Source organism: Labeo rohita, chromosome 12 (genome assembly GCF_022985175.1).
Source record: "Labeo rohita strain BAU-BD-2019 chromosome 12, IGBB_LRoh.1.0, whole genome shotgun sequence".
NCBI lineage: Eukaryota > Metazoa > Chordata > Actinopteri > Cypriniformes > Cyprinidae > Labeo > Labeo rohita.
In genome coordinates, this window is record NC_066880.1 from 12318401 (window position 1) to 12562059 (window position 243659).

Sequence of the window (243659 nt, forward strand, 5' to 3'; positions counted from 1 at the left end):
GCATTTCAAACCAAAACGGGTCTGCAGCGTTTTCAAAAGTCTCAGTTTTCGAGGGTCGAAAATGCCGGAGTAGTGTCAATGACAGGCATAACCGTAAACAGAAATGCACCAGTGTAAACATAGCCTTAATTTAATCTGGTTTTTGCTAGTGAATCACTTTTGAATTGCATGAATTCTATGTTCTTATTGACAAAATTAAACACTTATTTCATAGATACATTGTCTTGCAATAATTCAAGTACTTTTCAAGTACCTCTTTAGGAATATTGCTATTTTCAAGGGTTTTTCAGGCCTTCAATTTCAAAAAGTCAAATTCAAGTACTTCAAAAACTTTAAGCACCTTGTACAAACCCTGATAAAAGTACATCCAGGGCAAAAACCCTGTGTTTTGGTGATAAATGCAAAATATGCTAGTTTGAAACATTACTTAAGTTAGTATATTTCACCTCTACACTGTAAAAAACAATTTGTTGAGTCAACTGGTTACTTACCCATCTGTTAAGTTTAACAAACACAAATATCTAAGTTGTTACTTAGTACGACTTAACATTTCAAGTTGACTAAACTTATTTTAGTTGACTGAACTTAAAATTTTAAGGCAGCAGGGTAACAAATTATTTTAAGCTGACTCAACAAATTGTGTTTTTTATTTTTTACAGTGTAGTTACATAACAAATCTGCATTTGTGTTACAGGTCTACTTCGTTATCTTCTCTTCGCACCTGTCATGGCCGACCCTGCGTGGTGGAAGCTCACCTTTCTGAGGAAAAAGAAGTCGGAGCCAAAGGTCCTGTATGAAATACCACCCGACTTCAGCACCAACAATGCGAATAAAGACCTGGGCAACGACGGCGAAGACAGCAATTTAGATGCCAGACTGGAAAAAATAGTGGATAAAAATGCCACCAAGGGCCGTCATGTAAAAGTCTCCCATTCTGGGCGGTTCAAGGAGAAGAAGAAGATTCGCGTTACTTTGGCGGAAAACCCAAGCCTTTTCCCTGAAACTGCTCGGACTGACAAGAGCCATGTGGAAAATTAACTTACAGAAGGAAGCACACCGTTTATACATAAACTCATTTTTACTGATTCATATTTGTAAGGCTGCATGTTGAGTGGAGTTACCACTGACGCAGCAAAGATACTGGAACAGAAAATTAATATTTTTACCGACCATACTTTAATTGAAAACAACCACGAGATGATTATTACGGAGTTAATGTTTCCTGTAAATCATAAACACAATATTGTCATGCTCATAAACTGTGTTATTATCTCTGTGGGAGAAACCTGACAGGAAAGGCACAGAAATTGAACTCATCCAACTCTCATTTAAAAATCAATCCGTTCATTTTGAAATTTCATGTGGAGAATAGTCATATAAGTGTACATTATTGTGTAATAACTAATCTTAAACTTGTGGAAACAGACTCAGCTTGCAATTTGATGTGCCCTTTGATTAGCACTTGATCATGTGTTATGCTGTTTTTTGTGGTTGGACACTCAGTTGTCCATAGGACTGTATCTTTGATTTTATAATTTACCATAAAAGGGTTAGGGCATGGACAGGCAAAAGTCACAGCACTTTAGAGATAAGCTGTCCTGCTTAAATGTGGCTTGTTTAATCTTGTATATCGTTTACTGCAGTCTTTAAAGGTTATTTTTAAAATATGCAAAATAAAGATTTTTATTGCATTTATGAGATGTGTTAAATTGTGGAGAAGGGCAAACAGCAAAGAGCACGACGCCATCTGCTGGCAAAAAAAGCACAATGACCACTGATGGAAAAACTAAAGATGTACTACTTTACATTTACAGAAAAATCACTATTCATTAGGGAATTACAGTTATTTTAGGTCAACATTAAGTTTGGCACATTTATAACACACAATCTGATTGTGAATATTTGTTGTATATCATATGAACACATTTAAAGATGTGCATAACACAAACAGAGCAACATGTTGGGCGTTTTTTGTTGTGACACAAGTCCAAAGTCTATGTTCACTGAAACTACAATTAAGGCTGCAAGTGCAGCTATGCTTTGCAATTATTAATAAACATCAGGCAGACTTTACACTTACAAGTAATAGATTAAAATGTGTTAAGGTCAGTTTCGAAAGCTTAAAAATGCTGCAACGAAGCACCATTTTGTAATGCAACATCATTTATATTAATAAAATCATGTTTACAGTTATCAACATATAAATGTCAGTTGATGCCCTGGCAGCATTATTAGTGACAGTCACTGGCAAGTAATGATGATGTATTGATGTCACAGACGATGATGTTGATTTCACAGCATGCTCTCTATTAGGGGGATAAGCGTTGGTATATCCAGCCTCCCTCAGCTTGATGCTGCATATCCCTCAGTTCAGTCTCTCCCTCTTTTGGCCGTGAAAAGACTATTCGGTCATGTAACCTATTGGTCTGACCTTGCCAGAACTCAATTAGGTGGGGTTTTACAATGTATCCACCCCTGCAGACAAAATATATAGCCATAAAATAAATTAAACTAAAAATAATTATCACAGACAGCGATTTGGTATTAATAAACAAAGATTACTCACCAGTAATCTGGCATTGGTACAGTTGTGTCCTTATACTTTTCCTCAAGCTCTGCATTCTTGTCTCGAAGATACTTCAAGGGGTACACACAAAAATGTATCAATAAAACAGCACTAATAGTGTATAATTATCACTATGAATGTTTAGCTGAATGCTGAAGCAGATTATTATTCACAAACTGTTTTTTTATTTTTATATTTACAGTTTTTATTTCAATTATAGTTTACTTTTTAGTCATTTGTTTATGTGCTTTTGTCTATTTTATTAGCTTTTTTTTTTTTGGTTTTTAGGTTATTTTTATTTATTTACAGTTAGTAAGTTTAGCATTTAAACTAATTTCAGTTAGATGCCCAGACAACATACAGATGAAGTCAAAAGTTTACATACACCTTGCAGAATCTGCAAAATGTTAGTTGTTTTACCAAAACAAGAGGAATCATACAAAATGCATGTTATTTTTTAATTTAGTACTGACCTGAATAAGATATTTCACAGAAAATTTGCATGTAGTCCACAAGAGTAAATAATAGTTGAATTTATAAAAATTTCAAAAGTTTACATACACTTGATTCTTAATACTGTACCTCACTGGTCCACAGCTGTTTTTTTGTTTAGTGATAGTTGTTCATGAGTCCCTTGTTTGTCCTAAACAGTTGTCCTAAACTGCCTGCTGTTCTTCAGAAAAAATCCTTCAGGTTCCACAAATTCTGTGGTTTTTCAGAATTTTTGTGTATTTGAACCCTTTCCAACAATGACTGTATGGTTTTGAGATCCATCTTTTCACACTGATGGACTCAAATGCAACTATTACAAAAGGAAACACAATGCATTAAGATCAGGGTAAATTTAATCTTCATCTTCTATAGCTTCTGATAGGCAGTACTAAATGAAAAAAAAAAGTGATATTTAGGCAAAATAAGAAAAATGTACACATTCTCATTCCGTTCAAAAGTTTACACCCCCGGCTCTTAATGCATCGTTTTTTCCCTTCTGGAGCATCAGTGAGCATTTGAACCTTCTGTAATAGTTGCATATGAGTACCTAAGTTGTCCTCAGTGTGAAAAGTTGGATCTCAAAATCATACAGTCATTGTTGAAGAGGGTCCAAATACACAAAAATGCTGAAAAATCTGTGGGACCTGAAAGACTTTTCTAAAGAACAGAGGGCAGTTTAACTGTTCAGGACAAACAAGGGACTCATGAACAACTATCAGAAAACAAAACAGCTGTGGATGATTCAGGTAACAACACAGTATTAGGAATCAAGTCATCTTGAATCATGTAAACTTTTGAATTAGGTCATTTTTATAATTTCAGCTATTATTTTTTCTTGTGGAATACATGTAATTAAAATAATTAACATTTTGACTTCAACTAATTTGTTGAATCTAATTTTCATTTGAATTTGAATCAAGTTTTTCATTTAATATTTGTTGTTTATTTTATTTCAGCTTTATTTTAATTTCCAAAAAAGTTGTAATAGTTTTAATTAATGATAATAACCCTGGATGGTGTCAATAGCGCTACTCACTTGTCTGCTTGGTATTACTTTGCTCTGCCTGCTGACCACAGCACCAATCTGACTGCCCTTGGGTCTTGAGTGGAAATAATCACGTGAAATCTCATACGAGGTTCGTTCTACAGTGCCCTCAATGCGAATCTGTTAGGATATAAATCATAAAAATACAATGGGGTCAAAATTATTCAAAGAATTAGCTGGAAAAGATTCTGAGTTCCAAAAAACAACAACAACAAAAAAACTTACTTGTCTGTTTAATGGTGCCCAGTATAATACAAGACAGGCGTGGGGATTGCTTTCCTGTATGATTGCAAAAATAAATAAATAAATACAAAATGTGAGAAAGACATAAAGATGCAAGGGTAATCCCATATGGACATTCACTGAACAAGATTTGGTTTAAAGACTCACCAGCTCTTCACCTTTCCGACTCTCATAGTTGGTAAAGAAGCGAAATCCCTCCTCACTGTAGCCTTTTAGAAGAACTATGCGTGCAGAGGGGCGACCATCCCTTTAGAGGAGACAAGAAGAGCAAATTTTGATCAAATTTGAAAAGCGATTTAAGTTCTCTGTTTATTTTAAGGTATAGATGAACTGCACAACATCCATTCTTACTTGGTGGCTGTTGCGAGACACATGGCATTGGCTTCTCCCACCTCAGGGCATTTACAGGCTTGATCAAACCAGCTGCCGAATTGCTTAATAGGATCTAAAGAAGCAAGATGATCCTCCTCAAAACACTGTAGGATGAAAATGAGGCATAGGACATTTACACATTTATCATATAAATTGTTGTTTTTAAATTACTTGGCTTACTATTGTGACAGATGGCAAAGTGGGTTTAAATACCCCATAACTGAACTAGTCATTTAGCCAGTAGGGATCTTTACCAAATATGCTATTACTGTAACACTAACCCACGCCTTGCATAACTGATATGAAAATTTTTTTAATGGTCTCATAATTGTATTGACTCTTTTTATATCATCTGGATTAGCAAGTGATTAATGAATGCCAAGGTCAACTGATAATGCATGCATTTCTGAAAACCCATTTGGCAAGCACGCATTTCAGCTGCAGATAATAAATAAAATAGCCAATATTTTATAAACACATTGATACAGAAAATATGTAGCTTTTTGATGTAAAAATCATATGATGCTTTGAATAATACGTCTTTTGAAAAGTGTCTCAGGTCATGGTAATACATACAGCTGACATAAAACCCTCACAATCTAAAATATACGTGTCCCACCTCCTCATCGTTCTTATAGCTCTTTCTCATGTTACTCAGATCCATGTTGGAGCCGCTGTCCGTAAATTTCCTGCAGACAAACGAGGTAAATAACGGAGTAATGCCGACTGTCAAGGTAACACTGGGTTCAATAAACTTCACAATATTGCAGATGTTCCTGGACGTGCAGAAGCCCAATAGACGTCCCATGCCTGCAACTCCAAACCTACGTCATCACGTTCATGCTCTTACGTAAGATGTTATGAAAACGCAATCGGTTTTGTAACTAACCTCCAATTTTGGAATGAAAATTAATTGCATATTCGATAATTAATTAGCATTTTTAATTACCTGAATATAACCAAAAATAAAAATAAAATAAAATAAAATAAAATTTTATTTAGTTAAACTTTTAAAATGTAAAGAACCCTAATAAAATAAAATATAGAATCTTGTGGTGTTTTTCTTTAACGTTTCTTATTCTTATTCATATTCTTATTCTTATTCTAACAGCACCATAAAGACTTTTATTTTGTAAGCACGATACAACAAAGCGGTCTAACGTCAAATCCGGATCAACATGGCAGCGACCTTGTGTAGCAAGCTTTTCCCAAAAACAGGTAAGAATATGATTTAGTATTATTTCAAAAAAATATTTTAAATAAATAACATATATAAAAAGTATATACCTGCCATTTGCAACCATTTACATTTAAACTATGAACGCCATCGTAAAAGTATAAACACCTGAACGTCACTATGAAGCTGTATTGTGGTACTGTACAGCATAATCATCTATTAGAGAATAAGTCATTCATATCTGAGGTGTTTGATATGTATGTTCAACCCTTCTCTATCTACTTAATGTTATTTGGTATATCTCTTCATATTTAGCATTCTGTTATGCATGTATGTATTCTGCCACAAATTTGGTCAAGCATGTATTTATTTGCATGATTAAAATACCACGTGATGTTCTCATGACATTCTTAAATAATTTGTGGCATCCTTTGCATTCATATTATACTTGCTTATGTTCTAGCCTTAATGTTATTTTTACAATGTTTATAATATATCAACCTACAGGATGGCTGCCGTTAACCCAGAGTGTTCGTCATGGCTCCAAAGCTGTCACTCGTCACAGAAAGCCAGTACACTTTCTCAAGCAGAAGCTGATGGCTGTCACAGAGTACATTCCCCCCATACCTGCAGCTCCTCCTGGTGCTTTGGCTCCACGAGTCAGAAAGACTGAAGAGGTTGATCATTGCTTTACTAACTGAACATTATTTTACAATGATGTAAATGTGGCATTTGTATGCGTTTAATTTATATATATGTACTGTAATATCTCTGCTGTCTTTATTTTTAGGAAAGTGCCCTGGCAGTTTTGTTGAGGAAAGACCTAGAAACCTTATTTAAGGAATGTAAGATGATTGCAGTGGTCCAAAACAATGCAATCAATGCAGAGGACCTTATGGTGCTGAAACACAAACTAAAAAGGCACAATATCAGTGTCAAGTTCTTCCCAAACCAGGTAATGCCAGGTTATAGTAATGGATTGAGATGTAGGCTACTGCTGTGTGACATTTGATTTGTGTTTCTTTGCAGGTGACGAGGTCCTTTCTCAGCAACAGCGTGTACAGTAACATGTTGCCTCTATTTGTTGGCCAGACTGTGATAATTGTTAGTAAAGAGCCTAAGGTTAAAGAGATGTTGCAAGCGTTAAAACACAGTCCTCAGATGGTCCTGTTAGGTGAGTGTGTCCTATGCATGAACTTGCATTCTTAAAGGAATAGTTCACCCCAAAATTTCACACCCAAGATTTACTCACCATCAGGCCATCTAAGATTTAGATAAATCAGAACAGATTTGGAGAAATTTAACATAACGTATAACATCACTTGCTCATCAATGGATTCTCTGCAGTGAATGGGTGCCGTCAGAATAAGAGTTCAAACAGTTGATCAAAACATCACAAGAATCCACAAGTAATCCACACGAGTTTAGTCAATGCTTGTTTGTGAAGTGAAAAGTTGTAATGCACAAATCCATCATTGGGATGTTTCTGTCTCATCTGAATCAGGAGAAAAATAAGCACTAATCAAGCATTTTTATTTCATTTTTGGGTAAACTATTCCTTTAAAGATCTTATAAAAAGGTTGATATTGTCTCATGGCTTTCTGTACCATTTTCTTTCAGGCGCTTGTATAGAGAACACATTGCTTTCGTATCAAGGCATTCTCAGTTACTCCAAACTCCCATCCATGACCACTATCCAGGGTGAGCTGGTTAGCGGTCTAACCATGATGACTTCACGGACTGTCTCAATGCTACGTCACCATCCAGTTCACCTTTCCGCCCTACTTCAGCAGTACGTCAAACAGCAAGGCTCCGGGGACTCCACAAATGCTGTTACAGATAAAGATACTTCTACAATAAAGGAGGCTTCAGCTTGAATTTTGTAAATATGCATGGATGAACAGCTGTGTATGATTGACATAAAATGCATATAATAAAATGAAGATATTTAAAGTTGCTTTTTGGTCATTTATATGCCATAGTTGCCACTGTACATATTGTGGAGACTGGGCCTACATTTAAAAATGATTTCTCTAGCAGTAATTTTGTATGTTGGTTTCAAATCACTAGTTAAAACACATTATTAAATTACAATAATATTAGTAATAGTTAGTAATAGTTACATCTTTCAAGTAAAATTCCAGTAACATAATTTGATACAATTTAAGAATAACAGTATTTGCTATGTATACTTGTTAATAATTATTTTACTGTTAAATGTTAATGGCTGGTTCCATTGTGACAATTTACCCCATATTGTTCTATAGCATTATTTCACTAAATACCAGTGTGCTTAATGAACTGCATTTCTTTTCAGCATTAATGTTGGAAATGCAACGGTTGTTTTAGTCAAGTCTTTAAGTTATGTACATAAATTGTCAGTTCATATTAATAGGCACAGTGTCAATATTTATGCCAATAGTCTTCAATCCTTCTCCCATCATCTGCTTCCTGCAAACCGCAGTTTCAAATTTACTACAACACACCTGCCTGTAATTTTCAGGTAATCCTAAACTCCTTGATTAGCTTGTTCTGGTGTTTTTGGTTAGGATTGGAGTTGATCTCTACAGAGTTGAAGGCCTCAATTTATGCCCTTGTGCATATATCAACAAATTACAGTGTGTTTGAATTGATTTGTAAGTTATAAAGCCAGGAGAAACATGTATTTGTACTTCCAAAATAAACATTAGCTAGTTGTCACGGATCCTGATTAGTGCTAATCTCTGGATTACTTCATGTTAATCTAGGTCAGTTAGTCCTTTATGGGTGTAACTCTGGCTTCAGTGTAGAAATGCCTTTGTTCTTCATTTTCATAGGCCAATTTTACAATTATGTATGATCATCTTTCAGGAAAAATTGTGTGAATTTGTAAAACCTCTCTGTAAATAAAACATTGTACTGTGTGTGGTAATATATGAACCAGTAAGTGGTCACCCACTTAAAAACGACTACATTTGGAGGATATCCCATCTCAGTAAACTGCTAATGGCAGAGCAACTCGATAGTTTCAGCTTTTAATACACCTGAATGACTAGCTGTCAGTGAAGGTCCTCCTACATGCCTGTAATACCAACAGTTTTTAAGACACTAATGCGGATAATGATTTGGCCTGAAGCCTCGGGTGGATTTGGAGGATGCTCAGTCACCAGTGGAGGATAGTTTGGGAGCTGTCCGACATAGACTGTTCTGGTATGCACATGTAATGGAATAGCTACATTCTTGCAATTTTTGTAGAAAGTGGTTGAACTGGTTTCCTGTTCTGTGACTAGAGTGACGCACGGTTGTACAAATGGGGGAACACGAAACTCCGGCGCTTGTAGAGAGTCATTCAGAGATACACCACACGCTGGCCAAGAACAGAAACCTCAGGTAAGAGCTCGAGTTACAATACTTAAAGAAACGTTGTGGTTTTCAATACAGGTAGCAGTACAAAATGTATGTTTGAAGTGGATTTATACATTTACAGTTTGAAAGCGGACAGCCTTTTTTAATTAAGTGCATGGTGAACCTAGAGAAGTAATTGTTAGACGCAAACCCAAATTGTGTGGAACTATAAAAAGATTTGAATTGTTCAAACATGACAGTTTTAAATCACACCCAAGAGCTAAATTACTTAGATTGACATTAATTAACTTATTGCCATTGGGAGCATGTGAACATGTGGTGATTGGTACAGAGTTCCAGGCTGTACATTCAGTTTTCTATTTTGTAGAGTTCAGCTTTAAATGTAATTTTAAAAGTTTGCACTGTTTTTGTCTTTGTTCAGCTACACTGTTTGGTTTCTCAACACACTTGATGATGCTTCACATACTAGACAAAGAGAAATGGCTACTTTGTGTCACCAAACAATTATAATTTTTAAAATCATGCAGTGAACGTCACACTGCTATACCTCATATTTACTGTGACGTGTCAGCATGCTACGGTGAAAAGCTATTCAAGCTAAGGGCTGCTAAAAAGGGTTATTCAAAGCCAATTAACGTAATGACACTAAGCCTGTTCCGTAGGGACCGTTACCTTTGTGAGGTTACTATCCATAAGCATGTGTGCATATTCTGCTTTCCATTAAAAAGATATATATATAAAACAATTTAAACCTTGCATATCAACATGCTTGAGTAATTCCAGTTGCTTTCACCGCAGATATTTACTGTTAGATGTGTAATCAAATAGTTCATTATTCAACCTCAAATTCAGCTGTTTACAAGACATTTGCCCTCATTCTAGTTTAATGGGCATGTATTAGCTTGTCAGTGTTGTCAAGACAATAGGAGATTCTAGAAAACATGTTTGGTTTCTGTCACACCCCTCTGATGACATTCCATTCAGCTTATATCTAGGAAAAGGAATTTTTCGATAATATATCAGCATGTAATTTAGGACGACAGCAATAAAGGTGTCTCCTCTGTCCATGATGATTTCAGCATCATTTAGATTATGCAATCATGAGTGTATTATTTTGGTTTCTTACTGTATACTGTTGTTGTGTTTCATATTAAGCCATTTGAAAAGTGAGAGTATGAGACGATGAACCAGTGTGATCTAGTAGGGCAGAAGTTAAAGTCGTGTCCAGGAAGTGTGGGTTAAAGATCCCTGTTGTTAGATAACCGAATTAGATCAGCTTTCCCTGAACATGGTGTTGCTTCTGTTTTTGTTTACTGTCACTGTCTTGGTTACTTTTTCTATAACTGTGTTTCTGTCTTGGCTTTTTATGGCATTGTACAAAAACATTCAGAAAACTAGCTTTGAAATATAAAGGCAATGTGTTTTTGACCATATTGCTAATTGTTTGCATAATATAGTGTATAATTAACTTTCTTAGCAGTCTTAACACGTGTTTGTCTGACTAACCAGTGAATGATTTGTCTTTCTAAAAAGCTAATAATAAAAACTCTGCTTTGCAGACATATTGTGCTCTAGTGTACAATGAGAAGAAGCCTCTAGCAGAGCGTATATTCACACCAAACTCGACTAATAAGTTTTCAAAATGGACTCCCACGGGTCTTCGGTGGACCATGTTCATACACAGATGAGTGGTGTGGAGAAGGTATCTAGCGGCTGGCATAAGCCCACTCATTCCAGGAGCAGCAGCACTGCATCCTCACGTCATTCACGGCTGGTTTGTACCATCTGCTTGACATACACACTCAAACTGATTTTTTGGACACACCTAAATATTTTCCTTACAAGTACATAGTAGCTAGTATTAGGAGTTCTGCCCTTGGGTGTTTGAAACTAGTTTCTCAACATCTAAGATGTGTCCAATCAGATTGTGTGAAAGCCAAACCAACAAGTTTATGTGTCTTAAGCTCAACTGTTACGTTTTGTTCATAGGGATTATATGTGGCATATGTTCTGAATGGGAAACGCCCTGTTGTATGTGAACTGTGATTGCCTGTTCCTTCTGTTCCAAATAGAACATTAAAGACTGGGAAGTAATGGACGACTTTCCAGTCGATTTGAACCTCGCTGGAGAAAACATGCAGGATGCTAATACTCCAGGAATCTGTGAAGGCTACTTGATGAAGAGGAGAAAGTGGCCTCTTAAAGGTTGGCATAAGGTATGAGAATCTTTTTCTTATAGGTAGTTGGTAAAGTTGTAGAACTGTGTAAAATTTAAGGAACTTTAAATTTATACTTTCTTACAGAGATACTTTGTCTTGGATAAAGGGATTCTACGATATTCAAAAAATCAACATGATGTAAGTCTGCTATTTTTTTGTTTTCTTACCAACAATCTTGGACCAAGACTCTTAATAATCAGGGATTTACTTTTTTAACAGTTTTCCAAAGGGAGAATGCATGGTGCACTAGATGTCAGTCTTGCAGTTATGTCAGTAAACAAAAAAGCAAGACGTATAGATCTGGATGCTGGAGACATTCTTTATCACATGAAAGTAAGTCTTTACATTGCTTGCAATAAGTGAATTAAACTGATTCATTGTTTGTTTTAAAGCTAATATGATCTTTAGTTCTGTGGAAGCTTGTTTCAGTCATGGGTAAATAAAAGGCAATAAATTAAATTAAAGATAATTGTGAATTTTTATCTCACAATTCTTACTTTTCTTTTTGCAATTCTGTAGTTTGTTTGACATTTCAGACTTTTTTTTCAGTTTCAGATTTGCGAGATGTAAACTCAGAATTCTGAGAAAAAAGGCAGAATTACGAGATGTAAATTCAAAATTCTGAGGAAAAAAGGCAGAATTATGAGATGTAAACTCAAAATTCTGAGAAAAAAGGCAGAGTTATGAGATATAAACTCAGTTCTGAGGACAAAAAAAGCAGAATTATGAGATGTAAACTCAGAATTCTGAGAGTAAAAGCAGAATTACGAGATGTAAATTCAAAATTCTGAGAAAAAAGGCAGAGTTATGAGGTCTAAACTCCATTCTAAAGAAAAAAGGTAGAATTATGAGATGCAAACTCAAAATTCTGAGGAAAAAAGGCAGAATAATGAGATGTAAACTCAATTTTGAGAAAAATAAGGTTGAATTATGAGATGTAAACTCAAAATTCTGAGAAAAAAGGCAGAGTTATGAAATATAAACACAATTCTAAGGAAAAAAAAAGCCAGAATTATGAGATGTAAGCTCAAAATTCTGAGGAAAAAAGGCAGAATAATGAGATATAAACTCAATTCTGAGGGGAAAAAAGGCAGAATTATGAGATGTAAACTCAAAATTCGGAGGAAAAAAGGCAGAGTTATGAGATATAAACTCAATTCTGAGGAAAAAAAAGGCAGAGTTATGAGATATAAACTCAATTCTGAGGAAAAAAAAGGCAGAATTATGAGATGTAAACTCAAAATTCTGAGGAAAAAAGGCAGAATAATGAGATATAAACTCAATTCTGAGGGAAAAAAGGCAGAATTATGAGATGTAAACTCAAAATTCTGAGAAAAAAGGCAGAGTTATGAGATATAAACTCAATTCTGAGGAAAAAAAAGGCAGAATTATGAGGTTTAAACTCAATTCTAAAGAAAAAAGGTAGAATTATCAGGTGTAAACTCAAGTCTAAAGTAAAAAAGTAGAATGAGATGTAAACTATATTCTGAGAAAAAAGGCAGAATTATGAGGTTTAAACTCAATTCCGAAGAAGAAAGTTTAAATTATGAGATGTAAACTCAAAATTGTAGGAAAGAAGGCAAAATTATGAGATGTAAACTCAATTTTGAGAAAAATAAGGTTGAATTATGAGATGTAAGCTCAAAATTCTGAGAAAAAAGGCAGAATTATAAGATGTGAACTCAATTCTGAGGAAAAAAAGGCGGAATTATGAGATGTAAACTCAAAATTCTGAGTAAAAAAGCAGAATTATGAGATGTAAACCCAAAATTCTAGGAAAAAGGCAGAATTATGAGATTTAAACTCAATTCTAAAGAAAAAAGGTTGAATTATGAGATGTAAACTCAAAATTCTAAGGAAAAAAGGCAGAATTTAGAGATATAAACTCATTCTGAGTAAACGAAGTTGCAAGATGTAAACTCATAATTCTATGAAAAGTTTGTTCATAATTGCAATTTTATATCTCACAGTTCTGAGTTTATGTCTTGCAGTTATTTTTCTGTGACCATTTTTTACCTTTAACCAGCAGAATATTCTAATTATTTCATCAAATAATAAACCAAATAAAATTGCTGTCAAAATGTCTGCTGAACCCAATTAACTTTTTCTAACTAGGCCAAGACTCCAGAATTATATTACATATGGGTCACCAAGCTGAGTGCCCACAGGATGTATAAGAAAAACGAAGCTGCACACGTTCACAATGGCTTCCTCCAGGCCCTGTCCCAAGGCACTAATTTAACTCCGAAAAACAGTCCCATGCAGGACATGGTGAGTAAAATGGCTCCTATATTGACTTCCTGTAGCCCTTTAAATCACCAGGGATTAGTAGAATGTGTCCTCACAGTTTAAGAGCAAGAAGAATTAGTGATTAGACCTCATGTCCCAGATTATTTGTAAATAGACACTAATAGATGCTGGTCTGATGGAAGTTGCAAATGAATATCTTACGAATAATTCTAGGGTACGTCGTATGTGGGTGAACCTGTGCCATATGTCAATCCTGCCATTAATGGGAAAGTGTCAGCTTGGCTACAGACCCAAGAACCTGACATCTGTGCACAAGGTACAGTGATATTTTTTTCAAATACTAGTGAAACTGTGATACAAGGATGCAATGCGTAAGATTAAAAAAGCACCTCTTTGTGCTGTTTTCCAGAGCTTACCCGCTGTCAAATGGAGCTGAATGAGCTGCAACGGCTGGTCCAAAAGTTGAATTCTCTAGAGTCGGGGCAAACGGTCAATAATGGAGATCTCCAAAGGATTATCAGCATGCAGGTTAGTAAAAAGAGCAGGCTGAAGACAGACATTTACTAAAATGACTTGCAAGTAAACGTTCCCACATGTGTTTGACCCGTAGAATCTCCTTCTTGACAAGCCTAAGAAGAAAGGTGGCAAGATTTGGGGTCATTCTCGCACTCTGTCTCGAGTTGAGGCTCTTGGAATGGTGAGGCTGCTCAGTTTACATTTTCCTCTACTTGATATTAGGATCTCTTAGATAAAGCCTTGGAAGCAATTATAATCTTTGCCTACAGGGATTGCCCTGCCATTGGGATTATTTCATGTTTTCCACAAAGGTTTGGAAACTATTATGGAATTAATTCCATATTCATGTGCAGTGTCATCCCAAAGATCTCTGTGTATTTTTGTTTCGTTTTATTTTTGAAAACTGTAGTCAGGCATTTGTGTTGTGTTAATGTCTTGTAAGCATTAGAGCTTTAAAAACCCCAGTAATTTAGTCAACTCCTTTTTTACATGAAGCCATTTCGTGGGATTACTAAATCGGTAAGTCAGCGCAAGATACACTGATTGTAAATTCCTTGTAATGACACATTATACAAAGTAGCAAAAGCTTTACACCCTGTGGTGGTCCTATTGCACTTTGCATATTTTATACTTCCACTCAAACGTTTGGGGTCGGTAAGTCACTTATTCTCACCCAGGCTGCATTTATTCGATTAAAGATACGGTAAAAACAGTACTATTAATTAAATATAATTTACAACAAATATATTTATTTCTGTGATAATGGAGCTGAATTTTCAGCAGCTTATACTCCAGTCTTTAGTGTCACTTCAGAAATCATTCTTACATGCTGAAGAAACCGTGTTAGATTTTTTTCAGAGTTCTTTGATGAATAGAAAGTTCAAAAGAACAGCATTTATTAGAAAGTTTTTGTAACACTATAAATGTCTTTGCTCTCATTTCTAATCAATTGAATGCATCCTTGCAAAATAAAAGTATTCATTTTTTCTTCAAACATCGTACTAAATGGTAGTCTATATTGTATTTTAGTAAATGTGATATAGCTTCTGTTTGATATATGCTGCAGACATTAGATACCAATATCTCCTCTTCCTTCTTTTCTACCCACTTTTTTTTACCACAGTTATCATCAAGCCACCTGAACAGTTCTTCCCACCTGGGAACCTCTGTCCCTTCCATCCCTGATTATGTCTCCACCCTGGCAACGCAACCAGCTTCCACCTCACCAGAAAACAAGAAACTCCACCAAGACATCTGCTCCATGTCCTTGAAAGGTATGAAAGTATAAGAGCGACACCTTAATGATTTTATCGTTTAAATTTAAACCCAGCTCATACTTATTTTTTTGTATTAGATGTATAGTGTTGAAGGTCAGCTCTGTGTCTTTTTTTTTTTTTTTTTTTATAGTCCACGCCTCTTTGCGTACTGCACATGAGGCTCTCGCTCAGGAGCGCCAGCGCCTTCAGGACGCCTGGTCCAGCAGGGAGCTTCATCAGACCACCTCTGCCCAGATCAACAACCTCTGCAGCCTGGCTGAGGTGAGAAGGGCTTATATTACTTAGCGAAAAGCACAGAGTGCAGCGCTTTTGCCTTATAAATTTTTGCATGCATGCAAAGAATAGATTTACTATAGCTTGTTTTGTTATTGAAGATGCTGTAAGCTCATAAAACAAATACCCTTGCTAGTAAATGCCTCAACCAGGGGCCTCAACCATTGTCTAAAAAAGTTCAAGATGACTTGTAATGATTTAATAAAAGACAAAACAAACATTAAAATAAGCTAAATAACAAGTATTTTTCATTAAGGGGTCGACCAATATGTGTTTTTCAGGGCCGATACTGATTATTACAGATTAAGTACAGTTGAAGTCAAAAGTTTAAATACACCTTGCAGAATTTCAAAATGTTAATTATTTGACCAAAATAAGAGGGATCATGCAAAATGCATGTCATTTTTTTTATTTTTTATTTAGATCTGACTCGAATAAGATATTTCACACAAAAGACATTACATATAGTCCACAAGAGAAAATAATAGTTGAATTTATAAAAATGACCCCATTCAAAAGTTTACACCCACTTGATGCTTAATACTGTTGTTACCTGAATGATCCACAGCTGTTTTTTTGTTTGTTTGTTTAGTGATAGTTGTTCACGAATCCCTTGTTTGTCCTGAACAGTTAAACTGCATGCTGTTCTTCATAAAAATTGATGTTTGAACCCTTTCTAACAATGACTGTATGATTTTGATACTCACTGATGCTTCAGAAGGAAACACAATACATTCAGAGCTGGGGTGAAAACTTTTGAGCAGAATGAAGATTTGTATTTTTTTTTTTTTTTGCCTAAATATAATATTTTTCATTTAATCCTGCCCTTCAGAAGCTACAGAAGATACTTACATGTTTACCAGAAGACAAAAGAATTGAAATTTGGCCTGACCTTCAAGTTCAAAAAGTTTTTACCCCCTGGCTCTTAATGCATTGTGTTTCCTGAGTCCCTCATTTCAAATACAGGGTTCAAATACACAAAAATGTTGAAAAACCAAAGAATTTAAAAGATTTTTCTGAGCAGGCAGTTTAACTGTTCAGGACAAACAAGGGACTCATGAACGACTATCACTAAACAAAAAAACACAGCTGTGGATCATTCAGGTAACAACACAGTATTAAGAATCAAGTGTATGTAAACATTTTAACAGGGTCATTTTTTTTTGTAAATTCAAATATTTTCTCTTCTGGACTATATGTAAATTTCTTTTATGTGAAGTATCTTATTCAGGTCAGTACTACATAAAAAATAACATGTATTTTGTATGATCTCTCTTATTTTGGTCAAATAATTAACATTTTGCAGATTGTGCAAGGTGTATGTAAACTTTTGATTTTAACTGTAGACTATGACCGATATTTTTAGTAGTGTGTGTATATATATAGTATACATGCCTGATGTAAAAGTGAAAATTGTCAAAATTAAGAATAACAAGGGCTCTGATTAAAAACTTTCTTTAAATGCTTTTCAATTATTTTATTGACAAATCAGTTTTTAAAAATGACTGGTACAATAACCATAAAAATGGTTAATATTGGTGCCGATAATTGGTCGACCCCTATTTTCTTTCCATACTGTGGAAGTCAATGGGGACCAACAACTGTTTGGTTACCCGCATTATTTAAAATATCTTCTTGTATTTTCAACAGAAAAAAATACATTTGAAAAAAAAAAAAAAAAAAAAAAAAAAAAAGCTGATTTTCATTTTTCAAAGGTCAACAAGGTTGAGAACCACTGGTTTAATAGTTTATTTTCAGTGCATTACATTGTTTTACGGCATAGATGTGTGTTTATATGTGTATCTCCAGTTAGATGTTAAGTCCCGTCACACCAAAATCCACAAACTCTCAGTGTCCTCCGACTCCTCAGAAGAGTCCTTCCGTACTGTGCTACAAAGGAAGGTGTGTCCCTTTCTACCGAGAACCTACTCAACCTCCTCATCCTGTTCCCATTTTTGTCTCTTTCTTTCCCTCCTCCGCCCTCTTTATTCTGTTTACAGGTTGATGGGTTTCACCTACTTCATATGCCAACAGGCTCTTTTGTTCTCTCATTGTTTTATTGTCATAACAGTATGATGCAATCAAGCTTACAGTTTCTGACTACCTACATGTCTGTCTTTGTTTCATTCAGTCTAGTAGTTTGTCTTTCCGTGCGCCCTCGGTGGCTGACTCAGCGGCGGAGTATTTTGACGCATGTGATGAGCTTATGTGTCCAAGCTCTTCTGAGATGTCCGACGAGTCCGGTCTGAGTGATGGCTCCAGTAATTCAGAGCCTGATGAGGCTCATGGTTAGTGAAAATTAAATACTCAGTAAGCACATGTGTGGGGTCTTTAGGTGTCCTTTTGTCCTACAGTTCAAAAGTTTGGGTTCAGTAAAAGAAATCAATACTTTTATTCAGCAAAGATGCAGTAAATTGATCAAAAGTGATATTTTTAATATTATAAAATATGTCCATTTCAGAGGCTGTTTTTTCTTTTTCTTATGAACTTAACAGCAATGGCTTCACGCAAGTACCGCGCTAGCCTTTCAAAGGCACCACCAAAACAGAACACCATAAAGAACACCGGACGTCGTACTGCTCTGCCTGCAGTCTGCCCTGACAACAGCCACGTCGGATTGATGACTATCCTCTATAACAACATAGGAAAGGATCTGTCCCGTGTCTCCATGCCAGCAGCTCTGAATGAACCTGTGTGCCTGCTACAGAGACTCTGTGAGGAGCTGGAATACTCTGACCTGCTAGATACTGCCAGTCACACCGATGACCCCTACCAGAGGATGGTAATAATTACAAAAACTTTAGCAAAACTGCATATGTCCGAATGATCAATGATTTGTTTATAAGTGTATAAATTATATAATCAACTATTACTATATCTGTGTATATATATGTGACCTTGGACCACAAAACCAGTCATAATGGTCAATTTTTTTAAATGGAGATTTATACATCATCTGAATAAATAAGCTTTCCATTGATGTATGGGGCAATATTTGGCCGAGATACAAGTATTTGAAAATCTGGAATCTGAGGGTGCAAAATAAAAATATTAAGAAAATTGCATTTATATGTCCAAATGAAGTTTTTAGCGATGCATATTACTAAACAAAAAATGAAGTTTTAATATATTTACGGTAGGGAATTTACAAAATACTTTAATGGAACATGATTTTTACTTAATATCCTAATGATTTTTGTCATAAAAGAAAAATCAATAATTTTGACCCATACATGACCCATGTGTTTTTGGCTATTGCTACAAATATACCCATGTGACTTAAGACTGGTTTTGAGGTCTACAGTCGCATATTACCGTTCACTTAAGCTCACCAAGGCTGCTTTTATTTGTTTGAAAATAAAACTGTAATATTGTGAAGTATTATTGCAGTTTAAAACAGTTTTCTATTTTAATATATTTTAAAATGTAATTTATGTCTTGATGGCACAGCTGCATTTCCAAAAGTCATTATTCCAGTTTTAAGTGTCACATGATCAATCAGAAAGCATTTTAAAATGCTGATTTGAAATGTCTTTCTGACCCAAAGTGTTTGAACGGTAATGTGTTTCTTTTAAAAACAGTAGGAAATTCTGTTTTGTCTCTGTGAAGGTTTATATTGCTGCTTTTGCCATATCTGGCTATGCCACGGCTCAGTATCGCAATCGTTACAAACCTTTCAATCCAGTTCTGGGAGAGACATTTGAGTGTATCAGAGAGGACAGAGGCTTCCGCTACATTAGTGAACAGGTATTAATAACCACATTTGATCATACGTCAAGTTTGCTACCAAGCAGTTGTTTACTCTGTGGTTTTGTGTTTGCCCTCAGGTTTCCCATCATCCACCAATATCTGCGTGTCATGCAGAATCAGACAATTTCAACTTCTGGCAGGGTATGTTTTAAGGCCTGTGTGATGATGTCTTGATGGACTGTATGTTTGAATCTAAATCTCATATATTTTCTGTTTCTTCCTTACTGAGAGCAGACCAGAGATGGAAGAACAAGTTTTGGGGCAAATCTTTGGAGATCATGCCAACAGGGATGGTGAATGTGACTCTGAAAAAGCAAGTATCTGCTTTGGTTTCAATGGCAGTTTAATTCAAATATTTCTAATGAAGAATGAAGATTTCTGATCTTTGGTCTTTGATATACCATACGTGTAGATACGGGGACCACTATGAATGGAACAAAGTGGTGACGTGCATCCACAACGTCCTTAGTCAGCAGCGATACCTTGAGCACTATGGTGAAGTCATTATTCGCAACCTGAAAAGTTCGGTCTGCACCTGTAAAATCACGTTTGTCAAGGTGTGTTCAGTTTTGTTGTTATTTGACTCATTTTGAGCACATATGGGTGAAGTCGTTGTGCAAATGTAGAAATTGTTTTTTTCCCTCTCCCTCTCAGTCACGTTACTGGGGTTCAGATGGTTCCAAAAACGAAGTGCAAGGTCAGGTTCTTGACGAGTCTGGTAATGTTGTCCATCGTTTTGGTGGATTTTGGCATGAAGGGATCTTCTGTGACACCCTTCCCAATCCACAGTGTATCTGGAAGCCAAGTTAGTAGTCATCTTTCCTCCATTTTATTGAATAATGTTGAACACTGTTGTCAGTGAACAGCACACTGCTGAATTAACTGCTTTACTTTGAAATTTTATGTTGTACTTTTATGTACAGATGTTAAAAGTTTACATACACCTTGCAGAATCTGCAAAATGTTAATTATTTTACCAAGATAAGAGGGATCATAGAAAATGCTTATTTTTTAGGACTGACCTGAATAAGATATTTCACACAAAAGTTGTAGTCCACTAGAGAAAATAATAGTTGAATTTATAAAAAAGAAAAAAAAAAAATCCCCGATCAAAAGTTTACATACACTTGATTCTTGATACTGTGCTGTTACCCGAATGATCCACAGCTGTTTTTTTGTTTAGTCATAGTTGTTTATGAGTGCCTTGTTTGTCATGAACAGTTAAACTGCCCACTGTTCTTCTTTAGCTTCTGAAGGGCAGTACTAAAGAAAAAAAAAAGATATTTAGGCAAAATAAGAAAAATGTACACATCTTCATTCCGTTCAAAAGTTTACCCCCAGCTCTTAATGCATTGTTTGTTCCTTCTGGAGCATCAGTGAACATTTGAACCTTCTGTAATAGTTGCATATGAGTCCCTCAGTTGTCCTCAGTGTGAAAAGATGGATCTCAAAATCATACAGTCACTGTTGGAAAGAGCTCAAATACACAAAAATGCTGAAAAGACCAGCGAGTAGTTCAACTGTTCAGGACAAACAAGACCCATGAACTAAACAAAAAGAAAAAAAAAGAAAAACACAGCTGTGGATCATTCAGGAAAGAACACTGTATTAAGAATGCAGTGCATGTGAACTTTTGAACAGGGTCATTTTTATAAATTCAACTATTATTTTCTCTTGTGGACTATATGTAAACGTCTTTCATGTGAGATATCTTATTCAGGTCAGTACTAAATAAAAAATAACATGCGTTTTGTATGATCTCACTTATTTTGGTAAAATTTTGCGGATTCTGATGTAAACTTTTGACTTCAAATGTATTTTTGAATTTTTATTTTATCCATTGGGAATTACGCATTTGCTTGGATATTTGTTAGCATTATGTAATAACTCAAGCTGCCATGGACTGTCTTCACATTTTGAGGGTTCTCAACAGCAGAAGTCAACATGGTTAAGTTTCAAATTTGTCTTCCTTACAGATCCACAGCCCAAGAACTACTTGATTTACTATGGCTTCTCCAGCTTTGCAATGGAGATGAATGAGCTGACCCCTGACCTTAAGCCCCTGCTGCCCCCTACAGATACACGCTTGCGTCCTGACCAAAGGTGAGCCCTTCCTAACAGACAATGATAAATATAGAGACGTTTGAGTCGGGCTGAACGATTAATCAAAAAGTAATCAAAACCTAAATTCAGGTTTTTTAACCCTGTTAATACTTTCCCATTAAAAACATATTACCGCGTGTGTAGTTGGCACAATACGGACGTCTTTTGCAGCGTCTCGCTGGCACATGTAAGACTCATGTCAACATGTCAACATGTTAACATGTCAAGTTAACAGAATTTAAACTTTTACACACAGCATTGCTCATTAATGTTAATTCCAAAACAGTGGACCAATCAGAAGACCACGGAGGCAGGGCAAGTGTTACAAGCTTTGGTTTACAGTAGCGGGTTGGCATGCCAACTTTTGTATTTGACACAGGCATTCTAATTGTTCATTAATCGCATTCAAGGTAAAATGTTCATTTAATCAAGGTTTTGGTTTCGGGTTATATCGTCCAGCCCTACATTGGAGCCAGAATGATTTAGCAATTTCATGAATTAGCAAGTCCACAAAACGGCTTAGATAACCTGTTTGCTCTGTGTTGGTGCTGTTAGGCTTCTAGAGGAAGGGAAAATAGAGGAGACTGATAAAAAGAAGGACGAAGTGGAAGAAAAGCAAAGAGAAAGGAGGAAGATTCTGGCCAAGAGAGGAGAGGAGCATATCCCTCGCTTCTTCAGGTGAGTTAACGTCAACCCCACAGCTGATTTATTCATAAAATTTAGAATTGGAATGATAAAATTTTCCCATCTTGCAGGAAAACTCTGGATGCTGCTGGAAGGGAGGTTTGGCTTTACAATGGAACCTATTGGAAGATTAGGGAGAATCCTGGTTTTGCCAGTGTTAAAAACCTGGAGTTATGGTGAAGAAGCAGATTGATGCAACACTGTGGACACTAAATGCCTGTGATAAATTCAGTTTGCACAATTTTTGAAAGACTATATAAACTTTTGGGAGCAATGATGAATTGCCAAGGGTTTTTGTACTAAACCGAATCCATTGAGCAAGGATGATGCTTTTACCAAAGAACAAGAGGAGGGATACATTTTGAACATTTCTGTTTATTTCATGGTTGAGGACACAGGTGAACAGTTTGACTTTGTCTTCCACTTTGGATAAATTATAAGCCAAAAGGTAAACAAGAATGTATGTGAATATTGCCGATGTTTAGTTTTAACAATTGCACTTGCACATTTTTAAGGATGACGTTAAAATACTTTTCACTTTATGTAAGTACTTACGATATAATAAGAGTGCGGATAAAGAAAATTGGTTATTTGATCACACGTAATATTCAGAGGTCTCATTAACTAGCTTTTTCTTCAATTAACTCCTAGTTTATAAAAGGACCGTTATTTCTTTTGCAAAGCTGTGTCTTAACCTGAGCAGGATTGAGGAGTAAATGGATTAACTCTAATTTGGGTCCTCATTGACTTTTACTAAAGGAGGGTCCTGAATGTGTCCACATTGCACGTCTTATTTTTTTTTTAATGAACCAAATGTTGTATTTTGATTTTAGACATTGATATTATATTTATTGGCATTTAAGTATGAATTAAGCGCAGAATTTAAAATGTGATATCAGAAATGACCATTTTATGTAGGCCTGGATGAAAAAAGATCATAGTGTACAAATGTTCAATTGAGTCATCACTTGTATAGTTATTTAAAACAGCAATAAAATGTACAATATTAAAGAAAAAAATGAATTTGTATAGTTCAGTCTTTATTACATTTAAGAATGAATCAAAAACATCCTTTAATATTATATACAATATTTTGACAGGTGTGTCTGAGGCTCAGTTTGCTAGGCTGAGGAAACTTACTACTGAAGCACCTCATTTATTTTTTGTAATGTTGCATTTAACTCAATAGATAGACAGGGGTTGTGTCAGAAAGAACAACCTAAATAGGTTTCTTAAAAGACCTGCTATTGACACTTGAGGAGCATAATGTCCACCAGGGGTCAGCCAAAACATGGATTGAGTGCTAATGTGACAACAACAGACAATTTGTTCATTATTTTCAGTTCACATCAACAGTACCAAACGTTTCAGTGCATTTCAGTGTATAAAAACAAAGCAAACATGAACATTAATTAGACATTAATTTTAAATTAACATATATAGAAACACTTTAATTGCACTTTAAAATACAAATTTGTTTTGTAACGTTGATTGTCAGTTAAATAATACTGCTGCTATCTCCTGCAGCCATTTGCTTTTTGTTTATCAACCCACAAACAAATTAATGAATTCAAATTATTACTTTTTTCGAACATTACAAATTTCCCAGTAATGGCATTTTAAAATGCAGTCTGAACCATATTACTTTTGTTTCATTTGGTTTTGCATCAAAATACATATGAAAAATAAACAGAGGCAGTTAGAGTCAGTTGGCTGACTTAAAAAAAAAAACTGTGATCACAGAGTGACCACAGAATATTGATACTATGTTGGTTTTTGCAGCACTTTACAATTTCTCGGAAACTTCTCTGAACACACACATAGCTATGACTTTTAACCAAGGACTATTTTTAATTGTTCTATTTTACAAGTAACGGTGGTTTCGTATTCGGACACAGACCGTATGTCTGTGTGAATATTTGCGATTTGAAAGATGAGAAAGCTTCTATAAATTGACAGTTCTGAGTTCACAGGCTTCCGGTGTGTCCCAGAAGTGTGTGTACCGTCTTCTGCAGTAGAATCTTGTCACCCACTTATCTGTCTGAGGTCATTCTCACCTTTGAATGCCAGCGGTGCCTGATAGGCTTAGACTGAAGGCTCATTCTTCCTCTCTGTCACTGACGTCTGTGTGTGGGCTGTCTGCATGTTACTCTGTTGTTTGAATAAAGATGATGTATAGTCAGTCTGAAGCCCCTGCCAGGTGTCCATTTTTCCACCCTGTCTATCTGTATAGCATCATGTGCGACGCCGCAAGATGTGCTGCTGTTGGTTTAAGTATGTCCTGTTACAGGTCATCAGATTGACACTAGTGTGTTTATCTTAACTCGTGGAGCTAAATGAAACCTGAGGATTACAAGGCCCTGTCTCAAACAATCGCCTTCACATAAGTTGCCAGTTTTACTTGTACAGTATTAAAAAGTAAAATTGTTTTTCAGGACTGTAAAACTTTAGAGAGACCAGGAACAAATTACTATAGGTCTCAAGGTTCAGTTTTGTATTAATATTAATACTTTTAAAAATTCTTTGACGAATGCAGCGTTAAAAAGAACTACATTTTATTTATTTGTAACAATGTAATTAGCCCCCACACTTTGAATGGATACTTCATATAACTGCATATGTAATAACTCATGCATTCTATCAACCATATTATGTCTGTCTATTAAAGGATGGAATTCCAGCTGGTGCATACAGCCATGGTCTGTTAGACATCATGGCTATTTTATTTCCAGCATGTGTTGTCTGAGTGGCCTGGGCTTTAATGTGCTTATTGATTGTGCTCCCTGTAGGGTTGCATTTTGGGATTGACTGGACACACAAATGTTGTTCTGTAATGAATGCTCGCATTCAGATGCACAATGAATTAAACCTGCCTTGTGCCAAATTGTTATGCAGCACACAAGTGCGTACATCGCTAATCTGTTTAAATATAAATCTCCTTAATATGTACATTTCTGATATCATTTCCAATGAGATCATCCCTCAAATGACAAAATTTAAAATACTAAACATTACAGCATCACATCTTGAGCAAGTCAATTTCATGCCATTTAGAGACCAATTAGAGAATTTGTACACAATACCAAGGGACTATGGCAATACTCCAAGTTTTCTGAAGCTATACAATGTAAAAAAAAAAAAAAAATCTAAGTTACAAATGGAATTTCCAACCTGATCTCATCATGAAAACGTACCTGTGGGAACCTTTTCACAAGACGCGAAATACATACCGCCATGCACAGTTCGTGACATATTCGGTGTGAAATCACCACAGAGTGGCCCATAAAGCGTGTTCGTTTTTTCCCCCAGAACAGATGAACGTACGTTTTATTTGACGTTGGTTTTGTACTTGTCACCGCAGTTCTGACGTTAAATGTCATCTCAGTATGTACGTTTAATAATGTTAAAAAGATTTAATATTTATGAATTAGCTAATAAACCTATACATTAAGTTGTGAGTGCAGTGGCTTCAAGAAAGAGCCCGTCCACACACGCATTTGATCAAGTCCACGGTTTTCCAGTGGAATTGGTCTACATTGATACAGTTCCCGCGGGTTGTTTTACATGTCTGAGGGTTTAAGTGACCTCCATAACGTTATATTTAGCCCCTGGAATGCGAATTTACCAGGGGAACCCTGACAAAAAAACGTGAATTTTACACCCCGGTATGAGATTTTTATTGGGGGACCTCTCTAAATGCCTAGTTTTGAGAAGCAGTTGGGTGTGTTTTGTTGTGAATACCTGGCAACCCTGGTCGACACCTAAATTGAATCTTGTCGCATCGCGTGTAGTTCATGAGGCCTACCCAATAGTATGAACAAAAGCGACTGTGATGTAATTGCAAGCATGCTGTTTTAGCTTGTTTTTTGATCTCTCATCTTTCAGCTCTTCCATCGTGAGTTATGTTTTTCACAGGATTCGTACCCAAGGATTACAGATTTTAAGATCAATTCTGTGCCGGTGTTACGCCGAATTCTGACCCCTGCCAGATTACTACCCCCTAGTATTGGTAGGTTTAGGGTTAGGTGTGGGGGAGGGGTTAGGATTAGGGGTGGGGTTAGAATTAAGCAATCAGGTAGCGATTTAATTTGGCAGGTAATAATTTGGCAGGGGTCGAAAATGGGCACAACACCGGCTAAGCTACTGAGCAAGCTTGTGACATTTGGAAACATATGGAGCTGTAATCATAACTGCGTATGAGCATAATAACTCGCTGTTTTACCACCTCTAGTGTTCATTTCTGTTGAAAACTGCCGTGATATGTACTTATTGTTTCCCACAGGTACATTTACGTCAGTTTTGGTCTTTCTAGCTTCTTTGTAATTATTTGTGAAATTTACTATTGATTTCTAATTTTATGTCTTTTCTCATCCAATGCTATCATTAAGCTTTATATGACTTGACATGCAGCACATGAGTTGTTTGAACTATTTTTATAGTGATTTTGCATCCTTGAAGCTTGAAAGCACTTCTTAAAAAATGTCTTCTTTGTGTTACAGAGAAAAAAAAAGTCAAACGGGTTTGAAATGACATGAGGGAAAGTAAATGATGACAGGCTTTTTCATTTTTGGGTGAACTATACCTCTAAGTCGATGTGAATGTGACGAAAACGTTTTGATTGTTTGTTTGAGTGTGCTTGTGGCGCGTGGGTTGTTGTGAGGTGTTTTCATGTCTGTGGCTGATGAGGAGGACAGAGACAGTTCCTTTGGGGGAGTGTCAGCAGGTGTGCAGTGAAATCTTCAGCTGCTAAAGTCACACAGGTCTGTCTGTCTGTGTGTCTCCAGGCCAGTGTCTCAGTGCAGTCACATCGTCTTCGTCTTTTGTGTGACAGTGACCTTCAGAACACCTCCACATGACCCCCAAACATCTAACACAGGGAACACAAAGCACAGAGGGGCCACCTAACACCTGGCACTGTAGCTACTATCACAGAGAGCTTGATCCCTGCGTCTCGGGTCATGCAGACAGACGGTGGGTGGAAGAGAGCAGGAGCACAGTCTGAGTGCTGGTCTTCAGTGGGTGTAGAAGCCGTAGTAGCCCGCATCACTGCAATTGTCCTTTTCGCAAGCCTCTGCGCTGCGGTTGGGGGGGGAATTTTCCGTGCTGGATGTGTAAGGTGACACGCGCCGCTTCTTGCTCTCTCCTCCCTCGAACAAACCTGAGTCAGCTGAGTCCACAGATTTAACCGAGGGGGCTTCCATCCAGGCGTCCTCCCCCCCGGACTCTTTGGACTTGTCTTGGAGCAGCGTCTGGCGCTGTGGATCCAGAAGCGACGGGGAGGAATGGAAGCGCGAGTTCACCGCCGAGGGAGATGAAGACGCAGCCGGGGACGAGATGGTTCGGAACCAGCTGAGACTAGAGCCGGGTTTACTGTGGTGTGGGTGGTTAAGGTATTGTGGTGAGGGCCGTCCTGAGCTCCACGCTCCTGCGTTGGCACCAGAAACTGGCCCGGAAGCAAAGGGGCTTTCAGAGTAGTAGCCTAGAGGGTGGTGTGGGGACGACTGAATTGGAAACGGCTTGTAGAGGTTGTTGGGAGTATATTCGCTCTCGTACGCGTTGAAGTCGAGGCGGTTCGGCGGCACCCCCTGCTGGCTGGGCAAGTAAAAGCGGCTATGAGGGCTGGCGGCGGGGTCTTTGGGGCATTGCTGAGCCATGCTGACTGACTCACGGCTGTAGAAACGACTCTGAGGCAGAGGGCTCATGTATTGATCTGACAGGTACGGCTGGTGAGGGTAACAACTGCCTGGGAGGAGCTGCTGGCTTTCAGTTGGGGAAGGCGTAAGGCGGTCTGAGTCAGGAGGTGCGTACAGCCTATGTGAGAAAATAGAGGGTCAAAGGTCAACTTCACCTGGCATAACTCCTTTTGAAATGTTAATATATTAAGTTAATAATGTTGCACAGTTAATTAAACTAGTTAGACAGATAGACAGATGATAGATAGATAGACAGACAGACAGATGATAGATAGATAGACAGACAGATGATAGATAGATAGATACATAGATAGATAGACAGACAGATGATAGATAGACAGACAGATGATAGATAGACAGACAGATGATATAGATAGATACATAGATAGATAGACAGACAGATGATAGATAGACACACAGACACAGAGAAAATCAATAGAGAGATAGATAGACAGTGAGACAGACAAACAGACAATAGATCGATCGATTGATCGATCAATAAATAGACAGACGATAAATAGATAGACAGACAGACACACACACACAGAGACAGTCAATAATAGCTAGACAGATAGACAAACGATAGATAGATAGATAGACAGACAGACAATAGATTGATCGAAGGATGGATGGATGGATGGATCGATAGATAGATAGATAGATAGATAGATAGACAGACACACACACACACACACACACACACACACAGTCAATAATAGACAGACAGACAAACGATAGATAGACAGACGATAGACTGATTGATGGATGGATGGATGGATGGATTGCTAGATAGATAGATAGATAGACAGACAGACAGATCATAGACAGACAGACAGACAGTCACACATGCACACACACACACACACACACACACACACACACACACACACACACAGAGACAGTCAGTAATAGATAGATAGACAGACAGACAGACAGGCAGATAGATAGACAAATGATAGATAGATAGATAGATAATAGATAGGCAGGCAGATAATAGATACATAGACAAAGAGACAGACAGACTATAGATAGATAAATGACAAGTAGTGTTTCGCAGAGACCAATTTTCTGTATTTAATTTACTACAGGCTTACTTACGTGTCATAATTGTCCCGGAAACCTTTAGCAAAAGGGTTATGATCTATTTTCAGCTGAGTGATCTGTGAAAGAAATGGCAGGGGAAGAGGTTGAAGAAAGGGCAGAGAGTGGGTAAGAGTAAAGTCACATGGGCACAGGAAGCATAGTCAGGGAGACTAATAGATTACTGCCATTACCAAATAATTCATGAATTACACTCATTCTCTTTCCTACAGTCAGACTTAACATCTTTAAAACATACACAACACTTTACACACATCACAGACTCAAAAGTGCAGACATAACTCAACTCTCTCGCGTGGGTCATCCCACACTGTGATGATATGTATCTTTGTTTGCTGTAAGCAGTGGTTATGTGGCAGTTGCAATCTGATTAATAAGAAAACCCACAGCAGATGACGTTACTTACATCTGCATTCTGGTAGGCAGTGACGGCAATGAACTGCGTCTCAGGGAAGACAAACGTCTGAGTTTTCGAGGTCGGAAAGGGATCCTCCGTTCCATCCTCTTTCACCTCCACAATGTGAAGACGTGGTTGGTATTTATGAAGCGACTGCAGCACTATCATCTGTTTTTCAAGCAATGCAGTTGTCAGAGAGATAATGCAGATATGGTATGGTGCTATATATTTAACCTAATTGGTAACCGTAATCTCTGTTTGACTACAACCAATGTTGACACAGATGACTCAGATCTGGTTATGGAACAGGAAGACTGCTTTACTTAAGGATTTTATTATTATATTAAATTACCTGTGCTACATTGTTAGAGCTGCCTTTGTTATTGGTAAGCTTCAGTTTCCCAAAGGAAACTTCCTGTCTCATCCAATGATTCCCAGTGTTGGGAGAGTCTGGGTGCATATACATTCTGTTTCCTGAAAAAAAAAAAAAAAAATCATAATCATAAAAAAGAAACTCTTAAACATGTGCTGAATGCAAATATTCATGTCTTTAAACCATATTTTGCTGTCAGTGTCACATCATTTTGTTGTATTTTGTTAAGTCCTTTATGCTCACCAAGGCTGCATTTTTTTTGTTTGAGAGTAAAAAAGTAAAAAACTAATATTGTGAAATATAATTACAATGCAAAATTATTATTATTATTTTTTGGTGCTGAAAATTCAGCTTCAGGAATAAATTGCATTTTAAAATTTGTTAGAATAGAAAATAAACATTACTGTAAAAAATAATCATAAAAAAAACACTCAAGCATAAATATATGTACTGAATGCAATTTAAATATTCATGTGTTTAAACCATATTTTACTGTTAGTGCCACAGTATTTTGTTGATATACACCATTTAAAATGCAATTTAGGTTTGGGGTCAGTATGATATTTTAATGTTTTTGACACAGTCCAAGGCTGCATTTTTTATTTTATTTTATTAGAAAAAAATACAGTAAAAAAAATAATATTGTAAAATATCATTACAATTTAAAATAATTACATTGTTATTGTTGTTTTCTGGCTGCTGAAAATTCAGCTTCACAAATAAATTACATTTTAAAATATATTAGAATAGAAAATAAACAACACTGTAAAAAATCATTACAAAAAGACACTTAAGCATAAATATATGTACAGTTTAAATATTAATGTGTTTAGACCATATTTTACTGTCAGTGTCACAGTATTTTGTTGATATACATTATTTAAAAATACCATTTATGTTTAGAGTCAATATAATATTTTAATGTTTTTGTAACAAGTCTCTTATGGTAACCAAGATTTTTATTTTATTTATTTATTTTTGAGAAAAAGTACTATAATAAAAAAAGTAATATTGTGAAATATCATTTCAATTTAAATAATGAAGTTGTTATTGTTTATTTTTTACCTGCTGAAAATTCAGCTTTAAGAATAAATTACATTTAAAATATATTAAAATAGAAAATAAACATTATTGTAGTGTTCTATGTCACATGATCCCTCAGAAATCATTCTAATATGATTTGATGCTCTGGAAACATTTCTTATTATTTAAAGCTATAAACAGCTGTGCTGCTTAATATTTTGTGGATGCTGTTATACATTTTTAAGTGTTCTTTGATAAATATAACATTCAAAAGAACAGCATTAACAGTCTTTACTGTCAGCTTTTGATCAATTCAATGCATCATTGCTAAATAAAAGTATTAATTTAACAACTCTTACAGATCCCAAAAAATTTGAATAGTAGTGTATATAATTATTTGCTTATTTTTTATTCATATTTGTATATTTTATACATTTTTGTTATAGAATTATTGTAATTATAAAAATGTCATATTTAGCTAAGGAAAATTCAGGAGTTAAAAATAGGAAGAAGTATGAGTATTTCCAGTTAAAACGTGCTTTGTAAATTGTTTGGTAAAAGCCAATTAAGTGTGCAATGTCAAATGTTTTACTCTCTCACTGCCATGCAGTCACCATTGAGCAGCAGTTGCAGTGCAGAGCTGTTGTGGTGGGCCACATGCTTAGGTTCCTCTGATTGTGGCATACAGTGGTATCAGAAACACTCATGCACTTCTAGCCACAAAAAGACAGAACTATTCGTAAGTGAAGTTTTTTGCACTGCTCAGAAAGACTCACACTGTGAAAACCACAATGCAGATAAAGACATTTATCTTGTTCGTAGGGTTTAAAAGTAGATAGTGGGCAGAAAAAGGCACCGTGTGACTGTCGGGTACCTGGCATGTTGCCTTCTGCCTTGCCGCATTGGACCCATTTGCCTCCTTGGTACCTCCAGTGATGCTGGTCAGCAAGAACTACATCCACATATATGTTATAATGAGCCGAGGGGTCCAATGAGCTGATGTTAAAGCTGAGGAAAGGGAACATTCTCCTGTTGAAAGACAGATCAGAAAACACAAGATAAGATCATGTTGATAGTAAAAATGTTGGTATAATTTTGGTCAACAGCGATAACTGATAAACTGATAAACGGATACGAGATTTTAGATCTAGTCTAAAACAAGTAAATACATTTACATGAACGTATTAAAATATAACTATATCTAAAATAACTATATTTGATGAATATAAAAATATTGTTGGATTTTTAAAAAATACTCATTGATAGATATTATTTTTTATAATATTCCTTTTGACGTTTGTGAAAGGAAATGTTTATTTAAAAAAATTCTTATTATAATACAAGTGGTGCCTCTCTTTTTCACAAATCATTTTTTATCCTTGGTGAACAGAAAGTTCAAAAGAACAACATTTATTTGAAATGAATTTTTTTGTATCAACTGTAACACTTTTGTAACACTTTTGATCAATTTAATGCATTCTTGCTGAATAAAAACATGACACTGTATTGTATTATTAAAAATGTATTATATTTTATTATATTAGAATTATGTAAGTGTCATTTTTTGGAAATGAGAGATAAGGGTTTTAAATATGGAAAGTCTAGGCTAAAATAGGCAGAACTGAGATTATTTAAGCATATATAGTGTATATAACTGAAAATATATAGTTAAAGTCAAAAGTTTACATACACCTTGCAGAATCTGCAAAATGTTAATTATTTTGCCTAAAAACAAGGGATCATACAAAATGCATGTTATTTTTCATTTAGTACTCACACATGAAAGATGTTTACATATAGTCCACAAGGAAAAATAATTTGATTTTATAAAAATGACCCTGTTCAAAAGTTTACATACGTTTGATTCTTAATACTGTGTTGTTACAAGAATGATCCACAGCTGTTTTTTTTCGTTTAGTGATAAAACAACTAAGGACAACTGAGAGACTCATACGCAACTATTACAGAAGGTTCAAACACTCACTTTTGCTCTAGAAGGAAACACAACGCATTAATAGCTGGGGTGTGAAAACTTTTGAACAGAATGAAGATGTGTACATTTTTCTTATTTTGCCTAAATATCATATTTTTGTCATTTAGTACTGCCCTTCAGAAGATACTTACATGTGTCCCAGAAGACAAAATAAGTAAAATTTACCCTGATCTTCAAATTCAAAAACTTTTCACCCCCCGGCTCTTATTGCATCATGTTTCCTTTTATATAAAATAACTATAACAAATACTTTTTTGTCAATATCCATGTCAAATTAATATATTAATTAATGCAATGTATTTGTTTTTCAAACATTCATTCTGAAAGTTTGTCAAAGGAAATTTTGTTTAAAGAAATGACAAGGTGACGCTCTTTAGGAAATATTAAACATATGACACAGTCTTACATTATCTTTTATATAGTTCAAATCATCTGATACAATAAATGAAGTTCATTCATATTTGATACTTATTTGAATATGCTTATATATATGCGGGTCATATTTGGTGGTAAGCAATGGTTACGAGGGCACAGACATTATGATAGAAGAGCGACTGGGAGCAGGCTGTGTGTAAATCTTTAATATGACAATTAATAAAACATGCTGGGAGATGCATCTGCTTGAATGCTGTAGTTTTCCTTGCTAGACAGTTTTTAATCACGGTACAGAGATGGAAAGGAGGTAACTGGGAGGTCAGTATGTCCCACAGCAGAAAATTCGTGACTTAGGACTCAGTTGACCTAGTATGAAATACCAGTTTCTGTTTTTCTCTGCCTGGGCACCACTTGTGATAAAACAAACCATCCACATCAGCCATGCTGGCTTTAATTCAACCTCACCCAATACTATGATGCTTTCGCTCTCAATAATACACTTCAGAGATGACGTCTATATGCCACATGGCTGCCTCTCATTCAGTAGATTCAACAGTTGCGGGCTACTGCTCATGCTTGTATGTTTCCCCTCAGCAGGATGCTCCTGTCAGGTGACACTTAAGTGCAGTTGTCTACTCATATCTGTGTCTGTATCAATTCCATGAATTGGATACATACCAAATCATTTGTATATCGCTCAGAACGGATTGTGAGTATGTTTATAAAAATCTCTCACTCCCGATCTTGTTCTGTCTCCTATGCCTGTGAGCTTGCTGAGTGAAACTGTACACCTTTTCCCATTGGGAAGAGCGCATGGGGGTCAGATTATTGGAATTAGTTCTGCTTTATATAGAAAAAAAACAAGTTTTGACTTTGTACAAGGATATGGGAATTGTAAGTTCGTTGTAAGAAATTATAAGTTTAAATCTTGAAATACTTTTTAACATTAGCAAAAGTAGATGTACATGTACCGTACAAATGTTTGGGTTCAGATTTTGTTCATATATTTTTTTAAATAAATTATTATTTATTTTTCAGCAAGGATGCATTAAATTGTGACCAAAAGTGACAGTAAAGACTTTTACACTGATACAAAAAAATTGGTAACACTTTACAAGGTTCATTAGTTAACATTAAGTACGTTAGTTAACATGAACTAAGAATGGACAATACTTCTACAGCATTTATTAATTTAGTTAATGTCAGTTTCCTCATTTACTAATGCATTATTAAAATCACAAGTTGTGTTTGTTAACATTAGATAATGCACTGTGAACTAACATGAACAAACAATGAATGACTGTATTTTTATTACCCTAACATAAACAAAGATAAATAAATACTGTAATAAATGTATTGTTCATTGTTTGTTCTTGTCAATTAATACATTAACTAATGTTAACAAATGACACCTTATTGTAAAGTGTTACCAAAAATTTATATTTAAATAATATAAATATAAAATATCCATTCATTAAAGAACTCATTAAAATATTAAGCAGCACAGCTATCAACATAATAATAAGAAATGTTTTCATTTTTTTTTTATTTTTTCAAATCAGCATTTTCTGAAGGATCATGTGATACTGAAAATTCAGCTTTGTCTTCACAGGAACAAATTACATTTTTTAAATATAAAAAGAAATGCAAAACTGTTATTTTAAGCTGTAGTAATATTTCCAAATATTGCTATTTTATCAATTTTTGTTCAAATAAATTCAGCCTTGGAGACTTCTTATAACGCCAAATTTTGTAACAATTTCCTGTAGGTCTGTGTAAGTAACAAAACTAACCCTAAAACAATACTAAAACAACTGTTTATCATTAAAACACACATTAGGGTTACAGTTTGTCAATTACGTATATCATTTAAAGAAACAGTGCACCCAAAAATTATAATTACACATATGTGATGTGGATGTAAAAATGTGAAAAGTTTTTCTGAACTACAACAGTACATATAACAACTGTATGTTGTTACGTTTCTGTACACTGCAAAAAAAAAATCTGTAAAATTTACGGTAAAAAACTGGCAGCTGTGGTTGCCAGAATTTTACTGTAAAAAATACAGTAGCAACAATTTAGGTTTTAAAGATATAATTTAAATTTACACTTAAAAAACATATTTTATTAACTGATATAAACCTAGTGAAGTACTGAAATCTGTTTCATTCACACAAATACTAAACACTGGCATGATACTGAACAAATGCAATAAATATTCATTTAACAACATTAGTTGTAACCCTAATGCACATAAATATCAAGAAAAAACATAGTTATTTCAATGAAAAACCATCAAATGTGAACTGTAACACAGGGAATTCTGGGAAAGTCCGTTTATGGTTTTTCACTGTAAATTATACATTCTTTTTCACTTCCAAAAACTGTATTTTACAGTCAATTGACATGAAATGTCCAAAACAATTTCTTCACTGTATATAGTAAGGGAACCTACACTTTACTGTAGCATTTTTCAAGTCTTTTACCATTAAAATCACAACCATTTTTTACAGTCTACTTTTTTTATAACCTACTTCTGTTTTATACAAAAGTGCAGCTTGCACGCTTTGATAAATATCTCATTTTCCAAGAAGTTGAATTTGCTTTAGTGAGTGGAAAGAGACTGCTTTGAAAGATAGAATTAAGAGATATTTTGACCTGAAATAAGTTCAGTTTCACAACTTCTCTTTTCAAGTAGGGTAAAGGACGCCTATCGAGGATCAGAGCACGAGGACGATGACGCTCAGGGCGGCATAACACAAGCGGACGGACTGCCCACCCACGGGCAGCTGTAATCAATCATCATTCTCAGATGTAGCCTGGCATTGTGGGGCCTTGTGGTGGTGAAGAGACCGAGCAGGTGAAGGGTTTCTTCTTCCACATCAGTTGTCAATATAAGTGAAAACAGAAACCAGAATCGTCTCTGTATCATTCAACGCTCATGCGCTACCTCCTCGCTCTGAGTTATAACTATACCTTCTGTGGCAGTCACTTTCCTCATCTGACTGAGCCTCAGAAATTGTCATACTTATTTAAAATGAGACATTTATAAGAAATCAGTACCTGGAGAGGGGGAAACCAGTGGGTTTGCCACTGAGAGGAATGTTTTGCATGAGTGGGAGGTTAAGGTCTACGACAAAAAGTTAGAGGTTAACCTTTGGAAACTTATCTGCCACTCCTTGACTCAGTGATGGAGTCGTGAACGAGCTAGTGGGTGGTTGCCAAACAAAAATGCCTCCTCTGCTGTCTAGGACTTTAGGAAGGTGCAGTTTTCCATACATGTATGTGCTTCCCCTTAGCAGATGTGATCAAGACAAGAAGGGACACTCAAAAATAACTGTCTGGATATCGACTGGTGAGGGGCTTCCTGTCACTAATTCACCAGGACAGAAGTTCAGCTTCAGTTTATGTCATCCTCACGGTCTTGATCATCTGAAAACACAGCTTTTTTGTTCGCTTTTTTATGTCCAGGTAAAATATCAAACATGACACGTACAGACTGACATGTACAGTAAGCACGGCATGTTTACGCGGTTATTGTAAGCTATTATGTGAATGTGGTTACGTTCAGAAACCACTATATATTTGCTGATGTTGGAGAACCGTCATAGCTATAGAGATGAGTTTGTAGCACGGCTGCAGAAAAACAGTGGCTGGAAATGGAGCAGCCAGCAACCACAGCAACATGCGATCCCTTTGATCTTGATGGTGTTCTACTGATGAGCTACTGTCACAACTCATATGTTTCTGTCAGTGCTGCTTGATGGGATTCTGCTGGAATCGTGTACACAGCGACCGGCCTGTCCTGCAGTGAGCAGAGACGATTCAACAAGTTTGCTGCTTCTGAGGTCTGGCTTTTTGCAGCAACACTGCATACTCCATGCTACCATATACAGCTGAACAGGAAGTGATTGCTACTTGAAAAAAAAAAGAAAGAAAGCTCAAAGGCTACAGGCAGAAAGACCTTGAGTGGTGCAGGGGGAGAGACTACATTTTATGCACAGCCTGGACGACCGTAAGAATAATAACAAAACTAATGCACTCACATTGCATGGGTTGCTCTTGCTGTAAGTCTTTATAAATGCATATATAAAGTGGCATGAAAAAGTATAAGTAGCACACCTAAAAATGCACTGTAATATGTGACCCTGGACCACAAAACCAGTCATAAGAGTCAATGTTTTTAAAATTGAGATTTATACATCAAATAAGCTTTCCATTGATGTAGGATAGGGAAATCTGGAATCTGAGGGTACAGAAAAATCTAAATATTGGAAATCGCCTTTAAAGTTGTCCAGATGAAGTTCTTAGCAATGCATATTATTAATCAAAAAGTAAGTTTTGATATACTTACGGTAGGAAATATACAAAATATCCTCATGGAACATGATCTTTGCTTAATATCCTAATGATTTTTGGCATAAAAAAATAATAATTTTGACCCATACAATGTATTTTTGGCTATTGCTACAAATATACCCATGATACTTAAGACTGGTTTTGTGTTCCAGGGTCACATATAATAAAATATGAAACATTTTATATTTTTTCGTAAAGACACTTTTCAAGCTATTTTTTTAAGCACAACACAAAAACTTTGTTAGGTTTTATATTAACATTATTATTGATTTTTCAACACGTTTTGCTTTTTTAACTTAGTGGAACATGTCCATTGCTCATGTGTTGAAATACATCTGTGGTTAATATGCTAAGGGATTTTTCACATCCACTAAAATCACCTTGACATCTGTTAGTAATTAAAAAATGTCTCAGAAAAAGCTAGTTCCAAGTGTTTGCAGATGCCACTTGGTTTGCTATTTTTTTAAACTCCACACTGAAAAAAAAATGTGATAAAGAATTTACTTCAAAACTATTTTCCCTTAGAAATTGCTAGTAAATTTCACAAATAATTACAAAGAAATGGCAATGAATTAAAGACTGAAATTTGATTTTCTTGTGCAATGTACTCCAAGGCAAAGTAATGAACGCAATTCATGCTTTCTTAAAAAAGGATAGTTCATCCAAAAATGAAATTCTGTCATAATATACTTAATTCCATCTGCAGAACACAAAAAAGAAGATATTTTGAAGAATGCAGCTTTGCTGACCATTGACTTCTATTGAATAAACAACAACAACAAAAAAAAAACTGAGACATTTCTCAGAATATTTTTATGCTCCACAGGAGATGGAAAGTCATACATGTTTCAAACGACATGAGGGTGGGTAAATAATAACAGAACTTTTTATAACTGCCGTCTGTATTGCTAAAATGTAAGGGAGGGCAAATGCAGGCCAGATAAATTATTTCCGTCCACCTTTTTGCCGTGCTGCATGGTTTATTCTCATTTTGCAGTATATTTCGTTATACCATGCTGAGTATAGAAAGTATAAAGAAGTTCCTCAGAGTTTCACTACGCAATTTTAGACCTCACTGGTGTAAGCAAATGCTTGGGAAATTTCAAGCTTTTTGTGGCATTAAATATGAGACATGTGAATCCACTGAAGCAGAAAACCAGCTTTATTTATTGACTCCTCCGTCAAACCTACGAAGAACCTACTGATTCACATCTCCTATACAAGCACCTGAGGCCAGATTATATCTTTTATAACTTTATACATTGACTTTTGTAATGAGAGTAAAAAATCCTAGTTCCTCTTTTCAGGCATGTTGCAGATGTGTTTGACAAGACATTTTTCTGTCACTCCAGTATTTATGAACCACTGAGCATGCAGTGGAATGGATTATCTATGGTTTCATATCCCTCCCACTGATGTTCTGTAAAGAAACATTTTTCATGAATTTCAGTCCAGTTATTAGTCTGGCACTCGCTTGTTGCCTTATTTGGATCGCAGACTAGCATAAAAGCAAAACAACGCTCACCTACACCAATCTATGTTTAGAGACGGTGGCCCCATGCCTGTTTATGTTTAAGAAACCTGGTGGCAGGGGTAAGGTTAGGGGCTAGTTTTAGAGTTCGACTTGAAAAGGGGCCGAAGACCTCTGCACTCGTCTCAAGCTATGGGCCTTACGGTGCATTTCAAAGCCTCGACTCGGACTGCACCTCGACTTCTGAGGAAACGTGCATCACTGCGCTCACAAGGTACCAGACCAGAGGAGAGAGAGCAAAGAAAAAGCGAGAAAGAGAGCGAGAGAGGAAGAAAGTGCCTTCCTTCATTTCCTGCACTTCAAAGCGACCTCCACTGATGTGTATGGCCATCAGAGTCTCAGTGGTGCTCAACCAACTTTACCCCCAAATGCACCACCCCCCTCCTCCTTACTTTTCCACTTCCTGTCTTGGGCAGAATTACCTGAGCTGTGACACTCACTGGCAGTGAGAACCAATGAAAATAACCCTCATGTTGTAAACAAGAACGTAATAATAATTCACAAAAAATAATAAACTGACTCAAACTGATGCAATCTCTAGCATGTGAGAAGATAGCTTCGCTAGATTAGACAGAATTCAAAGGCGAAAAATTAATCAATATGCTGCTCGCTTAAAGATCAAGCATTAATCATCTACAAGCTTTTCCATTCTCACAATAGTCAGTTTAATTGTTACTCGCACATACGAGGGTGATTTGAAAATACAAGTATTGTTTATGTAACGTCTTTAAAGTATACCATTAATAAACTACACAATATATGCACTGTTTAATTTCTGTCTTTCTGAGACACAGTTGTGAAGACGTTTGCAAACATTTCAAGGCACCTGCCAGTAGGTTACAGGTTACAAAAGCATGCATTCACACACTTACACCCTCACAGACAATTGTAGCTACTGTACACACAGACGCAAGCATATCTGCTTAAAAGCTACCAAACTATAAACAATAATAATATTAAGAAAAAAATATATATCTTTGTTTTAAAAAAAAAATTAGACTATGACGTATTAGTTTTTGTGTGATGCATACAGTATGTACAGTACAGTACAAAATAAAATAATTAAAGTCATAAATGATGAGGAATTTTTAAAGCAATTTTTCACTGCTATATATAATATAAAATTTGTGTAGAAGCATTATGTTACAATTCAGACAGCGGTTGAGTGCAAAACATTTTGTCACTTTTTCATTTCAAGGTTAGACCTGCTTTTAAGGTTAGACCACATTTAAAAAGTGTATTATTTCTTGTAACTTAACTTAATATATATGTCATGTATGCATATTTAAAGTGTTGAATAAATTCCAGATTACAAGCGTTCATTTTTTTGTCTTCTGAAAATGTATTAACTCCTACGGACTAAAAGTGTAAGCGTCTTTTTTGTTTGTTTGTTTTGTTTTAAATGCTGTCAATTCTAATACATTTTAACAGGTGTGATCATTTTAGATATTATAATTCAATGCAACAGTTTTCAGTGTTTTTTATTCATTTAATTTTTTAACGTAAGAATTTGTGATAAATATTATCAAACTGACTTACAAGGGCCTACTTAGAAACAATTATTTATAGTTTTATCAGTCAACTTTTTAAATCAGTTATGATCACTGTATCTAATGTATGCCTTGAAAGCAGCTCTAAAATGTGTTGCACATCTGCAGATTATAATCATCAGGGACATGTTTAGTTATTAATGCTCGGTGACCTGTCAAACGTCCCCACATGCACTTTCCTCCCTCTCTAGGGTCCCTAGGGAACACCACCAGTGGTTTATAACATATATTACAATATTTTCAGTTAACAGTGCGTTTTTTAAAATTATTATTATTAGTCACACTGTAAACATGACAACTAAGTTTGAACATCACGTTCTCGCAGAACACTGCCGTCATTATTCTCAGTTTTTAAAAACAACGTAACCAAAATATGATCCGTTTTTGGAAACTCCTGTCAGAATTGTTCCAGAAATGAGGTAATTCACTTTCAAAGATTTGTGTCAAAGTGCATGTAGGTACAGTGAGAAAATTTGACAAATTGCAGTATTTGTTTACTTTTGACAATAACTGAAACCAGGTCGCGGTCTGGAGAAAAAAGATCAGATCAAAAGATCTCTGTAATTAGGCGTCTAAATTTACGGCACATATGCCAAGGACTCGATTTCATGCCCGCCTGCCCTGGCTGCCACAGCTGGCATTTAGATAAGTGCATATGTAAGAGGAATAAACGTTCATATTATGATCCACGATGTTACGCGTAAAAAACTTTACCATGATAACGACGACTACGTTAAAGAGTGACAATCCATAATGCGTCTTACCGTCCCTGTTTCGTTATAATCATCTCCGTCTGGTACTTGTGGAACTTTGCCCACAGCGGGTAGTTGTTGAGGAGCACTTGAGTCTTCCCGGACACCTGTAGACCAGGTAAAGTGTACATCGGTGTTCGCGGGTACCCGTGCTGAAAAGACGCCGGGTAGCCGTCTGCGCTGCTCGGGTACACGTCTTTACCGTTGGCTGAAGAATACGCATCGGCTCCGGCTGGAACGTAAGTATGTCCCGTCCCGCTCCGGCTGGTGAAGTGACAGCTGCCGAGCGGAGCCGGTGCGTAAAACCTCCCCGTCTGCGCTCCGGCACTTTGGTGGTGTTCCGCGTGGAACGGCAACGTCAAACTGTCCTGTCCATTTGGAATCGAGTCCTGGTAGTAAAACCTCGTGTCTTGGATGCCCATTTTGAAGTCCGGTAAGTCGCGGTTTCGGTGCAGGTGGCTGTTTAATTCTGCTTCTTTGGCGAAACTTTGCGCGTCTGTTCCATTCAACATATTGAGATACAAATTCCTGCCTATGCCGCCCATCTGCAGCACCGGTCCGAGCTCACTAGAGGTGTCATAGGTTTACCGTCCGTATGCTTTAACATTTAAAATAAGACTCCAACACAAACTCTCTATAGACTGTGAAGCTTGTCTGCAAAGCGCAACGTGTAATCTAGTTGTAAACTACTTGGGACGTCTTCACTTTGATTTATCTTAATATGTTGAAGACATTGCCACTGTGTTTTTGGAATAGGAATCGGACTTAAAACACATGATAAGACTCTATGATATATCCATATCTCGAATGATAATTGGTCCGGAGGTGGGCTTTACACTCAGACTGGGCGTGATAGGTTTGATGCGCTAGGACGGGCCTTCCCCTATTTACGGGGGCTTCGGTTTGATACTCATTTAATAGAACTCAACAGTCTTTCTAATGTGTATTAACTGAGCGTATACTCAGTAAAAAAGCTTTTATTTATGCTATGTATTTATGCTACGCATTAAGCTACGTGCGTTTTCAAAAATTTCGTATTAGTTTTTAATAAAAACAATTAGCCTTTAACTACTGTAGCTAAGTATCTAACAGAAAAAATCGCGTTATATTATAACTTAATTTATATGACTAATTAGATGTGTTTGCAGATGTTGATTAATAATATATGGAAGACCTAAGAGCAACACAAATCACAAAGAGTGAGTCGTTTTCCACATATTTTTAATATCTTTCTTTTTTTTAAACTTACGTTTATGACATTCTCACTCAAGCACACATGATTTTTTTTGTCTCTGCTTGAGAGCATCTTTATTTTACAGATAAAATATTACATGTGTGTAATTAAGTGCACTGATTTTTTAATTAACTAAATAATGTTTATTAACCTTTCTGTTGTACATGTACAAAATTAAGTTACATGATGATGTTTTCAGCAGTACTGGATGGCATTTTAGTTAACTGTACACACATGATGTTTTAAAGTTTATTTATAAAGTGTATTTTCCAAAAACTGGCAAAAACTTTCCAATGACTAGCAATATCAAAACATCAGAGTAAAATAACGTAATAAAATATAAATAACGTAATATGCCACATACAATACTCTGTATGTACACCTTCAAAATATCGCATAATTTAAAAGAATGTCTAGTGGCTTTATTTTCTTTCTGCTATTTTCTAAAAACACTTAATAAATAAAAATGTTAATAAACACTGAAATTACATGTATTGTTTTAGAAAATGTATTTTGTAAAATGTATTAATATTTTACGGTTTTAAAATGTTTTATCTTCCTCACTTTACATTGTTGTAAAGTGAAAATGTGTTAATTTAGTTGTTATTTGGAAGAAAACAGTCTGTCTTCTTTTCCTGAGATACAACTATTTGAAAATCTGGAATCTGAGGGTGTAAAAAAATCAAAATACTGAGTAAATTGCCTTTAAAGTTGTCCAAATGAAGTTCATAGCAATGCATATTACAAATCAAAAATTAAGTTTTGTTATATTTACGGTAGGAAATTGACAAAATATCTTAACAGAACAAGATCTTTTCTTATTATCCTAATAATTTTTGGCGTAAAAGAAAAAAACGATAATTTTGACCCATACAATGTATTGTTAGCTATTGCTACAAATATACCCATGCTACTTACGACTGGTTTTGTGCACTGAAAAGTGTGGATTACTAAACGAAGAAAATCACAGTACCCCATTCCATTATTACACACACATACACACACACACTTACTCAGTGTCCCCCCAGTGCAGGTATGACACAATTGCCTTCCCGCACTGTCATTTCTCTAATTCAGCTTCCTGTGTTTCTCCTAGCAAGGTGAACTCGCAAGGTCACCAGCTGAACTCATTGGTGTTGACACCCTGGATGATAGCGTATTGTCCCCAGTGAGGCGTCCACAAGGCCGGGCGCTTATACTCTCCACCTGCCCTGTGGGGGTGACAGGCACCTTTTAGGCCTTAGTTAAGCTGGTCTCCCACAGGCGACGTTCACCACGACCGTACAGAACACAAATGGTACGCACAAACATCCCTCATCTACTGTATCAGCAATTAAACAAATCACACACCACACGCAACAATCTGCCCGGCAGTCTTTTAAGCATTTACGCAGGTGGCTTTGAACGCCACGCAATCTCAGATCTAGTTGGCGCAGTTGTCACAGGTGTATAGCAGTTCTCTGTTCACAGTGTGTGGGAGGAGGGATTTTATATTAGCACAACTCTACTTTCTGTATGTAGCTCTATATGTACTTTTATTGTAGCAATAAGATGACAATTGAATTATTCAGTTCTTCTTTTCTGAATATTGCGTTGGTGTTCCCTCGGTAACACCATTATATATTGTAGAAGGTGTAAACGGTAGCAGCAAAGTTTTTTTTCTTTTGAGGTCATATTCATATCTGTGGTCAGAGTGACAGATGTATAATGTTAATGATATGACCAGGATCTACCTTACTGATTTGGTGAAAAATTAGCGAGATATGTTTGGTTTTGAAAGCAAAGCTCTCCTAAAATCATGTCTTTTCAGTTGACTGTCAATCAGAGAATGATGTGAAAGATTGCTGGATTCCTTTATCACACTTCTTCTTCCTGCAGTTTCGGGGGGTTGAGAGATTTCATGTGGTGGGTAAGTGTGGTGAGGTGTAATTTTGACTCATCCTGTGCTAAACTTTTATCTATACATTTGAGATTTTCCATAAGTAACGATGAATGATCTGTTAGGCAATATACCTTCGGCTATATGCAGCTGTTGTAGTTTCAGTCAGTGCTCTCTCTTTTCACAACACCCTGCGACTCTTGTCACAGTGTTATGGAGGGGAGAGGAGGGCATAGGGCCTCGTCGAAGGCCCTGCAGAAACTCGAGCGCGCCTAATGCTCAGATGGACCATCAGTCATAATATGCGGTACCCAAGTTGTCAAAGCAGCGCTTGTAAAATGTCAAGTCTCACTTCCTTTTCCTATTTACTTCATTTTGGACTTTAGTCTAATTTATTAAAACACGCTTCGAGCTTCAATAGGCCTGTTTTATTTTCTACTTCAGATAATTTTCTGTCTTCAGATAATGTTTTGAAGAGCAAAGAACACATCTTATTCATTAAATGATCCATAATCTTACGTTAGAAACTTAAATAAAATTTGATAAATTATCCTGCAGTACTGTTATTATTATGAACACTGACATGGAATGTATTAAAAATATATGACTGAATAAATGTAAAAAAGACACTACTTTCAACACATCAACAACATCATCATGTACACTTGAGAAAACAGTTACAACAACCATTTCTAAATTGGCAATCTCTTAGTGATCCTTTAAAAAAAGTTTTTGTACTTTTTCTACAAGTACCCCAAGAAGAAGCAAGTATAATATTTTCAAGCTTGAGCTTTGTATTCTACCACCTACATTAATTTTGTAATTAATGTCCTACACTATGACACATCCACATAATAGAAAGAGGGATTTTCCAATTAATTCGCATAAAATTAGTTCAAGCTATCATTAGTATATAGGAAACAATGTGTCAAAATACTAATCTAAAACTGAAAATGCTGGGTTAAAAATATGAAATTTGGACAAACAAGGCAGCTGTGTTAAATGTTTAACCTAAACTTCTGGATAGTTTTATTTAACTCAAGTATTGCTTAAAAATGACTATATTTCTTGCTTATAATGAAACCAAAATAGGTTGGAATGTTTAATAAATCAGCATTTACTATTTTTCTAAGCTGAATAAAAACATCAAATAATATTTAAATTTAAATAGCTTATTAATGTGCACCTTTAATATTCACCTTTTGATTATTGCTGATGCCTCTAGAACATATGTGTCTGATTTTTAATTTACAACCTTCTTTGCGTTCATTTTAACCAGCCATATAGTAAGTTTTAAACAACAGTTGAGTTATATAAACTACCCAGTCAAAACAACCTAGTCGCTGAGTTTGTCCATGTTTTACCCAACGCTGGGTTGTATTTAACCCAGCATTTTAAAGAGTACTATAAACAGCATTAAAAATTTATTATAATTATTGTGTATTATAATTATTAAATGAAAGAATATATTAATTGTTTAATTCATTACTTAATTATTTAAAAAATATTTAAATGAACCATCTTAACAAACACTCCAAATTAAATTAAATTAAATTAAATTAAATTAAACACTCTAAAAAATGCTGGGTGAAATATGGATAAACCCAGCGATGGGCTTGTTTTGAACTAGCAGTTAGGTGAAATGTTTAACTCAACCTTCTGGGTAGGTTTATTCAACCTAACTATTGCTAGTAATTTTTAAAAAAATAATTCAGTTAAATAAAATTAAACATTTAACCCAACCGATGGGTCAAAACAACCCAATTGCTGGGTTTGTCCATATTTTACCCAGTGCTGGGTTGATTTTTTTAGAGTGAAGTTGATTCAAATGGTAACCAGTTACAACATTTAAAAATATTCACAAACATGCACATTTTAGCTTAAATTTTTGATGTTGAAAAAATTGATTTCAGTGCCATTAGCAATACTGTATATTTATTACACTTTCAGATGGTGATACTCAAATGAATATGTGATTTTACCATGATCTCCAAAGAGAATAGATTGTTTGACTGGTGTTCAGTGTTGGTGAACATGCTAAGCTGGATGAGGACATGAGTAAAACATGTCTAATAATCACCGTGTGAATAGCTCTGATTAGAGAGACTTAGCAGCATATGTTTCTTCAAGTCAGCCCTTACACTAGGCCTTCCTGTCAGGCACGGGGACCTAATTAACGCAACATATGTTTATTTGAAACCCCACTTTGGGTGTGAAAGAAGGCTTTTGGGAGGCACCACCTACGGGGGCTGTGAACGCGGGCAGGGGGGTCGTCGGAGCGGTGGCAGAATTAAAAGGTGTAGAGAGAGAGCGTTAGAGGAGTGAGAGACAGACAACCAGAGTGAAGGAGAAGAAGAGAGCGGAGAAGGTAGCACTTAGTGCTCTGCGGAATTCTCACCCGATATCACATGATCTCTTGGAGAAGTGCAAATGTATTCCACTGCAACCCTAGAAACAAACAAGCTGCCACTTCCTTCGTTTATAATTAGCTGGTAATCAATGCTGAGTCTCTCGGAAAGGGGAGAAGACTTGTCAATGTTCATAAGGTCTTTCAATCAGCAATTTTGCGATTTATGTCCCTAAGTCTTACAGCACACGCGTGGCGGGTCGTTCCGTTAAACATGAGAGTCAACGCTTACTTTTTTTAACATAACAATAAGGAGGTCACATCCATCAAAAGGGATTTTCCACATGCACATTCATTTTTGAATGCGTATCTGCTGTTGTGGGGTTTGCGTTTGCCAACGAGCCTCTGAACCCTGTGTCACCTCCATAAATGTAGACAGTGTGCAAGCTTGAGGCACTAAGTTGTACATTGTTAAAGATGAAGGAGAGACCCACATAAAGACATATCCAGGGCTCCAGACATGACCTTTCTTACTGCAAGTCTTCTTGGAAAAAAAAACAACAACAACAAAAAAAAAAGAGAAATCTTAATAAAAATACTTTTTGTGCACGTCAGTTCTGATCACCAACTGTTTTCAGTTGCGTAAAAAATTAATTACATAACTAAATAAATAAATAAATAAACTAATAAATATATTCAGAGCCTAAAAAAGGTAATCTAAGTTTGTAAACTAAAATGTGCTTAATGGTAACATATAAATTAAGTGGTTTTAATTTTATATTATATTATACAAAATTATTATTATAAGTTTTATTATAAATAAATTAAAAACAAATTCTGTGTATTTTTATACACATACTTTTTAGACATATTTCTACTCTATTATAAAATGTACATACATATATCTAAAATTTATATTTAAAATCAATTGAAATATGTATATATATATGTGTGTGTGTGTGTGTGTGTGTGGGTGTGTGATTTTATACATTTGTTATAATGAAAAAATATCTTTCTATAATGAAAAATTGATAAGAAAATTGTGTGTTTATACATACTTCCAAAGAAAATGATTATAAAATTAAAAAACTAATTTTGATTCTATAAATTATGTAGGTATATTACTATTTTTAATATAATATTATATATATAATATATACATAATTTGTGTTTTTATTTTTTTAAATTTGTGAATTATTATAAAATTCAAATGCAAATAACTTTTTATTATATAAATGATAGATAATTTTATTAATTTGTGTGTGTATATAATATGCATATATAATACAAATAAATTTCTCTCTCTCTTTCTAATTCTATTTAATTTCTATAATGAAAATTATACAAAATTCTAATACAAATAAATGTGTGTAAATATATACATAAATATAATTAAATATAATAATTATATTCTAGTTCTATTTTCTAGAAAGAAGTTTTTTTTTTCCTTCTTTTTAAATTTGGTATTTTATATTGATATTTTGATGACAGAATTTTCCTTTTTGTGTGAGCTATCCCTTGGAAAACAATCTCTAAATAGCTATTTGGCTATTGATTAACATTATTTAGTGGTCTGTATGGCCGATTTGCTGATAGAGAGAGAAAAACAATTTCAGAGCAAGTTATTGTATTTTAATTTCAGATAAAAATGATGAAGACAGTAACATTTAATCATTCACAACAAGAAAATGCATTAACAAACACACATTAAATCCGGCTCCACTCAAAATTCTGTTAGATTATGAAAGTAAAATGGATTGTGAAAAGCAAACTGCTTTGACATAAAGGAAACAACTGCACATTTTCAACTCATTTCAGCATTTCATCAGGAATGCTGCTCTAGTGAATGATGGGGAATGTTTAGCACACCCTGAACATGTAGAACTCTACTATGCGGCCCACCAGTCTGGCCTGAGAAGGTGAGGAGGGGTCCTGCAGACGAAATGCCAAGCTTATCTATTCTTCAGACAGTTTAGGGTTTGCGTTTGACAGACGAACACAGCTGTGCTCTCCCGCATTCCTCTGGCTTGCTCCGCAGGCCCCAAACGATCGCCCCCCAATGCATAGCTTCCTCTTATTGGCCATCACTCCCTAATGTCAGAAACGAGCCCCCCACTGTCGCCCACTTGGCGAACATTATGAAATCATCACCACTGTCATGTCTACTGTCAGACAGGGGTCATCGCATGTAATGCAGAATCAGCAGCCTCTTGGGAACCCACCGGCACGACCGCTTGGAGAAAGCTGACTCTTAAAGATGTTAAAAACCGCATGAGAGATCTGACGTGCCCCACTGCGTCTGCTCTGACTGAAAACATGAATGAGCAATAGTGTGCGTCTCTGTCTGTATCTGTTGGCTCGTAGCCTGGAAAAAGTATGTGGGCCAGTGTCAAGTCTCATTTGCGTTGGTGAGCCGTGACAGCCATAAATCACTGCAAAAGCCCATTAAATCCACTTTTGTATATGGCCTGTAACAAGGCAATACGAGCAGGAGGAGTTTTGTATCTTAATACTTGTAGGGAGGGAGTGACAGGAGGAAAACAGCATGGACAGTAAGTGTGGAAAAAGACATCAGCGCTTAGAGAGCAGAAATGGATTGTTGCTGGGCAATGTGGAAGGAAATGTGGATAAGGATACAATCAAAGGCACATAAAAGTGGCAATTGGGCAATTTGAGTAAAACAAGCTCTTAGGCAAATAAAAGCAGGTTGGCTTCAAAAAGATACTTCTGATGTCAGTTAACATTTAATCCTCTTCCACCTCACGATAGTCACTTATAATATTTTTTTTTTTTCAATAAAATAAATACATTTGTATACTTGAGGAACAGTAGGAACACACACAGACACACACACAAGGCTAATGCAACTGTTTTTTTTTTTTGGCATTTTCTTCTCATCACTTATTTGCTTCACTTAATGAAATATAATTATAAATGTGATAAACATTAAGATTTTATTGCGTAATATTGTGCATATTGTACTTTTTTAATAACATAACATTAACATCACATAATATGGATATACACTATTCATATAGGAAGATTTATTAGGCTAGCAGCACTGAGTGGACAACACAGATGGTGAGTTGAAGTGAAATACATCTCACTCTCTCTGCTTTGACAGGCTTATGACAGGTTAAAGGCAAGTCCCAAGTGGTATGAAAAATTCACAGGAATGATTTGACAGATAAAAACTGTTTACTGTAAACTGACAGACACTTTGAATAGGTATTTGTTTGTTTATTATATATTTGTAGTAATATTACATATTATTAATTATACATTAATTCTTTAATGTATTTATTTACACATACAAATTTGATAAAATATTGCACGTATATTTATTTATTTATTTATTTATTTATTAACTGTATAAATGAAGGTTAATAAAAAGTAACACTCCAACATTTTATGTAACGAATATTCTGTAAAAAAATATTTACAGGTGACCTATTATGCTTTTTCGCTTTTTGAATTTTAGTCAGTGTGTGGTGTGTATCTTTGGGCATAAAAAGAACTACAAAGTTACAAATCTCAAAGTCCACTTCAAAGGGAGATATTTAGTTTTTAAAAAATTCCTTTTCAAGAACTACAACGAATGGCTCCTTTGGACTACAGCGTTGTTTTCTGGGTGTTATGATGTCACAACGCAGCCCATTAGAATATCATTAAAATAAATCCTGACTATGGAAATTCGAATGGTTGAGGGGTGGGTAGGGACGAGGTGGGGGATTCGCCTAAAGAAAAACTTTAGTGATGCAGCGTGGAGAGCCACTTCTGGGACACTTCAACAAGCCACGGCGCGGCTAGTATAAACACAAGCATTGACTAGAGTGGTCGTGATCAGCTCCGGTGGCTGTGTTGGAGCTGTAATGCGCCGCAGCGTGTGCAGTGTGTGGTAAGATATTTATTCATCATACAGTGTAGAAAGCTTCACTTATAACACAAGTGTTTTTTAACTTAAAAATGCACTAGACTAGGCTAGGCTAATCAGTGATGATGTTCTTTGACAATGTTAATGTTCTTTGCTCGTTTTCTGTTGGTGCTTTTTGAATAACTTAGGAAACGTAAGCATTATAATTAGTAACTTACAATGTTTTTATTCTATTGTTGTCATGTTAAATACAAATTAGGTCATATTAAAACCATTAGCCTTATTAACTTTTAGCCTTATGCTGGAGCTGGTTTCGGGGTATGAAACTAAGTATGTAATTAAATAAATTAGCATGATAATATCATGTATTGGCGATCTTGCAGGCTGACGAATGGACTCAGCACTACTGTAGCATAAGCTATACCTTAATATATCCTTAACTATGATAGAGCAGACGGAACTTGCTGCTTTGGCAAGGGGCGTGGCAGTACTGAAACGCCATCTAAGCTGTTCGCCAATCACAACACACTGGGACAGCTAACCAATTTTTTCTGAAGGCAGGCCTTTATCAAACCCAGAACTAATCGAGCCATTTGTGCCAGGCTGGGGAGAAAGGTTTTGTAATAATGATAATTATGTAAAAATAATTAGTTTCTTGAACCACCAAGGATGAGAGCATGTTCTAGTACACCCCCAAAACAAAATCAAGACTTTGTAAAAGAGCATAATAGGACCCCTTTAAAAATATCGCCCCATCCGTTTAACTTGTTATAATTTATAATTATTTAAACCCGACTGTATGAGTTTTAGGAGTTTCAGCTTTGAACAATTTTCATCACTAACTCAGAATGTGAAAACGTACAACAACAACAACAAAATCACTGAATATAATATTACTGTGTAAATAAACCATTATAATTTTTTACCCCCAAAATCATTACAAATTTTGACAGATTTATGAGCAACTGAGTGTGCGGCTGTTGTTTTCCTGTCGTGCCCCTGGACTTTAGTTTCAGTGTAGCTTCTGAATACTGACCCTTGATGGTGACACACTTGGCAAAGGTTTGAGGTCTGCTACATTTGGATTGGATCAGACACCGTTTGGCAGGGTGGGTGCAGGATATTTAGTCCAGATCCAGGAAGGATCACTGTGGGAAAACGGACCTTCAGAGAGCACACAGATGCATTTAGGGGTTCAGAAAAAGGGAACATATCCTGTAGTGAAACATGTGTCTTCTTTTATGCTTTCTCTTCTGCCTTTTCTTTTATGCTGCTTTTGTGTTTCGTTCAACACATTATTCAACTCATTTAATCTTGGTGTATCCCTGAGCCAGTCTATAATTATATTTAATAATACATATTAAATTGTATTATATCATATTTAATAAAAACTAAATTAAAGTATCTTTTAAAGCTTGGCAGCATTCTAAGCTAACTAAAATGAAAACTTAAAGGAATAGCTCACCCAAAAATGAAACTTCTTTCATCATTTTCCCAGCCTCAAGTTGTTCCAAACCTTTTATTCAACTGTTTGGTAAGCAAACAGTTGACGTTAGCCATTGACTTCCATAGTATGAAAAAAAATACTATGGAAGTCAGTGAATAACATCTACTGTTTGGTTACCAAGATTTTTCAAAATATCTCCTTTTGTGCTCAACAGAAGAAAGAAATTGACAGATTTTTAATTTTTTGGGTAAACTATCCCTTTAAAAGGTTATTTATAAGTACATTGATTTTACTTAACTATATGTTTATACCCAGAAGTGTGATAAATCTGACAAAACCTCTCAAAATCTAATTTTGGGGATGCTCTTATTTGTAAAAATGGTATACAAATAAAAAAAAGGTTTTAAAAAATATTTATTTATTTAATTTTTTAAGGGTTAGGTGAAAATGACAAAAATAAATAAATAAATACATAAATATGCATACCAACAATAATAAACAATGTATATATATATATATATATATATATATGTAATATCATTTTGGGGATGCTCTTATTTGTAAAAATGGTATACAAATAAAGAAAATGGTTTTAAAAATTATTTATTTATTTATTTAATTTTTTAAGGGTTAAGTAAAAATTACATTAATTAATTAATAAATAAATAAATACATAAATATGCATACCAACAATAATAAACAATTCATTATATATGGTGTTGATTTTTAGATATTTGTATTTGTATATAATTATATATATATATATATTATATTATATATATATATATATATATATATATATATATTATATATAATTATATACAAATACAAATATCTAAAAATCAACACCATTCACAAAAAGTTTCAAAGTTTCTTTAATCTCTTCACTTTCTGTGCTGGAGGGCCTGATTCTTAAATTACTGTAATAATGTTCCAATTGATTGAATGATTGACAGACTGAGACATGCATAATGATGAATGACTTAATTTAGGGATGGTGAACAAATGCAGTGATGGACAGGTGCCCTTTCTGCCTGTGAAGCCATATAAAGTGCAAAGGACTTAGGCATAAAGACCAGGGCAGGACGTTCATGATGGCGTATGCTCGGAGTGCGAAGGCAAATGCGTGTTCGAGGGGGTGTGTTACTCAATTCACCCTCTAGGATTTGGCCTTGGTCACTCCTGCTTTTAAACTGTGGCATGAAGCAGACATTGATGTGTATGTGTGTGTGTGGGGGCGTGCATAATTTACAGTATTTGTGTGCCTGTGAGTGGCAGCAGGATGAGCGGGCTCAGCTTGAGGGTTGCCGACACCAGCGCTAAGAGGCTGGGGGTGGTGGGTGTCATGGAGGCTTTAAGCGGCCTTCCGTGTGACAACAGCTTGCCAACCAGAGGTCTTGCCTGAGCTCTCTTCTATTTCTAATTCATCCGGTTTTATCAGTACCAATCATTTGAATCATTTATTTTTAGTGGGATATGGTCTCTCTGCACTGCTTCCCCGGGCAATGGCTCTCAGCGGCCTGCTAATGAGTGTCAATCTGCTGGCTTTGGCAATTTTACGACAGACACCTCATCTGACAAACGCAGGGCTACAGTCAACATGCATCATTCCTTCTGACACAGAGCTGAGCTGCCGTGTCACGCTCCCTCAGATGCTCTAAAAGAGCGCTTCGCTTTTGTTGTGAAGATATTTATGCGAAGCGCGTCGAGGTCAGAGCGTCTTTTGGATTCCTTGTGTCAGAATGTACTTTCAAAGTCGAAAGTGAATGTTTATCAGACAGTCTGTTTAAATGTTTTGTAGAGAGCGACATATGTTTCATAAAACTCAGTCACATATTCTAGGTCATCAGGCCTTGAGCTTTACCAGTAACTTTTAAAGATGGTAAGCTCATACTGTATTTGTTTTGTAACTATGCTTTAAGATGTACATGAAAGGATTACAGATAGTTTGATGTCTTTGAACCCACTTAAACATATTTTGAGAACAAATTATACCCAGAGGTAAGCTAAATCTGACAAAACGTCCCAAAACCTAATTTTTGGGGATGTGCTCTTTAGTAAAAACTGTATTTTTATTTGTAAAATATAAAGAAAAGAAAGTTTTGTTTTTTTAAATGGTACAAAAGCATACAATATTTTCGTTATGTAATAGTAGGCTATTTATAACTATAGTTGTATATAAAAACAGTTAAAGTTTCCATTTAGATAGCTATTTAGGAGAACGTAATTTAATGCTAAAAATGGACACACTTCTCCTTTAAGAACAAATGAATAACTAGCGAAAAGTTAGCTGAACTGCACTGCCATCTTGAAGAGATCAGCTGAAACACTGGTTACTAACTAACTAACTAACTAACTAGATAGATAGATAGATAGATAGATACCTTTTCGCAGGTGAAAGTGGTGGGTTTCCTCACAGGTTAGGTAAACATGATGCTGTTCGCCCATGTTTTCCCCGATATATCGAACAAACAGCTAGCGATTACTTTTCTGTGTGGCCTGTATACATGCTATCATGCATAAATGCATGAGATATTAAATGCTTTGATATCGCGATGTTGCATTTATCCGTAAAGGCTTATTTTTATCTGTAGTCACAGGTCAGTTCTTAACAGGCAGCGTATACTAAAAAAAAAGGTGTAGAAACAGGTTTCACTTAGAAATTGCTAGTAAACTTCACAATTAATTATAAAGAAGAATATAGTTAAATGTAAAATGTTGAATACTAAAATAAAATATTTTATTGTAAACATTTTACAATTACAATTACAATTATACAATTTTTACATTGTATATTTAAAAAGTGAACACATAATCATGTATGAGCATAATCTCTCGCTCTCTCTCTCTTCATACATACTGTTGCTGAATGTTACATATTTAAAAAAAATAAGAGGGATCATACAAAATGGATGTTATTTTTTATGTAGTACTGACCTGAATAAGATATTTTACATAAAAGATGTTTACACATATCCCACAAGAGAAGACAATTGCTGAATTTATACAAACTACCCTGTTCAAAAGTTTACGTACACTTGATTCTTAATACTGTGTTGTTACCTGAATGACCCACAGCTGTGATTTTTTTTTGTTTGGTGATAGTTGTTTATGAGTCCCTTGTTTGTCCTGAACAGTTAAACAGCCTGCTGTTCTTCAGAAAAATCCTTCAGGTCCCACTAATTTTTGGTTTTTCAGCATTTCTTTGTATTTGAACCCTTTCCAATAATGACTGAATGATTTTGAGATCCATCTTTCCACACTAATGCCAACTGAGGGACTCATATGCTCCAGAAGAAAAAATTATGCATTAAGTGTCAGGGGTGTAAACTTTTGAACATAATGAAGATGTGTAAGCTTTTCTTATTTTGCCTAAACATCATATTTTTTTCATTTAGTACTGCCCTTCAGAAACTACAGAAGATACTTACATGTTTCCCAGAAGACAAAATAAGGTAAATTTACCCTGATCTTCAAATTCAAAAAGTTTTCACCCCCTCCTGGCTCTTAATGCATTATGTTTCCTTCTGAAGCATCAGTGAGTGTTTGAACCTTCTGTAATAGTTGCATATGAGTCCCTCAGTTGTCCTCAGTGTGACAAGATGGATCTCAAAATCATACAGTCATTGTTGGAAAGGGTTCAAATACACATATAAATAATAAATGTATTACTATTAATAAAATTCACTGTCATTCATTTCACAGAAAAGCATGGCTGATAAACTAGATCTATTTCGCTTATATAGTGCTTTACATTATTTGTCATTCTAAAGCACAGCATCAAATGTTTCCAGTTTGTAGGAATCACAAACCTTATATTTTTAGAATTTGGTATGTTAAAAAATGACATTGCATGTATTTTGTACTTTAAGTTGGCACCGCTAAAAGCACAACCTTCTCCCCTGATTAAAGTAGTCTAGAAACGCCACTGAATCATCAAGTAACACTGTGCATGTGTGACTCTGTGTGTATTTTGACCCTAGTGCACCTGGGCAGCTGTATCTGTGACAGAGACTGCGCGGCCACAAGTGGACAGATACATTTTGTCCGTTCACGTATCCTTGTTCCCGGGGTTCTTGGGAGAGTTCAATTTTCTAGTAACTCAGCAGACGTCACAGAGCTATTCTGGCCGGCCAGTTGTGACAGCCGGCCAGCAACAGTAACGCCAGGGCAGGAATGCTGCTGGGGGGAGGGTGGTTGCTGATCTTGTCAGAGGAAGTGGAGACGAGGGCTCTCCCATTTCACAGGGGGTGGGGGGCAGCAGTTTGGGAGAAGGAGTGTAGCACTGGCTCTCTGGAGGGACGAGGAAGAAAGGGAACAGGCACAGGAAGAGGGGTGGGCAAGGTATTTGGGTTTGGTGCCAGCCGAGCCATGGCTCTGGCATGCTGCATTCCTAAAGATCAACACAACGGTGTTTCCTTTCAGCTCCCCTGCCTGCTAACCCCTTCAGCTACTCTACTTTACAACACACTCTCACACAAAAACACACACACATGCTTGCCTTTCTTGTCTCGTAAGTCTAATTAGGGTTGTAATAGTGCTGCAGCCAATTTTCCATGGAAGCCTTACTACGTGTTATGATCGAAAACTGCCACGTACGCACATTTACAGAATTTCTGAAGGTTATTTTTATAGTGTCCTCACAAAATGTCTGAAATTAAACTAATGAATAAATTAAGTGATGTGTATTAGTCAAATTCAGTATTTTAAGTTATTTTCACACCTTTTTTTATTTTTACATGATCATAGCTAGGAGAAAGCTCTAGTCATGTATTTCTTGCAATGCAGGGTTCAGGAGGTTAAAATGCTTGCTGCTGGCAGACTGTTTGGCAGCGGGTGTAAATTAAGAGGGTCAAGACCCTGTTAAGGGATCCTACGGGGTAGTGATAAGTACAGGCGCGTTGGGTCAATATTCAGCGCAGAAGCTTGACTTGTCAGGTCGAATGGTCTGGTTTTACTTTTGAATTACTGTATGCTATAGAGCAGCCTTTCCCAAGAACTCCATTGTCGTTCATAAGAATAAAGGTGATGTAATTGTGGAATTAGCTTTGCAGTGTATTGCTGCTGAATGGAATACTGAGAAGTAACTTCAGACAGATTGACCTTTAACGTCACATGTGTTGCAGGTTTGAACATTAATCAGAAGAAATACTGTCTCAATTTCAGCCTGTTATGCAATGTATTATTATTAATGATGACAATAATAACTTTATTATGTAGTAATGCTATCATAATTATATTATCATCATCATCGTTATGATTAGTAAAATTATATATACAATTTTTTTGTTTTTACTTGAAAATGATGCCAAAATATAATATAAGAACTGTTTTGCTTAAGATTTTTTGGTCAAATAATAATTATAAAATGAAGTTTAATAAAAAATATTTTGAAAAAAAATTATTTGACATAGGCGGAGCCCCGGGTCGGAAATTAATGGGGACTTGTCAGTCAAACAAAATCCTTTATGGCTGTTGCAAAAATAAATAAATAAATAAATAAATAAATAATTAAATAAAAATAATAAATAAATACATTTAAATGAATGAATAAATAAATAAATGAAAAGTTTTGACTGCAGCATTAAATTTAAAATCTGTCCATGTTGCATCATAATTTTTTTTACGTGTTTTCACAGCATTATAATCAATAACACACAACCCTGTTGAGTTCATGAATGGAACTGCTAATCAAAAATTTGTCAGTATTTCCATTTAACTTTTACATATAGGCATTTACAATACTTCCTTATTTATTTATTTATTTTTATGCCTTTATTTGGACAGGACAGTGTAGATAAGACAGGAAAGCATTGGGTGAAGAGAGAGGGGAGTGGGATCGGCAAAAGACCACGAGCTGGGATTCGAACTCGGGTCGCCGTGAGCGCAACTGCACTGTATGTCGGCGCACTAACCGCGATTTAAGAATTCTGACCAAAGAACAAAAGAGATCAGACAAATCAAACAAATCACATTACAAATTTTTATTGAAGGCTAAAAAGTATTATCAATACACTTAAATTTGTTGTCTTGTCTCATTAAGGTTTATGAGTGACAATACACTGAAAACATGTTGGTGTAGAAACAATTTTGATTCAGAAATTGAAATTGCTAGTAAATTTCACAAACAATAAAAGTAACAGCAAGTAACACATTGAATTAAACATGAAATTCTGAAGTAGAGACTATGGGAGTTCTTGTAAAACATAATGCAAAAAGTTATGTTTTATTTACAAATTAGAAAAATTAAGAAAAGTCCACTTCCAGAACAACAATTTACAGATAATGTACTCACCCCCTTGCCATCCAAGATGTTCATGTCTTTCTTTCTTCAGTTGTAAAGAAATTATGTTTTTTGAGGAAAACATTTCAAGATTTTTCTCCATATAATGGACTGCTATGGTGCCCCGAGTTTGAACTTCCAAAATGCAGATATTATGAGACATACAATATTATTTATTGTGTGGTCTGCCGCAGAAGCCAGTGAACTTATGCGCAGGAAATCTGAAAAATAAATACAAGGCATGTTGATCTAAAGTGACGTAAAAGTCACAATTCTGGTATAAATGTTCACACTGTGGTCGCATTGCAAAACATCTGATCAGTATCTTGTTAAATACAAATCTAGTCATATTAAAATGTTTAATGACATGACACCAATATCTGGTACTTTCCTAAAAAGATGGGTTTATGATGTGCCTTGTTCATAGATTATATTAGCATTAGGCTACTTTTAGTGTTACCCTGGAGCTAGTTCATCCTCCACCTATGTTATCTGAGCAGCATTTAACCATCCATAATCCCAGGTCAGGGATGTCTGGAGAAATCAGTCCATTAGCAATTAAAAGATCCACTAGAGGTTATCAAGATGTAAAACAAACAAAAACAAATTGATTATTAAAGTCAATGTCAGTTATGTGTACAAGGCCTAATCACACTTGATGAGCTTATCGGTCTAATTAAGTGTTCTGTTGCTGATTTGACATGACATATTTACAGATCCTCATGGGAATTCCGACGGAGGTGTGTTTTGCAGCACCTCAGATGTACAGCACACCTGAAGAAGGCGCTGGCAGGGAGTTTGCATCCTTCTGCTTAACACACGGCAGCTGTGCTGAGGGAAGGTGAGGAAAGACTGTGCTAATTTGGGGGCTGTTAGCTTGCTTGAGACCAGACTGCTAGCTCCATGGGCATGTTCACAGACAGTGCTGACAAGTGCATGAGTGAATCTGATGTCGTGCTTCTGATGAGCATGATCTTTCAGTTTGTGCCTTAGTAACAAACTTTTTGTACAATACCAGTCAAAAGTTAGGACAAACGAATTTGTTTCTCATTAATTCTATAATAATTTTTGCTGAATAGATACACTACCAGTCAAAAGTTTTTGAACAGTAAGATTTGTAATGTTTTTTTTTCTCTTCTGTTCACCAAGCCTGCATTCATTTAATCTAAATTACAGGAAAAGTAGAAATATTGTGAAATATTATCACTATTTAAAATGACTGCTTTCTATTTAAATATATTTCTAAATGTAATTTATTCACGTGATTTCAAAGCTGAATTTTCTGCATCATTCTTTAATGAATAAAATAGAATAAAATTCCAAAGATCAGCATTTATCTGAAACAAAACGTTTTTGTATTATACACTATACCATTCAAAATCTTGCAGTCAGTATTATTATCAATAATAATAATAATAATCATAATAATAAATGTTTTTTGAGCAACAAATCAGAATATTAGAATGATTTCTGAAGGATCATGTGACTGGAGTAATGATGCTAAATATTCAGCGTTGAAATCACAAGAATAAATTACATTTTAAAATATATTCAATAGAAAGCAGTTATTTTAAGCAGTAAAAATATTTCAAAATTTTACTGTTTTTGCTATATTTTGGATCAAATAAATGCAGGCTTGGTGATCAGAAGAGACTTTCGACTGGTAGTGTAAATATATTTTAAAATCTGTTATTAAATGTATCAATTTCTTGGTAAGCTAAAAAAGTAAGTTTATAGTAATATTGTTAATATAAAAATAGTGATTAATTTAAGTCTGTATTTCTTCTTATATATATGTCTTTAGAAAGCTGAAAAGAAAAATGAATTTATAGTAATAATAATATTAAAATAATTCATTTTAGTCAATATTTATTATCGTTATTATTATTATTCATACACTTTTCTTTGCAAAAATGACATTTATAGTAGTAGTAATAATAATAATGATAATAATACATATTTCTTCTTATATCTAAAATATAATGTAGAAATTTTAATTTAACATTTTTATTTACTACATTATTCTCATACTTTCATGTGTGTTATTTTATGTGACTTTATGAAAATGTAAAATGTAAAAAAAAGAGCAGGGATGTCATTTTGACATGGCAGTGTACTTTTCAATGTGTGCTACATTAATTCAGTCGTAGTCCTTTGCATGGTTTGGGTTTTTCTAGTTTCTAGTGAGAAACCTGTGTGTGTCTGTGTCGTGCAATGTTGTACTTATGCAGTGTGTGTGTTTGATATGTGTGCGTCTTTGTTCTTGTGTGTCTGTATGTGTCAAATTCCCGTCTGTGTGTATGTGAGTGTACGTGTTCTTGCTTTTGTGTGCGTTTGTGTCTGTCGGCTCAGGTTATGTTGATGCTAAAATGCCCAATCCTCGAGGGACTGCAGGCCTGCAGGGTGGTCTTTCTCTCATCAGCAGCATTAGGGTCCGGTGCATGATGGGTGCTGACCCCTGGGAGGGCCATAACCAACCTAAGCTCTCCTCCTGTCACTAGCGCTCACGCCCTGGCAGCACTCACTCACACTGTTTGTTATATACACGGCAAGCAGGGTCCTTTTAAAGCTGTTCCAAAACTGGCTCTGTACACTAGTTTAGTAGAGGTGAAAAGAAGAGAGAGATATTTTAGTGATTTCACAACATTTCAATAGTCATATTTATGTGTATCTAAGGTATCATAGATAAAGGGCCTCTTTGATTTTTCTTCAACTGAATAGGAACAGAAACCTACTATACTATCTTAAACATCTGTTAGCCACTGTGCATTGGGAAATTGTCCTGATTGAGGTTGTTTTCTGAGGTAATTTTGTCTAACATTTAGGGTCAGTAATATATTAAAGGGATAGTTAATCCAAAAATGAAAATTCTCAGCCTAATTGCTCACCCTCATATCGTTCCAAACCTGTGAGACCTTAATTCATCTTTGGAACACAAATTAAGATATTTTTGATCCAAGAGCTTTCTGACCCTGCGTAGACAGCAGCGCAACTGACACATTCATAACCCAGAAAGGTAGTAAGGATAAAATAGTTATTGTGACATTGGTTCAACTGTCATTTTATGAAGACACAAGAAATACATTTTGTGCTTGAAGAGAACAAAAATAACGACTTACTTTTACTGGTTATAATGGGACTTGTATTGGTTTTATTGAACCCTGTGTGTTTCTGCAGGAAACTGGTCGCCTAATATTGGTGGCTTGTTAAAACCACTAAATCCTAATGGAATATGTTGCAAAACGCACTACACAAAAAACATTTTTTAGTGGTTTTAATGGTTAAAGGGGTCATCGGATAAAAAAAGGCCGCTGCCATGATAGTTGATTGACATGACCGTCTTACCTTAGACCTGCCCTGACTGAGCTGAGTGAGCTGTAACAGTCCGACCGGCATTGAGTCGACTCCGGTGCAGGGGAAGACAAGAATGTCTCTGATTGAGCGATTGAGGTGTTTTGTTGTTGGATGTAATAATGAACATACTGTAGCAGTCGTCATTTACTCCCAACATCTGAACCACTGAAAACGCAGAGGGTTAACGTTACTTTCGTTTTCGAAGGGAATTCACCTGGTGATCTACATAAATGCATCTATGTTCGTGCGAATCATTCGTGATCCTGCTTTACCTACAGCAGAAGTGACTATAAGGGTTTTTTATGCATCTTTACAAATCGCCTTTCTAAAAGGAGAAGTTCACTTCCAGAACAACAATTTACAGACAATATACTAACCCCCTGTTATCCAAGATATTCGTGTCTTTCTTTCTTCAGTTGTAAAGAAATTATGTTTTTTGAGGAAAACATTTCAGGATTTATCGCCATATAATGGACTGATATGGTGCCCCGAGTTTGAACTTCCAAAATGTAGTTTAAATGTGGCTTCAAACGATCCTAAATGCGTTCGGTCATGCTCTCCCTGAACTCTGTGTATTCTGGCTCAAGACATATAGGGTATGCTGAAAAACTCAGATCGTATTTTTTCCCTCAACTTCAAAATCATCCTATATCGCCTTTTTACCTTTTTTGTTAAGGGTGTTTGATCTTCTTTGCATGTTCACTTTGCAAAGACTGGGCCGGTACTTCTGCAGTGATGTAGGGTGATTTTGAAATGATTTTTGAATTTGAGGGAAAATACGGTTGGAGTTTTTCAACACATCTTGAACCAGAATACACAGAGTTCAGAGAGAGCAAGACAAGATGAGTGTTTGAGATCAAAAAGTATTTAAATTGTATTTTTTTAAATGAAAATAACCAACTGTTTCACTAGATAAGACCCTTCTTCCTCGACTGGGATCGTTTACAACCGCATTTGGGATCGTTTGAAGCCGCATTTAAACTGCATTTTGGAAGTTCAAACTCGGGGCACCATAGCAGTCCATTGTATGGAGAAAAATCCTGAAATGTTTTCCTCAAAAAACACAATTTCTTTATGACTGAAGAAGACATGAACATCTTGGATGACAAGGGGGTGAGTACATTCTCTGTAAATTGTTGTTCTGGAAGTGGAATTCTCCTTTTCACAGCTCGCTGTGAAAGGGGCTAATTTTGACAAGGCAAAAAGAGTGTTGTTCTCCACTGAGAAATTTAAACCAAAGTATTTTATAGAGTTCTCATTAAGACCCTAACGAATCATATCAACTTGTGGAAAATGGGCATCTGATGACCCCTTTAATAATTGATGGTTTGTAATGTTTGAAATGGTATTTGTAGTGGAAACCATTAGAAACCATTAGAAAATTTAGCAGGGCTCACTGTCAAAATTTTCAGACATGTTTATAAAGACTGTTTTATGTACAATGTGCATTGTCTTCTACTTGTAAACAGGGCGCAGCACATCCGGGTTCTACATCAAAATGCCGGCTCCTGCAGCAGCAGCTTTACATGAATGTGTTGTGGTACTCTCGTGAACACGTGTTGATAAATTGTTGAGTAACGTCTTTATTTTTGTTTTCTTTATGCACAAAAAGTATTCTCATAGCATCATAACATTAATTGATATACACTGTAAAACACTGTTCCATCATTAATGAATAACTACACAAGAACAAATGACTAATGCATTGTTAACATTCTAGTAACTACTATTAACTAACAAGGAACTCTGATAAACGAATCAGTAAATAATAGCGCTCTGTTGAACGTGGTAGTTGACTATTAGCTAATCAGTAACTACTTTTTTTTCATAATCTTCACTTTAGAATACTGATCCAAATAATTAGTAATCTCTTCCGAAGTATTTGGTAATTATTGAGTCATTACTAGTGGGTTACCATGACCTTTACTCTAAATTTCATTATGCATTTTGCACCATTCACATTAATTATGAATCTGTATATAGTAGTTCTTAGTAGTTCTCCGGGAGATAGTAGTTACTGATTAGCTAATAGTGAACTACCACTTTCAACTGAGCACCACTACTTACTGATTCATTAATCAGAATTTCTTGTTAGTTAACAGTAGTTACTACAATGTTAATAGTGTATTAGTCATTTGTTCCTGTGTAGTTATTCATTAATGTCGGAACAGTGTTTAAAGTTTTACCATTAAGGTTGAACCACGGATGTCACATGGACTATTTTATCGAAGTCCTTACTGACTTTCTGGGTCTTGAATGTGTCAGTTGCGTTGCTGTCTATGCAGTACCAGAAGGCTCTCGGATTTCATCAGAAATATCTTAATTTGTGTTCCGAAGATGAACGAACGTCTTATAGGTTTAGAACTTTAGGATTAGTAAGTAATGACAGAATTTTCACTGTCCCTTTAACAGCAAAATGTTAATTTTGATTCTAAATTTTAAGATTTTAAAATGATTTTGAGAGGATTTTAATACCTGTGCTTGGGCCAAAGGTGAGACTGAGGCCTGATGGCAGAGTGACCATTACAATGGAACCGACAGTGAGGCAAGGAAAGCCTGGAAATGTGAAGTGACAAAGGGTGCCCTTTGTGTGTGAACTGATGGGGTGGAGGGCTGACAAGGTGCTCCCTCTAGGGGTTAACCTTCCAGTCCGGATCAACTGCTAAATCTAGGTCAGAAAAAAAGAGGGGGAGGGTGCGTTACATGGACAGTGGAGAGCACAGAGGAAACGTGTTGAGGAAACGGTGATTAAGATGAAAGCAGAGCATGTGGGTTACTTTAAAAAGACACAGGTGTAAGGTACGCAGGAGGAGGTGATGCTAAAGGTCAGTCAATGGAAGAAGGGTTGACCTTCGCCCTTCATTGCACATTTATTTACTAATACCCTAAATACACACAAATTAATATCACTATCATTTCTAAAGCCTAAATTACTTTGCAGTGGGTGTGTAGTACCCATTATATCCATTGCAGCTCCGCTGTAGCCTATAAAGCATCTCAGCTCATACTGAGAAAACAGATGAGGCAGAAGACAAAACAATACCACTATTAGTTTAAGAGCTCTATTTGGCATCATTCAGATTGAAGTTATGGCAGAGCACTAGAGGAAGCCACAGCTGGGTTCCTCCACATGCAGAGACAGTCATCTGCCTCTCGCGGCTCCATTATGCTGGCTCTGATAGCGACACGTACTAACAGTCTTCTCACATTCAACACAGGTCTTATGAGTTGGGGAGATAAAGGGCAAAATGAGCTAAACCACTATGCTTAAAATAATGGTTCACTGAAAAATGGCTGTATGTTCTTAAAAAATTGACATTTTGTGTACCACATAAATAATAACTGCAGGTTTGGAATGACATTAGTTCTATCAAGACAACTCTGTGAAGATTTAAGCATGGTAATAGATATGACTGTTAATGCATTCGGTTTGGGCAGAATAGTTCTGCTACGCTGCTGTTGGTTATTGTCGCTGCTGTTTCAAAGCAAATACAGGAACTTGCTATTGCCAGTACATATGCTAATATGGCGCTGTGAGTATTTAAGACATACTGCTGCATGAGCAGCATATATAATAACCCGTAGCAGATCTATACAGGTGGAGCTGGGGAGGTGGAAGGTTTCAGAGGAACTCTGAAAGCGTTCTGCGAAATGCTGTAGTGAATGCTAACCAGCCAGCAAGCTCATTGGCTGCATATGCAACATGAACCAATCAGCTTGTGGCAAGTTTAATGCTGTGAATACCATTTGCGCCATCTAGAGTTGACAAAAGACAATGGATCTTTTTCGTCTGCGATATTGCATGAGGCTGTACCTTCATGAGTAGAGTGACATTTTGAAAAATAAACTGTATCACTACTTGAAACCAGTAAAGTTTGCATGCACATTCTTGTAAGGAACAGAGAACTATGAGAACTAGGGTGGATGTTACAGTTTTCAGGAAATAATGATTTAATTTCACACACAGAACTATCATTTAATGCAAGACACTGCAGGTGAATAGGGTAAAAAAAAATGAACTAATAGTTATCGTCTTACTTAGCCAGTTGATTGATTACACTGACAATTGCAAACAATTTTTGTTTTCTAAAATGGTAGGTTTAAGTATGCAAATGAGGTATTATTTAAAGGAGAAGTCCACTTCCAAAACAAAGATTCACATATGATGTACTCACCCCCTTGTCATCGAAGATGTTCATGTCTTTCTTTCTTCAGTCGTAAAGAAATTATGTTTTTTGAGGAAAGCATTTCAGCATTTTTCTCCATATAATGGACTGATATGGTGCCCCGATTTTGAACTTCCAAAATGCAGTTTAAATGCGGGTTCAAACGATCCCAAATGCGGAAAACGATCCCAGCAGAGAAAGAAGGGTCTTATCTAGCGTAACGATCGGTTATTTTCATAAAAATAATACAATTTATATACTTTTTAATGTCAAACGCTCATCTTGTCTTACTCTGCCTGGACTGTTTTTTCCCCGCGTTTATGACAGTTGTAAAAACTCCCATCTCATGTTCTCCCTCAACTTCAAAATCGTCCTATATCGCTGTTTTACCTTTTTTGTTAAGGGTGTTTGATCTTCTTTGCATGTTCACTTTGCAAAGACTGGTTTCACTAGATAAGACGCATCTTCCTCGGCTGGGATTGTTTGAAGCCGCATTTAAACTGTATTTTGGAAGTTCAAAATCGGGGCACCATAGCAGTCCATTATATGGAAAAAAATGCTGAAACGCTTTCCCTCAAAAAACAATTTCTTTACGGCTGAAAAAAGAAAGACATGAACATATTGGATGACAAGGGGGTGAGTACATTATATGTGAATCTTAGTTTTGGAAGTGGACCTCTCCTTAAATTAAATCTAAACACTAGATAAAGTCGGTTTCAAAATTCTTGTTTAATTTTTTTTTTTGACATATTAGAGTCAAATGTCTCATTTTCAGGGTTGCCACGTTTTTACATCAAAAGCCACCCAATTGCTACTCAAAACTATTCCAAAACTAGCCCAATCGAGTTAAAAGATGAAAATACACATTTCTTTGTCGGAGTTCCCCTGGTAAATTCACACTTCAGGGGCTAAATATGATGTCATTGGGGTCGATTCAACCCACAGACATCAAAAACAATCCATGGCAACAGTGGTAGCCAAATTCCACAGGAAAACCACAGATTTGATAACACTGCTCATTTTTGTCACTCCATAATTCAGAAAATACTTAGAACAGACAGAAAACATATTTTCACAATTTTGGGGGAATAAAATGTTATATATAATCAAGCAAATTATATATGAACAAATCCCTGTGTAAAAACCTTCATGATATAGACAGGAATAAAAATGTAAAGTTTGGTGTGTCTAAGCGCTACTGAAGTGAAGATTTATGGCTCAGTGTGGGATAAAAAACATTCTGAGAAAACAGCATTTAAAATAATGTTTTTAATTTGAAATCTATTGAAACAAATAGATAATGTGCTTTAAAAGAAACACTTAACAGTGTCTTTTAAACACTTTAAAAAGCCCAAAATCTCAAACTTGGCAGGTGCATGAAAAAAACAGTGTTTTGCCTGCAGTGCCTCCTCTTAACTTCAAAATATACTGCATGAGTCCTGTAGTATGGTTATGAATGAAAATTGGATTTCAGGTTTGGAAGGTGAATAAAGGATGAAAGAATTTTCAGGTTTTTTGAAGACATATTCCTTTAAAGTAGGGGTTTCCAAACTCACTCAGCCAAACCCTTTAGATATTAAATGTTTACTTTGTCAGCATATTGGTGAAATGCTATAAACATCTGTCCACAAAAATGTTTGAAATTATGCAAATGTGAATGTAAAGCATGCATAAGAAACAGCATTTAATGTGAACTAAGCATGAAAACGTATTATAAAATACCCCATTTGGGAAACTCTGCTTTAATTCGTGCTTGCATGGAGTTTATGTACAGCTGGTTTGTTGAAAGTACGAATTAGGGGATCATCAACAGGTTCTTCCAAGACTTCTGTTGGCAAGAGGTCACAAAATGCATTTTGGTCTCTGTTCTGGGCATTTCATTTTGATGGTGATTGTTGTTGTGGTTTACCTTGGTAATTTGTTCACTACACTCTCCACTAGCATTTTAGCACAAACTGACCCTTACATTCTATTAATTAAAATTAGCATCCATCCCTTTAGCATTGACTTGTTACGTCAGATAGAATCAACTTTGTGTCAGCGGGCCTGAGGGTCTCAGGCCCTAACGAGCCCAAGATCCTAATTAGGGACAGAAGAACTGAAGGGGAGCAGGGAGGGGGGCAGAGGACCAGAGAGGGTCCTGCTGGGATGAGTGTGGCCACGGGGCTCGCGGTATTTATATTTCACGCACCTATGGTACACATGGTGTGGGTGAGACCAGAATGGAACTGGACCCAGGCAGCGCCTCACACCCCAGCCATCACAACCACTATCAGTCCAGACGGGAGGACGGAGAGGGAGGACAAGAGAGAAAGCGTGAGGGGGAGAGAACATATAAAATGAGAACCAAAGCGAAAACACTGGGGACTGAGAGGAAGTGAGAGAAAAATCAAGTGAGAAATAGACAAACTGAAGAAACAGACCAACGGTTGCTGGTGGGGAATAGAGTAAAGTGTCTATTGATATCAATGTGGCTAGTCAGAGGAAACAAACTTTTTAGTTGCTTCCCTTATTTGTGGTGTGTTCATGCATTTATATGTATTTATTTTTGTACAATATGCTTTTTTTCTATTCCTGTTTCATTATTTGTATTTCTTATTATATACTATCCTTTTTGTTTCCAAGAGGTTTCTAATTCTCACCAAGGCTGCATTAAAGAATACAAAACTGTAATATTGCGAAATATTATAAAAAACAATGCTATAAATATATGTATATTTTTTTAGTTTACTATATTTAAAAAAAAACGTTTTCCATTATTCCACGTGACATGATTCTTTAGAAATCATTATTGTAATCAAATCATTAATCAAATCAATCTGCTACTTAATATTTAATTTTTTTTTCAGAATTATTTGATGAATAAAAAGTACAAAAAACAGCATTTATTAGATTTTTTTTTTTGTTGTATCAGTGTAAAAGTAACTCTTTATCAATTTAATGTGTTGTTGCTGAATACAACTATACACTTATTTGAAAAAAAAAAAAAAAAAAAAATGTACTGAACCCGAACTTTTGATTGGTAGTATATATGTATGTACACTACCAGTAAAAAGTTTTGGACAGTATTTTTTGTAATGTTTTTTAAAGAAGTCTCTTCTGCTCACCAAGTCTGCATTTATTTGATCCAAAGTACAGCAAAAACAGTAAAATTCTGAAATATTGTTACTATTTAAAATAACTGTTTTCTATTTGAATATATTTTAAAATGTAATTTATTCCTGTGATTTCAAAACTGAGTTTTTATCATCATTATTCCAGTTACATGATCCTTCATAAATCTGATTCACTGCTCAAAAAACATGTATTATTATTATTATTATTATGTTGAAAAAAGATTTATTTGATGAAAAAAAAAAAGCATTTATCTGAAATATAAATCTTTTGTAACATTATAAATGTCTTTATCATAACTTTTGATCAATTTAAAGTATCCCTACTAAATAAAAGTATTAATTTCTATAATTTCCTTCTATAAATAAATAAATACAAATTATAAAATTATACTGACTCCAATCTTTTGAATGGTATAAATGCTTTGGATCTTTCTATTAATCAAAGAATCCTGAAAATGTATTTAAGTGTTTTAAATAATAACAACAACAACAACAACAATAATAATAATAATAATTATTATTATTATTAAAATGATTTCCAAAGGTTCATGTGACACTGGAGTTTTTAATGCTAAAAATTCAGCTTTGAAATCGCAGGAATAAATTACATTTTAAAATATATTCATATAGAAAGCAGTTATTTTAAATAGTAAACCTATTTCACAATATTACTGCTTTTGGTGTATTTTGGATCAAATACAATGCAGACTTGGTAAAAAAAAAAAACATTAAAATCTTACTGTTAAAATCCTTTGGCTTGTAGTATATTTATTTATAGACATTTATTTTTAGATTTTTTTTTTTTTTTTTTTCCATTGAATAATTGCGGGTAATAATAATTAAACAGGCTAAATTTTTTTTTTTCCTGTTTGCAATTCACTTTTGCTACAGCAGCATCTAGTTTCTCTGTGTATCCCTATCTGTGATTGTGACTGAGGCTTTTAATGTGTTCTTGTCATTTCATCTTTTTATATGCGCATATGAGTGTTAACTCTGAATGTGACAAATCCTTTTGCCCCAGCTGAGTGGCTCTCGGCACGGGCAATAGGATAGCTGGTGATGTGGGTTCTTCCAACAGGAGTAGACGGGCCAGATAAAGCGTGGAATATGAGCCCAGGACCTGAAAAGACATGTGTCAGTAACACAGGAGCTGACGTGGTCCGACACCCCTGGTCCAGTAGATGTTAAGCCTCTGTGAAGGTCTCAGCCTGAATGAATGTGGCTGAGGCTGAGGGATCTTTAGACACTGCAGCTGATATCAGAAGACATCTCCAGATCTGCCCTGCTGGTGTCTTCTGACTCAATCAGGCATGCAGGAAGCACAAACGTGGCGGGGTTTGGTGTGGAAGCATGTATTCAGAGGAAGGAAATCTGACGTTTTAATCACCTAGTTTCTTATGAACTCTCGCACCTTTCACCAACAGTCTCTTTTATGGCACACTTTAATTGTCTTTCCTGTTTCATTTCATACCACTTCTTCCTGTCCTTGCTCTACCACCAAATGTGACTCATTCTGTTTTATGAATTTTACGCTGCTAGTTTACGTTATTTTCTAATTAAACACAATATTCATTATGATTAAAATTTTTAGCATGACAGTTAAAGTCAAAATATATGCTATTACAGTAACATAATGACCAATGTAAATAGATATTTCATTTAAAAATACTTGTCTTTCAGACATCAAAAGTAGTTCCAGACAGGTCTTGACCACATTACGTGTCACTTCATCAAATGATACAGCCTACAACAGCAGAGAAACCAAAACCCACAATGACACTGACAAAGCAAATAAATGTTGTAAACAATAAATTATGTCCATGTTTTTGCGACAAAATTATGTTTTATTATGTACGGAAGGGATACTTTGTTTCTTTCTTATATTTCATACAGTTTACTGCTGACAAATATGATGCAGTGCAGAAACTCCTGTATGTGTTTTGTCTCATATTTATATATATCACATATCACACGATATCATACGGGCAGCAAGAGCAAATATGGTACGAGTGCTGATTTTGTCCCGATCTATTACAAGCTTAAATGTGATTTTATACAAGAGGTCAGCAAATAAGAAGTTGATTTTGTGTTATATTTTAAACATAATATTATGTCTTTTTGCTCAATTTTGCAGAAAACATATTACTTTTGAAGCCATACCAGAATTGTTGCAGGTCTCCGATCAACACAGTGGTGTTTAGTTTCTGAATGAATCTGCGTTTTGAACTAATAGTGTGAATCAATGAATCAAATGGCCGTTTATAAAGAGAGCCATTTACTTCATTCCTAAATGAATCAGCCGCTTGAACGAATCGAATGAATGAATAAATGACTCATAAAGACATTTACCGCCACCTGCTGCCAGATTTAGTTTCTTATTTACAGTATCATTTCATTAAAAATAAATAAATAAATAAATAATACAAATAAAAATATTAAAGAGATAGTTCATCCAAAAAATTTTAAATTCTGTCATCGCTTACTCACCCTCATGTCGTTTCAAACCTTTCATTTGTGGACCATAAAAAAAAAGTATTTTTGTTGGTAACAAAACTGTTTTGGTTAGCAGTGAGTTTCATTGTATGAACAAAAGATACTGAGATGTGTCTCAAATTATTTTCTTTTGTCTTCCATAGTATACGTTAGGCCGTTGCAGCCGGAATGTTAATGTGTAATAAATTTTAAGTTGAATCAAATAAAATATTTATTTCTAAACCTACAATTTGTAGTGTCTACTTGATACTTTCTCATTTAAAATAAAAATTGCTTTAAATAATCTTTTGTGGGTATTTTCACAGTCAAATTTATTTTGAGATTCATTAAATTAATTAATCGACACATTGTGTAATTAATTAGATTTATTGACTGACAGCCCTACTTTATATACAACATCTGAACAATATTTGAGGTCTGGAAACTGTATAAGCGGAATAATTTAATAATTACTTTGGTCAAAGATGAATAAATAAGCTTTTCACTGATGTACAGTTTGTTAGGATAGGACAATATTTGGCCAAGATACAGCTATTTGAAAATCTGGAATCTGAGGGTGCAAAAAAAAAAAAAAAAAAGAAAAAAAAAAAAAAATATTGAAAAAATTGCCTTTAAAGTTGTCCAAATGAAGTTCTTAGCAATTCATATTACTAATCAGAAATTAAGTTTTGATATATTTACAGTGGGAAATTTACAATTATCTTCATGAAACATGATTTTTCTTTAATATCCTAATTATTTTTGGCATAAAAGAAACAACTATCATTTTGACCCATATGATGTATCATTGGCTATTGCCACAAATATACCTGTGCTACTTAATACTGGTTCTGTGATCCAGGGTCAGATATATGTGACCCTGGACCACTTAAGTCACTGGGGTTTATTTGTAGCAATAGCCAAAAATACACTGTATGGGTCAAAATTATTGATTTTCCTTGTATGGATAAAACCATTAGGAAATTTAGTAAAGATCATGTTCCATTAAGATATTTTGTAAAATTCCTACTGTAAATGTATGAAAACGTAATTTTTGATTAGTAATATGCATTGTTAAGAACATTATTTGAAGAACTTTAATGGTGATTTTTCTCAATATTTTGATTTTTTTGCACCCTTAGATTCCTGATTTTTAAATAGTTATATCTCGACCAAATATTGTCCTATATCCTAACAAACTATACATCAATGAAAAGCTTATTTATTCAGCTTTCTTATTATTTATAAAACTCAATTTTGAAAAAATGACCATTACGACTGGTTTTGTGATCCAGGGTCATTTATATATATATATATATATATTTAACATATGTGACCCTGGACCACAAAACCAGTCATAAGGGGCATTTTTTTTTACATTTAGATTTATACATTTTCTGAAAACTGAATAAATAAGCTTTCCATTGATGTATGGTTTGTTAGGATAGGACATTTGGCAGAGATACAACTATTTGAAAATCTGGAATCTGCAAAAAAAATCAGAATACTGAGAAAATCAGTTTTAAAGTTGTTTAAATTAAGTTCTTAGCAATGCATATTATACAAATCAAAAATTGAAATCATATTTACAGTAGGAAATTTACAAAATATCTTTAAGGAACACGATAACAACTTAATATCCTAATGATTTTTAATCAATAATTTTGACCCATACGATGTATTGTTGGCTATTGCTACAAATATACCCATTCTACTTGTTACTGGTTCTGTGGTCCAGAGTCATATATATCTATATCTATATCTATATCTATATCTATATCTATATCTATCTATCTATCTATCTATCTATCTATATATATATATATATATATATATATATATTTAACATATCTATATATTTAATTGTTTAGGAAGTTATTGTTTAATAGTTATTGCTGTTGATCAGTTATTGCATGAATTAAAAAACAACTAGTAATATGTTGCCCTATCAAAGGCTGATCAATTGTACGTAATGGGTAAAGGGCAAGGGGCAGAGATGAAACATCACCTGTTCATTCAGTCATTTTGAAATTTCATTTGTCAATAAACAACTGTGGAAAGTAGGGGAAGGCACACTGGTGGGGTTGCACTTGTTCTAGAGACCCCACTTGTGTGGAGGTGGAGAAAAACCACCTTTTGTGGTAACAGAACCAGTAACCCCCACAAAAACACATCTATCACCCCTTTACTCAGTGTTTCCAAAGATCACACCCACACTTACCGCCATTAACTGACCAGCACCACCTCTTTAGGTCCATTTAAACAAGAAGATTAGACTGAAGTTTTATAAGTTCAACTGAAGTGCATAATATGCCTTCACATACATGTCATTGACTGACAGTTGAGAAATAAATCAGATGAAAATATTAGATTTCACACAGACGTGTGTAAAGAGGATGTGAAAAATGGAAGGAAATGTATGATGGATTGACAGATAAGTAAGAAAACTAAGCTAAAAATATGTTATATGGTAGATTTGAATATTATATGACAGATATTAAGCCTAGATGGAAAATCTATCTATCGATCAATCTATCTATTGATCTATCCATTGATCTATCTATCTATCTATCTATCTATCTATCTATCTATCTATCTGTCTATCTATCTGTCTGTCTATCTATCAATCTATCTATCGATCTATCTATCCATCTATCTATCTGTAGTTAGTTTCATTTGCTTAAATAAAACAGATTAGATAGTTAAGTGTGTGTGTTACTGCCTGAATGGCTGCTATAGGACCTCCTGTTTGCCAGCCAGATCTCTGAATATAAGTGCTCTAATTGCTCAGAAAATTACATCCAATGCTGATTGCAAGTGACATGGCCTGGCGGTAGAGTGACATTGTGATGCCTCCTATCTTCCCTCCCTCTGTTTCTCCTTTCCTTCTCCAGATCCCTCTCCTATACCGTGTCATTCGCCGGTGACCGCAGCAATGCCCCTGGTGACCGCCTGCTGCCCTCTTCTTGTTGAAGCTGTCGAGTGCTGAGATGTCCCAAAGTTCAATCTTGTCATGCTCAGGCATCGCTTTCTGCCACCCTCTATCCATCAACCGAGCTGTTTGTGAACCATTATGATATGTGTGTATCTGCGTGTAAGCACGTTTATGTGTATGCGATGCGCTCACTGCTCCTTCATCATCCCAGCTGCTTCACCCACCTTGCATTTCTCTGTGAATGAATTTAAAAAATGAATTTGGCTAGAAAGGTCCATTTAATTGATTCAGTTCGTTACAAATGAATCATTAATCACAATTGCAACCTGAAATGGACTGAAACTGACCCTTTCAACCCTATAGGGATGTTTAGGTGGATTTTTGTGGATTGTGTGTGTGTGCGGAGGTTTTGCGTATGCATTTGTCTGCACCGGCCCCTGCAGGCTGGGACGTGTCACCCCTTTGTCTCGTCACTGCTAATATGAACTTGAGCATCCAGGCGTGGAGCTGTGACAGATCGGCAGACAGCCCTGCCCCCCTCACGCCTCTGCTCCCAGCATCCCTTCATCCCCGCTACCTCTAGCTCGCTTAATCTTAAATTAATTTCAGGTCAAAAATGAACCGATCCCTGCCACCAGGCTATGATACCTCACCTGCCCAGTGGGGATCACTGGAAGGAAGTGTAACGTCAGATTAACAAGATAGCACATTGTGGATTATTTACAGCTGCGAGTCACTTTGTCGCCACATACCGACTCCATTTTTCGAACTTTTAGCAAGTCTGCGTGCACCACGATGTGATTAATAAACAAACCTGTGAACCGGATGTGCGGCGCTGTCAGTGAACGCAAAATATTTGTGGCCTTTAAAGTGACTCCCGATGCGTTAGGTCAAATGGTGTTGGAAGATGATGTTATTTGACGTTTCTCCACTCTTGACCTTTCCACTAATGTTACAGGAGATCTGTGGAGTGTTTCTGCTCGGTAGCAGTTCACGATCAGGTCTGGCATGCTGAGATCAGGGTCGCTAACCTCACTGGCAGGTACTTAACCTTTTCACACCACTGATTCAAACACCATGAAGTCTGATTTGGAGTAAAGATCTAAAAGCAAATCAACAGTTCACGATTGTATTATGTATTATTTTTATGACATGACAAAAATAACATGACAGGCTGGGGAAAAAAAGCAGTAAATAGTTCCCATTAATTATTAAAGGGATAGTTCACCCAGAAATGAAAATTCTGGCATTAATTATTTACCCTCATGTCATTCCAAACCCCAAAATACCTTTGTTCATCTATGGAACGGAAGTATTCTCGTAGCTTCATAAAGAACCACTGATGTCACATGGATTATTTTAACAATATCCTTACTACCTTTCTCAGCCTTGATCATGGTTTTAGAACAACATGAGTGTGAGCAATTAATGACAGAATTTTCATTTTTTGGGTGAACTATCCCTTTAACTCAAGGCTGAGTTTTATTAAATTGTGGCCATGTTGTATAAATTTGTACTCTCATTTTAGTTAAATCATGGCCATGATTTAACTATATTAAAACTACAGAGTGAATTAGTAAAAAATGGCCATGATTTAACTAAAGTGAAGGAACAAATTAATGAAAAATAGCCACAAGATAGTAAGTAATGGTAATAAATTCTTCATTTGTGGCCACGAGAGCTGGAATTCGCATGAGATCAGGGTTGCCAGGTTTTCACAACAAAACCCATCCAATTGCTACTCAAAACTAGCCCAAAAGTAGACCAATCACATTTTGATGGGGGTCCTTCATTAAAAATTGTGTTCCATGATGTAAAATACACATTTTTTGGCAGGGTTCCCTTGGTAAAATTAGCATTCCAGGGCTAAATATTACATTATTGTGGTCGCTTTAAACTGCGGACATGAAAAACAACCCATGGCAACAGTGTTAAAGTATTATTCCGTGGGAAAACCACAGACTTGGCAACACAGCATGATGTCATGTCCTATTAACCTTCTGACAAACAAAGAGAATGGCTTTAAAATTCAAAAGTGGAGTAGATGGTATATTTACACCATATTTTGATTTAATTGAATTTATGTATTTATTATTATTATTTTTAAAATGTAGAGTATGACAAGATAGTTGTGACGTCGATATGTGAAATTTCTAATGTAAAAAATAGAAATTTTAACTGACAACGAGAGGTGTGGAGGAATTGTCACGCAAACTGTAGAAATAATTTTTAGTAGATCTCAAACCACAAAGCGACCTGCTCCATGTAGACTAAAATAGCTGTTATTCATCTCATTTGAATGCATATGGTCTTAAACATATTTTTAATACAAATTTGAAAGGGACAGTTCACCCAAAAATGAAAATTCTGTCATTAATTACTCACCTTCATGACGTTCCAAACCTGTAAGACTTTCGTTCATCTTCATAACACAAATAAAGGTATTTGAATACGTAAGGCTGGGCAAAATTTGCAAGTCTTCCTCTCGAACTCGAAATCTTGTTTGCGAAGCATGTTTTATGTACAACGTGTGTCTTCCTCTACTTGTAAACAAGGTCCAGCGCATCCGGGTTCTACATCAGAACGTTCTACGTTCTGTTCTTTGCACACAAAATGTATTCTCGTAGCTTCATAACATTACAGTTGAACCACTGATGTCACATGGACTATGTCCGATAAATTATGTCCTTGCTACCTTTCTGGCCCTTGAACGTGTCAGTTGCGTTGCTGTCTATGCAGGATCGGAAAGCTTTTGGATTTCATCAAAAATATCTTAATTTGTGTTCTGAAGATGAACAAAGGTCTTACGCGTTGGGACAACATGACGGTGAATAATTAATGACATTCACATGAGATGAATAACAGCTGTTTTAGTCTACATGGAGCAGGTCGTCTTTAGTTTGTGGATTTTTTTTTTCAATGGGGGAAAATTTTTTTGGATGTTAAAAACAAATTGGTATATAACATGATGCATGCTTTTAACATAGAAATATAAAAGACACAAATATAATCCCATCTATATTTCGTTAGAAATTCTTAGAAATTAGTCCTGTTTTGATTTTTATGTTTGTTTGTATGTGTGTGTGTGTTTATAGCCGCCTGACTGGGCAGTTGATGTCAAGCTGATGTGGAGTGACAGTGGGCGCCCTGTCTGGCAGGCCCAGAGTGCGGGCCACCATATTGCCTGACTCCCCAGGGAGGACAGATCAGCATGCCAGCCTTGCCAGAAAGTGCTAATAGGCGCAACACGTCTTACTTTCACACATTAAGGCGAGCAAAGGGTGACAGATCGGAGCTGTGATACTGCCGCATGGAAAAAAAGGGCTGCGCCACCCGTTTGCCATGCGGCAACAGCTAATGATGAGCGCTGCTAAGTTGCGCTACATGTCCGCCAAAAAACTGAGCTCAAATGCATCCTGACAGACACCGCCGCGACACCCGTCACAAGAGCAAATGAAGCCAGCTTACAAAAACACCTGATATCTGATTGCTAAAAGTTTTTCAAATGAGAGAAAATTGATATGAAATGGGCTGATTCATTCAGAATGTTTAGTTTGTGAGTCAGTCTTCCTGTTAGTGGAAACAAACTCATGGTCACACTAGCTCTTCTCTACAAGGAAAGGGGGTTTATGCAAAAACCACAGAGCTTGCAAGGTGTCACCGCAAAGCCTAATGAAAACACTATGGTTTCAAGAGATATTGATTTCATCTGTTGACTAGACCTCTAATCTGTTTTAGAAACCAACAATTTAGATCAAGAAATTGAGCAGTTGACACGCTAATGTAATAGGATGTTGTTTCTTGTTGTGTGTTTTGCGGATTTTGCAAATAAGAGGCACGCGTACTGCAATATAAAATCCCTTTGATGAGGTCATATTGTTGCCAGAAAAATGGGGTCACTTGGGCAGAGGTTTGAGCATGAGAAGTTTTCTTTCATACAAGTGCATTGTGCAACGTTTCCGGCTTTAAAATATGTAATGCTGCAAACAGTGATTTTCTCATTCTGTGTTTTTGTATTGTTTTCCGGTTCAGATCTCTCAGTATTTACATGAGAAACAAAATGACGTTAAGTATTTTGAAAAACAAAACAAAAGCATCTTGCAGTGCATGATTAAATGTAAAACAAGCTGTACACAGAATATATTGCATCATTCATTTTGAGCAAATCAGGAAATGGCCAAAAACAATCGCTGCTGTGTTTAATTGTGTAATTGAGGTCAAGGGAACATCAGTCATGGATGAATAACATCCTGAAAATAATTGACTCACTTATCAATAACAGATGACTTGTCATCAATGGTACACATTATCTTTTCCTTTATCCTTTTGCTTACATTTCTTACCACACACGTCTCATTTCTCTGTCACTGGACCAGAGATTTCAGTGTAAAACACTACAAAATAAACTTACATCCTGACAAACACTATCCTGTTGCCCTTTCCCATTTCCCCCCTCTTGCCCCTCTCTGTCCCTCTCGCCCAAGGCCTCGCTGTGCTTGCTGAAGCGTTATGTTGTAAGTGTGGTAGTGCGTGTCCCGTTATCAATAGGAGTGAGTTACACAGGTCAGCAGTTCAAATGCAGGTCACAGCCTCATGCTCTGTGTCAATGCCTTGCTCTGCTCTGATTGGCTCATTGCACAGATTGCAACAGATTCACTTCTGCTTCCCGCTGTTTAATCCCTGCTCTGTTTGATCCTCTAGCATGCTATCAAACTCATTTTGTTTCACATGCAGGAAATATAGGCACTTACAGGGGAAATCCAATGCATTATTGTTTGTCGGTGGGCCATGTGTGTTTGTGATGGTAATGATAAAACCAGGCAATATTTTCAGTGCATATTATATTAAGTCCTAAATATTAATTAGAAAGCAGCTTGTTGTCATTTACACTTTTTCTGAGCTATATGGTTAAGGATGTTTAGGAAACACCTATATCATAAAGGTTAACTAGTTGGGTCAAGTCACATATGTTTTGTAAACAATTTATTAAATGCAGTATGTACTGGCCAATAGAATGTTTCTGGTACCGTTTACAGTTTTGGTGTTTAATTAATTGTTTTGTGGTTCATAAATATTTTTAATTTTAATTGTTTAAATGTAAATGATAAGTCTTTGTTTAATGGCTATCTATCTATCTATCTATCTATCTATCTATCTATCTATCTATCTATCTATCTATCTATCTATCTATTTGTTATTCTCTACACTGAATGTTGCCAGTGTTGCACATGAATAGTAAAAGAGCTTGTTCTTGTGATCTTCCTGGCCATCTAGTGGAAAATGTGGGATACACAGGGATACAGAAGCATATTACACTCTTTAAAATAAAGGTTCCAAATAGTTTTTTGCAGTGATGCCGTGGAACAACCATCTTTGGTTCCCCAATGAACCTTCCAGTGAACAGTTCTTAGAACCATTTTGAAGAACATTTTAGAACATTTTTCAGCTATGTAGAACCTTTTCTGTATTTGAAAGGTTCCATGGATGTTTCTTCATTGAAGGTTCCTCACTAAACCATCAATGCCAATAAAGAACCTTTATTTTTAAGAGTGTATGTTGCTAACTTAAACTGTTTGGCTAATTAAACTTCATGGTTTTAAGGAAACAGGTAGACACATTTTCAGATTATTTTTGAACAGGGTTGTCAGGCCAAACTCAATGGCAACGTTTTTTTATGGAACGATTTAGACAAATGGCATCATGAAGCACCTTTATTTTTAAGAGTGTAATGAAACAAACCCTCTTTTAAGTAACTGGTTAGGCTATTTCACCTCCACCCATTACTAGCAGTCATGCAGCAGACTTTTTAGTGCTCCTTTCCTGTTCCAACATGACAGTATACCTGGAAAATATACCAGTCAAAGGTTCTTTAAAGAACTACCTCTTCTTACCTTTTTAATATCTGAAGAACCTTTTGCCACAAAGAACCTTTTGTGAAACAGAAAGGTTCTTCAGATATTAAGTTCTCTATGAAACCATTTAGACAAAAAAGATTCTTCTATGGCAACGTGAAGCACCTTTGTTTTTAAGAGTGAAATGTGAACACTAGAGAACACATTTGAAATGAAATGTGACGCTCAAGAACCTCATTCATGCTTTCGTATCTAAAAAGGAGCAAATCACCTCAACCGTTTTCCAACATCTTGTGGAAAGTCTTCACAGCAGCTAAGGCATGGGCCACCTCACTGTTTATGCCAATGGTTATGGAATAAAATATTCAGAAAGCACCTACTGAGTAGTGTGTGCTTATGCTTATTTTTTTTTTAATCCATGGTGATACTAATACATGTACAAGCCGATCCGCCTTCACGAAATGTTTTTGGAATAATCCAACTGTTTACTTTCGAGACCTCAACAAAAGTGTGAAGATGACAGCAGCAACACGTCAGAAAAGAATTATTTGTGTTAACCACTAACGCTAACCTCTTATCATGGTCCATCAGGTTGTTTCTATCTTATTTTCTCAGGAACTTTAGACAAAAGATGAACAATGGCTATGAACACTTTTTTGGGAAATTGTTAGCTGATATATTTCTTCCACTGTTCTCAACAGCTGAATATTATAGATTCAGGAATAAATACTGGCACAACGTTTTTACTTTTAGGACAGTCTTATTAACTTCCTGAAAAGCAGTAAAAAAAATTTGGTTTGCACTTATTGTAATGTTTAAAATTAATTCATAAAATTAAATAAATATAATTAAAATAATTAATATAATTAATAAATAATAATTTATAAATTCGGTCTCACTTTATATTAGGTGGCCTTAACTACTACGCACTTACATTTAAATTAATTATTTAAGAAAATGCACTTATTGTGCACATACATGTTTTTAAGTTGCACTTGTATAAAAAACCCTGCATGTAATTACATCTGTAAATAATTTTTGTAATTGCATTTATAATTACATTGTTGATCCATCCCTTACGACTTAACCTATCCTTAAACCGACCCATACCACCAAACCTGTCCCTAACCTTACCCACATCCCACCTCAATAGCAGCAAAAGTGTTTTGCAATACAATATGAACACATTAATTACATTGTACTTATTTTTTGATGTAAGTACATGGTATTTAAGACCACCTAATATAAAGTTAGACTATACATTCTTAAAAATAAAGGTTCTTTATTGGCATCAATGGTTCTAAGAATGTTAAACATCCATGGAACCGTTCAAATGCAACAAAGGTTCCTTATAGTTGAAAAAGGTTCTTTAGATTTTAAAATGTTCTTCAAAGTTCTTTAGGAATTGCTCACTGAAAGGTTCAAAATGGTTCTTCTATGGCACTGGTGCAAAAACACCCTTTTTGGAACCTTTATTTTTAAGAGTGTAAATTCAGATTAATTATAATTCATAAATCAACTTGGCTTTGATTTTCTCTTATGCTTTAGTTGTACCTAATATCCCTAAAACCTATGTTTGACCCATATCTGCTAAAATGTTTGAGGTAGAGGCATTTGCTTATGTGATGTGTGTTTGTGAGTCTGTCAAGTAAGAAAAGGAAGGAGAGAGAAAGAGAGAGAGAGCGAGAGAAGGAGAAAGAAAAGAGAGAAAGAGAGAGTACTAAGCTCTTCACGGAGAGTTGTGGTTTTGAGCGGATGGGCGGGCCATCCTGTGAACTTGAGAGAAGTGCATCTCTCACTGAGTGTATGCATGTGACAGAGAAATGACACAAAGGGTCGGAAGTGGGGTGGGGGAATTAGAGGAAAACAGATGAGTTTTAAAACGGCACTTTGACAAAACCATCTCTATTGTTGCTATCAGTTCAATGAATTAAAAGAAGAAAGAGAAATTCTTTCTAAGATATCTATTATAAGAGATCACCATATAAAAATACTTTTGGTCAAATCAAATCAAATGTAAAAAATGTTAATGCATATACGTTGTTCTAATCTTCAATTATAACATATTTATTATTCATAAAATTTGACAAAAATAGTATTTATTATGCATCAAAATACATATATTCCCTTATGCCACACATTAAAATGTTTGCATGTCATTGCACTAACAAATATGAAACCAAGCAACATGCATTTTAAAGCAAACTCACTGAATTGTGTGTGCTCTATGCATTTGTGAAAATGAATTACTCCAATGCAGTTTGATATTCACAATTTAGAGTTTTGAGGAGATTCATTTAGCATGTTTGTATTTCTTCTTGGAGCTGACTGATCATAAAAAAGGATCATTTTAGCCACATTCACCTAATCAGATAAACAGACACCAAATCAGTGCATGTTCCAGTTTATTTCATAATATTTACAGAATAGTTTTTGACACAATATGCATTCATTTTCAATACTTTTTTTCCAGTTTTTCTTTCTTTAAAGTACCACGTTGGTATCACAAAATATCTCTACCCCGTTAGTGTCCTCTTGGTTCTTCAATAGATTTGGCGAGTTCTCACATTGTCCCAGTGGAGGTTAGTTGTGTATGGTCGAGGAGCCATATTCACAAAGTTTTATCCCCTGAGTTATTTAAGAATATCACAAAGAAATCACACACCAAACTACAGGGCAAAAGAGAGACCATATACTTAGAGCATCCAGAAAAGCATTCAGCTTACTAATTTGCCTTTGCGTGAGAAAAAACACTGTCTTGAGGAGCAAGATAACAGCAGTAGCTCTTTAAATAACTCCTGAGCGAACCTTTGTGAATAGTGGCTAAAGTTTCATTTGTGGACAAAGGTGCAAGACAAGTTATATATATATATGTATGCAAAAATGGTTGTCTTTACACCTACCTGCATCTTTCCACATCTGCACGCTATTCATTAAAATGTTTCTCTCAGTGTAATATTCTTAAATGGTACTTGGTCATCATGTGAAAAGAAATGGAAAACAAGCAGGCTGTGTCTTTGGCTGTATTGATGGCATTTCAGTTTATCCACACTTGTTTTTTAGTATTTCATTGTATGCTGAATTGTGACATCACAGACGATTTATATATTTACAACACCTGGGATGATATTTTCCAGAATTGTAGCAATTACCAATTGAATAAAACCTCCACCCAGTTATTTCATAGACAGTGTACAGCTTCTTATTTTGCACTTTGCTATATTTGGCTTTGTAATTTTGCACATGTGCACCAGCGATGACTTCTTTGTGCTACTTTCCCATTTTAGTTCCTCTGTATTTGGGTTAGTAGCAGATCCAGTGCTCTCGTTTTCACAAAGTCTGCAGAATCAGGGAAAGTAGCAAGAAAGAAGACTTTATCACATATAGCATAAGGTACACCTGGAAGAATAGGGAATAGTAACACTTAGCTAATTAAACACTCAACTGGGTGCTGTATCGTTTGGATCACAGCAATACAAAACATGAATTAGCAGTTCCAGTAGTTTTCTTTTCATCTTTAGCAAACCATTTGCTCTTATCCAAGCTTGAAAAATGCATATCTATATTATATAGCTGAATTTACAGGTTAATACATATAATTGGCTTTAGATACAGGTATACATTTACAGTACATTAAAAAAGTTTGAACTGATAAAACAGATTGAGCTCTGTGATGTGATCAGAAGAACAAATATATTTTAGTTAAAGCAATATATACATCAAAAACCATCCGTTGTCTAAGTGTACTATGGAAATCACAGTATTACTGTCTTGAGAAACAACAGCAACTGGTGTTTTGTCAGTGGTTGGTTAAGACTGTGCACAGAGCTGCAATCGTCATGTGTATTATGAGAGGACATTTGTAAAGAATATTTTATCTTTAAGAAAAAAACTTCCCTTTTTGTACAGCCAAACACCCCGGAAGACAAACAAAAAATTGTGATTGTAAATAATTACAGATAGTTACAAAGAATCCAGTTTTAAAGGGAAGTCCTGCCAAACAAAGATATATTTAAGGGTAAGACCCTGGAGTATTAAAAAATAAATTATATCTATAAGGATTTACTTTTTTGCCTCAGTGTTAGTAATATCAATAAAGGTAAACTGGATATTAAGTGCTTATATAAAGTGCTGAAATTCAAATGATGCAACCGTTGGCCATGTAATATTCCCTCTTATATACTACTCAGTTCTCCAAAAATGGCCACAAAGCACATTCTGTGACCACAAGTGTAAATAATGCAAATAATCATGGGAACTGTAGTTAAAAGCTGAAATGAGAGCCTTAATATTGAAATACGCTCAGTCAGTTTGGTTTAGTGTGTGTGATTGCTAATAAACAGTGTTTAAAATAGAAAGTTACCATTCAAGAAATTTGTTTTGAAAAGAAGCGATATATAGAGATATAAGCTATTCATGACACATGAGTTTTGTAGGTAATCACAGATCTCTGTTTCACTTATCAAATCGTGAGACTGGCCACAGGTGCATTGCCTACATTCTGTCTGAAGGCCCCCGGCTAAAAATACCGGTAGCAAAGAATAAATGTAACTGTGGAACAACAGAAGGTCATGGCGTGGCTGTGGGTGTCAGATCTTGCTGTTCTCCAGGTGCGAGTCAATGTGCTTGATCAAGGCATCATCAGGGTAACCAACAGGGAAGATTAGCTGGCACAGCGGGCAGCTCCTGACGTCACCCTCCTCCTCCGTCTCCATCCACAGCTGTAAAGGCCACAGTGATATGTTTGACAGGCGTAATGTTTAAAATCAACATTTTAAAGTCTAAAAATAATCTTCTTTCTCAGCTTGTTTGCCACAGCTGTAAGTAAGAATTCTCTGAAAACACTGTGTCTCCATGGTGCTTTCAAAATGTTTCTGTTTGTTAGAGCAGCCAGAGACAGCAACGGTGGCGCAACCAATGGTGTGAGATTGGGGGCAGGGTTACAAACAATAACAGACCGCGGTTGTGCATTAGGAATCTCCCTTTTAAGTCATAGATTCTCTTTTAAATTGAACGGGAGAAATTCTACAGGAAGTTGAATTGGAAGTAGATCTTCATGCACCCTTATATTATACTTCTTGCAAATTTAGGTGACATTTCAAACTTAGGTACTTTTAAACATTAAGACATGGCTTTGTCAAGCCACTATTTAATTTTTTTTAGTTAAAAACGATTTTACTTTAATTTTGAATGCTGCTTTGGAGGAATCCAACATTAATTTGTAATTCTGTTTGGTGACACAAATGGTGCAGAAATGACACACTTCATTGGAAAAATGCGCCTCTACCTACATACTACCTACAACTCTAGAAACATATTTATTTATACAATTCACTGCAGTTTCCAGCAAATTCAGCTATTATTGTCTCATGTGGACTATATGTAAATGTCTTTTATGTGAAATATCTTATTAAGGTCAGTACTAAATAAAAAATAACACGCATTTTGTATGATCCCTCTTATTTAGCATTTTAACATTTTGCAGAATCTGCTAGGTGCATGTAAACTTTTGACCTCAACTGTAGATGGCTTTTCTGATGTAGCTTGTTCGGTAGCTCACAGTAGCTCATGTGATTTGCTACTCACATTGATGGATGGCCAAGACTGGGCGTGCTCTGCGTGCAGGTATCCAGGTGGGTGACAGCTTAGGGTGCTGGGACGAGAAGGAATGGGGAAAGCAGAACAAGAGGCGGGGCCTCTGGAGCTCGATGAGGGGCTCGACACCCCCAGTGTCCGCGGAGGACTGATGGGATGAGGGCAGGACCATTCCTCCTCATCCTCGGAGGACTGTGGAGGCTGTGGGGATGAATGCAGAGGTGCTGGGCTGGGCTGAGGCTCGAAATGCAAGTGGGACACATCCGAGTGGTGGAAAGACAGCTCCCTGGACAGCCGTGGAGGTTCAGCCAATCCCCCGTCGCCTCCAACCCCGGACTGAGAACCCTGTCTTTGAACTAACATGTGCTGGCTTCCTCCATGTTGCTGTTGCTGTTGCTGCTGCTGCTGTTGCTGCTGCTGCTTGTGGTAGCTGTCGACATAAGGTCGAGGTTTCGGCAGGGTGGACACAGGGTCCAGAGTGAACCGCGGGGGCCGTTGATAAGCCGACGGATCGGCTACTTCAGAGTAGCTGCGTCTTCCTTGGAAACTGGCCCTAAGGTGGTGGGAAGTGGGCCTGCAGGAATAGGATGCTGGGCCATCACTGATCTCAGGCAGAGGTGAGCGACGGTGCATGTCCGGAGAGAGACGCTGGAGCACAGGGGAGCGCTGCTGGGGAACAGGCGAATGACGCTGTTGGATGGGGGAATGGCGCTGTTGGATTGGGGAATGGCGCTGCGGGACAGGTGAATGCCTCTGGTGAGGGACAGGAGAGTGGCGCTGAACTAGAAGATAAACACGGGACATTGGAAAAAGTGAAAAAACAAGTTTTGCAGAATGAATATAAGACATGAGACAAACAAACACACTGAATAAATGCTTGAGATCAGTGTTGATCTTGTCAACAAAATGATGATTTGCCTCTTTAAAGTCAACCTCATTTATTAATCATGTTTACAACAGTTCTTTCTGGTCCTCGAATGTGATTGGCTGACAGGAGTGTGATATTCTAGTGATAGCAGAACTCCAACCATTTCACTGTTTATATCTGTTTGTATTTCAAACAGCGAGTGTCATGGCGGACGCCCAAATCCACTAAAATTTTATAAATAATGCTGTTTTTGTGTAACAGAGTTTTAAGAGTTTTTTTTAGGTGAGAATTTATTTGTTTAGGCTTAAAATATGCAGTTTTTAATAAAGATAATATCTATTTTACAATTTGCTTTAATGTTTTCAGACATGTGAGCTCCAGGGCATCAGTGTCCATTCAGCTTTCATGAACCTGCCGAGAGCAGCCTTACCTCGGCCAATTCTTCTGAAATTTGCCACTGGGTCTGATGTCTCTATGGTTAAACATGAGATTTAAGTCATTTTAGGTAAATCTAATGTGCGGTCATTGATCTTATTAATCATTATTATTGTTCCAGAGCAAATCACATTATATTTCATGTAAATTTAACGCTGTATATCCTTTGTACTTTTGACTGAATTGTCTAGCAACTTTTATGAAGGCTGTTGTTGTCGTTTCTTACGTATTTTCACACTCATGCCATCAAACTGTTGTATAAATGCAATATCACACTCTTAGCCGTACGATATGGCTGTATATTGGCATGGTGTGATTACCTACAGCCAAATCACAGCCGTGCTGATATACAGCCATATCGCACGGCTAAGAGTGTCATGTTGCTCATATATAATCAAAATATCATAACTCAAACTACTGGTCAACAACAGACTTCTCTCTGGTGATGTATGCTGGACTTTTCCCTCATTTAGTCCGCTTAAACTTTGCCTCGCCTCCATTTTTTCCTCCTTTACATCTCAAAATCCAGCCAGCAACCAAAAAATGCAAACACATTTGCACAAAAGGTATGAGTTGGTCATAAAAGAACATGGTCAATGACATGTAGTTTCTGTAAAAGTTTTATGACTATATTCAAATATAAAATGTTTGAATATTTGGTTTCATTGAAGGATGCATGGTTCATTTTATTACCGGAAGAATATCTTAAAAGGCGGTTTGAAAAGCACAGTCCCTAATGGACAGATAGACGTCTGTAATGACTTCCTCTTTCCCCTTACATTTCCTCTGTGAGATATTTTCATATTGTTTTCCTGTGCATTTACCCCAGCACCTGTGGTAGGCTACTGCTACACAACTTTCTGACTGGTAACGGGCACACAAGATCCTGTACTAAAGATGCATTTGTCTCTCACTAATAAGTTAACGTGCATATACTGAACTTCCTGCAATCGTGAGATTGCGATCAGCTATTTAGAGAAATCAGTCCTTCTATCTATGAATCAGTAGGGTTTTTTTCCCCTCCATCTCCGCTTCTGCTTTTTGGTCTGGTTTCCTATATCAAACGAGTTGTGTGGTTGAGAGCAGAGGTGCTAAAAAGATAAGGGCGAGCTGTTTATGTTCTCAAACTCTTAAGAGGCACTCGACGAGAGAGGTGATCAGAACATGTCAGCAAAAATATTCCTGGTGGAATTTAACAAGACAGCAAACAAGCCTGCAGTGCTAAAAAAAGTGCTTGTTTACACAATCACTGTGCTGAATTTTGATGAGTTTGACAAATTGGTTTTCATTAAAGTATGAAAATACAATTATTACCTAAACCGGGTCTTCATTACACTACATGGCAGAAAGTATTAGCATAAGTATGGATGGGCACTGGTAGTTGACCCTCCAATTCATACCAAAGGACTTGTGGTGTTTGCAAACAGTGATGACTTTTTTTTTTTTGTGGGCGGAGCCTAGTTTTCAAGTAGAAGTCTATGGAAGCCATGGAATAAATGAATACATTTGAATACACAAAACATTTGAATTTGGATTTCAAAATTCAGACTTTATTCTCGCAGTTCCGAGATTATATCTCACAATTCTGATTCACTCAGAACTGCCATTCTCTTTTTTTCCCCTTGCCTCAAAATCATAAGTTTATATCGCACACTTCTGGCATTTTTTCTTTATAAGAATTGATAAACGTCAACGCCAATAGCCTTGTGGTTAGTGCGTCGACATACAGCACAACTGTGCTCGCAGCGACCCAAGTTTGAATCCTGTCTCGACGTCCTTTGCCGATCTTGCTCACCTCTCTCTGCCCAGTACTTTCCTGTCATCTCTCTATTGTCCTGTCCATTGAAGGTACAAAAAAGCCCAAAAATATAACTTAAAAAAATAAGAATTGACAAACTCGCAATTGTTGAGTTATAAAGTCCCAAATACAGGACATAAACTTGCATTTGGGAGAAAAAAAGTCAGAATACTGAGATTTAAATAGGTAAATGTAAAATGTAATAGGTTTTTAACAGTAGGGCTAATATAATGTCACATGCATATGTGAATATTATGTAGACTTATTGCTTAAATCAAATTTATGCTTTAAAAGTAGAGTACTCAGAGCAGGTTTCATCCATAGTCTGTCCATTTAAACGTCTGCATTTAACCAAATGTCAACATATTAAAAATTATTTGCATTCCAATTCTGACATCCAAAGGCACAAAAACACATTTTTTTTCTCTTATTCCATGGATTTTACCCATTTTACTCCACTTGTTATGTGTTTTTCTGCTACCACAATGCGTGAGCAGCTTCAAATGACATAACTGTGACGTCCACTCTAAATTGGTCTATGGTGTATGTTCATGAGTCTGTAAAGTGTAATATAATACATATAGGAGATTATTGTCCTCGTACCTGGGCTTGCTGGCTCCTGTGAGGCTTTCCTCAATATTTCAGTCTGTTTCGAGGTCAAAGCCTGTAACTTGCCCAATTCCTCTGTCAGTTCAGTATAGGCCAAAGCCAGATTTACTCTGTAGAGAAAGCAGGAGAAAATGAGGATGAGAAGGGTTTTAGTCCTATAGACATCTGTATTCAAGTGGTTAAATTAAGTCTTAGTCATCACTGTCATATTTTTTCTATGCAAAATTTCTGTTTCTAGATTCACAAAACTATGTGCCAGGTGTAATTAACATCATGCTATTACTGTCTGCTAATCAACTAAGACAGAATTGCACTTCATCTACACAGCAGTAACATTTAGCATGTTAACACATTACTGTATAACTGACAATGACAATATCAGCACCATTTCCTTAGTACTTAGCTGTATAGCATATAAAAGCAATAATAAGGTGATATGCTTCAGCACATAACAATGGTTGACAATTATGTTCATGACACAGTTGCTAACACTATTTAACTGCGATGTGTTGCTCCACCAGTGAGAACATAACGCATGACTGGCGCCGAGAAGAAAACAGTGTAGTTTCAAATCATCTGACTCTGCAGTCACTCACCATAGCAACCAAATTTCTAAAAAGCCTCAGTCATCACAAAAATTGGCAAGTGATTTCCTACACAGCTCTGCAATTCTTTCTCAGCACTCATGCTGTAATGAAATAACTTTAACTCGTAATCAATATCTAACGTCCACTTGCTTGCTAGTCATATATTAAGCAGTCTTTCATTATCAATAACACGATAAATCAGCGTGGTGTATATTGCCCTAATGACTGAATGACAAATTTATTTGTAACAAAAATTTGATCAGATAGTGTTTTGATGTTATCTAGGTTACTCAAACGATGCGTAATTCAAATGCACAATAATCAAATAATTCTCCCACATTTATGATAATCATCAAAAAGTACGTTTTATGGTAAAACATGGCAGCTAACTTAGATGTACAGAAACAGAAACCATGTCATCAGACGCACTTTATCTGATTTTACACAGAGCAAATTTACAAAAACCTTTGGTGCTTTATTATAAAAACACTCATAGTTTTTGAGATGGTGTTAGATATATCAGAAAAGACATTTCAGTTTTACACTTCAGAGGGGACTTGTGACCACCGGCATTTTTAACATGCACGCATTCACATGAATTTCACAACCACAAGTATATCGTATAAGTAGTGTAAACAACATTAATTTGCACTTTTCAAGTCAACACCATGATGAGTAACTTAAATTACATTAAAGTAAAAAACCACTCACTGCAAAAAAAAAAAAAAAGCTTTTAAGGTCAACTACCATTTTGACTATGTTACGTCACTAATATTCTGCCCATTTTGATTAACTGCAAATGGCAATAATGACTAAATGCTAAAAAAAAAGCACAAAGAGGGTCATAAACACAAGACTAAAACTAATAAAGAAGTATGCTGCATTTTAATAAGATGAGTTAAATGAGTCATCCCCCACCAAAGCGGTCTGGTGCAAGGTCACATCTAGTCAATTTTCTCTCTCAGTTAGTAAAGGACTTAGCTCTCTGCCTCTTTCTCAGTCCCACACACACACACATTACCATATAACCCAAAGAAATCTGTGTTAGCTGATCAAGAGAGAACCAGCAGCAATCTTGCCTTGTATCCATTTATACTGAGACTAAACCTAATACCAAAAAAAACAAACTAACCTCAATATAGTCAAAGTATTGGATGCTCATCCTTAATTTGTATTCGTAGACCACAGGTTGAAAGAAACCACAGACCAGCTTGCTGCTAAGTTGTCTTCTGTTGCTGGCCAGTGAGCCAGAGCATTAGATAGTCTTACCGTTGTGCTCATTGTGTCCTTCATTTGGCCCTCTGGGCTCCTGAGCATCCATAGTCAGGCTCAAGCAGCCATGGTGCTCAGCAGTAATGAGTTATCTTTCTCCTCCATCATTATCGCCGCCTGAGCAACAACTTGACTGTCCAAGTGTCATCCTCATTTGATAGACACAATCTATCAAAGAGGTATTTACAGCAGATTTAGATGATGTGTGACACTTTTTTTCTCACCTCCACACATACTTGCTCTCTCTCACACACACACACACACACACATAATCTACAAAATGAATCTTATGAAACGGCTTATGAATGCATCACCTTTAAGACTGTTCTCTAAATGTGTGAACATCTTCCTATTAAGAAATATGAAATGAAACAAGTAGTGTCACCTCCATGTCCTGTCTCTGTGTGGTTGTATCTATCTATCTATCTATCTATCTATCTATCTATCTATCTATCTATCTATCTATCTATCTATCTATGTCTATCTGTCTATCTATCTATCTTATTGTAAATGCTGAAACCAACTGTCCAAACCAACTGTATGTTTGTGCAATTAAAGACCTCTGTGTGTGTGTACATTAAAAAAGTAAAATAATAGCTCTTGAAGTATCAAAACTGTTTTTGTTGAGCATCTGGAGAGCTGTAATGTGCAAAAATAAGAAAATGTAAAAAAAAAAAAAAAAAAATGAGTAGGAGGATGTGTGTGTGTGTGTATGTGTGTGTTTCTCATCTGAATATTGATGATGATCTAGCGTGGGAGGCATGGGTGGGCTGCTTGAGCGATGTCTGACCTTTGCGCTGAAACTAGTATCTATAATATTCGTCTTCTTTGTGTAAACAAATGTTGGCTATATGAATTTGTCTTCTATTTTTCAGCAAAACTTCAATCGAAAGCAGCCAAATAACTTAATCAGCACAGCCTACGCTGCAGACAATAAGTACTATGTAATCAGAAACAAATAAGTACCCTTTCCCAGAGAGCATTATTATAAAAATAATTGCAAAACATACTTCTCAAGCCTTCAAATCAGTATGTTTGGGTAAACAAATCTACTTTAAGGTTTGCTGTCAAACTGTTCTATGGAAGTCAGCAAATACATGCTGTATGTTAACGCCCTTTTTACATGCAAACTTAACATATATATTTATACCAAGGTGACACTTTCGAGTTTATTATTGACATGTTGGGACAACACCTTTTTCACACACTAAGACAACTAAGTCAGTTTAACTTGGAGTGCTTTAGCTAAATTTCCATTCAAGTATTTGTTTCATAGAAACATTTAACGCATCTAAATGTTTACATAGCTGATGGAAATGTCATGTATTGGTACCATTTCTCAAGTGTCGATGACTCAAAAATGATTTAGAATTGCAACTTCACACACTGATGCTCACTAGGTCAGCATAATTGGTTAACAGTTGTACCTGCTTTAGCTAGGTTTCCATCCAAATATTTTTTTTGCAAAGAAAGATTTAACCCATCTAAATGTTCACATAGCTGATGGAAAGGTCATGTATCGATGTAATTTCTCAAGTACCGACATGATTTAACAACAATGATTATCATAAATCATGAACAATGATTTAAAATTACGGTTTCACACATTTCGCACACTGTCAACATACTTTGCTAATAACTGTACATGGTTAATATCAAAAAGTTGGCATGAAAATAGTTCTGTACATTGCTTGTTAAGAAAAAGAATATAACATCCACATCTATGAAACAATTAGGAATGCCAGTTTCATTTAAATTAAACCTTATTCAATCCGCAGATCATTTTTCGCTTTTCTTTTAGAATCAGCGGTATGAAAACAAAAATATATGTATTTTTTTCCCAATAATCCCCTTCATCAGAAAACAAGACAAAAACATCAAAAAACTACCAGCATAAGAATGTCTGAGTAACTGCAAGTAAAGTTTTGGCCGTTTTCTGTTAAATCACGACTTTTACAAGAACCAGCAGTTCAAACGGAGAGGGGGAGTAGAGTGTGAAACTCTGAGGTGCAAAAGAGACGTAGGCATTACATTCGCGACCTTCCTTTCCAAGAATCCCCATTTCACTTAAAGACAGGTTACTTTCAGTTCACCTGTATTCTCTTCAGCATCAGTTTAAGAGAACACTTTAGACCACTTCTGTTTGACTGTGATCTGGAGGCTTGCCAATAGCTTTACTGCCCTCTACTGGCTAAAATACTTGGGCAACACATCCAAAGGAAACTAGCCATGCAATTGCAGCAGTACTGTAACAGCAAAATGTAATCATATGGACTTACAAAAGCAATAACTTAAATGTTAATATGCACAGCTGTAGGCTTTAAATCAATGAAGCAGACACTTACTGTTCATCTCCAACTTTCTTTATCCACTCCACATCACACTGCCCACATGTGGAACTCACCTCCTGTGCAAAATAGTGACATTTCAGGCTTCATACTTTCTGGAAATTGCTAACAAGCAATCTGAACTATATTTGAACCTACACGCCTTTTCAAAAGTTTGGAGATTTTTTAATGTTTTTTGAAAGGTCTCCCTAGTGAAAAATATACTTAAATGTATTCGAAATACATTTATTTTGTGCTAAGTATACTATGAATACATTTTAGTACATATGTACTTAATAAAAATACGTTGCGATTGTACTTTTGGTTTACTAAACTGGTATACTTAAAGTCTGCTAAACTGGAACAACTAATTTTGTGCTTAATGCACTTTAATTGTGCGGAAGTAGTGCTGAGGTCCAACTATACAGTACTTCAGGTACACTTTAAATATAATTATACAGAGATCATGCAGCCTTTATTAATAGTGATATTAAAACACATTTTAGCATAATAATAAGTAATGTGAATTGTGCAATAAAGAAATATTCCAAATAAAGTTGAATTATAATTTTATATTAAGTCTTAAGTTATGTCAATAAATATGTTAATGGATTTGAAGTACGCTTAGTATAAAATAAATGTGTTTATAATCAATAATGGCTTTTTTTTAACTAGGACTCCTGTGCTAAACAAGCTGCATTTATTTGGCCAAAAATTCTGTTAAAACTGTAATATTATGACGTTATTATAATTTCAAATAAATATTTTAATATATTTTAAATTGTAATTTATTTCTGTGATGCAAAGTAACATTTTCAGCAGCCATTACTTTAGTCTTTAGTGTTACTTGATCCTTCAAAAATCATAAATATACACTGATTTGGTGCTCAAGAAACATTATTATTGTAAATGTTGAAACCGATTGTCCTTCTTAGTATTTTGGTGCATTTTAACACATCCTTGCTTAAAAAATATTAATTTCTAGCTAACTTTTACAGACTCTAAAAAAGTAATAGATATAAAGTGCTTTTTTTTTATACTAAGTATAGTTCAAGTCTATTAATATATTTATTGACATATCGCTCAACACCTACTGATATAAAATTGTAATTAAGCTTTATTTGGAGTACTACTTGTGCACAATGCACATTTCTTAATATTAAAGGAGAACTCGACTTCCAGAACAACAATTTACAAATAATTTACTCACCCCATTGTCATCCAAGATGTTCATGTTTTTCTGTCTTCAGTAGTAAAGAAATTATGGTTTTTGAGAAAAACATTTCAGAATTCAGGATCTCCATATAATGGACTTCATTGGTTCCCCGATTTTGAACTTCCAAAATGTAGTTTAAATGTAGCTTCAAAAGGCTCTAAACGATCCCAGCCGAGGAAGAAGGGTCTTATCTAGCTCGTGTAGCACAGGCTCTGGGATGCGCGTCCAAGATTCTACGAATTAGTAATGGGTCGTTCTTGAACGAATCTTTCATTTTGAACAAATCTTTAATGTGACTTGGGAAGAACGAGTCGGCTCGGGGAGTGATTCGTTCAGTCGCGCATGCGCAAAATTCTATTAGGTTCTGTACTGGAATTGTTCACCTGTTTCGAGTCTTCGGGTTTTTCGAGTCGTTCGTTCATCTTATGGGGCTGTCACATGATGATTGAACGACTCAAACCCAAAAACTTGTCAGATAAGAGGTGAAGTGAACTAATCATAGACTAAAGACCCAGGTAAACAATGAATTAATCTTTTCTATTTCTTATAGCATTATAGTTTCTTCACGTCTGAAGACAGAAAGACATGAACATCTTGGATGGCAAGGGGTGAGTAAATTATTTGTGAATTGTTGTTCTGGAAGTGCACTTCTCCTTTAAGCCTAAAATATGTTTTAATGTCACTATGGATGAGACTTGTATGATCTTTAAATAATACTCGCCTTTAAATGCAAAATATTTAAAGTATACCTAAAGCATATGTGCAATAATTCCACTTTAGCACAATCAAACATACCTAAGTATATATTTGGTTGGACTTCAGCACTACTTCTGCACACTTAAAGTGCATTAAGTACAAAATTAGTTTTTCCAATTTAGCAGACTAATACTAAATACTAAAGACTTTAGTATACTAATAGAACAACTGCAGGGTATTTTTATTAAGTACATAATATGTAAATGCATCTATAGTACACTTAGCATGAAATAAATGTATTTTAAATACATTTTAGTACATTTATGTTACACTAGGGATGATCCTTCAGATTCTTAAATGCTGATTTAGTGCTCAAGAAACATTGTAAATTATGAAAACAATCATCCTGTTAATATTTTTGTGCAATTTAACACATCCTTGCTAAAAAATATAAATCTCTAACTACCTAACTAACTAACTAACGTACTAACTCTTACAGACCCTAAACTTTAAAACTGTAGAATATATGGCTTGAAATCTTACAGTAAATCTGAAGCCTGCAATGCAAGAAAGGTCACGTCACTGCTGGATTTGAGACAAAATTCAAAGGCAAAATTCAGTTACTTTGCCATCAAAATGAGAATATTTTTGATTGGTTTATTACTCATCACACTCTGTTTTCTCTGAATCAGAGAATAGTTGAGACAAAACCGTCTGTTTCAGTATATATCAGAGTCTAAGAGACCTGCCTTCGGGCAAAAAATCTATTTTGACAATGTGTAGTTCAAATGTGAGTCTGTAAGGATGCGTGTCTGTGTTACTGACCCTCTGCCTCTGGTTGCTTTGCAATTCTCTCAGCTCTTCACGTAACCGCTCACATTCAGCTTTTAGCTCCTCCTCTCTCTGACATGCCCCTTGAGCCTCATGCCGCGCCCCCTCTAGCTCCGCCTCCAGACGCTGCAGTTTGAGGTCAGAGAGGGTGTCCAGACTTCGGGAGCTCTGTAGAGTCATGGGGCAGTCTAGCACTAGGGATATAGGATGATAATTATGATTAGATAAGCCAAACATTGCATCAGTGAATAAATATCAATGTCTGTCCAGTGAGGATAGCAGTTAAATAAATCTCAGAAAAAAATGGTGAAGTATAATGTTTGAGGAATATCAATACATCTCTGGTGTTTCTCAAATGAATATTCTCAGAACATTCTCTGTCATATGAGACTGTGGACAAATTGTCCAACAGCATGTCTTCGAAGGAACAGATCTCTCTCTGATCTCATCTGTCACTCAAAACAAAGCAACAAATACTTCATTTGTGTTTCTGTGTGTTACGTAATGGGTAATTCTCTCCTCCATCAGCCAAAAGAAACCGGCGCCAACTTACAAATGTCTGGACAGGAGGTTTGGTGGCCGCCTCAGGGCCAACATTGTTAACAGGGCTGAAATCCAACCTAAAGTCCCCCTACACACGTCCTTTACTCCATGTAGCTTTGAAACCTTGAAGATGGAGAATGCAAGACTGAACTATTTCCTGTCAGAGCGTCCTGCTCCTCACCCCCGGCGTGGGCATGGTGATTCAGCAGCTCATAGAAAAGCCGTCCTTGAGCCAGCAGCTATTGTGACAGTTCAGCAATAAGCAAGCTGAAAACACACACCCCTGCACGCCTACATCTCGCACCGAAACTGCAGTGAAATGATTTTTATTCTTTTTTCTTCATATTTGCATGTAATATTTGTATTCATGAGCGCACACAAAATTGACATCACTCTTGTATTATTTTCTGACAGGGTTACAGAACATCTCTGTTGCGTAATTTACATAAATACATAATTTGCTTGAGTTCTCTGGGATTATTTGACTCCTGTTGAGCGCCTTTGAGTGTGAAACGTTTTAGATCCCGGAAAGGGGTCACAGGGGAAAGGTATGACCTTCTTCTTGCAAATATGCTTTCCATTTAGTTAGATAGTCTCTTTGTGGTGAGAGTCTTTTCCGAACCTCAGAGACAGTGAAAGGAAAGACAGAAAGGAAGAAATGGGGTAAAATGAGAGAGATGCAACACAACACTGTCATCAGGGGAAAAAACAAAGAGGACCAAAAGGACAAGAGGACCGACGCTTGGTCCTGTTTGAAGTCCTTCATAGGAGAGGTGCTCTTTGAAAAAACTAAATTAGGCTAGATTGAAAACTGGATAGAAAATGTGACGCATATATAATGAAAAAGGACACTTCAAAGACCCCAATACACAATCTGTTGTTAAGTGGAATACAAATGAAGCAGGCACATGAAATGACAAATAATGAACAAGACTGTATACTAATAAACAACCTGATGTGTGTGTGTATATGCAGTGCCTTGCGAAAGTATTCATACCCCTTCATTTTTTTCATTTTTTATGTTGCAGACTTACGTTGAACTACTTTAAATAACATTTTTTCCACATCAATCTCCACTCCATGCAATATAATGACAAAGCACAAAACAGATTTGTGACAACTTTTCAAATTTATTACAAATAAAACACTGAAATAAGTACTTTGCATAAGTATTCATACCCTTAACTCAGTACTTACTTGAAGCACCTTTACAGCCTCAAGTCTTTTTGGTAGGATGCGACATGTTTAGCACATCTGCATTTGGCAATCATCTGCCATTTTTCACGCACCTCTTCACCTCTCAAGCTCTGTCAGCTTGGATGGGGGCTGGCAGACATTTTCAGGTTTCTCCAGAAATGTTTGATTGGGTTCAAGCCCAGGCTGTGGCTAGGCCACAGGACATTCACAGATTTGTCTATATGCCAGACTTGCTATGTGCTTAGGGTCATTCTCCTGTTGGAAGGTGAACTTTCTGCCCAGACTGAGGTTCTGAATGCTCTGGACTAGGTTTTCATTCTCTATATTTTGCTGTCTTTTAATGTTTTGCTTTCCTTTTACTCTGACAAGTCCCTCAGTCCCTGCTCACTTCTATAATTGCTTTTTTGCAAATTTCAAGTGGGTTTTCATGTGCCTTCACTAAGGAGAGGATTTTATTTGGCCACACCACCATTAAGACAGGATTGGTGGAGTGTTGCAGTGATGTCCTTCTGTAAGTTTCTCCCATCTGCATACAGTATATGGTCATGGAGCTCAACTAGAGTGACCATCAGCTTCTTGGTCACCAGTCTAACCAAGGCCCTTCTCCATCAATTGCTCAGTTTGGCCAGGTGGCCAGCTCTAGGAAGAGTCCTGGTTGTTTCAAACTTCTTCCATTAAGGGTAACAGAGACCACATGCTTCTCTGAACCTTCAATGCAGCAGAATTTCTTCCTAACTCTTCCCCAGATCTGTGCCTTGATGCAATCCTGTCTCTGAGCTCTACAGGGCAGTTGTTTTGACCTCAGAGCTTGGTTTTTACTCTGATATGCATTTTTGGCTGTTAGACCTTTTATTGAGAGGTTTGTGCCTTTGTAAATCATACACATTCTAATTAATTTCCTTCTTGAAGTATAGTAACATAACAAGTCATGTGAATGCTCCTAAGCTAAATTTCAAGTGTCCCAGAATAGGTATGAATACTTATGCAATGTAATTATTTCTGTTTGTAATTTTTTGCAATAAATTAGCAAAGTTGTTGCAAAATTGTTTTGTGCTTTGTTATTATGGTGTATGGAGTGTAGATTGATGTGGGAAATAAGTAATTTAAAGCAGTTTAACATAAGGCTGCAACATAAAATGTGAAAAAAAGAATACTTTCACAAGGCACTATATATTACGGTCTATTTCTGAAAGCAGAATGTAAACCATGGTGGATGTTTATTTCATCTCAGTCATCAGTTTTCTTGTCGTTAAGGATGTGGAAAAACTGTTTGTATTTCATGCAAAGTGCAATACTGTTCGAATGCACTCACTTATGTCTTTTACTTACTCTGTCCTTGTATAGTGACCTATGTGACAACTACTGTGCGGTGAATGAGTCAGCGGTAGCAGCACATATCCGGAGGTCCTAGGCCACTGAGTGATTTATAAATTAACACCTGCATGCATACAGACAAAACAAGACTTACTATGGGAGTCAGGGCTGTGTAGTTGCAGATACTGCATGTCTTTGTTGTGCAGCTGTGTGTTGAGTTTGTGTAGTGAGCTCTCCCTCTGCCTCAAAGCCGCCTCTAAACTGTGGATCCGCTCAACATGTTTCTCCACCAGAGACGTCTGAGCCCGGAAACGAGTGAGAGAAGAAAGATTGGGAAAGAGACGGGCACAAAAGTAAAAGATTATAAAAGATTAAAAATGAAACACCAAGAGAAAGTACAGAGAATACGGCAGGCGATGAGGGACTGATCAAAAGATATACAAGGGCAAAGAGGCCATTACTTTGCCATGCAGATTCTGCCGACATTTGCGTCCGTGAGGAATTTTTGTCAGCAATAAAAGATGAGAACACGTAGATGTAACAGCTGATAGCCGGCTGAGTGTTTCAGAGAGACGAACGGCACAGATGCTCAAATGCTTGCATCATGCAATTTTCAAAAACTTAGTCTTTTGGTCCCAGCCAAATCCATTTGAGACCCGTGTTTAAAACTGAGGATGCAAATGCGCATATATGATTACAGATATCCAGCATCATCCACTTATGTGAAGGCTTGGCTGGGTAATATAAGAGTCCAATTACATTCACACAGCCCCGTTAGGACGTACGAGAGTACAAGATTAATCAAGTGGACACCTGGTTGGATTAAAGCCTGAAGCACATGGAGAGGCTAATTATCGCAACTGCCCATCCGCTCGGCAGCCAAACTTAGCATGGATCTTGTGGAATGAATGTTTTAGGAGAGTTCTCACCATCTTGTCTAGATCTCGCTGAAGACTGGACTTCTCCATGTGGATTTTCTCATAGGCCTGAATGACATCTTCAAGCTGCTCCTCTCGCTCTTTGCTCTTCTGAAGCTGGAGAACACATAAACTCGTATCATTACAAGGACTTTACTTTGGCTTATCGGCTTTTATAAACACCTAATGATATTTCAAAATCTTTAATTCTCACTGACATTTTTTGCATTTTTACATTAGTGCGTATACGCTCTTGAATTACAGTGACAGTTGGGATGTCCTCAGGCTGTATAATTACAAGCTGTTGTAACATTTGGTATAAAGCAGGTGTAATATAAAAATATATTAAAAACATTTCTATTTTGTCAGTTATTTCTTGTCACGTTTCTTTTTACTGCCTTGTTTATTACCGTTTTGGATTTTATATCTTTCTAGTAGGCCAATAATATCAGCTCTGCTGACAGCTGTCTGGTTCTAGACACATGACCTAAATCTTAATCCTTTTTTACTTTTTTTTACATCAGCAGCACCACTTGCATTTGTTATTTTACTTTTGTGAATGTGCAGTGAGGACTGACACAGAAGAGAAGAAATTGTTGTCAAATAGACTATTTTATCGATGTCCTTACTACCTTTCTGGGCCTTTAAAGTTGTAGTTGCATTGATGTCTATGCAGGGTCAGAAAGCTATTGGATTTCATCACAAAAATCTTAATTTGTGTTCTGAAGATGAACAATGAGTAATTACAGTGCTACAGAATGACAGAATTCTCATTTATGGGTGAACCCTTAAATTTTTGCCATAATTTTTCAGGGTTTTCAGATACTGATATTTAGATATAAAATGAAATTCTGGGACTTTTAAAGATTTTTCAAGCATTTTTTTATTTTCAAAGACTTCAATCAGATTTCTTATAAAACGATGTCTTCCATTTCAGATTCTAAAAAAAAGAAGTTGATAAATAAACATATACTAATAGAAAATGGCAAAAATAAAGTAAAATATTACTTAATTTACTTAAGGGATTTGTAGTTTGTGTATACTTTTTTGTTTGTTTGTTTGTTTTCTATTTATTTTGTTTTCTTGTTTCCTATTTATTTTCTACTGTTTAAGGAAAAAAAAAGAAAAAATTCACAAAAAGATTCGCGAAATCACTCAGAAATCCTGATGAAGTTCCAAATCTTGATTCGCTAAATGATTCGCTAAAGGATTCACAAACCCGTTTCGATCTAAATCAAATGATTCACGATAGGCGCTCCGAAATCCCGACCCGAATCAAATATTGTGATAAATTTGCAATACGTGAAGTTCCAATCTAAATCAAATGTTTTGTAATACACGATACGCGATCCGATTGGAGCGCTTTGAAATAGTGAATAATTCTGCAATGCAATGGTTTAACTGATTCGGAATTTTTTTAAAAAAGATTGTTTTCTGACATTAACTGAAATAAGCAAAAAAGGCATGATGTTTTCTGAATTGCGGAAATTTAGTGTGAAAATATATGTTCTTACCCAGATAGCACACGTACGTCTGCAAGATGTCTGTAAAAGATCTCTTGATCTGGAAAGCATCTGCTGTGTACAAACGTCTGGCAGATAAGATGTCAGTTTTACATACATTCTAAATCATAAACATCTTAAAGACATCTAATAGACGTCTATTTGACATCTGATAGGAAACGTCGAATAGACGTATTGCAGATGAGCAACCTACATAAATAATACGTCTTGCAGATGTAAATGCAGACATCAAATAGACGTCTCCAAGATGTACGCGTGCTACCGGGGTACTGACAAAATTAAACACTTATTTCGTAAACACATTGTCTTTCAATAATTCAAGCACTTTTCAAGTACCTTATAAGGAATATTGCTTTTTTCAAGGGTTTTCCAGGCCTTAAATAAAAAAAAATCAAATTCAAGTACTTCAAGCACTTTAAGCACCTAAGCAACCCTGATTTTTGCAGTTTCAACAAAACCAACAGTTTAGCTGGTGACAAATCAGGTTTACAAGGCAAAAAAAAGGATGTTACAAGATCAACAAAAAGTAACAGTTGAGTGGCGAAAGGGCAAGTGACTGTTCTGTCAACTGGTCATGTTGTGAACATGTTTCATTCTTTGACAAACTGCTTGTCTCTGGAAACCGAATGGACATGGAGAGAGAAAGAATAAAAACATTTATAGACACAGGTGGTGTTTTGTCTGATATATAAAACTAAAAATAATAATACAGCGAAACAAATGCGCTCATGTTGTTCACTGCACTTTCATTTTAATAGAGACACACATAAGCATCTACTTCAATTATCATATAATGCACCTCTCTGCTGTGATCCTTTAGCGTCACAGATAATAGTAGCTTATTTTCAGAAAAAATTACAGAACAGGGTATTTACTTTCAATTGCACTGCATTAGATCTCGGTGATAGCTCATGACTGCAAAGCTCTGGATGTTGGGAAAAAAAGTGAAGAATGAAACACAACAAGAGACGAATCGAGAAGGAAGGCCAGAGTCAAACGAGGAGGGTGGGGAAGAATAAGGAACGTACACACAAAGTACCAAACGTCAGCAAAAGCGAGGGAGGTGTGGGAGAGAGAAAAGAACAGATGACAAAGAGAAATCTGGCTCTTCGACGGAGGAAAGGCTGCTGGGTGGCTATGGAAACACATAGCAAGCATCATTAATTAATGAGACGCTTCGCCAGGCAATGAGCCGAGAGATGCAGAGAGAGAGTATGATCTTCCCATTTACACTCCACATCACAGCCAGTCGGGAGAGACAATTGAGAGCAGGCTTCAGGCACGCGAAAATGAACGCGTCGTGGTCTAGATTACATAACGCCTTTGGTCATGAATGATTGGGCATCTGAAGTTGTCTTTCATTTCCCTACTAATCATATTACCTCTCTAATCTTTCCATTTTGTGACGTCTAATCCAGATTTAATACAACGCAATATAGCCAAGTTATAACATTTACAAACGGTTATATGAAGTTAGCAGAATGTCCGATAAAATACAGTCCTGAAAGAGAGAAGTGTGTGTATTTGTGTGTGTCCTCTCACCTCGAGGGTCAGCATGTTGACTCTCTGCTGCAGACTGCCATTCTCTGATTGGAGCAGCGCTGTGTCTTTGGGCTCAAAGGAGCAGTAGGAGTTTCTGTCATCTCCAAACTCGCTTATCATGGGGAACTGCACACACACATACGTGAAAAAGTGACACAGGGGTCAGCAGAGGTAGAATCAGTTATGGGTATAATAAACATTGCACCAATTTTGGAGCAAAAAACGTCACATTTACTAACAACCTGCAATCTGGTTTAACAAGGCACTATCTGCACTGGTTTAACGCTGCTTTGTGAGTATTCAAATAAAGGCATTGTCATTCTTTTCAGCACAAATATGCAAACGAGGTCTACAGATTACACAGTGTTCACCAAATTCAGCACAGTTAAAGTTGTACAGAAAGCAGTTGGTAAACAATTTTAAAACAGATCTCAAACAAATTTCAAAACAAATCTCTAGCAGTTCTATTTTGGAAAAAATGGTGTCACTTTGAATTTGCTATTAAATTGCACAAATAATTATAAAGAACCGGCAAGTAACACACTGAATTAAACATGAAATTTTAGATAGTATTTTCTTGGAAAATACTTTCTTGGAATTTTCTTTTTTTTTTTTTTTAATTTACAACAACAACAACAACAACAAAAAAAATTACAGTGTAAAAGAATTGAGAAAAGCTTTACTGTCTATACTTACATTCCTATAAAATAACAAAGGCAAATAAATAAATAAATAAAATTCATGGGAAAAATTCAGGAAACATTTTTCTCTTTTCATTGAAAACAATATTACTTATATTCAGCAAGGATGCATTAAATTGACATAATAGACATTATAACGTATAAAAGACAAGAAAATACATTTACAAAATATTTAGATATGAAATATAGGCTGTTCTTTTGAAATTTCTATTCATGAAATAATTCTGGAAAAATATCACATTTTCAAAAAAAAAATAAAAATAAATAAAAAGTGGTAAAAGAATTGAGAAAAGCTTTACTGTCTATACTTACTGTACTTTCCTCTAAAAACAAACGCAAATAAATAAATAAATAAACTAATTGAATAATTAACAATTAATAATAAATTTAAATAAAATTAATGGGACAAATTCAGGAAACAATTTTCGTTTTTCATTGAAAACCATATTACTTTTATTCAGCAAGGATGCATTAAATTGACATAACAGACATCATAATGAATAAAAAAAACAATAAAATACATTATAATCTTACAAAATATTAAGATATAAAAAATGTCTATTCATGAAATAATTCTGAAAAAATATCACGTTTTCAAAAGCAACACAAATGTTTCCAACAATGATGATGATAATACATTTTTCCTGAGCACTACCTCAGCATAATAGATTGATTTCTGAAGAATCACGTGGCATTGAAGACTGGAGTAAAGCTGAAAATTCAGCTTTGTCGTAAGAAATAAATTACATTTTAAAAGTTATTTTAAATTGTAATAAAATCACAGTATCACTTTTTACTGTATTTTTGGTCAAATGCAGCTTTGGTGAGTATAAGACACATCTTTCAAAAACATTTCAAATCTTACTAACCCCAAACTTTTAAATGATAGCGTATGGCAACAGTGAAAGGAAAAAAATGCTAATGAATAGGTTTTTGACCTTGAATGACCTCCAGATGGGATACAATAGTCACTAATATATGATTAACAATTCAAAAACATCAGTATTAGTTGTTTTTTAGGTAACTGCCGGAATATATATAGAATATATATATATTTATAGGAATGCAAGTTGGTGACTAAGTAAGATCATTAGTCACCAATGAAAAAATCCTTTGCATTTAGAGAGGTCTGCTCTTGTAGGCTCCAAGTTCAGCTCCTACATCATCTTCTACCTCACTACTGGCACCAGTAGATGCTGTTTGCTTTGATGTGAAGGATCTCATATATTTTTACTCCTACGAGCTTTTGGAGCTGTGTGCATTAGTTCCCCACGTTTAGCCCTTTACCAGGCAGTGAGCCACACTGAACGCAGAACCCTGGAGGCGCTCTCTCTCTCGGCTTCTGCAAAAACAGCTGCTCTTCAGAGGCTAGCCGTCGTTGGTGCGTATACATGCATATGTTTGGGCAGGGCCAAACCAAAAAGCTTTAAAGATATCCAATCCGGAGCATCTTCTACCTGCAGCTCCCCAGAGGCCTGGCAGCTGCCCAACCTACCGAGCTGTACCTAAAGATTACATCAAATGAACCAGCAGTTTTGTACATTTATTTATACAGTGCTTTTCACAATGCATATTATTCAAAAGCAGCTTTACAGAAAATGCTGTTTTTAGCTGTAGGAGAAGTATTTTGTTGTCAGCCAAAGATGAGTGTGTCAAAGTAATGACCATATGGCAGCTATAAGTTATGTAGTTAGTAAAAATCATGCATTCAGTTAAGCAGACACAATGCTTGTAATCATTCCAATATAAGTTAAATACTTGATAGTTGTCAATATCAATCCAATATTCATTTTGAAGGAAACCCTGGGTATTAAGACTTAATATAAGGTAAATGATATATAGTTGAAAACCCATGAAAGATTTACGTTATTTAAAAAAAATCTACATTGTTTTATACATATTTTGGACTATGTGGGGCACCGTTATTTCGATGACGTGAAATGGTTGCACTCTGTGAGCTACTGCTGTTACCTGTTGCTATTTTTACCACAACACAACTCAGAAAATAAAATACTGATACGATGATCGCAGCTACTGAAAGAGCTTATAGGTGGTGATGAATATAAGTGTTGGCTTAAACCAAATGCCATACCATCGATTTTTCCCCGCAAAGAGTGGGAAATGCCCTCCGATATTGAGTGAAATCCACGGTAAGAAGCTCCTTTAGTGGCTGCGGCGTCATGACAAGTGTCGGCATGTTTACATCCTGCCAGGATGGCATCTAGTGTTTCTTGTCTGCCGTTTGTAAGCTCTTTCAGTAGCTGTGGTGTACTAAAAGCTTTCAGGGCATCAGGGCTAAAGTGGAGAGAACAAAGACGCAGGTCTTTAGAAAGTTTTATTCATCCACCGGCATCTTCCTGTTCTTTTCTCCTGTTCTTATTGCTAGGAAAGCAGTGAAGACTTACATTGCTTCACTTGTTGCCCTTTCGGATGAAAATGACAACCAAAAGCTGCACTATGTGGCATCGTCTGAGTTTTATGAGTTGTGTTGTGGTAAAAATAGCAACAGGTAGCGCCAGTAGCTGACCAAGTGCAACCATTTCACGTCATCGAAATAATGATCCTCCCCATAGTCCAAAATATGTGTAAAACAATGTGGATTTTTAAATAATGCAAATCTTTAATGGGTTTTCTACTTCAGTAAGAGAAATAATTTATGTTATATTAAGCTATACAAGTCTTAAAGGAGAAGTCCACTTCCAGAACAATTTACAAATAATGTACTCACCCCCTTGTCATCCAAGATGTTCATGTCTTTCTCTCTTCAGTTGTAAAGAAATTATGTTTTTTTAAGGAAAACATTTCTGCATTTTGCTCCATATAATGGACTGATATGGTGCCCTGATTTTGAACTTCCAAAATGCAGTTTAAATGCGGCTTCAAACGATCCCAAATGCAGTTGTAAATGATCCCAGCCGAGAAAGAAGGGTCTTATCTAGTGAAACGATCGGTTATTTTAATAAAAGAATAAAATGTATATACTTTTTAATGCTAAACGCTTGTCTTATCTTACTCTGTTTTTGTTCCGGTTCATGACAGTTAGGGTATGTCGAAAAACTCCCATCTCATGTTCTCCCTCAACTTCGAAATCATCCTGTATTGCTGTTTTACATTTTTTGTTAAGGGCGTTTGATCTTCTTTGCATGTTCACTTTGCAAAGACTGGGTCAGTACTTCTGCAGCGATGTAGGAGTTTTTTGACACACCCTAACTGTCTAGAGTCAGAATACACAGAGTTCAGGGAGAGACAGGCAAGACGAGCATTTGAGATGTACAAGTATTTCAATTGTATTATTTTAATGAAAATAACCAATTGTTTCGCTAGATAAGACCCTTTTTCCTCAGCTGGAACCCCATTTGGGACGTTTAAAGCCGCATTTAAACTGCATTTTGGAAGTTCAATATAGGGGCACCATATCAGTCAATTATATGGAGAAAAATGCAGAAATGTTTTTTTCAAAAAACTAAATTTCTTTACGACTGAAGAAAGAAAGACATGAAATTCTTGGATGACAAGGGGGTGAGTACATTATATGTGAATCTTTGTTTTGTAAGTGGATTTCTCTTTTAATATTCAGGGTTCCCTTTAAGATTTGATTTAAGATGACATTTAACAATGTTATTATATTACTTTTTTTAAATATTAATTTTAAGTGAGCATTGGATAATGGCTAAAGTAGTCTAAATGTATAAATGGGGAAATAAAATGAACAATAACATGTTTAACATTCGCCTGTATACATAAATTGAAATATATCTAATATTGGCAGATAACTGATATGATACTAAAATATCATATAGTGTTTTCAAGCTGAGTCATTGCTATCATTTCTGAGTACTGATCATTTTACAGATTAGAGGAAAGCTACTCAGTTATGTTAAAAGATTAATAGAGACATGGTCTACTTAACAGAGTAATTGAGTTATCTAAACTGCATCAGAAGCATTTCAGTTTTGTGTATAAGTGGCTTTGTGTGTTTTCATGTGAGAGCCTTGCATGTTAATTATAGAGAGCATGCATACTTGTTTATGTACAGCTCGACTCACGTGTCAGATGGGCTATAAATAAAGCTCTTTCATAAAGCAGACATGAAGCAACACAGCTCTTAATAAGTGCTGTCCAGCCACAGTATTCAGTTGCTGAACACTCATAGATCACCATTTTGTCACACGGAAACTGCAAAGACACTCTATAATAGTTCAATAAAACCAGAATTAGTGGTGTAACTATTGGTGCAATAATAATTGATGGGTCTCCATCATTTCCACCCTCCCTAAGATTTTCATATTTAAAAAAAAGTCTCTTATGCTCACTAAGGCAGCATTTATTTGATCAAACATAGAGTAAAACGGTACAAACAGTAGTCTATATACATGAAAATGTAACTTATACATATCAACATTATAAGTCTCAACTATCAATGTGTCTTTTCTTCTGACAGGCTACATTAATTAGTTAGATTTAGTTGTTTACTTACTGTAGCTATATTTAGGACAAACAGATTAATCAGATGATTAATCTATCTACAGATTCATGTTTATGTTTAAGTGTCTCACTTTTTCTTAAAACGGTACAGTGCTACATATTAAAGACCTATCAGAAACATAGTTTGGCTTACTCTTTTTGATCTATCGAACTATAATTGTTCAACACAGGAAGTGGTTATTTACTTACTGCTTTGTGCTCTTTTTCAGTGCATTTCTCTGCTGTGTGCTAGATATCCATATTATTTCTCTCTGTGTGTGTCCACTCTGCTCTACTCCAATTAAATGCCCTATATAGTACATCTGTGACCGTGTCACTGTCTCTGCATTAATGTCAGATGAGGAAGCGAGGAGCAGGAGAAAGGGTTTGGGCTAACAAGAATGTCTACACCCCATTTTTTAACTGGATAATTCTGTCACATATACGACACTAGCTAAAAAAATACTGCATACACTCATAGTAAAAGTAACAGGTTAATTTGATAGGCCACTGCATTTGAAAATGAGTCATTTTGATATTTTAATAAGCTTAATTATGTTTAACATACTATTTTATCTAAGTCTATGAGACCACATTGAAAATCTGGGATGTTTTTATTTAAACCTGGAAACAAGCTGCGGTTTTAAACAAGGAAAGTTACATAATGGTAATTTAGGATTCTGCACCATTTCTAGGTCACTAATCAAAAGTTATGCGCGCTTCCACTGAAGCACAAGATGCTTTGTGGATCACTCTCAAATCAAGCTGTATAACATGATCATCAGGTTTTACACAAACTTGTGGAGTTTATGCAGATCAAGTGCTGTAATCATATAAAATAATTGCTGATGAATTTTATAGTATTTTCACTGGACTTTGAACCCCAATGTAGAATTTAATGGTTTTAGAATATGTGGCTTCTGTGAACGATATATACATAATGTATGAGAGAAAGTAGCTATAGAGGAGACAGTGAAGAACAGTAACGCTAGACACTTTTAGTGTTTTAATCATTACACATAAAGCTATATTGTACAGTGTAAAGGTTGTATAAAGATATATTGTTCTACAGTACATGTAAAAAACTTATTCAAAGTTGTTAAATTACTGGAGTGCTGGAATTATATGTCAATCTTTCTGCTTAAAAAAACACATTTCATTGACTATTAGGTTCCTGCATCAGCAGCACTACACGTATGCGTCGTGATACTCATGAATGCACGTCGAAGACTGACATGGGAGAAAAGAAATTGTTGAATAAAGTCATTATTTTTGTTTTCTTTGTGCACAAAAAGTATTCTTATAGTTTTATAAAATTATGGTTGAAGCACTGATGTCACATAGACTATTTTAACAATGTCCTTACTACCTTTCTGGGCCTTGAACATGGTAGTTGCATTGCTGTCTACACAGGGTCAGAAAGCTCAAGGATTTGATTAAAAATATCTTAAAGGAGTAGTTCGCTTCCAGAACAAAAATTTACAGATAATGTACTAACCTCCTTGTCATCCAAGATGTTCTCTTTTTCTTCAGTTGTAAAGAAATGATGTTGTTCGAGGAAAACATTTCAGGATTTCTCTCTTTCTATCTTGTCTAGCTCTGTGTGAACTCTTTGTATTCTGGTTCATGACAGTTAGGGTATGTCTAAAAACTCCCATCTCATTTTCTTCTCCAACTTAAAAAAAAAAAAAAAAAATTGTTTCTCTAGATCAGAACCTTCTTCCTCGGCTGTCAAAATGAAGGCTTTTGAGGAAAACATTCCAGGATTTTTCTTCATATAGTCGGATTTCAATGAGAATCAGTGGGTTAATGGTCCAAATTGCAGTTTCAATGCAACTTCAAAGTGCCCTACACGATCCCCCAGCCAAGGAATAAGGGTCGTATCTAGTGAAATGATTGGTCATAAAAAAAATAATAAAGATTTATATAATTTTTAACCGCAAATGCTCAAATTGTACTAGCTCAATCAACTTTACACATTGCATAATCACGTTGGAAAAGTTGCGCAAAAAAATGATGTTTTTCGCCCTACCCCATCTCGTTTTTTCTTCCAACTTCAAAATCGTCCAACATCATTGTTTTACCTTTTTTTGTAAAGGCCGTTTGACTTCTTTGCACATTCGCTTTGTAAACACTGGGTCGGTACCTTCCACAGAATGCGTTAAGTCGAGCTTGTGCAAGATGAGCAATTTGTTTTAAATAATGCTTGAGGCTCTATGCTTACTTTTCGTTTTGGAAGCACTTGTGCTCCTAACTTAAAATTTAAGAGCCCAGTCAAAAATTTCAGGAACACCTTCTAATCAATAATCAAAAAATCTGGTAAAAAATTAGCCTTCCGATTACGAGGTGATATTTGACTCAAAGTGACTTACAGGGGAATTTTATTTTTACATTTGTAATGACATTTTTTCTAACTTTAGTAAAAGTATATCATCCCTTGTTAAATTAAAATAATAATAATAATAATTTGAATATAGAAATATTAAATAATTTGAATAACTGAAAAGATACTTTAAAAATAAAACTAAAACTGGCCGCAGGTGCCGGCAGGTCACTGATTTTATCACTGAATCATTCATTCATTTGATTCATTCAAACAGCTGATTCATTCAGGAATGAAGCAAGTGTCTTTGTGCATGGGTAATTGAATCACTGACTCACTAGATTCATTTAAAAATGCACATTCATTCATAAATGAAACGCTGCTGTGTTTAAATATATATGAGAATAGGCTCAGCTGTGACTTTGCTTCAAACTATTTTTGACATTAAAAAGTATATAATTTGTATACCAATTGTTTTGCTAAATTTAAATTTAAATTTGTGTTCTGGAAGTAAACTGATTGGTCAGATCACATGTCAATCAAACTCCCAGTGAAGGGTCAACTAAATGTGCTACTTGCCATTTCTTTCTCTCTTTTTTTGTGAAAAAGTACACCTTTTTCAATTTTAATTTAACTGATCTGCCCACACTGCCGGTAGTTATGCCGCTGACCAACATCTAAGGTGACCTCCACTGATATCTGTTACAATATCAAAGGCTAAAGGATCTTTAGGGCATTTTGTACCTTTATCTCGTAAATCTTGAGTTTTCTTTTGATGTCTGCATTTTCTCGCTCGAGGCCGGCCAGTCGGGTCTTAATGTCCTGGTAGGCGCTGATGAGGGCGAAGTGGGAGGCAGAGTACATGTCTTCTGATAAAGGAGAGTTGGACCAGCCCACCCCACAGCCATCTTCTTTCAGACCCTCGTTACCTCCCAGCAAGCCCAACTGACCCCCCGAAGAGAGACTCCATGACCCCTGATCCTCAACCTGTGAGATGTGAGAGAAAAAGAAAAAGATTGTTTATGTGAATTAAATGTGAGCTAATCAGCTTTGGGACTTGCACTCTTTCATCTTAAGCGTCATTTTTCACTTCTTCAATGGTTTTGTTGTCATGCACAAGCTCCACTTCACCACCCTCAGGATAATTATTTCCTTTCGCAACTATGTTTCTTCTCATTAGTATTGACATCCACACTACTGTCTGTCAGTACAAACCACCAACCCACACCAAACAAAAAACAAACGCCAGTGAGATTTTATCTTTCTCAACCATGTGCCTTTTATCTTCTCTGGACATGTTTGGTTTTTTGGTTACAAAGTGGACTGACCACAGTCAATGAGACATTATACATTATTCAGGAAGACAAAGGCTAGAGATACTTGAAAGAGCCGAGCTGCATGACCTGATTCAAGTACACGCTGTGCTGCGAAGAGAATGACATCACCGCCTAGCAACACCGCCTGAGATCACCTGTATAGCCACCATTTCTTACAAACTCTTCCAGGGTCAGCAAATTTTGTGAACACAGCGTTGTGTTGACAGTAAATTTGCTGGAGAGAAAAATATGCGCTTCAAAAATCTGCTACGATTCTAATTTTTTATTGATAGGGTACATCGAAACTGTGTTCCGAAAACTAATGAGCTGCCTAGCTGTCTTCTTCTAAGCATCCTAACTGAAAAGAAACCTCATAAGTGACAGATTTGGAGCGCTCTACATAGGCAGTAATGCTGTGCGTCATAAAAATAGTGTTCCTCACACACCACACAGGAGATATGACTCATAATTGATGGCAATAGTTTGCTGTTAGCATGTTGCTAAGCTAATGATGCAATACATGGCCATAAGCAAACACTGTATACACTTAAAATTGATATTTGGCCCAATTGGTCTTAGACTGAAGTATTTTTTACATACATTGAATCTGACTGGCTTAGAGGAGTGTGATATAGAGGTGTGCGATGCTGACCAAAAATATATCTCAATATTTTCTGGGATTTTATCAATTTTATCTTCATTTTCTATGTGGTCAGTTCACAGCAGCGATAGAAATTTCCAATAAGTTTAAATCGATTTTTACCTTTTATGGGCATTTTACCTTTATAAAGACATTTTTTTCTAAAAGTGTGCATCATCATCTTACATTTAACCAGTCAAGACATTTAGGCTGTTTCCAAGCAAATAAAAATCTGTATCAACAAAATTAATCTTTGCAATACAGAGGAAACACAAGCTGCATTTAGCATTTAGATGTATTTACAAACTGTTTAAAGCAGCTCTGATGGACATGGAATACTTTAACCTACAGTTACAAATACATAAATAATGTTTTGATATTTTAAACATAAAACGTCGAATAATGATATTTGTAATGGTTCCGTTATAGCTGCCACGTGGTTGTGCAGCTCCGACGGGAATTTAACAATGAAATGAATTGTTCTACCCACTGGATTATGGTTTTTAACATCTACACCTTCCCCAACCCTACTTACTTAAGCCCTTACTATAATAATAAAAAAAAAAGTTTTACTGTTGTACTGTTGAATCTACAAAGAATCAGTGGTTAACATTCATTTTTTCAACAACACCTCAGCAGTACAATTCCAATCTTGTGTTGTGTTCCCATCATTTTACTGACGACTGCTTTTCCAATCTCGGGGAGTACAACGCGGGACTCACCAAACGCTTGCTCTTAAAAGATAGATCAGTGCCCAGTTTATTTGGACCGGCTTGCTCCTTTGAACCTCTAGCTGTAAGTATGATTAATAATTGATGAAATACGTAGTTGTGTATGTTATATTGTGTAACAACCCTGCACATGTCTTGCTAACTGGCTAAATCACGCTTCTGTAGTTCTGTTGTTCAGCTGTGGGCCCACTGTAGTCTAAAAATTAGTGATTGATGCAGCTTGACTGTCTTTATGTCTCATTAGTTGGAGTAATGACAAAGGATGAGCACAACTATACACAGTGTAATGCATTATACAATGTTGAATTTTACAAAATAGAGATGTGCCTGGTTCGCTTACATAAGCAAATTGCGAGCACTTTTTGGAGAAAACTAAAGTGTTTTTATACCTTGCATACATGTAAACATGTTTTAGGAGACTCATAAAACAATATTAGCAACCTTTAAAATGGCATAATAGAAGCACTTTAAAAAACAATTTATCAGTGTAATCACTAAAGCTGTCTACACTGTGAAATGAATCTCATACTTTCATTGTATGTACATCTGCACTTTGTTTATGATGGGAGAACTTAGTATTTGCGCACGCTCAACAAAACTGAAGTTGCAGCGATGACTCATCTGATCGCCTCTGATTGGCCATTGCATTCCTGTGCAAAACTGTAAAAATGCCTAAAAAGAATTACGGTGCAACATGAGCAGATCTTAATTCAATGGCGTAATCAACACTTACTATTCATTTTCACTTTATTAGCAACAGACGTAATAGATTTAATTTGTTTGTGCAGGGGGATTTATGTCCAATTTAGTGGCTTTTTTGCCCCAAGTTAACTTGTTTATTGAACTGTTCAATATCACATTTGTAATCAAGCTAATTTTTGGAGATAAAAACGGCACTCTTCGTGTAATATTGATTAACTGTATGAAATGATATAAATGTATACATTTTCTGCCCCCACATATTAAATTTGGTGGTCATTCTAAATACATTTTAATAGACTGAATCATGCAGTGACAGAATGCACTCTGTGCTTACTTGATTTCATCACGTAACGTATGTTTGCACTCTGTAGGTGTGTTTCATTTTTTTTTTGTAATATATTCGAATATGGCAACTCGCACATTGTTAAAAAAACAATTATAATATTATTGCAAACTACATATAGCGCACACTACAATATTCTAGTGATATCGTAACTCAAACCGTTTCACTGTTTGTATCAATCCGCTTGCGGTATTTCTCACAGCCCAAATCCACTATATGTCTTGTGTCATGGAATTTAGTTTTTTAGGCAAGAATGTACTTCTTTAGACTTCAAAAATGTAGTCTGTTAATAAAAATAACGTCTGTTTGAAAATATTCTTCAATGTTTTCGTAGATCTGAGCTACAGGGCGTCAGCAACCATTCAGTGCTCATGAACGTGCAGAGAGCACTTACCTTGGCCAGATCTTCTGGAATTTTTTTTAGATATATTATTATCTGTAATAATATTGGACAATAACCAATATGGTACCAAAATTTTGAAACAGCTTTTGCATCAGAAGTCTATGGTGATATGAAGTTTTGGATTTTGGAAACAAGCTATAGGGTCAAAATAAAACCACAGAAGTGCAGTAAAAGAAGTGCACTTGAACACATGCTGTCAGACAGCCATATTTGTAGAGGTGTATCTTTATTACTCCCCTGTGTTTAGCCTTCATGCCCTTCAGTCCCTAGAGCTCACTGTCCACACCATGACGAATCGCTGCACTGCTCTCGCCAACACTCATTCACAACAGACAGCACTGCCTCAACAACAAGGCAGGACACAAACATGGATAGATAACATGGAGTAAGCAGAAAAAACATAACATCTTCACTGTAAACTGTGTTTCGTAAGATGATATGGATATGTGTGCAGCATCAGGTTGGCCATCTGATACAGCACGGAGGTGTGAGGAGATTTTACTGCACACAAAATGAGTCAGATGCTCCTTACTTAGTGAGCTATTTTTGATCACTTGCGTACCAATGCTCAAAAACGTACAAAGAAGCCTTGGACCTCTTCCTGGGTGTTCTCTCAATTCTACTCTCTCTCTTTCTCTTCATCCTTCAGGGTAATCCAGAAAAACACCCACTCACACCGATACATTTGCTCAGGCATGGCTAAGCAGCATGGCCATGGGGGGAGAGATTGCTGTTCTGATGAAGGTGTGAATGTGTGTAGGTGGAAGAATATCACTTTAGAGACATTCCGACCCACTACATTAATACAAGTGTGTTCTCACCCAGGGTTCTCTCTGTGCTGATAAGGAGCTGCAGCACAATGTACTTATCTCATGTGGCATCTGTGTTATTGCAAATATCTTGAAAGGTCATGTACATATATTTATATCTCGGAAAATGAAGTTGCATGATTATCACAGTTATAAAATATTTGGCTAAAGCTCAGCAATCAGAAATGTGTAAATTTGGAAATTCCCAGTGAAATTCAAAACAATGAATTAATCATGAAAATGCAATTTTGCTTGGTGTATAAAAATAAATCTACAATACATATATTTCTTTATTAAAGTAAATTTTTTTATACAAAATTAAATATAGTTTTTTTTATTATAATTAAGAAATGTACATTTCTTTATTCAAATATAATATAATTAATATAATATAATATAGGGTGGTTTTCCAGACTGGGGTTTGTGAGTTGATGAAAAGCTATTAATGAATTATACTGACTGTAGAATTAATGTCAAATCATGTCAAATCAAATCAGTTAAATAATTGTAGTCTGATTCACTGAGACATGCATATTTCATTATCATAATTATCAAATATTCATTTTTTTACAGTACAACTGTAATTTATAACAGAAATATATTTTCATCTTTATTTTTTTTAATTAGTTAAAACAAACTACTATTACAGGGGTTCTACTACTATTATTAGGGGTTCAAGCGTGTAGGTATTTCACATTTTTTGAAAACCTATTTTTGCGAACTGGTTCTAGGTTTTTCGCCCGTTTGGAACCAAACCAGTGCAGAAGAGTGAATATCAATAATTATCAAAATTAGCTGAACTTTCGACTCACCCTTGCAAAGGGACACCAAAACATTCGAAAGGGGCAGGGCCACTTTTAGGCAAATGGCTATAACTCCTGAACGGAATGAGATATCTCCTCCAAATTCTGAACACTTATGTAAGAGCTCAATCTAAGGTGACAAGAAAAAAATCGCAGAGCTTGGCCACTTGGTGGCGCTATAAGAGGGAAAAAAACACAAATTGGCTATAATTGTGCAACCATTTGTCCTATCAACATGAAAATCGGTATCCACAGCCTTGGGATGAAGTGCCACAATGGTCTACAACGACATTTGTGTATCTCATTGGCCGACGAATTTTGAGCACCTGTTAGACAAGGTTAACGGAGGCAGATCGGAACGAAAGGTCTGAGAGAAATTTGAAAGAAATCGGGCAATGGGGGGGTGATATTGAATTTTTCAAGGGCATAAACAATTGTACGTCACAAGGTTCTAGAACCACTGCTGTCAATTAAATCATTTGTTAAATGATTAAGAAGATCTAAAAAACCTACTTTCGCGAACTAGGCCTAGCTTTTACGCTCAGTCTAGAAAAAACACTGCTGAAGTACACTCTAAAAAACACTGCGTTGTTTTTTTAACCCAATTGCTGTGTTATGCCTTTAGGGTCATTATATTGGGTTATTTTTCCAGTGTTGGGTAGTTTTTTGTGTAACCCAGCTGTTGGGTTAGTGGCCGGGTCGATCTCACTGACCGCTGAAACTATACAGCCCCCGCCCGCCCCCCCCCCCCGTTTTACGCAACGCAACATACAGACAAGATGTTATCTTTCAGGTACGAGTAAAATGTGATGCAGCGGTCTGAAGTTCACAGTTTACCCAGGGAATAGCAGCCCATCGCTGGCTCAGATTTCAACAACACACTGGCACAAGAATCAGCACTATTTCGGTTAAAAAGGATACCAGAGAAAAGTTTAATATACTTGAATTAAAATATCACTTTTAAATGTTATATTTTTATTTCTAAAATGGTTGTTAAATGAATTTAAATACATGCAAAGTTGAAAAATTATGCTACATAATTCATTTTGTCGTATATTTTTCACTTATTAATATATGTTCACATTTTGATTATTACTATTGCCTTTAGTAATTCTGTGTCTGCTTTTTAATCTCCAACCTATTTTTGGTTCATTTAAACCAGCAATATTAATTTTAATTCAATATTTGAGTTAAATTAAAACAACCCAGCATGTTGGGTCAAAGATTTAAACCAACTGACTGGGTTAAAATAACCCAACGCTGGGTTTGTCCATATTTGACCCAGTGTTGGTTTACAAAATAACCTAAATTGGGATGTTTTAATAGTGTATAATTCTCTGGACTCTCTAGGTCAATAATTACCAAAACAATGTTGATATTGACCTTTTGAGAAGCTATAATGTAGTCGTTTAAACAAGGGGCCTGTCCAAATTTACCCAAAATCCTATAAAGCTTAAAGGGAAAAACTCAAAACTTCACAAAATCTGCTGAGCACATGTGACCGGTAATTCTAAACAAGCATGCAAAATTTTAAAGGGGATCAGATCACAGCTGGCACTATAACAGTTGTAAAAAAAAAAAATTACATTTCTATGGTAAATTACCTGGATTTGCCCAAAATGCTTTTTTAAATCATTGATTTAGGTGGTTACAGTAATACAGTAATACAGTAATATAATATAATATAATATAACATAATATAACATAATATAATATTATATTTTCTCAACCAGGATTTCAATCTGAGTCTCTTTGTTTGCTAAAACTACACCTGGAATAACATCTTACACATATAAACAAACTACCAAGTTACTAAAATGATTTTATTCCTGCCACTGGTTCCCCTCTAAAACAAACAGGTGCATCACTCGCCTGCATCCTATTGACAATAGTGCTGCTCTGACACAAACATACAGCCATCCCAGTCTCAGTGAAAACAAGAATTTAAGCACAGGGATTATAACACGGCTCTGACAATTTGTTAGGGCTCAAAACCCTGGCAAGATACAAGAGAAAACAGACAAACGGGACACTCTTTCCATGGCTAGCACACCAGACATCTATCTTCCCATCTCACTCCATCTCACCTATTGTCTTGCTCTCCCCTGCACCTAATTTTGTGAACACTTACACTCTGCGCACACCTATTAAGAATTCCACAGCTCTCCTCCCTGCTTCATTAGAGCAATTACCACAGGAAGTCATTTGTTACCTGGGGCCTAGATGGCACTGGCACAGACACGGACACACACGCTCTCTCTCACACACACATATTTCAGCAGAGATATTTTCAGCAACTCATTCACAATTCGTCATTATTAAATGACAAAAAAAATCTTTAAAGCTCTGTTCTAAATTATGTTACACCACTGAAATTCAAAATCTAATGGTAATTATATAATACCTGAAATTATATGTGTAAATTAAAATGTGTGCATGTCTCTTAAATCATTATGAGATTGAAATTAACATCATTTGCATCACATTATGTTGAAATGATGCTACTTTCAAGAGAGATCGGCACGTACAACATCTGAATTATTTAATAATCTGTCAAAATTTACGAAACACCAGCACCCAACTTTCTTTTGCAGACAGTGCTATTGCATAATTTCCCTCAGTCACACTTGCTCATGAAATTGGCTGGCATCCTAAACATTTACCACAAGCCGCATGCAATTACAGACAGCAGGACACAGTCGTATCGGACTCAAGCCCATTTTGTCACGGGGAATCTGGCTGCTATATTGCAAATATCATGGCGCACACACACAAACAAACACACACACCTGTTATTTCAGTGGGGTGTGTATGTGTGTGTTTCTGGCATGGTTTATGGCCCCTCACTTGGCGGACGATTAGCAGGGTTGCAAGAGAGGTGTGACTGCCTGTGATAAAAAAAATGACCGCTGCGGTTCTACAGGTGTGTATTCACACACATACACACACAAGCAAGAATACATATGCCTACACACACATCTATGCATCCCACACTTTATGGAGAGAAACAACCATAACACAAGCGTGAAAAAATGTAATGGGATATTCAAGATGGAATGACAATAAAAGAGCAAAATCACATATTTTAAAACCCAAAACACAATGTATGTGCCAAACTAAACATTATCCATTGTTTGTGCCATATTAAAAAAAAGCCCTGGTACAATAAAACACAGCTATTAATGGCCAGCGAGTAGAGAACATTTGGCTACACCACAATGAAAAATATATTTTTTTTCATAATATCTGGACAAAATTGGAACACAGCTCTTGTTTATTGAATTCAAGGTTTTCAGCCAAACCCATTACCACAGGTGTATAAAACCATGCAGTCTGATTTTCCAAACATTTGTGAAAAAAACAAGCTCTTCTGAAGAGCTAAGTGAATTTAAGCATGATACTGGGATTCCACCCTTTGCAATAAGCCAGTTTGTGAAATTTCATCTGTGCTAGATATTCCACGGGCAACTGTAAGTGGTATTATTGGAAAGTAGAAGCATTTAGGAGCAGCAGCATTTCAGCCATAAAGTGGAAGACCATATAAAGTCACAGAGCATACAAATTATGGGTTTCCATAAAAGTATTTTAAAGGAAACCTATTATGCACATTTTTACAAGAAGTAATATGAGTCTCAGGTGTCCCCAGAATGTGTCTGTGAAGTTTCAACTCAAAACACCCCACAGATCATTTTTTATATATAATTTTGATAATGCCTATTTTGAGTGACAGCAGAAACACGCTTTTTCATGCATGTCTCTTTAAATGCAAATGAGCTGCTCCCCGTCCCCTTTTCCAGAATAGGGCTGTGCCTTTACAGCTCGTAACTCAGATACTGTGCTAAAAAACATCTGTTTGGTTTTGATTATCAGGTCTGTCGCACTAAAATTATGTTTTAAAGCCATATAAAATTCCGCTATACAGTTTTCTGAGGGCACACATCCAAAGCGAACACACAAAAAGGCATGCGGGTACTAAGTTCTCTTTCATGTCTTATTGCACTTAAACAGTCAAATACACACAAGTCTATGTTAAAAACACACAGGAGTTACAAAAACAGTCGGTTATGTCTGTGAAGGTAAACAGCTGGGAAAGAAATGGCATGTTTATATTAGATTGGTGTGGCAGCAGTGTAATATACAGTAAATAAATCAATAAGTCCTCAATCAATGTCTACTCTGAGGCTGGGATGCTAAGTAGTGTTCTGTGCTCATCTGTGCAACCAATGACAAAACAGTTAGCTTGCATTGCTCGAAATTTTGCCATGGCGTTAGAACTGGTACACTGTTGTCACATGTTTTTTTTTTTTTATGGTTTCTGTGTTGGTAGATGCACCGGGGATCTGATTAGTGTACTAAACCACAGAAAAAGTCTGATTTTCATGATTTGTCACCTTTAATGCAAATTTAATGCTTGATTAAGTCTTTCTAAACATTTGCATAAGTAAAAATGTGCATAAAATCAATAGAGCCAGCATTTTTATGGCCATTTTTTATTGTTAAACCCTGATTAAGCTACATTTGTAATGTTATGACACATGTATCTCAGAAAATACCTAGTCATATTTTTGGTTTTCCTCACAGTTTTTAGTAACTTTCAGCCTAACCTGAAAGCAAAACTTTTTTACAATCAGAAATTCATCTTACTGTACTATCATTTTTGGTGCAACTAAGTTAGAAACAGGCTGCCTGCAAATAACTCACTATGCATTGGGCTACTGTATTGACCGTGATGATAGCAAAACGCCTCCATTTGGAGTGAAGATTGGGCTGCCACAAGTTGGCACGAGCAGCAACACAATTGAGTGGGTGTTGCAGAGGGACTGTGGTTGAGCCTCGTGGGCAAATCAGAGCATGTACACGTGTATTTTTACCACGCAGTGGGAGTAAGAAAGGTATCGATTCAGCAACTGCAAACTACCAACTGCATTCTCATGTACAAACATATGATGCATAAAGGAGGTTTGTGGAAGTCAATTTGATGTCTCACATTGAAAATAGCATGCATGCAAACAATGTAAACCAGTGAAGTTGTTAGATTGGGTTTTTAAGCAGACAAACAGATGCATGTGTGATGCATTCAGGGCAGAGAAATGAATAAAGAAGGTGAGCGGTGTGAAAGCGAGGCACAGCAGGTGTGGGTGCTGCAACTGTAGGTGGAACAGAAGATGGATGGTGGGGAAGAAAGTAAAAAAGGTTAAGCAAAATTTTACAGCTCACTATATACAGTAGCTTGCCTAACTATCCAGCTTCTAGTCATCGTATTCCCGGGTTTAGCTTTTGCTCACAATCTGTCTATTCATCTACTGACGTCTTGACCTTTCTACCTCCAGCTCTGATTCTTCTTGAGCTTATTTCCTCTTTAACTGCTAGCCTCTATCTTCCTTCCATCTTTGGCAAGTAACTAAAAAAACCTTCCCATCCCCTGGTATTAAAAGTTCAGCCATACCTCGAAAAGAGAAAATTTTACATAAGCCACTAATGAAGCACTCAGCAATTTGTTCCTCATTAAAAAGTTTTACCCCTGAAGACAAGAATAGTGCTTTTGAAAAATCATGTACACTCACAAGATGAAGGAATCTAGGAAAATAACTAAAAATACAGACTCTTTGATCCGAATTTATGCCAGTATAAAAGTTATAAAAGTACAGACTATTTGTCCATCTATCTGTCTATAGAATTAAATGACCTAAAATGCAAATTTTTTACTTGCATCTTAAAAAATCTGTACAAATAGAGCTGTACGTTTTAAAATGTCCATACTGATTTTTTCCAGGTATTTTATCACTGTCGACCAGCAGGTGTCTGAAGATGATCTGACTTGATTTTGGTGAAAATCGGACGAACGGTCTAGGAGGAGTTCAAAAAAGTAAGTTTTCAACATTAATCAAAATGGCGGACAGGAAGTTTGGATGATGATGGCAAAATCTGTATCTATGTTCTCACATGACCCAAAGAATACATTGATCAACTTGAATTCCATAACTTTTTGCTAGCATGGTCAATAGATGATCTGAGCCAATTTTGGTGAAAATCAGACAAACCATCTAGGACGCTAGAGAGTTTGAGTTAGAGACTCCAAACTTGCTATGGTTAATGTTGACACTGTCCTCTATCTGTGTGCCAAATTTCATAACTTTTCCACAAGCAGTTGTGTGGGCTGCCACAGACTTCCAGAGTATAATAATAGAAATGCCAACGGACTCAATAGGCGCCATCACACCTTCTGTGCTTGGACCCTAAATACTGTAACAAATGTATTGCTTATTGTTAGTTAATATTAGTTAATGCATATAAATATAGTTAATAAATGGAACCTTATTGTGAACTGTTACTGTGTTATAGATAGATATTGATTGATTGATTGATTGATTGATTTTGATTGACTGTCCATCCATCTAGACTATAAAAGAAAAAAATGAAGATGGTGGACAATGGAAAGTTAGGTGGAGAACACATGCACCTCATGGATACATTATTCAAAACCAATGTAATATATTCAGCACCGAGATGCATAAATAAAATGAGCGGCCCCCACTCCACACCTAATAGCGTCTCTGTGAAGATACAAATTCAATAATAGAAGTCAGCAACCTGAGCGCTGTTCACTAGGTGTTCTAGTTCATTGTTCTGTCACATAGCAACTTCAGCAAAGAGGAGGGGCATGCAGAGGAATGAATTATCGGAAAACGTTGGCTTGCTCTAGCACAATGTACTCTCTTCATATATGTGTGTGTCAATTTTTCCGCTATATGTGTTGATGTATTACTGCATTACCAAAATGAAAGCTCTGAAATGTCCTTGGCAAGGACATTTAACACCTCCAGTGAATGTCTCTTAAATTCACGCTAAAAATCAGAGTATAGAGACGGAGAGAAAAGAGAATGACGTGAGGTAAGAAATAAACAATTGGCTCTGATTAAACCGCCTTAAAATGGGTGTTACAAAAAGGATGTTGTAGTCTCACACCCACACCAGTGAACCCTGCAGAGATGAACACATTGCAATGAATGCCTCCGAGACAATCAGAGACAGGCAGGCGGGTTCTGACGTCACATGCGCGCAAATGGAGAGAAGGGGTGATCAGCATCTGCTCTGTCGTTTTTATTTTTTCTCTGAAAGGAATGTGAAGGAGGGGGCCCGGGGATGGCTGGTCGTGCAACACTCCAAGAAATATGAAGATCTGAAGCAAGGAGTGGAGGAGATGAAACTCACGCAGTGATTGGAGAAGTGTGAGTGGCAGCATCATGATGGTCGCTCTCTGATTCCCACGCAAAAAAATAAGTGTGACAGCCGTTTCACAATACACGCACGTGTGCATGCAAACAAATAAACACCCACATATACATAAACGCATATATAAAGCTATATATAGTAGTCTGCATATGCCAGCACTAGACACTATTTTATCAAAAGGAAATGGCAAAATAACACTTTGGCGAATCAAGCTGTTGCATACTGAAATATTTGTTGTTATGCAGTTTTCATTAAATGTAAACAAACTGCGACCACACATATTCTCAGAGCCATTTAGGGGCAGATTTATCTGAATCATGCCTACTTCCTAACTATATACAGTAGTAGGGCCATTTGTAAATTTTATGGATCTGGCTTCTGGTCTCATCCTCGTCCAACTATTTTTAGCTGTACAAAACAGATACGGCAAATTTGCGTGTCTCACCATGTTATTTTAATGTATTATCCTAATTTTGAACATACTGGTTTGTAGTACAAACAGTTTTACTGTTTACTGCACGTTGTTATTCTTCTCGTTATTTTCCTATAGTGACTAATGAACCGGAAGTCTCGCCCATAGGCTTACTTCCGCGTTGAAGAATAAAGTGGATTCATATAGCCAAAAAATCCCAGGATGATCTACTACTTTTGCTGAGATTTCAGAATTTGACATCATACAGACACTTTAATATCACATGAGGCCATGGTAAAGAGGTTGTGAATAACGGTGAAGCGATGCAACTAACAGCATGCATCACACACATTCATACTATAAAACATACTTTTTCGTTCCTCGTCAAATGTAGTATAGTGTATGACGGACATACCTAAAGTCTTCAAGATTGCTTGGAAATTTCAGACAGGTGTGTTTCGTTAGAGTCAGGACGAGAGGTTCTTAACAAGCATGAGCATATAATGCTAGTCACAGAAAATGGGCAAAAACATTAGCATAGCCATAGCCTCAGGAAGTAAACAAAAGCAATCATGCATTATTTATATTTATTTCTTGCCTTAAAGTTGGCATGATATGAAAACAGTTATTTGCATAAACACTGCCTCCAGAGCAACACATCAACGAATAGTCATCTTCTTACCATTGGCCCCGCCCACTGGCGTTCAGTGCTTAATGGCTAACACTTGATTACACTGAATGCGAGTGTCGCATCATAAGCAAATAGGAATTAAAATCAACACTGCTATCTTGTCTACACTGGATACAGTATACAGATGCGTGTTTGCTTTCTGACACAGTCCACGTACTTGAGTCAGTCGTCAATAGGACAAATGGAGTGAAAGAATGTTTACTTTGATAGGTTTGATTTAAACAGCTTGTTTATGTCTTTGTACAGATATCAGAAGGATTATAATCAAGGCAATGTCATGTAGAGTTCACAAAGAAACATTTGTTGAAAGATAAAGTGGTACTAGATCTGACTGCAGCTGCATCACAAACCGTAAGTAAATTATTTCACTGTTTTATTGTGATCATGTTGTCAAAACACTCATATGAAATAGCGAAGGGGCGTTGATGCTGTTTCCTATGCAATGACGTTAGCCAATAATAACAGTGGCTAACTGCTAACAAGCTTTTAAGGACATGCCCCTTAAAAACAGCTCATTTTATAAGCAGCGGGGTTGAAAATGATCATTTTTTCACATATTTAATAATTTAATAATAATAATAATAAAAATCCATGTCATGACCTCTTAAATCAAAATGTCTGGATCTTCTTTTAATTAAATTGGATCTCCAATAATTTAGCACCCAAATCCTCTACTTTTTTTTTTGTAATATATTACATATATTACACATGTATATGTACATCACAATATGTTTCATTGAATAGTTCACACTTCACACAGTCCAAAAAAAAAAGAAAAATTGAACAAAATAACTGAAAAATAACAAAAAATGTGTATAGTCTACAGCTTGCCACTTGCTTCCCAGTTTTCTGTGCAATTTGCATCGGAACGTGGGTTGAGGCTGAGACTACATTCCAACAATGTTTAACTTACTCGAGCTCCAGCTCTAAAAAAATCATGCATCGGTGCTTTTTCAATCGATTTCCTAGTATTTTCTCTGCCCTACACCATTAGAATATTTTGAAATGATTGCTGCACACATAACATCCACATTTTTTTCCTCTGCTATATCCATTTCAATGACTCTGAACAGCAACTCCAGGAGACAGAAGGGTGCTTTCCTCCTCTTTATGGGCCATTTGCTAATAGCCATTAACCAACAAAGGCTCACTTGAAAATATGTGCCTTTACGCACATTTCTGGAAAACTTGCATCTTATTTCTGAAAAAACAAAAACAAAAAAAAACATAACTATGTATGACTTTTCTGACGTGGTAAACTTGCTTGGTTGCTCACCTGGTACAGCATTGCACATACTATACAGAGCATTCGGGTATGAGTTCGTGAGACATAAATCATGATAAAAGAGCTCTTCTAAAAGCAAGCTAAAATGCTATGGCTGTTTCAGCAAATGCATTTTTATCTCAGGTTCGACACAGACAGATGCAGACAAATGGCACCAGACATGTTCGTCAGGTTTTTTCAGGCCTGAGTTTTATCTCATCGCCTTCTGTTGGCATTGGTTGCTGCTTGGTTTTGCTAATTGAACATGTTGAACTGGTGTTTGAAATGACGTTCTGTATTCTGGTGATTTTCAGCGTTGGTCTGCTTCTGGCGGTGCAATGTGAATTGGCCTTTGAATGCTATAAAGCATTAACCTTTTAGCGCCACTCACCAGACATTTCATTTCCGAACTGTGATACATACAACAATCAGCATAATAAAACATCGCCGGACTCATCTGTTTTGGATGGAACTGCACACGCTTTTAGTGTCACTCAATGAACATTTCATTTTGAATGTGGAATGTAATCATTTTGCAGAAATGTCACCACATGTACCCATTTCCAATGAGCCTGGGTTGCTAATAACTCTGTGAGTTTATTTGTGGCCATTCTGTGCACTGGTGGTTGCAATATCCTTCATTCCCCCGATAACATCTCTGTCAACAATGTGCACTGCCAGAGGGGTAGTGAGAAAGACAGAGGAAATGCTGTGGAAAAGTGGACTCTGTTATTTTTAGGGCTACCTGGGGGAATTATAGCAGTCCGGCAGCAAGAGCAATGCAAGTGGGTAACCTGGTTTTCCTTGAGAGAGAAACACTATGAGAATATATCCAGAGCAATGTCTAGCAAACACGTGCTGTCACTGTCATCCTGCGTTTCTTTTTCTCGTTCTTCCACCTCGTTCTACTTCTGTTGATTTTCTCTCTCCTCTTATCTCGTTACTTCCTCCCTAGGTTCATTTTTCACCCTAATGTGTAGCTCATAAACCTGCCCTCCCCCACCTGCTCTTCTCGCTCTTTCTCGTTTATAGATACACGGATATATTACGTTACGCCTCCATAGTAAGGCCTTGTGCTTTGTGTGGGCTTCTGAAGCCATCACTTCACAGAGCAAAATCACGTTCACACAGGCAACCCATTAGCCAGGCATGCTTACTGATAATTGGAAAATCAGAAGCTCGGGTTTGCATGTACGACATTACAACCACAACATGACATTATTGAGGGCAACAGTGCTAAGCAACTTCGTAACACTTAGCAACAGCGTCTAAAAGAAACTGTTGAAACTTAAAAGCATTGGGTAGAGACGTGTCTGAATGCATGTTAAAGGTCATGCAGGCAGTAACACAATCCATACCTCCTACGATGAAGCACAAAAGCGCACATAAAGGCCTGGGATGGGTCAAGATGGTCGAATAGTCACAATTAATTCATTTTAAAAGACAACGACAACAAATTTTTTTTATATTCAATAGATAATATTACATATAATAACAACTTCTTCTAAACAGTGTCAAAATCATGTCTTTCTTTCTTTAGTCGTAAAGAAATTATGTTTCTTGAGGAAAACATTTCAGGAATTATCTCCATATAATTGACTTCAATGGTACTCCCAAGTTTGAACTTCCAAAATGCAGTTTCAATGCAGCTTCAAATGGCTCTAAACGATCCTAGTCACGGAAAAAGTGTCTTATGTAGCGAAACAATCAGCCATTTTCGAAACAAAATGACAATTTATATGCTTTTTAACCTCAAATGCTCGTCTTGTCTCGTCTCTGAGATACGCATGCATAGTCTGTGTAATCTGGGTCAATACAGTTAGGGTATGTTGAAAAACATCTCGTCTCGTCCCATCTCGTTTTTCTCTTTAACTTTAAAATCGTCCTACATCATGGTCTTACCTTTTTTTTGTAAAGGGCATTTGATCTTCTTTGCATGTTCACTTTGTAAACACTGGGTCGGTACTTCTGCAGCAATGTAGGGTGATTTTGAAGTTTGGGAAGAAATGGGATGGGAGTTTTTCGACATATCCTAACTGTCATAAACAGGAATATACACAGTTCACGCAGACCTAGACAAGACGAGCGGGTGAGTAAATTATCTGTAAATTTGTGTTCTGGAAGTGAACAACTCCTATTTCTTGTTATGATTTTAAATCAGTATTTAACCTCAGAATGATCTTAAAGTTAAAAAAAGATGCTAAAGTCTATTTTTGTGGTGCCTGTGCTTTATATTTTTTATCATCTTAATTCAAGTGATGAAAGATTTTGAAAGTCTTAAAGTAAACAGTGTTAACCCTGCCTGGTTTAAATGCTTGAAAATGAATAACAGTCGAAAACATTTATTAGAAAGTTAGAAAAGTAATCAGTTCAGTTATTTCAATAAAGTAATTTGAATAGTTACACTACTTACATTTTAAATAGGGTAACTTGTAATCTGTAACCTATTACATTTCCAAAGTAACTTTTCCAACACTGATTGTTAATATAATATTTAATTAAAACATTAATTAAAAAGGGATTCATTTAGAGCCGTAACTTCTCGGAAAGCGCTTTAGCATTCTAACAATTTGTTGGACTGTTAAAATGGTTTTACCAAAGTTTTCTTTCTAGATTTATTCCTTTTAAAACATCAAAACATCTTTTCTGTGTCAAATCCGCCTTTTTTTTTAAGTAGAAGGTACAAAAATATTCTATTTTAAATTAATGCAGTTCTTTTGAACTTTATTAAAGAATCCTAAAAAAAAATGACCATGTTTTTTACAAAATATTAAGCAGCACAACTGTTTTTAGCATTTCAACACCAAATCAACATATTTGAATGATTTTTAAAGGGATCATCGGATGCCCATTTTCCACAAGTTGATATGATTCTGAAAAGTCTATAACATACTTTGGTTAAAAATTCTCAATGGTAGTGTAAAACAACACCCTTTTTAGCTTGTCAAAATGAGCTCTGCAAAAATCATCCCATTCTGAGGGATTGTTCCTTTAAATGCAAATGAGCTCTGCTCACCCCGCCCCTCTCTCGGTGAGCCTCTGCTCTGAGAGATTGTTTACTTTAGCCGCATTTATTGCATTTTATTGCGAAACTTGTTAACTAGCACGTTATTAGGAGACTCTCTGACTGCAGAGATTTGTTTTAAAAAAAACCTTATTCTCACTTCTGCTGTAGTTGAAGCTGGATCACGAATGATTTGCGTGAACATAGACGCATTTATGTAGATCGGGAGGTGCATTCCCTTCACAAACAAACGTAATCTACTGCATCTTCAGATGTCAGGAGTAAATGACGACCACTATGTTCATTATTACATCCTGCAACGCAACATCTCAATCGCTCAAACTTACATCCCTGTTCAGGCATCGAAATAATGGAGGTCGGACTGTTACAGCTAATTTAGGGCGGGTCCGAGGTAAGACACTCATGTCAATCAACTATCGTGGGAGCAGCCTCTGTCGGTGTAATGCCACACCAATAGAAAATTTGTTGAGCTGTTTAAACGAGCCATCCATTTGAACGTAAACCACTAATTATGAAGGACTTAAGATCTAATAGTCTAGATAACCCTGAAAACATAGTTTTTTCTGCATATAAATATTTAGTTTTTATCTGTGGTATATCATTCATAACATCCTATGCCAGATTCAGATAAGGAAGCAAACAGGAGCCATCAGTTTCCTTGGCTTGCTTATGGCCGGCAATTCCCAGAGAGAGACTGTCCTGCATAAAGGAGTATGAAGGTCATCACCTCTGATTCCAGTTATGTAAGATAAACGGAAATACACAGTGGGGATGTGGAGGGAAAATGACAGAGCACAACAAACGAGGCCTATCAGAGAAAGAAAAATTTGGTAGGTACTGTAGATAACAAAACGAGGAGAATGAAATGGAAAGAGAGGGGGGAGTTAAAATATCCGTACGAACGTCAGAGTTTTGAAAGGGAGAATACAAAGGCCATCTGTCTGTCCACCCAACCACATCCAGAGGTCATTCTAAAGTACTCTGAATATCCTTTGACTGTCCTACGTGATAAATTACTACCTTTAAAGCTACAGCGCGGTGGCAGAACATTTGGTCGGGCTTCAATCAGATGACTGTAACCTTGCTATTGACCTGCATTCAGAGTGTGTGGACACAGCATTATCGTGACACGGTGATGAATGCAAACTGCTGGAACGGCATAAGGATGGGGGCAGGATGAAGATGTCATCTTTGAAAAATCGCTCCATGTGCTTGACTCTGATATGTTGAGGTACTCACAAATGAGAAAAAACTGCTTCCTGCCAAGCAGTCAGGCCTTTGACAATCCGGCAATCAATCAGTTTTGTCAAAAAGGCTTCAAACTGCAGAAAAAAACAGTCTAACTCTTGACTAGAAGACTTTTTCTGCAGTTCAGATTTTACTTGCCATGCTAACATGTTTTTAGGATATAAGTAGCAACATATGTGTCAGAAAATAAAACATATTTATACTTTGAAGTAAACATTTATTATTGTTCTTGCCGAAGAAAAAAAGCAATTCCACACACATCTATAAATTCATAAACATACTTTCCAAATGCTGGAAAATTATGGCATTTAACAGGGTTTTTCAAGGGTTTTGTTTATATCACTGACCCAGACAACCTCACTAAACACTCTCAGCCAACAGAGGTATAATTATCCACAATAAATAAAAAAAGGTACAGATTCTATTTACTGCAACTTTCATAAGGAACATTATCTAACTTTGAGGGATGCATGATATGTGGTATCAGATTAGCCGATTAGCATGCACGATAAAATATTCAATATCGGCCAATACCGATAAAATAACTAATTTTATCGGTATTGGCCGATATTGAATATTTTATCGTGCATGCTCATTTCCCTATTTTTAAAATTTTGCCATCATCAAACATTCACTTAAAATGAAGATTGTCTAATTGCTGTTAATATAAAAACATTGTTAAATGTAATCTTTGAAAACCTGATATGTTTTGAAATGCCTGGTAAGTTCAGTTTTCAGTTTTTTTTATCTATTTAAACAAAATAATTAGGGCTGTCACTAACGATTATTTTGGTAATCAAGTAATCAGTTGATTGTTCTGACGATTAATCGAGTAATCAGATAATTATGCTATTTTTTTTGTAATAATAAAAATAGACCAAACAGAAGTGAACAAAAGACTTTAAAATTACTTAATTACATATATAAGAGCAATAAGGGCAATAATAATTAGTTAAAATAAAGTATCAAAAGCAACTAATCATACGGTTTTATTGAACAAAACTTTTAAAATACATAAACAATAGAACTAATGTACATTTCACATTATAATAAACAACTGCAGAGGGCGCCAACGACCTGATGATTGTTTTTATACTACAATCTAATCCTTATCTAATATTGGCTAAACAATATTTAATTCAAATATCCACTTAATATTTAATATAGGGCCATTTTTTCATCTCTTTTAAATGGGAATCATGTAGCCTTGGAAAACGGTCTAAAAATGCTTTTCATGGATTCTCATCCGTGGAATGTGCTACTTCCGGGTATTTTGCCGGTTACTCGACACCAATGATTTTTTTCTTTAAATACTCGAATTGAATCGAGTAATCGTGACAGCTCTAAAATATAGAATTTTAACTGCTAAATGATGATATTATTAGCCATAACATGCTTGCCAGGGATCATCCCTGGTGAAAAAAACAGCATATGCTGGTAGGTATGTTTTGGTGCTGGTTTAAGCTGGTCCTTTGCTGGTTTATGCTGGTCCTTGACCAGCAATATGACCAGCATATACCAGCAAAGGACCAGCTTAAACCAGCATCAAAACATACCTAACCAGCATCCCAGCATCAAGACATACCTACCAGCATATGCTGTTTTTTCACCAGGGATATTCACAAAGAAACCATATTTCAAAAGTAGCCTACTGTAAGCATATAGCAGTGGATTTTACAAAACCGCCAAAGAAAAATCAAAGGAAAGCAAACTGAACTAAGCCTAAAACTCGAAAATTAAAACTTAAAAAGAAAACACCTTCACCATGTCCTGTAATATTCCAATGTTCTCTTGCTTGCAATGCAAACTGAAAACAGCCATCAGATCTTTTTTTTTTTTTTTTTTTTTTTGGATCAGTTTCTCTTAGACATTTAGAAGTCCTAAGATAAAAAAAAATGTGAATTGTTCTTTTATAAGTCCTAAAATTAGGAGTGATGTGCCCCTAATTTTTAAGAGTTTCTTCTAAATTTTTGAATTTGAAGCAAGAAGCTTATTTTTTTTTGTGAAAATAGCCCCATTAGACAATACTCATTCAAAAAGTAAATTTTTTGTTCATCTTCTTTAATGCAGTACCTTCACAGATCACCAGGGGTCATTTTTGCTATTTAAAAAAAATTCTCACAAGCCAGATAAATAAACTTACCTTGGTGACATAAGTAAATAAGATTACTTTGACAGTAATGCTCAATATATCGGAACAATTTAAATGTTTTCATTTGTAAGGCATAAAAAAATATTGTCTATCGTAATCTAGCCCAATAAGGCAAGTGACGGTTACATCAACTGGCTTGAAACAGTCTAACATTTTGGCTGAGTTTGGCATTTCTTTTTAGTTTGTCATTTACAAACATTTTATAAATCTGGCCCGGGTTAGATTTGCACAGTGCCAGACCATCAAGATAGCGAGAGAAGCCCTGATATCTATAAAAAGCATCCGAATACTTATTGCCAATTCATGCTTTCACTTATAAACAGACTGTGTCTTCAAACAACCAGAGTGTGTTTGTGATTCATGCGACAGCCAGAAAAGTCTTGAAACCTGAAAAGAAGATCAAAAGGAACATTTTACCATCTGTTCTATACTGAGGGACCTCAGGCTGTTTAAAAAAAAAAAAAGAAACATGAACAAAAAACAGGAAGAGAGCACTGAATTCTCTGACAGCTTTGTGAAATCTGTCAAAAGCCTGAAGGATGGAGAAAAAGCAACAAATCACCTTGGAATCATTCTATTTCAGTTTTAATCTTGACGTATCTCTCCGGCTCTCACAGTCTGCATGACCTGGCCAGGCTTTCATGAATATTCCATCCTAATGGAGAGCTTGTTGTGAGTTGCTATGGCCCACAAGCAAAAGTTTGCCAGGCTGCAAGTACCTTACATAAAGGTCTTCCTAAATTATGCATGGGAGGTATGAAAGAACTGGAGAAAGTAACGAAATCATACTAGTTTGGCCATGAATCATGATTATCTGTCCACGGGGTGCTGAAGTACTTTGTAAGTGTATTACAAGTGCGCATGCCAAAGTGCTTAGCTCTGTATTGTTCATGCCTCAGTGAACTGAATCCCACTGGGAAAGATCTTAAACAAGAAATGCTCCACTTTAAATGAAATCACTTTTAATTCAGTACGACTCAAAACCACCTTTTGGTTCAAAACAAAATTATAAGTGATCACTTCAATCAAAACGCATTTCTTTTTCCAAGTGGGTGACAACTAATTAACCTGTTTGAAGCACAAAACTCATAACGTAAAAATAAATTCAATTATTGCGAGTCCAAAGCATGACAGGTTTCCAGCGACAAGCTATTTTCCGCACAACATTTCACTTTAAATTGCTGAGATGCGACACATTTACAGATATTCAAAAGATATTTCATGTTCAAAACTCAAGCCTTTGACGTTGTTTACATATCAGTCTGGTGGTTTTAATATGCTTAAAGTCAAACCTTGTGCAAATTCATCAGTCAACACCACTGCAGAGCATTTTCTCCTTAAAATGGCAGTGTATCAAAGACAGTCTCAAAACTTTGGTCTGAAACAGCCAGTTTCCTTTGCGTCGTGGTACTTTGCTCTCAAAAAGCATTCTCGTAGCTTCATAAATTTAAGGTTGAACGACAGATGTTACATGGACTATTTTAATGATGTCCTTACTACCTTTCTGGGCCTTGAACATGGTAGTTTTGTTCAGAAAGCTCTTGGATTTCTTCAAAAATATTAATTTGTTTTCTGAAGTGCTGTAAAATAATGAGTAACATGATTTTGGACCAATTAAATGTCACAATGGGTGGAGCTAACAAGAGTGATACAGCAGATTTAGAATGCAACAGTCAAGTTCCGGAAGTAAAAATGGCATTCACTTTCTACACAGGAAAAAAATAAAAATAAAAACTGATTATAAACTTTTAAACACAGACTTACTATATATAAGCTCTGAGGTTGTTAATCAATGGTATTTGCTTTTGCTGAAGCCATCAGTTTACATTATTTAAACTTATGTTTTAAATAATTATGTTTAACAGTGGTGAAAAACTACATTTCCCATGATGCTGTAAAGAAAATTTCACCAATCAGAGAGTCGCAGCTAGCAAATTGCGCCAAATGAGCACTGAGCTCTGCCTACTCCCATCAAACACCACAAATTAATAATTTTTTATTTTTCCATTGTTTTTAGTTTGATTATGGTTTGTAGTTCCTTCTTCCATTAAAGGAGTAGTGCCTTTCTTTCTTCAGTCATAAAAAAAATATGTTTTTGAGGAAAACATTTCAGGAATTATCTCCATATAGTGGACTTCAATGGTGCCTGTGAGTTTAAATGTCCAAAATGCAGTTTCAGTGAAGCTTCATAAGGCTCTAAACGAGGAAGAAGGGTCTTATATATTGAAAAGATCTTTTTCTAGAAAAAATAAAAATGTATATACTTTTTAACCTCAAATGCTCGTCTTGTCTAGCTCTGCCATGCGCATGCGTACTCTGTGTAATCCGGGTCAATACAGTTGAGTATGTCAAAAAACTCTCATCTCATTTTTTCCTCCAACATTAAAATCATCCTACATCGCTGCAGAAGTACCAACCCAGTGTTTACAAAGTAAACATGCAAAGAAGGTCAAACGCCCCTTTACAAAAAAAGGTAAAACAGCGATGTAGGGCGATTTTGAAGTTGGAGGAGAAAATGAGATGGGAGTTTTTTGACCTACACTAACTGTATTGATTCATTGTTCACTATTCCTTGTTTTTTTTTTTTTTTTTTAGAAAAATGACAGATTGTTTCGCTAGATAAGACCCTTCTTCCTCGGCTGGGATCGTTTAGAGCTCTTTGAAGCTGCACTGAAACTGCATTTTGGACGTTCAATCTCCACTATATGGAGATAATTGCTAAAATATTTTCCTTAGACACTTAATTCCTTTACAATTTAAGTAAGAAAGGCATGAACATCTTGGATGACACAGGGTGGGTACATTATCTGTAAATTTTTTATTCTGAAAGTGAACTACACCTTTAAAGCTGTCTGGTTTGGTTCATGGCTTGCAATGCTTTAATGAAGACTTCTAAATTAAATATATAATAATAAATAAATAATACTTCCAGAACCAAGGCCATGTTACACTCTATAAAGATGACAAAATGTCCCGTCACTCATTGCTTGTCATGGTCAGCCGGGACAAAAACGCATTAAAATGGCAGTGATTTTATCAAATCATGTCTGGTTAGCTCTCAAGGTTAAGCTGTTTTATTATCAAAGGAGTACATCAGAAGACAATCAAGGCTTGCCTGTGGGACTGACAGTGACTGCACTTTCAGACAATCAGATTAAAAAAGATTAAAAATGAATGCAAGATGAAAGCCACAAATTTCCTAACTCGTCTAAAACATGCAGCTCGAAAATGTTGTTCTGGTTAGCTTTTTGTTGTTATTTAGCTCAATACTAAATTGTGCCACTTGCTGGTATGATCAAGAAGAGGTAAAGGTCTTCACATTCCAGTCTGAGAGTCTTTCTAGAGGAGACACGGGTGGCAAGGCTCATCTCTCGCCACTTACAAACAACCCTCTTCAGAAATTTAGCTGATCGCTGTTTGTCCGCCAAACTGATCCTTTCTTTGACGTGCTCACAGCTGGCTATTTTCTTATAGGTGAATAAATAAAGAGAACAAAACAATGTATTTTTTTTCACAGCTCTGACAAAAGCCAGTTCAAAGCAGCATAAATTATAATCACATGTTGCAACAATGAGCAACATGAGAAGTGCTTTGTGACTGGGAATAGCTGAAAGGCTAACGTGATTCACCTCCCAACGTCAGACCCTTAAATTAGCTCCTGCAGACTGTCTCCCACCAGGAAAAAAAGGCGGTGCTGCTAATTAAGTGCACAATAATCAAGTCAAGAGTCCAAACAGAAAGGAAAAAAATGAAAAGACATGGGGCAGTCCATAGTTATTTTTATTTATTAAGTTGTTTTTAATATCCCTTTCAAGCAATTTATAAAACATGATTTAGTCAGCCATCCTACATCACTTTTCAACACGCAACGCAACTGCGAAAACACAATGGCTGTCAAGAGTGGAAATCAAGCTTTTCAAAAAACAAAGCTTGTTTAGAAGCATTGTTTCGTGGCATATTCAGCACTGTGTGCGTAGTTTTGTTTTGTTAAATTGCAAATTACTTCAGCTATGCAGAGATCAGAGAGAACTTATAAAAAATTGTTCTGTTTTTACAGAAATCATTAAACGCTTGCATAACAATGTATCAGGCAGCATCTTTTGATTGTACTGTCACTCCACACTAAAACTTGTACATTTGTTTTTGTTAACCTGCCAGCTAGCTTCCAGAACTTAAAAACACAGTAATAATGTTTCAGATATTACAAGACCCTAATAACACAATAATCACAAGGAATGACATCCCTTGCGGAATTACAAGCTGATACAAATGTCTTTCTCTCAAATGAATTAATATTTTAACCTGCAGTCTTTAACTGGAGCATTTTTACATTCTTTGTTCATTAAAATGTAAATAAAGATCATCTAAAAACGAATCCAATTTAAGACACATTAAAAATAAAGCTCTATCAGTTCTGAGCATGCCATTCCTGTTTATCAAAGTTAAATCTTACATTTATCATTTACGTTTGAGCGACCACACTCTTTAAAAGCGTTTCAGCACCTGGAGCTGTCCAGTGCATCATTACAAATGACCGTCCGCTAAACCACAATACCCACAACCTACACAAAACTAAAAGAAAACCCGTATTTCATCACTTTAACAACAGTCGTTTAAGCATTAAAGGCTGTCAGCCGTGAACAATTCAGTGCTTTGAAACAATTACATCGTTAAGTGGGATTAGCCTACCTATCACTCGCCACATCAGCACACTATAATGCGGTTGTGCAGGGACTGTTGTTGTCTCATTACACAACACAGCGAACCTGCTGATGATGCCAGTGATATTCCTTCATGGCTAAAGTTTTATATTTTCCCACATTTTCAGACAAATACCAATTGTAATTTATCATAAGGTTAATGCTCCATTTGATAAATGACAAAACCGAGTGTTGGAATGTCATCTTTAGCATCATCCTTCATGCATGGGTGCTCTACAGTAAGGAAAAAGTTATTTATAGTGTTGTACGGGACAAACCACACCATCCACTGTTATTTCTCCCTATAGACTGGTTATTTATTATATCCTATAATAAAATAAAATTATAAATCTCGTCAAACAAGTCATTAAATATAATTTCCACGGTCGGTTAATCTTAATCAGCTCTGGTTTTGTAAAAACCACATCCATTCCAGCGCAGTTTTTGATGCATTTGACGATCTACTTGCAGCGGCTGAGCAATGCTGATGTCAAACCGCAAGCGTATTCTTTTGTTTCAAAAACTGCCTGTATTTACAACATATACCCAAACGAAGAGATCCTAAAGACAGCTTTATGAAAATATCTCAATGCATATCGGACATGCAAGGCTTCCCGTGTTGCCTTGCCTTGTATTTACACGGACATTTGTAGAGCACTCTGTAAAACATGGCTGTGCGCTGTTTGCCACTGTAGAGCCTGTAATGATGTAACCCGCACTGCAATACTCCAACCATACACACCAAATCACACATTCTACGATAAAATAAGGGAAAGAGCACTCACGGTGTGTCATAGATCCGTCCTCTGTTGACATGTCTTCAGTGAAGGGCCAGGCACCCCAAAAGTGCTGGTTAATTGTGTGAGGCTGATGCCCGCTGCTCTCCGCTGCTGTTGTTGGTTCAGATGCTCCCAGTGAGAGATCAGAGAGAGTTTGAGCGCCACTGCTGAAGATTCAATATAAAACATCACCGACACAGCACTACATAACTCTCATGTCCTGTTCAAATGGGCTTTACTTCCTGGTTGGTTCGGGTCCTAGAGACTTCTGTGCTCCGTCGGTACCATTATACATAGAAAATGTATTTATATTTATGTATTAACGATCAATATATTAAATTATTCAATAGTTATTGAAAATATACAGCATAATATAGGATATTGTGTTAATATATTGCAATGTATTAAATAATGCATAAGAAATTGCCACTTTACATATATTGAAAAATATTTGACAATATATTTACTTATACTGTATATGGTTTTATATAGAGTCATAAACTATACTGTGTGTTTATATACACATGTTATATACATACATTTATATACATATGTGTAGTACTTACACAATACAGACACACACATGTATTTATTTTTCTTATGTAACCCATCTTTTCATATATGAAATATATAACTATAAACAATAAAATGAGATAAGTTTATGAAAATGTGTTCATGTAAAAAAAAGAGAAAGTAATTAATTGAATGTTCCAATAAAATGTGTATGTCTGTGTATATGTGTGTGTGTGGTTAGTGCTGTCAAACCAATAATCGCGATAAATCACATCCAAAATAAGTTTTTGGTTGCATAATATATGTGTGTATATTGTGTATGTTTATTATGTATATAAAAATACACATACAGTATATATATATATATATATATATATATATATATTTTTTTTTATATATATATAAACATATATAAAACATATATACATATATAAACATTTTCTTGAGTACATAATAAAATACATGATAAATATACACAGTACACATAAACAAGAACTTTTATTTTGGTTTATTATGTATATAAAAATACACATACAGTATATATATATATATATATTTTTTATTTATTTATTTTAATATTTAAATATATAAAACATATATACACATATAAACATTTTCTTGAGTACATAATAAAATATATGATAAATATACACAGTACACATAAACAAGAACTTTTATTTTGGATGCGATTAATCATGATTAATTCTTTGACAGCACTAATATATAAACAAGAACTTTTATTTTGGATGCGATTAATCATGATTAATTCTTTGACAGCACTAATATATATATATATATATATAAAAAAAAAATGTTTATTTTGGATGCAATTAATTATTAATATTAAATATTAATATGGTTTATGCATATATGTCATATACGGAAATGTATTTTTTAATATATTGCACTAGATTGTATATGTTTTTGTTTTTATTGTTTTTTTTTTTTCTGTATCATAAGGATAAAAAAAAATAATAATTTGAGTAGTATATCATCCTTTTATTTCCCCAAAACATTGTAATTATCTGATTGAACCCCACTATACTTAAATTCATGAAGCTGTAACCTTTTACACAAAGAAAACACTAAATAAATAGTTTTGAGCCCTACAAGAACACTGTTGAAAATGCAGTAAAAAATAATATCACACATGCATGAGCTGTGATAACTGTGATTCACTGTGCCGCACATCCAGTATAACAGCAAGAATGTAAGTGATGTTGCTTCTCCGCTGGTGTGTGATATAAATACATTTTTATCTTTTAAAATCTGATGGCTCTCTAGCAAAGTATCTACTGCGTTCTTAGGTTAAGGGTTTGAAAGATATCACTGGGATGATACCATAAGATATAAAAGCTACCAAAGCTGTACTTTATTTACACCTAAATGGTACATATTGGTTTTATAAAAGTACATATTAGTACCTAAAGTGCACATAATATTTTGAAAGGGTACCACCCCAGTGGTGTGGTTATAGATTTCAGATTCTAACCACGGTCATCTGTATTGTTTGCCTTCATGAATACTCTGTGTATTGTCGGATCCTACTTATCTGACACACTTCTTTTTGCATACTCTGTATTGGAAATTATGCATTTTTGGACTTAGGGCCCCAAAAAACTGTTCCTCTCTCTGCTTTTTTTTCTGCATCACTCACATAACTCTGGTGTGAGTCAGTCCAAAATGAAAATAGGCCGCAAGGTGCAGAGAGGTAATCAGAGAATTTGTTGCATTTATTCATGGTTTATGGCAGGAGGTCAGTGAGAGTACATGCCACAGTATTGTAACTTTTTAATGGAAAACTTTTGAAAAGTTAAGGTTAAAATCTTTAGAATTACTGTAGTTATCATAGTTCAAAATATAGATGCTTTTAGATATAAATTATGGATTTATAAATAATTTTAATGGATTTGTTGTGGATTTCGTCGTCAAATTTTACTTGTTATGAAAACAGCCACTGAAAAGGAACAGACTGAGAGTGCCCATGACATTTGGCTCCAAGCTGTTCCATTCAATGAAGGTACAAAACAGCACATCAATGGCCCGTGTCTGACCAAAGGAAATTTCCACTGGGCATGTTTTCGTCTCCCCAGGCCCTCAGGTCTTAATGGCTATACAATCACTTCTGCATAGACGGAATACTTTGGAGTTTAGATAACAAAGTTTACAGCAAGAAAATTTACTACAAATGATCCTTTCATTTAACACAGTGCAGCATAACCATGCGTTTCAAAACTATAGGGACAAATAAACTGTTTAAGTCTACATAAAGTGTTTTAACACTTATTGATTTACTATAACGATCACAAAAACAAAAAATGTAATGCTCTAAAACAAATTTACCCCCCTATTAATGGTGGTGGAAGGTTGAAAGAAATTCCACAAGGTGGCGCAGTTGTTCACTAGCGTGGAGCTGTATATTTGAACATATGGGAAACGTTATTCATAATAATTTAATCATGGAAAGCCACTACATATTGATTTATCTAGGTCTCCATTGTGAGAAATCATCTGATGAGAATCACCGCACAATCCATAATTATACCAAATGCACATGGGAATCTGCTGACTAATCTCAGTGTATTCATTTTTTAAGATGCACATTTGAGGAAAGATATTTGTCATACCTCTAAGCACATATAACCCATACAAATGAGGACATCTCTAATTTACTCAGCTGACTGCTGGCTGGAAGGAGAGAGAAATATTCATGACTGAGTTGTCGCTTATCGAGTCCTTGTTATGCAAGAATGGATTTGGCATGTTAGTCTTTCATAGAACATAATGTCCTGAACCACTAATTGACCATTAAAAAACAGAAGACTCTGGCCGGGGAAATTATGCACATTATGGATTTGTCCCCATGTTTCCTGAACAGATCAGTGGGGTAATATTTCATAGATTTATCTTGAGTTTAAATCGACTAATTCAATTCAAATGACTTGGCAAAAGTGTTATTAATTTATTACAGCAGGTTGTAACTTTTGCACTTGTTTACCTCAAAGATGAAACTGAAGTTTTTTAGTTTTATTAGTGATTTTGTATAGAATAGGTAGCCTACATTATTATTAACACAATACGTGACATTTTAATATTCATTTAGCTTTAATAATTTTCATAATAAGCATCATAGTTTAGGATGGGAAGAACATATGTCGCAAACCACACAGTGGTCAAAAGACGCGTGTTTACGTCCTGACTGAATGCTTATATTTATAGGGCCAAGAGCAGCATATGGCCCCGCCTCCACATGCTATTGGACGGATCTGTACTAGTAATAGGAACCTCGGGCTCTGATTGGCTGTTGAGTGTTCTTGGAAGAACAGCTGCCTCATAGACCAACATATAGCCGTCTCAGCACATGCATGATAAACACCGTGGCTATTGAAAAATCTGGATCTTTGCAGCTGATATATCTGGTATATTTCGGCAAAATGAAGTTCGTCAGGTTTATTATGAAGAATGCTGCTTTGGCCAGTGCTCCTCATCACATTGAACACTTCTCCAAATTTTCACCTTCTCCGCTTTCTATGAAACAGTTTCTGGATTTTGGTGAGTGCTTTTTCTACTGTGTTATATTGTTCGTTTATGCAATCCTATGCATAACTAATAGCTTCATATAAACGCTGTTTATTGCCCATGAAAGTGGTCGTGTGTGGTCGCAGAACAGACAGTTGCATTAATGCAACTAAATATTATTATTGTGCACTATAGTGCGTTTCTGATTACGTCCATGGTTATGTAGCACCACTGCATGTGTTCTTTATCAATAAATTATTTGGTATTGCTTTACCAGCTGTGTGTAGCTATGTCCGATTCGGGAACAAATTGTTCTTAGATTCGGATCTTTTCAGTGAATTCGCTGAACCGGCTCACAGAATCAGTCTGAATTTATTTACGAATCTGATTGAACTATACATCGGACTGAATTAACAATTCTATAATTTAAACCTGAACTGAGCATATAAAAGAATTAGGAATAAACCAAGAACTGCCAAATTACTTATCTAAACAGCAGAAAGCCTAAAAATAAAACGTATTGGAACTAGTTTTCGTCCTGATTATGTTATTTTGTGGTTTTTAATAAATAGAATTACAAATAAAATTCATGCAGGAGATGTAAATAAATTTTAGTGTTCTTTTAATTAATTTTAGGAGTTTAATCATGGCTGCAACAAACTGAACTAGGACACAATATATGACATTAAACATCCTTATTAATACAATTTAATCGTCAAAGCTGACATTTTCCAACATAATGTCTTTAAACTTTTTACAGCACGCCAAAGACGAAGTGACGACGCAGTGATTCAATCGTTTTTTTGAACCGGTTCTTTGAAACAAACTGTTCGAAAGAACCGATTCGCGGGAAATGACTCGGAATTTCCATCCTACTGTTCATAGGCGCGAAGTGTTGCATCATTTTAACCGCTGTTGGCTTTGTTTGCAATCACTGCCATGTTTATGCACCTGTATTCGACTGTGTTTAATTGCATTATTTATGAGCAACGTGCATACATTTTAGTTCCAAACTCATACCATTATACTAATTAATATTTATAACATGTCGCGTGTGTTTACCAAGATGCAATGTTGCTTTCCTCCAGGTTCTACCAATGCATGTGAGAAAACGTCTTTTGTTTTCCTGAGACAAGAGCTGCCTGTACGTCTATCAAACATCATGAAAGAAATAAACCTGCTCCCCAAAAGATTACTTGCCACACCTTCTGTACAAATGGTTCAAAGCTGGTGAGTTCTACCACATTTTACTGCATTTATAATTGTATCTACCTAACCCAGATTTGTTTTAGCAACTTCAGTGTTTAAAATGCGATTAGGTGGCCAGAGACGTGGTTTTTATATTTAGAATGACACGTAAACACCGCGGTCTACTTGAGACTTGGCCAAACGCTGAACTTGCTGAGCTTGTGAACTTTGCCCTATATTCAGCTTCAGGGTGGGAGCTTACACTTCGTCTTTAAGGAGGGATTCTGTTGTGAACTTTGGCATACTTTCACTAACTCGTGTTTGTACGCGTCACTTCCCATCGTTGTTGCCTTTTAGGAAGAGTGGAAACTTGGAAACTCAGGCATAGCCACAACAAAACAACCTCCCATTAATATGCATGATATGCAACTGTTTAACGGTTGTTTTTCCACAGATGTTAGGTCAGTGTTCTTGTAAATGCATCTGTTTACTAGTGTAACGCATTTATCTGTCATCTTATCCAAAATCTCAGATATCTATAGATAATACAGTGCTCACATAGCATTGAATTTTGTTTTAATAATATTCTATTTTTTTTTTTCAAAGAAATTAAATCCTACTTCTTTTGTTGTCTGCTAAGGTATATACAGAGTTTAATGGACATCTTGGAATTCTTGGAGAAAAGTCCAGATGAACAAAGTGTATTAGAAGAGTAAGTAGAAATAAATGTGTGAATTTCATAAAAAAAGAAAAAATCTTATGTTTGACCTCAACATCAAAAGAAATGATAATTTTTTTTTTTTTTTTTACATTTTTTAATTTAAATTGAATTGAGTTGTCATACAGTTACATATACAAATAGGCTTTGTTGTCAAACTACTTCTTTCTTACTTAAAAATACTTCTTAATTTCTCTCCTTGATTTTGGGGTCAGATATGTCCCAGATTTCTTCTTCATTGTTCATTGCACATTTTAACGCTCTTGAATATGCACACAGGTTTGTGAATGCTCTAGTCAACATCCGAAACAGGCACAATGATGTTGTACCTACTATGGCCCAAGGTGTGATTGAATATAAAGAAGTATTTGGTCAAGATCCAGTCACCAGTCAGAATATTCAGTATTTCCTGGACCGTTTCTACTTGAGCCGAATATCAATCAGAATGCTCATCAACCAGCACAGTAAGCGCAATATTCAGACCAAATAATAATTCTTGTTTCTTAAGTTGCTTGTATTTATGTCTTTTTATCGGATTTTTCAGCTCTTGTATTTGATGGTGCTACAAATCCAGTTCACCCCAACACCATTGGCAGTATAGACCCTCATTGCCAGGTGGCAGAAGTTGTTAAAGGTAAAGTATGCAAAATATATCTACTTTCAATCTGATGAAAGCACAAATACATAGAGTGGGTGTTTGTGTCAAATGTGCTACTCAAGATCAGTGACCCATTTGTTTAGTCAATACATATACAGTGCATTTTTTCACATTTTATATTGCAGCCTTATGCTAAACTGTTTTAAATTACTTTTTTCCACATATGAATCTACACTCCATATTCCATAATGACAAAGCACAAAACAGATTTGTGAAAACTTTGCAAATTTATTAAAAAACAAAACACTGAAAGAAGTACATTGCATAAGTATTCATACCCTTAACTTAGTTCTTAGTTGAAACACCTTAAAGCTTAAAGTCTTTTTTGGGTATGATGCAAAAAAGTTTTGCACTTCTCCATTTGGCAGTTATCTATGATTCTTCTCCTCACCTCTTCATCTCTCAAGCTCTGTCAGATTGAATGGGTGCTGACAGACATTTTCAGGTTTTTCTATAAATGTTTGATTGGACTCAAGCCCAGGCTCTGGCTGGGCCAGTCAAGGACATTCACAGAGTTGTCTATAATCCACTATTGCTGTGAGCTTAGGGTCATTGTCCTGTTGGAAAGTGAACCTTCTGCCCAGACTGATGTTCTAAATGCTTCTGAACTAGGTTTTCATTAAGGCTATCTCTATATTTTGCTGTGTTGAGCTTTCCTTCTACTCTGACGAGTCCCTCAGTCCCTGCCCCTGAAAAACAGCCCCACAGCATGAGGCTGCTACCACCACTCTTTACTTTTTGGATGGTACTGTGCAGGTGATGAGCTGTACCTGGTTTCCTCCATACATCATGCTTGGAATTGCAGTTCATCAGACCAGAGAATCTTGTTTTTCATGATTTGAGAGTTCTGTTGTGTCTTTACTGAGGATAAAGACCGGATTGGTGGAGTGTTGCAGTGATGCTTGTCCTTCTGTACATTTCTCCCATCTGCATATATGATCATGGAGCTCAACTGGAGTGACCATTAGTTTCTTGGTCACCAGTCTAACCAAGGCCATTCTCCATAAACAGCTCAGTTTGGCCAGGAGGCCAGCTCTAGGAAGAGCCCTGATTGTTTCAAACTTCTTCCATTATAGAAAATGAAGGCTACATGCTTCTGTGAATCCTCAATGCAGCAGATTTTTTTTCTGAACTCTTCCCCAGATCTGTGCCTTGACACAGTCATGTCTCTGAGCTCTACAGGCAGTTCTTTTGACCTCAGGGCTTGGCTTTTGCTCTGATAAGTGTTTTCAGCTGTTAGACCTTTTATTGAGAGGTGTGTGCCTTTCCAAATCATACTCATTCAAATGAATTTGCCACAGGTTAACTCCACTCGAAGTGTAGTAACATCTACAAGCGATATTAGTGCTCCTGAGCTAAATTTCAACTGTCCCAGTATGAATACTTATGCAATATAATAATTTCCGTTTTTTTATTTCTAATAAATTTGCAAAGTTGTTACAATCCTGTTTTACGCTTTGCCATTATAGTGTAACGAGTATAGACTAATGTGGAAAAAAGTTATTTATAAAGCAGTTTAACGTCAGACTGCTGATGTTAATGAAGGGAGTATGAATACTTTCGCAAGGCACTGTAGATGTATACATATGCACTCCTTTATTATTCTAAAAATATTATATAATCACTTTTTTTTATGCAGATGCATATGAAAGTGCCAAGATGCTGTGTGACCAGTACTACCTCAGCTCACCTGACCTGGTGCTTCAGGAACTCAACAGTAAGAAGAATATCATTATATTAGGTAGCATGGAAAATCACAATATATAGGCTCAGATACTAAATATATTCCATCTATTGGTTGTATTTGTTTCATGCAGAATTGTTCAGAGCTTATCAGTAATATGTTTTAGCAGCTATAGACAATATTGACAATGTGACTGTGTTCTTCTATTTACAGCTAATAACAGGAACCAGCCTATTAACATAGTGTACGTGCCTTCCCATCTGTACCATATGCTGTTTGAACTGTTCAAGGTGAGCTGTAGCCCATCTCATATTCTGTCCTGAATCAGTGCTGTTTATTTAAGGCCGGCAGAATGTTGTCATGACAATGTGCTTCTTTCCCCAGAATGCAATGAGGGCGACCATTGAGAATAATAAAGAAGGCAGTAATCTTCCACCCATTCAAGTTATGGTGGCTATAGGTGGAGAGGACCTTACTATCAAGGTGATTTTAATTTGAAAGACTGGAATAATTATTTCACAGAAGCATTATTGCAGTGTGTTCAATAATTATTAATAATAATTAATACGAAATATGAATAAAAACTACAATAGTATCTCAATGTAATATTAGCCACCTTTTGTCCATATCAAATTATTTGAAACAAAATGTTAAATATTTTCATGGCAATTATGCACATTTTCCAGTAAATTCTCATTCTTTTGCATTTTTAATTTTGAGTTTGTTGGTTTATTAAATTTTGAAATTATAAGAAAATATTCCTTTTTTTTAAGTTCTGGTGAGGTATATTCCTGAACATTGTAATTCAATTTTAATTTAATTATCGTTTTTTTTTTTAACCTTATGGTTGTTAAATTCAAACTTTTCTAAAAAGTTGTGATTCTAGTCTTATGCAACTAGAGTCAGCAGTCATTTTCCCATCAGTGAAACACCTGCTGTTGCATAATATAGTACATGAGAGCAGACTGATCTTGTTTGGTTACCTTGACTATGGTGATTTTTAAGTCCTGTACATGTTAACCAGTCATCAGGGTTCAGAGTCAGAGTAACGGCCAATGTCTCTGTGTCTGTCTGGCATCTCACCTTCCTTCCCCTTTGTCACTCATTCACATTTTTTTTTTATCCCCCCCCCAAGTTTATTCTAAAAACGTCATCTTTGTCTTTGTAGATGAGTGACCGAGGTGGTGGAGTTCCTTTCAGGAAGATGGAGAATCTCTTTAGTTACATGTACTCCACAGCACCAAAACCCCAGATGGATGATAAACAAAGGGCTCCCCTGGTAAGATTTCACCGCATTACACATTAAACACAAATAGGATTGCAAGGGACATAATTTAAAGCGTCCACTTTACAGGGTTAACTAAAACTAAAAAGCAAAAGCTAATAAAAATGACAAAAACACAACAAAATTACTACAATTTAAACTAAAACAACTAAAAACATAAATACGAAATGTTAATAAAAACTACAATAGTATCTCAATGTAATATTAGCCACCTTTTGTCCACAGGCTGGGTTTGGTTATGGGTTGCCCATTTCTCGACTCTATGCCAAGTACTTCCAGGGTGATCTTCAGCTGTACTCTATGGAGGGCCATGGCACTGATGCAGTCATTCACCTGAAGGTACATTTAAAACCTATTTTAAGGGATAGTTCACTCAATTAAAATTTTGTAATTTTTTCCCCCAGAAAGTTACAGTTCAGTCATTTATTCCATTCGATTATTTATGTCATTCCAAACCTGCTTGACTTTATTTCTTTTGTGGGACACAAATGAACATGTTTTATCTCATTGGCAGGTTTGGAACGACACTTGACATATTTCGTAGTATGAACCTTAGTCAGGTTATATGTCATATTGAATTTTACACAGATGAAAATGAGGCAGAGAGGGATAAACTTTACAATGGCATGTTCTGTATGAAGGTCTACAATCATGTAATTGTCACAACTCACATATTTCAACACTGCTTTGTGGAGTTCTTGTCTACTGAAAGTTGTTTTTAGAAAGACGTTGCATCAGTTGAACCATCGAATGTGGTTAAACAACTAGGGCCCTAATAAGTCCATTTTATTTTTTCCTATATTCTTTTTTTTACGTTTGTTTAATTTTAAATTTGTTTGGATTCTGGTTTTTTTTTTTTCATTCCGTGACATTCCGTGTTATACAGTAAATTCCATTTTTATGACTGGATTCTGCAATTCCATCCGTGTTTTCCACGCTGTGGAACAGTACAATCCACTGAACGCTACTTACCCTTTACAGCCTAATTTCCATTTCCGTCAAAAATTAAAGGAGAAGTCCACTTCCAAAACAAAGATTCACATAAAATGAACTCACCCTCTTGTCAGCCAAGATGTTCATGTCTCATAAAGAAATTGTTTTTTGAGGAAAACATTTCAGGATTTTTCTCCATATAATGGACTGATATGGTGCCTTGATTTTGAACTTACAAAATGCAGTTTAAATGCAGCTTCAAACGATCCCAAATGCGGTTGTAAACAATCCCAGTCGAGAAAAAGGGTCTTATCTAGCATAACGATTGGTTATTTTCATATTGATATACTTTTTAATGTCAAATGCTTGTCTTGTCTTTCTCTGCCTGAACTGTTTTTTTCCGGTTCATGACAGTTAGGGTATGTCGAAAAACTCCCATCTCATGTTCTCCCTGAACTTCAAAATCGCCTGTTTTAGCTTTTTTGTTAAGGTGTTTGAATCAAAAGTGTTTGATCTTCTTTGCATCTTCACTTTACAAAGACTGGGTTGGTACTTCTGCAGCGATGTAGGATGATTTTGAAATGATTTTTGAAGTTGAGGGAGAAAATACGACAAGCGTTTAAGATTAAAAAGTATTTAAATAGTTTTTTTTTTAAATGAAAATAACCGATCGTTTCGCTAGATAAGACCCTTCTTCCTCGGCTGGGATCGTTTACAACCGCATTTGGGATCGTTTGAAGCCGCATTTAAACTGAATTTTGGAAGTTCAAAATCAGGGCAACATATCCGTCCATTATATGGAGAAAAATGCTGAAATGTTTTCCTCAAAAAACATGATTTCTTTAAGACTGAAGAAAGAAAGACATCAACATCTTGCATGACAAGGGGGTGAGTACATTATATGTGAATCTTTGTTTTGGAAGTGGACTTCTCCTTTAAATATGGTGCTACCCTGACTAAGGTTTATTCCTTAAAAGTCTTCGGCACACATTTTTACTTTTAAAAACGCTTGTAAATGAGAGACACTTGCATTGTTGTAACAGATTACATCATGTGTTTTCCCCCCTCAGGCTTTATCCACTGACTCAGTCGAGAGACTCCCAGTGTTTAATAAGACCGCTCGACGAAACTATGAAGTCACACAGGGGGCAGATGACTGGTGCGTCCCCAGTCGAGAGCCTCTGGACCTTGCCGTGTTTAGACTGGCCAAGTGAAAGCGAGCATGCAGCCTCCAGGAAGGATACAGGATACAGTTCTATGACCGACGAGTGCAAACGGGGATGGCCATAGCGTCCACATGGCCGAGCCCCAACTCACCACTCACTGTGAAGCCGCGTAGTTTCTCAGCAATACCGTAGATGTCGCATGCGTTTTCCTCTACACCATGAGTCTGTCATTAGTTTTTTTGGTTTGAGAAACTAGGCTTTGTCACAGTGTTACCTTGAACAATACCAACTCGTATGAAGTGGGACAAAGTGCCAAGTTAATCTGCACTGAAGCGCTCTTCCATTATTGGAAGACTGTTAAGTGTGAAGTGAGCCAGACGGACAGTTCACGGAGGTCATGCTCACTGCATTGGAGAAAAGGGCCATCTAGACTAGTGGAACCAGCACGTGGGCTTGTGCCAAGAAACGTAAGAACACATGAATTCAGTGATCAAGGGCCAAGATGTGGTGATAAAAACCAATATGCAACCCATAATGGATCATATATGTTAAAGTCTACAAGGCGAGCTTGTTGCAATGCTGAAATCAAGGAACACTTGTAATTAAATGTCTTTGATTGCTAGTTTAGGAGTATTTCTATTCAAAATGGCTAGAGGAGAAAGAGATTGGAGGCCATAATGGTAACTGTATTAGTGTGTGGCCAATTATGTCAGTGTGTTCCCTCGGATTTTCTTTACGCAAGAGTTTAAAAAGGGGATCATATAAGTAATTGTGTTTAGAACCAGTTAAAACCAGAATGTACCAATAATCTCATTGATTTAAACTTGAAGAACTTACAATTTATGCACCGAGCATTTCAGACACAGACACAGTGTTTATTCTTAAACATGCTGAAGCATTTTAGATACCTCATTGACTGAAGTTAGTTTGTCAACTTGATGACCTTTGCTGAAAAAAAACCTGTTGCCTTTTTTAGTTTTGTGGGTCTTTGGCCACTAGTTCTCTGTGATATTATATAGCATGCAATCAGAGCTTCTAATTTTAACCCTTCTCTTTCGAGAGCATGCCTACTGTATTAAACCAACCATCTGCTTTGAACTTGCACCGTATAACCTTACATGTAAGGACCATATTTTGTGTATTTATATTTTTGTTTTTGTTGTGTTACCCTTGAAAATCTAAACTTTATTTTTGTAATAAGTTTCTCATCTTAAGCAAATGATGTGTTAAAATGGAAATAAACAAAATTTTTGTGTACATTTTACACTGAAGTGGAGTCATTTATGAGGTAAAGGAATAGTTCAGCTAAGAATTAAAATACTCTCAGGCCATTCAAGATGTAGATGAGTTTGTTTCTTCTTTGGGACGTATTTGGAGAAATCACATTACATCACTTGCTCAACAGTGGATGTGAATGGGTGCCGTCGGAACGAGAGTTCAGAAAATATCGCAATAATCCAATAACTTCAGTTCATCAGTTAACATCCTGTAAAAGCGAAAAACTACATGTATGTATCGTCATTAATATGTCAGACTGTTGCTTTCAGTTAAAATATAAGTCCTCTATCCATAATATTGCTTTCTCCAGTGTCTAAATGAGGAGAGAAATATGCACAGATCAAGCACTGTTTACAAGTGAAAACAGTTCATTCATTTTTTCTGAAATGAATCTAAATTTTAAATTAAATATAGACGAATCCTTAAAGCTACAAAAGTGATTAATTTCTAATTTTCTTTTGTTCTTTGGTTAATAGGCATCACAACAGCTTAGGTTATTTGGCTGCTAGGGGTGGGGGGAAAATTGATTCACATATAAATCTAGATTCAGTCTTGTAGCAATTCGTATAATTCTCAAATTTCAAAAAACGATTTTCTAGTTAATATAATAATGATAATAGCATGATGTTGGTGGAACAAAACAGCAACAGCAATGGATGAGGAAAAACAAATACATCCTGCCCCATTTTTAGCCTGGGCAAGTGTTTGGAAAAATATTATATTAATTATTGATCTTTTGTTATTATGGGGAGTAGGGATGGGGCTGAATAGTGAATCTGTATTTGGAAAGGCATGGAAAAAGAAAAACGCCTTCTATGGAGCCACTAAAGGCACATGGTTGGCTGCTTGCTAGCGGTAGCCTGTTACATTACAGTACATGAAATTTCACTTACAACATACAGAATAAGGAAAGATGACCGATAGGACGATGGCGACCGATTTGCAGATCCTGAGCACCAGTGACATCTAATCTTGTAAAATGTGTGGTAAGTACTGCTGCTTCATAGCATAAACAGAGTACATGTGTGTGATTGCAAATCTCCAAAGTAAAAAGCGAACATGCATTCAAAAGCCATTTCAGTGCTCTGCATATTAATATCAGCTCCCTGATGCCCGTAATGTATATACAGTATAATTACCCAAGGATGTAATTGCAAGAGAAAATAGTACAAATACATTTTTCTCTCCCATCTCCTATTTATTCCCTTTAGGGGTTCTGTGTAATTTCCTTTCTGAACAGGCATTTGGATTCGGGCACATCCCTAATGGGAACTGTAAAATATTTTTTATTTATTAGGAAGTTGATAGTTAATAGGAAACACTAATTTCTTGAGTCAGGACTACCCGTACTATAGTCTGTTGTGTTTTTGTATTAAAATACTGGTGTGTTTGATGTCCAGTTTGCATAACAAAACAAAACAAAAAAACAAAACAAACAAAAAAAAAAAAAAAAAAAAAGCATATGCCGATTAGGTAGGTTTTGATGCTGGGATGCTGGTTTTAGCTGGTTTATGCTGTTGGTTTATGTTGGTCCTTAGCTGGTCATGTGCTGGTCCAGGACCAGCTTAAACCAGCTAAGGACCAGCAAAGACCCAGCATAAACCAGCAAAGGACCAGCATAAACCAGATAAGGACCAGCTAAAACCAGCATCCCAGCATCAAAACCTACCTAACCAACATATGCTGTTTGTTTCGGCAGGGCAAGAATCAATATGAATTGAATCATGAGGTACTGAAAGATTCTCACCCCTATTGCCTGCTATTACTTTAAGAGCTGCCTCTGCTGAACATGATGCAGATCTGACACTTATGCTTATAATTTCATTAGCGCTTTAATATGAAATGATATAGGCTTGTTTGACTAGCGCCTGTCTCCGAGGTGAAGTGGAGTGCACATCTGAAAAGTCTCTTGTTTGGTGTTTTTGTAAGGACATTCTAGGTCTAAATAAACACAATTCTTGTCAAGAAAAAGTAGACAGAAGCAGCAGTTTTGAGTGGGGTAGCCAACCCTAGCTCCGTCTCTGCGTTAAATGCGATAAAATTAACTGGAAAAATTAACTGTCTGCATTAACGCTAATTTTGACAGCACTAGTTGTTATGGATTATGAACTTGTATTTTTATTAATTTGTGTGTGTATATATGTTATGGATTATGAACTTGTATTTTTATTAATTTGTGTGTGTATATATATATATATATATATATATTATTATTTTTTTTGTACAGATAAGCTGGGTTGTGAAGAGGACAAAGATAACTGACAGGTGTGGATCGAGATACAACACATTGATCCATTGCCCAGTAGGACAAAGGTTACATTTCATAGTAAACAACATACCTCTTAAGGCCAGAAGGTTACATGGAAAGTGAGATCATTGGGCAATAATGAGAGGCATGAATGGGACAACAAGCCTGGACAAAACAACATGCTTAGCAAATCTGTCCTGCAGTAAATGTAGTTCCAGTGATAGAACAAAATGACGTCCTGCTGAAAGTAAAAATACCATCAGGATCATTTTGCGTCTGTAGAGACTACTGTGTTCTTGACAGATTAGCCTTCTCAAGAAGTGCTTGATAAATAAGTGCTCCTCTTACAATACATCATGTACCATAAATCACATGCTACGTGGTACTCCATGTAAGGATAGATGGATAGCTTGTTTACGCCCTGGTCTCTGAAGTGTTTCAGGCCTAGATAAAACTTAAATCAGTTAAATCAATACAACAAAAAAATCAGCATCCACCAGACTTTAAAGAGCTCTATATAATATACTAAAACTATAATATAATAAACAGAACTGATCATCTGTGTGGATGCTAATATTCACCATACTATGTTGTCTTTAATGTCAAATACTTGAATTTACCCAATTTCTTTAATCAGTATTTTAAACTGTTGTCAACAACAATAGATTGTTTAAAAGATTGTATATAGATTGTATAAAAACGCCGTCGGTCTATGACGTTAGTCTAGTCTATCGCACGTTATGCAAAAACTCCTTTATAATCAATACTGAATTACTGACTAATCTAAGCACCTCTGATGGGTCAATGTGTTCCAAAAATCAACAGAAACACTTTTGATTGGTTATAAGGCTAAACTCTGCACAAATCAGCACGTAAAAGCAATCAGATGCAGTGTGAGCGGTTCTAAATGTAATTTCGTGAATTGACGCTTTTTATTCATTTTCAAATTTCATTTTAATCGTGGAAGCCGTGATACATTGTTTAATAGCGCAAGGGCCTTTTTTAACCCCTTTGCCTTGAATTCATGGGGCATTTTTGTCAACAGGCCTTTAGTCACCCTCATATCATTCTAAACATACATGACTATTTTTCTTTTGTAAAACACAAAAGAAGATATTTTGAAGAATGTCAGAATGTTTTGTCCATACAAAGAAAAGTCTTGATGTTGTTTTGTACCCCATTGACTTTGTAAAGACAAAAAACATTGGAAACATGCAACTTTCTCCAAAAAGAAGATAATTTGAGTAATGTTTCAAATGTTTTTGGAGCAACGCAAGGGTGAGTAAATACTAAGTTTTTGCATACTAATATAAACTATGTACTTTACCAGTGTGTTTTGGTAATATTTGTGCTCACAGTATTAATTGCCTTTTTTGCTATATATACCCACACAGGTGCAGAAGACTGCATGAATATCTAATCATTAAAAAGAAACTCAAACAGATGGCTTCCCTTCATAGAGTGCCCTGTTACGCAGCTGTTAAAGACTGAACCCTCATGTGCTAGAATCTACAGAGACGTGCATGAACAGCAATGAGCAACCGTATGCAATTCCAGGAACCTTGATAGGAAAAGTACAGCCCTTAAAGCAAGCCATAAATGATGGTGTGTACGTGTTCATCTGCGGGTGAGTGGCGATGGAGGGGTCGTCAGGTGGGGTAGGGGTTGAGTAATGTATGCAAACGTATCACAGTCCACAACAGGCTGTAATCGGTTTGTCCAGGCGGCTGTTCTCTTTCTGGCATGCCTGTCATTCCCCAGGGCTGTTTATTGATGTCTGCTGCTTATGTAAAAAGGCTAAGGCCTGTGCTTGACATCAAAACATGAACATTGTTTTTCTGGGTGGACTATTGTACCGACTGGATTGGTCTTATCTAAGCGCACAATCAACTGTTCATTGCTCTGTTGACAGTGAGAGTTGAGGTTGCTGCCAAATGCTTTAATACATTACCAAACGATGTGTGGCATGGTTTTTACAGTTAAGGAATGAGAACGAAAGCACAATGTTCTGTTGACTCTATTCCATTAATAAAACCCAGAGGAGATAAGAATGGATTCAGCTTTTAAAAAAACTACACTCTTAAAATAAAAGGTACAAAACTAGAGCAGTGTCCTTTCAAAAGGTATTATTTTGTACACTTCAGGTCTTTTAAATCACTAATATATACCTTTAAGGTTTTAATTTGTAGCATTTAGAGGTAAATAAGGTACAAAAATGTACCTTTTACCTTTTCTATTTTAGGGAACTGCCTTAGTGACAGCTTTGCACCTATTTTCTGAGTGTGTAGTCACTTAATGAGCCACCAGTGAAACTCAATACTCCCATTTTAATCATTAAACCTGTTTGATTTGATTCTTACAATTACAGTTAAGTACTTTAGTGGGATGTTTTATTTTATATCATTTTTCCAAAGTGTCAAAACACACAAGATGTCAAAACACACACACACACACACACACACACATGTTTGTTTTTGTGAATTGTGGGGACTTTCCATAGACTCCTATAGTTTTTATACTGACAAAATGATATTGTCTATGCCCTAACCCAACCCTAACCCTAAACCTACCCCTTACAGAAAACATGTTTGCATTGTTACATTTTCAGATAAACATATATATATATATATATATATATATACTGAATATGCATTGCAAAATACAATAACATGAAAGAAATTCTCAGCAGGACAATAATGAGGACTAGACTAAAAATATGATTCATCATGGATCATGGTTTGGTTACATAATTTCACCATAATATTAAATTATATCAAAGTGCACAGTTATGGAACATGGTTGTGCATTACCAGGTTTGTCATTTACAATTTCCTGTCCAGTAAAATAGTCAGTCCCCCATGTTTTAAAATAGGTTAGAGGTCACCACCTAGTGGCGGCATTTGGTGTTGCAAATACGTATTATTATTTGAAGTTATTACTGCATCCCTCCCCCAGACACTGGGAGTCATTTCTATTAGTCAAAGCAAGCGCGTCTTTGAATCACTGTGCATATTTTCCATGAAACTATTACCTACTATCTTTTATGCTTTATTATTACTCTTTAAATCTTCTTCAATGGCTGTTTATCTCCCAAATGATCATTTTAAACCCGTTTTTTTTGCTGTTTTAAATGTGAAAGTCATCTCATTTATTCTTCAGGAATGTAATAATCATTTGTTTTATCACATTAGACAGCAAAGCAGGACAGCTAAAATAATATGGTAAACATAATGCGTGTTTGCACAAAAATGAGTACTTTTCAGTTCTTGTCACTATTCTGCTGATGATGCAAGAATAGGTTTTTTGCTCTAACCATTGACTTGACATGTGGTTTCTGAATGATACTTGCAAAGGCATAATTCTAACTGTCAAATTTAACTTGTTAAATTGCATTGTGAGTGTAAGTAATGGTTGACTTGGTAATTCATAACTAAAACCTGGTCAGTCAGTAAAAAGCTAATTGACTTTTCCCAAAAGTTCAAACAAAGAAAACTACCCCTGACCTTGATCTCTTTTAAATATTTTAATGCATTGTGTTTGTTTTGTTTTGTTTTATATTTACATTCTGAATGTTTGACTCATGCAACCTATTCCAATAATAGTTTGCCTGCACGTATGCAAATACATTTTTGCACAGTTTTTTTTTTTTTTTCTGACCTCATGAGTTCAAAACGGCCTGTGGCCATTTTTCATGTGCATGTTAGCACCTTCTTTGTGAAGAGTGTCACCAGTCTCATGTAAGAGAATATTGGTGTGAAAGTCAAACTGGCTACTTCCTTTTGAATGGCAAGAGTGTCCACCCATAATCTGGTGCAGTATATAACTCTATTCTATATAGTTAACTTGCATAACGCATAGAGATCTGCTCTTTGTGAAAAGGTAAGCTTCAAATGCTTATAATTTCTGAAAAAAAAAACATTGCATAAAAAATCAAATCACTTATCTGTGATCTGTAAAAAAAATCAAATCACTTACAGTTACTTACCTAAAAATCTGACGAGTTTGCCAAAATTAAAAATTCATATTTAAATATTTATTTTTTAAAATGTGTTTATTTTTTAATGTATATAGATAAATAAGACAAAGTCTAATGACGTTTTTTACTTTTACCCATAGATGCTTTCCTTATGCGTTCAAGTGTTTGCCATCCTGGTTGTCTGTGCAGCCGACAATGCGCACAGAGATATTTCAGTAAGCCTTGATTTGGTTGATATAATAGTGTTATAAACAACTTAAGACCAACATTTGACAGTATTCTTAAATTATAACCACAGGTGTAGTGACTGTGCAAATAACTTCATGTTATATCTTCCAGTATGTATTTAGAGCTTGGAATAGGGTTGACCAGCCTTTACAGGAGCAACTTGCTGCTGTGTATAAGGTAGTGATGAATTAAAAATATGTTGATTTTAATAGACATTGCAAATTCTATGAGCATTGTATTTTTTTTCTCTGTATTTATTTAGGAGATGGAAAGCTTGAAACATGAGCAAGCAGTAATGAAACAAAAGCAAGAAGCCTTCAGCCAGGTAAACTTAAAGCTGATCGGTTAAACGTTTTTGAACTGTAAGATTTTTAATATTTTTAAAGATGTCTGTTCTGCTCACCAAGCCTGCATTTATTTGATCCAAAGTACAGCAAAAACAGTACAGCTGTGGAATATTTTTACTATTCTACTACTTTTTAGCATCATTACTCTTCAATGTCACATTATCCTTCAAAAATCATTCTAATACGCTGATATGCTGTTCAAATAACATTTATTATTATTATTATTATTATTATTATTATTATTATCAATATTTAAAACAGTTGAGTACATTTTTTTAAGTATTTAAAGGACTTTGATAAATATAGAAAGATCCGAAGATCAACATTTATCTTAAATAAAAAGATTTTGTAACATTATACACTATACAATTCAAAAGCTTGTATTTATAATTTTTTTTTTTTTTTTTTTTTTTGGAAAAGAAATTCTAGAAATACTTTTATTTAGCAAGGATGCTTTAAATCGATCAAAAGTGATGATAAACACATTTATAATGTTACAAAATGTTTCTATATTCATTTTATATTCATCAAAGAAATATTCATTATGTGACAGGAGTAATGATGCTAAAAATTCAGCTTTGAAATCACGTGAATAAATTACAATTTCAAATATATTCAAATAGAAAACAGTTATTACTAAAAATACATAAAATATTTCAGAATTGTACTGCTTTTGCTGTACTTTTGATCAAATAAATAAAGGCTTGGTGAGCAGAAGAGACTTCTTTAAAAACATCACAAATCTTACTGTTCAAAAACTTTTGACTTGTAGTGTATATAATGAATATGTAAGAATAATTGTGCCATTATACAAGTCTCAGTGTCAAAATATGGCCCAATCTTTCAAATTTTTTTCTACTGTCAGACAAACTATTTTCTCCAGAAAGTAATATAAATGTTTTGTTGTAGGCATTACCATACTGTTCACAAAAGCCTATTGATACAGATGTGGAGATGAATTTGACATCACTACAAACAGGTAACAAAAAGAAAATGAAAAGGAAAAAAAGAAAGAGAATTCAGTAACACCTTACAATGTGTCATTTGTTAACATTAGTTAATGTATTAACTAACATGACCGAACAATGAACAACACATTTATTACACTATTTATTAATCTTTGTTTAATGTTAGTTCATTAAAATTAACCGTTAATTGATTGTTCATGTTACTTCACAGTGCATTAACTAATGTTAACAAACACACCTTGTGATTTTAATAATGCATTAGTAAATGAGGAAATGCTGTAGAAGTATTGTTCACTTTTAGTTAATGTTAACTAATGTAGTTAACAAATGTTAACTAATAAACTAAGTATTTATTTATTTATACTATCCAGATTTTTTTTTTTTTTTAAGAAAAGGGCTTATTATGTTTATCTTTGATAGGCAGCAGCCATTTGCTGGATACCCTCACCCAGAATGGATATGGAGATGAAGGTTCTGGTGAGGATGACAGTGACGAGTCCCTCAACCCTTGCAATCACTATACCGCACTGGACCAAGCCTGGAGAGCCACAAACTACACCACCAAGAAAATTGCTTGTGACCGTAACGTACAGTGGAATGGCTGGTACCGTCTCTTTTACCGTGGGAAACCCATCCAGATGCCTGAGAGGTGTGTGAAGAAAGAAATGTGTGGGACGCACGCTCCGCTGTGGCTCGTCGGCGGTCATCCCCGGATACGAGACGGGGTGGTCACCCGCAAGGTGTGCGGACACTGGAGAAACAACTGCTGTTTGTTCCAATCTCCTCCCATTCAAGTGAAAGCATGTTGGGGAAACTACTACGTCTACAAGTTTGTCAAACCGGTAGCTTGCCATCTGGCGTATTGTGCAGGTAAGATATAATGCACATGGATTTTCAGTAAAGTTTTAGATATTTATATATATATATATATATATATATATATATAAGCTAGTGACTGTTACACACCATCCTTTTAGATGTTAACACACTTGTCTGTGGAAAGTGCAAAAAATCTGAATCTTGCATCAGCAGAGACCGAATCACCTATATGTGTAAGAAAAACCAAAATAGAGGTGAGTCATTTCTCTTCATCAGTATTTAAAAACCCAAACACTAAAATTTAGTTCTTGTTACAATTATCTACTTTTTAAAGAAAATAATGCAAGATTTTTGTTCTTTGTGATCTGTAGTGAAAGCAAACGTCCATTTTTTTGTCACCTACCCGGCCAGCATCTCCGGGAAAGTGAACAGGATTATGTACAAGAAAGTGTATGTGAATCAAGGCAGGGCTTTCAACACTCGCACCGGGATATTCAGAGTTCCAGTTTCTGGCGTCTATCAGTTCTTCTTTTCCACGCAGACTGGGGGGAGTGGGCCAACTGATCTATGGCTGGTTGTAAATGATTACTGGGTGGCTGTGTCCCATAGCAATGTTCAGAACCCAAACTCGGTTGGGAATCTCTCTACATACATGACGACTCTGCGCAAGGGTGCTACGGTTTACGTGACCCATAACCGTGGCAGCTCTTGGGCTAATAATTCATCCAACACCATCGTGTTTGGGGGTTCATTGCTTATGGTGAGAAAAATCTGAGGCAAAATTATGAACATTCATATTTTAATTAGAGGTCAGTTTAATAATACCAACTAGTTGGTTTGACTTACATAATATATACAATGGTGAAATGTTCTGCTAGTTCTGTTTATTCACTGCTTTAACTGTTTTTAAACATGTGTCTTGCTAAGAGATACATTTTAAATGCAAATACCTTTTTCCTAAGTGCTTTTTTCTTTAACATTACTTCGCCATAAAACCTCTGAATTTAAGACTAAACAACAACTTTTTGTCATTATTTATATACAGATATACAATATGAATATATTGATATTAATACTGTAAAAGAAAACAGTTTGTGAAAAATCTCTTGCTGAAAGATATATTTCCAATGCAACATTTGCTGTTTTGCCATATTTTTGTATTTATGTATACATACATATATATATATATGTATATATATATATATATATATATATATATATATATACACATAGATACACACTCTAAAAATGCTGGGGGTTAAAAACAACCCAGCACTGGGTGTAATATGGACAAACCCAGCGACTATTGTTTAAAATGTTGTATATTTAAGATGTATAAGCTGTAAAAAAAAAAAAAAAAAGTTGTAAATTTAAAATCAGACCCATAATGGCATCAACAAAAAAATCACAAAAGGTGAACATTTTATTAAAAAGCACTTTAAAAAATGTAATTGTTATTTTTTTCAACTTATTAATAAATGTTCATTTACTGAGCATATTAATAAATGTTAATTTTCAACCTATTTAGGGTTCATTTTAAGCAAGAAAGACAGTCATTTTAAGCAAGTTGAATTAAGTAAAACTACCCAGAAGGCTGATTTAAACATTTAACTTAACTGCTGGGTCAGAACAACCCAAATGCTTTGTTTGTCCATATTTCACCCATATTATAGAGCGTGTGTGTGTGTATACATACATACATACACAATCCATATTATATATATATATATGTATGTATGTATGTATGTATGTATATGTATGTATTATGCAACTTTTAGTAATATTGTTGTCCCAGTCTCCTAGAGACACAGGTGGGGGCAGCAGAGTCATCCCATTGTGTTTAATCAGACAGGATGTCACTTGGCCACAGGTAGCTGAACAAAGCAACCTGAAGCCATCTTCAGTCCTCATTAAACTTAAACACCTTGTGTCTTGAGTTCACAACAGACACAGCAGCCCAAAATCATGTAATAAACCAAGTAAATGCATTTTATTAGTCTTTCAGCAGAAAAAGGTTATTGTGCTTACATGTGAACAAATTCAAATGTGGTTATGATTAATTCTAATGTTATATTTGTTGTAATTAGGTAAGTATTATGCAGAACTACCCTGTGACAGTTCGCTTCCTTATATGGACATAGAGGACAGACGGACATTCCAGGGATATTCAGAAACTCACTGATGATGACTAATAGCAGTCTAAAAAGAATGCTAACTATGCACAATTCAAATGTGACTATCCCCTTCAAATTACTACTAACAATAACGTTAACTATAGCAAATCATTTTAACATTTAGCTTACTGCTTTGTTAGACTAAAGTGTATGTTGGAAAAAACATTTTTTTTTTAAATTAGCAATCCAGTAGTCGCTATACAAAGTGACATGTTATTTCCTTTAGCTGTTGCTGGTAACAAACGCACATTTTCGCAATTTATTTCAAAGGTGATTTGACTTTCAGCGATCAGTTGCACTCTTCTGGCTAGTGGCTAGTGTGAAATTTTGGATTGCGTAATACAATTACGCTACTAGTAACAAAAAAGTTTATAGGTTTAAGTAACAGATGTGAATGCTGTTTGCCGTAGTCGACTCGACGTTAAATGTGTCTACCTTTTTAACTTATTCTTTGATGTTAAGAGGTAGGCGAGAACAGTTTAGCTCTCGCCCGAGATGGGAGGGGCTTCGCGAGACGGGCAGGAGACCGAAGCCACAGTGTGTTTAGACGAGACGGGTGAAGCTCGTGGAAAAAGGGATGAGAGGTGCGACGCTCTCAAACACCGGGACGCTCGAAAAGTTTTCTGAAGTTTTCAGGCGACCGAAGAGCGTGTAGCTTTAGGAATTTTAACCACTGAAAAGACGACAAGAAGTTGTAGTTAACAAACAAAGCGTGTTTATATATTCCTTTACTAATAACATGAAAAGAAGCCGACGAGTAATGCGCTAGGCAAATATAAACAAATTCATGGAGATGAATTATTCCTCCGGTCTGTTGTCGAACTGACTTGTGTATTCGTAGGATATTCAACAGTTAGCTTTACATTTGTTTATTTTTATATCACTAACGCGTTAATATGGCAGAACACGAAAGTTTGGAGTATGGAAAGGCGGACTTTGTTCTTCTGGACAATGTGTCTTTGGAAGAGTTTATGGCCAACCTCAAACTCAGGTAAGAGCATTCACCTCTGGGTTCCCTCTTGCCATGTGCTTTGGTACGGGACAGGTATCACAGTTACCTGATTTCTGAATTTTTGGTTTTGTAAAGTAAATTTGCAGTTATGTTAAAAAAAAAAAAAACTTGGCTGATGCAGGTTAGTGTGATGCATAGTTTCACAGTAGTTGTGTTTCTGAACTGTAATAGGCTACAAATCTGAATCACCCTCACTGCATAATGCTTTAATATCTAGGATCTACTATGGTCTGTTGAAGGAGTTATTCAAAACATCTTTTAGATTGAATCACATAGTACTTGACTCATGTTAGATAGTACACATCTGGAGTAAACTAGTCATGTGTTTTTCAGGTCAAGGGTACAATGAGTTACACATGTCATGTCAACATTAAATGAATTGTTGTGTTTGCTGTGTCTATTGTAGCTTTATACAACTGGCTGCACCTGCTGATCCAGAGTGGTGTCTGACAGCCTCAGAGGTGTGGTGTTGGCCATAGCAACACCCCCCCTCTGATCAGCCTTTATTGTTCAAACAAGTTTGCAGTGGATATCCTGCTATTGTGTTTTATGTTTTTGGTGATGTGGATCACATTTCCTCATCAGCACACTGTCAATAAATTAGTTGTTAGCCCTGTAAAATGACAGTGAATGTTGTCTAAAAATTCAGTACTTTTTGTCAGTGGTTAATATAACAATGCCATAAATCAAGTGTAGCTTCACTATACATCTAATGTCACTTAACTAGTGTCCTATACATGGATGTCTCACAAGAACACTAAACTACCTTATTGTTCTGGTGATTTTACAGGTGTTTTCAGTTAATTGAGGGAAATATTTTTGGATCATATAATACACTATAAATAATAATACTTTCAAATGTATGAATATCATTGAAATTAAAGTCTGTCATAAAATTAAGCTCCTTTTTTAAACCATATACACTACTGTTCAAAAGTTAAGGTCAGTATGATTATTTCATGACATTGCTACAGAAACAATACAGTAAAAAGCGTAATATTTGAAAAATATGATTACTGTTTAAAATAGATCCTTTAGAAATGATCTTAATATGCTGATTTGGTGCTCATGAAACATTTTGTATTATTATCAATGTTAAATATAGTTGTGCTACTTAATATGTATTTGCATCATAATTAATCGCATCCAAAATAAAAATTTTTGTTTACATGTTGTATGTGTGTATACTGTGTATATATATGTATATACAAATATGCACGCATACAGTATATATTTTTAAAAAAATGTAAATGAATTTGCATGTATATATTTATATTCATATAACTGATATTATATATAAACATTTTTAATATATAAACATAGCAGTTTTCTTAAATATATACATGAATGTGTGTGTATTTATATATACATAATAAATATACACAGGACACACATATATTGTGTAAACAAAAACTTTTATTTTGGATGCGATTAATCACAATTAATCATTATTTTTGAAACCCATGATTTTTTTTCAAGATTCTTTGATGGCTAAAAAGTATAAAAGAACAAAATTGTATAATGTAATATTATAAATGTCTGTACTGTCCCTTTTCCTCAATTTAATGCAGCCTTGCTGAAATTAAAAAAAAAAGAAGGCTTCACCCAAAACTTTTCAACAGTAGTGTATCTGATATATAGATAACAATGAATCCATTTTTCAAACACCACGTGGGTGCGGATAAACAACTCGGCCATTAATTAGCAACAGAAGATGCGTACTGGTGACTCAAAAAAGCACAGGGTGTCTGTTTTTCCCACCTCTCTCAGCCATGGCCTGATTTTCTCGCTGGCTGGGAGATGGCGTGTGCAGTTTGTTATTTGCAGAGGGTGTGACCAGGCCAGCTTCCTGCTTCTTCAGTCTCCACATCTGTGTCTGGGGCTTCAGCTGGACGAGCAGAAGCTATGTGATGCCAGATCACATCCTGTGCCCTCTTAAGTGATAAAGAAGAGTGCTGTTGAACTCGAAATCACTTTTTATGTGATGCCTTTTGAAGGCTGTTTCGCTTTGAATTCAGGAAGAACGTATGTGATGTCAAAGCAAAACTTTGGTTGAACTCATTTGGATAATGTAGATGCATTTTATTCAGTGGAATAAGGTGTGTTTATAGTTAGCCGGGGTTTGCTCTGCCAAAGAAGCTCCTAAATGTAACAAAATGCAAAGCTATGACAGAATGTTTAACCAAGAGATTTAAAGTGAATTTGTCAGTGTGTGTTTAGTCGTGAGGGTTTAAGCTCTTTACAGTGAGGTGTCAAAGTTAAACAAGTGTCAGGACTGCTGACACATACTGTACATTGTAGCGTGATTTGAACTCTGCCCATGACTGTGTTTACACAACGTCATTTTTTTGTACAAGAGTTTGTGTGGGCACTCTGAAATAACTGCTTAATTTGATGTGTGCTGAGGGCTTGACTTTATATGGCAGTGTTGTTTTGTCTGCCCCTAGGATCTTGGGGAATTTTTTGGCAATCCTCTGCACATTTCCAAAAACAATTACAAGTGCTGCCCGAGACCCTGTTCCAAATTCTTCCAGACACTGGCTCTGATACTGCAGATGAAATAGTTGATAATCAGTATGCCGTAGCAGAGCCTTCCAGCTTTCATGTGTCATTCAGACGAAAGTCAAGTCTAAAAAAGTCTTCAACAAACTAGTAATTTTCATAGTTTGAACTTGTGGTACTGTATACTTTATGTACTGTATATATAGTTGATTCGTTCCTTGATAGTCTTGACATTTTCAGTTTGCTTAGATGATGAGTTTAACCTTTGACTCTTGTGGCTAGAAGTGACGGGAAGAATGGGCTCAGGAAAAGAGTGTTGGCAACTTATGAGGCTTCAGTACTCTTCCTATTGACGTTTTCCTGTACTAGAAATGTAACCTTTGACCCTAACAGTTGGCTAAGGCACTAGCAGCTAGTGTAGTTGGCTTGGTTGTTCCAAAGTCTTTGTGTTAGGCGTTCTAAAATTGAAAAACAAAAGAAAAAAGGACCAATTGATTGAATGTTTGTTATAGTATCTTGCAATGGTTCTCAACTTGTGCGTCATGCACAAGGGAGAAACAATGCTAAATGCAAATAATAAATGCAGCTAACCATATAATCATGCATATTTCAGATGGCAGAATATATTAGGCTTATGTTTTGTGTGTGTGTGTATATATATATATATATATATGAAGAGATCAGATGCAAAAGCCTCTAAATCCATCTGACGTATTTCTTTAAAATTAGCATTTCTTTCTGGCTACTTTGTATAGGTTTCTATGAAAGTACTGGTAAAGGCCAAAAAGGCCATTAAAGCTTCTTTAAAACTGGTCGTGCATGTAAGAATTTGTTATAGGCCTATATAAGTAAGATTTAAAGGAGTCATATGATGCGATTTCATGTTTTCCTATGTTTGCTCATTCAAACACGCACACCCACGTCTACATCACGGTGTGGGAAGATTTGCATAATACTGCTCAAATGTATACGCAAACAAAGAAAGCATAACTTTTATTCTCACTGTAGTATTGATGCAGCAGCTGCCAATGATGTGGAGACGCTGTGTGTTTTGTTGCGAAAGCAAAAGTGCTTTGTTTAGCCTTCAAAATGAGTATACAACTAGAAATCAGTGGTTAAGTTATATTTACAACACTGATTGAAAACAGTACAACGCAAATATTTGAGTATGTGCAGTTCATTTTACGGAGGTATAACGTGGGGCAATTCCAACTTTGCACGGACAGTCCGGCACTTCTGACTCACAGCGTGTAAGTACATTTTCATATTTAAAGAATTTGCTACTGGCTATTCAAACGCAAGTTTTGAGCAGTGTAGATTAGTGCTTGTTTGACATTTCTATGATCAAATGCAGACATGCTGTTATGTTTATGCAACGCGGAAAAAGACAGTATGAGTCATTATAAGCAGTAATTATGTCCTCACTGAATGCAACAAATGCCTCAGTTATAGTGGGATTTATTGTTTTTGTCTTGACAAAAAATATACTATCTTTATGTTGTTTCTACAATTAATTTGAAAATTGAATGTGAAATTTCTGCAATATAAAAGTATATTTAAAAACTTTAATGTTAGGTGGGATTGATCGCAAATTTTGTGTGTGTATGTATATATATATATATATATATATATATATATATATATATATATATGTGTGTGTGTATATATATATATATATATATATATATATATATATATATATATATACATATACACACACACACACACACTACTGTATAAACATTTGGGGTCAGTATCATTTTTGGTCTTTGAAAGTCACTTGTGCTTACAATTTTTAGGGTTCTAAACATTTAAGGGTTCAAAACAGTGTAAATTAATGTTAATAATTTTACATATTGTTTTGGAGTTCATGGTGACATTAATTTTATATTTAATTTTAAGGACTTTATTTTGTCACTAGATGTAAAATCTGCATTTTTAAGCAAAACCAGTCGAGAACCACAGTTGTAATATATCTTTCTAGTCATCTGTTTTTCAGGTTTATAGTCACAGGGGTCTATTTCTCTCCTTTTTCTAAAAATAATTACACATCTAGTGCAGATGATTGCTTAAAAATTGATGTGCTGTGTTGTGTGGTCATAGAGTGGAATGAGGGAAACTTTTAAAGCAGAAGGCTGTAAATCTCTGCCATTTCCTCACAGCTTTTTATCAGGGTTTTTGTTGAGCAAAATCAGCCGGATGATAACCGTAAATAGGGGTCTAAGGTTAGGTTTAAAAAGCACTACAGGAATTCGTGAAAATTGAACCCATATGTTTGTTTCTGTTCCATATTTACAGTACGGTGCCAGTGGACGAATACAAACTGGAGACAAATATAAACCCAGGCAAGCAAATGAAATCCGGCCTCTATGTGTCTTTGAATGAAATTAACTTTTTATAAGTCCTCACGGGGAAGATCACAAAGACCCCATTTGTAATAGTGCTGTTTGAATTTGATCTTCCTGTCGTAGTTATATCTTGAGGATTTCAGTTCTGTGAAGCTGTTGGCTGAATAAAGGCTAAGCCTCTCTCATATCAACGGTATAAAAGCTCACTTGTTGCCTTAACAGCAGGGCCACGTGGAGTCCAGCTGTGACACATGGCAACCCGATTCCCATCCTGCACAGCGAACTGCACAGGGATCAAAGTCCTCTCAGAGCTCAGGTGCACTGTGCAGAGAAACAAGGTCGAAGGTTTTATTTCCTTATCCTGTTAGGATAGATGGAGTAGAAGCGATATGATTGGGCCTGTAAGGAAGAATGATAAATTTAAACTTTTTATGGTCAGTGCCTTATGTGTATATTTAGGTACTTTGACCAGCACTGTTTATTTTTAAAGGTCATTAGTGGTAGAGATGAAGAGATGAAGAAAAAATGCCACTGGAAAAATACTTTCTATAAAAATGCTACAAGCCCAAAGGATTTGTCCTGTGATGCTATTATAGATCCTGACCAAATGCATGGTACATCTTGTCCTGCTTTGACTTCTATGCTTGCTTGCAGCTATCGGTTCTTGTGTGGTTAGATCTTTTTTGTTATCAATAAAAACACGGACAGTAATCCCATTAGATATGATTTTTACCTTTTCGCTTACAAAAAACGTTTTGATATGCAAGTACAGCTTCTGTGTACTTGAAAATTTGAAATATCCAAAAGTGTTTGCCAGTATTACACTACCAGTCAAAAGTTTTTGAACAGTACAATTTTTTTAACGTTTTTAAAGAAGTCTCTTCTGCTCACAGAGTCTGCATTTATTTGATCTAAAGTACAGAAAAATAGTACAATTCTGAAATATATTTACTATTTAAAATAACTGTTTTCTATGTGAATATACTTTCAAATTAAATTTATTTCTTTGATTTCAAAGCTGAATTTTTAGCATCATTACTCCAGTCACATGATCCCCCAAAAAGCATCCTAATATTCTGGTTTGCTGCCAAAAAACATTTATTATTATTAATATTATGTTGAAAATGCATAATTTTTTTCAGGTTTCTTTGATAAAGTTAAATAAAGTTCAGAAGAAAAGCATTTATCTGAAATAGAAATCTATTGTAACATTATAAATGTCTTTATCATCACTTTTGATCAATTTAAAGCATTCTTGCTAAATAAAAGTATTAATTTCTATAACATCATAGATCATAGAAACATTGTTCCCTATTTTTGTTTAGAATAACATCTCAGATCTTATCCCCTCTCATCATTTCCCTCCTGAATTTTTGCTGTTATTTCCTAAAATACGAAAAATAAAAATATTCTGAGAATTCACCCTCAGGCTCATCCTGCATTTCTTCATTAAAACAGATTTGGAGAAATTAAGCATGACATCACTTGCTCACCAGTGGCTCATCTGCAGTAAATGGGTGCCGTCAGAATGAGTCTAAGCAGCTGATAAAAAAATCCACAAGTAATCCATACAAATCTAGTCCATCAGTTAATGTCTTATGAAACAAAAAGCTGTGTTTGTAATAAGATGTTTGAACTTAACACTAGAAAAACCATCTAGCCTGAATCAGCAGAGAAGTATGCACAGATCAAACATACATACTAAACAGTCCAAAACAATTCTAGACAAAAATGTAGGTGGATTTTGATGTAAGAGAACAACAGGGGATGGACTTTTTCACTGTTATTTTCAAATGTTATTGTGTATTTTGGCCAAAAGTGAAATTAAAACACCTTTTAAAATGGATTTGTTGCTAACAAACACAACTTTTTGCTTTACAAGATGTTAATTGATGGACTGCAGTCCTGTTGTGAATTATAGTGATGTTTTCATCGGCTGTTTTAACTTTCAGTCTGACGGCATCTATCCATGGTCAGATACGTCCCTCAAAAGTCTGCTTTATAGTTTGATGGCTTCAAAAACCAGCCTGATTTTCTCTCACTCTCCAGTGAAGAAAAGGGCCTGTCTGCCCTCAAGAATTTCCATACAACCCCCTGTAATCTGAAACATATCACCGGCCCTACATAAACAAGGCTGTTGCTTTTTTGGCCTTTTTTCCCCCCAGAATAAGTTTCAAGCTCCACAGACGTCTCATTTGTGGACTGTGTGCCTTGGCTGGCGGTCACTGATACCACTAAGCATGTTAGAGGAGCTCTCTCACACACATTCACTGTCTTTAGGTTTTATAGCTTTGATATATTTTACAGTCTTGACTGACCCCTCACCCTCTTCATAACCCCTTTCTCTCTCGTGTTTACAACAGGCCACATCCATAACCACGATTTTAACCAGTCTGTTTTTCCTTAACACACATTAGCGACTCCTAAATAATTCCCAAATTGTGTATTCGCCAATGCTGGAAACCCATTTCCTCTCTCCAGCCGATGATGTGGTTTGATTCCATTACATTACATAGACACATTAATGAGATCATCTATAATCTGTTTTAGGTAATAACATTTAGATGAGACACAATGATGGATGTGTCATGTATTTCAGTGTAGGGCTGTGACGGTGGCAGATTTTTTTCCACCACGGTGGTAATGGATCAACTACCGTTATTGTATATATAAATAAAATTTCAAAACATAAAAAAATGAGGCTCAAAAATGATTAACAAATGTGCGTGTTTATTTCAGCCTACAAAACACTAAAGTAAATATCAAAGTTAAATAAGTAAATTATACAGTTAAATTAGAAAGTAGCCCAAATAAGAACGGTAAATATTAAACAAACATTTGTTGCATAAATTCGTAACAACCTGGCCCAACCCTTGTCCGACGGCTCATCAAAATTTGGGCCCGAGTCCGAGTCTTTTCTCTCTTTCCTATTACACTTTTGCATCTATTAAAATAGCTCAGTTTTGTTTTTAATAGTAACGTGGTTATATTTATTTTCGTTTCCTTATAAAGTTAATTTAGAAATATGTTTAGAACATTTTTTGTTTGGTAAATTTTTGCTTTTTAAAGTAACGACCAAGCGGCCAAAGGCAGGCAGTGAGTTGATCACAGCCTATGTTTGATCAATTTTGCCTTGTCAAATCATCACGACTTGCCTAAAATAAAATCTTCAAGCATATCACAATGTTATTTTAAACGTTTAACTTAGATAAATGCACGCTATTATGCGCATACAGTCGTTTGTTGGAGAGTGGAAGCTAAATGCGCTTTGCAGGACATGGAGGCGCCAGCGCAATATTACGCTTACCTTAATCTTTACTCATTAAGGTAAGCGTAATATCATCCGGAACTGTAAAGGGTCTAATTTTATTTGCGTGCACTCACAATATCAACAAAATGTTGTGCTTTTGTAAAAATAAAGAATACAAACAATATGCGCTTTCTGATGTCTCGGTGTTGAATAGGAGCGTTGCACAAAAATGAAATGAAACTTAGCGAATACTTGCCTTACAGTCAGGATAAATATATATATATATATATATATATATATATATATATATATATATATATATATATATATAGAAAGCTTTAAATTATTACTTTACTACTTTAAAACTAAAAAATTCAAATTGAAAACAAAAGCGGTTCAACCCTTTTTTAAGCAGGTCAGTGTTCTGCTGTGTCTGTGGAACTGTGTTACAGCCAGGTGTCAGTAACATTCCCACTAATTTCCACTCTGCTTCTCCCTTTCCTTTAGTTTTCAGCCAATTACCTCATTAACAGTACTTTCTCTCTTTCTCGTCTCATGTCTGTTTTTGCACTTTCCATCCATGCCCTCTTTTTACCCTGATGGAGATTTCTTCTTGAAATAGCTTGCTGAGTAATGTCTGACTCCGTTTGGCCGGTTTTGTCTTTTTGTCTGCCTTTTTCTTCTGGAGTTGGCCGTCATTTCATCCACTACTGCTCAGTGACATCATATTGGGATCCGAACCATGTGCTAAAAGCTCAGATGAGTTAGAGATTGGCTCAAGGCCATGTCTAGTCACTTTACCATTGACCTCTGAAACACAGTCGTCAAAACATGCCTCCGTTTTCCCTCATTTTCTTTACCTCATCCTGACGGGAGAACAAAAAGTGCCTGTGATCTGAGGCAGACAATGAAGGGAGTGGGCCAAAATAACAAAAACCTCAGCTCGCTGGCGCGCTCTGACATTTACACCTGGCTCTCATTTCCTGAGTAGTCAGTGCAAAGCTAATGAAAGTTAGCGTGAAAGCTGTACGTTTAAGACATGGCTTGAAGTTTTGCCAAGTGGGACACACATTTTCCTCATTCAGGCTTTACGCACAGTAGTATGTTTGTAAAGGAGGTTAGCTTGACAAGAGTCAAATTGAGTCCAGTGGGCATGAGGAGCTTTCCAGAAAAATTGTTTTTTTGCTGTTGAAGGATGTGTGTGTTAAGCTTTAAAGGATTGACAGCAGTACGAAGCAGCTGGTGTTTAACAGCAAACAAATGGACGAGTTCCACAGAAACTCATTTGGAATACGCGAGAAAATTTGTTGTGGTCGGAGTGTCGTGGTGCTTCAAAGATTAAATTAACAGGCCAAGAGAACGGCAGCTGTCCCATACAATAAGGGGATATATTGGATATTTAATAGAGCATGATCATTTCCTTTATTTTTGCATTTATTTTTGCACTTTGATGTCATCTTATGCTCTCTTGAAGTCTTCATAAACACAAATAATTTAGTCTAAAAATGAATCGCATCCAAACTGAAAGATTTTGTGTGCATAATATATGTTTGTGTACTGTGAATATTTATTGTGTATATATAAATACACACACATACATGTATATATTTAAGAAAAATATGCTATGTTTATGTTAAATATATTTATATATAATGTAAATTATATGAATATAAATATACACATGTAAATATTTTCAAGATATATGTTGTATGTCTTTATATACACTTAATAAATATACACAGTACACACACATAAATTATGTACACAAAATGTTTTATTATGGATGTGATTAATCATGATTAATCATTGCCCAGCACTACTACAAATTTAAAAAGAATATCACTGTATCTTTGTACATGCTGTGCTTGAGTTTTGTTGCTCTGTATTCTTTCTTCTACCTGATCTCATGATGAAAACATACCTGTGGGAACTTTTTCGCAAGATGCGAAATACGTACCAGTAAGTACATATCACTGCAGTTTCCAACAGAAATAAACACTAGAAAAGGTAAAACAGTGAGCACTTGTAATCATTTTCGTACACAGTTATGATTACAGCTTCATATGTTTTGCTTTCCAGATGTCACAAGTTTGCTCGGTAGCTCAGCCGGCACGGAATTGGACTTAGGATGCGGAATGTTTGGGTATGAATACCGTGAAAAACATGACTCACGATGAAAGACCTAAAATATGAGAGATTGAAAAACAAGCTAAAACGGCATGCTTGCGATTGCGTTTTTACATCACATTCACTTCTTGTTCATACCATCAGCTAGGTTTTGGTGTTGTGCAGATGGTACGTTATTTTAAAACATCATGGAGCGTTAGAGTTATAGTGCTACTTAATGGACATTTCAAGTCAGACCTGCGGGGACACATACAAAACCAAATTCACATAAAACGTACAATATGTATGTTCATCTCAGTGGACATGTCACATCAAATATGTCACGAAACGTACATGGCACTACGTATTTTGCATCTTGCGTCTTACGTCTTGCGTTGAAAAAGCTTCCACAGGTACATTTTTGTCATGATATCTGGTTGTCTTTCTTAGTATATTTTGACAGTTCTCTTTATCATCTGAGGCATAAATGAGATCTCCAATAATTCTTACGTGCTGAACTGTCTCTGCACAATAGACAGTCCAGAGGGCAATTCGCTATCAGGTCATACCCTGCATGCTCTAAGCTGTGAACTCAGTAGCACTGATTGCTTGGTGGTAAATTGTGTGCAGGGGATAAGCAAGGATCAGGGACAGATTATCCTTTCATTGCTGGGGTTGTGAATACACAGGCTTTGATCTGCTATCTAGGAATTGGACCATCTTATAAGTCCATGCTTTGGTGTGCAGGCCTTGTATATCTTTGTTTTACTCTTTCTCTTCGTCTCAATATTCCGTTCCTCGCTTATTTATTCTTTACTGCTGTCCAGTTCAGTTAATTTTCATTCCTCTCACTTTTTACTCTTACTTGCAGCTAGTCCAATAGAATTTACGGGCTACACCCCACCCCGGTCAACCACAAGCAAATAACCGCAAGAGACCCACCCAAACATGCCTGAAACCAGTAGTTATCCTCAGCCTGGCAAGTGATCTCTTTCTAAAAATGGTGTCAAGCTCTTATTGTCTGGGACTTCGGATGACCCTAGTGTTTTAAAGGTTGGTCTTTATGTGGTGAAGGGTGTAGTTCTGACTGCAAACTCTTAAACTTTTCAAATGGTATGGAGCAATTATAGTAATAGCTGGACCAAAAGTCAAGGCAAAAATCATTGTTATCATCTACTCACCCTCATATTGTTCTTTTATGAATTGTGCCGTCATTGACATTTGTTGAATGGGCAAACAACAAACACTGAAACTGATCTTCTTTCATGTGCCACAGAAGAAATAAAGTCATACAGGTTGCAACAACATGAAGATGAATACATGATGACAGAATTTTCATTTTTAAGTGAAATATCCCTTTAATGAATCTTCTTTATTCCCCTGAACAAAAACAATGCTAGTTACACAGGCAATGTTTTTGTTCAGAGGAATAAATTCCTGGACAACAATGCTGACGCTTCCACCTGTGGAGCAGATCCAGCTGTTAGAGGAAGTGGCCTGTTGCTGTCTGACACACATCCTTAATCTTCATGCAGCAGCAACCCCTCCCTAGGCCTTCTGGGAAACAGAGGAGAAGGGATGACAGAGCCTCAGCCACTACTCCCCTTCCCAGATTTCTGTGCACACTCCCAGGAAAAGCTGGAACAAAACCTGGGCCCCACCTTAAAGACCTCCTCTTTTAAAACACTTTATATTGGTCTATTTATATTGAACTGCCTATTTAAAATCACTCTGAAATTTTCAGGAAACTGATTCAAATTTGAAGGGATATGAAAATTAGGCCAACCTCATGATTTACCCACCATCAAGCCATCATGTATGTGACTTTCTTCTTTCAGACAAATACAATTATGTTATATTAAAAAATGTCTTGGCTCTTCCAAGCTTTATAATGGCAGTGAATGGGTGTTGAGATTTTGAAGTCAAATAAAGTGCATCCATACATTATAAAAAGTGCTCCACATGGCTCCGGGGGTTAATAAAGGCCTTCTAAAGCGAATCGATGCATTTGTGTAAGAAAAATATCCATGTTTAAAACTTTATTTAACTGTAATCTGTAGCTTTTGCTAACTGTTGTACGCACATTCACGAGAGAGTGGCGTTCCAGTGGATGGCAATAGTATCGTGTATCAACGATAGTCAGAGATATTGCCTGTTGCTGATGTCTTTGATGATAGTAAGACGATAATTATTATTAACTGTCAAAAATAGGTGCCTAAATTTAGCGATGCAGTGCAGAGTGCACTTCGGTGCACTTCCGAAAAAATTGCCGCGAGGTGGCTGGTATAAACACAAGCAAGCACTGACTAGATTGGCCACGTCGCAGAGCCGGTGCCAGGACACCTCCATCGGGTGGCATTTAAATTTCTACAGGGAGCACAAATCACGGTGAGCGGGACGTTTCAGGTGGGAAGCGTGCAATCTGTGGTTGCGTGCAGTTGCTGACGCTCACGAAAGCTTTTTTCCGGTTTTACTTTCAAATTTGAAATCGAGCACGTTCAGCACGTTCACTCCCCCCACCTTCAATCCTTGCTGGACCTGGGACTCGAACCCGCAACCTTTCGGTTGCTGGTCTCTTGTGAACGCACGTACAACAGTTAGCGGAAGCTATAGATTACGGTTTTTGAAGTTTTAAATATGGATATTGTTCTTGCACAAACACATTGGTTCACTTCAGAAGGCCTTTATTAACCCCCCAGAGAGATGTGGAGCACTTTTTATGATGGATGTATGCACTTTATTGGACTTCAAAATCTCAACACCCATTCACTGCCATTATAAAGCTATAAATTTTGTAAATATGGAAAATTAGAGGTGTGTAAATCTATTGAGCTGCTTCTAGATTTCTGAAAGGGCAGATTCAGTGTGGGCTTTTATAAGATGTTGATAATCTGATCACAGAGGCAGATGGGAGATGACGATTGTGTGTTTTCCCACACACACCCCACGACATGCTGGGATTCTGTTACACACACAATAGATCTCTGTTGGCAGCTGTCCTCTGGGACTTGGGAGAACTTAAAGGGTTAAGAGTTAGTCGTGTCTTTGATGAAAGTAAAACGTGATGGAATCAGCAGGATTTGCTTACAGTTTCTGTGAATCACAGTGGATTTGTGACTGGCCGAGTTGTGATGAGAGGACAGATGGGGGATTCAGTGGTTTGTGTTAGTGGTCGTGTGCTGTGACATTAATGAAAGCAATCACAGCAATATGTTTTGGCTGTGCCTTTGTGGCGTATCATTTAGTGTCTTTCATTTTCTAAATAATGAATTTTATAACAGAGTCTTTTTGAAAAATGTATATTTTTTTGGCATAAGTTTCATACATGACCACATGCCTTTGATAACTCATATAAAGTTGGAACAATCTCCTTGGACTTTACAGATAAAAATAGTTTATTATATTATGAAAACATAGTATAACTTTCAGAACTCATGCTAAAGATCAGTAGAGGATGGAAAATGCTTGTGAAAAGCTAATTATGTCTACTTTGGTACAATATTTTAATTGGACGTTAGATAAGAAAATTAATTTAAAATGTATGATGTTGCCCTGTATTCTTTAAAGTGTTCTGTCTTTTGAAAATTACATCTTATTTTATTTTAGAAATAAAACATAATACTGTCATCTATCAAAATGATTCCTTTATCATTATCATTAGTTGACATTGTGCTTCCTGAGGGGCTGATGTGGGTGAGTAGAGCCAGCCTGCTGTGTTGGAGTGTAGAGGCCTGGCCTGTGCTCCTTACACACAGACCTCACATTGACAGAAGAACAATGGTGCGGGTACACCGCAGCATCCTACTCCGCAGGCTGGCACAAAAGAGCCTTTTCATCCAGGCTGCTCCAGGGCTGGCCTGACAGGCTTTTGCCGCTAAAGGCACAAGCATCACTACCATGCCACCCTGCTTGCCATTCAACCCTTGACATCACATCTGATATATAGCAGAACACACTATGCTGAATCTGTCTGACTGAGCTAAAACTTCTGTTACATTTACGTAATGGGACAGTTCATCCACAAATTAAATTTCCTAACTGTTTCCAAACTGTCTAAAATGTCCAAAATGTCCTGGCTCTTACAAGCTTTATAATGAATCTTAACAGTCATTTACTGCCATTATAAAGCTTGGAAGAGCCTTGGAGACTTTTTTAAATATAACTCTGACTGCATTTGTCTAAAACAAGAAAGTCATATACACCTAGGATTGCTTGAGGGTGACTAAAACATTGGGTAATTTTTAGTTTTGGGTGAACTATTCCTTTAAGTTGTTGTGTTTTGTTGTATGGAAAATAGTAGCTTGGAAATTCTCCTAAATGTGTTCCGCAGAAGAAAAAAAATGCCATGCTGGTTTAAAAAGAGACATGAGAGTAGCAAAAGTTTTATTTTATGGATGAATAAATTTGATTTGATTACAGTTGTAATATAATTACAGTAATGTTCAAAAGTTTGGTGTTTTTGAAAGAATCTCTTATTTTCACCAAAACTGCAACAATGCAGTAAAACAGTAATATTGCAACATATTATTATAATTTAAAATAATCTTTTCTATATAAATGTGACCCTGGACTACAAAACCAGTCATAAGTAGCACGGGTATATTTGTAGCAATAGCCAAAAATACACTGTATGGGTCAAAATGATCAATTTTTCTTTTATGCCATCCTAAATCATTAGGATATGAAGTAAAGATCATGTTCCATGAAGATATTTTGTAAATTTCCTACCATAAATGTATGTAATAAGTAATATATGTTGATTTTCTCAATATTTAGATTTTTTTTGCACCCTCAGATTCCAGATTTTCAAATAGTTGTATTTCAGTCAAATATTGTCCTATCCTAACACACCATACATGAATTTTAAAGATGATAAATCTAAGTTTAAAAAAAAATGACTCTTATGACTGGTTTTGTGGTCCAGGGTCACAAATATGTTTTAAAATGTAAATGCAATTTAAAATGTAATTCATTCCTGTGATGGCATAGCTGAATTTTCAGCATAATTTTTTTCAGTCTTCAATGTCACATGATCCTTCAGAAATCATTCTAATATGCTGATTTCCTGCTAAAGAAACAATTCTACAATGTTGAAAATAGATGTGCTGCTTAATATTCTAATATTTTTATCAGGATTCTCTGATGAATAGAAGGTTCAAATTAAAACCATTTATTTGAAATACTATGCATTTTACAACAAAGGAATGACTTGATGTCAACAAAATGTGAACTTTTTGGTTGATTTAAATTGGGTGAGTTTAAAATACACACATTAAATGCACACTTGGATCTGACTGAATTTATTTTAGCCTTATTCTTATTTCCAAATTTTTGCTCAGATCTGATTTTTTTTTTGGTATAGCTCTTCACATTTTAGTTTTAAATGTAGCCAATATTAGATTTCCAATGTCAACAGATTATGGTTCTGAAATAACCCGAATGCGCAAAAGAACAATACGGACAGCGTTGCCAGGTTTTCACAACAAAATCTGCCCAATTTTTTCTCTCAAAACTGGTCCAAAACGCATTCCAGGGTGGTAAATATTATATTAGTGGGGTCGCTTTAACCCACAGAGTTGAAAAACAACCTGCGGCAAAAGTGAAAAAGTCCATGGAAATCCATGGACTTGGCAACACTTGTGTAGTACGCTCTCATACGGTAGTAAACACTGAGGACATGAAGTAAGCGATTATGCTTTATATCATGTGATCTGAAATTATGCACAGGCAATATGAAAAATTAAGACAAGGATGTGACAAATGAGAGCAGAGTTTTTAAACTTTCATGATACAAGCTCTCATTTTGCTTGTATTTGATTGTATTGTCTTGATAACTTTAGGTATGTAAAATTATTGAAGAGACTCCCATGAGCGCAGAATGGTGACGAATGTTGATCTAGAGTGACGTAAAAGTCACATGAATTTCGATATGGCTGTTCACACTGCGATCGCATTGCAAAGCATCTGACCTGTATTGGATTTAGTACCACATATGGAAGTGGCGCAAATCGGAATTGAAAAGATCAGATTCCATGTGATTTGTACTGTTCACACTGTCATAAAACAGATCTGAGTCACATGTGAGCAAAAAAATCAGATTTGAGACACGTTTTTCTGCAGTGTAAACATAGCCAGTGCTAATTCTATGAATCCCTGATGTATTTGTGAGAAGACCTGAGGGATTTAAGGCCTGTTTCTGTGACTTGTTTGTGTGAATGTTGTTGTATGGTACATTTCTGCTCTGTAGGGCGTAAGTAAGGTATTCCCAGGAGGATTGCAGCAGTTCTTAATACTACTGAGTCAATTAAAAAGTGAAATTAAAAAGACCAAAGTTCCATCGAGAGCTTCAATACTGCACAATAATATATTTCATTATGAGACTATGAGGTCATGCCTCAAACTTCTAAGCACACTGACTGGGGCAGGATGGAGCTGAGGGAGCCTTGGCAAACCCACAGGTTGAGAAGAAAGGATGCCTTATTCTAGGCATGACCCAGGTCTGCTCGGAAGAACAAGGAAGTGAGGTTCCCCCGAGGATGGAGCTTAGAACAGCCAGCTTTTTCAAAGCAGGGTGAACGTCAATGGCTGACTATATGTAACCTGCTTAGAGTTGGTATGGAGATAAAATAGTTGTCTGGGTGAATGGTTCTGAACTAACAAGCTTAGAAATTCATGCTGATCTTGTCTTTTCAACAGGATTTATTATTGCGCAAACAGATTATGCAGCTCATGAAACATGACCTTGACTATCGTGCGTTTTTTATTTGCTTTTGATTTCAGACAGAGATAATTCATTATGCTGCCCATTCTTTACATAAAGCTCTGAAATGAGATTATACAAGCCACACTGACCACAATCCAAACAGATCTCTTAGACTCATGGTTAAATAAATATTCCATTATATGCATGAATGTGAATACAGCAAATCAATGATGTGCCCTTCTTTCTCCTGCAGGTTTGAAAAGGGTCGTATTTACAGCTACATCGGAGAAGTGGTGGTGTCGGTTAACCCTTACCGTGCCATGAACATTTACGGACGAGACACCATCGAGCAGTACAAAGGCAGAGAGTTGTACGAGCGACCGCCACATCTTTTCGCCATCGCCGATGCTGCATACAAAGCCATGAAGAGAAGGAACAAAGACACTTGCATTGTTATCTCAGGTAGAGTATGTCTAAATGTGTTGTAACTCACCAGGAGCAGACACTGAAGAAATCTTGCATTTTAAGGAGAAAAATGCATTACTTCATTTTCATATAATATTAAAAACAGCCTGTTGTCTTGCTTCTTTTCGATTAAATAACAGGCCTTACTGGAATACAGGCTTTCGGGGTCTTCTTGTGGGGCCGCAGTATGACTGGGAATGATGTGATTAGATCTGTGGTCAGATGAGAATAGCTCAGCACTGACGTGGTGTGTGGTTTCCCAGTCGCAGAGGACTGAAGCTCACAATAGAATTCAGTGCATGAGCAAATTGCTTTCTCAAGACATGCTCATTGTGTGAAAAAGATTAACGACAATATGGTTGTTTCACAATTTCTACAGAAACGTCTTTTTGAGACAGTGTTTGTTTTCCGTCTGGGACGCTGTGGAACTATTTAGAGGTGGGGCACATAGCTCAAGGGAAATAATCTGGTGACCACTCAGATGTTGCCTCTATAAGAAAACATTGATTATTATCCAGTGAGTGACCACAGGTGGTGACTACACTGCAAAAATATTTGGTATATGTGGTGCCATCTTGTGGCAAACAGAGGAACATATTTTTTTTAGAGTGAGGTATAATAGACTGAGATTATCCTTTGATGTCTTTGTTTAGCCAATAAATTCCATGAGTGCCTTTGTGTGGTTGAATAATAATTCTGATAAGATAAGTAGGTTAAGGAGCTTGCCAAACAACTTTTTGTTTGTACCCTTTTCCCCAAGACTTGCTCTTAGCCCCAGGGGAATGTAAAATGTACACTGCTGTTCAAAAGTTTGGGATCACTACGATTTTTAATGTTTTTTTTTTAATTTATGCTTGTCAAAGTTCAATTTATTTTATCAAAAATATAGAAAGGTAATATTGTGAAATATTATTATATTCACCAGTCTTCAGTGTCACATGATCTTTCAGAAATCATTCTAATATGCTAATGTATTATCAATGTTGGAAACAGTTGTGCTGTTTAATATTTTTTGGAATCTGTGATACTTTTTTTCAGGATTCTGTGATGAATAAAAAGTTAAAAAGAACAGCATTTATTCAAAATAGAAATCTTTTCTAACAATATAAGTCTCTACTATCACTTTTTATCAAATTTTCCTTGCTGAATAAAAGTATTAGTTTCTTTCAAATAAAGAAAGAAAGAAAGAAAGAAATGAAACAAAACATTTCTATTTTAAATAAATGCTGTTATTTTTAACGTTTTATTAATCAAAAATACTGAAAAAGCAATCCAAAATAAATAAATAAATAAATAAATAAAATACATAAATAAATGAAAGAGATAAGGAAATTAATACAAATAAAAATTAGGCAGCACAACTGTTTCCAACACTGATAATACATCAGTATATTAGAATGATTTCTGAAACATCATGTGACACTGAAGACTGGAGTAATGAAGCTGAAAATTCAGCTTTGCATCACAGGAATAAATTATATTTTAAAGTATATTAAAACAGAAAACCACTATTTTACATTGCAATAATAATTCAAAATATGACAGTTTTTTCAGTATTTAATATTATAATCAGTATTATTATCAAATAAATTCAGCTTTGATGAACAGAAAAGACTTAAAAAATCTTACTTAAAAATTAATCTTAAATTAATAATTAATTTTCATGTTATGGTTGTAATTGTGATTTTTATTAAAATACAGTAATATCATGAACAGTAGTGTACAGTGCAGATCAAAATTTAAAAACACTTAAATTAGAAAACTAAATGTTTATTTAAAAAATAGAAAACAGCAAATGCAAAACAGAAGCGTGGTCTCAGATTTTTGATTTTCATTCTAGATTGTAATGGCTATAATTAGTTACTTAAGTTTATTAAATCATACATACTCCCATACTGTATGTAAGTATTAGTCATTGTTTGTTTTTTTTTGCAGGGGAGAGTGGAGCTGGCAAAACGGAGGCTAGTAAATATATTATGCAATATATTGCTGCTATCACCAATCCCAGCCAAAGAGCAGAGGTGGAGAGGTACGTACAACAAAAGCCTTTCTGTTTCTCTCTCCTCACTGCTGCAGTGATGAGTCATATTAAGACCATGCTGCATAGCATGCCTCCTTAATGATGTAATCAACAACCACTGAGCATTCCAGTATTTTATATTGCTTATGTAGATGCTGTTCATAATCGTATGAATCACTGCTTAGTTTCTAAGAGAAAGCAGATTTTCAAAGCGAAATTCTCATGGTAGTAAGTGAATGAATAATAAATTTCCTCACGGGTAGAGATAGAAGTGAAATGTAGGGCAGAGATTAAAATAGCGCTGGGTCACGCTAATTGCAATATGACGGATCCAAGTCGAGCTTGATAAATAAATGATAGGAGACTCTACTGTTATCTTTTAACTGTGTAGCATGAGAAATATAACACCCAGTGTAGGAGTATGTAGGGCATGTTATGTTTAATCATAAAGATCTTTATAGATCATTCTTTTGACTTAACTATACAGTAATAGTAATAACGATAAAATCATGCTGTGCAGCTGTTGTGCACTATCAGATGTATAGTGCTTTGTGCTATTAGCTTATCTCATGTCAGTGTTATTGCACCCAGAAGATATGGTTTATTTTCTTTGCTAAAGGTTAAAGCTTTTTGGAAACTGGCATTGATCAGCGGAAAATATTTTCCAGGAAGTACATCTAAAGTTATGCCAAAACACAGGGGCATCCATCACCGATGGGAGTTTTTTGTAGTCCATAGTGATTTCCAACTAGGATAACATACTTGAGGGTGCACTTAAGCAGGTTTTAGAGGGTAATAAAGACTAATAATAAAGGAATAATGACTTTAAAATAAATAAATTATTACGACCGTTAAAATATAATTAAAAATAATTAACTTTAACGTGGCTGTTGGGATACCTAGATGGTCAGCACTGTGCTAAAGGGTCCAAAGCAAAAGCAAAGTGGAATGTTTCAGGATGCTGTAGGTATTTGGGTCACAAAATAGAGGAAAGTGTCCTGCTTAATGCCTGAAAGCTTTGTAACAGTAGGGTTAGGACCTTTTCAGCTTGTCAGGCACTGAGTGGGGCGCCTTCCTCCAATGTGCAGAGTAGGTCATGCATGGTGTTTCGGCAGGAGAACCAATGCTGAGCGTTCTGTGGTCTGACCCGTACAGCAGGCCTCATAAATCATCCACTGTAACACTCTTAACCGCCATGCTGGGATACCACATGGTGATACTATATACACTAAAATAGCCAGATATAACTGTGTATACTTGCTCATAAAGGCTTCATACAGACAGTTTTGGTATTTACTCTAATACCAAATGTCAGGAGCAATCAGATCCATCAGCCGTATATTGAAACTGACACTTGTCAGCTGTAGTGGTGAAATGATGCACAAGAGGCCAATAAATGCAGTATAAATGAAAAGAGTGTGTGTTTATACAGGGTAAAAAACATGCTGCTGAAGTCTAACTGCGTCCTAGAGGCTTTTGGGAACGCCAAGACCAACCGCAATGATAACTCCAGTCGGTTCGGCAAGTACATGGATATCAACTTTGATTTTAAGGGAGACCCCATTGGCGGCCATATCAGCAACTACCTGCTTGAGAAGGTAGGGGGCGCTAAAGAGGAGTGTGATTATGTCATTGCAAAAGCTGCAATTTAATTAAATACTTGATTTTTATTTTATAGTGAAATATTAAGTAATTGTAATTAGTTATGTGCATTTTGATTAGATTTTTAATTAGAATTTAGAATTGTGGACTATAATAATAATAATAATAATAATACATTTTATTATTAAAAATAATGTTTATTTTTTTTTTATGTTTATTAAAAACACTCAAAAAAACTTCACAGATAGAGATACAGAGCATTATGCTTGGGCATTCAGCACTCACTTTTATCTTGGATATACATGTAATATGTGACCCGGGACCACAAAACCAGTCGTAAGGGTCATTTTTTTTATTTTTTATTTTTTATTGAGTTTTATACATCATCTAAAAGCTGAATTAATAAGCTTCCCATTGATGTATGGTTTGAGATAGGACAATATTTGTCTTAAAAATATGGAATCTGAAAAAATTTAAAATACTGAGAAAATCGCCATTAAAGTTGTCCAAATGAAGTTCTTAGCAATGCATATTACTAATCAAAAATTAGGTTTTAATATATTTAAGGAACATGATCTTTACTTAATATCCTAATGATTTTTGGCTTAAAAGAAAAATCAACAGTTTTGACCCATACAATGTATTTTTGGCCATTTTTACAAATATGCCCATGCTACTTAGGACTGATTTTGTGGTTCAGGGTCACATATGTGCTGAAAAATGCTGTGAAATGTTTGTTTATTATTACTTTATAGGATCTTCAGCCTTAATTTTTTATTTCTTTCTTAGTCCCGAGTCATTTTTCAGCAGGAAGGAGAGAGGAGTTTCCACTCTTTCTACCAGGTGAGTGACAGACTCACCACAGACATTAAAAAGCTGTTTTTGTTTTGCCAGCCATTCCAGACACCAGACAAATCCCACTAAACCTGTGTTTACGACTCTCCTCTGTCAGAGCCTTCAAAGCCCAATCATCTCTCACTTTTATTGCTCCCACAAAATAATGTCCCGTTGCTTCAAAACATGTGCAAAACATCAGAACAATTCCATCTGATTGTTGATGCTCTGCAAACCATTATTATCAAGACTATAATTTACACACTCCTTCATATCAACACAGGAGAATGATCCAATGCGGAGTCAAAAGTGTTTTTAAATGTGTTTTTCAGCTGGTGAAAGGAGCTCCAGATGCTCAGCTACGGGCCCTGCACATTCAGAGAGATCCCACAGCATACACCTACATCAAAGTTGGAGGCCAGATAAAGGTATTGCACCATGTTCAAATTAAGAGACTATTTTGGGTGGTAAGGTTTGTGTAATATACATAACATTTGTTTGGGTTCTCAAGACCATCTCGGGAAAATAAAACCATTCCGGGGCAATCACACATGATTGTGCGGGGAATTTGATTATAGTTGTTTATGAGTACAGTAGCCATTGGTGCATATTAAAATCTATTTGCAATTGCCTCATATCTTTAGCCTGTTGAGTCAAGAGGTGTGATGACTTAGCAGTGTTCCATTGCTTCTGCAGGGAGTTTAATGAGCGGGCACAAAAACACATTTAGAGCAACAAACAAGGTGTCGTCATGGAACAGGCTTGATTGTTGAGCTCACAGAGGTCTGAAACAAACAGCCTGCAGTGCTTTGAACATTTCATGCCAGTTCCCAAGTCTTTTATAGGTGCACATGCTGGCTAAACTTCACACTCTGTCCAGCACAACTGTGGCTGCAAAAGGTTCCTGCTGTATGAAATCAGAGTTTCTCTGCAGGAGCTGTTAGCCATGAGCATGCGAGAGTAATTACCGTTTTGAGTGTTGCGCTCTTGTTTTAGGAAGTCTAGGAATTGAGTTGCTGTGTCAGCAAATTTCAGCTTTTAATTGGTTGGCTATAAAATAGATGTGCATGTAATAGGTTTAATGACCTCCCATTTCAAAAGCATTGATTTACCTTCACCAAATGAATGGCTTTTAGCCAGTTTACATTTAGGTGACCAGGCTGTTATTCCTAAAACGAAATTAATAGCACTGTCAGGAAGGGGATGTTTCAACTTTATGTAATCTATCAGGATCTTTCAGCTTTTGTATGTAACCGTAACTCACTCAGATTGTCTTTTCAATCTCGCAGTCGTCTATTAATGACAGTGCTGATTTTAAAGCTGTCACTGATGCCATGAAGGTCATTGGATTCACTGCAGAGGAGATTCAGACGGTCTACAAGATCCTGGCTACCATCTTACATCTGGTTGAGTATTTCCTAAGCTTGTTTAAACAGTAGTACTAACTGCAGCTAGTTGCTGTAGCCCAGTCTTATTGATTGTTGAATTATTTGATCTGTTTCAGGGGAATCTGAAGTTTGGAAGTGATGGAGATGTGACTCTCATTGAGAACTCCAAGCTAGTGTCCGTTCTGGGGGATTTGCTGTCCACCAAAGACGAGAATGTAGAAAAAGCTCTGCTCTATCGCACTGTGGCCACTGGACGCGATGTCATTGACAAACAACACACTCATCAAGAGGCCAGTTATGGCCGGGATGCCTTGGCCAAGGTATGAATTGGGACTCTGGGAGACCTACTACCAAATAACACAGCTGTAAATAATACTGCTGGACCAATCTATTGCATGTGAACTGTGTGCCATTGTCTGAATTAAAACTTTTACAGGTCCTTATACTTGATTGTTTTGATCCACTATAATGATAATGATGTAGTTGATTTCACCACACTGTATTTAGCAGAATTGTACCGCAGTTTTTTTTTTTTTTTAATTGTGTAAAAAACCCAGGACTAGTTCGCTAGTAGGTTTTAATCATAATTGAGAATATTTAAAGGAGAAGTTCACTTCCAGAACAAAAATGTAGTGATAATTTACTCACCCTCTTGTCATCCAAGATGTTTGTGTCTTTCTTTTTTCAGTCAATAAGAAAGTATGTTTCTTAAGGAAAAAAATTCAGAAATTATCTCCATATAGTGGACTTCAGTGGTGCCCCCAAGTTTGAACTGCCAAAATGTAGTTTAAAAGCAGCTTCAAAGGGCAAAGATCAAACACCCTTTACAAAAAAAAGGTTAAAACAGCAATGTAGGATGATTTTGATGTTGTAGAAAACGAGACAAGAGTTTTTTGACATACCCTAACTGTATTGTCCCGGATTACACAGACCACGCATGTGCATCGCAAAGACGAGACAAGTCAAGCATTTGAAGTTAAAAAGTATATAAATTGTCAGTTTGTTTAAAAAATGATTGATCGTTTCACTAAGACACTTCTTCCTCGGCTGGGATCATTTAGAGCCCTTTGTAGCTGCATTTAAACTACATTTTGGAAGTTCAAACTTGAGGACACCATTGAAGTCCACTATATGAAGAATATTCCTAAAAATGTTTTCCTCAAGAAACATAATTTCTTATCGACTGAAGAAAGAAAGACATGAACATCTTGGATGAAAAGGGGGTGAGTAAATTATCTGTAAATTTTTGTTATGGAAGTGAACTTCCCCTTTAATGAACAATTTGATTGATAGCAGTGGTTCTTGAGGGAAGGTTGTTCAGAATGAGGAGATCTGTCATGTGATATGACATGAAATGTTGTGTAACACACAATTGTTAAACCCTTGTAAAATCAGATATCGCCCTCTGATGGCCAGTTCGTTTAAAATTTATTACAGACCTGTGGGTCTGTGAGTCAAACAGGCCCACCAAGTTTCATTATGATTGGCCATTATTAACGTTGTCTAGTAGGTGCCTGAAACTATTTGGTTGATTGCAGCCAAGTTTTTTGAGATACACAGATATCCTCATAAACACTCATGACACCTTGGACAAAGACACCGCATGCCAACTTTCAAGTCGATCGGACTAATGGTTGCGTGGTTAGAGCCATTTTCATGTTTTTCACTTCATAGCGCCACCTAGTGGCAAATCTTCATGTTTTTTTTTTTGCTGTGACCTCAGATTGAGCTCTGACATATGTGTACCAAGTTCAGTAAAAATATCTCAATTTGTTTACTAGTTATAGCCATTAGAATAAAACTGGTTTGGCCCACTTCAAATGTTTTGGCGCTTCTTAGTGACTGTAAATTAAAATGTCAACTTTTTTTTTGGCAATTATTGATATTCAGACTTCACATCTAACAGTTCACTTTCACTCTTTATTTGCTTCTCACAGGCCATTTATGAGCGGCTTTTCTGTTGGATTGTTGGAAGAATCAATGATATCATTGAGGTGAAAAACTATGATGCCAGGGTTCATGGGAAAAACACGGTCATTGGAGTTCTGGACATCTATGGCTTTGAGATCTTTCAGAACAACAGGTGAGAGCATATGCTTTACCAGACAGATATGGGGATTTGTATTATTCTGCTTGGTTTAGTATAATTAGAATGTCTCTCCAATTTGTTCCTTGTTTTATCAAGCTTTGAGCAATTCTGTATAAACTACTGTAATGAGAAACTACAGCAGCTCTTCATTCAGCTGGTGTTGAAACAAGAGCAAGAGGAGTATCAAAGAGAGGGCATCCCCTGGAAACATGTGGGTTTCATTTGATTGTTTCTTCTCAAAGTTTTCACATCTTTGCTGTTTATATTATCATTTTTCAAGAATCTGTTTGGATTTAATGCAATAACTAAATAAGCTTTGTTGTGTTTGTGTATTCATGGAAACAGATTGACTACTTCAACAATCAGATCATCGTGGATCTGGTGGAACAGCAGCATAAGGGCATTTTTGCGGTCCTGGATGAGGCGTGCATGAATGTGGGGAAGGTGACAGATGAGATGTTCCTGCAGGCTCTCAATGGAAAACTGGCAAAACATGCCCACTACACCAGCCGCAAGGTATTAAAAATAACTTAATTACTTAAGGATGTATTTATTCGATCAAAAAGTATTTTTTGCTGAAATCTTACTGTTCAAAAACTTTTGACTGGTAGTCTAGTTTAAACATAATTGAATTTTATGCATTACCCTCAACCAACACAAGGAGGCAGTAATGGTCAGTGAAAAAATGTCCTCCAGTATTTCTCAGTGTGGAGCCTACGGTGATGTCACTGGCAACCAATGGAAGCAAGTAAGACTGATGTCTCACAGCCCTGGCAAAGTGTCAGAAAGCGAGAGGGAGTAGGAGAGTTATGGATGGAGACAGGCTAAGATAAAGATAGAAAAAGGCAGTGAACGAAATGTAAACATAACCCACCTTGCAGAGCTCTAGACAGACGGGATCTCAAGACACTAATCGGCCCTCCGTGCATTGCCCTGGGCACAGACCCAGCTCAGGGTGAGTTTAGGTACAACTTTATCAAAATGCACTCAGAATGTGTCCTCATGCTGCATTTGCACCGAAGGGGGGAAGGAGAAGTGAGCAGGCATCGCCTGCCCCCACGATAATTCCACCACGTCAGGCTGTGTGAATAATCAAAAGTCTCCCTGGATGCAGGAATAATAAGTGTCCTTCAGAGCTCATTTGTAATGCAGAGGATTACTCCTCACTGTGGAGGAATCTCAGGCCTGTTAGTTAGATAGATGATGTGTCTTTCTCCTGCTGCGCGTGAGCACAAACATCTGCATGAGTGCATCCGTTTCATAGTGTATATTTTAGATATGGCTAATCTATTTAAGTAAAGGCCACTCGTACTAAATTTGACATGCGAAATGAGCATGCGATGGGTCACTAGGAGAAAATAGATAAGGAAAGCTTTCTAATATATTCAGGTGTGTGTTTATCTCACATATTAGATCCAGGCTGTGACACTTTCGTCTTTCACAGCCACCTCTGAGATGTTTCCAGGCTTGTTTGTGGTGATAGACATTCTCTCTGGGAGACACAAAATGTGCAGGCCACTTTAACAGCATAATTAATGGTTGCTTGTTGAAAAGCTGTGGCTGCGTCTCTCTTTTTTTTCCAGGATTTTACCCTTTTTGCTTTGATCTTTTCCTCTGCACTCTTGGTTTAAGAGAAGAAGTTTTTCCCTTGGTTGATTTCAAGTATGAAATGTATGCTCTGTGGATTGGAGTTCTTTCCCTTGTAGTTCTTTTCTCTTAACTTGGGCCTGACAGGAAACATGGTGCTTGCTCTGCCATAAACTGCACTGGCTGTACATAGTAGCAGCGAGGAAGAAATGAACGATTCATTATTTCATAAATTCGCTGTTTTTGGACTTTAAATTCTGGTGATTATAGATAGATTATAAAATTGTGACTATTATTAAAACTTGTAAAACGAAATCTAAGATTACGAGATTAAAGTTGTAATATTTCGAGAATAAAGTTAAAATATTCTGAGCATAAAGTTGAAATATTCTGAGAATAAAGTTAAAGTTACGAGAATAAAGTTGAAATATTACCACAATAAAGTCTAAATGTTTTGAGAATAAAATCAAAATTACGAGAATTAATTCGTAGCAATTACGAGATTTAAGTTATAATATTTTGAGAGTATATTCTAGCCTACTGCGCATGCAAATGGCCTGGATTTTATTCTTTCTGATGTTCCTTCACGTTTATATCATGCTATAAACTTGAAATTAAGAGGAAAAACTTGAAATTTATATTTCATAATAAAACTGACAGAATTTGAAAGCTGAGCTGTGTTATATTAAAAGCAACAAAGCACAAAGCTTATTGCTATTATTGGGGGGCTGGGCACTACAAATAGGGCTAATGAATGCAATCGAAGACGTGGAATATTATTTCCAAGCATACTGTCCCTCATTTCTGCTCATAATCCCACATATATTCAAATAAATTCCGGTGGCTTGGCAACTTCTCCCAGTGCTCCCAATCTGGGCCATTTGCATGCACAGGCTATACTCTCAAAATATTATAACTTTAATTGCTACGATTTAATTTCGGAATTTCAACTTCATTCTTGAAACATTTTGACATTCTCAAAACATTTTGACTTTATTTTTAAAACATTTCAACTTTATTCTCATAATATTTTGACTTTATTCTCCCAATTTCGACTTTATTCTTGAAATATTGCGACTTTAATGTCGTAATTTTAGTTTTTTTTTTATTGTGGCCATTGTACAAAATACTACTGTTACTACGTTAAAAATAGTTTTTGAAAGAATTCTATTATGCATTTGTTTGAGCAAAATACATGAATATTGCAAAATATTATTCCAATTTAAAATAACTGTTTTTATTTAAAATAACTCTATTTTAAAGGGATAGTTCACCCAAAAATTTGAATTCTGCCATTCATTACTCACCCTCATACCCGTAAGACCTTTGTTCATCTTCAGAACGCAAATTAAGCTATTTTTGATGAAATCCAAGAGCATCCTGACCCTGCATAGACAGCAATGCAAACACCACGTTCAAGGCTCAGAAATTTAGTTGCAAAACAGTGTTTTGATGGCGGAAGCCTCACTTTTATATCTAATTGCTTGAATAAAGAGTTTGCCTCAGTCTGTATAGACATTATATGCTTTATCTAAGATAAAAACATTAGATGCAATGGCAGATCTAGCCTCAAGCTGCCATATCCATCTCAATAATGTGCTTCATTTACAGCCACTTTCACCTTCTGTGCTTTATCAGCTTGTTTACGTCTTCCTTCATATGCCTCGCAGGCACTTGGTGTTCTCCGTGCTTTCCACTTTCTCATCGCACCCTTAAAATGGCTTTGATCCTTGCAGATGTGTTATAAAAATGCTTCTTTTCCCATCAGCTTTTAATTACTGTTATTTGGTGACACAAGTGGTAAGCGTCAGGGGCTTCATTCCTTTCTCCTGTTCTTCTCTTTGATCCCAATTCACCCACCCCTTGTTTTCCCTCTCTTCATCATGTGCCGATTGCAGGTGTGGCCGTGTGAGCGGATGCTGCCATGGGAGCACATGGATGCCTGGTTGTGTGAAGCCAAGAGCAGGCTCATTATACAATCAGGCTTGTGTAGGCCAAAGCAACCAGCCAATTAGCTGTTGGTTTCTGCTCCTGGAGAAGAGCTCCGCTGGCCTCGGTGGCCTGCTCTTCTGCAGAACTGTTCATTAGGAAGAGATCATGACTTGTTTCTATCATAGTGGAAGTAATTGCGTTGTTTTTGTGCTGACGTGTGAAGCACCGACACACGTTTAGCACGTACGTTACCTGATAATTGGTGCATGAATTCCCAGTGCGACATGCATTGACACATCAATTGACCTGGATTTTGGACACAGCTTTTTAAGTTTAGCATTAGCTAGGTTGTTTTTCTTGAGGTTGTTTCCACATGACTCATGTTAGCATTGGCCAGTGCATTGAACTCAAGTGATTTCAAGTTTGACCTTGCTTACCGCTGACCTTTCGAAAGTGCATCCAATTTGCATGATGCATCTATCTTTCCAACTCATATCCATGATGTACGCCTTGTGTATTTTGGTGTATGATGAAAAAAGCCAAGTTTAAAAACGTTCACACTTCATGAAGACATCTTGAATTCCTCTGTTTCTTTTTTATTCTTTCAGTCCTTGCTCCTCAGTTCTTGAACTGATTTAAATTCAATAATAAGGTTTTGTGGATCACATTTGATGAGCCCTATTTTTCTTTCTGCTGCATATCTACGTAGTCGCAAGGATTTGAAAAAAAAAATAGTTATAAACTCAAATATTTTCACAGTTTACTGTTACAGTATATTGTCCTCTGTGTTTGAATCCACTGTGATTTGGATACTTGGCTGCTGTTGGCTGTGTCGTTGTGCGAATGGCAGATTTTGGGATTTGTTGGCAGGTGCCTTTGCCATGTTTGCTGTGTTTGTTTGGTTGGCTTAACCAACACTCTGTATTGAGAAGCACAGGTGTTAGACAGGATGGTGTGGTCCTGGGGGGGTGAGAATAGAGCTTGGAGTAGGAGGGCGGGGAGGCATCTGTGCGACCAGCAGGATCCAGGATTAAACATGTCTGTACAATCAAACACTTTTTTTTTTTTTTTTTAAACTCGGTAAATCAGGACCGGGTAGAATTAGAGTGCTTGTAGAGGTTAGCACAGTTGGACCCAAACTGTGTAGATGATGTGGGTTTGAATCCAGATTGTATAAATAAAAGTTGTAAACAAGCCAAAAAATACTTTAAAAATATACTTTAAAAAGTACGATGTCTGCTCATTTCTCCTTTCCCTCTTCGGTGTAAATGCAGCATGAGAACACAATCGGAGTGCATTTTGATAAAGTTGTACCTAAACTCACCCTGAGCTGGGTCTGTGCCCAGGCCTCCTGTAGCAAAAAATTAGCACATTGTTTGCTTTTGTAATTTTGCAATTGGAGTTATATTAAAAATTATCCTGGCACTTCCAAGCTCTATCATGACAATAGGCGAGTGTTTCTCTTCATCAGTCTCAAACAAGTTAAATCAAACAGTTATATTGCGAAATTTATTTTTAATCTATTTTAATATATTGAAAAATATACTTTATTTCTTTGATGGCAAAGCTGAGCAGCCATTACTCCAGTCTTCAGTGTCACATGATCCAAGTAATTCTAATATGTTGATTTGAAACGTTCAAATCATTCTAAAATTCTAAAGTAGAATTCAGTTCTAAAATTCCAAAGCACAGAAATCAAAATCACAATAAATACAGTTATACAAATACAGTGTTTTTTGTGTAAATAGGAAATGCAAACACAAATCTGTGATCTGTGATCTGTGATCACAAATGTTATGCAGTTACAAATTAAATGCTCTTATTAAAATAGAAGTAAATTATTAAAATAGATTAATAAAATAGAAGTAAAAAAACAAGGTTGTGAAATACTGTTAAATGACTGCTTCTCTCTATTAAAAATGCTTGAGGTTTAAAGGTGTAAACTTGTTCTTTCTCACCGTTCCTTTTTTTTGTTTAGATGCTTTTCATATCCTGCTGTGACTCATCTCCATTTTAACTTTCAATCATCTGTGCTCTATTTTGTAAAATGGCATATGCAGTGTGGCTCCATATACTCAATGATTACACTGAGAGACCTCATTTTATGCACACATTGTGTTGTTGCATCTGCCTGCGTGTTTCCGGTCATGACTAATTGAAATATACTGTATCATGTTTTTTAAGAGACCTAGTGAGTGTGTTTGGAGCCTGGTCTGGGTAGTACACATAAAGAACTTAAACACTTAGAAAATGCAGTCTTCAGATGTCCCACATCAAATACGAATCTCCATTGCAATATTTTTTTCAGTGCAGTTTCAGCCATCCATTCAAATTGATTCTGATTGCTTTTCCACTTCGGGTGAAGTGTTCAGAGTTTGTCCTCTCTGGTGGAGATAGTAGCTTCTCATCCGTTCCCTTAGAGGGCCGTTTTATCTGTATTGCAGTTAAAATGAACTGAGTGAGTCACCACATACACAAACCAAACAGAGACCCATAAAGTGGCACCCGACACAGAATAGAGATGCTGGCGTCTACCACAATAGAGACTGCGACACAAAAGCTCACTAAAACTTACTGATACTCAATCCTTTAATTAATCCAGCGTGTGGGCATGTGACGGCTTGTGGCTAGAGGGATGCGGAGTGTCATTGTTCCGTTCTGCTTTAATCCGCAGAAACGGGCGTCCCTGTTCATGCAGTGGATCAGCAGCATTCTGTATCTTAATGAGAGCTGAGGCTGCTTGCCTTTGATGTCACTGCTGTATTTTATGAATGACAGTGAGTCTTATATAACTGCGCTAGCTGCCCTCACACAGCATACTGAGGCTCCTCAAGGAGTGGTCTGGCTCTGATAACAGGGTCTTAGAGCGAGTTTATGCACAGTTGCAAATTTTACATTTTTAAAATATATATTTAAAGGCTATTTGCATATGCATTATAAAACACATGGGTATTTTAGATTAAGTCATTTTCAGACTGTTTCTTTATGTTAAAACATTTATTTTTTTAAAAAAAGATGTATAACAGTAACTATATATATTTAAGAATTGATTTGTTTAAAATGTATTTATTTAAAATGCATTTAAAAATCACTAGAAAAAATGTTTAATGTTAATCTTTTAAATTTCCCTCTCTGATAAATCAGTTTTTTTTAACAATTTTAAAAGTTTAGGTAGAATAATTAAATTAAAGTAGGCACACTTGCCACTCAAGCCTAGATAGTGTAGTTTAAAGGGCACCATCTCTTTCACAGTCTTTCACTGAACTTCTTTCTGCACAGCTTTTTTAGCTCTGCCGTCTTATGCTAGATAGAAGTGCGCATCTCATCTATCTTTCATAATCGCAGAGTTACTTAGAAGCTCCCTCCCAGTGTTTGAGCTGCCTCACTCTTTCTCTGACGCTGCTGCACTTTTGCAGGCTTGTTTACTGCAAAAATTTGTTGTTGCTTTCCAAGTGTTATTAGGAGTTTCGAGAGTCTATTTTCTGTTCTAAAAAAACTAATTTTCCATCTTTATCTCCACAGCTTTCCCCCACGGACAAAAACCTGGAGTTTGACCGAGACTTCCGCATCCGTCATTATGCTGGAGATGTGGTGTAAGTGCACTCTCTGCTGTTTTGGACCATAAGCCCTAAATGCAGTAATTAAAAAGCACCGTTAGTAACCCACAGAAGGCTTAACTAAGTGGAAAGAGATGTAGTTCTTCCCTTGGGTGCGGACTGAAAAGGTTTGGTAAATAAACATTTGAATGACGCAATCATGTTAGTCACTCTGAATGATGTAAATGCTGGTTACCAAAACAAGTTGATTCCGAATGTGAATGCAGTTTTGTATTCTCACTTCAGCGGTTTGCCAGATTGCAGGCTGTCAGTTATTTCCCAAAGTTCTGTGGGTGTAAGTGTGAAGTGACACCACATTGAAACGCCTTGTTGATGTTCAGGCTCCTTTGTGTGTGTGTGTGTGTGTGAAAGAGAGAAATGGGTAGGGGAAGGATATCTAAAATTATATTTTCAATTAAGGAGCCAGAGCTCTCTTTGTGTCAGTTATAATAATGCTCGTCTCGAAGGAGGCTTAAGCATTTACTACAACAGTCATATTTAGATCAGCGTTAAAGGTGAAGTGTATTATTTTTTCGATGGTAAAGTACTATATCTTATCCAAGTTAGCCGTTTGTAGTTTCATTCCATGAAAAATTTGAGCTTTGCGTCTCTGTGTGGTTTCAAAACACAGCAACATAGACTCAACCAATGGCATGAGTGTGGGGGCGGGGCTATATATTTATTGACCAATAGTAATCGAGCAATGCCCGTCCACTTTTTCATCAGACTTCGTTCTAGAAGTATTTTTTCCATTCATTTTTCCAAAAGCATTGGAAAAAACATGGTTAAACATGATTATTTGAAATATTAGTTGAAATAATGCAATGGGATTTCTATTTCTGGAACTCAAATGCTGGACTTTCTTGCAGATGGAGGGTATGTTCAGAGAAACCTGTTTCAAAACAGTCATTATTTTTTTTAAGTTCCTTTTGTGTTGATATAGGCAAAGAAATTGCACAATTCAGCTTTAAAGAGATAGTTCACCCAAAAATTAAAGTTCTGTCATTAATTAATCACTCTCGTGTCGTTCCAAACCCGTAAGACATCCATTCATCTTTGCAACATGAAATCTAAGAGATTTCTGACCTTCCATAGACAGCAATGCAACTACCACATTTAAGGCCTAGAAAGATAGTCCATGTGACATCAGTGGTTCAACCATAATTCACTAGAGTACCACATGTTCACGTCCTGCAACATGGCACTCATGTCAACAAACGTTGAAGACTGACACAGAGGAGAAGAAATTGTTGAAAAAAGTCATTATTTTTGTTTTCTTTGCACACAAAATATTCTCATAGCTTCATAAAATTAGTTTTGAAACTAACATGGACTATTTTTACAATGTCCTTATTACCTTTCTGGGTCTTGAACGTGGTAGTTGCATTGCTGTCTATGCAGAGTCAGAAAGCTCCTGAATCATCAAAAATATCTTAATTAAATTACGGGTGTGGAACAACATGAGGGTGAGTAATTAATGACAGAATTTTCATTTTTGTGAAAACTATCCTTTCAAGTCTTCAACAATTTGCTGTGTGCAGACTATCTCTGTATATTTGTGTAATTTAGTTGGTGTGGTTGTTTTGTTTCAGTTACTCTGTTGTGGGCTTTATTGACAAGAACAAGGACACCTTGTTTCAAGACTTCAAGAGGTTACTTTACAACAGGTCAGTATTACCTTAAAATACGTCCCTCCAGTCTTATTTGCATACCTGCCAGATGCCACACAAGATCCGTGACTTATATCTGTCCTTCTCTTTCCTTGTTTCACAGCTCAAACCCTGTGCTGAAGGCCATGTGGCCAGAGGGCAAACTGAGCATCACAGAGGTCACCAAACGACCCCTGACTGCTGCCACACTCTTCAAAAACTCCATGATCTCTCTGGTGGAGAACTTGGCGAGCAAGGTGGGTGTTTGAAACTTTTTTGGCAGAGCATGACTGATTCATATAATATATTAGTTATAATTCAGACAGTCACTGGAATATATAGAGTTTTTGCAATAATGACCAATGAATGCATATTATTGTGCTTTTTACAAGGCAGCTTAGTAAATGAATACAAATGTGGGCAATAAATATTGATTTCAGGTTTTTTTTTTTATGTGAGAGGAAATGGACAGCAGAGCTACATAGGAAATTGAATTCTCTTTTGGTTTATATAGGAGCCATACTATGTGCGTTGCATAAAGCCAAATGATGTTAAATCACCGCTGCTCTTTGAGCACGAACGCTGCAAGCACCAAGTGGAGTACCTGGGCCTTCTGGAGAACGTCCGGGTGCGACGAGCTGGTTTTGCTAACCGACAAACCTACCCACGGTTCCTTCAAAGGTGAACATCCCACTTTTTATCATCTGTATGCTCAGCATGTGTCAATTTCAAAGCATTATTTAATAATTGTGTTGTTTATTTTTTGTATCAGTAGTCTTTATATTTCCTGTTCTGCATGATTTGGCATTTGTGTATGGTTTCAGCTCATGAATTGCAACTCATTGCTCTTGTGACAGCTTGTGTGAGACTGTTGCGTCTTTGGTTGCTACTGACATCTGAAACTACAGATTGATCACTCAGATTCTGAAGATCTTATGCAATGTCTGTTGGTGTGAAAGCTGTCATCCTCTGGAGTCCCTCCTTCAACAAGTGTCATAATTGCTAAAGGGTTTTATGTAACAATGACGTACAAGCTGAGTCCTTTTTAAAAGCCTTGAGAGTTGGTAGAGCATACATTGTACTGTCACTCAATATACAGTGATTCTCTATATATATGGAACAGAATCCTTGAGCATAACCTATAAGATACTCTTTCTTGAAGTCTCAGTTTTCTTTAAGATGAAGTGTCTCTGAGGCCTCTGCATATTGCTCAAAACAAATAGTCCCCTAAAAAACTCTCAAACACACTTGCCACAAATCTGATGACTTGATGAGATTCAACACCTGAGTTGACAAAATGTCTATCGCCGAGAGGGAGTTAGGCTGAATTTCATCTAATTGAGAATGCAGTGTTAACAGCACTCGCAGGAGTGATTTGTGTCTCTGTCACAGCTGCAGATGTGCATGGAATATAATGTACTACTTAAGAGGTGAAACTGGAAAATTGAGGATTTGGTCCAAAGGGTCCGGCCTCAGACTGCTCTTAAATAAGCACTGATTGTATTATATAATGTTTGTTATGAAACATAGTTCAGACTCTGTCTTCTGATTGGACAGGCTGTGTTTAAAGCCTTTATTAATTCGGAAAATTAATACTGTACATTGCCGTAAACAGCCTACAGGCTGTTGAACTACAGTATATTATATTAACGAAAGAATTGTTTGGCCTGATTATTATTTACACTAGATGTAACTTTCTCCTGTTTAATAATAACAGTAAAACAATAACTATGTCAAACTATTTAGTAAATATATCCTTTCCTTTTCACCTTTTAGGTATAAGATGATCTCTGAGTTCACCTGGCCCAACCACGACCTGTCATCTGATAAGGAGGCGGTGAAACGTCTGCTGCAGGGTTGTGGGTTTGAACACGACGTGGCCTACGGCAAGACCAAAGTTTTCATTCGCACCCCTCGAACCATCTTCAGCCTGGAGGAGCAGAGAGCAGAGATGGTGAAGAGGATCGTCCTCTTTTTGCAAAAGGTTTGAGCTCAATACCTCAGACATGTTATGTGTAACTTAGACTTGCTGACCTTGCAGAATCTGCAAAATGTTAATTATTTTACCAAATTAAGAGGGATCATACAAAATGCATGTCACTTTTTATTTAGTACTGACCTGAATAAGATATTTCACAGAGAAGATGTTACATATAGTCCACAAGATTAAATAATATCTGAATTTATAAAAATGACCCCGTTCAAAAGTTTACATATGCTTGATTCTTAATACTGTGTTGTCACCTGTATGATCCACAGCTGTGTGGGTTTTTTTTGTTTAGTGATTGCTACACTGCTTGGTGTTCCTTCCTTCAGGTCCCACAAATTCTTTGGTTTTTCAACATTTTTGTGTTTTTGAACCCTCTCCAACAATGACTGTATGATTTTGAGATCCATCTTTTTAGACTGAGGACAACTGAGGGACTCATTTGCAACTATTACAGAAGGTTCAAACACTCACTGATGCTTCAGAAGGAAACACAGTGCATTGAGAATTTGAATTTGGGGATCAGGGTAAATTTAACTTATTTTGTTTTCTGGGAAACATGCAAGTATCTTCTGCAGCTTCTGAAGGGCAGTACTAAATGAAAAAAATATGATATTTAGGCAAAATAAGAAAAACTTACACATCTTCATTCTTTTCAAAAGTTTACACCCCTGGCTCTTAAGGCACCGTTTTTCCTTCTGGAGCATCAGTGAGCATTTGAACCTTCTGAACAACTATAATTTACAAAAAAAACAAAAAAAACACTGTGGATCATTCAGGTAACAACACAGTATTAAGAAACAAGCATATGTAAACTTTTGAACGGGGTCATTTGTATAAATTCAACTATTTTTTTTCTCTTGTGGACTATATGTAAATGTTTTTATGTGAAATATCTTATTCAGGTCAGGACTAAATAAAAAATAACATGCATTATTTATGATCCGTCTTATTTTGGTAAAATAATTAACATTTTGCAGATTCTGTAATTTTGCAGGTGTGTGTAAACTTTAACTGTATATGAATATATACAGTGGCTATTCGGACACATGAATGTATTTGCATGAATAACAAATACATCAGACCAGTGTCATTCATTGTACAAACACCATTGTGAAAAAGCTTTCTCTTTTTTAGTATTTTGTTACCTAGTGCAATGACAGATGTTTTTAGTTTTGAGTGAACATACTTCTGGGTACTATATAAATAGATATGCATTTGAAAATCGAATGTCCTCCCACAAAGTGCAAGACTCTTCTTGCTTACTCCTATGAGTCATGATAAAATTCTTAGACCTTAAGGCTTACCTCAGCTAACCTAATCTAACCTCATTATACACTACCGTTCAAGAGCTTGGGGTCAGGAAGATTTTTTAAAATATTTTTGAAAGAAAATGTTGTACTAAAACTGTATTTATTTATTAAAAATACAATAAAGCAGTAATGTGAAATAGTATTACAATTTTCAAATTGTATTTACTTATACTTTTTGATCAAATTAATATAGCTTGCTGAATAAATGTATTTAAAAAATCATATTATCACCAAGCTTTTGAACAGTAGTGTGTAATGTGAAATTTCTCAAAAAATCACAATGGGACGGCATCCAGTTTTTCATAAGACATCATATTTCATTTTGTATTCAGCTGGTTTGCAAAAATGAAATCTGATCTGAAATTATTTGAGACTTCATTACGGCACAGACTCATGCACTTACTTAATCAGCTTCAGAGACAGCAATGTGCCATATCCGCACCACCCTCTGTTCCTGTGATTCATTGACACCATTACTTTTCAACAACAGACCTCACACCACAGCAGACTGAACAACAAGGCAACAATAAAACAATATGGCATCCAAATCCCTCCCACTCACAGCATTTTCTTATTTTGTTTGTATAAATGCACAACACACATTACTTTGTGGCATTTTTACAGACTTTTCTACCTTTATTTGTCTTCAGGAGCCTGAGAATACATTGAACGACAGATTTGTTGACTGCCAGTGTCATTTCACTGTCACACAAAATGATTGTGGGTTCTTAGTGTATATTCCCCACTCTCGCTTTACTGTCTTCAGTGACTGACAGTTATTAGAAATCAAAGCATCTATTCTGTCAGCTCCTGTCTGCGCATTGAGTGGTTTTTTACCACTCCCCCGTTGCAAGATCTTATTCGCTATTTCAAAAGATGTATCAGGGGGTATCTGTTATCGAGATGCTTTTTAAAACAAACTGACATGTTTTTTTACTACGCTTGCACCAAATATCAAACTCTTAGTTTTCAGTATTTAAGTATCATAATCTCAACGGACTGCTACATTTGTGAGCAGACGCACACGTCAAAGTGTTAAATTTTTGCTCTTCTTGAATCAGAGATTGATTGTTTGATCTTTCATATAGATTCAGAGCTGAATGAAGGTGTCATCCTGACACAGGTTTATCTCGGGTTCCCCAAGGGGGAAAAAAAGGTATTTGTGGGAATGTTGTCAGTGTATTAATCACATTGTATACCTTCAGGCAATAACCGCGCGTCCCAGCAGAGCTGATATCACTTGTGTCGATCTTCTGTGAGTGGCAGGCGCTAATGTGTTATGTTGCACAAAAACCAGCTTACGCTTGGCCCTAAACACTGAAACGGTTCATATGTGTGTCTTAAGGTTTGGATCATCTTTCTTTCACACACAATCCCTTTATCAGCATATGGCAGACTGGTTTGACTTGTGCCAAGTCTGCCAGTTTTGCCAGCGGTTCCAACATTTGTGCCAAATGCTCCCAGTGAACCCAATTTAAAACTGCTACTGCTCATCTCTATGAATCTCCTAGTTTATAGGCCTCTGAGTTCTGCTTCGTCTTATTCTGTCTTCGTCTTAGTCTCATTTCTCAGCGCATAGCTCATGGGGATGCATTTATCTTTCATCTTTTTTAAGCTCGTAAACCAAAAGAACCCGCAATCCCCAAATCAATGCTCAGTTATTCTTCACCTCCTACTTTCTCCTCACTGATTTCCTGTCTCACCCCACCACTCCTTCACAGATTCCCAGCCATTTTTCTGTGCCATTGCCTTCCTCCGCCCCCTCACTCCACTGCCATTTCTAAGCCGTTACGCTTTAGCGCTTCTCCTGTTGGTGATGAAAATACCCAGGATCCTTTGCTCTGTCGGCGAGCTCCTTTGGGCACATGCAAGATACCATGCTCTCTCTCGTTGTATGACCCTCTGTGCGGTTCATCAGCAAGATGTGGCTTTGAATGGAGGCAATTTGAAGCAAATCGGATCAGCTGTACAAAACACAAACATTGAGTGACTACATTATTCATGATTTTCCTCCCTTTTAATTAATATTTAATACGTTCAAGCCCCAGCATCCACATCATCGGCTATGTTAGTTGTGGTTTCTGCTATGAGAGAAGCTCTCTGTTTATTTTATGGACTGAGTTAAATCCCATATCACTAATTTCTAAAATGATAGAACAGATTTAAGACTCCTTGCCAAACACAATGTGGATTTTATTGCATTTGCTGAGGCAAACTAACACTCAATGCACAGAGATGTCAGACTCTGTATAAATCTCTTATATTTTCTCCCATAAATCCCTTATGCCTCCTTTAGGATTGTTTGTTTTTGCTCAGATCTTCTCTGCAGCATCTTCTTTCTTTTGCTGTGTCGGATTGCAGTGGTAAGCAAACACTGTTTTATAGAAAAATGAAGCTGCTTTTACTCAGCAAGGTCATCTGGGGCTTTTATACTTGTCATGTCAAACTATAGGTTTTTGTGAAATGTAAGCCCGGTTCTGTGATGTACGATTGCAATATCCCCATCCTGACGGCTCACGAGACAACGGTTAATGGGGACACGCCATCACTAGCAAAGTGGGAAATGGAAATGTACTGCATCTAATGAAGGTGCTTTACCATTCTGTCCTTGAAAAGAGCTACTTTGTATGTGCCCAAGATCATTAATCTGGGCAAATAATGAAGAAATATATCAGAATATATTTTAAATATATCTTACAGTACTTTAGAACAACTTTAGAACTACAAAGTAGCAATAATAATAATTTGTTTTTTATCTAGAGATGCACTCTGACAAGATCATTATATCAGTTGTTGACTCGAGGACAGCTTTAGTCGGATTAGTCAAATTTGTGAATCAATCATGAAGTGCAGTTAACTCATTCACAAATTGGAATGTTGATTTCTTCATTTCAAAATAAGCAATGATATGTTTATAAAATGTAGTGGAGTAAAATGTATGATGTTATGCTTTGGAGTAAGACCTTCGTTCCTTTTCAAAACACAAATTAAAGAGAAGGTCATATGATATTTTAAAGTGTCCTAATATAGTGTTATAGTCCCCTACAACAGGTTTAAGTACATCTAAGATCAGTTTTTTCAGAATATACATTTATACATAGTCATTTCTCAGTGATTTCGAAACAATTCATTGGATCAGTTCAGAGCGTAAACACCTCCCTTCCATAAGCCTACTCTGCTCTGATTGGTCAGCTGACCAAGTCTGTTGTGATTGGCAAAGATAGGAGTACTCGAGGAAATTAGCAAGTGCTACCATCTGTGTTGCTGAGTCCGCGGTTGTTTTTGATGTCTGCAGTTGAAGCAACCCCAATAATGTCATATGTAGCCCCTAGAATGTGAATTTACCAGGGGAACCCTGACAAAAAAAAGTGATTTTTAATGGGGACCCCCTTGAAATGCGATTTGGCTAGTTTAGGGCTAGTTTTGAGTAGCAATTGGGCAGGTTTTGTTGTGATAACCTGGCAACCCAGGCTACCTTTATCAAAGGATGCACCAAAACAATAATACAGTGCTCCAATCCATTCTTGAAATAATGATATAAAAACATTTTATTTAATGGTTATGCAAGCGAATCATGCCCAGAAGATAAAAGTAAACCACTAAATAATAACGGTGGATATGTTACCCGTGCTAACGTGACTAACTGATAAAACAACTATATGTCTATATGTATATGTCTACATTCTTTATTATTACACAAAGTAATTATAACAACGACAGTCTACATGAATACATTCTTAGGAAATTCTTAGGTTTACAGCGAATTATCAGAACTATTTCAGTAAGAAATATTGTGGTTTATTTTGAGCACACAATTGAAAATGTACACATAACATATCAATCGTACTTACAGGTTGTGGTTCGGAAACACTAGTTGGCCCAAATAAAGAAGATTAGAAGCCAAGGAAGATAAAAGCCATAATAACGAGTATACAACAAAAGGCTCGAGTGTTTCTGGGACAGGTCAGACAGCATGTCTGTTTGTATTTAGCGGAAGTGTTTCTGGGCAGGTCAGACTGTTTGTATTTCGCGGGCAGGTGGGAATTATGCTAATGTGTTACCCAGTGACATAGATCGGTAGCAGGTAGAAGATTCGAAAATGTAACGACTCGTTAAGGTGATTCAGAGCCGTCTCTTTCTTTAGAGAGACAATATCTTTATCGTGCACTTTTTTGATTAGCAGCTTTGCAGTCTGTTTACATTGAAGGATATCTACGTTACAAACTGCAAAAAAGATATTTTTTTGAAAACTCATATGACCTACTCTTTAAAATATTTTTCTTGAAATCCTAGAGCTTTCTGACCCCGCATAGACAGCAACACAACTGACACGTTAAAGTCCCAGAAAGGTAGTAAGGACATCATTAAAATAGTCTGTGACATCAGTGGTTCAGTTGTAACACAAGAATACTTTTGTGTGCAAACAAAACAAAAAAAAAAAACACTTTATTTGACAATTCTTCCCTTCTGTGTCATTCTCTGCCACCATTCTACCTTTTTGGCCCTTGAATGTGGTAGCAAATGCATAGTAACACCCTAAGTTTGCACCACTCGTATTTTATTCTAAAAAAATATATTTAAAAAAAAAATAGTATTACAGCAGTCAAATATTAAGGCAGTGACAGCTGCAAAAGGAGCCTTGCTGTTATTTGGCTGAGAAAGTGGCAGCACCCCAATATCTTGCCCAGACACACACACACACACACACACACACACACTCAAGTCCAACAATCTGCCAGAGGACACAGAGAAGATGGAGGCTTCCATCACCAAGTCAATGGTTTGCCAAGCACATGGTATTGATTTATGAAAATGGCTCCTTCGTGTCTTCCTCCCCCACCGTCTCGTGGGGTTGTCTGTGGTTTGGATCTTTTGTGTATGCATTTAACTCTGTCACATACCCTGACCGTGATTCTGCCCTGCCAGTGTGTGAAATTGTGTGTGTTGAGGGATTGTGGGATTTGCCTGCCTGCGTCTCTGATTAATGATAAGTCACCTCACATTCTGTCAGCCATCTGTAATTGCCTTTTGACACCTGATGGCACATCTGAATAGATTCTGCTAGACTTTCTTTGTCCTGCTTTTGCTGGGTGAGAGATTCAAACAGCCTCTTTCTATTCATTTTTAAATTTTGCTTCAATAAAGAAGCTGTTTGCACAGTCATTAAAAAACGTAGATCTTATCTTGTCACACTCGTTCTTTTTAATCAAATTTTTTCTGCAGCCCTGAAAAGAAAATTAAAAAGAAGAAGTGTTAAACAGTAGGGTTTGATTGAAAGATTTATGCTTTAATTATTTATTACATCAGACTTCCTTGTCTTCGCTTTTTCCAGTTTGGCTTTGATGAGTGTAAATCTGCTGTGGAGAGGTGGTATTGTGCTGGGTTTGTTAAACGCTGATCAGACAAGCTGACTGAGGGGGGCGGGGTAAGTCGAGGTCCTGTTATTGGCCTGATTTACCCACATTCCCCCGGGTGTTGTCTACTACCACTATCCTCTCTAAAAACAAACACAGACCGTCTGTCCACCCCACTGTTTAAGCACTTTCAATGTCATCAGCATGGACAGTGTGAATCTCTAAATGAGCATAAACACAATTTGAACAGCTCAGGCTGATTTCACTCAGACATTCTGTTATATTGCTTATGATTGAATTAAAGTAGATTTTTTTGTTAGGAATATTTGTCATTTGTAAAACATTTATTTGCTAATTTGATACTTTTTGATCAAATGTAAAATCATGTTTTAGTCACATTTTCTTGGTTAAATAAACATTACTTACACTATCAGAAAAGAAAAAAAAAACAATTAAATTTTATATTTTTACATTAATAATGTAATCAATATTCTATTTATTAAAGCCAAGTATAAATCTCATCAAGTTAGTGTTTTTAAGTATTTTACACTTAAAATAGCTCAAAGCAGTAACAATTAAAACAATATATTTTATTTGTGAACTTATGTTCAGCTATTCTTTTTAATAGTTAACTTTTAACTATTTTTGAATTTTTCAGATCATCAGTCATCAAAGCTCAATAAATATTGGTCACAGACACAGACACAATTTACTTTAAATTTCACCAATCTGATTACTCACTAAAAACTCATACAGATCATGTTTTTATGCCATTTTAAAATCTTATTTTGATGTAACAAAATTGTTATATCTATGTGAGTTGTTTACTTACTTTTTTAAATTAGTCTTCCCATTAACACCATTATATTGTTCATTCAGACTGATTCGTGAACGCGGAACGTGCATGAATACAGGAGGCGGGACTTATCGTATGAGCCAATCATAGCTGATCATAACCAGTCATATCCAGTCATATCGCGTCATATGATTTTCCCTCATTCATTCTCAGTTACCCCCCACCAAACTCAACGTGTGCTTAAGGGGGTCTGTTAAAACTCAAAGGGCTAAGGGAGGCGAGAGACATGCGGACTCAAGCTGTAACTTTACCTGCTGGTATCAATGTTGGACAGTTTCTTTAGAAAAACAAGTGAATTTTAGATTTTTTTATCTTATATTTTGTGATATTGCCATTGTTTTGTTTTTGTACTACATTTTTTTCCTACATTTTTTTTTCTCATCCTATATTGCCTCCTCAGAGGAAACGCCCTTGATACATACAAATATATGTATGCGCATGCACACATATACATGTGTGAATAAAATCCACGGCAGTGTGCAATTACACACAATGTATGAAGGGAGTTGTTTCTGCAACTCAATTTAAATTTTCATCCATTTACTGACTGTACATGTACAAAAACAATAGGTTATGCAATAAGCATTTTCTTTATTATGTAATATGTAAATACGTTTTGACATTAAAATTGCAAATTATCACCAGCTGCATTTCTAACCACTTTAAAACTAAAAAAGTAATTGTAGATAAAGCACATTTCAGAGTTAAAGCAACTCATGCAACATTGTAAACCTTTGAAATTGACCCCTCAACCTCTAATTAGCAAAGCTAATTACCCTTATGCACTCGATAATACATCATAATTAATGGCTAATCAATAAAATCAATAAGTTATTCTCTGAATTGCGCTACATTTCTGTCAGACCGATTGATCGGTTTGCGTTTAGAAGTGACAAGCGTACATCGTGTACATCATTTTAGTGATGTAGGACCTCTGCTAGCGGATTTGCTGAGTATGAATATGGAGCCTTGCTGTTTCCTCACTCCCTCTGCATTAGTCATAGTTACATTACGTAATGGGTTCAGCCACTGTAGTACAGCATCTCAAAGGCAAACTCTTCCTTGAGGTCAGTGCTAGCACACAGGCAAAGACTAGAGACCATTTAGGGATACTCGCCCACACTACAGTGCTGATTTGTATTTCATTTTACACTGAATTTTAATGTGAATACAGTGTAATGCATGCTTGAGGCATCTTTGTAATATTTAAGATAGTATTATGGAAAACAACACTTCAAGTTTAGCCATGTGTTCATGATGGCATATTTGCCAGACTTCTTTCACTTCTTCCCACCTAAGTCAATGTAAAGTGGATTCAACATATGGTTAGGATTTTTACTGAGTACTGAGCCACTCAAACAGCTCCCCTGAGGTCCATTATCATCTATTATTGATGTCTAAGACAGGCCTTACACCCTCGGAAATGCACTTTGGGTGCCACAGATCAGATTATATGTGTTATTAGAGAGTCTAGCTAAATTCCACACAGGAGCAGATGTGTTATATATGGCATCATGGTATATTGTATCTCTACCAGGGGTATTCTCATCCACAAATAAACAACATAAAAATGCTATATTTAGACTTGAAGTAACAGAAATACTTAAATTATGCATCTGGATGCGAGAAAAAAGGTAACTGTATTCAGTTACAGCTTAATTCAATAAACTTTAGCAGGTTAGAGTACATTTTAGTAAAACTTTTTTTTTTTTTCATGTCAGATATACTTATTGTAGTCCAAATAGCATTTAAATTTAGTCAAACATGCAAATTCTGAGTTAGTAATTGTTTAGTTTGGCTTGAGATTTTTCATATTGTGATATTTGAAGTGGGTTGAAATATTGTAATCTTTCACACTTTTTCTCTCACTCTTTCACACAGGTGTGGCGCGGGACACTGGCCAGAATGCGTTACCGCCGCATGCGTGCCGCCCTCATCATCATCCGGGCGTACAGGAGATACAAGGTTAAGTCGTACATCCGCGAGGTCAACCGGCGCTTCAAAAACGTCCGTGGCATGAAGGATCACGGCAAACATGTGAAGTGGCCCACACCTCCCAAGGTCTTGCGCAAGTTTGAGGAGGCACTGAGGAACATCTATAACAGGTCAGAGTTGCAGGAAGTGGACAGGCTCACTGGTGCTCTGTGTGACTCATGGGGTAGTCATGTATGACTCCAGCTGTGCTGCGTTAACGTCAGCCGTATGGCGGGGAACACAATCTGGCCTAATGTTACCATAACAATGTAATGTCTCTGACTCACTCCGATGCTTTCTGTTCTTTATCATTGTTGGACAAGGAAATGTTTTTTTTTTTTTTTTTTGCTATGGGGTTGTGTATTTCTTGGGTCTTTAAGTAAGGAAAGGCTCTTTTGTGTTCAACAGGGCTGTTGTTGTTGCCAGAAGCACTTATTGATCTTTGGATCAAAGTCTTGTTGCAGATCTATTCACAAGAGCCTTAACATAACTCTGACCCTGAAAACAGTGTAGAAAACAACCTGAAAGTCAAAATAATATTACCTGAAAGTCAAAATAATATTACTGGTGTTCAGATTTCTAGACGATAACTGCATGAAAAGCTGATAATTAATAAAATCATGAAATGTAAAATTGCAAAAAACCCTAATGTTTTTAATAAAAAAAGTCTAATCACAAAGCTAGTGTATGACACCTACAGTATTTAAAAAAAAAAAAAAAATTCAGTACAACTTATATTATTAGCATAACAGCTTGAGTGAAAAGTCTACCTGAAATTAACATGAATTTCATTATTTCTCAAAATTTGGTTTGTCTTCCTTTTACTTCAAGACAAAAACTGCATGAAATGTTGATTATTAATAAAATCATGAAATGCAAAATTACAAAAAAAAACTACAACTAATTTTTAAAATAAAACACAAAAAGCACTCAAAATAAACATATTACTGGTGTTTAGATTTCTAGTCACAAAGCTATTGTATGACACCTACAGCATTTAAAAAAAAGGCAATTTTTCAATACGACTTAAATTATCAGCATAATTGCTTGAGTGAAAAGTCTACCTGAAATTAACATGAATTTCATTATTTCTCAAATTTTGAATTGTCTTTCTTTTGTTTCAAGACAAAAATAGCATGAAAAGCTGATAATTAATAAAATCATGAAATATAAAATTACAAAAAGCCCTAATTTTAAAATAAAAAAATCAAAATAAAACAACAAAAAGCACTCAAAATAAAAATATTACTGGTGTTTAGATTTCTAAACACCAGTAATATTGAAAAGCTGAAAAGCTGATAATTAATAAAATCATGAAATGCATAATTACAAAAAAACAAACAAACAAAAAAACCCTAATTTTAAAATAAAACAATAAAACACAAAAAGCACTCAAAATAAAAATAATACTGGTAATATTACTATTATGATTTCTAGTCACAAAGCTAGGGTTACACCTACAGTATTAAAATAAGCAATTTTTCAATATGACTTATATTATCAGTATAACAGCTTGAGTGAAAAATCTACCTGAAATTCTAGTCACAAAGCTAGTGTATGACACCTATAGTATTAAAAAAAAACACACATTTCAATACAACTTGTATTATCAGCATAACAGCTTGAGTGAAATATCTACCTGAAATTAACATTTCTCAAAATTTGGTTTGTCCTCCTTGCTTCAAGGCAAAAACTGCATGAAAAGCTGATAATTAATAAAATCATGAAATGTAAAATTACAAAAACCCTTATTTTAAAATGAAAACAATCAAAACAATAAAAGAAATGCTAAAAATAAGCTATTAAATATTTAAACATTTTAGTTTTAGTTTTTTTGATTATGATTTTTGTTTACACTTTTTAAACCAGAAAACTTTCTGATAGAAAGTTTCCAGAAAGCTTATTTTTAGGTTTAATTTAAATTTTGAATCCCATATTTCCAGTGTGGTTTCAGTATGTGGACTTTTTAAGCTTCAGTGTGCATTATGCTGTGACGATTCCAATTTATGTTGCAGGCAATGGCTGTGTGTTTGATATTTATTTAAATATATTTTAGATGGTGGGCCTGGACGCTCATTAAAGACCTGTCTCCAGAGGATATGGTGCAGATCAGGGCTAAAGTGGCCGCATTAGAGAGTCTGAAGGGGCAGAGAGCAGATCTCGGACTGCAGAGAGCCTGGGAGGGCAACTACCTGGTTAGTGTCTAAAACCATCTGATTTAAAATAAATGATAATACATTTAGTTTACAATGTTTAACACAAAGTTTGTTTCTGTTGTCAGAAAAAGGACAGTCCTGGGACAGCGTCTTCCTTTACTCTCGTTTCCAGTGATCTGCAGAGGAAAGATAAGTTTATGAGAGTCCTTTTCTCCTGCAATGTCCGCAAGGTATATCTCTCATTATAATCGAATCCTCTCTGACTGACATTTATGTGAATCATTGCACCAGTATCAGATGTTTGCTTTGCATGTAATGTTAACCTATGCAATATTGTTGTCTCAACAGATCAATCGCTTCAATAAAGCAGAGGACCGAGCATTGCTCATCACTGATCGCCACCTCTACAAAATGGACCCTGTCAAGCAATACAAGCCCATGAAGAGCATCCCACTCTATAATGTAAATATCTACCTTTTTGATATCATAATGCAACATTCACACAGAAGCAGAATATGATTGTCAGTCGAATTTGAAGTGCAAATACGTTTTAATGATTACAGAGATTGAATTTTTAATTCCAGATGTCGGAATTAAATTTTATAAACAGTTCTTATCAAGAATTTGTTTGGAGATTATTCAGATTGTAGTACTCTAATACAGTTATTTCACATATTTTCCTCATAGTTAAATCAAACTGGATTATATCCTTCCAGGTTTGATAAAGTATTTTAAGCTGTAAATGTAAAATATTTCATCTTGAGCTAAAACTGGTAGAACATCTTGTCTTTTTTTCATTCATGGTCACTTTACATAACGTAGCTCTACACTAAATTATTTTTCCATTTTGCTTGAAACAGCTCAGGTCAAGCCCTTTGTCTCGGGGATTAGCCTTACATGGGTTTAGACCTGTAATGCTGACTTTTTAGTATTTGAGCACTGAGCTATTTATTTATTTTTAGTGAACGATTCAGTAAATACATTGTAAATCAGTGAACAAATTGGCTTTAGTGATATTTGTGTTTTTAATTGTATACATATGCACTATATGATACAGTTTTTTTAAATGTTTTTGAAAGAAGTCTCAGACTCACCAGGGCTGCATTTATTTGATCAAAAATATAGTAAAAAGTAAAAATATTGTAATATTGTGAAATATGATTACAATATAAAGTAATCATTTTCTATTTGACTTTTTTTAATGGAATTTCTTGTTTGTTTGTTTTTTTTAATATTATATGATCAGCATAACAGCTTGAGTGAAAAAATATACTTGAAGTTAACACGAATTTCATTATTTCTCAGCATTTGGTTTGTCCTCCTTTTGCTTCAGTGCAAAACTGCATGAAAAGCTAATAATTAATCAAATCAGGAAAATGTAAAATTATCCCCAAAAAAAAATAATAATAGTAATCTGAAGTTAACACGAATTTCATTATTTCTCAGCATATGGTTTGTCCTCCTTTTGCTTCAATGTAAAAACTACATGAAAAGCTAATAATTAATAAAATCAGGAAAATTTAAAATTACGCAAAAAAACAAACAAACAAGCAAACAAAAAGGCTTAAAAATACAATAAAAAAATTAAATTAAAGTAAATAAGTTATTAAACAGTTAAACATTTAGTTTTTATATGCATGTCATGTGACCATTAAAGAAATAGTTCACCAAAAAATGAAAACTTTTGAGTAAAAATGATTACTTTAACACTTAAATCGGAGAACCGTAAACATGCGAATATTTGTTATTAATTTTTATTTTCAGGGGGTATTTTTTAGTCATTTTTTGGATAGTGCTTCTTATTTTTACACTTTTTAAAACCAGAAAACTTTCTGCTTTCTCCTTATTTTCAGGTTTAATTTGAATTTTGAATCTCATATTTCCAGTATATGGTTTCAGTATATTTATGTGGACGTTCTAAGCTACAGTTTACATTATACTGTAACAATTACAATTTATGTTGATGGCAAAGCTTAATTTTCATCAGCGACTGTTGCGTTCTTCAATGTCACATTGATCTTTCAGAAATATGTTTTCTTATTATTAATGTTAAAAATTGTTGTGCTACTGTATTTTTGGTGGAAACTGTGATGCATAATTGCAAAAAATGCCTATTTCTATTATTGTGTTACTAAAATCCAAGTCTTTACTGTCACTTTTGATCCATATAATGCATCCTTGTGGAATAAAATAATTAATTTCTTTCACAATTTTTTTTTAATATAATTAATTTAACTTTAGTAGTCTGAAAAGCGAGTTATAAAATGATGCAAAATAAAATTTATTACCAGAGTTCAATTCAATAGAAATCTTTTTTCTTCATATAATACAAGCATTAAAGGGTTTTATTGCTATTATCACTATGTGCATAGATCAAATAAGAAAAAGCCTATGTAAGTAAATCTCTGATTGCTTCCTGGATGCTGGAAAAGAGCAGTTAACATCTCTTGATTTGGGAAAGGTCACTGCCCAGCTGAACCTTCCCAGCCCCTCACATTTATTTATTGCTCCAGTGTCACAGAATGCACAGGTCAGGGAAATGGCTAAAATGATTTATGTGACAGCTAACAGCTCAAAGACAAAAGGATATCAAGGACACTGATTGCATTATTAAATGGTTGGGCTGGGACAGCCATGTCCTAGAAAAAACATTACGGAGATATTATCCAAAAAATAAATAAATAAACACCACGTTAATCTCCTCCCCCCCAAAACAATACACTCTGCAACTCAGCTACGCTCCTCCTCCTTCATCCGTCTCCTTCTCCACTGTTGTCATGCCAACATCCCAGGGGATGGGGTTGTCATGGTGACGGAGCGGGAGGGGAGATCAGCTGATGTCTAGTATCGTTCCGGCATGTGCACAAATTTGCCTCCTCGGTGTGTTCCTTCTGCTCGGGCTTGTGTGTGTCTTCACACTTTTATAGGCTTTCTTTGTTTTCTTTTCTTTGCTCTCCTGTTGAAGTCTCTATTATCTTTTTATGGATTGCTTTATGTTCACTTTATTTTCCTGAATGCTTTGTTTGGGTCATTTATCTCAGCATCATAGTAAGAAATGCCAATAAAATTACCCAATATTACTATAGAAAGAATTGTTGTACCTTGTAGTGCACAAAATCCCACTTACATAATGAATCTTTGACTAGACAGCAGGAGCAATACAATTCCTTCAATCACATCCGAACACAGGAAGTCAGTGGTAATGTGACTCATTCCCTACCGATTAGAGAGACCAGGGGTGCCTGATCCATATTTCCACAAGCATTATGTGGATATCAGGATACCACAGCTTGTTCTGGCCTGGTCATCAGTGTCATGTTTGCCTGCTCGCATTTGTCTTGCATAACCGTTCTTTAAATATTTACTCATAAGTGACAAATTGCTCATATCCGGCATCTCATAATGACCGTATTATCATTTGGTCCTAATTTGGTCACACCAGCTGTCGCCATCCTGCTTCTTTTTTTCTGTGAGACCATCATCGATGTCTTAGACGTGGTAGAGATGGTTCCCATCCAGCCAAGCTTTCGTTTAAGATAAATGAGGGTGAGATAAATGGTATTGACAGTGTGGTGTAGAGTCCTTGGTTTCTTAATCTATTCAGCTAGTGGTTTTTGCCAGAGAATACTGATTCACGGGGGAGTCAGTGCACTCAGTTTCCCCCTAGCTGTTAGCCCTATAGCCCAGACTGTCTTCGTTGAACTCTAGCCCTTATCTGGGTGAATAAGATGAGGATGAAAGACAAAGACATTTTATCTCAAGGAAACTGCATTGCATTTTCATATGTTTCATCTTGATAAGAGCAGTTGTGTGTGGAGGCTTGCTATTGTTTTTGGGTCAAATAAGATTGTCTGGAAGTTTAATTTTTAAAATGAGTTCTTGGAAATGTAATCTTTGTATTCATGTTGGTTTGAGATATTTCTGAAGAATGTTTATTACATTTTTTGAGACTGAAATTGTCAAGTGGTAACCATAAAAATGAATACTCATGACTGTCAACAAGCAGCCTAATAATTGTTTTCCAGGAACCTTTTGAAACTGAAAAAAAATGTTGAATTATGAATATTTTTTTTTAAGAGACTTGCTGGCCAGTCTCTATAGGAGTCCTTTCTATCTTTTCGTGTTATTTTTTTATTATATAAACTTTTATTATTACTCTTTGATTCTTATTTATTTATTTTCAAAGTGAAATTTAATTCAAATATATTGGAAGAAATAGACTCATAGTTAAGGTGTATTCAAGTTAAATCCTGGTCTGTATGACTAGCATTTAAAATGTATTTATAATATAATAAAAATAACATAACCTCATTGACATGCATTCTGTTCTGACATCTGGTTGAATTAAAATTCCTAAAAAGGTCCCAAACACCAACCTACCACAAGAAGACATCTAATAACTAGGGGTTAACAGATTATCTGTGCCGATATTAAGCATTTTTATTGTTATCGGTATCGGTAATTTTCAAAACCAGTAAAATTTGGCAGTAAAATATTTTAAAAGTGTTTAAAGAATTTTTGTCAGAGCCCTTAATATTCTTATTTTTAGCAACATTTTTCTTTTTTTACACCAGACATAAATATCGGTTCAAAATATCGTTTATCGATCTACTTTATCTCAGGGCCAGCGCTAAGGGGGGGGTATTTTCAGGCCATGCCCCCTCAAATGAGTTACTGTGACCCCCCTTTTCATCCTCTTTCCATCCCATAAGAAAGCGATCGCACGCTTTTGCGAGTGTCAGCAACTGCACACAGTCACAGAATGCATGACCCCACGTGGTTTGTGCCCCCCCTAGAAATTCAAATGCAAAACTATTAAAACAATTTGTTGATTTGAAATAAAGCAGAATTAAAATACAAACATTAGATGAAAATCTAGAAAATAAAATTTCAGTTTCAGTTGACATACTAAAGTTAAACAGAAATAAAACTAAAAGCTAAATAAAAAAAATAAAGCAAAAAAAAATCTAAATATTAATAAATGGTAGATAAATTACTGTATACTAAAATGCAACTGCTTCTGAAGGTTATCTGCTCTGGAAGTATGTGTTTCACCTTGTTCATTGTAACAGTAAATTATGATTTGTTCCCACACCTCCATGTACAAACAGATGTGTAATGTTTCCTGCTAGTGCACCTCCAAAACCCAGGGCCCTTGTTTGCAGGTTCACAATAATGAGAATTAAATTATGGCAGAGCTTATTAGTGCACGCTGGCCTGCTGTGTGTATGTATGAGTGCTGTTTTAACTCGCATCGCCCTTTCTTCCTGTCTCAGGTGACCGGAGTGAGCATTTCCCCTGGGAAAGACCAGCTGGTCGTCTTCCACACCAAAGACAACCGGGACCTAATCGTATGCCTGCAGGGCATGGTGCCAGCGGGGGACAGCCGCATCGGAGAGCTGGTTGGGACCCTGCTCAGCCACTTCAAAAGGTGACACCAACAGGGGGCGCTTCTGAGAGCGATTTGGGAGAGACAGCAGGACTCTGGGGACGGGGCCAGGGCACATAAGGCTAAGAGTGCCAACCGTGATAATTCATCCACTCCCTTGTCTGCGGTGCCAGTTCAGGGCGTTTAAGGACAGAGCAGCCAGCTTAGCCCTGTTTTTTATGAAGCGGGAGAAAAATTTGTGTCTTCTAGTTTTGAGAGCTACTTTAAGCTCCCTAGAATCTGCCAAATGATTGCACAAGATGAGGATGGTACAGAGAGCAGATACAATGTGTTATGCTTGATGTTTGCTAAATTACGCCCTGGTGTGTCATACTTTGATGGTTGAGGGCTTACACTTCCTGAAATCGATGGGCGGTAGACATTATAACAGGCCGTTTGATGATTTTGTAGGGCTTATGAATCAGAAAAATGAGATGGACTCTAAAGGTTATCTGGGGTATGTAAAGTGTGTGTCTGTCTGTGTACTGAGATTAGAGGAAAGCCAAGAGATACGGGTAAGATGAGGGCAGTCTGAATGAAAGTTTGCATTTTGTGTGTCTGTGTGTTTTTAGACCCAAATGAGCCTTAAAACACAAACACATCATAATAAAATTCATTCACGGTGTACCTTAAAATACACACTGGAACCACATCGTATAAAGGGATAGTTCACACAAAAATCTAAATTCTGTCCTTAAATTACTCACCCTTATGTTGTTCCAAACCCGTACAACCTTTGTTAATCTTTTGAACACAAATTAAGATATTTTTGATGAAATCCGAGCGCATGTGACATTTGTGGTTCACTCTTAATTTTATGAAGGTTGCGGTGTCAAAGACTGATACGGATGAGAAGAAATTGTTGAATAAAGTCATTAATTTTTTAAAAGTATTTTTGTAGCTTCATAAAATTACGGTTAGAAGAGAACTTGCTACTGCCAATACTTACGCCAGTACAGTGCTGTGAGTATTTAAGACATACAGCTGCTGTACAAAAAGTATATATAATAACCTGTAGCAGATCTTTACAGATGGAGCTCGCTGAAAGCACACTGCGAAATGCTCTGGTGAATGCTAACCAGCCAGTTAAATGTAAAGCAGCAAGCTTATTGGCTGCATATGCAACATAGACCAGTCAGCTTGCGGCAAGTAGATTTACGCTGTAAATATCATCAGTTCATGTAGAGCTGGGCGATATGGCAAAAAATTAAAATGTTGTTTTTTTTTTTTTTTTTCAGAACCAATTCTCGATTTTAATTAATTAATTAATTTCTTTATTTATTTATCTATCTTTTAAGGCTTTTAACTAGTCAACTTGAAAATGTAACTACGACATGATTTAGGTTACTTTTTTTCTTTATTAACCCTAGGTTAAGCTAGGTTAAAAACAACAAAACTTGGGTTGTTTGGCAACCCAGCGCTAAATATTGGACAGAACACATGCTGGGTTATTTTGACTCAGCTGGTTGGGTTAAATGTTTTTACCACACATGCTGTGTTGTTTTATTTAAGTCAACTATTGTTTAAAAATTATTATATTGCTGGCTTAAAATGGACTGGAACTTATAATTAACACACACAAAATTACTGGAGGCAATAATCAAAAGATGAACATTTATTAAGCAAGAACACATGGACTAAATACAAGACAAATTGAATTTATTTGGGTGGATACAGCATAGTTTACAATTTTACATACATTTAAACTCATTTAACAAACATTATAGACAGAAACAAATGTAATATTTAAAAGTAACATTTTAAATTTAGTGTATTCAACCGTTCTCTGTAATCATTTTTTTTTTTTTTTTACAGAAATAGCGTAGATTCTCATGCTGGTGTGTCACCAAATTCTGAGCCGGGAACTGTGAACTTTAGACTGTGGCCTCATGTTTCACTCGAGCTGAAAGATTCTATGACTGACTCCAAAAAACAAACCCCATAAACAAACAGTACTGACATTAGAGAACATATTTTCATATTAAATTAAATTAAACTCAGTACTGTAATAAAAAAATCCATTTATTTTATGCAGGGCAAAAGGCGTTTCCATCATGCGAAGTGACCGCTACTAACGCAGCTAACTGACATCTCGTCTTTGAATGTTGCGTTGTGTAAAATATTATCTACAGCACAGTAAAGACTTCAGATATGAAATAAAAAGTATACAAACCTTTATTTTGCTGAAGAAGAGAACCAAATCGGCGGTGCTGAGAACCACTCTCTCCTGTAGAGGACTCAAAAAGTTGAACCCAGCATCTGGGTTAAAAAAAATAACCCAGCACCTGGGTAAAAATATTAAAAACAACCCAATAAAATGACCCATTGGGCTGAACCAAGCATTTTTCAGAGTATAGTTAAAGAAAATTCTATTCCAGATGCACCACACCTGAAGTTGTTAACATGATGTAAATGTTAAACAAATCACTTGTTAAATATCTTTGCAGAAAAGATGTATGAATTACAGCTACACCTTTTACAAACTAATAAACTAATATAAGGAAAGTGCTTTAAAAACTTCAAATGTCAAGGTAATTCAAATTCAAAATGACTGAAGGTATAACACCAGTAGACTATTATTAACTATAAATGGTCTGTAAAAACAATGAACAGCAGCTGTCAGCCTGTCACCATGATGCAAACATGAAATATCAGATATACAGTAGTAGTTCTTCACAGGTTTTTTTATTCGATAGCGCTGCTTTACCATTGTTTTTTTTTTCTATGTGAACATAGACGCGTTTGACTCTTGTACTCGCGTCTCCTGCATAAAAAAGGCTTTTTAAAAATGTGGTGCTCAAGTTAAAAGATGTTCACTCCCATCTCTCGCTTCGCATCTTTGTCAACACAAAAACGCATTTTGTGTGAATGGTGCCTAACTATGTAATCGCATCACACGTGAACGGTTAATCACGTGCACAGGCGGTTGGATCGTTCTTTTCTCTTTACTGTTATCATTAGCAAACTGTCAGTGTCTAATTTTACCGTTAGGTAATATTTCTATTCAAAATTGCGATTCCTCGATTTCTAAGAAATAAAATCATGGCAAAACATTAAATATGAATTAATCGATACAATCGAGAAAATCGTCCAGCCCTAGTTTACGTTAACAATCCATCAGTCTGCGCCATCTAGAGTTTCACGACAGAACTTGGCATTTAATCCTTCAAATATTAGATTGCGCATTGTATATGTTCCACTCCAGACAGATGAAGACTAGCTTGACTACAAAAACAACTGCACGTAAACGTATTGACTAATATCGACTTGCCTTACACAGATGCTTCACTGCTTTTTCTGTAAATAAAGCCCCTGTATCCCCCAAGCAGAGTGTTTTTTAGAAAACACCTTGCTAACGTTTCGCTGCTAATGACCTGCAGCCGTAAGCTTTCTCTGGATCCATCCATCAGCATGATCCATTCGCCGAACAAAAGGCCAGGGTCTGAGGCTGCTGTATTCTGCTGCTTTCCTCTCCCTGTAGATCTGTACTTAACCTTTATCTCTCCTCTGCTGTCCTGCACAGCAGCCTGAGCACTAGCCACCGCAGTGAAGGCTGTTCCTTCCTCTCTCAGTTCACTTCCTATTGCGTTTTTAACAGTGACGCCTAGGAAAGCGCTTGTGTAGCAGCTTTTGAGAGTTAGTGGTACAAAAATGGTAGTCTGTTTAAATCATTTTCAATTAAACTGAACCTATCACATTATGATGTTACTGTTAAGTGAGTTAGGATCTTGGGGCACGTTTCGCTGAGGTTTGACACTGAACTGGTTTGACTTTTCTGCCAGAGTGGCTTTACGGGAAAACTGCAGACATAACTGTTTCTCCTGTGCTATGAATAGATCGGAAGAACATCCCATGTATTGAAAATCAGTCTGACTGGCACAGTCTGTGCCACATGCGAGTAAAATCGTAACCCTCTTATCTGCATTAAGACTGTTGTCAACAAAGTCTATGAAAACTCATTCGACTCTTCATAAATAGAGAGGATTATTTCTCTAAGTGCCCACTTTCTCTCTCGACATTTTTATTTTTCTTTAAAACCTGCTTTGTGTTTATCCTAGAACAGTGTTTGTCTGTAACAGTATTCGTACAAATTGCACGCTGCACATGAAGAATGCAGGTGAACTGGATTATCATTAATTTGATGATTGGTTTGTTAAAATGTTTGTTCACCCCAAAATGAAAATTCTGTAATTAATTACTCACCCTCATGTTGTTCCATTCATATAAGACCTTACTTCATATGTGACCCTGGACCACAAAACCAGTCTTAAGTCGCTGGGGTATATTTGTAGCAATAGCCAAAAATATATTGTATGGGTCAAAATTATTGAATTTTATTTTATGCCAAAAATCATTAGGAAATTAAGCAAAGATCATGTTCCATGAAGATATTATGTAAATTTCCTACTATAAATATTAAAACTTAATTTTTGATTAGTAATATGCATTGTTATGAACTTCATTTGGACAACTTTAAAGGCAGTTTTCTCAATATTTAGATTTTTTTTGCACCCTCAGATTCCAGATATTCAAATAGTTGTATCTCTTTTGAAAAACTGACTCTTATGACTGGTTTTGTGGTCCAGGGTCACATATTTAGAACACAAACTAAGATATTTTTGATATTTTGATTTTTGAGCTTTCTGACCCTGCAAAGACAGCAACACAACTGACACATTCTAAGCCCCAGAAAGGCAGTAAGGACATTGTTAAAATAGTCCATCAGTGGTTCAACCATAATTTTATGAAGCTACAAGAATACTTTTTGTGTGCTGTCTATCTCAGATTTCACCAAAAATATCATAATTTGTGTTTTGAAGATTAATGAAGGTCTTACGGGTTTGGAACAACATGAGGATGAATAATTAATGACATAATTTTCATTTTTAGGTGAACTATTCCTTTATGCCATACCTTATAAATTATAAATATAGATAGACACGAATATTGATTAATATATTAATATTGATTTCGTGCTTAAGCTGAAACTTATGTCAGTTAGTGGCCAAGGCAACATTTCTAATTTTCAGTTCAAGTTTTTCGTCAATTTATATTTTATTTTTATTGCAGCTATTTCAGTTAACATCTAAATTAGAACTAAATTCAGTCTGCATTTATTAATATATGTGAATTTCCATGAGTTTTCCTAATGCAAATGAATGATAAAAATAGCTTCCCCATTCATTGTACAGTAGTTGCATGGAAAATAGAGCTAATATATTTATTCAAATATTCTGGTTGGATTCCTTAGAAAAAAAAGAGAATGTGTAACGGGGACGCTGAGGCAGTAGTAGAATCCATACGCAGAAGTTTATTACAGAATCCCCCCCCCCCAGGAGCGACTCCTGGCGCTCAAAACAACAGTCCAGGTGGGTGGGGGAACAGAGGCAAAACAGGGGGTGGGACGGAGGGCCAGGTCCATGTAGAGCAGGAGGGCCTGGATCGTGGAGCAGGGACAGACAGTGAAGCACTGGAGGAGCTGGATCGTGGAGCAGGGACAGACAGTGAAGCACTGGAGGACCTGGACTGTGGAGCTGTGGCAGACAGTGGAACCTTGGAGGACCTGGGCCGTGGAGCAGTAGCAGACCGTGAAGTACTGGAGGGCCTGGGCCGTGGAGCTGTGGTAGACAGTGGAACCTTGGAGGACCTGGGCTGTGGAGCAGTAGCAGACCGTGAAGTACTGGAGGGCCTGGGCCGTGGAGCAGTAGCAGACCGTGTAGTACTGGAGGGCCTGGGCCGTGGAGCAATGGCAGAGTAGGGGACCATGGTGGGGCAGGCAGAGCAGGCAGAACAGGAAGCCGTGGCACAGCAGGCAGAGCAGGCAGAACAGGAAGCCATGGCGAGGCAGGCAGAGCAGGCATAACAGAGAGCCATGGCGAGGCAGGCAGAGCAGGCATAACAGGGAGCCATTGCAGGGCAGGCAGAGCAGGCAGAGCAAACAGGAGCAGAGATATCCACAGTGGGACTAATGACATGCATAGCAGAGCGGTGTGTTCATGCATGATTTTCTTGGCTGTGGCATGACAGGCAGAGAGTTTCATATGGGTCTTCTTGATTGCGACCTGGCGGGCAGAGGGTTCATCCTGGGACGCCGCCCCCATAGGAGGATCTACAGCATGCGCTGACACCTCTGGGGGCATGGGCGCAGATGCTTGGGCAGGTGAGGCAGGGAAGTCATGAATGGCCCTCATGGCCGTGACAGGACAGGCAGAGAGTCCTTGGGGAAACGCCGCCCCTTTAGGTGGTTCTGCAGCCAGAGCTGCTGCTTCTGGGGGCATTGGCGCAGACTCTTTGACAGAAGAGGCCTTTGGCGTAGACTTGTGGACACGAGGCCGAGCAGACCTGGACTGGAGCAGACTCGTGGACAGGCGAGGCCTCTGGAGCAGACTCGTGGACAGGGACGAGGCCTCGGGAGGCCTCGGGGACAGGCGAGAGCAGACTCGTGGACAGGCGAGGCCTCGGGGACAGGGACAGGCGAGGCCTCGGGAGCAGACTCGTGGACAGGCGAGGCCTCGGGAGCACAGTGTGCAGCCCACACACTGAAGATGGCTACGGCCATTACAGGCAGCACAGTAGATAATGGGGTGTCTGTTGACCTTGAGGGTGCTGATGTTATTTTTATTTATGTTATAGGTTTGTGGCTTGGGAGCGTGGGTTCTGCGTGGCTTGGGAGCGTGGGCTCTGCGAGGTCAGCTGATATGGGAGGTGGTTTGAGAAGGTTAGAGGGGACCTGGTGAGGTTTTGGTAGGACAACAGTTTCCTGCCTTGACTCAGGGAGGCCTGCCGTGGCCGGACTTGACTCGGGGAGGCCTGCCGTGGCCGGACTTGACTCGGGGAGGCCTGCCGTGGCCGGACTTGACTCGGGGAGGCCTGCCGTGGCCGGACTTGACTCGGGGAGGCCTGCCGTGGCCGGACTTGACTCGGGGAGGCCAGCCGTGGCCGGACTTGACTCGGGGAGGCCTGCCGTGGCCGGACTTGACTCGGGGAGGCCCGCCGTGGCCGGACTTGCTTCATGAAGATCAACTGCGGCTTGGTTTGGCTCCTGGACAACAGCCGCAACTTGACTTGGCTCAGGGAAGACAGCAGCAATTTGACTTGACTCGTGAAGATCTGCTGCAACTTGGCTTGACTCGTGGAGAACAGCTGTGTCTTGGCTTGACTCATGGAGAACAGTAGCTTTGGCTTGACTTGACTCTGTTGCTTGACTTGACTCTGTTGCTTGACCGGGCTCTGAAGCTTGACCGGACTCTGAAGCTTGACCGGACTCTGAAGCTTGACCGGACTCTGAAGCTTGACCGGACTCTGAAGCTTGACCGGACTCTGTAGCTTGACCGGACTCTGTAGCTTGACCGGACTCTGTAGCTTGGCCGGGCTCTGTAGCTTGGCCGGACTCTGGAACTGGACTTGACCCTGGAACTGGACTTGACCGTGGAACTGGACTTGACTTGGAAGCCTTGGACTTTGGAGCAGCTGCTGTAGCTTGATTTGACACAGGAGACACAGCTGCAACTTTGCTGGGCTCGGGGGTGGCAGCTGTGACTTTACTTGACTCAGGAAACGCAGCTGCGACTTGACTTGACACAGCTGCAACTTGACTGGAACCAGGGGTAGCTGCCATTTTAGCTGCCCATATGGCCATGAGGGGTGAGTCCAGTATGTGTGCCATCATATGGTGTGACTTGGAGACAGCAACCATCTTATGGAGTGGCTCTGGGATGGCGGCCATCTTGTGAACTGGCTTGGGGAAGGCGGCCATCTTGTGGACGGGCTCTGGAATGGCGGCCATCTTGTGGACTGGCTCTGGGATGGCAGCCATCTTGTGGACCGGCTTGGGGAAGGCGGCCATCTTGTGGACTGGTTCTGGAATGGCGGCCATCTTGTGAACAGGTCCTGGAGCGGCAGGCATGGCGTGAGCAGGCCCTGGAGCGGCAGGCATGGCGTGAGCAGGCCTTGGCTTGGTTAATGTGGCTTGAGCAGGCTTTGGCTTGGCAGGCATGACGTGAACAGGCTTTGGCTTGTTAGACGTGACTTGAGCCGGCTTTGGCTTGGCAGGCATGACGCGAACAGGCTTTGGCTTGGGGGACGTGACTTGAGCTGGCTGTGTCTTGGTGGTTACTGCGGGATTCCGGGGTCCCTCGTCCGCAATCCCAACAGTGTAAGGTGAGCCGCTTAACTGGAGTGCAAGATCTAGGTAACTTTCCAGAGTCCAATGTGGGGTATTTCATGGCATTAAATATGAAATGTCCTTACATAAACCAAAACGGAAAAGATCTTTAAGAGATGTCTCATTGAAGTTCACCTGATAGCACAGTTCACAGTAGTCGGTTACGTAGTCCTCTTTATTGGAACAGCAGCAAACACAAACATGCAAACAGGTTTCCTTGTCGGAGATGGATAATCCAGAGACGATCTGCTGGCAAACAATCCGACAGGGGCAATCCGTAAACTCAATAATCCAAAGACAAAGCAAGACAGCAACAGGTAATCCAACAGAGTAATATAAACGCTCGGTAAGGCAGGTTTAACTGGCAATACTTCGCAAAGTATAGAGCACATGGTCAGTCTTTAAATACTGCCAAACAGGAAGTGACAGTAGAAGCAGCAGAGGGAGCATGCAGGCAGTCCTAGGGTGAGGGCTCCCTCTGCTGGCTTGGCGTTACAGAATGTCAGATTTTGAATAGGGATACATGATATCATATTGAGATTATGACAAATTGCATCTGCAGTCTCACTATATAAGCACATGAACACGTAAACTTCATCTCCAGAGCTGCTCCGAGAGTCACTTTACAAGCTTTTCACCATTTTATTTGAGAAAAAACTACCGTACACACCAAAACCTCAAAAATCCTTCAGTTTAACTTGAAGAAATTATGACACATGATACTATTGTGTATTAAAATGTCAAGTAATAAAAATTATAATAATTATTATTATTAATAAAAATATTGTTATTTTTAAGGAATATCACACGACCAAGATATTTTGAATTTATGCAGTAATTTGTAATGCAGCATCATATTTGATTTTTTTTAAAAAAGCATTGATTATATTTTTATTTGGTTTAAAGTACTGATTAAATCGTTAAAGTTGTATTAATTCATTTCATCAGACACTGATGATACATTTGTATTAAATCATAAAACACAGAATCCAAAAATAAAATGGAAAAGACAATAAAACTGATTTAATGGGGGTCTAAATTAAAAGGTAACTTGCTCTGAAGGACTTACTGTAATTGTGAACAAACAAGTTATGTTTACATTTATATTCAAGGTCTAACAAACATATGGAATTCATTTCCTTCCTCATTAATAGTAAATGAATACCATGATAAATATTGATGTCGTATGATATAGGGAATAATATGAAAGATCATTATTAATGATAATATTTTTGGCCATATAGCCCAGCTTATATTTTGAAACACAGAATTACTCTTTTTAACCATCCCTTTAAAATGCTGCCTGTGGAGGCTCAATATTTCTTTCATCCTTCCCTACTTTCTCTCTTCTTTTCCAGCGTAGCGATGTAGGAGATTAAATATTTAAAGTTGTGTGACTGCAGCTCTATTTTTAACCGGGCTCTTCTTCATTGGCATGCACAGCACACAGGAAGCACTGCACCTCTTTCTCTCTACAGAGGGAATACCTCATCACTCCAGCCATCACACCTGCCTTTAAGCATTATTCAAAGAGTTTCAAACTACAGCCCCGACAGATACACACCCACACATACCCAGTCCGACATGCGCACACACTCAAACACATCTGTCTGCATCACTCTAGCTGTCACTCAACTTGTCAGAGTTATCAAGGAGCGCTTCACTCATGCACTAAACAGAACGTGTGAAGACCCGGGTCAGGATTAGCTGAACTATTTCGAGTCTTGAGGTTCTGTTGACTACTTTGCTGCAGCAAGAAAAGTCTCCATTATTAGCCTATGTAATTCTTTCAAAAGAGGGAATTCCACTGTGAGATGCCAACTCCAGTGTGTTTGTGTAATCTGTTTAAATTGGGCTCGAAACAAAGGTGTTGGTGTCAGCTCTGCTAGTGTCTCATCTGAATGAGGACCCTTGTCTCTATTGATCACTGTGGCTTGAACTAAAAGGCTCTGTGAAGTTAAATGAAAGAGTTCTCTACAGGAATTCATTAAGTCTGTCTCCTTTTAACACTCCTCTGAAGGAATGAATGGTGCCTTTTGGACTCAAATCCTGTTTAAACGCTCCTGGGAGAGTAAGCGGGGTATGGATGGATGTTGTGAGTGTGTCTGAAACCTCTGACATCATTATAGCGTTAAGGATTCGGGGTCAAAGACTTGTGCTTCAGGCGGTAGGAAAGCAAATGGGGGGCTTTGCGTCTTCCTGTGACTAAAATTATATATTGACATGCATAAGGTCAATAGGTCATTGAAAAACTCATTGACAGTAATCACTTAGTGATATTAAATCATCCTTCAGGTTTAGTCTTCTTTTGGCTTTAGGGCTTCGCTTTATTGCCTTTATGTGCACCGCTAAATATCCAGATGATCAATCTTTTCTCTCCTTTTTTACTCTCTCAACTCAGCAAAATCACATGCCATTACCTTCTATTGATCCCAACTTGCTCTTTGATCACTTTCTGTGTGCTTAATAGCCAGAGTGCCTCAGAATGACCTCCATGCCCTCGCTAACAAAACTGGGCCAGATTCCAATATGCACTTCTCTGTAATGCTGTTAATGTGCTGTGCTGCAAAGGAGTGGAGACAAAGAGTCTGAATATGTGTGTCTGTGTGTGTGAGAGAGGGGAAATTTACAGCAATCCCCATGGTGGTCCAATAGTTTTCCTGAGGTTGATGTCTGATTGCTATCCACCTTATTTTTTCCCTAAAAGCGGACACAGCCATTTGTGAATTTTATGGGTCTGGTCTCCGGTCTCATCAATCCCGCTATTTTTAGCTGTGCAAAAGCTTGTTTTGCTGCTTGATATTGCAAATTGGTTTATTAAAAGAGTAAGGTGGATAGGCATGATGGGATAGGCATGATGGGACAGGGATCATGGTGGTTCTTTTTCTTTTCTTTAAATCAAACCCCAATTTTGTTTCTTTTTTAACTAAACTATGCTGTAGTGTATTAAGATTTTGTAGAATGTTTTCAAAGACATGGTTAATGCATTGATATGTTGATTTAAAAAAAAAATGACATGGTTTTGTTCTTGCTGTGAGCTTTTGAGAGGGAAGCAAATCAGTTAAATAAATTTGAGTTGACATACTTCATGTGTGACAAAGACTGACAAGGTCTTGTCACATCACTAAGAGTGAAGACAATGTGATGTTCTGAACACTAAGTTCATTTTGACAATTACAATAACAGCTAATCACTTTATATTGTTAAAATGCAAAAATAAAATATAAAAATAAATAAATGAATAAAAATAAAATCTAGTTTTAGAATAAAAGGATGCATTAAATTGATCAAAAGTGACAGTAAAGACATTTATAATGTTACAAAATGTTTTTATTTCAAATAAATGCTGTTTTTTTTTTTTTTTTTTTTTTTTACTTTTAATTAAAAAAATCCTAAAAAAACATGTATCACGGCTGCTACAAAAATGTTAAGCAGCGCAACTATTTGCAGCATTAATTATAAAAAAAAAATGATTGAGCAACAAATCAGCATATTAGAATGATTTCTGAAGGATCATGCAACATTGAAGACCATGGAAGCCCGTTTCCGACGCTGAATATAAAATAAAAAAGGTCATTGCGAGTATTTATCTCACAATTCTTCCTTTTTTTTTAAAATTGCAAGTTTACATCTCGTAATTCTGAAAAAAAGTCAGAATTGCGAAATATAAACTCACAATTGCGTATAAAGTCAGAATAGTGGGATATAAACTCAAGAAAAAAAAGTGAGTTGCAACTCACGATTCTGACTTTTTCTTACAAATGCAAGTTTGTATCTTGCAATTCTGACTTTTTTCTTGCATTTCTTAATTTATAGGTAGCAATTCTCACTTTTTTTTCTCAGAATCTGAAATGTAAACTCGCACTTGCGAGTTATGTAGTCCAGTTCTGAGGGGGGGGAAAATACAGATATGTTCTCAGAATTGCGACTTTATATCTCTTAATTCTTAATTGCATGTTATAAAGTCAGAATTGTAAATGCACAATCCTAAGAAAAAAAGTCACAGTTGTGAGAGACTTCTGACTTCAGAATTCTGAGTTTTTTTTTCTTGCAATTGCGAGTTTATATTACACAATTCTGACTTCATTTCTCAGAATCAATTCTGACTTTTTAACTCGCAATTCTGAGAAAAAAAGGTCAGAACTGTGAGATAAGTCACAATTACCTTTTTTTTGTTCTTTATTCAGTGGCGGAAACGGGCTTCCATGGAAGACTGGAGAAATGGCTCTGAAAATGTAGCTTTGTCATCACAGGAATAAATTACATTTAGAAGCATCTTAAAAAAGAAAACTGCTAAAAGTTTTTTATTTTTTATTTTTGATAAATTTAATGCATCTTTACTATATAAATATTAATAATATCAGTTTATTTAAAAAAAACTACATTTTATTTTTATTTTTTTATTTTTTTACTTTCACTACCTCTCCCCACACCCTTTCAAATGTTTGTATACGCCATGATACAAAAATCTTTTTAACGTTAAACCTATATTGTCAAAAACAGCAAATATGACAATAACAACAGTGTGTTTTTCCAGACAGTAATTTGTGCAGCAGCACTCTTCGTTCTTTATAAATCAATAATTTTGAGAGGAGAGTTTTAGAGCAGAGGCATAAGTGAATTTCCTTCATTGATGGGATCAGATTTCCATTTCCAAAGGCGCTTGCTAGCTTAAGTGTGTGGTATAGCATCAGTGTAATGAGAGGCGGCATGATACAGCATAGAGCTGGGACAGGAAGCTGCTCTGTGCCTAATGTGCTGGATTATAAATGCACACAATAATGTGAACGTTTTTTCAGGCCTCATTAGTCTGTTTGCCAGCGACTTTGTGTCGAGGTGCTGGCTGCAATCATTGTGTCCTTCAGCAAGGTCGTCCTTCATGCTGAACGCTTTTCCAGGCTCCAAATGGTCACCTCTCATTTGTCCCTCTAGTTCTCTAATTTTTCCTTTCCCTCTTTCTGTTTTGTTCGCCATTATTTCTCTCAGCCTTCTCTCTCTCATTCCATCTCTATGTGTTTCTCTTTTCCTCTGTATTTCTCACCTCACCTCACTCTCGCTGCTGCAGATGCAGTTCCCATAGCAACTAGACGATCCATGTCTGTCTGATATTTAGTCCATTAGTTGGCCTGCCGGTTTAGAATACTAATGAGCGAAAGAGAGAGAGCGAGGATTCTCTAAATAGCTCCATTTGCCTGCCCTTTCAAGGTAAAGGCTGCTATGAATTGCCTGTTGCAGTGATTATACTGAAATTCGTATGTAAATGAGTCGCTTACAGTAGCCTGCAGAGGGAAAACTCATTTCACCCCATCCGAGCGAAACGAAAAAGTGGGAATTCGCAATCTTTGATGTGCTTATATGCACACACACTACAAGTATACTATTTGCATTTGTTTATTAGTCATGTGCAAATTCATGTTACACTTTCCTTTTGATTTTTGCACAGTTTGCAGGTTAAAGGAATGCGGAATCTATTATGCTACTCTATGAACACAAGTGTATTTACACTACTGTTCCAATAGGATTTTTAATGTTTTTTGAAAAAAGACACTTATATTTACCAAAGCTGCATTTATTTGATCAAAAATGCAGTAAGAACTGTAGTATTATATAATATTATTTCAATTAAAAATAACCATTTTCTATTTCAGTACTGTTTAAAACAGTGTCACACATAATTTTCTGATTTGGTACTAAAGAAACATTCTTATCATCATCATTGAAATTGATATTTTTGTGCAAACAGTGATCTTTTTTTCAGGAATCTTTGATGAATGGAAAGTTCAAAAGAACACCATTTATTTAAAATGGAAATCTTTTTAGAATTTTTATAATCTGTCACAAATGTGACATATTCATGGGAGGGGGGATTATAGAAGTTAATACTTTTATTTATTTTTTTATGGATACTTTAAATTGATCAAAATTGACATTTATAATGTTATAAAATATTTCTATTTTAGATAAATGCTGTTTCTATTCATCAAAGAAAGCTGAAAAAATTCTACTCAGGTGTTTTCAACATAATAATAATAATAATAAATGTTTTTTGAGCAGCAAATCAGAATATTAAAATGATTTCCGAACGACCAAGCTACATTGAAGACTTGAGTTAAAAATTCAGCTTTGAAATCACAGGGATTAATTATATTTTAAAATACATTAAAATAATTATTTTAAATAGTAAAAAAATTCTAAATTTTACTGTTTTTGCTGTACTTTGGATCAAATAAATGCAGGTTTGGTGAGCAGAAGAGACTTTAAAAACATAAAAACATCACAAACTTTTGACCAGTAGTGTATATATAGCATTATATTGTATGTTATAGTGTATTTTTTTTATGTTTCAGTGTAATTTTTTTATAATCTGTCACAAATGTCATTTTTGATTCATTTAATGCATCCTTCCTGCGTAGAAGTACTAAATTCATTAAAAAAAACTCCAAACATTGAACAATAGTGTATATTAACATGCTATATATTAAGTTTGTTTTAAACATTTTTTACATTGCTTTAAAAATAATACCTATAGTAATATAGTAAGCTTTATTTTATTATTACTATATATGTGACCCTGGACCACAAAACCAGTCTTAAGTAGCATGGGTATATTTATAGCAGTAGCCAAAAATACATTGTATGGGTCAAAATGATTGATTTTTTTTTTTTTTTTTATGCCAAAAATCTTTAGGATATTAAGTAAAGGTCATGTTCAATGAAGATATTTCATAAATTTTCTACCATAAATATATCAAAACTTAATTTCTGATTCGTAATATGCATTGCTAAGAACTTCATTTGGACAATTTTAAGGCGATTTTCTCAGTATTTAGATTTTTTTGCACCTTATGATTCCAGATTTTCAAATAGTTGTATCTTGGCTAAATATTGTCCTATAATCGCTTTCAAAAAATTGACACTTATGACTGGTTTTATGGTCCAGGGTCACATTTTGTTATTATTACTACACTAATGTTGCAGCAGCTGCCGTTGTTTTTATATGCCTCGTCCAGCACTTCACCATCCAGTCCATTAGGTGGTGCAACAACAACTCCAGACATAAGCAATTAAACACTAAACGCTGCCAGGCACAACAAAGCAATCAATCAGAACAATTAATTAACACAGATGCAGCATTACCAGCTCCATGAATGAACACAGCATCCGAATACACAACAAGCTCATGGTAGAAACTTGACCACTGGGGTCACTGTTGGACAGTGTAGCTTTAAAATAAATGAGTGGTTTATACAATATACGTCCAATATTCATATTCATCTCATTTATTTTTGTACTTCCGACTACTTAGTGATTAGAATTTAAACACATGAATTACGCACAGTAAATTGTTGTTTATTGTTGTGGTATTTATGTATGAGCTGGGTGTGTTTGTGTGTTCAGTCATCCTGTAGTGAAAGGCTTAGCTGAAGAACAGGTTAGGGGATTTATATGGCTGTTGAAGTGTAGGTGGATGGATATGATATTGTGCTTGTGTGTGTTTGAATTGGAGTGGATGAATCTGACCTACTTTCTCCTGTGCTAGCTCTGCATTGCCGTGTCTCACTCTCTCGCACCGCTCCACCCCCACTGCCCTTGTGTTTTACATTCTTTCACTCTCTGCGTTCCAACCAGCCCGAGATATGATGATGGGAGGATGCTTCGCTGGCTCATGTTCAACCCCCCTCCTCTCCCTTCTTCCCGTCTGTGTGACTCTTTTGGGCACCTGCTCTGTATCTAATGTCTCCACAGCCATTTTACCTCCAGTCCTGTTTCTTTACAATCCTCTCATTTCTTCTAATTGAACATAATCAAATGCTTATACATTTACACATGTTGCTATCTTTACCACTACTACCATAATTACAGTTTCTGTCTTCATAATTGCTACCTGTTATTGTTACTATTGCTAATACAGTTACATTTACTATTTCTACTGCTGCTATTATGACTACTATTTCTATTACTACTACAGTATCACTCATTAACTCATTAATGCAGTTATTATTGTTATTTTTGGAATTTTTGCCACTTGTACACTACCAGTCAAAAGTTTTTGAACAGTAAGATTTTTATTGTTTTTTAAATAAGTCTCTTCTGCTCACCAAGCCTGCATTTATTTGATCCAAAGTACAGCAAAGCAGTAAAATTTTGAAATATTTTTACTGTTTTAAATAACTGTTTTCTATTTGAATATATTTTAAAATGTAATTTATTGCTGTGATCAAAGCTAAAATTTCAGCATCATTACTCCAGTCTTTAGTGTCACATGATCCTTCAGAAATTATTCTAATATGCTGATTTGCTGTTCAAGAAACATTTATTATTATGATTATCATCAATATTTAAAACAGTTGAGTAAATTCTTTACTGAACAGAAAAAAAGGAATTGTAGAAATTAATATTTTTATTTAGCAAGGATGCTTTAAATTGATGATAAAGACATTTATAATGTTACAAAAGATTTATATTTCAGATAAATGCCTTTTCTATTCATCAGAGAAACCTGGAAAAAAATCTGCTTAGCTGTTTTCAACATAATAATAATAAAAATGTTTTCAGAATATCAGAATCAGAATATTAGATTAATTTTTGAAGGATCATGTTACACTGAAGACTGAAGTAATTCAGCTTTGAAATCACAGGAATTAATTACATTTTAAAATATATTAAAAAAGGAAACAGTTATTATAAATGGTAAAAACATTTCAAAATTTTACTGTTTTTCTGTACCTTGGATCAAATAAATGCAGGCTTGGTGAGCAGGAGATTTTTTTTAAAAAACGTGGTTCTAAAAATCTTACAGTTTACAAACTTTTGACTGGTATTGTATATATAATTTTATATTGTATGTTTTAGTATAATTTTTTTTTTTTTTTTTTTTTTTTTTTTTTTTTTTTTTTTTTTTTCAAAATTACTGTTTTTAGTAGTGATGCATCATATTACTTTCTTCATTGAATTTTTGATCAAATAAATTCAGCCTTGGTAAGCATAAGGGACTTCTTTCAAAAACATTATCTTACTGACCCCAAATTTTGAACATTTTGGTAGTGTGTGTGCTAGGAATACACTAGCTTTTTCAGTGAATCGTTTGTTACTCTCTGGCTGTGGGTTTGGAGTTAGAAAGGCATCTGAAATCACTCATAGCACCTTCATCTTTACTCAACCTCTCCATTTCGCTCTTTTATACTCCCAATCTATCCTCTCTTTCTTCACATCTCTGGTCTTTTATTATCCAAACTGTCAGTTGTTACATACACTGACCCTCCTGCAGTGATCCTCTGCTGAGGCTTTGCTCTGTGCTTTGATGTTCAGACACTGATGAATGACAGTAAGGAGCTTTATGGGTATATAGACATTATTTGGTGGCTTGCTAAGTCATGCTTGACTCCAGCAACAGCCTCTTGCTGCAAATGAAGTGCTAGGCTGTCCTTGCTACCTGTCACGCTCTGAGAAATCTGCATTAACGGTATTGATTTCCTTCTATTACACCATCATATAACATCAACATGTTGATTTTTGACAAAATGTCTTTAAATATGAGTCAGGATTATTTTTATAGGATTTTAAGTGACCAAAATTTGACCCAGACTGTTTTAAAGTATTGCCCCAAAAAATGTCATTTTGATTGTACAGCTCCCATGGGGATTCTTTCAGGAAGTGACATTGTGTCCTCAGTAGCCAACAGAGTGGATAACAGTGGGTGACGGATGTAAAAAAGTGTGCTGATTTTCATGGGGCATCTGTCCTATTGTATTGTGACCACTGAAGAACAGATTGTCTGCTGCGAATTGGTGAATGCTTTACCTCGCCCTTCGCAGAGAAAGTCTGAACATTGTTTAAATTATAAGGTGCATACTGCACCCTACACACCTGCTGTTCATCAGAATCAATTATATTAAAGACTACAAGTCATTCTAAACCTTCAGCACAGGTAATATCTGGTCCAATTTGATCCCTGTGAACCCTAAAGACCTTGTGTGGTTAAATATTACTGCTGCTGGTAATTTCCGTTCCTGGTAACTTGACAAGAATACAGGGGGTCTGTTTTTAATCAAGGAGCAGACCTGCAGCTGTCTCATAAGCTTGAAATCATGCAGATATTCTATAGGAAGTATAGAGCAGCTTCCTGCTTTGATTTGATCTGAGCCTTCAAAATTACCTACATGTTAGAGTAATGCTGATTCAGTGATATTAAAGGGATAGTTCACCCAAAAATGAAAGTTACCCCATGATTTACTCACCCTCAAGCCGTCCTAGGTGTATATGTATTTCTTCTTTCAGATGAATACATTCAGAGTTGTATTAAAACATGTCTTGGCTCTTCTAAGCTTTATAATGGCAGTGAATGGCTGTTGAGATTTTGAAGGCCAATAAAGTGCATCCATCCATCATAAAAAGTGCTCCACATGACTTCTGGGGTTTATAAAGGCCTTCTGAAGTGAACCGATGTGTTTGTATCAGAGAAATATTTATATTTAAAACTTGTATATAAATGTAATATCTAGCTAAATGTTGCATGCGCGTTCACAAGAGAACTCACGCTTAAGTGCAGTGGAGAAAGCAAAATGAAATACCGGTCATAAATTAGAAGTACAAAATGAGGATTTGTAAAGGCAATATGTTGGTGATTTCGATATAAGTTAAGCGGAGACTGTACGTATCAGAATTGGCAGAAGCTAGATTGCGGTTTCTAAAGTTTTAAATACGGACGTTTTTTACACAATTGTATCGATTCCCTTCAAAAGGCCTTTAATAACCTTCTGGAGCCATGTGGATCTTTTTTTTATGATGGATGGATGCACTTTTTTGAGCTTCAAAATCTCAACACCCATGCACCGCCATTATAAAACTCGGAAGAGCCAGAACATTTTTTAATGTATCTCTGATTATATTCGTCTAAAGAATAATTTTACACCTAGAATAGCTTGAGGGTAAGTAAATAAAAAGGATTCAGTAATATTTGGTTTCACAGTTTAAATAAACCAGTAAATAGAGATGCTACCACATGGTGCATATTATTTGGTTACCTGACAAAAGATTTTCCCTGTGTTTTTCCCTGCAGGTCTGCCCTCTCCGTTTTCCATTGTTTCCTCTTTTGCACTCTCGTTTTCACTTACTTGCTCATCCCTTTATCTTTTTTCCCCTCCTCACTCTTTCTCCTCCTTTCCCTCTTTCGTATTCATGCCCGCTGTTCTCTGAGAAGAGCCCCAGCTTTGATCAATATTTTTTCTTGCTAAGCCTTTTCTCCCCGTGCTTCTAAATGACCTACTTTGTAATCTCCTCCTTAACAGCTCACTTTAAAATTGTGAAAAAGAGCAGAGGCAGTGAAGCCCCGCACTGATCTGATACATATTAGCAGCTAAAGCTTCTGCTTGTATTTGATAAATAGTAGTTTTAGAAGGCGGCTTTACTGCACAGACAGATCTGAGGAAGATGAATAATTATATTTCCTACAGTAATGTGTCTACTTGACTTGTCATCATCAAGAAACGTCATGCTCCTTTTGGTAGATTTCACACATTGAAAATCAACTAAATGCCAATGAAAATCAAATGTAGCAGAGCTTAATTGTTCATTAATGAATCAATGAGGTATAATTTGATTTTTAATTTGGCGATCTCTCTATTATAATCCCTTCTTACTGTAGGACAAGCTTTATAAAAGGACCCTCAAAAAGGTGCTTCCAGCCTGAGGAAGTCGGTGTGTGTGTGTGAAAGAGAAAAAGGGTGAGAGACCTACACATGTGAAGTGTGTGATAACACCATGTGAGGAAGGCAGTGCAGTCAGATTACTGGGGTGGGGTAAAGCAAAGGATGCTGGGATGCTGCCTCTCTTCTCTCAAGTGCACAGCAAGCATAATACTTTTTAGCTTTTTTTCTCTTTTTGAGGATGTGAAGACGGATTAGCCCAGGGGCATATCTTCTATTTTGGGAGGTGGGGTGTGACTGTGTTGCAGACACACATTCATTCTTCTCTCCTCTCATGTTCCCTCTTTCTTCGACCCACTAAATCTACTACAACCAAAATTGCTTTGCAGATAAATACAGATGCAGAATAGCGATCATAAGATCTGTTAACAGCTCTCTGAACCGGTTAGTGCTTCATCTGTATACTTCAGTTTGTAAAGGTAGGGTGAGGCGATTATATTTATATTTTTTTAATACAGTTGTAGTGTCAAAACTGCCCATTAGTGCCTTTTAATATCCATGGAAATGAGAAACTGTCTTCATAAAGGTGCATAAGTGTTCAATTTATTTGTCCCAGAAAATTAACTAATGAATCGCACAATATACAGTCAATATACACAACATACAAGTGAACTTGAGTGGTATTTACCAGCTACCTTTGCATCTCCTGAGTGCTCACATCCCCTCCCCCTTTACCTTCCCTTAATACTCCTTCTATTCTGGGTAGCAGAGCAGGCCTCAAAGGTGGTGAGTCAGTTGGCGTGAAGGGCACAGGCACAGGGGAGAGGAGGGCTGGAAAGAATTGATTTTCCAGTGGGCCATGCGGAGCTGTCTGCTCCCCAGCACTGTGTGAGAGAGCCAGGCTCACAGAGAGACACTCAGTATGGGGAAATCTACAGTTTTTATGCCGTTCCCTGCTGGTAAAATCAAAACTCAACTACACCTCAAGCAATTCATTGACTAACCTTTCATTGCTGCCTCAACAAAAAGCTAAGGGAATTGTATACTGTATACACTGAGTAGATCCAGGATTTTCCAACCCTTTGAAATGATTGTGAATGATAGGAGAGATTGATGCTGGTTGAGACAGTCTGTTGGCTGACTGGAGTAGCCCTACCACATGATGGGGTTCATTGGGTTGCCATAGAAACGTCTGGCACAGCAACCTGCTGGTACAGTAACTTGCAGAGCCAGAGCTTCATAATAGGGAGTTTATCATGTCCAGGATTTCTCAAAAAGCCTGCCTGGTGAAGGTCACTCCTCTGAATCAGACTTCTCATTTAGAAGACGATTGTTGTGGTTCGACTGTAATTTTTACAATTTTACAGTGAGTAGACTAATTAGTTTTGGGGAGAGGGATTCTTCATGTTAAGAGTATTTGTGACAAATCAATTTCAACTCATACCTCTTTTTCTTAAAAAATAGCAGTTAGACGCCTACTTGCATTAAAGGAGAACTCCACCTCCAGAACCACAGTTTACAAATAATTTACTCACCCCCTTGTCATCCAAGATGTTCATGTCTTTGTGAAGAAATTATGGTTTTTAAGGAAAGCATTTCAGTATTTTTCTCCATATAATGAACTTCAGTGGTGCCCCTGATTTTGAACTTCCAAAATGCAGTTTAAATGCAAAGGGCTCTAAATGATCCCAGCCGAGGAAGAAAGGTCATATCTAGCCAAACGATCTGCCATTTTTTTTGAAAAATTAAAATTTGTATACTTTTTAGGCACAAAAGCTCATGTAACACTAGCTCTGGGATGTGCGTCCACAACGCTACAGACTACAGAATGACGTCGAAAGGTCACGCGCGACCTACGTGGAACTACAGACCCGGTGTTTAAAAGCGAACGTGCAAAGACTAATGAAGTGCAAATAAGTCAAACGCTGTTTACAAACAAAAAGGTACAGTGATGTCGGACGATTCTGAAGTTGTAGGAGAAAATGAGATTGAGAGAGTTACGTTATTTTAAAAAATCCGCTTCGTTTTAAACATATTTGGACTATGGGGGTGCCATTATTTCGATGATTTGAAATGGTTGCACTGTGAGCTATTTCCGCTACCTGTTGCTATTTTTACCGCAACACAACTTGGAAAATAAAATAGTGATACAATGACCACAGCTACTGAAAGAGCTTATAGGTGCCATTAGATATAAGCGTAGGCTTAAACCAAATGCCGTACCATTGATTTTCCCCACAAGGAGTCTAAACACCTTCAGATATTGAGTGAAATCCGCACTCAGAAACTCTTTCAGTGGCTGTGGCGTCATGACAAGCGTAAGGTTTACATCCTGCCAAGATGGCATTGACGGTTCTTGTCTCTGCTGTTTGTAAGTTCTTTCAGTAACTCTACTAAAAGCCTTAAAGACATCAGGACTAAAGTGGAGAGAACAAAAGCAAGGGTCTTTAGGAAGTTTTATTCATACACAGGCATCTTCCCATTCTTTTCTCCCTTTCCTATCGCTAGGAAAGCAGTGAAGACATACTTCGCTTCTCTAGTTGCTTTTTAACTGAAAATTACAACCAAAAGCCGCACAATGTGGCACGTGGGTTTTTTAATATAACGATAATGGGTTTTCTACTACATGTTTCAGTAAGAGACATATTTACGTTATATTAAGCCATACAAGTCTTAATACCCAGGGTTCCCTTTGAAGAAAACAAGAGATTAGTGGAAGTTCATCTTTGTGGTAACAAAGCTGAGCCTAATGTGTAGTACTGAACCTGGAATATTCTAATATAATTTAATGCTCATCAGAAGAGCTTTCTGATATGATGTGATGATATAATGTCTATATATAAATGGATCTAATAAGTTTGCTAGGTATAACAAGGCTTTTAGCGGCTGGATGAGTTCACTTCAACTACAGAGTGTGTGTGTTAAAGTTGAACTTTTATATTTCCATTTACCCCTCTAAAAACACAGCCGCTCTCTTTCAGCCAATTACTCTAGTGCTTCATTGATCCCCTCAGTGAGACAGTCTGGTGTAAAATGCCCATTCACCCAGAACCAACCAACCAGATGTGACAAGCGCACACAGCTCTGTGGACCAAAACAAAAACAAGAGCATATGGAATATTTCAGTGACTCTCTCTCTCTGTGTTTCTAGTGAGAAGAGGAAGCTACAGGTGAACATTGTCAGCCCCATTCACTGCAGTATGAATGGAAGGAAGTGCACTGTCGTCGTGGAAACCAAGATCAACCAATCACAGCCAGACTTCACCAAGAGCCGATCGGGATACATTCTCTCAGTGCCAGGCAACTAGAGGACCAGGGATCCCAAAAACGGCCCCTTTAAAAGGACACTGACAGCAGGGTATCTATTTTGTGTGCTAGTCCAAACTTTTGAGCTGAGAACCTCAGAAATCAAGCCATACCAAATTTGCCTGAAGACAGGCATAGAATAATATTTAATTAAGAGAAAAAAGTTCCCTAAATCCAAACTTCAGTTTAGATTAGTTTCAAGATGACAAGAAGGAAGCGATATAGACCCTCAAAGAAGTTGAGTTACCAAACTCTGTTTATTTATTAAACATTACGACCAAATGAAGGGCAATCATAAATGTAATATTTATGAGGAACAGGATATGCAGGATTTTAAAAAGTTTCTAACTTGTGTTTTGAGGTTTTTCCTTCAAAGGGAATTTGTTGGGTTTTGATCATCGCTTCATGTGGGATGAAGAATAGCTCTGCTTGTGTCCCAACATATTGCACAGATCATAAGCAGTCTGAAAAATGCGTTGCTGCTGAATTTGATCGGATGTTCTTGAGCGGGATGTGTTGATCATATCCTTAAACTCATTAACTGCTCAGAGAGGAGCGTTAAACACTCTCGTAATTTAATACATTCTCTTTTTCTGCATATAGCTGGTCATTTATACACATTGTATACAGAAACTGTCATATTGGATATAGCTTATATAATGTACTGTATGCACTATATATAATGTAGGTAGGACGAGAGCTGTCATGTATTCACATATTTCATGATCTTGGAGAATCAGACGGGACATATTGTCTATAGCCATTTTTTAAAATAATAGACCCTGGTGTCAATAGTAATCCCTATATAGCAAATAAATTTATTTCTTGATGATAAAGCAGTTAAAAAGAGGCTTTCTCATGTTTACAAAGCAGTCGCCATTTTATGAGCCAAAAATGCATGTCACCTAAAAACACAAGGTGAAGAAAATCCTTGTTCCATTATGGTCGTTTTTATTTTTGCAAGCTAGTTCTATCTAATATCTTGTCAATATTAACACTGCAAACAGCGAGTGTTGATATTACGAACTTTGCACATCTATGTGGGTAAATGTGTTCAAATAAGAGAGAAAGAGAGCAGTATTGATTCATAGAACAAAATCAACAGAGTTCTGAGTGGAAACTCCCAAGATGTCTGACCCAGTTTGAAGCTTTCGTAACTGATAAAGAAAGTGCCAAGCTGAAAACTGACTGCTGTTCTTCAATCCTAAGGTGTTTGCATAAATCTGTTTCATTGTTTTGTTTGTGGCTTTTAGCGAGAGATCTTTTTTATCAGTTAATTGGGATCGTTTCTGGTGGCCAAAAATATCACTAAGCTCCCATCACTGGGTGTGATTAAAATGGTCGGGGGGGAATGTGCATTCGATAGTGAGCTGTGGGCACAGCTACTGATCCGTCCAAGTCAGACAGTCAGACTATCACTTTCGGGAAGTGATCGCGATGCAGCTCAGTCATTGTGGTTTTAAACAGCCTCAAGCTACATGTGAACTCTGATCACAATCTCCATTTTGCTTTACTGTTCCTGTCTGCTTTAAACAGGTGCATGCTGTCTCATCTTCTTTCTCAGTCCCTGTACTCTCTCTTGACTATTAACCTGGATTGGTAAAGTGTGTCAGGAATGCACATAGTACTTTAGGAAGATAAAGACGCTCTAATCCAGTTTCTGCTCAGTTCTTAAAAGCAAATAAATGCAATAAATGAACTTACAGCATTGAGAAGTTGTCAAGGTCTATTTTTCTTGAATCAAACACTATACATTAGACATTTTTCGGCCCTCAGTAGAAAAATACTGACTGTGTGTGTGAATGCTCTTTTACCTTGATTAAACGAGTTATGCGATTGTTCTTTTGCATAAAATCTGACCCACTTTATGTTTTGTTCTGATCGTTGAATATATGATCATATAAAGTCATTTCGTTCTTTCTTGTCCTGAACCACAGTGATTCCGTTTAAGTGCCGGATAATTCCAGTTCCCAGGTAAACGTCTTTTATGTTCGTTGTTGTAATTGTATCTGTTCACCTTGGTTAATATTCAAGACTTAGTCTGATCCGATCAAATGATGTGCCTACTTTTATACTTCTGTTATTTAATTAATATATTTTAAAATGATGTTTTAAATTTTTAAAAGATTTTACACAAGGCTTGGACCAAATCAAAAAAGGGAATCCGGATTATAGAGCTTTTTTCGTATGTATATTAATGCAATAACCTGTATGTTTAGTAATGAAAATTATTATATGGAAACCAAACTACACTTTTTAAACCATTGTATTGCATACTGATTTGTTTTGTTAATCAAATAAAGGCTGTACCAGATATCTGCTCCTGAAAATAAACATGCCCTTGAAGTGTCTGCTCCAAGGGTTTTGCTCCATCACACTGATATACTGTCATTATTTCATTGATTTGCCACACACTGCTATTAATCCAGGGTGAAGAGCTGTTTGCCACTGGGAAGCTGATGACGACAGTTGAACCTGTCAATCTTTTCGTTGTGGGCGTGGCTACTGCAGATCTACAACTAGAGCAATGTTGAGGTATCGTGATTCACACTGTTTATTCTTGTATATGGGTATTTTAAATATTGTTGATGGAGCTTATGTATGCATAGCCTAATCATACTGTATTCCTGTACTGGAAAGAAATGCAGAGCACATTAATTCACACCATGAATCAGTGGCGAGATCAGGTCAGGGTGTCACTGGTCCACCAAAGCTTCTAATGGTGTGGGAAACGGCACAAAACTACAAAATAAGATCTGTTATGTGTGTATACAGTGTTGAAAGTTTGTGAACTTTTGAATTTTCTATATTTCTGCATAAATATAACCAAAAAGAACATCAGATTTTCACACAAGTTTTGCAAAGAGAACCCAATTAAACAAATGAGATGAAAATATATACTTTGTCATTTATTTATTATTAAAATTTATAAATTATCCAGCGTTAAATATTTGTGAGTTGCAAAAGTATGTGAATCACTTAAACAACACTCTCTCACATCTACATATATCCATCTATGTTCACGCAAATCATTCGTGATCCAGCTTCACTTACAGCAGAAGTGAGTATAAGGGTTTTTTTATGAATCTCCTGCAATCACCTTTCCTAATAATGTTCTAGTTAGCAAGTTTAGCGGCTAAACGCGGCTAAAGTAAACAGGCTCGTCACTCCACAGAGAGAAGAGAGGGCCGGGGTGTGCAGAGCTCATTAACATTTAAAGCAGCCTCGAACAGAACAGGATGATTTTTGCAGAGCTCAAGGTAAAAAGAGTGTTGTTTTACACAACCATTGAGAATTTTTAACCAAAGCATATTACAGACTTTTCATTAAGAACCTAAAGAATCATATCAACTTGTGGGAAATGGGCATCCGATGACCCCTTTAAGTAGCGCTGGTAATTCTAGTGAATTCATTTTAGATTAATTTCATTTCATTCATTTAGATTGTTCCTTTATTCAAAAACCCACATATGTAAAACTTGGATAATTTGATACAGACACAGAATAAAAGTCCACCCTATTTCATAAAGATTCACCCACTTAATTGGAGATTTTTGGTCTTGGAGATTTTCACTGGCCCTGAACATGTCCTCAATCATCTAGTTTAGGAAGAGTGACATTTTAATGTACATTATTTATGTTTATATTACCATAGTTAAATGGCACAAAGACTTACGACTGCAGTCAAACTTATAAATATTTTAAAATAGAATGTTTTACTAGAATTCATCTTATTAGTTTTAGTGGTATCAGTTATAATCCGAAAATGTTATTGTTTAAGAAGCTACCATTATCCTAAATAAACCGGTCTGTGATAATGTGAGACCACATAATTGGAAAAATAGATGTTGGTGAACTGCCAGTTTTCATGTTGCAAATCTGTGATGTTATGTTGGTAAACTGCCAGTTTTCCTGTTGCTAATCTGCTTATGTAACAGCCCTGCACCCAAATGTGACTAGTAGGTACAATTTGAACAATCCAGCCAAGAATTAAAGTGTTCCCAAAGTGAAGTCAACCAAAACCTTCCTGAAACAACCACACCGTGGTCTATCTTTAACGATCAGTGCATCAGTTTATTTGTCATCACAGTACAAAAATAAATAAAAATAAGCAGAAACAAAATGCAAAAGGTTACAGCAACAGATTTTCGTCTTTTTTAAAAGAACAAAACAGTAACAGATCCGTAACCCCTCCCTCCCTCCTTCCTACCCGCCTGTCAAACTCTAGCCCGATACTATAGAGTCCTACCCTCTAATAAGCA

At 36.2% G+C, this 243659-nt stretch overlaps 9 protein-coding genes across 13 annotated transcripts; 6 read left to right on the forward strand and 3 right to left on the reverse strand.

The window, feature by feature from the left end:
• The first annotated feature begins 726 nt into the window (after nucleotides 1–726).
• prr15lb (proline rich 15 like b) lies at nucleotides 727–1038 on the forward strand. The gene has a single exon (XM_051125083.1). It carries the CDS (start codon nucleotides 727–729, stop codon nucleotides 1036–1038), a length of 312 nt encoding a protein of 103 aa, XP_050981040.1.
• A 742-nt stretch (nucleotides 1039–1780) lies between these two features.
• pnpo (pyridoxamine 5'-phosphate oxidase) lies at nucleotides 1781–5555 on the reverse strand. The gene is made up of 7 exons (XM_051124503.1): nucleotides 5338–5555; nucleotides 4698–4822; nucleotides 4494–4593; nucleotides 4329–4382; nucleotides 4095–4223; nucleotides 2567–2637; nucleotides 1781–2475 (listed from the first exon to the last, which is right to left on the reverse strand). Exons 1-7 carry the CDS (start codon nucleotides 5524–5526, stop codon nucleotides 2310–2312), a joined length of 834 nt encoding a protein of 277 aa, XP_050980460.1. The 5' UTR covers nucleotides 5527–5555; the 3' UTR covers nucleotides 1781–2309.
• Nucleotides 5556–5814: 259 nt separating this feature from the next.
• On the forward strand, nucleotides 5815–7851 carry mrpl10 (mitochondrial ribosomal protein L10). The gene is made up of 5 exons (XM_051124504.1): nucleotides 5815–5936; nucleotides 6403–6572; nucleotides 6686–6850; nucleotides 6925–7069; nucleotides 7516–7851. Exons 1-5 carry the CDS (start codon nucleotides 5897–5899, stop codon nucleotides 7770–7772), a joined length of 777 nt encoding a protein of 258 aa, XP_050980461.1. The 5' UTR covers nucleotides 5815–5896; the 3' UTR covers nucleotides 7773–7851.
• Nucleotides 7852–8467: 616 nt separating this feature from the next.
• Nucleotides 8468–23506, forward strand: osbpl7 (oxysterol binding protein-like 7). 4 transcript variants are annotated; one of them, XM_051124379.1, is made up of 24 exons: nucleotides 8468–9084; nucleotides 9165–9264; nucleotides 10800–11014; nucleotides 11313–11456; nucleotides 11544–11597; nucleotides 11679–11792; nucleotides 13575–13730; nucleotides 13923–14025; nucleotides 14119–14237; nucleotides 14320–14406; nucleotides 14721–14744; nucleotides 15349–15499; nucleotides 15633–15763; nucleotides 17585–17677; nucleotides 17907–18063; nucleotides 18271–18557; nucleotides 19385–19522; nucleotides 19603–19666; nucleotides 19760–19838; nucleotides 19938–20082; nucleotides 20180–20330; nucleotides 21502–21628; nucleotides 22184–22306; nucleotides 22384–23506. In XM_051124379.1, the coding sequence occupies exons 3-24, from the start codon at nucleotides 10883–10885 to the stop codon at nucleotides 22490–22492; spliced, it is 2688 nt and encodes an 895-aa protein (XP_050980336.1). In that variant the 5' UTR covers nucleotides 8468–9084; nucleotides 9165–9264; nucleotides 10800–10882; the 3' UTR covers nucleotides 22493–23506. The 4 variants fall into 4 exon arrangements, with proteins under 4 accessions (XP_050980336.1, XP_050980339.1, XP_050980338.1 ...); XM_051124382.1 differs by lacking the exon at nucleotides 17585–17677; XM_051124381.1 differs by lacking the exon at nucleotides 14721–14744 and having other exon boundaries at nucleotides 8469–9084.
• Nucleotides 23507–26412: 2906 nt separating this feature from the next.
• tbx21 (T-box transcription factor 21) lies at nucleotides 26413–42239 on the reverse strand. Its single transcript, XM_051124383.1, has 6 exons — nucleotides 41475–42239; nucleotides 31774–31928; nucleotides 29856–29977; nucleotides 29513–29671; nucleotides 29104–29165; nucleotides 26413–28123 (listed from the first exon to the last, which is right to left on the reverse strand). Exons 1-6 carry the CDS (start codon nucleotides 42005–42007, stop codon nucleotides 27325–27327), a joined length of 1830 nt encoding a protein of 609 aa, XP_050980340.1. The 5' UTR covers nucleotides 42008–42239; the 3' UTR covers nucleotides 26413–27324.
• A 41327-nt stretch (nucleotides 42240–83566) lies between these two features.
• On the reverse strand, nucleotides 83567–138641 carry tbkbp1 (TBK1 binding protein 1). Its single transcript, XM_051124745.1, has 10 exons — nucleotides 138437–138641; nucleotides 111924–112166; nucleotides 103692–103817; nucleotides 100639–100743; nucleotides 99864–100008; nucleotides 96650–96849; nucleotides 93931–93992; nucleotides 89721–89836; nucleotides 86008–86798; nucleotides 83567–85142 (listed from the first exon to the last, which is right to left on the reverse strand). Exons 2-10 carry the CDS (start codon nucleotides 112041–112043, stop codon nucleotides 85011–85013), a joined length of 1797 nt encoding a protein of 598 aa, XP_050980702.1. The 5' UTR covers nucleotides 112044–112166; nucleotides 138437–138641; the 3' UTR covers nucleotides 83567–85010.
• Nucleotides 138642–142270: 3629 nt separating this feature from the next.
• pdk2a (pyruvate dehydrogenase kinase 2a) lies at nucleotides 142271–151358 on the forward strand. Of its 2 annotated transcripts, none has more exons than XM_051124394.1 (11): nucleotides 142271–142495; nucleotides 143551–143692; nucleotides 144291–144362; nucleotides 144648–144832; nucleotides 144913–145002; nucleotides 146666–146767; nucleotides 146924–147000; nucleotides 147095–147193; nucleotides 147879–147989; nucleotides 148221–148334; nucleotides 149999–151358. In XM_051124394.1, exons 1-11 carry the CDS (start codon nucleotides 142309–142311, stop codon nucleotides 150140–150142), a joined length of 1323 nt encoding a protein of 440 aa, XP_050980351.1. In that variant the 5' UTR covers nucleotides 142271–142308; the 3' UTR covers nucleotides 150143–151358. The 2 variants fall into 2 exon arrangements, with proteins under 2 accessions (XP_050980351.1, XP_050980352.1); XM_051124395.1 differs by having other exon boundaries at nucleotides 142272–142495; nucleotides 146666–146743.
• Nucleotides 151359–157360: 6002 nt separating this feature from the next.
• Nucleotides 157361–162413, forward strand: LOC127174451 (uncharacterized). Its single transcript, XM_051124894.1, has 8 exons — nucleotides 157361–157499; nucleotides 157737–157811; nucleotides 157936–158001; nucleotides 158087–158149; nucleotides 159081–159150; nucleotides 159560–160009; nucleotides 160117–160212; nucleotides 160330–162413. The coding sequence occupies exons 2-8, from the start codon at nucleotides 157737–157739 to the stop codon at nucleotides 160731–160733; spliced, it is 1224 nt and encodes a 407-aa protein (XP_050980851.1). The 5' UTR covers nucleotides 157361–157499; the 3' UTR covers nucleotides 160734–162413.
• Nucleotides 162414–162681: 268 nt separating this feature from the next.
• Nucleotides 162682–241773, forward strand: myo1d (myosin 1D). Its single transcript, XM_051124892.1, has 22 exons — nucleotides 162682–163123; nucleotides 180307–180515; nucleotides 182454–182547; nucleotides 183971–184136; nucleotides 184930–184983; nucleotides 185307–185402; nucleotides 186264–186380; nucleotides 186479–186682; nucleotides 188300–188445; nucleotides 188548–188662; nucleotides 188797–188967; nucleotides 195493–195563; nucleotides 197159–197233; nucleotides 197340–197472; nucleotides 197730–197896; nucleotides 198992–199199; nucleotides 208607–208830; nucleotides 210756–210894; nucleotides 210981–211085; nucleotides 211204–211317; nucleotides 216132–216286; nucleotides 239244–241773. Exons 1-22 carry the CDS (start codon nucleotides 163029–163031, stop codon nucleotides 239398–239400), a joined length of 3015 nt encoding a protein of 1004 aa, XP_050980849.1. The 5' UTR covers nucleotides 162682–163028; the 3' UTR covers nucleotides 239401–241773.
• Nucleotides 241774–243659: the final 1886 nt, after the last annotated feature.

Excerpts from the sequence above, each read along its gene's own strand:
- myo1d (XM_051124892.1), top strand. The coding sequence starts at position 163,029 with ATGGCAGAACACGAAAGTTTGGAGTATGGAAAGGCGGACTTTGTTCTT. Across the intron at positions 186,381-186,478 it reads TGGCTACCATCTTACATCTG|GGGAATCTGAAGTTTGGAAG; the intron begins GTTGAGTATTTC and ends GATCTGTTTCAG. Across the intron at positions 197,897-198,991 it reads TACCCACGGTTCCTTCAAAG|GTATAAGATGATCTCTGAGT; the intron begins GTGAACATCCCA and ends TTCACCTTTTAG.
- osbpl7 (XM_051124379.1), top strand. The coding sequence starts at position 10,883 with ATGGACTCCCACGGGTCTTCGGTGGACCATGTTCATACACAGATGAGT. Across the intron at positions 11,598-11,678 it reads ATTCAAAAAATCAACATGAT|TTTTCCAAAGGGAGAATGCA; the intron begins GTAAGTCTGCTA and ends CTTTTTTAACAG. Across the intron at positions 18,064-18,270 it reads AGAGCCTGATGAGGCTCATG|CAATGGCTTCACGCAAGTAC; the intron begins GTTAGTGAAAAT and ends TGAACTTAACAG.
- tbx21 (XM_051124383.1), bottom strand. The coding sequence starts at position 42,007 with ATGGGCGGCATAGGCAGGAATTTGTATCTCAATATGTTGAATGGAACA. Across the intron at positions 29,166-29,512 it reads CTGCCTACCAGAATGCAGAT|ATCACTCAGCTGAAAATAGA; the intron begins GTAAGTAACGTC and ends TTTCTTTCACAG. Across the intron at positions 28,124-29,103 it reads TTCCGGGACAATTATGACAC|GCTGTACGCACCTCCTGACT; the intron begins GTAAGTAAGCCT and ends TTTCTCACATAG.
- tbkbp1 (XM_051124745.1), bottom strand. The coding sequence starts at position 112,043 with ATGTACTCTGCCTCCCACTTCGCCCTCATCAGCGCCTACCAGGACATT. Across the intron at positions 100,009-100,638 it reads AGCGAGATCTAGACAAGATG|ACGTCTCTGGTGGAGAAACA; the intron begins GTGAGAACTCTC and ends TTCCGGGCTCAG. Across the intron at positions 93,993-96,649 it reads AAAGCAACCAGAGGCAGAGG|GAGGTGAGTTCCACATGTGG; the intron begins GTCAGTAACACA and ends TATTTTGCACAG.
- LOC127174451 (XM_051124894.1), top strand. The coding sequence starts at position 157,737 with ATGCTTTCCTTATGCGTTCAAGTGTTTGCCATCCTGGTTGTCTGTGCA. Across the intron at positions 157,812-157,935 it reads ATGCGCACAGAGATATTTCA|TATGTATTTAGAGCTTGGAA; the intron begins GTAAGCCTTGAT and ends TATATCTTCCAG. Across the intron at positions 158,150-159,080 it reads AGCAAGAAGCCTTCAGCCAG|GCATTACCATACTGTTCACA; the intron begins GTAAACTTAAAG and ends GTTTTGTTGTAG.
- pdk2a (XM_051124394.1), top strand. The coding sequence starts at position 142,309 with ATGATAAACACCGTGGCTATTGAAAAATCTGGATCTTTGCAGCTGATA. Across the intron at positions 143,693-144,290 it reads GTACAAATGGTTCAAAGCTG|GTATATACAGAGTTTAATGG; the intron begins GTGAGTTCTACC and ends TTGTCTGCTAAG. Across the intron at positions 147,001-147,094 it reads TGCTGTTTGAACTGTTCAAG|AATGCAATGAGGGCGACCAT; the intron begins GTGAGCTGTAGC and ends TTCTTTCCCCAG.
- mrpl10 (XM_051124504.1), top strand. The coding sequence starts at position 5,897 with ATGGCAGCGACCTTGTGTAGCAAGCTTTTCCCAAAAACAG. Across the intron at positions 5,937-6,402 it reads CAAGCTTTTCCCAAAAACAG|GATGGCTGCCGTTAACCCAG; the intron begins GTAAGAATATGA and ends ATCAACCTACAG. Across the intron at positions 6,851-6,924 it reads TCAAGTTCTTCCCAAACCAG|GTGACGAGGTCCTTTCTCAG; the intron begins GTAATGCCAGGT and ends GTTTCTTTGCAG.
- prr15lb (XM_051125083.1), top strand. The coding sequence starts at position 727 with ATGGCCGACCCTGCGTGGTGGAAGCTCACCTTTCTGAGGAAAAAGAAG.
- pnpo (XM_051124503.1), bottom strand. The coding sequence starts at position 5,526 with ATGGGACGTCTATTGGGCTTCTGCACGTCCAGGAACATCTGCAATATT. Across the intron at positions 4,383-4,493 it reads GTCGGAAAGGTGAAGAGCTG|GAAAGCAATCCCCACGCCTG; the intron begins GTGAGTCTTTAA and ends GCAATCATACAG. Across the intron at positions 2,638-4,094 it reads AAGTAATACCAAGCAGACAA|TATCTTCGAGACAAGAATGC; the intron begins GTGAGTAGCGCT and ends TACCCCTTGAAG.